Source organism: Lepidochelys kempii, chromosome 1 (genome assembly GCF_965140285.1).
Source record: "Lepidochelys kempii isolate rLepKem1 chromosome 1, rLepKem1.hap1, whole genome shotgun sequence".
Lineage (NCBI taxonomy): Eukaryota > Metazoa > Chordata > Testudines > Cheloniidae > Lepidochelys > Lepidochelys kempii.
In genome coordinates, this window is record NC_136380.1 from 249,974,442 (window position 1) to 250,236,601 (window position 262,160).

Here is a 262,160-nt window from a genome sequence, read left to right on the forward strand (position 1 = left end):
TTTGTCACTTTGGGAGGGGTTTAAGATAAACAACAAAAATAATCCCACTTATTCCAAAATAAGAGAGTCCGCATGGGGGTTTATGTCAATGAACTCTAATGGATTTACTATAATTATCTCAGTATAACTGTTAAAACATTCCAGGTAGACAAGACCTAAGGGAGGCATTGGCAATTCCCTCCAAAAAAAGAACCTAATGCCTCCTTGCTGCATTTCAAGAAGTGTGTTTTGGAAGTATTGTTATAGGTTGGGTTAAACTTTGTTATTCTGGATTGGATGTAACCACCATCTTTCATTCAGAATAATTGTGAAGAAGTGGCTGAAACAATAGCAGTAGCACCCAAAACAGAGGTGCATAGCAAAGCTTAAATAGAAGCAGAACTATTTAAGGGATTTCAATAGTTTCAACTATAATTTAAATTAAATAATTTCAACTATTTAAGGGATTTATTTAAGCTAAGGGATTTCAAATGCATGAGCAAGGGCTTTTCCTGGAGAAACTGTGAGAGAGAGACACAGTCTTGACCAGGAAGCCAAGTAGAGGATAACAGAAGCACAGGTAATGTGGCCCTGGAAGAAGGCTATGAGAGGAAGCTCTTTGGGCACAGAGTGCTGGCTGGAAAGGTAGGTTTGGAACAGCAAACAGAGGAACTGTCTCCTGCTGTTTGATTACTGTGTTCTGGGAAACCAGACTGTATGTACAATATTTGTAAATAAGATTGCTTCAAAGAAAATACCTGGCTGGCTCTATCATCCGTTTCTTTTCTTGGTGGAAACAACCTGTAGGACCCTGGACTTGACTAGTCACTTGGATCAAAAGGGGTAACAGCATGTTATTCCCTTTTCAATTTCTAATGGATACAAGTGTATTCAGGGCTGGAGAACTAGACTGAGTTTGATTTAAAAGTGAGATTGGGAAAAATGTTTCCTATTCCGGTTTATGCTCCAGATGCAAAATTAAGGCCCTGGCACTCTAAATCTGTGTTCAGGGCCCCAGCTCCTCTAGAACATGAGATTACATCAAAATCTCAGCTTCCATTACAATAAAAGTAAGTTTCTTGTCTTTGTGGTTATGGAGAATATGAAATGAGTATAACTGAGTGAGGCATGCAGTGTAGTTGAAGCCATGTCGGTGACCCGAAGAAGAGCTCTGTGTGGCTCAAAAGCTTGTCTCTCACCAATGGAAGCTGGTCCAATAAAACATATTACCACACTCACCTTGTCTCTATAACTGAGAAATACAGATATGTCTGTCTGAGTGGGCAGACACATTAAAACAATAGCTCTAACTGGGAGAAAACTGTACATTTCAGTGGGGCCACTGCTCTGGGGGCCCTGTCAACACCACCCCATCAAAGAACACTGGGAGGCAGAAGGAGAAGAGTTTGCAGCGGCCCTGGCTGGTACACCCACACACCCAAACTGTTACACCCTGATTACTGGGAAAGTACTGAGGGGACCCTGCTGACTAGCACTAGATGCCCCCACTGTTTTCTCTGCTGTTTCTGAGAGGAAGGAGGACCCTTGATGCAATGCCTCAGTGAGTAAAAAGACTTCATATTACTGCCTCTGCCTTTCTTGGAGGGGACCTACCACCATGCCTACCATGGTGCCCACAAGGAAGTGGGGGGGGGAGGGGCTTGCTGCTATTTCTGCATGTTCGAGGGTTAGGGATCCCAGTTTTTCCAAAAAGGAGTGGCGGGAGAATCTTCATCCAGCAGTCAGCTTTTGTGAGAGATGGCCCTGCCACTGATGGGGTGGGGCCATAGCATGGAGATGGAGATATGGAGGGCCTGTGTTGTGGTATGCATAGAGCATGGGATTGCCTTAATCCAGCCCTGATATTTCTTTATGACCAATGAGGAAACAAACACTTTAAAATTGCATCAAGCACCGGGGCAGAAGACCTGAAGAAGAGCTCTGCGAAAGCTTGAAAGCATGTCTCTTTGACCAACGGAAGCGGTCCATAAACGATATTACCTTACCCACTTTGTTTCTCTAGGAGACTAGTTAAAACAATTAATAATAAAAAGAAGAAAAATACTTGACAAGAGAGTAGTAACCTTTGTACTTTCAGTATCCATACCTGTAAAACAGAGCAATGCAATTTTTAGTGTACACACTAAATTATCTGAACTGCTTCCCACTGTAACTGCTCCAGTCTGCAGACCTAAATATCATTTTTTTTATTTCTTGAAATACAGCAATAGCCTCTGAAATCAATTTGCAATAGAGTGAGTTTTCTATTTTTATTGTATTGTAGAATATTTTCCTGTTTCATGTGTTGGCATGCTTCTGAGGTAAAATTTTATGTATGAATTTCTGTGAAGGCTAGTTTAAAAATGTATATATCTGAGGATGTCATAACAGACCTGGTGTTTCCTATCCCTTCTCTACCATGTAAATGAAAGATGCATTGAAAAAGAAACTGCTGGGGTTTTTGTTTTTTTTGCAGAAGAAAAAAAATGAACTGCATTAATTAGTTTTTTTTTCAGTACTCAATTACTGCAATTCCACTTTAAATGGCTTTCTGTCTCACTCTATTGCAACTGCATACTCAGTAGCTACTTGTCTGGCAATGCCTATTCCAGTTCCCCCTCAGATGGCTTTTTGTCTTGTTCTGGATATCCTGAAACAATTCCACCTTAAATGAGAAGAGAAGTGGGGGGAGGGAAGAGGAGAGCATGAGTGAAAGCTAGTGTATATTAATATTAATGACTGAAACTGAAGACCCCACCCTTCTGTTGATTGCTCTAAGCAAGGCAGGGAGATGCGGCAGGACTGGAGAAAAGAAGACATGCAGATGACAGATGGGCTGGCTGGCATCGTTCTTATTAACATAAATAAGACAGAAGGGTTAAGAAAGAGTAGCCTGTTCCTGTGGTGTTATTCCCAGGAAGAGAATGAGCTTTATCTCTTAACTGTCCCTCTTTTTAAATCCAAAATTGCTTCTGTCCTGAAACAACTTGGTGGGATCGTGAGCTTATTACTGTAATTGTTGAGGCTGGATCGTGAAGATAAGCATGCTTACTAAGCATTGTTCTGTGTGGTAAAAAAAAATTGTCTTACATCATTAAAAGCTTTTTACACTAATACTCTTCGTGTGCCCATTTGTCTGATTAATTATGTCCCTATGCGGAGGCAGTGTCTTTTGTGGGTGGGGAGGAGAGAGATAATTAGGTTAGCGCTCAGTTCAGTAATAGTATGGCTGCATTACAGTGGAGGTTTTTTCCCCTCCACTTTGAGTTAATTGATTTTTAATTAACTTCAAGTAGTTGGCACATCTGTAAAGGCTAGTCTGGACATGGCCCACATGCTTGTTCCAGAATATAAAACGTTTGTGGTTTAGTGTAGCTTGAATCTTAGGGTAAAAGTTGTGAAGAGGAGCCCTAAGATTTTTTATTGACATGACAACCTCTACAAAACTCAGTGTTAAAAAAAATAGAGAGAGAGAGCAAGAGTGACAATCACCGTGGCTAGGTGCCAGAGTTAGGTGGGATCCTCCTAAACTGTTTGAGGTTTGATCTCCTGTATCTGTGAACAGTCCTCATCCTTGATGAGTTCGCAGGTTGATACACAGCACAGTGTCCAAGTAGGTTGACCACATGTCCTGATTTTATAGGGATTGTCCTGATATTCAGGGCTTTGGCTTATATAGGCAACTATTATGCATCACCCCATCCTAATTTTTCACACTTGCTGTCTGGTCACCCTATGTCCAAATCTCTGCATCACACTCATTCTGGCCAAAGGCTAGGAAATAGAGAGCCAGCAAGTGTCCCTAGGACAGGTGGACGAAACAGCTGGTTGAAAACAGTGGGAGGAAAGGAGGGGATTAGGGTTACCACCTAGCCCAGGGATTGGCAACCTTTGGCACGCGGCCTGCCAGGGTAAGCCCCTGGCAGGCTGGGCCAGTTTGTTTACCTGCCGCATCCACAGGTTCGGCTGATCGCAGCTCCCACTGGCTGTGGTTTGCTGCTGTAGGCCAATGGGGGCTGCGGGAAGTGGCAGCCAGCACATCCCTCAGCCCGTGCCAATTCCCGCAGCCCCCATTGGCCTGGAGCAGCAAACTGTGGCCAGTGGGAGCCACGATCAGCCAAACCTGCAGATGCAGCAGCTAAACAAACTGGCCTGGCCCGCCAGGAGGCTTACCCTGGCGGGCTGCATGCCAAAAGTTGCCGATCCCTGACCTAGCCTGTATTTGACCGGCCTGGCTGATTTTTGTATGGATTTGTCAATTGCCAGAAAAATAATTTAATCTGCTGGGTTTTTTTTAAAGGGGTCTAAAGATTTGTATTATTCCCACAATACACTGGGATATCTAATGTTAAAAGTAGGGCTGTCAATTAATCGCAGTTAACTCATGCAATTAACTAAAATAAAACTTAACTTATGATTAATCGCACTTATAACAATAGAATACCAATTGAAATTTATTAAATATTTTTGGATGTTTTTATACATTTTCAATATTGATTTCAAATACAACAGAGAATACAAAGTGCACAGTGCTCACTTTATATTTATTTTTTATTACAAATATATGCACTGTAAAAATGATAAAAGAAATAGTATTTTTCAATTCACCACATACAAGTACTGAAGTGCAATCTCTTTATTGTGAAAGTCTAACTTACAAATGCAGATTTTTTTGGTTACATAACTGCACTCAAAAACAAAACAGTGTAAAACTTTAGAGCCTACAAATCCACTCAGTCCTACTTCTTAATCTGCCAGTCGCTAAGACAAACAAGTTTGTTTACTTTAATGGAAGATGCTGCTGTCTGCTTCTTATTTACAATGTCATCTGAAAGTGAGAACAGGCGTTTGCATGGCACTTTTGTAGCCAGAAAGAAAAGGAGTGCTGGTGGCACCTTAGAGACTAACAAATTTATTTGAGCATAAGCTTTCATGACTACAGCTCACTTCATCGGATGCATTCAGTGGAAAATACATTGAGGAGATTTATATACACACAGAACATGAAAAAATGGGTGTTATTATACTCACTGTAAGGAGAGTGATCACTTAAGATGAGCTATTACCAGCAGGAGGGGGGGAACCTTTTGTAGTGATAATCAAGGTGGGCCATTTCCAGCAGTTAACAGGAACGTCTGAGGAACAGTGGGGGATGGGGGGTGAGGAAATAAACATGGGGAAATAGTTTTCCTTTGTGTAATGACACATCCAGAGTGACTGAAGTGTTCTCCGACTGGTTTATGAATGTTATAATTCTTGACATCTGATTTGTGTCCATTTATTCTTTTATGTGGAGACTGTCCAGTTTGCCCAATGTACATGGCAGAGGGGCATTGCTGGCACATGATGGCATATATCACATTGGTAGATGTGCAGGTGAACGAGCCTCTGATAGTGTGGCTGATGTGATTAGGCCCTATGATGGTGTCCCCTGAATAGATATGTGGACACAGTTGGCAATGGGCTTTATTGCAAGGTTTTGTAGCCGGCATTGTAAGGTATTTACGTGCCAGATATGCTAAACATTTGTATGCCCCTTCAGGCTTTGGCCACCATTCCAGAGGACATGCTTCCATGCTGATGATGCTTGTTAAAAAAATAAATGCATCAATTAAATTTGTGACTGTACTCCTTGGGGGAGAATTGTATGTCTCCTGGTCTTTTTTACCAGCAATCTGCATATATTTCATGTTAAAGCAGTCTCTGATGATGACCCAGCACATGTTCATTTTAAGAACACTTTCACAGCAGATTTGACAAAACGCAAAGAAGGTACTGATGTGAGATTTCTAAAAATAGCTACAGCACTGGACCCAAGGTTTAAGAATCTGAAGTGCCCTCCAAAATCTGAGAGGGGAAGGTGTGGAGCATGCTTTCAGAAGTCTTAAAAGAGCAACACTCTGATACAGAAACTACAGAACTCAAACCACCAAAAAAGAAAGTCAACCTTCTGCTGGGGCATCTGATTCAGATGATGAAAATGAATATGCGTTGGTCTGCACTGCTTTGGATTGTTATCAGGCAGAACCCATCATCAGCATGGACGCATGCCCTCTGGAATAGTGGTTGAAGCATGAAGGGACATATGAATTTTTAGCGCATCTGGCACATAAATAGCTTGTGATGCCGGCTACAACAGTGCCAGGCGAAGGCCTGTTCTCACTTTCAGGTGACGTTGTAAAGAAGAAGCAGGCAGCATTATCTCCTGCAAATTGTAACCAACCTTCTTTGTCTGAGTGATTGGCTGACCAAGAAGTTGGACTGAGTGGACTTGTAGGCTCTAAAGGTTTACACTGTTTTATTTTTGAATGCAGATTTTTTGTACATAATTCTACATTTGTAAGTTCAACTTTCATGATAAAGAGATTGCACTACAGTACTTGTATGAGGTGAATTGAAAAATAATTATTTTTGTTTTTTACAGCGCAAATATATGTAACAAAAATAAATATAAAGTACGCAGTGTACACTTTGTATTCTATGTTGTAATTGAAATTAATTTATTTGAAAATATAGTAAACATCCACAAATATTTAAAATAAATTGTATTCTATTGTTTAACAGTGTGATTAATCGTGATTAATTTTTGTAATCGCTTGACAGCCCTAGTTAAAAGTTTCTGTGTCCAGCTAAAGATGCTGCAGTGTTCTCACTTCTGCAGTTTAAGCGATAACAGATCAAAACTGTTGAAAATACAGTAGCTGTCTGCCCACCACCACTGTAAGCACACCATGCATGTGTGAGAGAAGGTTTGAGTCATGTGAGAGTGAGGAGTTGTGCAATAGTATCAATCCTATGCTCCAGTAAATTTGTTAGTCTCTAAGGTGCCACAAGTACTTCTCCTTCTTTCTGCTCATATAGACGAACAGAGCTACCACTCTGGAATCTTATCGATGTGTGTCCTTTCTGTAGATACTATAAGTGACTGTTGAAAGGGCAGGGGTTGCAAAGTTGCCTTATGGTTAGGGGGCGGGCTTGCCTTCTGGCGGTGGGTGCCAGTTTTTTTCCTTTTCAAAGGTAGTAAGCCTAGAAAGGGTAGGGAAGGGATAAACCCCCTACTTCCCCCTTCCCCCAGGCCAGGTGTATTGTCCTGAGAGGGAGCAGAGTTTCCCTTTAGGAAGGAGTGTGGTGTGATGAGGAAGCCAGGCAGAAGCAGGACTTTCAGGCCTGAGAGGGGTGGGGGATGGAGCTATGTGAGGGGAGGGGACGGGCCAGGAAACAGCTTGTGTGAGTGGAGCAGGGGCGAGGGTGGGGGTCCGTGTGCAGAGCGGGCGGTGTTGGGGGTGGAGCTATACGGGGGTGGGCGGGGTCTCCAGTGCGCGGTGACAGGGGAAAGGGAGGAGCCAGGGGGAGGAGCGGGGCGGAATCTATGTGCAATAAGGGGGCGGGGCGACGGGGAGACCCATCTCCGAGGAGGGGGCGGGGCCCGGCTGGCCGTTGGCCGTGTCGCGCGGGTGCAGTTGCAACCTCCGAGGATAACAAACGCCGCGGAGGGGGCAGGGTCCGCTCGTTGGCGGCGCGGCGCGGCCCGGGGATCGGCCGGTGGAGTCGCGTTCCCCACACCCCCCGGGGCGGGAGGCGCCGGGCGGCGCAAGGACAATGGAGGCGGCGGCGGCGGTCTCGGTGGCGGCGGGGGCCTGGCCGGCGGATCGAGCGGGGGCCGCGGCGCTGAGCGGGGAGAACGAGGCCGAGAGCCGGCAGGGCCCTGCGGAGCGCGGCGGGGAGGCGGCCCAGCTCAACCTGTTGGACACCTGCGCCGTGTGCGGGCAGCACATCCAGAGCCGGCGGCCCAAGCTGCTGCCCTGCCTGCACTCGTTCTGCCTGCGCTGCCTGCCACAGCCCGACCGCTACCTCATGCTGCCCCCCGCCGCCCCGTCCCCCGGCCCGGGCACCCCCAAGGAGCTGCAGCCGCCGGCGTCCCCCTCCTCGCCCGTCCCTTCGCCGACCTCGCCCCTGCACTGCACGCCGGGTAAGTGCCCCTCGGTCCGCCCCACCCCAGGCCGGGCTCCTCGCTAGAGGAGCTGGAGGGCGAGGAGCCCGTCGCCGCTGGAAGCCGAGAGGCGCCGCTCTTGCCATCGCTCTGTCAGCGACCGCGGCGGCCCCCCTTTGGAAGGGGAGGGCAGGTGCTCGCGTGGGTCGCCGCCCATTGGCGGGCAGCGGGAGAGGCCCGGGGTCTCTGGCCGCTCTCACCGTGGCTGTTGTGTAGGGATGAACTGGTCACGGGGGTGAGTGAGTGCCTGGGTCATGTCGCGATGCGGGAATGGCGGAGGGGGGGGGGAGTTCGATATTGAAAGGGAGCCCGGCCCCTCTGCTGTGTGTGCTCTGCGGGCAACTTCTTCCAGGAGCAAGTGGGGGCTTGGGATTCTTCTGTTAACTACCACTCTTCTGTCGGGGGGCTCCTAATTGCTGCTGTTATTGCGGTGCGTCCTGTGTCAGAAACGAGAGACGGAGCAAACTCTCTGATACCATCTACATCTTCCACCCCCCTCACGCCGCTGGATTATTCTCCGCATGGTGTTCTCCGGCACTTCACTCTCTAGATCTAGCTCTGGTTCTTGGAAGGAGCTTCTATTATTTCCTTTTGGAGCCACACCCGTTATCATCTGTGACAAGTTGCATGTGCTAAACAGAAGGCGAGAAAGCTGAACAGTGCAGTTTGTGATGTGGATTTGTTGGTGGTTTTGCATCTTCTTACTGCTGACTTTTGCACGTTGAAGAGATTTGACTTGCTCAGTACTGTAAAAGATAACTGAGAAGGGCTTGTGGTAGGGAGAAAAGAAGTATGGCAGAATAAAAGATCTGTCATTTGGTGGTGAGAAAGTTGTGTTCCGAAGTTTAGCTGTTTTAATCATTTTAAGAGCAAGCTGTTAAGCAGCCCCAGATGGATTTTTTTACACCGTTTATAGGTGTGATCTTGTTTGCACCAAGATGAAGTCTGTAATGGAATGTGCTTTTCATTGTAAAGATCTATCTGATGTCTGGTATATTTCTAGAAAATAGATGCATAGTAGCAGAAATCTAGTACTATGCCAGTAGTTTATCAAAAAACAGGGAAAACAGTTTAAAAATGTCTTGATCCCCTTTCTTATACATAAATTCATCCTGAAGAAAACCTCAAACAAGCAGCATAGTATGGGAATGAGTGAAGGTGATATATTTAATGGGGAAAAAGGTGTAACAAAATAAGCTGCTCTGTAATAATGTAGGTAGACCTATTATTGGGATGTTTACTCTATGACTAAACTTAGTTCAACAGGACAATGGTTTTCAAACTCTTTCTGTCAACCCAGTTGAAGAAAATTGTTGATGCCCAGAACCCAATGGAGCTGGGGATGAGGGAGTTAAGGTGTGGGAGGGACTCAGGGCTAGGGCAGAGGGTTGGGGTGGAGCTGGGAATGAGGGTTTGGGGTACAGGAAGGGGCTCTGGGTTTGGGGGGGCGCTCAGGGCTGGGGCAGGGGATTGGGGCATGGGCTTATCTCAGGTGGCGCAGCGGGGGTACTAAAGCAGGCTTCCTGTCTAGTCCTAGTACCATGTCCTAGACTAGTCCTGACTAGTCCTAGTACCATGTCCTTCCTGTCCTAGTACCATGGACCACGCTGTACCCCAGAAGCAGCCAGCAGCAGGTCCAGCTCCTAGGTGGAGGAGCACAAGCAGCTCTGCATGACTCTCGCCCACAGGCCTCCCCTCCGCGCCGCCCTTCCTCCCCGCACACCCGTTGGCCAGGAACCGTGGCCCCCCTGCCTAAGAGCTGGACCTGCTGCTGGCCACTTCCAGGGTGCAGCGCGATGTCATATCAGGTAGGGACTAGCCTGCTTTAGCCAGGCAGCACTACCAGTGGAACTTTTAATGGCTCAGTTGACGGTGCTGACCAGAGCCGCCTCCGACCCAGTGCCTTGCATTCTGTGACTCAGTACTGGGTCATGACCCACAGTTTGAAAAGGGAGGAAGGGAATAGAATAGCTCAGCATAAGCCATCCCTCCACAAACAAGGATTGTTAAGGGGCAAGGTTAGAACTACTAGCTCTGAATATTTTACTTCCTCCTAGCCAACCCGCAAAACTAGGTGGAACCACAAGAAAGGGACTGCTTGTTACTGAGGGGCAGATGTTCTCTGTGATAAGTTAAACTCCTCTCCCAATTGCTCATTATCAGGAACTACTTACAGATGTTTTCTGTCAATGTCATAGAGTTTGTATGGCAAATTCCACCTTCTCTGTATGTGTATATACATACCTTACTATGTTTCATTCAATGCATCCGATGAAGTGGGCTGTAGCCCACAAAAACTTGTGCTCTAATAAATTTGTTAGTCTCTAAGGTGCCACAAGTACTCCTGTTTTTTTTGTCAATGACTTGGTTACATGTGTCTTTAGCTTATCAATTAGACCAGATACAGTGAAAAGAGCTCTGTAGGTCAATGTGTTTTCGTTCTCGTTTTCTGTAAACACACATTGCATATAAAGGGGAGAGTTTCTGGGTGTTAGTTGCGAGTGAATCGAGCTGTGAAATCACTTATCCAGTCTGGTTTGGTATGTATAACTTTCCGATCTGTGCTTTGCTGTGTTGATCATTATTAATCAGTGATTACCTGACACAGAATCATAGAATATTAGGGTTTGAAGGGACCTCAGGAGTTTATCTAGTCCAACCTCCTGCTCAAAGCAGGACCAATCCCCAATTTCTGCCCCAGGGTCCCTAAATGGCCCCCTCAAGGATTGAACTCACAACCCTGGGTTTAGCAGGCCAATGCTCAAACCACTGAGCTATCCCTCCCCCCATCTTGTATTTTTAAAATTTGAACCCATAAGGGGATGGTGAGCTTTTAGATAAGATAGACTTGCACGTCGACTTGTTTTAAAATTCTTTTTCTCTGGAAGTTTCGTTTCTACTGTGAAATAAACGCTTTGGTTTTAAGAAGGTGGTTTGGTCACTACATACGCTAAAGGCATTAGACTTTGGCATGGGCTGACCCCAGTCAAACTTATTGGGTAAGCATTGTTGATACATAGGTTGTTCTAGTCCCTGGACTGGCCTAGGAGTGGAAGGATTGCAGAGTTCCACCCAGGAGAGGTAAAGGCATGTGGCCTGACACATGAGGTGTTGCACTCGGAGACTAGAAAGGGGATAGAGTTGCAGTCAGCCGTGTAACCATGACAGTGGGGTTAGGCCATATAATCATCTTTTGTTGGTGAATTCTCTTGAGTTTTGAGGTCATGAGCGCAAACAGCCCAAATGAAATGTGAATCCAAACTGACAAGTTAAATATAGAAGAGGTCTATAGTCAGGAGACAGATAAGATTAGGACTGTTCAGAGATTACTTGAATAGGAGGGGAGGTATGGTAGAATAAAATGAATAAAATGGAAAGAGTAGATTGAACACTTCTGTTCTTACCCTTTTTTTTTTTTTTATGATTGTGGAAGTGATGGCTGCAACTATAGTTTAAAGATTTGGTTACGGTTGCTTTTTTCCCTCCACTGTAAGGCTAGCCTGGGTGCCAGTGCAGGCTGGGGAAGGAACAGGCACAATCTGTGGAGCAGTCTGTCAGAACTACCAGGCAGCTGGGAATCCTGGGAAGATGTGGCACTCTGTAGTCAAAGCAGCACCTTGGAACCCCCATGTTTACTCCTGTTATGTAATTATGATATATTTCATACGAAGCATGTCACATAAGATGTCATATGAAGAGTCATGATCTGCTGAAACCCATTGTTCTGTCAAAAAAAAAAAAGTATATCATGAGTAAATATTAAGTTATGACATTTTGCTGTATGGTTGTTACTGAAACGTGTTACAAGTTTCCTAATGACAGACAAAGAAGGCAAACCACGCCCAGGAAGGTGTTCAATGACCATTAATCAGCAGGGGAGTTGTAATCAAGGGATTTACAATTCAATGACAATTGTGCTAGCACCAACTCTAGGACTCAGTTGCACAAGACTATACTGGGGGACTGCTCAATGCTGTGACTCGGCAAAGCCCACAGGATGTGTCTGGGCTAGTATTTTCCAGGCACGTAAACTGAGGATATAAAATAAGGGACAGTGGCATCTTGCCTTGGCCTTTCTCTTCCCCCACCTGTGCTGGAAGCAACAAGAATGCTGAAAAGATGGACTTCAACTGTGGTGACTGGCCCCAGGATAGAGAGAGAGAAGTCTGTGTATTAAGTACTGTAACTTCTAGTGGGGTGAGAAAACTGCTTGAACTAATAAGGTTTAAGATTTAGACTGTGTGTTTACCTTTTTATTTTCTTGGTAACGATCTCTGACCTTTTATGCCTACTACTTATAATCACTTAAAATCTATCTGTCTGTAGTTAATAATTCTGTTTTATATTTACCTAAAACAGTGTATTTTGGCTGAAGTGCTTGTAAACTGAGCTGAGATTTCCCAAAGGCTTGTGTATGTCCTCTCCACATTGAGGGAGGGGTGGACTAGGTAATAAACTTGCACTGGTTAGGCTTCAGACCAGGACAAGATGGTACAGCTCTAGGGTGCAAGGCTGGAAGTGGGGGACATTGGCTGGTGTGATTTGCGAGTGTCTCTGGGAGCATTCATGCTATCTATCTGGTGGGGCTCCACATGCTGTTGTGCTGAGTGATCACAGTGCCTAGAGGGGTTTGCTCCTTGTCACTAGGAAAGTATTGTGAGAGACAGCCCATATTGGAGAGGGAACTGGGGTACTGCTGTGCCCCCTTAAAAGTTGTATCCCCTGGGAATCCTGTCACTTAAGGTAGCAATGTTTTGCAGGCTGGAGTGGCTTGTTTCCTAAGGAGCCTATATACCTTGTTTTGGGGTCTCCCAGGGTTAGGCCCTTGCTTGTGGATTGGCTGGGCCCTGGTTCATTAGCATGGGCCTTTCAGAGGACTTGCAGGTAATTACCTCAGAATACTCACCGGCTCAGGGATGACTCATCATACCCACTTCACAAAGAAGTTGAATCCCTGCTTAACTTATGGAGAATACAAGGTATCTCCTTTCCACACTTATTGTATTGTAGTTCGGGTCCATTGTGACATGAGAGAACTCTTGACCAAACTGAACCAGAGTTCCATAATGCATTATGCCTACACCTAGGATGAAAACTACTGCTTATGGAGCTAGTTATATGTAATGCTGGTGCTGCAGTGGTGATTATACCACATATGGAATGAAACTGTACTAATGTTGGGTGAGCTTGGGGCCAAGACACTCAGGTTTATTAATTCAGACCTTTGTTTGAACCAAAAACATGGCCTTGCAGTTGCAATTTCTATAAAAGCAATGAATGATAGCTACACAGAAAAATAAATTGATCAGCTACCTTCTCCTGGGGCATATGTGGGTCACAAGAAATTTCCCTTTACATTCTAACATCTATACCATTCTGGATTATATGATCATCCAGTCAACATTAAGCATTGTCTTACATAGCAAATACAATACTGTACCACGTGCAAGCTTCAGTTTACATACATTTTTCTGCCCATGCAATTTCTCTTTTGTTTCTTTTCTGTTACCACTAACCATGCATGCTGGCCAGGCCTTTCACCTCTTACCAATGTAGGGACGACTTGGCAGTACATTTTGTGTGTTCATTGTACTGATAACTTCCTCTTATCTATGTAATGTCCTTCAGCTCAGTACATTCTGTTTTTAAAAAAATAAAAATAAAAAAAAATCACCTTTGTCCTGTACAAATGCTAAGTTTTACTGTGGAAACTTACTAGTCAAATTATTGTAACTTCTGTTCTTTGTGTAGTATCTGTCAGAAAATAAGATTTGTTTTGTTGAGGCTTATGAAGTTTGCAATCGACCAGGTATGGAATTACGGATGGTTATCTATATTGGGTCTGCTTGGTACAGATGCCTCTGTCTTGCAAACCTAGTATGAAGCTAGGTAAAAAGGTCTGTAAGGTCTGGCAATAAAGTGGAATTTGTGGAGGATTCTATCAATCATAAACAAGTATGGCATAAATATGGGTTTATGGGTAGGTTTGAATGCATACCTTTGAAGCAGGCTTACAGTGCAAGGTGTAATGCTGCAAGACTGTTTTCTGAAGAGGGCAATGTATGTATGACTGTGGCATTACCCAGGGTACAATCTGGACTGATGGAGAGTTAAGGGTATATAGTAAAAGTCATGGACAGGTCACGGGCCGTAAATTTTTGTTTACGGCCCATGGCCCGTCCATTACTTTTACTAAAAATACCCGTGACTAAAATGTAGCCTTAGTCATAATCTAGCATTGGTTGTTTGCATAGCATCTGTATAAAAACAAAAGAACATTAATATATTCTAGGAATTATTTGTGCGGAATTTCTGTGGCCTGTGTTACACGGGAGGTCAGACTTGATGATCACAATGGTCCTGTCCTTAGAACATATGAATCTATGAATATGGAAAAAACGGTTGTGTTGTGTAAAACTGTATAACCACTTATTTAACCAGTAGAACTCATTACTGCAATTTTCCTTAAGCTCAAGAGCTTGTTAGAATTCAAAAAGATTTGGTTTATGTTGTGCTGTAAGCCTCTTCACACCATTCAAATTTGATTTTTTTTCAGTGAACAAAATCTGAGTCTGTGATATCTTATATTTTGTTCCTAAAGTTTAGACTGTCGAAGAGTAAGTCTCAGAATGCCTGCATGTGTATAAACCATAGCACAAAAACTTCACTCATAGGACAAGATCATTAGGTCAGGTTAATTTAATTTATCAATAGTAAAGGCAATTCACCAGGCCCTGAAAGTTTCCTGGTAGGCTGTCTTATCCCCCCTGCCACGTCCCCGCTCCTCCACTTACCTCCCAGTGCTTAGGACTTTCCAAGAGGGATTGGGGGGGCGGGGAGAGCAGGGAGGAGGTGGAGAAGAGGTGGGGCGGGGATTTGGGGAAGGAGTTGGAATGGAGGTGGGAAAGGGAGGGAATAGGTGGGGCCTCATGGACTAGACGAGCAGTCTGAGGTATGAAGTTCAGCATGTATGATTCTTTGCTGGGAGTAGTTGGGAAGAATGTTAAAAGTGGCAATGTATTTTGTATGAGTAGTTACTTTAAAAAGTTCCTGCCATGACAGCTGTGTTGATAGACTGTTAGTGTAGATCATCATCAGTGTTTCTGACCAGATAAGGGATAGTTACAGGTATTTATATTTTATAGAAACCCCTCTTCACATTAGTTTTTAAAAAAAATTAAAACATTGACTTTTTATAGCATTCTATATTACTCTTCATTTTTTTCATTTTTGACTATACTTCTGTATCATTGTATGCGGCCCCTCAGGCCAATATACTAGTCCTCATGTGGCCCTTGTGGTGATTTTGAGTTTGACATAGAGTCATATGGGTTACGAATATTGCTGCAAGAGTGTGCTCCTAAAACTTAGGTTTTGGTGCTCCCAAAACTGAGTTTAGTATATGACCAGTTATCATTGCTCTTGGACATCTGGGCCTGATTGAATTTTTGGAAAATAAAAATTAACTTAATTTATTGGTTTTTGAACACTGAGTGTATGCTTGCAAACTGAGGTTTGATCACTGAGTACAAGATGATTTTTTTAGAAATTTTCTTTTTGCATGAATGTGTATTTTGAGTGATGCCCCAAAGGCCAGCTGAGTAATAACCTCTGTTTAATTCAAGGACAACTTCCAGGGTGGAGGGAGTGCAGAAGCATTTATCTGTTTTTGTGCATTTTTTTTAAATTGAGGCATCTGATAACCACATGAGTGAACATACTTTTTTCACAACAAAATTTCAGAACCATTTATTTCTTGCCATGTAAGCTTGAAACATCTTTGTTTCACTCTTGAATTTTCCATTATTGCCAATTTGGAGACAGAATAGATTTTGCAAATGAATCCTCTTTCTAGGTCAGCAGTTCTCAAACTTCATTGCAACACGACCCCCTTCTGACAACAAAAATTACTACATGGCCCCAGGCCAGGGAGTGGGGGTGAAGCCCAAGCCCTGCTTCTCTGGGCTGAAACCCTCAGGCTTTGGCTTCCGCCCAGAGTGGCAGGGGCTCAGGCTTCAGCTTCAGCCCCGGACCCCCGCGAGTCTAATCCTGATCCTGACCACCCCATTAAAATGAACCCACTTTGGGGTCCTGATCCACAGTTTGAGAACTACTGTTCTAGATAATGGACCTGTATGTTGTGGATGTGATTGGAAATACGTGGCAAAATTTTGCCTTCACTTATATCTATGAAATACTATTAATATCAGTATTCTCATATGTAACTGAGGCCAGGATTTGGCCTTTGTCAGTAGGCTTGTCTACACTAGAATTTCAAAAGCTTTTCATACCTTTGTAAAGACCAGTTTGGACGCTCCTAAGGGTACAAATGTCCAAGAATCTCCAGACTGACTTTTACAGATGTGCTAAATTCCTTGAGTTGGATTAAGTGAAAACTTGACACAGTAAGGATTTCAGTTTGATATTTCATTGGAAAGCTGTCCAGAAGTAATTGCTAACCATGACTATTTTGTGCTTTACAAGAGAGATCCAAGAACTACTCCGTCTCCCTTCATACATTCAACCCATGTCCAAATCTTGTCACTTTTTCATTAATCTTTACCATCCTAACTCTTTTTTTCTTTATTCACACAGCTAAGACTCTTGTCCAGACCCTCATTTCCTATGTTGACTACTGCAGTCACATCCTCTCTAGACTGCCTTACATGTTCAAAATACAACAGCTAAAATACTCAAACTATTCCAGCAAAGCTATGTTGCTGTAGCTATGTTGGCAACCCTGTAGCGTAGATGCAGCCTACACCAATGGAAGAGGTTTTCCTGTCAGTATAGGAACACCACTTCTGTGAATGATGATGGTAGCTACATTGACAGAAGTATTCTTCCATCAAAATAGCTGTGATTATATTGGGTGCTAGGTCAGCATAGGTATGTCATTCAGGGATATGGACATATTCGCTGACAGATGTAGGAATGCCAACCTAACTTTTAAGTGCAGACCAGGCTTTACTTGCTTATTGCTGCATGTAATTCTTCTTGTTTTCATCAGTGATTGAGCTTCTTGTCCTTGCCATCAAAGCTGTTTGTGACTTTGCCCCTCCCTGTTTATCAGCTCTTGCCTTATTATCTTTTTCCTCCCACTCCTCTCTCAGGCCTCTCCAGTCCCTCAATGATTCCAGCCTTGACAGCCTGTCTGCTACACAACTATTTCATACCACCTTGCATGTTACACTTTACGCAATGAATGCCCTTTCTGGGCTGATCTGAAAGTCCATTATTCTCTCTCCCATATTCCTCCTCAGGACCCAGTTCTTGATGCCATGATTCCTAGAAGAACTTAGGTCATATCTACACTATGGGTACTATAACAGCATATATACGGTGCCATAGCTATGCCAGTGTAACCCCGTAATGTAGATGCAGACTAAAGTGATGAATTGGTTTTTCCATTGCTGTAGGAATTCCATCTCCCTAAGCGACAGTAGATAGCTTGAAGGAAACATTCTTCCATTAACCTAGCTCCATCTATATCGGGGGTAGGTCAGCATAGTTATGGCAGTTAGGGGTGTGGATTTTAAGCTTTTAAGTGTAGATCAGCTCTTGGTCAGCTGATTTGGGGCAGTTGGAAGTTGTTGGTTTCTGTTTTAAAAAGAAAATGTTTGATTCTGTTTCTCTCCCCCACCTTTCGTATGCTGCTTGTTGTCTTAAACTGTGAGCTCACTGGGGTAGGGATTGTGTGTGCCTAGCACACTGTGGACAATGCTAGAATAAAAGTAATACATAACATTATTATTTCTATCCTGATAATGCCTTGCATGCTGTGGGCACCGTCCATGGGCACAGTTCATGTACACGATGGTCAAGTCTCTGATCGAGAGAGTCATGTTACTTGTGAAATAGCTTAGATATAGATTGTATACCTTTAAATTTAAAGAGACAAAAACACAAATGTTAGACAAATTACAAAAGTACTTTCTTCTTGTGAGCTTAACCTTTCAAAAATGAAAAGTGATTATAAGAACAGCATTTGAGTTAACATGTCTGCAGGTACTACTTTGAAAGGGGGAGGGAAATGTCTTCAAGTAGCCTCTATATATTTCTGTGGGTCTGTTGCCTTTTTTTCCCCACTGACCTCTGTGTGTAACTACATTCCTGCCCCAGTCAGTCTTGAACATCACGGATGCTGAAAGGCATTTTAAATTCTGTGCTTCCAATTTGGGAAATTCACAAAGCCTAATCTATCTAGGAGCCTCATCCTCCAGATGAGGATGGTCATGTTTGCCCCTGCCCTAAGTCTTGACTCTGTTCCTGTTGGTGCTCAGATGTTTTAACTCTGAAGCCATGTGAGGCTTCACACTCTAGAGCAGTGGTTCTCAAACTAGGGCCGACGGTTGTTCAGCGAAAGGCCCTGGCAGAATGGCCGAACCTGCGGACACGGCAGGTAAACAACTGGCCCAATCGCAGCTCCCACTGGCCATGGTTCGCTGCTCCAGGCCAATGGGGGCTGTCGGAAGTGGCAAGGGCCGAGGGATGTGCTGGTCACCCTTCCTGCAGCCCCCATTGGCCTGTAGTGGCGAACTGCGGCTAGTGGGAGCCACGATCGGCCGAACCTGCGGACGCGGCAAGTAAAAAACCATCCCGTCCCGTCGAGGGCTTTCCCTGAACAAGCGGCGGCCCTAGTTTGAGAACCATTGGTCTAAAACACTGATGTTTTGACTGAAAAGTGACCTATGCCTTGTTCATCATGGTGCTGAGTCTTTAGCCACAGTGGGTTGAATAACCAAGAATAAAATTGGAAACCATTTACATAACTTAACCTGACACTAAACATTTTGGAGTGTGTGTGGGGGGGTGTCTCTGTCCTAAATGTTTTAGATACTCTACCCCTTTTGTGGAGACCTTGTCTCCTATGGCATGAGAAACCAACTTTGTAGAACCTTAATTTGTATTGTCTCAGAATTAAGAATGCACCTATTAACCAGTTAGTAATGTTAAAGAAATATAGACATGTCATAGCTTTGCAGCTCACGATAATTGACAAGGCTGTTTTTAAAATTAAAAGATAAGCATATGCCATTGTCTCTGTTCAGGCAAGAGATGCATATTGAACGGAGGGGCATGTGGTCATGAGTTTCAGATTTGTGTTTACACTCTTGGTAGTGATGCTTCTTGATGCCATAGACTAAGGAAATATATCTTACCTCATGGGCCTTGTCTTCACTGGGGATGAGCGAGGGAGAGGTGAGTTAACTAACTTGAGATAGAATCCTAGTGAAGATAGAAGACAAGACCATTCGTAGTCTTAACACAAGTTAATTCATGTGAAGATTACAAGTTACCTAATCCTCATTAGGATTTTACCTTTAAATTAGCTAACTTGAGTTAAGAACACACTTTCCCCCTCCACCTCCTCAATGAAGACAAGGCCACGGTTTAGAGCAGTGTTTCCTAATGCAATGTGCTAAAAACCTAGAGTTGGACACTGGAAAAATTCTTTCAAAGCCAAGGGGATACATGAGTTTGCGGATGGAATTTCCCGTAACATGGGTGGAATTTTCCAATTATGGTACATCTATAAAGTTGATATTGCTTACTATAGCTGAGCTACTAATGGGGTAGGGGAAATCCCAGAAATATTTAATCTAAGTCCGAAGTGAATTTTGACTTGCTTGTAAGAACAACCTCTGATGCATAACTGAACACTCAGACTTCATGATAGTAAAAACTATGAAAGCTCAATTCTAATAGTATACTTGTTTGTAAAATTTGCCATTTATGCTGTGTAATTTAGTCAGATAACATTTTACAGTGGATTCTGCTTAATAGCAATCACAATATTAGCAATCACAATATTAACAACTTCCCCTTAATAGCAACAATTTGCCAATTTATTTGAGCATGAGCTTTCGTGAGCTACAGCTCACTTCATCGGATGCATACCGTGGAAACTGCAGTAGACATTATATACACACAGAGACCATGAAACAATACCCCCTCCCACCCCACTGTCCTGCTGGTAATAGCTTATCTAAAGTGATCATCAAGTTGGGCCATTTCCAGCACAAATCCTGGTTTTCTCACCCTCCGCCCCCCTCCCCCCAACTCACTCTCCTGCTGTTAATAATAATGGGAGGGGATATTGTTTCATGGTCTCTGTGTGTATATAATGTCTGCTGCAGTTTCCACAGTATGCATCCGATGAAGTGAGCTGTAGCTCACGAAAGCTCATGCTCAAATAAATTGGTTAGTCTCTAAGGTGCCACAAGTACTCCTTTTCTTTTTGCAAAGACAGAGTAACACGGCTGTTACTCTGAAACCTAACAATTTGCCAGGAACTGATCCTATCCCACTGACTTTGATATTCATGGGATTTGGATATTGGCAACAGGAATACCACTTAACTTTTTAGAAGAGAGGTCCTACCTGTAAACAATTTCCTGGCTCTCATCCTTGGCAGCAGAGCACTTCTTCTGCAATGTCATGGCTGCCAAACATGTGGACCTCTCTGTCACTGATTAAGTTAAGATTCTGGAGGCCCTGTGTGAGCCTGGTGCTAAGCATGAGTGAGTAGCGGAGAAGCTTGGTGTCTTGAAATCTGTTTTGTGCATTGTTAAGAATAGCAGTGACATTTTAATAGGAACATGAGAGCAGCACAAACCAAGACTTCAAGTAGCAACACAATGGCAAGGAGGTGACATTAGTGAAGTCTTGTGGCTCTGGTTTCAGCATATACCTGGCCAAAATGCTTGATTTTTCCAGTCTGATATTGAAATAGAAAGCAGCTCAGTTGGCAGCAGCTCAGGGAAAGGAGTTCAACTCCTCTGATGGCTGGCTTAGTTGTTGGAAAGGCCAACCCTGTGTTCTTCAGTGTCAGGGTCACTGCAGGAAACAAGAGCCACTCACTTTCCAGCAGCTCTCATTGGAGGGCGGACACCCTGGCCAGCTTTCTAGTCCAGTTCCAGCCATGTGACCTCTTCATTGCTAAGTCTACTCTCTTCTGCCTGGCTTTCTAGACAGAGGCCTTGCTTTGGTGAAGAGTTTGCAGGAGGGGGGGGAAAAAAGCCATGGACCTCATTATATTGCTATGTTGTGCATACATGGATGGGACAGAAAAAACTGCTTCATATGGGGATCGGAAAGAGGAAGCACCTATTTTCTTTCCTTAAAGATTATTCAGAGCTGCCCATGAGCTACAGAAACTCTGCCAATGCCTTCATGACTAGTTTATTTCAAGAGTGGCTGAAGACTTGGAACAGGGAGCTATGCCTACAAAATAGTCACATGTGCCTGTTGATTAACTAAGTGAGCAGGACAGTTGTTAATGTACAGCTGTCACATGTGTTTAAAATTTTTGCCTCCCAACACGACGTCAGGCATGCAGTTGATGGACATGGTATGTGATAAAGAACTTCAAAAGTCACTGTCACACTCATCTGAATGTGTGCATCATTGCCTCTCTGACCCACACCTACAAGCGATGGATGTTGCAAAACAAAACAAAATATCCTTTAATTGATGCAGTGCATCTCGCTAAGGAGTCATGGATGCTGTTCTTTCCAAGACTGTTTACAACTGCTTCAGAAAGAGGGTTTGAATCATCCACAGAAAATACTGGCTTAGTGGATAATGTGTTGTCCCAGTAATCTAACAGAGGAATTTGAAGCCATTGTTGAGTTTGAGAGTCACCTGGAGACAGGAGGTGACTCACAGATGCCAAAATTCTCATGTCTGTTTAGCACCCACAGGCTGAAAAGCCACAAGAGAGTAATGTGTCACCCAACAAACTTAAAGACCCTTTGCTTCCAGAACAGGTATGTGCAATGGACATTTTCCACAGGATATTCCAGTATTGTGACGTTGACAATGGCTACAAGGCTGTATGCAAAATTGAGAAGGATTTACAGCTAAAGGTAACAGATCATAAAAAGCAGGCAACATTGGACATATTTTAAATTATTTTTTGTTTTTGTTTTAAATTTGGCTACTTGATTTGTTCATAAAATTGTGTGCTGCTTCACCCCATGTCTCATGTGAGTACTAGCAGTATATCAAGATTTAAGTTTGCTCTACTTCTTACAGTGTAACACTTACAGCATCTTTTTGTTTATACTTTTTTAAATTTTTTTCTGCCTTGTAGCGAAGTGAAACTTAGACAGTAGCCAAGCTTCTACAATTTCAGTGGATTGTTCTTCCACACCCAAACAGGTATGCATGGGCTCAAAAATAGTGCCTTATTGCTTAATGTCAGCTGCTGGATAATGGCAACTTTTTGCTGGGAACTGAGAAGTTGGTAAGAAGTGGAATATACTGTATTTTTGCTTTTCCCTGGTAGGATATCTTATATAACTAATGAACACATCATGAATGGCAAATATTTCAATGGAATATGCTGTTTGAAACTTACACTGCATTGATCAGTTGGACAGTGTTCAATTGAATTGTACAAATGTTTTGCAGAGGAAGAAAGTTGTGAATAACTTCAGATTTAAAAAAAAAGAGACTTCTGTGATAATTGAACAAAAAAGGCAAAATTATGACTTGTGAGATTGTTTTACCTCTTAATTACCTACCTTGTATGGATATTGTGGGCATTTATATTTAATGCTGTAGGATCCTTCCCCTGTGGCCTGATTTTTCTGGTACAGACTACTGGGCCCGGTGGTATTACTATCACCATTTCGTTGTCCTGCCTTGGTGACCAATCACATTGCAATATTGTTTCCCTTGAGACATGCACCAGGATGGATTGATTTAAATCAATTTTAACCATGTTTTGCATTTGTACTTTTCTATAGGAAAATAATTAAAATGTTGGTTCTTGATGTTTGGTAATCACTAGGACATGTTGATTTGCAACTGAATATAGCCTTTACATTAAATTTGGTGCTTCTTTATACTAATCAGGAAATTGTTCTATATCTATACATGTGTATATAAGCAATTTATGTTAGAAAATGATGAATGATGCATTTCTTATTTACTAGATTAATTTTTTACTTGCGATTTTTTTTGGTCTGGCTCCATTTTAATGGAAATTCAAATTTAACTAAATGCACAAAAATATCACCTAGCTTTTTTATTGAATAAAGCTGTGTTAAATGTGCTTGATGCAGAAGACAAAAACAGATATTTATCAAAATGTTTTGCATTTAAAAAAACTGATTGAACAAAGGAACTATTTTTTTGTAGTTAGTATATTGAACTGACTTTGCTTTTGTCACAGTGTCTTTCAAGACTTTAGAACTAGCAGAGCTCATCCTCTTGCACCTAGTTTTTATTCATAGTTTGGAAGGAACTTTTTTCCTGCTTTCTCAAAGCCCAGCTGGTTTCTTAACTTCAAATGAAGTAGTCATTGAACTGAACTAGTCAAGTAAACTGAAATGAAGGAAATATTCCCTGTACCTGCAGAAGAAGCTCAAATCAATGAACTGGTTTAACTTTCTTTAAAACTTGGCAGTAAACATGTACTCAATTTTTTTGTATGTAATTTCAATGATTTTTAATATTTGGGCAGAGACCCCCTGAAATGTTTAATGCCAGAGGAAGTTATATTGATAGGTGGTACTATGTTGTCACAGTTTGCTATTCTATCATCAGCATATTTTTCTTTTAAATAAGAAATGTTGATTAATTGGACATACCTTTTGATAAGTATATTTGCTAAGTACCTGCTATATCCGTTTAATGTTGAAAAGCAAACATAAAGTGAAAGTCTTCAAAATGACCCATCGAATGTGTCATAAAATACTTGTTTATTGCTAATGCCTTGTCTACACAGGTTTTCTGTGTATTTAGATTTGTGCGTGCTAACTTGTGGAATAAATATCTTGCAATAATTTCATCCACATGGCTGGCTTTTACTTACTTACCTCCAAATCAGTGCATATACATGGCAATAACTTTTTTTTTTTCTGTCTAAGCACTCAGCATTCCAGACAGGTGCTCTGTCTTGTTGCTGAGTTCTGTACATTCTGGGATTTTTCTCATGGTGTATTGTGGGATATCTACCAGAAGCTGTTGGAATTCTGGAACTTGGGGTCACAGTAACAAATTCCCATGATTCCTCTCCTTTCATTCCAGCATGTCTTTTGTAAGTTAGCACCACTTTCAAACTTTGGTGAGCTGGCATGGAGGGCACATTGCTGTGTATCTTAGTCAATGTACTTATTAATACCAGGGTCGATTTGATTTAAATTAAATTGATTTAAATCACTAGTCAGGAAGACTCGATTTAATCATGGATTTCTACATAAAAGTGCATTCTTGTTGCACTTAATACATATTCTTCACAACTCAGAGATAAATACAGGTTTCATTTTTAGAAGATACACACTATACTTTTTAAAGTGATTTATTTTGAAAACTTTTCAGATTAGTTTTATAGCTATATCAGAAAATGAATGATTGATTGGTTATTTCAATTACCAAAGGTAATTGAAGCAGATATTGATGAAGTCATTGGAAGGTGAGCTATCTCCAATTCAACAGGTTAATCATTAATATTTGGAGGATTTTCTTGCCATGCTGTATTAGGAGGAGAACATCACCACACAGACGTTTAAATTATTCTGTTGAACTAAAACAACAACATTATGTATTCTGGATTTTTTTTCTTCAACAGCAAACTTGCTTGTTTTATATATATTATATGTGAATTTTTGAATTTAGTTAAACATTGAAATTTTTTTAAAATCCAGGTTTGTTTTTGTTAAAATTGTTTTTAACTAAAATATTTGAATCACAGACTTTAAGGTCAGAAGGGACCGTTATGATTGTCTAGTCCAGGGGTGAGCAAACTTTTAGGCCTGAGGGCCACGTCGGGATTGCAAAACTATATGGAGCCTCCCCAAACAGCCTGCCCGCCCCCGACTGCCTCCCTCAGAATCCCTGACCCATCCAACCCCCCCCCCCACTGCTCCTTGTCCCCTGAGTGCCCCCTCCTGGGGCCCCCTCCTCCCCCCGCTCTCTGTCCCCTGAGTGCCCCAACCCCTATCCACATCACTGACAGGCCCCCTGGGACTCCCATGCCCTATCCAACCACCCCCTGCGCCCTGTCCCCTGACTGCCCCCTTCTCCCAATCCCCCAACCCATCCAACCACCCCCGTCCCCTGACTGCTGCCCTGGAACCCCCGCTCCCCACCCCCTTACCATGCCGGAGCCAGCCAAACCGCTGCGCTGCCCGGCAAGAGCGGTGGGCCAGAGTCCTGGGGGCATGGAGGGGGGACAGCGGGGGAGGGGTTGGGGATAAGCCTCCCTGGCTGGGAGCTCAGGGGTTGGGCAGGACAGTCCTGCAGGCCGGATGTGGCCTGCGGGCCATTGTTTGCCCACCTCTGGTCTAGTCTGACCTCCTGCACAACGCAGGCCACAAAATCTCACCAACCCACTCTTGTAACAAACCCCTAACCTATGTCTGAGCTACTGAAGTCCTCAAATTGTGGTTTAAAGACTTCAAGGTACAGAGAATCCTCCAGCAAGTGACCCGTGCCCCATTCTGCAGAGGAAGGCGAAAAACCCCCAGGACCTCTGCCAATCTGCCCTGGAGGAAAATTCCTTTCCAACCCCAAATATGGTGATTAGCTAAACCCTGAGGATGTGGGCAAGACTCATCAGCCAGACGCCCAGGAAAGAATTATTCTGTAGTAACTCGGATCCCATCCCATCACAGGCCATTGGGTATATTTACCGCTAATAGTCAAAGATAGACTAATTTTGTCAATTAATTTATCCCATCATACCACCCCCTCCATAAACGTATCAAGCTTAGTCTTGAAGCCAGATATGTCTTTTGCCCCCACTGCTCCCCTTGGAAGACTGTTCCAGAACTTCACTCCTTTGATGGTTAGAAACCTTCATCTAATTTCAAATCTAAACTTCCTGATGGTCAGTTTATATCCATTTGTTCTTGTGTCCACATTGGTACTGAGCTTAAATAATTCCTCTCCCTCCCTGGTATTTATCCCTCTGATATATTTATAGAGATGAAATATTAAAAAAAACAACATTAAATTGACTGTCAGCCAGGTCAACATGAGAAACTTAAAATATTGGCTTCTGCAGCTAACTCAGTCGTCTTCACCTTCATTTCCTGTTTGTTCATAATCTGGAAAAGAAAAACAAGCTTTCCTGCTTTTTCAGGTCCCAAACGATTTCTCATTTTGGAATGAATTAGTCCAAAGGAAGAAAATACTCTTTCTACACTGGCAGAAGAACCTACTGCTGTTAAAAGTGAGATTATCACTTCAGAAGTCTCTGAATCCAAGTGCTTAAGTGACTTCCACCAGTTCACTGGTGTGACTTTCTTTAAAACATAATCAGCAAACGTATTTCTTGAATGGTTCACCCTTAGCTCTGAAGTTTGTTATAGTTGGCATTACGGAGGGATGATTGCTGGATGTCCATGTCCTAGCCAACTCCTTTTCTTCAGCAGTTAAGGTTTGACCTGGTACTGGCTATTGAGAATATTTGCAAGAAAATGAGCTCGAGATAGTGCTTGTCCCATTCATTTTTTAATGCTTGTAATTTAACTCTGTCATTGCCTATTTCTCTTTTTAAGATCTTACTCAGTTACTTCCAAATTTCCATAGCATCAGCAATAAAACAGCTATTTCCCTGCATTTTGTTCAAGGCTACAAAAATAGGCTTCAGGGTACTCAGCACGTGTTCAACATTTCTCTTAAGCCGAGTGTTGAGAACTTTGGCTGTGACAGTGCCATCTATTTTTTTCACGATTTTGTTCACAAACTGTCATCAGATTAGGCCAGTTCTTGATATAGTGCTCAGAACAGTCCACTAGTGAGTTCCATTGCATGTCGTGTGGGAGAGTTAGCTTGGTTCCTCCCACTTTTTTGAGAGCAGTTGCTGTAAAGTGGTTGTTACAGAAGTATTTTGCAATTTCAACAAGATTAGCCTTTATTTTTGGAACACTAAAGTCTTTGGCTAGGAGGTGCATCAGCTGAGCACTGCAACCATATGTTATTAGCTTGGGACTCTTCTAAATTTTTTCTCCTCTTGGATACATTTGCAGCATTGTCTGTGACCAAGCTGCGTACTAGACATTTTAATTTTTTTTCACAGTTTGTTATAGCTTTAACTGCTGCTACTTGTAAGTATTCTGCTCCTGTGTGCATTTCCTGATGTATCAATTGTTTCTGTAAGGAAGACATTCCCTTCTTCTATTGTCGCACAAGCATGTACAACAGGATCATCGTGGACATTGCTCCACCCATCAAGACTCAGGTTAACAATGTCACCCTCTAGACCTTTTGCACATTGCTCAATTTCTCTTTCATACGCTTTATCCAGCAATTTGCCTGTGACATCTGCTCTGTTGGGTGGACTGTATCCTGGTCTTAATGACTGAACCATGTTAATGTGGGTTCTCAATCATATGGAAAGGAGAGTTTGTTGAATAAGCAAACTGGACAATTTTTTCATCAATTCCTCTTTTTATAATCTGCTGGTTCTTATCACAAATGTACCTATGGTTGCTTCTGGATGATAGAGATTATTTTTTTCCTTTTTGCTACAGGTGATACACTGTGGCTATGTGACGTACATGATATCTGCCAATGCCAGTGTTTGAGTCATAACTCTGAAACTATGGAAAATGATGGTGATCTTGAAGGTGGATAGTCTTCAGAATCCTGTATGTTGAGGATGGATTCTCCTAAACACAATAAGTCCATGCAGTTATTTAATAATTATTATTACCATACTGCTCATTTAGTATTACCCATTGCATTCACTGATACTCAGTACTACTTTAAAGGTGAAATTGTAAAAGGAAGATCTGCCTATTTCAGCTGTTTGGTTTTTTTATCTACAGTGGTAGTACCATAGAGTAACAACTATATTTTTTGCTCAAACATGAGAATTCAGGAATAGTCTAGAAGGAAGACGGGCAGTTCTTAAGGAAGAAGTATGAAATAAAAGTTTACCAACCTGAAGATCCTGTTCAGACATGATGAAAGGAATATCTTCAGCGTAGCTTCCTCCTGAGAAGGAACACTTCTCATGCTGCTGTTTTATTCAGGCAGCCAGGCCTTGCATTTCTTTGTTGCACTGTTTGCGTTTTGCACACATGCCTGTCTTACCCACAGGTAGAAGAACTTCATTAAAATCTTCCCAAACTGGGTTCCATTTACGGCCTGCTGCCATTATAGGTTTTCCCTTCCAGTGAGAGAATGGTATGGTAGATCTCAAATCAATGAAGGCTACACTCAGAAGGACCTCAAGACTTCTGGAATATGCTGCTCGAAGAGTTTCACTTTTGTTTCTACTGCCTTTCCCTCCCTTCTCACATTTATCTCAAGACCTCTTCTTCTTTTCCAGATCTATTCCGCCCCCAACAATCTTTTATTCATTGAACTTTTTGAAACTTTGCACCTTTAGAGAGAGAGGTAAGGGATTGACTCTGTGTACACAAATTTGCAGAGGGACAATAGGGTTGAGGTCTGTTATTTCTCACCTCAATTTATTAATATTTAAAAATATTTTTTGCTGTTAACAAGCATGTTATGTCTGGAGACACAAATCCACAGTTTGAGAACTGCAAAACTAAGCATCTCTGATGGTATCTTCTAGACTGAGCCCTGAGTCCCATTGGGTAGGTAGAAAGATTAACCTATATAATCTATACAGAAGCCCCCGGAACTTTGTAAGACTTTGCTAGAGATCTGTGTGGAGCTCACCTTGCAGCTGCAGTGGCATCACACCAACATGAGAGTTCCCCCTGGTGTGGAGAAGTGTGTGGCCATCTCCATCTGGAAGTTCACCACTACTGATTGCTACTGGTCAGCAGCTAATCAGTTTGGGTATTGGTAGATCAGTGGTCAGGGCTGTTGTCGTGCAGGTTTGTGCTGCTTTAAGATGCTGATGACACAAGTCATAAGCGCTGGCAATGACCAGGAGGTTGTTGATGGATTTTGCACAGCTAGACTTTACTAAATGTATTAGGGCAGTTGATGGAGCCCAAGTCCCTATGTTTTGCCGCCTCCCCCCATCCCCACAAGGCTTCCAAGTCCATCAACAAAAAGGGGTACTTCTCCCTGGTTCTCTAAGGCCTGACTGTCACGAGTATTAATACTAAGTGATCTGGAAAGGTCCATGATGCTAAGATCTTTAAGAACTCACTCCTCTTTTCTTTAATGAGAAATGGAAAATTTGCTGCTCAGACTGCTGTGGATATTAGTGCTGGTGTGATTCTCCCATTCATTCTGGGATCCCCAGCTTACTTTTGCTTCCCTGGCTTATGAAACATTTTACTGGACACTTGGATAGGAGAAAGGGCCCGTTCAGCTATACCCTGAGTAACTGAAGAACGACAGTGGAATGTGTATTTGAAGGGGGGATGGCATCTTATGAGAAGGCTGAAGGCTGAATCATAACTGCTTGCTGTATTTTTCACAGCATCTGAGAGAGCAAGGGAGTCTCACTGATTGGTGGGAAGCACGGTTGCAGAGACTTTCAGGACACGAACTTCCTGAGGCTTTCTCTGCAAACTGAAGCAAATCATCAGGGCCTCAGGGTCAGGGATGCTCTGCCCTGTACTCCTCCTTTGAGGTAAAGAGCTGAAAGGTTCAATGTAATTTTATTATGCACTATTATACCAAGGTTTCATTACTCTGTGTATAGATTAAGTGACATAGGAGTGTATTTTGCTTTTTAAATGCTGTATTCAATGATTTTTGGAGAGGGCACTTTGTTTATATGGTTTACAGTAGATTCTGCTTAATAGCAATCCTGATAATAGCAACTTCTCGTTAATGACAACATATTGCCAGGCACCAGTCCTGTCCCATTAACATCAGTGTTAATGGGATTTAGATATTAGCAACAGGCATGTTTCTTAATAGCAACTTTTTTAGAGGGGAGGTTATCTAATCAGTTTCCTGCCTCTGAGCATACACAGTTGAGTGCTCTCATTGTGTGCTATGGCATCTATATGTGTGGACCTGTCTCTTGCTGATAAAGTTCAGGTCCTGTGGGCCCTATGTGAGCCCAGTGCTTGTGGGGTTAATTTAGCTGATGTGAGGAGGCCCAAGTTAAGACAAGCCTGAACAAGTAATTGCTGACACAACTAATTATTGTGAATGTCTACAGTAAATAAAGTAGGCAGGAATACCCCCACCTGATAAACTTACCTTACACAATCTGCAGATTATTAGTCCTTACATGCTCGCAGTATAGATGTAAGCTAGGAAAGATGTATATAAAGTTTTTTGTGTGTGGAATGGATTGGAATTGTGGTATCACTTTGTACCTAAATCCCCAGTGTCTGGGCGTGGCCAGTGCTGGCAAAGAGCTGCTACATGCCTAATATGATAACCTCAGTGACGAGCTGGAGTCAAACTGAGGTTTTTTTTGGATCCCAGAGAATTGGATGAAGTATTCGTCCAGAACTGGATGAGGTGTTCTGGTTAAACTGAGTGGAAAGATCTTGGAGGGAATCCCAACAGTGCTAAACAGGTGAGAGTAGCTGAGTGGTGTGGTATCTCAAAGTTTGTTTTGTGCATTCAGAAGAAGAGCCATAACATTTTAGAGGAGTACAGGAACAGCATAAACCAAGACCACAAGTGCCAACGTAAAGAAAAGGAGGTAGGTGTTGGTGACGCCCTTTGGCTTTGGTTTCAGCATAAGCTTGGACAAGATGCTGGGCTCTTGGGCCAATGCTGAAACAGAAAGCGAGGCAGCTGGCAGCAGAACAGGGGAAGGACTTTAACCCTTCAGATGGCTGGTTCAGTTGGTGGAAAGCCCAGTGCAACATGGTTCAGCATAAGGACCATGGTGAGAAGCAAGACCTTGACGTTATGGCAGCTACTGAATTGCGGGCAGACATCTTACCCACTGTTCTAGAGTAGTACCAGCCACATGACGTCTTCAGGGCTGACCAGACTGGTGTATCCTACTTGGGTTTTCCTGACAGAGGCCATGCCATGCTGAAAGAAGGGTTTGCAGGAGGGAAAAAAAGCTATGGACCTCATCACATTGCTCTGTTGTGTAAACGAATGGGATGAGAAGTGGCCTCTTCTGGTGATCAGAAAGAGCAAGTTCCCTCGTTGTTTCCCTGAGGTCCAGTCAAAGATGCCTGTGTTCCACTGAAACTCAACCAATGCATGAATGACAAGTTTGTTGTTGGCTTAAGAACTGGAGTAGGGAGCTGTGGCTACAAGACCAAACTATGCCTCTTATTTGACAATTGCCCAGCTCATTCAGCAAATGTAGAACTATCACATATCGTGTTAAAATTCTTGCCCCCAAACATAACCTCTGTCAAGTAGCCAATGGACGTGGGTGTCATGAAAAACTTCAGAGGTCACTACCATGCTTATCTTAATGTGCACATTCTTGCCTCTCTGGATGCTAACCACGTCTACAAATGGCGGATGTCAGAAAAACTGATTGCACTTCATCTTACTAAGAAGTCATGGGTCTTCCTTCTCATACAAAATCTTCTAAACTCCTTCAGAAAGGGAAGGTTTCATTAACAACAGAAAATGATGTCCTGGTGGACATTGTTATGCTGGCTGATGTTTCTGTTCCTGAAGATCTAACCGCAGAGAACTTTTGAGGCCATTGTTGAGTTTCCCAGTTATTTGGGATGAAAGGTGAACTTTCTGATGCTGAGCTTGTGGAGATAGTAGCAGCTGGAAAGCACCAACAGGCTGAGGCACAAGAGGATAGTGCATCTGATAGTGCAGTAGCTGCTGTTAAGGCAGGATTGAACAGTCTCCTCTCCCCACATCACAGTGAAATCCATGACCTCTGCATGGCTTCATGCAGATGCACGAGGCACGGCTGTGCTAATGCAGAGAAGGGTATGTGTCTCTAGGAGTGTGTGACTGCAAATAGGGCATGCCTGGCTGTGCACCATGTCATAAACAGGGAGATGACATCCAGTCAACATTACTTACCCCAATAGAGTGCACAAGGGTAAACAAACAGGTGAGTCTTAGTGTGAAGCAATGCAGTGTGGAATAGAAATGAGGACTGAAATTAATCCCGAATATATGCTTCTCCATACAAACCTTTTTCGATGTTAATTTTATTTAAAAATATCCACTTGCAAAGTCACAGGTGCTGGCTTCTAATTTTCCCTGAGGGTGCTCATCCCAGGTCATGCCCCCACTCCACCCCTTCCCCCAATGCCCCACCCCCTCCCTGCCTCTTTTTGCTCTTCCCCACTCCTCTACCTCCCCTGCAGCGCCTCCTGCATGCCATGAAACAGCTGTTCTCCAGCATTCAGGATGCATTGGGAGGGAAGGGGAGGAGTTGATCGGCAGGGCCACTGGCGGATGGGAGGCGCTGGGGTGAGGGGGAGAGCTGGCTGCTGGGGGGTGCTAAGCGCCTGCCAATTTTTCTGTGTGCGCTCCAGCCTTGGAGCACCCACGGAGTCAGCGCCTATGTTTAAAGTGGATTATCCAATTGGCCAGTTAATTCAGAAGAAGAATTGTGATGGGTGGATGTAGGACATTTTAATGGGAAAAACCTCTTCAGTTAGTGTGAAATACCCTTGAATAGGCAAGCCATAAATGAGGCATGGGTAGCTCAGAAATACACAGGTGATTAGTTCCTTAACTGTAATAAGGAAAGCAAACCGTTACAATGCCTGCATAATTTATGTCGTGCAAGGGGATGTTTTTTACACCCCTGAGGGACAAAAGTTTTGCTGACATAAGGGGTAGTGTAGACATGGCCTGAGTGCTGGACTCACTGGTCACCATGGAGGGATTCCTAGTTATGGTCATAACTGGAAAAATTTTTTTTGCCACAGATAAGCACCTTATTTAACTGTCTTTCTACTTTGCAGTCCCTAACAGAAGAGTGCAGCAGTAGTAGAATAAAACAAGACTACAACTGAAATACCATCTGAAACTGAACTGAAATGTCAAGCAGTCATTGTGAATTGTCATATTACATCAGTCTATACTGCAGCTTTATGTTGTAAAGAATGCACGTGCTTTTCTTTTTACCCAATTATAATTATTTAAATATTTTTCTGAAAGTATGTACCTGAATTAAAAAGCATGTCAGTCTTAAATGTATAATCTAGACTTTTTTTTGTTTACTAACAAACTTCACTGTCAGCACCTAGAAACTTTGAGCCAATCAGTGATTAAAATATGCAGATGGGAAGTACATAGTTCGTTCACCGTAGCATTAGTTTAACAGGAGCTTTTCATATGCATTGTAAAGATATCGGAGAACTTGCATGCCTTGTTCATGACTTGTGGTGCCATTGATTTGATAATCTCTCAGACAAAAGCTTGGATTAATTTTATAAATCAGCTAACCAAGTGATAAAACAATTGAAAGAGAAATTTCAGAGTTCATAGTAAACCAAAATTAGGATTGCAGGTTACCTGTAGTAATCTCTATTGGTCAAATTCAAGAGGAATTAAAATAACTTTAAATTACTACCTATTAGGTGATGATTGTGTGGTTCAAAAAAACCACAACCCCACAGAAAATCTGGGAACGCAATTGTGATTTGAAGCTTCAGTAGTTAACTGTTCAAATATGTAGTGTGCAAAACTTGTTTAAATTCACACCAACAGTTCTATAACTTTTGGCAAATCAGTTAAGGCTCTATTTGCATATTGACTTTAAAATCACCCACTCATGAATATAGAATTTGAATAGGTTTATCATTGTGATAAGCCTTTGAAAAGATTTGAATGTAGTGTGATCGGATATATTTTAGTAAATTCTCATGTTAAATTCTTTTAAGTTTGCAAGTATTAGCACTGAGTAACTTTTTTTTAATTTACTTTTTGTAACTTACTTTAGGAGGGATTTTCAGACACACTCTGTTGGCCTAACTGTACTTCCAGTTGACTTCAATGGAAACAGACTTGGGCCAATACTAAATGCTCTATAACAAGGGTGACCAAACTGTGGCTCTTTTACCATTAAAGTGCGGGTCACGGAGCCCCACACGTCCTCCCTTCCATTTTCCACCTACCAAACTGAGGGTGGGTGTGGAGAGAGCTCAGGACCTCTGCCTTGCAGCAGGGTGGTGGGGTAGGGGCTTCTGCCCAGCAGAGAGGGCGGGTCTCGGGGTGCACCCCAGCTCTTGAACTTCTGAAGATTTGTCCTATGGGGCTTGGAGGGTCAGTAAGTTTGGCCACCCCTCCTCTATAAGTCCACCCATTTAGCTTTTCGAAGTTGTGTTTTTGATTAGTAAAACACAGCTACAAGAAGTCTTGAGATTCTAGTTTGGCAAAGTAACCTGAAGACCAACAAATCTTGCAAAATTTGCAAGAAACGTGATATAGGTAACTGATTTAATCTTAATGACTTAACCAGAATTACTTATCCTTCTCTGACCCTGTGTGTCTTGTCTATTTAGACAATATTATTTCCTTGTACTCCACAGTCTGTCTGTGCATCAGTCTGTTGTCCCTTGTCTTACACTTACAATCTAAGTTCTTTGGGGCAGGAACTATTTATACAGTGCCTAGCACAGTGGGAGCCTGCTCCATGACTGGAGTTCTTCCTAGGCACTACAGTCGTACAAATTACTACTACCATAATGTTCTCTCAAACTCCCTTCCTGCTTCCTCAGGCAGGGCGTGTCTTCAGCCTTATGCTTTTGTTCTTATGCTCATCTCTTCCTGCAGTTTGAAGAGGGAGAAAGAGCTGATGAGGGCTATGTCTACAGTAGCACTTCTGTTGGTAAAACTTTTTGTTGGTCAGAGTGTGAAAAACCACACCCCTGATGGACATAAGTTACATGACTGAAGCACCAGTATGGACAGCACTATGTTGGTGGAAGATGCTCTCCCATCAACAAAACTACCACAGCTTGCTGGGGGTGGTTTAATTATGCACCTGCATGGGAGAGCTGTGCTGCTGTAAGGTCTCTAGTGTAGACATAGCCTTAGATTTGAAAAAGCATGCCCTAAACCTGACCAGTACCTGATTTTTTTAGAAAAAGGATAAGCACGTGGCTAAGAGAGCAGAACCTGGATTCTGAAGACTTGTGACTTTTTTTATTGGCTGTTGGGAGACAAGATAGGAGAAATTTTCCCTGTTAGTCCAACAAATTAGAGAGATGACTTGTGCTTTTCCTGACATCAAACCTTGAGTCACTTCTGTCTTGGGACCCACATGTATTGGAGGTACCCCCAATACCTCCATGCTCTTTAACCTGTTTGTGGGTGGAGAGGGTGGTAGTGCTGTATGGAGGCCCAGTTAGTAAGCAACTGTCTTGGCAGGGTGGGGTTGGAAATAACACAGCTATGGGAGTGAAGGTATGGCAGGAGTAAGTAGTTGGCTTGGGGATGATCAGGCATCTTGGGGGTATCTGCTCTCAATTAATGCTCCATATTAACACCATCTCCTTGGCCCGAGACAAGATATTCTCTCCTACCCCCCACCCCCCTTCAGCATCATTGACAGAGAGCAGATTGCTGTGGGAGCAGTGCTCCCTCTGTCAAAATTAAGAATTTTTGTCCGAGAGAGAAGCTGACTCAGATGGAGCTGCTGGCTCTGCTCTTGACCTGCTTATAATTGCAGCTTTCCCCCCGTGTTGGCTTCCTTTGTAGAACCTCTGTTCAGCTTGAGTTGAAGGACTCTTGTCTTTGGACATTCCTTTCTTCTGGCTCGTGCTGACTCCCTCCCTTTTGACACCTGATCACAACCATTACTTGTAGAGGTAACCTACAAGTAACCATTACTCTTGCGCTTCAGCTTTGGCTCAACAGGCTCAGGCCTTGATCCCCTCTCCTGGGGTCATGTAGCAGTTTTTGATGTCAGAAGGGGGTCGCAGCGTGATGAAGTTTGAGAACCCCTGCACTAGTGTCTATGTGTATTTCTCAAATACCATTAGACAAATTGTACAAATCTTTAACTTCAACAGCATATTAAAAGTAGCATTAATAAAATGTTTTGCTGTCTATATATGGTAGTAACAATTATTTGTATTGCTACTATTACCTGCATTTAAACAGATTTCTGTGTTGTTACTTTTACTAGATAGTAGTAATGTGCAACATTGATACACGACTTGGAGTTCTGTGATATTAAAATACACAATTATGTGACTAAACAGTATTTTAAAGCTATCATGCATAAAACAGATGACTCCAGTAAAAAAAATCTTAGCAATTACAGTACTGTTTGAATATGACCTCAAGGTCACCGTGGTTTTACGGAGCTGTAATACAAACATAAATTACTTGGCAGTTCAGTTGTGCTTTTTCATCAGAGGCTAAGTGCGTCATAGACAGCTAAGTTTCAACACTTCTATGAAGTAGAGAATTGTTTATACCTGATTAACAGATGAGATAAGTGACTTGCCCAATGTCTTACAATGGGTTCATCTAATTAGATGTTCTGTACACTTCTGCATTGGTTTTATCAACTGTGTACACAGGGTTCAGAGGTTTCTACTATACTGTTATCCCATGTTGCGGTAAAATGGGTAGGAAATCTTCTAATATAGACAGAACCAGTGAGTCAGTGGCAGAGCCTGAAAAGAATGCAGGAGACCCTGTTCCCAGCTCTTTCAAACTAGAAAGAACTCCTTCCAAACAGTAATACATTAAACATTCCAAATTGCACTTCAACATCACGCAACTTGAGGATGAGTTGGGCAGCAATCAGCATAGATACCCTCGACAGTGCTGAACAGTCTCCCAGAGGACATGCTGCTTAGTAGAACTAAAAGGTGGTCTCTTAGAAGTAATTTCAATATTTGGCAGATTAACAGTTGTGCTGTCGCACAATTCAACAGCACCTTCAAACTTGGAAAGCTTGGTTCTCTGACATGGCAGCAGTTGTGGAATCTCTGGATTGTTATTCCTCTGTAATGTCTTAATAGCTCTGCAGATATTTCCCATGTTACTTTCTTTAATAGTTTAACAAATTTTTACTTTGTCTTTCATTTGTTGTCATAGCTACTGGCATTTTCTTAGCTTACTTCATTGAGTAAATCTTTGAGTGACTCTTTTGGCACAATAAAGGTTGGCATATGAGCTAGAAAAATTTAAACCATTCATTCAGTACACAAGCCTATCTTTATCTGTGTTCTGATTCACTGTAGCTGAAATAAAGTGAGATGGTCAAGAACTTCTGTGGTTATGTATGGGTGGTAATACAACAGGGATGCAGGGTTGATCTGTGCTAATATCTAGCCTCTACTGGCTCTAGTAGGTAAACAGAAGCCATCCAGCACTAAATTATCAGAACCTAATAAAATGGGATTGAATCTTCGAGCAGGAGGGGCCAGTATGAGTGATTATGGAAGGGCATCAACTGGTGAGATGCCCAGATACTATCTCGAGTCTCCTACAGCTTTATGCCTATGCCCAGGAGGAGGATTAGAGTAGCTGAGAATAAACCCCCATCAACATGAGAGGATGGGTAAGTGTGTTCCTTTTTCCTCCGAGCAGCCAGAGAGAGGCTGGGATCCAAATCCCATGTTTGTGCTGATGCAGACCACACCACAGATGGTCAAATTATTTTCCTGATTACCTGCTAATTGCATTGTCTCAATCAAGTTATGAAAAGCTAGAGTCTAATCCTGGCCAGGCTCTTCAAACTAAGGAGACTTTGCTTCATTCAAGAAGTAGAGTAGACTAATGGTCCTATTTCAGGCTGGAAGAAGTCAAACTGGAAAAGCAGAGGTGGGAACACTGTTCTGGATAGGATAACCAGATGACAAGAATAAAATATCAGGGCACGGTGGTGGGGGGAAGGAGCAGCCACAGGCTCACAGCCCCCACCCCACTGGAGCCATGGGGGAAAGGGGATACGTAGCCTGAGGAAGCCGTGGGTCGGGGGCGCAGAGCCCTGGCTCTGGCTGCAGCCCCACCACAGGTCAGGGGTGCCCGGCCCCTGCTCCTGCAGCAGCCCAGCTGCGGGTTGGGGGCGCATGGCCTCAGCCCCCGCCACAAGCACATGGCTCTAGCTCCTGCCTGCAGCCCTGCCGCGAGCCGTGGGTGCAGGGTCCCAGCCACAGCCCCGCTGCTCACCTGGGGGACAGTTCGCACCCACTGGGAAGCACCTGGCAGGTTCCTCTGGCTCCTAGGGTCAGCAGCGGCCAGCAGGATCTCCACTCTACGTGCTGCGCCCGCCACAAGTACTGGCTCCAGCTGCCATTGCCTGGAAGCTGTGGGGGCGGGACTTATTTGGGAACATGAGTAGCATGCAGTGCCCCAGGGTCAGGGGCAGCCGGGGGGTGGGGGTGTGTGTGTGTGTCTGCGCCTGCAGCTCCCATTGGCCACAGTGGAACCAGCGCTTGTGATAGGTGCACCATGCAGAGACTCTTCTCCCCTCTCTCTCCCCCCCCCCCCCCACCTGGACATCGGTTGGAACGCAGGACAAACAACTAAATATCAGGACAGTCCGGATTTTATCAGGACGTCTGGTCACCCTAATCCTGGATGACTGGTAAAGCTGCATGTTAGCGCAAAGGAAGAGGCACCCCAACATCTACATTTTCAGCCTAGCCACAGAAAAGAAATTAGCAAGTATTTGGGAGTATAATTGGTTTATTGTGAGGGAGTCCATAGTATTTTAACTTTGTTTGGGTTCTGTCTGTGACCTCTTGTATTAACTCATTAATGGACTTGTTTAGTTCTTTCTGCTATGCAATTTTGAAACTACAGATAAATGTTTAAGTTGGCAACCAATGAGTTTCTGCTTGGTAACCCCAATTTGGCAGGGACTTATAGTTTTGCATTTAGCCCACCTTTAACCAGATGTTGTGCACGAGACAGCCCAATTTGTAAATGTCTGTGATCAAAGGCTTTGTGGGGGGTGGGGGGGAATGTTGACTTATAGCACACACTTTGCTCCAGCCATCTTTTATTATTTTCTGTTTTCACAGCATTTTCTGGAAGGCAATTGAAACTGCAGTACCTGGGTGTCTACTGATGGCCTTCCAGTGCAGAACTACTGTTCTTGTTTGTAAATTGTCTATGCAATAGACATTAAAGCGAAGTTTTGTCACTTAGCATTAAATACACTGTTATTGCTTGTATATGAACCCCAGCACTTTTCTGTCAGCATAGCTGCAAGTTGGCTGGTAGTGTGATTTACCCTTCCTCTCCCTCACACTCTTAGCAGACATAGCTATGCTGGAAAAATTATGTAGTGCAGACTAAACCAAAGCACAAGTTAAACCAGTACAATTAAAATAGAATAGTTAACAATACAACACCCCCAACCCACTGTGGATGCAGTTATACTGGTATAAAGCACCTATATACCGGTATGACTTCTTCCTGTATGAGAAGAGGAAATTCTTCTTTGAGTGATGGTCCCAGCTGCACCCCATTGAGAGTTTACGCATGCGCCCCATGTGTCTGGAGCCAGAGAATGTAAAAGTAGTTGCCAAGTATCAGAAGGGTAGCCATGTTAGTCTATATCCACAGAAACAACGAGGAGTCCATTGGCACCTTAAAGACTGACAGATTTATTTGGACATAAGCTTTCATGGGTAAAAAACCCACTTCTTCAGAGTGAAAATTACAGGTACAGGCATAAATATACTGGCATGTGAAGAGAGGGCAGTTACCTTACGCGTGGAGAACCAGTGTTGCCAAGGCCAATTCAGTCAGGGTGGATGTGGTCCACTCCCAATAATTGATTAGGAGGTGTCAATGCCAAGAGAGGGAAAATTGCTTTTGTAGTGAGCCAGCCAGTCCCTATTCAAACCTAAATTAATGGTGTTAAGTTTGCAAATGAATTGTAGGTCTGCAGTTTCTCTTTGAAGTCTGTTATTGAAGTTTTTTTTGTTGAAGGATGGCTACTTTTAAATCTGTAGTTGAATGTCCAAGGAGATTGAAGTGTTCTCCTCCTGGCTTTTATATGTTACCATTCCTGACGTCTGATTTGTGTCCATTTATTCTTTTATGTAGAGACTGCCATGTACATTGGCCAAACCAGACAGAGGGGCACTGCTGGCACATGCTGGCATATATCACATTAGTAGATATGCAGGTGAATGAGCCCCTGATGGTGTCCCCCCGTCCTCCCAATCAAAATATTTACACTGGTATGTAACTTTTAAGAATAGATCAGGCCGTAGCAGGTAAGAAAGTAGTATATTAAGCAGATCTTTTATATGTTACCATTCCTGACGTCTGATTTGTGTCCATTTATTCTTTTATGTAGAGACTGCCATGTACATTGGCCAAACCAGACAGAGGGGCACTGCTGGCACATGCTGGCATATATCACATTAGTAGATATGCAGGTGAATGAGCCCCTGATGTCGTCCCCCCGTCCTCCCAATCAAAATATTTACACTGGTATGTAACTTTTAAGAATAGATCAGGCCGTAGCAGGTAAGAAAGTAGTATATTAAGCAGATCTACATCGGTGTTTCTAAAAGTACTGGGCATGAAGAACTACCTGAAAAGATGAAGATGTATAAATTAAGTTGGGGAGGCTTTAGCAACACACTGAGAGCAGTAAGGGATGCATTTGATTTAAATTTCTGAAGGGGGCTCAACTTCTAAAAATTTGGAAAGCTGTCTTAAATAAAACCCAATTTAAGGGTAGCCTTGAAAAGCTCTCAGAAATCTACTGATGGAAATTGCCAAAAGCACAAAGTATCACTTTTCTTAATAAGCAAGCGTATGAAAATAAGGATTTTCCAAAGTAAGTGTTAGTGCTTTCTTCTCTCTCATCCTGTGGCAACTACTATTGTGCAAATGATTTAAAAAAAATACCAGGTTTATCGTGAAATCAAATCTCCGCTCTGACATGGCAACCTTAACGGCAACAGATTAGTGAAAAAGGGAAAACTTTACCGTATAAAATATTTAGAAGTTGTTGATAAATACAAATTAGAAAGTTGTGGGGTTTTTGTTTGTTAGGCATATGAGTGTGCTGGACATTGTGTACTCTACTCACCATAAAATACAGTTATGTCATCAGTCAATAGCTTATTGCAATGACACTACAATTAGCATGAATTTATAGTTTTGGGTTGGAGTCTAAAACTTCATTTTAAAAAAAAAATGTTTCTTGTAGATGTGATACCTACTAGTTTATTTTACACCAGCACAAGCTGGAGTTACACTGCAGAACAGTAACGATAGATAGATATTTCTAGAAGCGAAGCTAATCTAAATACTGATTCACCTCTGTAGTTTCTTTAGTTGGAATAAATTACTTAGCCGTGCATGAAACAGAAATGACGCCAAGGAAACTGGGTTTGTTACTTGGTAACATGGCTAATCTGGATTTGGCTACAAATATTTGACTCTCATATCGGTGTCTGTGGGACAAGTAAGAGCTGTAATTTAGTTTTTTTCTGTTTGACAGGGATATTCTTTGTCCAGCAATTCCCGCTCCAAAAAACCCAAAACAAACCATATATCCCTATCCCCTAATAGCCAAACCTGAAGTACCAGATCCATAGGTTAATAAACTTGCATCTATCTGTTCTCTGTATATGCTCCCTGCCAAGGTTCCTCCCCCACTCTGAACTCTAGGGTACAGATGTGGGGACCTGCATGAAAAACCTCCTAAGCTTATCTTTACCAGCTTAGGTCAAAACTTCCCCAAGGTACAAAATATTCTACCCGTTGTCCTTGGACTGGCCGCTACCACCACCAAACTAATACTGGTTACTGGGGAAGAGCTGTTTGGACGCGTCCTTCCCCCCAAAATACTTCCCAAAACCTTGCACCCCACTTCCTGGACAAGGTTTGGTAAAAAGCCTCACCAATTTGCCTAGGTGACTACAGACCCAGACCCTTGGATCTTAAGAACAATGAACAATCCTCCCAACACTTGCACCCCCCCTTTCCTGGGAAATGTTGGATAAAAAGCCTTAGCAATTTGCATAGGTGACCACAGACCCAAACCCTTGGATCTGAGAACGATGAAAAAGCATTCAGTTTCTTACAAGAAGACTTTTAATAAAAATAGAAGTAAATAGAAATAAAGAAATCCCCCCTGTAAAATCAGGATGGTAGATATCTTACAGGGTAATTAGGTTCAAAAACATAGAGAACCCCTCTAGGCAAAACCTTAAGTTACAAAAAAGATACACAGACAGAAATAGTTATTCTATTCAGCACAATTCTTTTCTCAGCCATTTAAAGAAATCATAATCTAACACATACCTAGCTAGATTACTTACTAAAAGTTCTAAGACTCCATTCCTGGTCTATCCCTGGCAGAAACCAGCATATAGACAGACACACAGACCCTTTGTTTCTCTCCCTCCTCCCAGCTTTTGAAAGTATCTTGTCTCCTCATTGGTCATTTTGGTCAGGTGCCAGCGAGGTTACCTTTAGCTTCTTAACCCTTTACAGGTGAGAGGAGCTTTCCCCTGGCCAGGAGGGATTTCAAAGGGGTTTACCCTTCCCTTTATATTTATGACACTCCCCTTCTGGGGTGTGTGTATGTGCAGGTTTTTCTTCTCTGTACCTATGTAATTTCTTGATAAAACTGATGGTCCTCATTACAATTACATCAATTTTAACCTGTTGTAAATTAAGTAGTGTGGGAAGTGAAGATATTGACAACTACCTGCCCTGCACAATGGTCTTCAGGAAATTTTAAAATTGATATCAATGTAGCAAAATACAGATTTCTTGTTTGCTTCTTTTTGATATATGAAGACCTGAAAATAATCTGAGAAGTATCAGCAACTTCAAATCTTGTCTTCCTTATTTGTGCTGGAGGACTCCTCAGAAGTCTAGAAAGTTGTGGGAAATAAGGCAGCCTTAAATAGAAGGGGTGGGATGTCAGAATTATTTAAAAAACAAACAAACAACCAAAAAAACCCCCAAACCACTCTTTCCTCATGTGTTTGAGTTAAAAACAAACACAAGACAGTGTTTAAAATTGCAGTTAATAGTTTAACAAATACAAAAAATACATTCAGTTGAAGTTCCTCTTTTATGAGGTCAGCGTACTAATTTTCTCGTCCTACAAGTTCTCTCTTTGGTTTTTACTGGACAAGACCTGATACTATTAATGTAAAGACAGGCAGAACAAGTTTGTATGGGGGGAAGCAACTTTCAGGCCTTCTTTATCTAAAATAACAAAACAAACTTTTCTTGCAGTTTTCCTTTAAATGTTAATCCATTACATACCTTTTACAGCCTTGTTTAGTGGATTCTTTTTAATAGCTCCCCCAGCAGAAATAGAAATATGCTAATCATTCAGTTGTCCCACTTACTAAATTTATAAAAGTATATCATGCTGGTATATATTCTGTTTGATTTCACAAGCTGATTTAAAATGAGCCTTTAATAATTTGAAAATGTATCTTTTGATTCATATGGTTAGCCAATTATTTGAGGCCTTGCTGGTTGTTTTCATTAGGAGAAGAAATTGATAGGTATTTCTTGGATGCAATCCTGTTTCATTATAAAGAATGTACACAAAGTCCTGAATGCTGTAGGAATCGAACAGGAGACAGTTTCCCTGCTCAGTTTTCCAAGCCTTTTTTTCTCAGCAAGCACTTGACCCAAAAAAGCTTTCTCTCCGCTTTCTCTCGGGGTTAGTCTATACCAGTGGCTCCTCAACCTTTCCAGACTACTGAACGCCTTTTGAGGAGTCTGATATGTATTGCATACCCCAAGTTTCACTTCACTTAAAAACTACTTGCTTACAAATCAGATATAAAAATACAAAAGTGTCACAGCACACTATTACTGAAAAATTGCTTACTTTCTCATTTTTACCATATTATAACATAAATCCATTCAAATATAAATCTTATACTTACATTTCAGTATATAATATGTAAAGCAGTATAAACAAGTCATTGACTGTATGAAATTTTAGTTTGTACTGACTTCACTAGTGTTTTTAATGTAGCCTGTTAAATTAGGCAAATATCTAGCTGAGTTGATGTACCCCTTGGAAGACCTCTGTGTACCACAGGGGGTACACACAACCCTGGATGAGAACCACTGGTCTGTGCTAGTAGACTTTGCTGGTACAGTTCTACCAACAATGTACCTAAGGGTATGTCTACACTACGAAATTAGGTCGAATTTATAGAAGTCGGTTTTTTAGAAATCGGTTTTATATATTCGAGTGTGTGTGTCCCCACAGAAAATGCTCTAAGTGCATTAAGTGCATTAACTCGGCGGAGCGCTTCCACAGTACCGAGGCAAGCGTCGACTTCCGGAGCGTTGCACTGTGGGTAGCTATCCCACAGTTCCCGCAGTCTCCGCTGCCCATTGGAATTCTGGGTTGAGATCCCAATGCCTGATGGGGCTAAAACATTGTCGCGGGTGGTTCTGGGTACATATCGTCAGGCCCCCGTTCCCTCCCTCCCCCTGTGAAAGCAAGGGCAGACAATCATTTCGCGCCTTTTTTCCTGAGTTACCTGTGCAGACGCCATACCACGGCAAGCATGGAGCCCGCTCAGGTAACCGTCACCCTATGTCTCCTGGGTGCTGGCAGACGCGGTACGGCATTGCTACACAGTTGCAGCAACCCCTTGCCTTGTGGCAGCAGACGGTACAGTACGACTGGTAGCCGTCATCGTCATGTCTGAGGTGCTCCTGGTCGCCTCTGTGACGTCGATCAGGAGCGCCTGGGCAGACATGGGCGCAGGGACTAAATTTGGAGTGACTTGAGAAGGTCATTCTCTTTAGTCCTGCAGTCAGTCCTATTGAACCATCTTATGGTGAGCGGGCAGGCGATACGGACTGCTAGCAGTCGTACTGTACCATCTTCTGCCAGGCAGGCAAGAGATGTGGATGGCATGCAGTCCTTCTGCACCGTCTGCTGCCAGCCAAAGATGTAAAAGATAGATGGAGTGGGTCAGAACAAGAAATAGACCAGATTTGTTTTGTACTCATTTGCCTCCTCCCCTGTCTAGATCACACTGCAGTCACTCACAGAGAAGGTGCAGCGAGGTAAATCTAGCCATGTATCAATCAGAGGCCAGGCTAACCTCCTTGTTCCAATAACAACGATAACTTAGGTGCACCATTTCTTATTGGAACCCTCCGTGCAGTCCTGCCTGAAATACTCCTTGATGTACAGGCACACCCTTTGTTGATTTTAGCTCCCTGAAGCCAACCCTGTAAGCCGTGTCGTCAGTCGCCCCTCCCTCTATCAGAGCAACGGCAGACAATCGTTCCGCGCCTTTTTTCTGTGCGGACGCCATACCAAGGCAAGCATGGAGGCCGCTGAGCTCATTTTGGCAATTAGGAGCACATTAACCACCACACGCATTATCCAGCAGCATATGCAGCACCAGAACATGGCAACGCGATACCGGGCGAGGAGGCGACGTCAGCACGGTCCCGTGAGTGATCAGGACATGGACACAGATTTCTCTGAAAGCATGGGCCCTGACAATGCATGCATCATGGCGCTAATGGGGCAGGTTCATGCTGTGGAACGCCGATTCTGGGCTCGGGAAACAAGCACAGACTGGTGGGACCGCATAGTGTTGCAGGTCTGGGACGATTCCCAGTGGCTGCGAAACTTTCGCATGCGTAAGGGCACTTTCATGGAACTTTGTGACTTGCTTTCCCCTGCCCTGAAGCGCATGAATACCAAGATGAGAGCAGCCCTCACAGTTGAGAAGCGAGTGGCGATAGCCCTGTGGAAGCTTGCAACGCCAGACAGCTACCGGTCAGTTGGGAATCAATTTGGAGTGGGCAAATCTACTGTGGGGGCTGCTGTGATGCAAGTAGCTCACGCAATCAAAGATCTGCTGATATCAAGGGTAGTGACCCTGGGAAATGTGCAGGTCATAGTGGATGGCTTTGCTGCAATGGGATTCCCTAACTGTGGTGGGGCTATAGACGGAACCCATATCCCTATCTTGGCACCGGAGCACCAAGCCGCCGAGTACATAAACCGCAAGGGGTACTTTTCGATAGTGCTGCAAGCTCTGGTGGATCACAAGCGACGTTTCACCAACATCAACGTGGGATGGCCGGGAAAGGTGCATGATGCTCGCATCTTCAGGAACTCTGGTCTGTTTCAAAAGCTGCAGGAAGAGACTTTATTCCCAGACCAGAAAATAACTGTTGGGGATGTTGAAATGCCTATATGTATCCTTGGGGACCCAGCCTACCCCTTAATGCCATGGCTCATGAAGCCGTACACAGGCAGCCTGGACAGTAGTCAGGAGCTGTTCAACTACAGGCTGAGCAAGTGCAGAATGGTGGTAGAATGTGCATTTGGATGTTTAAAGGCGCGCTGGTGCAGTTTACTGACTCGCTTAGACCTCAGCGAAACCAATATTCCCACTGTTACTACTGCTTGCTGTGTGCTCCACAATATCTGTGAGAGTAAGGGGGAGACGTTTATGGCGGGGTGGGAGGCTGAGGCAAATCGCCTAGCTGCTGGTTACGTGCAGCCAGACACCAGGGCGGTTAGAAGAGCACAGGAGGGCGCGGTACGCATCAGAGAAGCTTTGAAAACCAGTTTCATGACTGGCCAGGCTACGATGTGAAAGTTCTGTTTGTTTCTCCTTGATGAAACCCCCCGCCCCTTGGTTCACCCTACTTCCCTGTAAGCTAACCACCCTCCCCTCCTCCCTTTAATCATTGCTTGCAGAGGCAATAAAGTCATTGTTGCTTCACATTCATGCATTCGTTATTCATTCATCACACAAATAGGGAGATGACTACCAAGGTATCCCAGGAGGGGTGGTGGAGGAGGGAAGGAAAATGCCACACAGCACTTTAAGCACAGCACTTTAAAAGTTTACAACTTTAAAATTTATTGAATGACAGCCTTCTTTTTTTGGGCAATCCTCTGTGGTGGAGTGGCTGGTTGGCCGGAGGCTCCCCCACCGCGTTCTTGGGCGTCTGGGTGTGGAGGCTATGGAACTTGGGGAGGAGGGGGGTTGGTTACAGAGGGGCAGCAGTGGCAGTCTGTGCTCCAGCTGCCTTTGCTGCAGCTCAACCATACACTGGAGCATACTGGTTTGGTCCTGCAGCAGCCTCAGCATTGAATCCTGCCTCCTCTCATCACGCTGCCACCACATTTGAGCTTCAGCCCTGTCTTCAGCCCGCCACTTACTCTCTTCAGCCCTCCACCTCTCCTCCCGGTCATTTTGTGCTTTCCTGCACTCTGACATTATTTGCCTCCACGCATTCGTCTGTGCTCTGTCAGTGTGGGAGGAGAGCATGAGCTCGGAGAACATTTCATCGCGAGTGCATTTTTTTTTCTTTCTAAGCTTCACTAGCCTCTGGGAAGGAGAAGATCCTATGATCATTGAAACACATGCAGCTGGTGGAGAGAAAAAAAAAAGGGACAGCGGTATTTAAAAAGACACATTGTATAAAACAGTCGCTACACTCTTTCACGGTAAACCTTGCTGTTAACATTACATACATAGCACATGTGCTTTCGTTACAAGGTCGCATTTTGCCTCCTCCCACCGCGTGACTACCCCCTCAACCTTCCCCCCTCCCTGTGGCTAACAGCGGGGAACATTTCTGTTTAGCCACAGGCAAACAGCCCAGCAGGAATGGGCTCCTCTGAGTGTCCCCTGAAGAAAAGCACTCTGTTTCAACCAGGTGACCATGAATTATATCTCACTCTCCTGAGGATAACACAGAGAGATAAAGAACGGATTTTGGTTGAATGCCAGCAAACATACACTGCAATGCTTTGTTCTACAGTGATTCCCGAGTACGTGTTACTGGCCTGGAGTGATAAAGTGTCCTACCATGAAGGACGAAATAAGGCTGCCCTCCCCAGAAACCTTTTGCAAAGGCTTTAGGACTACATCTAGGAGAACCGCAAATGCCAGGGCAAAGTAATCCTTTCACATGCTTGCTTTTAAACCATGTATAGCATTTTAAAAGGTACACTCACCAGAGGTCCCTTCTCCGCCTGCTGGGTCCAGGAGGCAGCCTTGGGTGGGTTTGGGGGGTACTGGCTCCAGGTCTAGGGTGAGAAACAGTTCCTGGCTGTCGGGAAAACCGGTTTCTCCGCTTGCTTGCTGTGAGCTATCTACAACCTCCTCCTCCTCCTCATCTTCTTCGTCCCCAAAACCTACTTCCGTATTGCCTCCATCTCCATTGAAGGAGTCAAACAACACGGCTGGGGTAGTGGTGGCTGAACCCTCTAAAATGGCATGCAGCTCATCATAGAAGCGGCATGTTTGGGGCTCTGACCCAGAGCGGCTGTTCGCCTCTCTGGTTTTCTGGTAGGCTTGCCTCAGCTCCTTCAGTTTCACGCGGCACTGCTTCGGGTCCCTGTTATGGCCTCTGTCCTTCATGCCCTGGGAGATTTTGACAAAGGTTTTGGCATTTTGAAAACTGGAACGGAGTTCTGATAGCACGGATTCCTCTCCCCAAACAGCGATCAGATCCCGTACCTCCCGTTCGGTCCATGCTGGAGCTCTTTTGTGATTCTAGGACTCCATCATGGTCACCTGTGCTGATGAGCTCTGCATGGTCACCTGCAGCTTGCCACGCTGGCCAAACAGGAAATGAGATTCAAAAGTTCGCGGTTCTTTTCCTGTCTACCTGGCCAGTGCATCTGAGTTGAGAGTGCAGTCCAGAGCGGTCAGAATGGAGCACTCTGGGATAGCTCCCGGAGGCCAATACCATCGAATTGTGTCCACAGTACCCCAAATTTGAGCCGGCAACGTCGATTTAAGCGCTAATCCACTTGTCAGGGGTGGAGTAAGGAAATCGATTTTAAGAGCCCTTTAAGTCGAAATAAAGGGCTTCATTGTGTGGACGGGTGCAGGTTTAAATCGATTTAACGCTGCTAAATTCGACCTAAAGTCCTAGTGTAGACCAGGGCTCAGTGGAGATGCAGCTTATATCCTTTTGCTTTTATAGTCAAACCACCTCCTCAAATGACCATCTAGATCAGCAAAATGATTCTTTTGCCAGTATAAAATGTCTACATGGGGTTTTTTGTTTGTTTGGTGTTTGTTTGTTTGTTTGTTTTTTGCTGGCATAACTGTCTGGCAGTGGTGTGATTTCCCTGCCCCCATTCCTAACCCTATAGCTATTCCAGCAAAACTTTGTGGGGTAGACCTGGCATCAGGTCTGGCTGTCCTTGGCTTTTTGCGCCCTTTTATCTTTTGTGACATTTCTGACTGCATCTGTTCTCTCTGTCTTATCGCTACCAAACCAATACCCAGCCCTCTATTTGCATTCAGCCCCCAGAGAATCTCCTACACCTGAATAGGTCAGCTTTTATCAGAATTTCATGTGGACTGGGTTTTGGGAGGTGACTCCTGTTTTTCAGCCGTCTCACCCTAAAAGGGGCTTAACTGCTTCTTACACCTAGCCTGAGTGAAGGACAGCTATTATGTCCACCAGTTTCATGATGATTCACTCAACCTCCAGCACAACAGTGTTTAATAAGTTCATGGCACTTACACTCAAAATAAAACTGAGAAGCTGGATAAAGCAAACAAAGATCCATACAATACATTTAATGCTAGTAAACACCTGTTGTCTGCACAGCATATATACACACAGATTGCTACTGATATAAGGTGTGAATTAAAACTGATTTTAGTTACTTTGGTGCAAGTCAGTAAATTTGGTATATATCAACACCCGAGGTAAATTAAGGGTTACTGGTGACAGAGGAAGTATGGATTAATGCACAAAGATGAGAGAGAAGGTGACAGAGGGATGCTGCTGGAAAATTCAGTGGAGAAGAGTAGATGGGGCGGGTGTTGTAAAAATTCAGAGATGATTTTGTTTGCATAATAGTGCTTTAAATGAAGTCTTTATTTCTACGTTCAGCTAAATATGTAGGAAAAGATGCTGCTTTTTCAAAACTTCGTTTGTGGAACAATAGTGAATCTGAAACTTCATTTTGTGAGCAGCATTGTCTCACTTCAAAAAACAAACCGATAATGTAGACTGATCCCAGTTAAAGACTAGATGGCTCTGGGCACTGATGCACTGTCCGCACGGAGCATGCAGCCCATCAGGGTTTTGTTTGGAGCTGTGGGGCAGGGTCTCTTCAGGCACTCTATAAAAGCAGCACTGCTATTTTGCTTCTTGGCTGCTCTTTCCTGCAGGGAATTGGCATTGATTGATCGGTTGTTCAGTGTTAAAGTAATATCACTGGATGAGCATGAAAAATTTAAGCAGTTAGTGTCAGTGGCCTGCAGGTGAGTGCAGAGGAGCCTTGGTCTCCTAGTGATCATCATTACCTGGATAGAGAGAGGGCTTGTCTCAGGGTGGATTTGATAATCATGGTTTAAATCACTAGTCAGGAAGACTCTATTTAATCATGGATTTCTACATAAAAGTGCATTCTTGTTGGTTGTTATAACCTTAATACATATTCTTCACAACTCAGAGATAGATGTAGGTTTCATTTTTAGAAGGTACACACTATACATTTTTAAGTGATTTATTTTGAAAACTTTTCAGATTAGTTTTACAGCTGTATCAGAAAATGATTGTTTGGTTATTTCATTTACCAAAGGTAATAGAAGCAGATATTTATGAAGTCACTGGAAGGTGAACTGTCTCCAATTCAACAGGTTAATCATTAATATTTGGAGGATTTTCTTGCTATGCTGTATTAGGAGGAGAACATCACCAGACAAACATTTAAATTGTTTTATTTAACCAAAACAACATTATGTATTCTGGATATTTTTCTTCAACAGCAAACATATACTATTTTAACAAAACAAGCATATGAATTTTTGAATTTAACTAAATTTGAACTAAACTAAACTTGAATGTTTAACTAAACATTCAAGTTATTTAAAATCAGGTTTGTTTTTGTTAATAGTTTTAAACTAAAATAGTTAAATGAAATATTTTAAAAAAAATTTAAATAGACAGCCAGATCAACATGAGAAACTTAACATACTGGCTTCTGCAGCTAACCCAGTCACCTTCACCTTCATTTTCCTGTTTGTTCATAATCTGGAAAAGAAAAACCAGCTTTCCTGCTTTTTCAGGTCCCAAACGATTTCTCAATTTGGAACAAATTAGTCCAAAGGAAGAAAATATTCTTTCTACACCAGGGTACTCAGCATTTGTTCAACATTTCTCTTAAGTCCAACGTTGAGAACTTTGGCTGTGACAGTGCCATCTATTTTTCCATGATTTTGTTCACAAACTGTCATCAGATTAGGCCAGTTCTTGATATAGTGCTCAGAACAGTCCACTAGTGAGTTCCATTGCACATCGTGTGGGAGAGTTAGCTTGGTTCCTCCCACTTTTTTGAGAGCAGTTGCTGAAAAGTGGTTGTTACAGAAGTATTTTGCTATTTCAACAACATTAGCCTTTATTTTTGGAACACTAAAGTCTTTGGCTAGGAGGTGCATCAACTGAGCACTGCAACCATATGTTATTAGCTTCTCTTCTAAATAATTTTTTCTCCTCTTGGATACATTTGCAGCATTGTCTGTGACCAAGCTGCATACTAGACATTTTAATTTTTTTTCACAGTTTTTTCACAGTTTACTGCAGCTACTTGTAAGTATTCTGCTCTGTGTGCATTTCCTGATTGTATTAATTGTTTCTGTAAGGAAGACATTCCCTTCTTCTATTGTCGCACAAGCACGTACAACAGGATCATCGTGGACATTGCTCCACCCATCAAGACTCAGGTTAACAATGTCACCCTCTAGACCTTTTGCACATTGCTCAATTTCTCTTTCATACGCTTTATCCAGCAATTTGCCTGCGACATCTGCTCTGTTGGGTGGACTGTATCCTGGTCTTAATGACTGAACCATGTTAATACGGGTTCTCAATCATACGGAAAGGAGAGTTTGTTGCATAAACAAACTGGACAATTTTTTCATCAATTACCTCTTTTTGTAATCTGCTGGTTCTTATCACAAACTGACCTATGGTTGCTTCTGGATGATCAAGATTTTTTTTCCCCTTTTTGCTACAGGTGATATACTGTGGCTATGTGAAGTAGATGATGTGACTCAAACACTGGCATTGGCAGATAACTCTGAAACTATGGAAAATGATGGTGATCTTGAAGGTGGATAGTCTTCAGAATCCTGTATGTTGAGGATGGATTCTCCTAAACACAATAAGTCCATGCAGTTATTTAATTATTATTACCATACTGCTCATTTAGTATTACCCATTGCATTCACTGATACTCCGTACTATTTTAAAGGTGAAATTGTAAAAGGAAGATCTGGCTATTTCAGCTGTGTTTTTTTTTTTTTTTTTTTTTTATCACAACTGCATCTAAAATGGTAGTACCATAGAGTAACAACTATATATTTTGCTCAAACATGAGAATTCAGGAATAGTCTAGAAGGAAGACAGGCAGTTCTTAAGGAAGAAGTATGAAATAAAAAAGTTTACCAACCTGAAGATCCTGCATGTTCAGACATGATGAAAGGAATATCCTCAGCATAGCTTCCTCCTGAGAAGGAATACTTCTCATGTTGCTGTTTTATTCAGGCAGCCAGGCCTTGCATTTCTTTGTTGCACTGTTTGCATTTTCCACACATGCCTGTCTTGCCCACAGGTAGAGGAACTTCATTAAAATCTTCCCAAACTGGGTCCCGTTTACGGCCTGCTGCCATTATAGGTTTTCCCTTCCAGTGAGAAAATGGTATGGTAGATCTCAAATCAATGAAGACTACACCCAGAAAGACCTCAAGACTTCTGGAATATGCTGCTCGAAGAGTTTCACTTTTGTTTCTACTGCCTTTCCCTCCCTTCTGACATTTATCTCGAGACCTCTTCTCCTTGTCCAGATCTTTTCCGCCCCCAACAATCTTTTATTCATTGAACTTTTTGAAACTTTGCACCTTTAGAGAGAGAGGTAAGGGATTGACTCTGTGTACACAAATTTGCAGAGGGACAATAGGGTTGAGGTCTGTTATTTCTCACCTCAATATATTAATATTTATTTATTTATTTTAAAAACATTTTTGCTGTTAACAAGCATGTTATGTCTGGAGACACAAATCCACAGTTTGAGAACTGCAAAACTAAGCATCTCTGATGGTATCTTCTAGACTGAGCCCTGAGTCCCATTGGGTAGGTAGAAAGATTAACCTATATAATCTATACAGAAGCCCCTGGAATTCTGTAATATTGGGTCCTTAATCCATGAACTATTGGAACTCATTTACAAAACTTTTATTAAACATTACATGAATATATTGTCTCATACTGTAGAATTAGATTTTATAATCCCTATTCCATGGTGAAATATTTTTGAGCTATAGTGTATCTTTATTAAAACTCTTTAGATAGGTGTGTTTTTCCCTGCAAATCTGATTTAAATAAAAATAAATAATTTCTTTTTTAAATCATTGGTTGTTATCCACCCTGGTTTGTCTACACTTGAAATGCTACAGTAGCACAGCTGTTGTAGGGGTTCTCCCATTGACATAGGTAATCCACCTCCCCGAGAGGCAGTAGCTATGTTAACGGAAGAATTCTTCCATTGATTTAGCACTGTCTATGCTGAGGGGTTATATCAGCTTTATGCTGAAGAATCCACTGCCCTGAGTAACATAATTAAGTCAACTTAGTTTTCTGGTGTAGACTATCCCTAAAACAGCTTCAGTTGTGATCAGTCTGGGTGTTGGAAGGGGTTGAGGAAAGAAGATGCCACTCTTCTGTTGTCCATTTATCTGGTGGTGAGCGGGATCAAAGCCCTCAGACAAAGAGGGGTGAGGAAACAGAGTGGAGTGGAAAGAAGTGTGAACTTTATGGGAAAGGGAGAAAACAGCATAAAGAAAAAATGAGGGATGCGGATTAAGGGTTTCCTTTTTTGTAAGCAGTTCTGTAACATTAATTTGTCTAATGTAAACACACAAGTCAGGAAATGGATTAAAATTTAGCAATGGATGTTAATTTTGCTATGAGAATCCTTAGTACTACCCCACTGTTACATGAACATTTGCAACATATTAATTGCAAAACCTACCTTAATGCAATTTTAAGGTTTCCAAATGCTGTGCTGTGGCATGAACGTGTTACAGTATTTGAATTGAAACTACTGTCCTGAAGATCTTCTAGTGGCAGTCTTGTGGCTGGAATGTTTCCTAGTGGGTACCCAATGATCTTCTACCTAGGCCCTGAATCAAGTAAGATCTCTATATAGGATGGCATATCAGCATGTGGTTACGTCACATTGAAGCCTGGCACCTAAAGTTATTCACAGGATCGCTTTCAACCTGACCACCATTATGAATGCAAAATTCTTCACGTTCTCTCTGAAGTCTTCTTTATTGTGACAGATACGACAGCTTCCTGAAATATCCTGGATATCCCTTAGTGAATTAACATCTTTGTGGTTCATTGAAAAATGCAAATGTTTATGTACTATTGTGGGGTTATATGGAACTTCTTTAGCAGGAGACAGGATTAATGCAATCTCTGGATGATATTAAGAACTTTTTGGGGACAACGTGTGAAGTGAATTTCCTAGGAAGTACCTGGGAGTGAGGGGAATGCAGATGACCCACTTTAGAGCTATTCTTTTGAAGCTACATCCTGGGGAGAGAAACTGAGTGTCTATTAATTATCTGCATCTGTAAACTCTATAAAGTTAGGAATTAACTTTTCTGGGGGGTTCTAGTTCTTGTTGGGATTCCCTCTGAGAGCTCTCTTTCACTTGGCTTCCCAAGAACTCAGTTCGACTCCAGATTTTAACATTTAGGTATCTTTATTTGGCATACAGCAAAGCTATGCTGAGTTGATCGGACTCAAATGCAAGGATAACATCACAAAGCTAAGTTACACAGAAGAACCTCTCTGTCTGTCCGTTTATATACATAATTTACCCATTATGTTGCGTTACACATTTTGGAGTTTGGCTTGGTTACGTTGCAGAAACCAGTCCGTGTACAACATGCTTTTGTCCACACATTGTCCATGCACAACTTACTTTTTACCTCATCCTATGTTCTAGACTTACCTTGTCCATTGTTATGTTGTCCGTTGTGAATGGTTCCCAGAATGTTTCCCCTTATGTTAGTTAGTTCAGAAGTTCAGTTTCTTAGCTCAGTGATCCATTTACCTATCTTACCACAGACGTTGTTTCCATGCTGCTGATCTACTTACCTCTCTAATCCGCTCTCCCAAGAAATGAGGTCTTCCTCATGTCCAATTACTCATGTCAAGCCAGGCCTGCAGTTCTGAGCTGAAGCTGTTATGAGCCTGTGACCACAAAAGAGACCTCTTTACATGGTTTGAAGGACTCCCCTTTTTAGAGCCCATGTTGGAGACAGTCGAGGGGATCTCTGGTAAGCTTATTAGCAGGGGTGTAGTTCTTTTCATTTTTTAAAATGTTTTCTCCGTAGTGATCTTTACTTTAAAAATAAAATAGGCTTGCATATGAAATGCTGTGTGGTAACTTATAACTGTTGGCAATTACTGTGTTGTTAGTCTCTGAAGAGAGAGCCTATTTAAGTAGATTGTCTTTTGCTGGGAATAACACTGAAGGTAGGGAACTGGTCGGTCTTGAAATACCTGTGTCTCTCCCTTCTGACCAGGGTATCCACCAAAGATGGGCAACAAGTAGGGAGCCTGACAGTGGATACCCTTGCTGAACCACTAAGGAGAAATACAGGTGCAGTTGCCCCGAGCTATGATATAGCTCACCAGCAGAGTGGGTTGGGAAAATCAAGATAGAAAGTGCTCACAGAGCCCCGATCCCAATAGTAGCATAGGCGCTGACTCCATGGATGCTCCAGGGCTGGAGCACCCACGGAAAAAAATTAGTGGGTGCTCTGCACACACTGGCAGCCAAGCTCCCCTCACCAGCCTTCCCCCCCCACTCCCCCTGCAGCACACCATGTCCCCGCTCCTCCACCCACCTCCTAGTGCTGCTCCCCGGCTGCCGCCAAACAGCTGTTTGGTGGCATGCTGGGAGGGAGGTGGAGAAGCGGGAAAGTGACGTGCTTAGGGGAGGAGGCGGGCTGGAGATTTGGGGAAGAGGTTGGAATGGGGGCAGGGAGGGGACGGAGTGGGGGCAGGGCTGGGAAAGCGGGAAAATCGGTGCCAATGAATACTAGTGATAGCTGTGTCTAAACCAGTAATCAATCAGTTTCATAATTAGGATCTACCACAGGATCTTGGCTGTAGCAACAGGAAAAAATATTACGTATCAGAAAACATACTTTTTCATCTGCTATAGAGGCAGCAAGGTCTCACTGCTCAGAAGTCTTCCAGAATGCCCTGAATCTCTTTTTTTATGGAGTCTTGCCTGAGATTGGCTCTAGCTTCCTAAAAGACAGTAAAAAGAAAAGGAGTACTTGTGGCACCTTAGAGACTAACAAAGTTGTTAGTATTTAACAAATTTGTTAGTCTCTAAGGTGCCACAAGTACTCCTTTTCTTTTTGTGGATACAGACTAACACAGCTGCTACTCTGAAACCTAAAAGACAGTGTCTTTCTACTTCTCCATAATCACAGCTTCCACTACAACACCAAAGTTGTCAATTAGTGGTAGGAGACTGAAATTTCACAGGATCTAGTCTTAAACTATAGAACTCAATGCCAAAAGAAATAAAAATTATTACTAACCTTGCCATCTTCAGAGCTAAATGCAAGACCCACCTCTATGCCAGTTTTTTGGTAAGAGTTATTTTACAGCAACGCTCTCCGACTTGAATATATTTAGTAATAACCACAAACTTGTGCTTTGTTTTCTGGCAAGCAGAGAAGAAAGTGGAGCTATTGATTTCATTACTCTGGAGAGGCACTAGGGCACTATATCCTTGACCACCAATATAAGAACCAGGAATGTAGATATATAAAATTTAGATTTGCAAAATATTATTTCAGTGGCATTTATGTAGAGTTCCTAACAGAAGCTTGAAGCTTAGGCAGTATTAAAACTACAGTGGATGCCAGTCATTAGCAATCCAAATATTAATGACTTTCAGTTCATAGCAACATTTTGCTGGTAGCCATTGACTTTGATGTTAATGGGGTTCAAGTACTGGCAACAGCCATACTGCTTATTGAGAACTTCTTTTGGAAGAAAAGCTCTGGCCTCAGGGAGACTGGGAAATGCTGGGACATGCCTTCCCTGGCTGCAGCCCTGAAAACCTGCCCACAGCTGAGGACCTGCTGCCCTGTAAGGAAGGGCGCTGGGGGCCACAGGGCTAAATGTTATCTCTCTCGATGCCGTTTCATGGCGCCAGAGGCCTGGGCTTGACACATCCCAATGCTTCCTTCCTTGGCTACAGCCCTGCAAACCTGCTTTTTGCTTATTGGCAACCTTCAGATTATAGCACCTTTTCGCAGGGAACTGGAGTTTTGAAAGTTAGAAATTTCTTTTTAGAACAACAAGTTTCTATCAAATTTAAAGTCTCTTTGAAGACCTTTTGTCCTGTGAAATTGGATTCATTACATATCTGACAAATATAAGAATTGGAGCACTTGTAGATTTCAGGACATGAAAAGATGTTTCTTTAATAGTCATAATTTTTACATAGTCATCACAATTGATGTAACTGTTGGTAGTCCTTAGGTCAAGGTTTAGTTGACGGTAGGGAGGTGAGAGGAATTGTACACCTTAATGCTGTTCTGCTATTGTGGCACTTCTCATACCACTAACCTTGTCTTTTAAAGAAAATAAATTGGAGGAGAAAAGGAGTATTTGTGGCACTGTAGAGACTAACAAATTTATTTGCGCATAAGCTTTCGTGAGCTACAGCTCGCTTCATCGGATGCATGCAGTGGAAAATACAGTGGGGAGATTATATATACACAGAGAACATGAAACAATGGTTGTTACTATACACCCTGTAAGGAGAGTGATCAGGTAAGGTGAGCTATTACCAGCAGGAGGGGGGAAAAAACCCTTTTGTAGTGATAATCAAGGTGGGCCATTTCCAGCAGTTGACAAGAACGTGTCAACTGCTGGAAATGGCCCACCTTGATTATCATTACAAAAGGTTTTTGTTTTTGTTTTTTTTCTCTCCTGCTGATAATAGCTTACCTTAACTGATCACTCTCCTTACAGTAAAAAGAAAAGGAGTACTTGTGGCACCTTAGAGACTAACCAATTTATTTGAGCATAAGCTGTAGCTCACGAAAGCTTATGCTCAAATAAATTGGTTAGTCTCTAAGGTGCCACAAGTACTCCTTTTTTTTTTTTTTTTTTTTTGCAAATACAGACTAACATGGCTGTTACTCTGAAACCTCTCCTTACAGTGTGTATGGTAACACCTATTGTTTCATGTTCTCTGTGTATATAAAATCTCCCCACTGTATTTTCCACTGCATGCATCCAATGAAGTGAGCTGTAGCTCACGAAAACTTTTGCTCAGATAAATTGGTTAGTCTCTAAGGTGCCACAAGTACTCCCTTTCTTTTTGCAGATACAGACTAACACGGCTGCTTCTCTGAAATTGGAGAAGAAATACTCTTGCTTTCAGCCATACATTCTGCATTCATAATGTTGTGATAAGTTTCAGTGCAATACAAGAGTTGCAAAATCTGTAGGTTGTTTGTTAACTGAAAAATTTAAAGGCTGGCATGTGGTAAAAACAATAAGCCACGTTTGCAGAGCAGCTGAAGTATTTTTAATTCTGCTCTGCAGTGCTTTCCATTTCAAGAAAGTGAATGCACTGCAGCATTGAAACTGTCCTGTAACACTTTTTCGGAGGGGGGATTGCAATCAGGTAGTCTCTTATCTTTAATATATTAATCCATTTTATATGATGTTTAAATATACCATTTAGATTTTAATAAACTAATTTGCTTGATTTATAGGTTTGCAGTTAGAGGCAGGTTTCCTCTAGAGACACGTGTGCTTGTTGGTTTAACCTATGTGAACTCCACTAGAAGCAGCAGACTGCTAGAACTGGATAGAAGCAGTTTTTTCTGGGGGAAACCAGTTTGAAGAAGTTGTTAATTTTGCCAGCACAGGATTGATTTACTGAGGAAAGGGGTATCTTTAAAACATATTCAGGCTTATTGCGAGTAATATCTCCAGTGTTAAGTCTTTTAATAACATTTTATGTAATATTTAACAAAAATATGACGTGTATGAGGACAACCAGTTTACTCCAACCCCATGCACATGTTTAATAATATTTGTGTCATATTAGTGGGAGTTATGTGCACATATTGAGGAGAGGAAGTTTTGTTACAAGTGAAATGTCCTTATTTTGGAGTCAAACAGTTAAGGGTTGGCACTGTTTTAAAATTTAAAATACCTGGGTTTTTTCTGTCCTTAAAAAAATACCATGTCCATCTTTAAATCTTGCTTTCTGTACTTATAACTCTTCTTCAGTATTTATAATACTAACTTTACTTTTTGTAATTTATCAGTTATAAAGATCTTGCATCAACTAAAAATTGTCATGCTCTGAATTTTTGTAAACTTGGAAAATCCTGTCTTGCTGTCTGTCATTTTACCACCTTTTTACAATGCTAACTAATCTGCTTAACCATAGATATACTTTGGGAAAAACAAAAGTCCCCAGTTGTTCCCAAGTACTCTTCAGGGGAAATGCCCTTTAAACAGGTAAGCTTTGTCTTGGATTATCTTGGAACTATTTAACCATTAAACCACTAGAATGTTCGTAGAACATTTCCTCTCCTCAAGCAAAAACCACTGCATATCTACAAATGGCTTACAACTGGTTTAATTACCATTTGGAACAGACTAATTTTTCAGCAAGTTTATCCGGTTTAGTGCAGTGCCAGAGCACTCTAGATTTAACTGTTCAGCTGGTCTTCCCACTACCATCACAGAGTGCCTCAGTGCCTTGCAAAATCTTTCAGTATTGCTTCTGGGAACTGAGTTAGAGACTGTGGAATAGATATCCAAAGGTAATTGAAACTGAATGGTTTAAAATAGTGCTAGTGTGGATGCCAGGCAAAATTCTTAATGGCCTTGTGTGACGTTATTGACATAATCTAGGACTGTATAGATCATTGTTGCAACCAAGGTCCTGTAATGATACCAAATCTTGTATAAAGGGGGTCAAATAAGGTGTCTAAGACAAGGTTATGGTTTGCTGGTTATGATTATGCTATGAATATGCATGTATCATTTTTGTATTTAAAGTTACAAGTATTGGCTCTATACTGTCTGTATTTCAAACTTGTGCTATGCTTCTGAGTGACAGGTTGGTGTCAGCTCTGCCTAGCCTGCTTGATGGCCCATTAAGGACCATCAGATATACAGCTGACCCACTGAGAGAAGGCAGACACGCCTTGTGACTCAGCAAGGTATGCAGGGACATGCCTATGGACAAAACTCTGTGGCTTTTCCATGCCATGTGATGGACAGCTTGTCCTTGGGACAAAGAAAGAGAGACCACATGGCATGAGAATATAAGAAGCTGCTGCAACTCCTCCATCTTGTCTCCAATCCTGCGTCATACCTCTGGAGGGACTTAGCTCTAAACAAAGGAATGATGACCTATCCCAGCTGTGGATGTACTCCAGAGACTGGATTTGAACATGCAGTTTATTCCATCAATGCTGCAAGCCTGAACCAAGAACTTTGCCATTACTGTATGTAATTGATTCCATTTAACCAATTCTTGCTCTCATCTATATCTTTTTCCTTTCATGAATAAACCTTTAGATTCTAAAGGATTGGCAACAGCATGATTTGTGGGTAAGATCTCATTTGTATATTGACCTGGGTCTGGGGCTTGGTCCTTTGGGATCGAGAGAACCTTTTTTCTTTTACTGGGGTATTGGTTTTCATAACCATTTTTCCCCATAATGAGTGGCACTGGTGGTGATAATGGGAAACTGGAGTGTCTAAGGGAATTGCTTGTGTGACTTGTGGTTAGCCTGTGGGGTAAAACCAAAGTCTTGTCTGTCTGGTTTGGTTTGCCTTGCCTTGGTGTGCATAGAAACCCCAGCCTTGGGCTGTGTCAAGGTTCCTCCCCCACTCTGAACTCTAGGGTACAGATGTGGGGACCTGCATGAAAAACCTCCTAAGCTTATCTTTACCAGCTTAGGTCTAAACTTCCCCAAGGTACAAAATATTCCACCCGTTGTCCTTGGACTGGCCACTACCACCACCAAACTAATACTGGTTACTGGGGAAGAGCTGTTTGGACGCGTCCTTCCCCCCAAAATACTTCCCAAAACCTTGCACCCCACTTCCTGGACAAGGTTTGGTAAAAAGCCTCACCAATTTGCCTAGGTGACTACAGACCCAGACCCTTGGATCTTAAGAACACTGAACAATCCTCCCAACACTTGCACCCCCCCTTTCCTGGGAAATGTTGGATAAAAAGCCTCACCAATTTGCATAGGTGACCACAGACCCAAACCCTTGGATCTGAGAACAATGAAAAAAGCATTCAGTTTTCTTACAAGGAGACTTTTAATAAAAATAGAAGTAAATAGAAATAAAGAAATCCCCCCTGTAAAATCAGGATGGTAGATATCTTACAGGGTAATTAGATTCAAAAACATAGAGAACCCCTCTAGGCAAAACCTTAAGTTACAAAAAAGATACACAGACAGAAATAAGAAAAGGAGTACTTGTGGCACCTTAGAGACTAACCAATTTATTTGAGCATGAGCTTTCGTGAGCTACAGCTCACTTCATCAGATGTTTACCGTGGAAACTGCAGCAGACTTTATATACACACAGAAATCATGAAACAATACCTCCTCCCACCCCACTGTCCTGCTGGTAATAGCTTATCTAAAGTGATCAACAGGTGGGCCATTTCCAGCACAAATCCAGGTTTTCTCACCCTCCACCCCCCCAGCCAAATTCACTCCCACACAAATTCACTCTCCTGCTGGTGCTAGCCCATCCAAAGTGACAACTCTTTACATAATCAAGTCGGGCTATTTCCTGCATAGATCAAGGTTTTCTCACATCCCCCCCACCCCCATACACACACAAACTCACTCTCCTGCTGGTAATAGCTCATCTAAACTGACCATTCTCCAGGTTTAAATCCAGACAGAAATAGTTATTCTATTCAGCACAATTCTTTTCTCAGCCATTTAAAGAAATCATAATCTAACACATACCTAGCTAGATTACTTACTAAAAGTTCTAAGACTCCATTCCTGTTCTGTTCCTGGCAAGAGCAGCATATAGACAGACACAGACCCTTTGTTTCTCTCCCTCCTCCCAGCTTTTCAAAGTATCTTGTCTCCTCATTGGTCATTTTGGTCAGGTGCCAGCGAGGTTACCTTTAGCTTCTTAACCCTTTACAGGTGAGAGGAGCTTTCCCCTGGCCAGGAGGGATTTCAAAGGGGTTTGCCCTTCCCTTTATATTTATGACAGGCTGTAACTGTAACTTTAAGCAATTTGTCTTGAATTGGCACTTTCAGTTGGGTCTAAGCAAAGAAACTCACTAAATAAATGTGTTTGTTTAAAAGGGAGCTAAAGTTGGCTAGCAGTGCCTTTATACCTTCTAGAACACAGAAGTTGGCAGCTGAAAACTGAAACCTCCTGGGAAGCTGGAAATACAGCAAAACAAAACACCAACCTTATAAAAGCAGGAAGTGCAGAGTTAAGGTAAAACCTGCCAGACCTTACTCCCATGCAACCTTAAGTCTGCCCCTGTGAAGATTTCAATAAGCACGGTGAATATAACAGAACTGTGGGAATATAATAGAACCGTACCCATCCCTAACAATAGCTGCTAGTTTTTGTATGCCCACCACAACTCCAAATACTCACTCCTCTTGCATTTACACTGCATTTCTGTGCAGTCAAGCGCAAAATATACTCACGGTGGAATATAACAGCTGTCTGTACAGATTTAACAGTTGAAAAATTTTCCTTCTGACACTGCAAGAGCATTGTGCATTGCAGTATCAACAAGAAGTTTGAGGCTGGTATTAACATGCTGAGTTGAATGCACAACCTTCTGGCCCAGAGGCAAATGTGTCCTAATGATCTTCACTGATAACTAGTATTTCACAATGTGATTGTAGATATCTGGCTTTCTCATGTTTTTGATTGTTGGCAGTGCAACATGATGCAGCTGCAGGCACTAGAGAACAGAGAATGACTTGTTCAAAATGCCAGACAGCAACTTAGCTTACCTATTATAGGTCAGTACCTTTTAGTGGAGTGGGCACTTACCCTGAGGAAAGTTTTCAAATGTTTCTTTGCCCATGAAAGCTTCCTTTAATGTACAGTTTGATCCACTCACCGTCTCAAAGCCCTTTACAGAAATGATAGTTTTCAGAGTAGCAGCTGTGTTAGTTTGTATCTGCAAAAAGAAAGGAGTACTTGTGGCACCTTAGAGACTAACAAATTTATTTCAGCATAAACTTTTGTGAGCTACAGCTCACTTCATTGGATGCATTCAGTAGAAAATACAGTGGGGAGATTTTATATACACAGAGAACATTAAACAATGGGTGTTACCATACACACTGTAAGGAGAGCGATCAGGTAAGGTGAGCTATTACCAGCGGGGGGGAACCCTTTTTGTAGTGATAATCAAGGTGGGCCATTTCCAGCAGTTAAAAGAATGTGTGAGGAACTGTGTGTGTGTGTGTGTGTTGGGGGGAGGAGGGGATAAACATGGGGAAATAGTTTTACTTTGTGTAATGACACATCCACTCCCAGTCTTTATTCAAGCCTAATGTAATAGTGTCCAGTTTGCAAATTAATGCCAATTCAGCAGTCTCTTGTTGAAGTCTGTTTGAATTTTTTTTTTGTTGAAGAATTGCCACTTTGAGGTCTGTAATCGAGTGACCAGAGAGATTGAAGTGTTCTCCTACTGGTTTTTGAATGTTATAATTCTTGACGTCTGATTTGTATCCATTTATTCTTTTATGTAGAGACTGTCCAGGTTGGCCAGTGTACATGACAGAGGGGCATTGCTGGCACATGATGGCATATATCAGATTGGTGGATGTGTAGGTGAACGAGCCTCTGATAGTCTGGCTGATAGTCTTAGGGATGAGTTGTGTATTAGATCTTACTTGTGGAATTTAAGGACTGTTGTGACATCAGTTTGGCTTTTTACCCCCTTCATATTCAGTGTGGCTGAAATTTTGACCAATGTATTGTAACTTTCGTTCAGTTCTACTCATGGGGTTTCCCATGAAAGTCAGTAGGTGTTTTCTGAGTGATTGAAATGCAGCGTTAGAGCCCTGTGCATTGAAGTTGTAAGAAGCTTTGCTGTCACAACAGCAACAAATGTAATTTCCACCTCTCCCATAGTTTTAATAATTTAGGGAAGACTGTGTTGGTAAGGGAAATAAAAGCAAATAATGAAATAAATTAAACACTTAGTACCATACTATCTGTATTTGGGTTCTCCAGGACTTACCCAATGGGGACATATGCTAATGTAGTTAGTTATTGCATACACAAGTTGATATAGTCCCCACATTGAAAAGAATACGGTAACTTCAGGGAAAACACAGGCAGTGAGGGTGACCAAACTCAAAACAAGATAATACAGTTACATAGGTATTGTAGAAATTGATGTTTCCAAATCTTAAATTAAAATCAGCGTGCCCTCGCTACTGCACAACCTAATTATCATTGACTGGCAGACTTGTAGGCATCATAGAAGTGTGTCTTGAAGAAGGAATTAAGGGAGGAGAGATTAATTGCCTCATGGATTAATTCAAGGATATCATTACATGCTTACAGAACAACTGTAGAAGGAAGTGAGGAGATGTTTTGTGGGAGACTTATATAATGAGCAATAAAGGCTGGCTTCACAAGAGTGACTGACTAAATCCTTCTCCTTTTTCGAGAACATTCTTGATTCATTAGACTCTTATTTTAGAGAGGGTTTTCACTGTTCCTCATCTTAAATGGGTATATATAGCTTCTCCTCTTCAAAGTGCTTTGTCAGTACACGGTGACGAATATTGTCTGTTTCTGCCCCCTGTATTTAGACCATTACTTCTACTTATTCTCTAACTGTAAAATATGGTAAACATTCACTTCAGCAATTTTAAACTCAGAAGCCTAAATCGGTGTTTCCAAATATGTATTGTGAACTAATGAAAATTCTGTTTTCCAAAATAGAAAAATTTATGGATTGTCGAAAACCAGTGGGCAAAAAACAGGCAATGCAATACAAACTTTAAATATAAATTAACAGATTAGGACTTCAAAATTGGAAGAGCAGCAAACACCCATTTCAGTGCACAAATGTGGCCTGTTGTGGTGACATATACACCGTCCAACAAGAATCACAGTTCGTGTGTGAAGCTGTAGTCTTCCTTGCTGTCCTCTGGCATGAAGTGGTAAGGGTAAGGAGTAAGCCCATGATGCCACGTGTTTATGTTGAGGGGCTAGAGAGCTGCTACCTTGGAGTTCTTTATGCTGTCTGCCTTGTTGGCCCTCCAGGCCCTTTGTTCAGTGTCTAACACAGCACTGGCTTGCAGGATTTCCCTGAACGTGTGCTCCCTAGTCCTCTTCTTTTTCGCCTCATCAGGGTCAGGTATTCTGCGGCTGATTAAAAACAGTTGTATCATTGTATTTACAGTCACATCAGAAAGGGAATGATAAGGCAAAACTCCCTTGTCTTATTCCCATAAAGACTTTTAATAAGACATGCTTATTAACACTTCAGCTTTGGAGAGCCTCTACACAGCATCACTCTCCAGTCCCAGCCATGGTGAGTATGGCTTTGCTTGCATGATGCACTAAAATTTCAGTCTCTATCCCACAGGGCTGTGGTAATATTGACACTATTTTCCGCAGGCAATGGAAAGCCCAGCTGCCTACTAGCATCCTGAAGCTGCCTGGCCAATATGCTACTAGCCTGTTTACTGCAGTGGTGCCACTTGAGCTCATCACATAGTGGCATGGGAAAATGTCCTACCACAGAGGAAGAAATAAAACAGCCATCCCTAAAAACTTTCAGGAGAGTATTGAGTCTTGCCATGAAAGTTTCCTCGAGATGTTCTGCATGGTGCCCCTCCCAACCCACCCTTCCCCTTCACTTATCCTAAGAGGGGAACAAAAAGCAGATGCCAACTCTACCTCTGTTGTACTTTTTTTTTTTTTAAATATACAATAATTATTGTATATTAAATGGGGAGTTAGTACCTATGTCTTTTGGTGGTGGGCCAGTCACCATCTTTAAATTTTAAACATTGGACAATGCACAGAACAAGGGAGAGTTTCTAGGCATGCTTGCCAAGGTGGGCAATCACCAAAAGCAACACTTATATTGGCCAGAGACAAATTTGAGTGTAGACGTGCACAAAGAGCTTATAAGTTGTCTTGAGTCAGCAGCTGAACTTTGTAGCGTAGACCAGACCTGTGTTTCAGCACTGTTTGCATTAAGCTCTAGAGCTTATCAGACTTCTTGAAAACAGAGTTCCTGATTTATATCCAGAATGATGGTAACAGATATCTATTGCAGTTTTGACCAGGGTGTAGAAAGTGTGTGTGTAAAGATCCTTCTACGTGCTGTTCCACAGTGAATGAGTTGTTTCAGCCTGCAGCTATAAAGTGTTGGCTATTTAGCTCAAGGTGTAGCATCTCACTTTCAGTTCTAGAGTTCCCTAGGTCAGTCCCTGTCTGGTCTGTCAGCCAAGAGAAGAGCTATCACATGTATGTCTAGTGATGCAGCACAACTGTCTTTGAGATATGTAAGCTGTACATCTTTCCTCTTAGCTAAAGATTTTGGGACTGAAATAAGAACTTAACATATCTACGATCGTATACATAGAAGTAAATGTATTTTGTCAAAGTCAACTTTAAATGTGATAAGGCGGAGACAAGATGCAGTGCACAAGTCTGAATTCTCTATAATCTGTGTTAAATGAATGTCCAGATCACAAAGTCACTCTGAGAAAATCAATGGGCTTGTATCGGAAAAGGCCTAATTCTCATATAGCAGGGAGGTTAGTAATACATATTAAGATACATTGGCAAAATTTTATGGGGAGGCTTGTGTAAAAGGTGAGTTCAGAACACTAACAATGTGAAACATAGTTGATTATATAGTAATATATATTTTAACTTTCTACTTCTACATCTTCTTGTCAGTTTAAAAGATTTAACTGTGAACTGGTGTATCAGGTGTCAGTTACCAGGTTAACTGCCCCTCTGGTCCCTCCTGTTTTCAGCACACCTTCTCTTAAAGCATAATCAAAGCAATTAAGAGAAAATAGATCTTAACAAAACTTCATAGAATCATGGAATATCAGGGTTGGAAGGGACGTCAGTAGGTCATCTAGTCCAACCCCCTGTTTAACACAGGACCAATCGCCAATTTTTGCCCCAGATCCATAAATGGCCCCCTCTAGGATTGAACTCTCAACCCTGGGTTTAGCAGGCCAATGCTCAAACCACTGAGCTGTCCCTCTGCCCCAAACCAGTATTCATGTCTGCATTCCTCTAAGGCTTACTGTTCCCTGGATCTGGGGAAGGGTCTAACGCAATCTACGCCACAGAGGCTCTCTGTGGGCATGTCTACACTGGCGGGGTTACAGTGCCGCTCAGAGAGTGCTGAAGGGAAACTGCTGTTGTATGTTCACACTGTCCGTTGCCTCCGCAATAGCATGTTCACACTTGCGTCACTTGCAGTGGTATTCGGAGCAGTGCACTCTGGGGAGCTATCCCACAGAGCATTTCTTCCTTTTCTGCCACTAAGAGTTGTGGGAAGACGCATAGGCACCAACTTCTCATGGTGCCGGTGGGTGCTCGCCACCCCCGCCCCCCCATTCCAACCCCTTCCCCCAAAGTCCCTGCCCCTATTGGACCTCTCTCCAAATCCCCACCCTGGCCCCACCTCCTCCCCTGAGTGCACCGTGTTCCTCCTCTTCCCTCCCCCCCCAGCACTTTGCGGGGACAATCGCTGGGAGGGAGGGGGGAAAAGCGGGTGCTCGCAGACGAGGCAGAGCAGAGGTGAGCTCTGGCAGGGGGCGGGGCGGGGAGCTGCCAGTGCGTCGGCACCTATGTGAAGATGGAGGGGATCACAGGGCATCCTGGATCCTATCCCAATGCCCCGTGATGCATTGCTTTGCATCCCTGCAGTTCCTGTGCTTCTGTCCATATTTGGTGCCATCTTTCAACCATTTGTGTACTGCATGCCATGCCTCTTCGGGCTGCAGGAATGGATCCTGAACTGTTAATCAGTATGCTGCTCACTCTGACCAACACATCATGAGTGGCAGTGGAGTTATTCCTTAAACTACAAAGGCAAGAGGAGTGCGACATTGATCTTTCCACACTACCATCTATGACACAAGAGTCCTTGTGACATTCATGGAGGTGCTGCCCACAGTGGAACACCACTCTTGGGCTCGGGAAACAAGCACTGAGTGGTGGTATCACATCGTGATGCACATCTGGAGTGACAAGCATTGGCTGCAGAACTTTTGGATGAGGAAAACCACATTCATGGGATGAGCTCGCCCCAGCCCTGCACTTCCGTTGGAGAAGCATGTGGTGAGAGAGAGAGAGAGAGGGAGCTGCCTTGCCATTGGAGAAGTGCGTGGCAATTGCACTGTGGAAGCCGGCTACTCCAGACTGCTACTGATCGGTCGCTAACCAGTTTGGAGTGGGAAAGTTCACAGTTGGACTTGTGTTGACGGAAGTGTGCAGGGCCATTAATCGCATCCTGCTCTGGAAGACGGTGACTCTGGGCAACATGCGTGAAATTGCAGATGGCTTTGCACATATGGGGTTTCCTAACTGCAGAGGGGCGATAGATGGCACCCATATTCCAATTCTGACACCAAACCACCTACCCACTGAGTACATTAATCTCAAGGGGTATTTCTCAATGTTCTCCAGGCACTTGTGGATCACTGTGGGCATTTCACAGGCATTAATGCAGACTGGTCTGGAAAGGTGCATGACCCACACATCTTTTGGAACACTGGCCTGTTCAGGAAGCTGCAAGCAGGGACTTTCTTCCTGGACCAGAAGATCACCATAGGGGAAGTCAAAATGCCCATTGTGATCCTCGGAGACCCTGCCTACCCCTTAATGCCGTGGCTTATGAAGCCATACATGGGGCAACTTGACAACAGCAAGGAGCGGTTCAACAACAGGCTGAGCAAATGCAGAATGACTGAGTATGGTTTTGGCCGTTTAAAAGCCCACTGACGCTGCCTATATGGGAAGCTGGACCTGGCCGATGACAATATTCCTATGTTTATAGCTGCGTGCTGTACGCTCTATAATATTTGTGAAAGCTTCACTGCGGGCTGGACCTCAGAGGCTCAGCGCCTGGAGGCTGAGTTTGAACAGCCAGAGCCCAGGGCTATTTATTAGAAAGGCACGGTGCGGGGCCATAAGGATCTGGGATGCCTTGAGACAGCAATTTGAAGCTGAAAGCCACTAATATCTGTTGCTATGCTTGGAAGTGCAGTGCTTGTAATGCTAGGAGGGGATTGTGATTGGTGCAATGTGAACATTTAACATAATTGTCTGTCGCTTTGCAGGGCTCTGTTTGCTTTCAATTCATAGAATAAAGATTGCTTTCAAACCAACACAATTCTTTTATTAAAAAACAACAACCAGAGGAGAGAGTCAAACAAAAAAAAATCTGCAGTGAGGGGGATGGGGAAAGGGAAGATCCCAAGAGGAGGTGGGGATGGCTAAAGATTTGTGTATGTCCAGGGATCATAGCTAACCTTCTTCTTTGATGTACAATGCAGCGGGTACTGTACTTCAGCAGGGCCAAACTGCAGAGGGATGTGTGTTGAGTGCAATGGGTTGTGGGAGTCCACAGTGTTGGACTGTGACAAGGGAGGAGTGAAATGCCGCGGGTATAGACTGGAGCTGGGAGATTGATAAGAGTGTGGTGGTGGTGTCTGGGGGGAGAATGGGAAAGTTTTGCAACAGTGGCCGCAGGGGAGGGTGGGCGCAGAGCTGCTTTGTTTGAAGAGCGAGTATCACCTGGAGTGTGTCCACTTAGCACTCCATAACATTTAAGAGCTACTCCGTGTCTTCTTTCTGGTGTGCCGCGTTCTCCTTTCGGTCCCTCTTCTCGCTGTCTCCGTCACTCCTTCAATTCCTGTTTCTCAGCAATGGAGTGCATCATAACATCACGCAGAAAGTCCTCCTTAGTTCTTCTTGGCCGCTTTCTAATTCTGTGCAGCCATTCAGCCGCCGATAACAAAGAGGGAGGCTTGGCTCCCCAGGTCATCTCTGTGAAATTTAAATGCAACATTTTACAGAGGCAGTATTGTTTGCAACACACAGAACACTGATTCAGTGATTTAAAACACAGCCAGTACTTACACACCTGTCACTAACTGGCTGACCCCAGGCAAGCACACATGAGCCACAAGACCCCCAAAATGGTGAGTAGTTGCAGGGGCATGGTAAATCACTCATCCCAGACTCAGATGTTCGCTGGGCACGTGGCTCTTGGGGAGAGCCAGCTCTGTAGGTGGGGCCTGATGATCATTTCTGTCTCCACACTTTCCACAGGATGTGATCATTATGGAAGATATCTTGCTGCTAAGGGTGAGCAGTCAATCAAGGGAGGGTCTTCTCCAAGACTGCAGCTTCTGCCCTGGCCCCTATGCGGCTTCCCCCCCCCCCCCCCCCCAAGGTGATGGCACAGTGGTGTGGGAAAGTTACCATTAATGGGGCAAGAAACAAAGCAGCTCTGCCAAAGAACCTGTGGCAGCGGGTTTCCCAGTATCTCCATGAGTTTCCTGGAGATCTGAGGCAGATTCCCATGAAGTGAGGGAGTCAATCAACAGCCTGTTCAGCTGCTCAGACTAGGCATGCGGTGGGAGACAAGCCTGCTTTCTGCAACCCTCTCGCCCCGAACAGCTCACTTCAAGTCCACATACCAGGGGCCTTCTCTCCTGTTTGCTCTTCACCAGCAGCTGTGACTGGCAAGCCTCCTCTTGTGTAGAAAAGAGCTGCTGGCTGCATGCATCTCTGGCCTTCGAGTCATCTTTTTGCTTCTGGGTCCCCATCCCCCTTCCCCATCACATTCTTGTCCAAGATTTCCTCCTCCTGGCTCGGTCCACTTTCAACTGGAACGCGACCTACCGAAGTATCCACAGTGATCTTCGCAGTGGAGGTGGGGTCGCCGTTGAGTATCGCATCCAGTTCTTTGTAGAACCAGTAGCTCCTGGGCGCAGCACCGGAGCGGCGGTTTGCCTCCCATGCCTTGTGGTAGGTGTTCCGCAGCTCCTTCACTTTGACCCTGCATTGCAGTGTGTCCCAGTCATGGCCCCTTTCTGTTATGCATCGGGAAATCTGTCCGTAGGTATCATAATTCCTATGGCTGGAGCGCAGCTGGGACTGGACAGCCTCCTCTCTCCAAATGCTGATGAGGTCCAGCAGCTTGGCATTGCTCCAAGCGGGGGATCGCCTGGTGCGTGGAGCAGGCATGGCCACCTGGAAAGGTGCGCTGAGACCACTGCACACATCACCGTGCAAACAGGAAGGGGACTTTCAAAATTCCAAAGGAATTTACAGGATGGGGAGGATGATTGGTCACTTGAGGGCAGGGCAGTAGAGTTCAAACTGATGACTAGAGAGGCGAGAACAGGCATTGTGGGACACCTCCCAGAGGCCAATCACAGCGCTCTGTTCAACTACGGTGTCTACACTGGCACCGCAGCACTGTAGGCCCAGCACAGGAAGCTGTACGCCTCTCGTCAGGGTGGGTTTTTTACAGCCTTGCAACTGCACAGTTTCTGTGCACTGAGTGGCTTGGCAGCGTGTACATCTCGGGAGTTACAGCACAGAAAGTTGCTTTACTGCACAGAAACTTGCCAGTGTAGACAGGGCCTTTGTTAACCTGTCCCTTTGACAATTGACAGCTCTCTAACTGTTTATAGCCCTTTGATCTGTGAGTTTCCAGACTGGTAAAATGTCTGTCTCGCTTTGGGCTGTAGCCTGGAAGTACGCCATTGTCTGGCAATTGTCCTGGGGGGTTTGTTTATAGCTATTATTGTGTTGTCCTGCTGGCTTTTCCTGAAGCCCCCTATTAATTAGAATAGGAAAGTCTTATAACCAATATACAGTAACTTCTCATTGATCAGACGGTATATTGTATTCAGAAAATTATTACATCTCAATATTCTTAGATTATTACACAACAATTCCATGTCCATCACATCACTGTTGCAGTTATGTACCTCTAGTCCCGCTGAACGTATCTGGTACCTTACAAACTGACTCTTCAGCCATTTTGCAACAAACTGCTCATGGGAAGACATGAACCTTTGAGTAGCAAAGGGGTGAAATAAGTACAAGATTCACGACAAAACTGATTATTGAAACTAAAGTGTCTGAATCCTACTAGGAGCTGAGATACTCAGTGATTTTCAGGCAGAGACCCAGAGTCTGTGGGTTGGCAGTGGATAAGAATTGGCATCTTATCCCTTGGGCTCTAGAAATACTAACTGAAAGTTTTCAGAAAAGTATATCTCTAGAACAGTTATTTTTGAAGTTTTTTTGATAAATTGATAAGCTTACAAATCTTAAAAGATTTCTTGCCAGTTGAACTTGCTCTTTATTTTTCTCTCCAGTTGGTGTTATCCGCTGTCCAATTTGCAGCCAGGAATGTGCAGAGAGACACATCATAGATAACTTTTTTGTGAAGGACACCACAGAGGTTCCCAGCAGTACAGTGGAAAAGTCAAATCAGGTGAGTACATTAAAATGTAACCCGCCTCAGCATCCTTTGGGTGCCTAGGTATATCTTAAGCTACTAGCTGTGTGGCTTTTATTGCTTATTTTGTATTGGGGTCGGGGGAGAGAGGAAGGTAGAAAGAGCATTCAAATAGTCATACTTTGTATTTTATGACTGCCATCGAAAATCAGGTAGTGTGTTGGGAGTGGTGGTGATGGTAACTTCTGTTTTAAAAAAATAATGGTTTTAAATATCTGAGGTGAAGTAAGTGCATGGCTACAACGATAATGAGAGAAATAAAATATGTATTATCTTGCTACAGTGAAACTTCCTGAACCCAAGACAAAACACTTCCCATGGAGGACTCTAAATGGGAGAATTCCTAGAACAAGAGACCAGAATGACTTAGAATAATAGAATCAGAGAAATGTAGGGCTGGAATGGACCTTTAGAGATTATCAAGCCCAGCCGCCTCTGCTGAGGCAGAACCAACTATAGACATCCCTGACAGCTGTTTGGAGGTATTTACGAACAGATAGTGATGGGGATTTCACAACCTCTTGCAAGCCTATTCCAGAATTTGACTACCCTTATAGTTAAAAAGCTTTTCCTAACATCTAACCTAAATGTCCCTTGCTGCAGACTAAGCTGATTACTTCTCGTTCTGCCTTTCGTGTAAAACTCAATTTAGTTTGGTCAGGACTGGGAAAATAGAACCTAATTAGTGTCATGTTTTGCTAATATTAAACAGCTGGGTTCATTAGACAAGAAGTTCTCAAATGTTGTAGTTGAGATCATATCTTACTTGTGTGTCTATGGTCCACTGCCTTCTCCATTCACAAGTGCATAATGATTTTTAATGTACTTTTAGTTCCTTTTCATGCATTTTAGCAACCAGATATAAGAAGAGGTAGCACCAAGTAAATAGCCAGTGACGCATATGGCCAAAGTTTAGGAACCTCTGGCATTAGAATTTGCCATCCTTCATTCTGGGCCATGCCAAGATAAAAGTCCATGTGCTTTATAAATGGACTTTGTTAGACTTTAGGAAATGATTTTAACTCCTTTAACCTCTTTCTACATAGATGCTTTCTTTATAATGGCAGCAAGAAGACTACTTTTGCAATGCTGCAGTCATTTAAAGTCAAGACCCTAATTGCAGAGATACTTTTGTATGCTATTCTCTTTTAAAATAAAGATTATTTTGAAAGTGCCTTTTTTAATCCCTTCATTTTGTATAAGGAGTGCATCATAAGTCTTGATCTATTTTGTATTCTGGCAGTCTTTAGGGTTTATTTAATTATACCATGCAATCTTTTTTGTTTCAAAGTTTCTAGTGGTGGGGGTGGAAATATACCTTGTAAGTCTCCTTCCCCTACCCCAAGATAGGTGCGGATATTTAAACTTATGGCCATCTGAAGCTTTTGTTAGCTGTCTTCAGATGCTCAGCCAGCTTGGGACCTGGACCTCTACGTTATGATGATATCAAATTTTCTGAACCTGGACTGGAAAGTGAGATTTGATTAAAGCTCTCCAGAAGCTTGGACAACATCTGTCTACCTTTTTGTGTAGGAATAATTTTTTTTTAAATGTGGAGTATTTTTGATCATGCATATTTTGCATGTCACCCACTGAGTCACCAAAGCAACCTATGATCTTTAATTATGCAGTGATTAATCACTGCTTGATTTGGAAAAGTGATCATCTTATCTTTAGTCAGTTAGCTTTTCTAGTGAGTTTGTCCATTAGGAGGAGTAGCAAGAAGTTATGTAGTTCCAGAGATGTCATAAAGAGTTTGATACCATTCAGAGGTATTCCCAAATTTTCTTAAACTTATAAGAGTCCATATTGCTGTCTTGTTCCAATATATGTAACAATCACTAGGGGTTATAATGGATCACAAATTGAACGAGTCATCAATGTGATGCAATTGCAAAAAGGGCTAATATTTTGGGTTGTATTAGGAGTATCATATGGGAGACAATTGTCCGACTCTGCTTGGCACTGCTAAGGCCTCAACTGGAGTATTGCAGAAAAAGGCATTTTAGGTTAGAAATGAGGAGGAACTTTCCAACTATAAGGGAGTTAAGTTCTGGGATAGTCTTCGGAGGAAGGTTGTAGAATCCCAGTCATTGGAGGTTTTTAAAGACAGGTTGGACAAACACCTGCCAGGGACGGTCTGGGTTTACTTTGTCCTGTGTCAGCACAGGGGTCTGGATTAGATGACATCTGACCGCCCCTTCCAACCCTACATTTGTTTGATTCTATAAGCTTCCCAGAACCTTAGTTCAGAGAGCTATGACCGAACTAGTTGAGGTAATCTTATTGACAAGATCAAGGGTTTTTTATTTGTATTTGCCTTTCAGCTTTCTATCACTAGTATCTCAGGCATTGAGGCCTTTTTGACTGGGGTGCGGATCACAAAATTTGTATAGCAGGACTTCATTCGTCATTCTCAAAGTCTTAAGTCTCTAAAAATTATGGAGTTCCTTCAGGAGTCATGGCTTAGCATATGAGCATTTCTGAAACTCAATAATACTGTGCATCCTCGTTGATTAGAAAACAGATCCCCATTCTTCCCTTGATTTAAGTCTTTCTGAATGCTTGCTGGTCCTGCTCTGCTGGGGAGGATACAAACAGCACTTGAACCAGTGCTTCAAAGTTCTCCATTGGAAGCTGGATAGTCTGAGTGGGCTGTAGGGAAAGCCCTATGTAGATATTCTTCTTCGAGTGCTTGCTCATGTCCATTCCATGTTAGGTGCATGTCTTGCCACATGCACTGGTGCCGGAAGTTTTCCCCTTGGTCTACCTGTGGGGGATCCGCTCTAGCGCCCTCTGGAGTGGTGCGCACATGCCAAGGTATAAGGAGTGCTGCTGGCTCCCCCCACCCTCAGTTCCTTCTTACGCCAGTGATGGTGCTGGAACATTTGTTGCTTTGGCAAATTCTTCAGGTCAGAACTGTTTGTTGCAAACTTTTCCTGTAAATAGATAATTTTTATACATCGTTCCCTTAATGTTTGTTAAGCTAGTTAGTGGTCCCAGACAGGACTTAGCCCAGGGATGGGGTACACCTAGTTCCCGGTTTTCAAACCCTGCGACAGCTGCAAGACGCCTATGCCCATCAGCAACCCGCACAGTAGCTGTCTAAGGTGCTTGGGGGAAACCCACATCAGCGACAACTGTCGCATCAGCAAAAGTTTTAAACCTCAGATGAAGGAGGAGTGGGACATTCAACACTGGGTGCTCCTTATGGAGTCTGTGTTAACACCAGAACCATCCAGGTCGGACTCTGCACCCAGCATCGCAGCCTCAGTGTGGAGTGTGCCACTGGCACCATTTTTGGACCAGCGTCGATACCCCTCCCTGGTACCGACGGGGAAGAGGAAGAAGATGGGAAGAGGTTGTTCTGCTCCCCGCGAGGACAAGGAGAGGGCAGAGGAGAGTAGAAACCCGTGAGAGGCAGCCCGTCACCTTTGACAGGGAGTTGGGCCCCAGCTGTGGTTGAGCAGGCTAGCCCATCCTGGGATGTGCCTTCTACCCCAGATAGTGACAGCAGAGTCCAGCACATGGTGGTACCCTGGACCCCGGAAGCCCTGCAGGCCACGCAGGAGATCATGTTCCTCCCAGTGCCACCCACACCAGGCACAGCAGCTTCCAAATCCAGGGATAAGCCTGCCCTGGGGCTGTTCCATCAGACACAACCCAAACGTTCAGCATTGATTGCTGGGGTACCGTCACGGTTCCACTGAGCGCCAACGCCAGTCTCCGGGTTCTCGATGAGGACGATCGTCTCCCTCATACAGATCCCACTCAGAACATGGGGGCAAACACCGCCAGAACTGAGGTGCCTGGTTGATCTTGGTGCGGTTGAGATCTCCGTAACATGGCCCATCCTTGTGAGGCTCTGAGTCGAGCCAGGAGTCCCTACCACCAGGACAAGGCCCTCCCTCCAGAGCGCCAGTTCTCCCTGCGGTACCGCTAGGGCCATCGTGGCCATCCCAAGGGTGCAAATTGGTGTTGGGAGTCTCCAACAAACCCTCTGCCATGGTCTCCCACCCCCATGGGGAGGCAGAGGTCACCATCCATGGGACCCCTCAGGTGCAACCTGCTGGGGAGGAAGGTCCTGTAGATCAGATCTCAGGGATGGCGGTACCTACTTGCACCTGCATCCTCCTCCTCATCAGCCAATGAGGCGATAGCCGGACCCCCGCTTCCGGTCCCTAAGGACAATGCCAGCGCTCATCAAGAGCTTTTGAAGAGGGTCACCTCTAATTTGGGGCTAGAGGCTGAGGAACTGGAGGAGCCCTTGGGCTCTCTTCGATGTCCTCACTTCGTCAGCCCCAGCGAGGGTGGCATTGCCGGTGCACAAAGGGGTGGCCAAGATTACGAAGTCCCAGTGGCAGACCCCCTACTTGCTACCCCCAATTTCCAAGCGATCAGAACACAAGTATTATGTGCCCACTAAAGGGTATGAATATCTGTATACCCACCCTGCCCCAAGCTCACTGGTGGTCTCAGCAGTCAGCGAGCGGAAAAGACAGGATCAACCAGGTGTGACTCCCAAGAATAAAGAAGCAATAAAGCTCAATTTATTTGGAAGAAAAATTTATTTATCCTCAAGCCTGCAGCTGAGGGTACCGAACTATCGGGCCTTGCTGGGCCGCTATGATTTTAATATTTGTGAATCCCTACCCAAATTCTCCGACTCCCTCACGGAGGACCCCAGAAAGGAGTTCCAGGTGATCCTGGAGAAGGGAAAGGGAGTGGCGAGAGCAGCACTGCAGGTGGCCTCAGACGCGGCTGATTCTGTGGCACGGACCATGGCCTCCGCCATATCAATGAGAAGGGGTCAGTCCTCGGGCCTGTCGGTGGAGGTCCAACAATCCATCCAGGACCTCCCGTTTGATGGTCAAGCCCGGTTTGCAGAACAGACAGACAGTAAACTACATGGGCTAAAGGACTCGTGCACTACGCTTAAGACCATGGGCCTTTACACCCCGGGCCCACAGAGAAAGCGTTTAAAGCCGCAGCCATTTTAGTGGCTGGACAGCCAGCCTAGATCAGAGCCCTTCCGAAAAAAGAACAAGGGCTACAAGTGCCAACAGGGCCAGCAGCCCACTACTTTGGCGCAGTCCGGATCCACTCGCACCCAGCCAGGGGTTAAGCAGGCATTTTAAGGGTGTGCCCAAGGGCCACATTTCAGCAGTGGCTGTCAATGGTCTATAACTCGTCCAGAGATCACCTGGAGAAGATCATCACCATCCCGCCAAGGGTAGTCGCTTCTCTCTACAGTGATGGACCGACCCAGGGGCAGTCCTCGAAGGAGTGCTATTTGACAACCCACAGTCCTCCGTCTCGTTGATATCAGATGCCTTGGACCTCAGTTGGGGAGCGTATCTCTGCACATTGCAGATCCAAGGGACGTGGTCCCCAGAGGTGCTGACGTTGCATATCAACGTCAAAGAGCTCAGAGCAGTCAGTTTAGCCTGCACAGTCTTCCTGCCACAGTTGACGGGCCAAGTGGTGCAAGTGCTGATGGACAACACGGCCTCGATGTTCTACATCAACAGGCAAGGGGGAGCCTGCTCCTCAGCTCTCTGCCAAGAAGCACTCCGCTTGTGAGATTTCTGCATCCATCATGCGATCCATCTGGAAGCCTTTCACCTCCCCTGCGTAAGGAATACGCTAGTGGATCACCTCAGCAGGTCCTTCTGCTCTCACCACGAGTGGTCACTCAACTCAGAAGTGGGGAACTCCCTAAGTGGATCTGTGTGCCACCAGAAAGAACAGGAAGTGTTATCAGTTTTGCTCTCTGCAGGGCCTTGGCAAGGGCACGCTCTGATGCCTTTCTTCTGTTGTGGTCTGGGGAGCTGATGTATGCTTTCCCACCGATCCCTCTCATCATCAGGATCCTGTCAAAAATCAAGAGAATCAGGGCTTGAGTCGTCATGATCACCCCAGCATGACCCTGCTAACATTGGTTCAGCACGCTGATGGACCTCGCAGTAGCCACCCTGTGTTCACTACCCAACCGCCTGAACCTTCTTTCGTTGGATCATGGTCACCTCCTTGCCCCCTCTCCACCTCATGGTGTGGATGTTGCGTGGTTAAACCCAGAAAAGCGGACCTGCCCTAGTAGGGTACAGCAGGTCCTCCTAGAGAGTAGAAAGTCTTCCACTAGAGCGACTTACCTGGCCAAGTGGATGAGGTTCTCCCGCTGGAGATCTGAGTGTAGCAGCTCCCCGACGCGCTGATCTCTGCAGTCCATCTTGGATTACCTGCTTCACCTGAAGAATCAGGGCCATGCCCTTTCTTCTGTCAAGATCCACCTGGCTGCCATTGTGGCTCTTCACCCGCCGATCCAGGGAAGATTGGTGTTTTCACATGGAATGTTGATCAGGTTCCTGAAAGGCCTCGAGAGGTTCTTCCCTCTGATTTGGGACCCAATCCTGCAATGAGACCTCTACCTGGTCATTGCCAAGCTCACAGGACTGCCCTTTGAGCCCATGGGCTCTTTCTCCCCTTCCTACCTGTTGTGGAAGGCCGCCTTTTTTTGTTGCAGTGACGTTGGCGAGACGGGTGTCGGAGATTAAAGCTCTCACCTTGGAGCTGCCATATACAGTGTCCTACAAGGAACAACTGCAACCCCATCTGGCCTTCCTGCCAAAGGTGGTGGTCTCCTTCCATGTCAACCAGGATATCTTTCTCCTGGTATTCTGCCCTAAGCCGCACAAGACCGCTGAGGAGAAGCAGCTGCGTGCCTTGGATGTTTGGCGTCCCTTAGTGTTTTACCTCAAGAGTACCAAACCCTTCCGCAGGTCGACCCAGCTCTTCATTGCGACAGCGGATAGGATGAAGGGCCCTCCAGTGTCCTCTTGGAGGATCTCTAATCAGATTACCTCCTGTATCTGGACCTGCTACGAGCTAGCACAGGTCCAACTGCTGCCTATTGTGAAGGCCCACTCGATGGGAGCTGAAGCGTCCTCTGTGGCCTTCCTGGCGCATGTCCCCGTCCAGGACATTTGCAGGACTGTGACATGGTCTTCGGTTCACAGCACACTACACCATCACACAGCAAGCTAGAAACGACGCTGGGTTCGGCAGAGCACGGTTGCAATCTGCACACCCGTGAATTCCTGTCCACCTCCGATGGTACTGCTTGGGAGTCCCCTAACATGGAATGGACATGAGCAAGCACTTGAAGAAAAGACAGTTACCTTTTCCATAACTGCTGTTCTGTGAGATGTGTTGCTCATGTCCATTCCATGATTCACCCCCGTTCCCCACTGTTGGAGTTTCTGGCAAGAAGGAACTGAGGGTGGGGAGAGCCGACAGCACACCTTATACAGTGTCATGTGTGCACCATAAAGTCATAGAATCATAGAATCTCAGGGTTGGAAGGGACCTCAGGAGGTCATCTAGTCCAACCCCCTGCTCAAAGCAGGACCAATCCCCAATTAAATCATCCCAGCCAGGGCTTTGTCAAGCCTGACCTTAAAAACTTCTAAGGAAGGAGATTCTACCACCTCCCTAGGTAACCCATTCCAGTGTTTCACCACCCTCCTAGTGAAAAAGTTTTTCCTAATATCCAACCTAAACCTCCCCCACTGCAACTTGAGACCATTATTCCTTGTCCTGTCATCTTCTACCACTGAGAATAGTCTAGAACCATCCTCTTTGGAACCACCTCTCAGGTAGTTGAAAGCAGCTATCAAATCCCCCCTCATTCTTCTCTTCTGCAGACTAAACAATCCCAGTTCCCTCAGCCTGTCCTCATAAGTCATGTGTTCCAGACCTCTAATCATTTTTAGCTTATCTAAAGTGATCATCAAGTTGGGCTATTTCCAGCAGAAATCCAGGTTTTCTCTGAACAACATACTAATCCACAGAGGCCTCCCTACCAACATTACAAAAAGAAGGATTCTAGGTGGACTCCTCCTGAAGGTCGAAACAGCAGACTGGACTTCTCCATAGACTGCTTCCGCCAACATGCACGGGCTGAAATTGTGGAAAAGCAGCATCACTTGCCCCATAACCTCAGCCGTGCAGAACACAATGCCATCCACAGCCTCAGAAACAACTCTGACATCATAATCAAAAAGGCTGACAAAGGAGGTGCTGTTGTCATCATGAATAGGTCGGAATATGAACAAGAGGCTGCTCGGCAGCTCTTCAACACCACTTTCTACAAGCCATTACCCTATGATCCTACTGAGAGTTACCAAAAGCAACTACAGCATTTGCTCAAGAAACTTCCTGAAAAACCACAAGATCAAATCCGCACAGACACACCCCTGGAACCCCAACCTGGGATATTCTATCTACTACCCAAGATCCATAAACCTGGAAATCCTGGGCGCCCCATCATCTCAGGCATTGGCACCCTGACAGCAGGATTGTCTAGCTATGTAGACTCCCTCCTCAGGCCCTACGCTACCAGCACTCCCAGCTACCTTCGAGACACCACTGACTTCCTGAGGAAACTACAATCCATCGGTGATCTTCCTGATAACACCATCTTGGCCATTATGGATGTAGAAGCCCTCTACACCAACATTCCACACAAAGATGGACTACAAGCCGTCAAGAACACTATCCCCGATAATGTCACGGCTAACCTGGTGGCTGAACTTTGTGACTTTGTCCTTACCCATAACTATTTTACATTTGGGGACAATGTATACCTTCAGATCAGCGGCACTGCTATGGGTACCCGCATGGCCCCACAGTATGCCAACATTTTTATGGCTGATTTAGAACAACATTTCCTCAGCTCTTGTCCCCTAATGCCCCTACTCTACTTGCGCTATATTGATGATATCTTCATCATCTGGACCCATGGAAAAGAAGCCCTTGAGGAATTCCACCATGATTTCAACAATTTCCATCCCACCATCAACCTCAGCCTGGTCCAGTCCATGCAAGAGATCCACTTCCTGGACACTACAGTGCTAATAAACAATGGTCACATAAACACCACCCTATACCGGAAACCTACTGACCGCTATTCCTACCTACATGCCTCCAGCTTTCACCCAGGCCACACCAGACGATCCATAGTCTACAGCCAAGCTCTGCGATACAACCGCATTTGCTCCAACCCCTCAGACAGAGACAAACACCTACAAGATCTGTATCAAGCATTCTTACAACTACAATACCCACCTGCGGAAGTGAAGAAACAGATTGATAGAGCCAGAAGAGTTCCCAGAAGTCACCTACTACAGGACAGGCCTAACAAAGAAAATAATAGAATGCCACTAGCCGTCACCTTCAGCCCCCAACTAAAACCCCTCCAACGCATTATTAAGGATCTACAAGCTATCCTGAAGGATGACCCAACACTCTCTCAAATCTTGGGCCAGTCCTTGCCTAGAGACAGCCCCCCAACCTGAAGCAAATACCAACAACCACATACCACAGAACAGAACCACTAACCCAGGAACCTATCCTTGCAACAAAGCCCGTTGCCAACTGTGCCCACATATCTATTCAGGGGACACCATCAAAGGGCCTAATAACATCAGCCACACTATCAGAGGCTCGTTCACCTGCACATCCACCAATGTGATATATGCCATCATGTGTCAGCAATGCCCCTCTGCCATGTACATTGGTCAAACTGGACAGTCTCTACGTAAAAGAATAAATGGACACAAATCAGATGTCAAGAATTATAACATTCATAAACCAGTCGGAGAACACTTCAGTCTCTCTGGTCATGCAATCACAGACATGAAGGTCGCTATCTTACAACAAAAAACTTCAAATCCAGACTCCAGCGAGAAACTGCTGAATTGGAATTCATTTGCAAATTGGATACTATTAATTTAGGCTTAAATAGAGACTGGGAGTGGCTAAGTCATTATGCAAGGTAGCCTATTTCCCCTTGTTTTTTTCTACCCCCCCTCCCCTCCCCCTGACGTTCTGGTTCAACTTGGATTTGTGCTGGAAATGGCCCACCTTGATTTTCATACACATTGTGAGGATAGGTTTCAGAGTAACAGCCGTGTTAGTCTGTATTCGCAAAAAGAAAAGGAGTACTTGTGGCACCTTAGAGACTAACCAATTTATTTGAGCATGAGCTTTCGTGAGCTACAGTGAGGATAGTGGTCACTTTGGAAGGGCTATTACCAGCAGGAGAGTGAGTTTGTGGGGGGGGGGGGCGGGGGGGGGGACGGACGGAGGGTGAGAAAACCTGGATTTGTGCTGGAAATGGCCCAACTTGATGATCACTTTAGATAAGCTATTACCAGCAGGAGAGTGGGGTGGGAGGAGGTATTGTTTCATGGTCTCTGTGTATATAATGTCTTCTGCAGTTTCCACAGTATGCATCCGATGAAGTGAGCTGTAGCTCACGAAAGCTCATGCTCAAATAAATTGGTTAGTCTCTAAGGTGCCACAAGTACTCCTTTTCTTTTTGTGAATACAGACTAACACGGCTTTTACTCTGAAACTTGAGGGACATGGTGACTGGAAAAAAATCATTTGAATTCATTAACTACAGATAATACTTCCTTTTGTTTAATAAATCAGTTTTAAATGACACACATTTTGATAAACCTTTTTCTTATGTATCCAGTATGGATTTAATAAGAAAAATTAAAATACTATGTGTATTTTTAATTGAATTTGAATTTCTATCTAAATGGAGCTTTACACAAACCCCACATAAAATATTAATCAGTTACTAGAAAAAGGGTGAATGTTAGATTTTTTTGATTACATTAGAAATCTGAATAAAGGTAAATTAAGCTACATAATTGCTTAAATAAATGTGTATACATATAGTGTATCCTGCTGGTTTAGTATAAAGAATCACCAAATGTAGTATAAAGTGCGTAATTTGTGTAAAAGCTATCTTTGGTGGCAAATGACATGTTTTAATGGTTACCAATGAATGAGAACCAATCTTTCTGTAGGAAAAGAACTAAAAAATAGAAATGGAAATCATGATTAAAATCTGTGATTTAGATCAGTTTCCTGTTTGCTGATTTATATCACTTTGATTTAAATTAGTCCAGACTGATGCACGGTTCTGTTTTGTTTGAATGGATCTGCTCTAGAAAGTGATCATAAAGGAAAATAATCACAGACTTTGTTATATGAAAGTTGGATTTCTGGAAATATTTTCTGCCTATATGGATATCCACCCATTGTTTAGTTAAGTTTTGTATTTAACAGTTTGTCAGGTATTCTTCAAGAAACTTCCATTGGCGAGGACAAGCCAGGGCTGCTATACAAGAGGTAGTGGCTTGAGCCCAGTGTTTCTTTTCTGAAACTGGCTTTTACACCTATGACATCAAGAAGAAGGAGCAGTTTATTCTAGCTTAGGGAGATTTTTCAAAAATATAACTTTCAAATAAGAGCAAAGTTTGTTTGTTTCAAGTTGTACTGTGAAGGCAGTAGAAATCATAATATGTGTTAAGTAGTCCACTGTTTACTCCTGCTGCGTTTCATACAGGTACATAAGGGATGGGGAGCCTACTCTTCACAGAACAATTCCAGACGTAAGAATGGTAATGGGTCATGTTAATAAAACCCTCCAAAGAACTACTTGTTACAGATAACCTATTGTGATATATAGCCATTCCATGAATGAAAGACTTATTTGAAACATTTACAATGCAAAGAATCTCATCTTCTGGGAACATAATTTAAAATTTAACTGGGGAAGATAAGAGAGCATTCTCTTCTTGACTTCCCTGAACAATAAATTTATTACAAGGGAAGTGGGAAACCATCAAAATGTCAACATCCTCCCCCTCAAAAAAAGCAGGGTGTTCAGAGCTGGCTTTGACTTATTACCCTATCCATGGCTGTGCCTTCAAGCTTCAGTAACAGAAGGGAGGCATAAAGTTAATGAAAGTTCCTGAGGAATACTTCCAGTGTAATGGGTCTTCCTGGCTGTTGCATGGCTGAATTAAGGGCCCAGCCTGGAGGGCATATCAGAGGGAGAGAAGGGGAATGTCTGTAGTGCCATAAACAATTGCTAGTCTTATCTTCAGGCAACCCCTGAGTAACCCTAATGTAAATATGCTGAATGAGCAGAGGAAGGTGCAGATCCTTTGGGGTTTTTTGACACTCTGACTTACTGAAAGTAATTGAATGTTGAGGTTTTGAAAATAAATAGGGTGACTGTGTTGTGTACAAAGAGAAAGAAGGAGTTCCAAGACTACAGGATAGCTTTGAAGGAGACAGAATAAATTAAGATAATTACGAGCACAGGCAGAGGAAGAATTAGAGATGAAAAGAAATAAAAGGTGAGGTAGAGCTGTGCAAGGCCTTGTGAAAATTAAGTTTGATTTTGATTTGGAAAAAGGAGAGGAAGCTATTAACCATGTGGGAATTGCCACGCTGGATCAGACCCATGTTGTGCTTACTACTGTATCCTATTGTCCGCGTTCAGCACCAGAAGAGGGAAAGGACACTTTTATTTAGAAGTGTTTTTGTATAGGTTGGACATAACCAGGTATGTTGCTTACTATGATTGAGTTGAATAATAAAGGGTTTTGTTGTAGGAATGGAGAAGAGAGGATGGGTTTTGTTTGAGATGTCAAAAAAGAAGCAACAGGATTAGATTTTGGGAGTGGAAAAAGTGGAGAGAGAAGTCTGATAGACACTAGCATAGCAAGCCTGTGTGATGGAAGTATAGTGGAGCTGTTAATTATAGTGAAGGGGGTAGAAGGGTTGGGAGGAAAAATCGGAGTTTGTTTTTTGTCACGTTGTGTTTGTGAGAGGGGGAGCTGATGAAATACTGTTGAAGAAGGGAAGTGGTGGAGTTTCGGTATGTGGGTTTTGGAATACTCAGCTCATATTTGGAGCCATGTGTGGTTGAGGGTGCCCAGAGAAAGGGAGAAGCGTTCAAATAAACGAATGTCCTTGGTGATTTTTCGTTCATTTAGTCACATTAGATCAACACACAATACAGATGCCAAGAAGTGGCATTTCTAAACTTTTTGGAATACTTAGTTTCATATTTTTTCTCATCTTCTGTTGTGGGCAATTAGATGCAACCAATTAAGATTGGCAAATTTTGGAACACTTGGTGAGTGAATAGTCCTCCAGATTTACCTGCTTCTTGGCATTCTTCCTAAACTGGAAACTTTTGCTTGCTGTACCCCTTTGCTACCTAAAATATAGTTTCACTGATTGCAGTGAAGGCCTTCTAAGTCTCTAACAGGATGTTGCCTTACCTGGATTTTCAAAAGTAAATTTTAATTTTTTTATGAATAGAAACAATCCTGTACAAAGATAAATATATGTAGGGACCTTTCTGTGATGCGAGGAGTATCTTCAGTTTTTATTGAAGCCCCCGTAAGATCTGAATGATCGCCTTGTGCTATTACAAATATTATAACTAGTAAGGAGGAAGTAGAGTAGCTATAGGCTTTTCCTGTAAGCATAATTGTTAATACAGAACTACCTTCTAATCTTGATCAAGAGGAAAAAGACAAGAGAATTTAGAAGCCATAGCATAGCATTTCTCCTAATTAATAAAATAAAGGACATTTTGAATAACATTAAGGACATGGTTTGGTCCCCACCCACACCACCCCCCGAAAAATTCCCGTGAGTTTTAACAAAGTCCCATTTTTGTCTTTTTCAAATGGAAAATGGATTAAAACAAAACTGGTTACCACATAAGAGTTGTTTGAGGACATGACTTACCACATCTGATCCTTGTTTTTTAATTAAATATAAATTGAGAACTCTGATTTTTCCTTGGTGTCTTAGGACATTGCACAAATAAAGGATAGTATGTGCTTTGTCCCATGGAGGAGAGGTGATGCTTTAGTTCATTTGGCAGCGCCTGCTTGGCAGTTATTGAACAGCATTTGAAGGGACTGGTAGGTCTTTCAAGCCCTAACAACTTTTACCAGCTGAGAAAGCTTTAAAGTATGTCAGAAAGAGTGGCAAAGAACTTGGAATCCTAGGAAGGATACTTCATTTCTGAAATCCTTTGAACTCATTTAAATGTTCTGGCTTGTAACAAGTTTACTTGCTAAGAATGCCTGAAAGATTTTTAAGGTTTTTTTTGTTTGTTTTTTGTTCTTTCTTTCTTATGTCCGCTTGTTTTGCACTTTAGAAATAAAAGGAATGTCAAATCTCACCTCTTCTCTTCCCTCCCCTTTAACAAGGTGTTAGAAAAGGATATTTACTTGCCTGTTCTAGCTCTTCTTAGTTAAAGATGCCGAATCTTTAACAATGCTTCCTTTATGTAAAATGTCACTGAAGTTATGCATGAGTCAAGGAGAACATATAGAAAGTTTTAAACAGTCTGACTAAAACTTGCTTCCTCTCTCCATTGTTCCTTTCATTTTCTAAGGTCTTGTGATATCACTTTTTTTTTTTTTTAGTTCTCCATATCTTGCAGCCTAGAATAGGACCCGAATTCTTAGCAGAAAATTGTTTTGTTTTTTTTAAAGTCTTTCTGGCCTCCTTTATCACAAAGAATCAGAAAAAGGGCATGAGCCAAGTTTTTTTTTCTTTGCGTGTAACATTTAATGAAACCTCTTGCTTTCACTTGGAGATTATCCACAATCCCTGTCTTGACTTCCTTCTTGGAAGAGTCTTAGCTTGAGAGGCAACATGATCTAGGAGAGCAGTCATAGCTTTGGGAATTTGGAACTCCCGAGTTCAAATCCTTGTCCGGTCATTGACTTGCTATATGGTCTTAAGCAAGTCATTTCACCTCTTTGCCCTAGTTTTCTCCTTCTGTAAAATGGGGATAGTTCTAAGCATATATAAAGCATACCTTCACCATCATATATAAATGCTTGCTTCCTCTTAACCCTTGTCTACAATAGCGATTATTGCTAACATTTTCTCGTTGCTCCTACTAGTTCCACACCACCAGTGGGGGCTCTAGTGAATATAGAGTTCCAGACAACTTGAGGCTATTGCTTGGAATAGGGTTAAACAGTACATGGAGACTTATCCACACTAGCACACCCATAATTGTTACCATCAGTGCTAAATTATACCAAAAATCCCATTACAGGTACAGACAGAGAGGTGTTGTAAGGATTAGTTAATACTGCTACAATGCTATGAAGATGTCCAGTATTATCTGGGAGCTAAGTGTTATCTTCAGTCCATTTAGTTTTATTTACAATTTAAACAGTTTCTAGTTTCTTGAGTAGTAGTAGAGGAGAAACTCGTGCTGATTAATGAGCGTATTTCTAGGAAGACAAACCAGTCCAATGGATGCTACTAGATGCATAGAAAATCTTTCAAAGTCAGCCTTACTTTAGTTAAATACTTCTCAAGAGCAGTTTACTAAATATATAGTACAAGACAGAAGGAATTGAATTGATTTTTAGCTAATTCATTTTTTAAAAAGTGTTTTATTGGCTATATGAGTTTTTTCTTGAAAAATCACCTTAAACTCTGTATAGTTAAGGGGGTATCTAATGGACAGAGCTGTAATGTGTTCTGTACTTCAGACCATATTTTTCTTCCTTTTGACTCACCAGAAATAATGCACAAGATGCATTTACAACTTGAGGTTATCTGTCAGTTTTATTTTAATTACTGTTTTGTATTCCCCCTTCTTGTCAGGTCTGCACAAGCTGTGAAGACAATGCAGAAGCCAATGGTTTTTGTGTAGAGTGTGTAGAATGGTTATGCAAGACCTGCATCAGAGCTCACCAGAGGGTTAAATTCACAAAGGACCATACAGTCAGACAGAAAGAAGAAGTATCACCAGGTAATACATTTTGCTTTCTTCTTCACTTTGGGTGCAAATCTGTCTTGGATAATTTTATTTAAGCCAGTATACTTCTTTAGGAGGATATGGACTCTAGTGTAAATTTAAGAACCCCCTTCACCCTGTTAAACATGAAGGGATAAATTCATCCCTGGTGTAACTCCACTGAAATCAAGGGATTACATTATGTGTGAGCTTGGTCCAGAGAGACTTGAATCAGGAAAAATGAGGAAAATCCATGCTTAAGATATTGTTCCACACTAAATGGTATTAAGCTATTTTCTAGCTTTTCCCAAATTGACTGCACAGGAGATAATCTTTCGAACAGTCAGCTCCCACACTGTAGAGCTCTACCAACTATTAACATTTAATTTACTGCAATAAGCCACCACAGGGAACGCAGCAGTAGGTGGTTCCTGCTTTTCTTTGGCATTCAGCTGCTGAAGAATTGTGCCTCTAGCTACTAATTCACATCCTGGCATTGCTTATTGCTTTTCAAGCATGTAGCTTTAGTTTATAATTTTACTGTATATTAAAAAGATTTTAAAACTGTTTTTGAGGCAGTGTGTTAAGCACTGTGAAAAGTACTTCTTAGAAGTCCAAGAAAACATTAGGGAGAAGGTTGTTATACTTTTTTGCGACTTTAAATATATTTATTGCAAAGTTATTTTTCTAAAATTTTAATAGGTTTGTTGTACACATTTGGCCTGTTCAGATTGCACTCATTCTCTCGTCGTCTCCTCAAGCCCCCCATGTCTCGTGCACGCACATGAGCTTGGCTACCCTTATTCTTGTACTTCATAGCCAAAGGGTAGCTTTCAAACCAGGTACTCACCTTCAAAACTAAGCTTAAAGCTACTGTATTTAATAATCTTGATTTATTTATTTTTTAGGATACAGCTGAACTCACAGGGAGATGATAAAAGCAGTAAAAACTTTCATTTTTTTCTCTTTCAGTCCCTACTAACTGCCTCCTGTACTGTTTAGCTCTCAACTTTCCTTGCTATAACTTGTTTTAGTTAAGTAACGAGAGTTCCAAGTTTAACTGTCAGCCATCAGGTTTAGGTGCTTAACAAATTATCTGAGTTTTCCAGGTACTGAGCATGTGCAGTATAATAACATATGGTATGGTATTATTTCTTATGTTGTTAACACTTGTCCACTGAAGCTAGACTGAGACTGCCAATTCATTTAGAATTGGTTACTGATCAGCTGTTAGATGGTAAGTTCTGGTTACTGGTTTTCTTGTCTGGTTTTAACAAGTGAGTAAGAAGTCAAAGATTCTGTTTCCTATTATCAGTCCCCTGAGCTGTATGATGCCATGGTCTGAGTGACTTGAGCACAATAAAATGTGAATGACTGTTCTTTTATTATCAAGATATTGTGAAGAACTGCCAGTTTTTAGTTGGTTCTCTGTCATGAGAATTCATTGCCTTGTCAGGCTTAGAACTACTGGTTTTTCTGACTTTTCTGGGGCCCAGAGTCAGGCAAGTGATTGTTTTGTTTCCAGTGCAAATCTGCCTTCAACTCCCTCTATAGGTATGCTGATGATATCCCTCCATCGTCTAGTCCATGCTCAGTCACAGAGCTGTCTGCAGAAGCTCTTTCTGAGGGCTCTTTTCCTTCAAGATCATTAGCTAATTTTTCATGATCTCTTCACCTTCATCTCCAGGTGACAAGAGGAGGGTCTTCAGGTGAATACTTCGAAGAACATGAGGGGGAAGGAGTCCAGGAGAGCTGGCTGTATTATAAAGAATCCTTATTGAGGTTACAGGAACAAACCGTCCTGATGTGTAGAAAGAATGGTAAATATAGCAGGCAAACAGCTTGGCTTAACAGTGAAATCCTTGCTGATCTTAAACACAAAAAAGAAGCTTACAAGAAGTGGAAGCTTGGACAAATGACCAAGGAAGAGTACAAAACTATTGCTCAGGCATGCAGGAGTGAAATCAGGAAGGCCAAATCACAATTGGAGTTGCAGCTAGCAAGGGATGTTAAGAGTAACAAGAAGGGTTTCTACAGATATGTTAGCAATATCATATCTCAGTATCACCCATTCTCTCTAGTACTTTCCTCTTCAATGCTTCGTGTGACATCACCAGATTCTTCTCCAGATCTTTTTTTCCCCCTACAAAACCTTGGTCGAAGAACCTGGAACCGCACACCTCTAGGTAGGGTCACTACTGCCACAAGCAATCTGGTTCAGTTGCCCTTTCAAAGGGTAAAAATGCTTGACACGTCCCTAGCAAAGTCCTTAAGAATTCTTTGGATGTCTGGATATAATTTAATTCGGGTCCAATGTCAAGACATTTGCTGGAGTTCAGGTCACTTCATCTCTCTGCAATTTCCAGTCCTCACAGAACCACCAATCTTTTCATCCCTTTCAAAACACCGGGGCCAAGAATTCTTTCCCAAGTCAGCCAGAGGGGCCTCTCCAGAAGAGGATTCTCTACAAGATAAGCTCTGCTGATTTGAGCCCACCGATCTGTGGCAGGAAAGCCCAAAAGTACCTTCTTAACCTGGGCTGATACCACACATTGTCAAGATTCTCAGACAAGGTCTTCTCATAGACTTTCAGCAGCCACCCTCTCTAACTTGTCGTTTGCCTCTTCTAATTGAAGACTATGTGAAAAGATGAGGGTTTCTAGACTCTGTAGTGCATTTTCTTTCCCTTAGAGCAATAATCTTGGTTCCATCATAAGAAAGGTTTGTTCTCCAGGTTCTTTGTGTTAATTAAAAGATCCCATAGATGTTCATCCAATTCTGGAGCTGTCCAGCCTCAATCATCACAGATGAAAAACTTACTTCAGAATGAGGCTTTAGCGTTTCTAATCTAAGAAATTTCCTTATAAAGTGCTTTATGATCCATAGTGTAGGAGCTGATCTGTTTGGGGTCTTTTGACCATTTTTAGCAGCTCAAGCAGAGAGAAGTTACTTCAGGAGCCTGGATAGGTGGGGGAACCTAGTTTACCTAAACTGCAAAGGACTCCCAAGGGAAGGGTGAAATAAAACAAGGGGTGTTGTGTTCAGGATGTGTGTTTTCTTGATATGTACTCTATTTTATCTCTTAAGTAAAGAGCAGTGGTGGTCTAGTCTTGTACAAAGTCTGTCTGTGTGAGCAGTGTTACACCTACCACGTGTCCCCATGAGGGCGTAAGCCAGTAGGCTCTCGGTTGGAGTTCTGGAAGAGAGGTACGGGGAAGAGGGATTCTAAGGAGTCAGCATTGGTAATGGGCTAGGCTGTTTGACTGTGGAGGTCTCAGCACAGTTTGCGAGACAGACGGTCTGCATCCTGAGAGTGTGCCTATGGACCCCAAGACAGAGGCAGTGCCTAGCCTTTGTTAAAACTTCTGGATGCTCAAAAGAGCTAGGGATTCAGCAACTGGATCACCACACAGTGAGTGGCTAAAAGGGGGCACTTGACTGGACTTGTGATGTTCCTATTTTCTGAAAGCAGCATCATGTCAAAGACCCCCCTAGTCCACTGTCCAACTGAAACAATGGAGCCTCAATTAAGTGTTACACACTCATACTAAATAACCCTTCAAGTCACCAGGAAAATGATCTTGTCTTTTTCTAACTCAAACGTTTGTCTTCTTTTTGGCCATCAGAGAATTAGCATATTTTGTGGTTTCTTTGCAACAAGTAGTCTTACTTTAAACTTTTTTCAGATAAGGTGGTTGAAAGGCAAGCTCCCCATTTCATTTGTAAGAGAAATTTAACCTTCCATTTAAGCGAGTCAGTTTCCTTGTCCTCTTTGTCCTTAAAGCCTCTCTCATTGTGAAGCTAGAGCTTTTGTAGAATGGTAAAATTCAGCGTGTGGGGGAAGCCCAATGCTTTATTAGTGGTACTTACTTCTGCACCCCTTCTTCATCCAGGTGGATTAAGGCCACTATCTTCCAAGCTTCTAATCAAGATCTTCCTGAAATATAAGTGTTCACTAAGGATACAACTACTTCATGGACAGAACTTGCAGGGTAGCTACTCAAGGGTCCCATTCACAAGACAAAGCAGACATGCTTTATGTTCAAAGGCAGCACTGGATGAACAGAATCCAAGGGTTTCATGGATGTTCTCCCATGAAAACACTTGATACAACAAAGCCAAAGTATAAATTTTCAACCTGTTTGGCTTGAAATGTCATCGCTTTAGCACCTCATATGTTTATACTCCAACTGTTGGATGGGAGTGCTACTGCACTGGAGGGGGAGAAGATCTCTTGTCTGCCTCCAAGACTTGAAGAAAGTAGAAAAGTCCAACAGTTCCAAGATGGAACAATGGATTCCTGCTCAAAGAAGACAGAATGGAGATATGGAAACTAACCAACTTCTCATTCTAACCCAAGCCTATAAAGATTGTTTTAACTTGCTAATAGAAATTTTAATCCTCCTTTTTTCTACAGAGGCAGTTGGTGTGAACAGTCAGCGGCCTGTTTTCTGCCCTTACCACAAAAAGGAACAGTTGAAGCTCTATTGCGAGACCTGTGACAAACTTACATGCCGGGATTGCCAGTTACTGGAACACAAAGAGCACAGGTACCAAAGTAAATTACGTATTTTTATACAACTAGTAGCTGATGCCTTATGAAAGATGTTGAACGAATTCTGAATTGGTTGCAGTACTAGCCTCGGTTATATTGTTGAGCAGGGCTCCTGCTAAAATGCAAAATTATTTTTTAACAAAAAGACCCATGAAGTAACTGAAGTTAACTGACTGAAAGGTCTTGCTAAAGAAAGTCTTTGGTAAAGTTGAAAATAGAATCTTGATCTTCCAGCTTCTAACCCTGTGTGGGCCTTTCGTTATTGGCAGTTGAATTGCAGTAGACTCTGAGTTACAAACACCTTGGGAATGGAAGTTGTTTGTAACTCTGAACAAAACATTATGGTGGTTCTTTCAAAAGTTTACAGCTGAACACTGACTTAATACAGCTTTGAAACTTTACTGTGCAGAAGAAAAATGCTGTTTTCCCTTTTTTTTTACTGGTTTACGTTTAACACAGTACTGTACTGTATTTGCTTTTTTTTTTTTGGTCTCTGCTGTTGCATACTTCTGGTTCCAAATGAGGGGTGTGGTTGACTCATCAGTTTGTAACTCTGGTGTTCATATCTCTGAGGTTCTACTGTAGATGGAAATCTTTGCTATGCAGTTGTTCAAACAGAGAGCCCTTAAAAGCACCGGGGCTATATTATGTAACTATATAGTCAAACATAATTCTCAGTTTGCCGTTGAACAGGATGGTTGTTTAAGAGGACCTGACCAAACCTTTCATAAAGGGGAAATATTCATTTCTCTCTGAAGAGTATTTATCAGAGGAAATCTAAAATGTCACTTTAATGGCTCTCACAAAAACTAATACTCTTAATTTCTATGAAGAAAATAATTACACAAGAAAAATACTTCAAAATCAGGCATATTTGCCTTTTATGGGCTTCCTGGTGTTAAACTTGGTCTTTTAGCAGTGTTTTTAGCTGGAGTGATGATTTTGTTGGAGTGCAGTCTATTTTTTAGTAAGTGTAGTTCAAACCTCTTTCTCATGTTTAAATAGTTCATTAAGTCACTGATTATTGCAGGTACCAGTTTATAGAAGAAGCTTTTCAGAACCAGAAAGTGATCATTGATACACTAATCACCAAGCTAATGGAGAAGACTAAATACATAAAATATACAGGGAAGCAGATCCAAAACAGGTCTGTATCATGTTGCTAAATAATATTGAGACACACTGAACATAAGAATGTTACCTAACTCACCAAGGCTTTCAAATTAAAGTATTCCTAAATGGATTTTGTACGTAATCTCTGCATTGTTTGATACTTCCAAAAGGAAATAATTTCCAAAATGTTTTCAGTAGTGAAATATGAAATTCTTAGGTTTTCAGTTGGTTGTGGTAATCCTTGTGTATTTAAGTTAAACTTGATGTTGGTTACATAACTGTTCTCTTAGCCTGTAAACTTCCAGGACAACAGGAGGGCAAGCTCAGCGAAGTAGGCTGCTAGGAGATTTTTAGAAGGCAATTGCAGTATCTCTTCGCCGCCCACCCTCCTTTTTCGTTTCTCATGATATGTATCGCTCCTATAAATGAGATGTTATGGCCAGGTTTTTGTAAATAAATACTTGTGACCGATTTACTTGAAGATCATTTGTGGAATAACAATGTGATCAGGGTTCATACCTGACACTTGCAAGCCAAAGGCATAACCACAGTTGCAACAGTACATAGAATCATAGAATATCAGGGTTGGAAGGGACTTCAGGAGGTCTAGTCCAACCCCCTGCTCAAAGCAGGACCAATTTCCAACTAAATCATCCCAGCCAGGGCTTTGTCAAGCCTAACTTTAAAAACTCCTAAGGAAGGAGATTCCACCACCTCCCTAGATAACCCATTCTAGTGCTTCATGACCCTTCTAGTGAAAAAGTTTTTCCTAATAGCCAACCTAAACCTCCCCCACTGCAACTTGAGACCATTACTCCTTGTTCTGTCATCTGCTACCACTGAGAACAGTCTAGACCCATCCTCTTTGGGAACACCCTTTCAGGTAGTTGAAAGCAGCTATCAAATCCCCCCTCATTCTTCTCTTCCGCAGACTAAACAATCCCAGTTCCCTCAGCCTTTCCTCATAAGTCATGTGTTCCAGTCCCCTAATCATTTTTGTTGCCCTCAACTGGACTCTTTCCAATTTTCCCACATCCTTCTTGTAGTGTGGGGCCCAAAACTGGACACAGTACTCCAGATGAGGCCTCACCAATGTTGAATAGAGGGGAACGATCATGTCCCTCGATCTGCTGGCAATGTCCCTACTTATACAGCCCAAAATGCTGTTAGCCTTCTTGGCAACAAGAGCACACTGTTGACTCATATCCAGCTTCTCGTCCACTGTAACCGCTAGGTCCTTTTCTGCAGAACTGCTGCCTAGCCATTCGGTCCCTAGTCTGTAGCGGTGCATGGGATTCTTCCGTCCTAAATGCAGGCTTCTGCACTTGTCCTTGTTGAACCTCATCAGATTTCTTTTGGCCCAATCCTCTAATTTCTCTAGGTCCCACTGTATCCTATCCCTACCCTCCAGCATATCTACCTCTCCTCCAGTTTAGTGTCATCTGCAGACTTGCTGAGGGTGCAGTCCACGCCATCTTCCAGATCATTAATGAAGATATTGAACAAAACCGGCCCTAGGACTGACTCTTGGGGCACTCCACTTGATACCAGCTGCCAACTAGACATGGAGCCATTGATCACTACCCGTAGAGCCCAGTCTAGCCCGCTTTCTATCCACCTTATAGTCCATTAATCCAGCCCATACTTCTTTTACTTGCTGGCAAGAATACTGTGGGAGACCATATCAAAAGCTTTGGTAAAGTCAAAGAATAACACGTCCACTGCTTTCCCCTCATCCACAGAGATTATCTCATCATAGAAGGTAGTTAGGTTATTCAGGCACTACTTGTCCTTGGTGAATCCATGCTGACTGTTCCCGATCACTTACCTCTCCTCAAAGTGCTTCAAAATTGATTCCTTGAGGACTTGCTCCATGATTTTTCCAGGGACTGAGGTGAGGTTGACTGGCCTGTATTTCCCCGAATCCTCCTCCTTCCCTTTTTTAAAGATGGGCACCACATTAGCCTTTTTCCAGTCATCCAGGACCTTCCCCGATTGCCATGAGTTTTCAAAGATAATGGCCAATGGCTCTGCAATCACATCCACCAACTCCTTTAGCACCCTCGGATGCAGTGGACTCATGGACTTGTGCTTATCCAGCTTTTCTAAATAGTCCTGATTCACTTCTTTCTCCACAGAGGGCTGGTCACCTCCTCCCCATACTGTGCTGCCCAGTGCAGTAATCTGGGAGCTGACCTTGTTAGTGAAGATTGAGACGACAAAAAGCATTGAGTACATTAGCTTTTTCCACATCCTCTGTCACTAGGTTGCCTCCCCCATTCAGTAAGGGGCCCACACTTTCACGGACCACCTTCTTGTTGCTAACATACCTGTAGAAACCCGTCTTGTTACTCTTAACATCCCTTGCTAGCTGCAACTCCAATTGTGATTTGGCCTTCCTGATTTCACTCCTATATGCTTGAGCAATAGTTTTATACTATTCCCTGATCATTTGTCCAAGCTTCCACTTCTTGTAAGCTTCCTTTTTGTGTTTAAGATCAGCAAGGATTTCACTGTTAAGCCAAGCTGGTCACCTGCTATATTTACTATGCTTTCTACACATCGGGATGGTTTGTTCCTGCAACCTCAATAAGGATTCTTTAAAATACAGCCGGCTCTCCTGGACTCCTTTCCCCCTCATGTTGTTTTCCCAGGGTCTCTCAAAGTGGGTCCTAGCAAGTACCTCCACAGCGCTATTCAGATTCAATACCCTGATAATGTAAGTCCAGTCTTCCCCCTAGTTTTAGCTGTTGGGACATGGAGAAGCTTTACTTTTTATGCTTGTTCTCTCCCGCTTCTCTCTCATCACTTCTTGGATGCTGGATGCAAATCACTGCCTCCCTCCCTCCCCCCCACCCCTTGCTCCTAGATGGCAGGAGAAAAGTAATATAATACTCTTCTCCTCCCACATGGAATCCAAGTGCCTTTCTCTCCTTCCTAACTTCTTCTGCCTGGTGTTTTTAAGCACCTGTACCAGGTGCTCAGCACTACCTGATACCCATGCATAAGGTAGTGAAAAGTGTTCACCGCACGAAAGAGAGGGTAGAATGAGCAGCATATTGATTGAGTCAGCAGTGTAGTAGCAATATTCACATCACTAGATAGGGCTGCAAGCCGTGCTGAAGCAGTAATTTGACTCACCATTGGCAAGTGTATTGTTTCAAGCTGTGCATTCAAAACAACAAACACAAATGCAAAGGCCGCCGCTACATTGCTGGATATCTTATTTCTGGAGAAACTTTCTATATTGGAAAAAAATGATATCCTGAATTCCTGTGATGTATAGAGACTTTTGTATTCGCTGCAAGAAAGGCTTAGGAGACTATTAAAATCAAGACTCTTTCAACCATTCATTTTTATCAATAAAATTCCCTTGCTTAAATAAGTGTCCTACTTTTCTAGTCCATATAATTAGAATTTCTCAGACTTGCACCAAGGTCAGATGCATTCCTAAATCTGTGTTTTGTTTTGTTTTTAAACTAACTCAGCCTGATAATTTTCCTGGCTAATGGTAACATCTGATTCCATATATACTACTGGCTGCACATGAGCAGGAATCCATGGCATTCTGTGTACAAAGAATTCATTTCCTTTGTTGAGTCAGGATGAGCTTTTGTGTTGGCTTCTTAAGGACACTGTGCTAAACAATTCTAAATATTTATTCTTTACTTACAGAATCCTTGAAGCGAATCAGAATCAAAAGCAGGTGGAACAGGACATTAAAGTTGCCATATTTACACTGATGGTAGAAATAAATAAAAAGGGGAAAGCTTTGCTGCATCAGTTAGAGGTAAATTCCCTTTTAAGATTATAAGTAACAGTCATCTTGTAAGTGCTTTTACAGAGGCTTTAAATGATCCATCAAAATTCAAACACAGCAAAAACTATCTTTCAGCATGAGTTACATGTTGGTACCCCTTAATGAGAACGTTTCAAATAAGGCCAAGCAGAGAAATATTTCGTACAGTAGCAATTTACTTGGCCAGTAACTCTGAATTCCTGTTTGCACTTAGTTTTCATGAATCAGGACTGCCCTCCCTCATAACCACCAAAAGACGCTGGGCTGTGCAGTGAAGTCACAGATCTATGTCTGATGCAGGAAAACTGAGGTTGAGATGCCACAAATTCAGCTGTCCAACTTCATTATAATAACAAGTAGGAGAGGATAGGTTTCCCTCACAGTCTCTATTTAAACACTACTATAGAGTAAAAACCCATAGAAACTTTTCTGTCCCTAAGGAAAGAAGATGGGAATCTGAATACACACAGTGGGCTGATCTCTTGAGTAAGAGTGTACCAATTTTAGTGACTTTTTAGAGTATATAATCACTCTTTAAATCTCTTCTGACAAATGAGGTGAAATCATTTGATATTTTTGAGGAGTATCATGTTTATGGATTAGCAAATGAGAGCTAATACATTTCTGCTGTAAATTGAAAATTTCACTGGAAGTACTTTACCCCTTTCAGAGTCTGTCAAAAGACCATCGGATGAAGCTTCTGCAGCAACAACAGGAGGTGGCAGGTCTTTCTAAACAGCTGGAACATGTCATGAATTTTTCCAAGTGGGCAGTTTCCAGTGGCAGCAGCACAGCGTTATTGTACAGCAAACGCCTGGTAAGGCTTGGAAAGACAGTATTCCTTAGTTGCTAAGGGGCCATAGTTAAGTCAAACAAGTGAATTTTCTGCGTCTTAAGTAAAGTCAAGGAATTAATCTTGTTGATTACTTCAGTATATTTCAGCACAAGTGTGTAATATACATTTTTTCCTACAACAGCACAAGTTGAGGAGGATGTTAAAACTTTGACTTCTGATCCCTCCTGGATATTCCTGAAAATCTGAATTGTTACAGGTTGTCCACTGAGACAGGGATTGTCACACTGCTGTGAAAGTGTATGAATCACTTCTGTTAACCTTTTTAGGATGAAGCATGTCTCTGTGTATACATGCTCATACTGTTAACACAGTTTTTTAGCTCAAGGATGAGGTGATCCAAACATAATGGATAATATAGATATAGCTTTTTAATGTAAAATTAACATGTTGGCTCCCCACAGTCAGTATAACCTTCCATTGAAAGGTTAAGACCTTGTCTTCAGACTTTCAAGTCTGCATAATGTAGCTGATGCTATAGGTTGATATGTACTAAAGCCAAACTTTTTAATTTTAAAAGAGAAACCAAGGCCTAAAGATAGAAAGGTCCTGCTACATTACAAGTACAATTGTAATTAAAATAAAAATAAAAATTAGAGACATGGGCATTTACACAATTGCAGATAAATGGAATTGTGTTATATTCACACACTGTCTTTTCTGTTATCACAATTGTTTGCTCATCCACACCTAACAGGTTTCCTAACCATGAGTGTATCAGTGCATTCTGGTCAACTATCCCATCATGCCTTAGCAAGACACAGAGGGAGACTTTCAAAGCACAAAGGAAGTTAAGTGCCCAGCTCCTGCCAAAGGCAAAGACATTTGGAAGTTGGATGCCTTTGAAATCTCCTCCAGAGGACATATACCTGTACAGAGGAACATGTGAGGCTGTGCACTGTGGGATATCCTGCCACAGAAAGCTGGGAAGGAGCATAACCTAGCCAACTAAATTACACAGATTACTGCTAGGAAGCCCTATCCACACTGCAGAAAAAGAAACGGGCTGAGCAGGTTGCAGGAAGACTACATATGCCAACCTAGACTTCTGGCATGAACAAAACACTGTTAGCTGTTGTGAATAACTGTAGTAGCTAACAGTTTTAGTCATCTAATGAATAGATAAAAACCATATGTAGAGCCTGGTATGCCATAGGCAGTTTAAAAGCTCTCAAGTGAAATATGAACTAAAATTGAAGCAATCCTGTGACGTTAAGTACCCCAGCTACTGCTGGTGTCCACAGGAATCCTGCATTCAAAGTGGTAGTGATTACAGCTTTAAACATTCCCACATCCCCTTTTAAAATATGTATTTTGTCACGCATTTTCACACTGGTTAGGTATTCTAGAACTGACGTACCTAAAGTTAAGGAAACTACAAGTAAATAAGGAACTCTATGAAAATATTTATATAGTGGGTAATTCATGTCAGTACAAGCAGGGAAGTTAAATTAACCAAATGTATGAGATTAAGAGGCATCTTCAGTAGAATTTTTTTTTTTTTTTTTTTTTGAGGAAGATTTTGAGAGGAATTGGGATTAGGAGGAATCCAGAAAAAATAGGTGTGTTGAGTTGGCTAGCTTTTGCCTGTCTGAAGTTGTCTGTATTATGTTATAATTAGTACTTGGATTAATACGTCAGCCCTTGTGTTTTCTTGGGCCTTTTTTCCCCAGTTTTTTCCTTCCTAATAAAACCCGAATCTTTAATTGTCTGACCTGAAGTATTCTACTCTTCATAATGTTTTCTCTCCAATTGTAAACATAATCTAATTGTTGAAACTAAGGGCTTAGAAAAGCTCTTAGATATTAGAACATTTCAGAGAATTCTTATACATTAATTCATTTCATTATTGGGGGGAGGGAGGACAGAAATTTTTATTCTGAGAACATCCTTTCTAATGAGAATAGTAAGATCTGACCGACATGAGAATAGAGGACTTTCAGACCAGGAATGATCACATAAAGAACAGAAAGTTTATTTGCAAATATATTGGCTCATTACATTGTCATCTAAGGATGACTACATATCTCTACAGTTGGAAAAACTTAATTTCTTTATACTGTAGTTAATGAGTGTTGAAAATTACTTTATTTCTGTGGGTGGGGAGGGGAGAGTGGGAAGTTGAAAATCTTTGCTTTTAGTTGGTTGCACAAATCTCTGTTCTTTTCACCCCAATTTAAGGCATTTTTCTCAGATAATAAACATTAAACCCTGCTGTTGTCTTGTGGGAAAACAGTACAAGTTAATCAGGGTTTTTTCCTATTAAAAAAAATTTGTTTTGTACAAGGTGTTTTCCTGTTCTAGATTACATATCGTCTACGGTACCTCCTTCGAGCAAGGTGTGATGCTTCACCAGTGACTAACACCACTGTCCAGTTTCACTGTGATCCTAGCTTCTGGGCTCAAAATATTTTCAATCTAGGTATGATGTGGCTCCTGCTTGTTTTATCAACTTCTTTAGAAACTGGTAGTATCACTAAAAATAGTTTTGTCAGCTGAACAGCCTTTCAGATATATAATTGAGTGTATTTCTCATGTGTTCTTTCATATATCTTCTACTGGTGGACAGAAATTACTCTAAAGTGCGTGTCTGATCTGACTCCATATTGGATGCTTTTCCAGGTAGTAAGGCTAGCTAGGCAGTGCCTAACTAGTTTTAGCTGACTGAGCTGAGGCATAAGAACTGAGGTTTGGAGATGAGAAGGAAAAAAGGGGGCAGGGGAACTACAATGGAAATGCATCAGGTACAGAAAGCAGTCTTTTGAGTAATAGTTTTCTGTTGGGGTTAGGTGCTTTTTTCCTAGCTCTATAGATTTTGCTTGCTGTCCTTCCTGGCATACTGTTAACAGATGTGAGCTCATAGAGCAAGCAAAGATTGACCATCCCCACTGTACCATGCTCTCTAGGCAGGCTGGATTCCTACCGTCAGACTGGTATTTGCATTTTCTCTTCTATCTGCCGGTGGCTAGGTTTCTGCTTGTACATCCTGTGATAGGCAGCTCTGTGAATAGCCTGTTCAATATGATTGACTAATTATATGTACTCAGTCTAATGAAGACATGCAGCATAGGAACTGCCCTGCTAGGAGCAGGAATTAGAGTCTAGAAAGACTCTGTCTCGATGAATTTGATTTTCATGCCTCCCTTGTTTTCAATATCTGTAGGTTTTTTTTGTCAGTGTCTTCATCTTTCTGTTGGAACATGGTTTTGGATGTACCTGTCAGGCATTTTGGCCGTTGGTCAAAAAGTGCAACCAGCTTTGCATTATAACTAGGGCCCTACCAATTTCACGGCTGTGGAATCAGCCCTTCCCTACAAAATCTGATCTCCCCTGCTGCTGGGATCCCAGGGGCTCCTAGCTGCTAGTCCAGACGTGCTGGGGAGGGACAGGAGTTGTCCTTCCCCTGCGTGGCTGCTCTTGGTGGGGAGATCAAACTCCCCTCCAGAGGCAGCACAGAAATGAGTGTGGTACACCCTTACTTCTGTGTTGCAGCAGCCCGGAAGCTGGGCTCCTGACTTGTCTCTCTTCCCACCCCCCAACCTCCAAGCTCGGGGCTTCCTCCCACAGCTGCTCCTGCCAGGCTAGGGGCTTCTGCTCTTGGAGGCTGCAGCCAGGGCAGCCTGGGGTCTGGGCTTCTGCCCCCCATCTCGTGATTCCTTCCGCAGCTCAGGCCATTCTCCCCCGACGGTTCCTGGGGCTGCGGGATTCCGCTCCTGCTGGCTGCAGCCGGGGCAGCCCGGGCTCGGGATTTCCATCCCCCAGGGCTACTACTGGGGTTCAGGGTGACCCGGTCGGGGCTTCTGCCCTGGAGCTTCTTCTGGGGCACCCATTTTTTTCACGGTGGGTTCTCAAATTGACTTGGAGCCCGCTGCCTTAATCTGTCTTAATCTGCCTTAACCTGCTGGGGTGCTCCTAGCAGCATGGGGGAGAGCCTATTCACTTCAGAGAACCTCTTCTTAACTGCAGGAAGCTCGGAGGCTGCTGTCTTGGCAGCACAGAAGTGAGGGTGGCAATTTTGGGATCTCTCCCCCCCCACCCCCGCACAATAATTTTGCAAACCCCTTACAATACCATTTTGGGCCAAGACCCCCACGGTTACAACACCCTGAAATTTCAGATGTAAACATCTGAAATTGTGAAATTGACCAATTTTAAGACCCTCTGGCCATGAAATTGACAAGAATGGACTGTGAATTTGGTAGGGCCATAATTTTAACAAAAAGGTGGGGAAATGTTGTCATAAGAGTGCTGTCATGACAAGATCCTTTCTCACAGGTACTGGATAACTACTCGATTTGTTTTCAAGTGATTGCATATGTCCATTCCACTTCAGGTATGTGGGCGCCCAGTGCACTAGCATCTGGGATTTTTCCCTTAGTGGTACCTGTTGGGGTGGTGAATGCACTTTCTGTTGTCTCATCCTGCTGTGCAATGATGTGAAGGGCAGAGCTGTCCCTTACTCTCTCAGTTCCTTCTTAGTGCTGTGACGGTTGTCGGATCACTTTATCTTGTTGCTGCAAGTGTTTCCCTTTTTCAGTCTTGTATATAGTGGGTACTTATTTAATGGTTTGCCTTAGCAGAATTTTTTGCTATTAAGTTTCCTTGTCCTGGGATACTTATTAATATGCTCTTCGGTTCCGACCGCTGGGGAATTGCCTCGGTCGTTGGACTTCAGCCTTTCGATGAATGCAAGAAATCAGTGCCAGGCATTGACTCTCTCACTCCAGGTGCCGCACATCAGAGACTGGTGCCGAATCTGCAGGGACTTTAAGCCCGGAATTAAGAAGTACAGGGCGATCAGACTAAAGCACCTTATGGAGGCAGCCCTCCACCCACCTTGGGAGTGTCCCCATTCAGAGCATGCACCAAGCGAGTCTCCTTCAGTTAGGAGCGGTTGCCTGTCTTAGAGTCTCAACGCAGATCTTCTCTGGTACTGAAGAGGAGGCACCATAAGCTGGCATCGAGGAACTCAGCGCCCAGGAGATTAAGGTCTCTGGCACTGAAGTCCAGCAAACAAGCTGGGAAGGAGGTTAGAGGGGCAAATAGCACATCAGTCAGGGTCGTTGACTGGTGCTGATTGTAGCCTTGTTGAGACTGACATCTAAGGTGACACCATCTTTGACTCAGCAGTATCAAGAGACTGTCCCAGTGCCAACAATACCTCAGGTATATGCTGTGGCACATGATCTGCTGAGTCTCTTGGTACCAGTGTCACCGGCAGTTTAGGAAACATCTCAACAGAACCTTCTAAAAAGTGTGACTTCCTTCCTAGACATACACGTGGAAGTAGTTCAGGAGAGCTCATACAGATTGGTTGCTATCATGGGATCTGTGGGGCCTTCTGAAGTGGCAGTTTGCATAAACGAGGCTATTCTGGAGTTCACTAAAGTGTTGTGACAAACTCCATCTTCCATGCCTCCTACAGCTAAAAGGATGGAGCAGAGGGATTATGTGCCCTCATAGGGGTTTGTGCATTTTTATGTCTCTCCATCTCTGGAATCTTTGCTGGCTTCAGTTTCTAATGAGAGCGCGCACCAAGGTCAGTAGGCATCTACTTGAAAATGAAAAGTTGCAAAAGGGCTTGATCGTTTTATGGAAAAAATATATTTGACAGCAGGATAACGCCTCCAGATTGCTAATCAGCATGTATTGCTGGGATGTTATAACTTCTCCTTCTGGGACAATATTTTAAAATTCATGGACAAGTTGCAGGGTGAGAGCAGGCAAGAGTTTCTCACTATGGTTAGTGAGGGAAAGATGATAGCCAAGACCTCGCTTCAGGCTGCATTGGATGCAGCGGATTTTGATGACAGAGCCAGGGCATCGGCTGTTACGATGAGTACGTGTTTGTGGCTCCAGGCATCAGGTCCTCGTCAAAAGGGCCAAAAAAACCATTCACGATCTCCCCTTTGAGGAACTATAACTATTTGCATAACAGATCGATGACAGGCTTCATAGCCTGAAACAGACTCTTGGGCTATGCACAGGTCTTTGGATATTTACACTCTTCTACCAAAGAAGCAGTGGTTCTGTCCACAGTAGCCTTATCATTACGCTTTCTGTATACCTCACCATCAGGGCCTGGCTTACAAAGAAAGGGAGAAGTTACAGGAGAATACCTCCGCCTTCTCTTTTTTGGGGTCTGCTATAGATTCGTCCAGACAGCATAAGAATACCATGCAGTCAGTTTGACGTTCTGGTTGAGGACAGCTTACCAGTTTACCAGCTTCTCCTATCCCTGTTTTCTTCCAACAGACTATCCCACTTCCTAAGTGCTTGGACCCATATCTCTACAGATAAATGGGTTTTACGCATGATGGAATTGTGATACACTCTTCAGTTTATTGCTGCCGCCCCACCACCTCTGTCCCCCATCCCTTTTCAGGGACCACTCTCACAAAGGTCATCTTTCAGAGGTACAGTCTCTCCTCCTGTTGGGAGCCATAGAAGAATTTCCTCTTCTTCAGAGAGGTAAAGGGGTTTTATTCTCGCCACTTCCTAATCCGAAAAGCAAAAGGAGGTCTCAGAACTATACTAGACATGCCGGAGCTCAATATTTATCTAAAGAAAATAAAGTTTTCCGTGGTCACTCTGGCTTCCGTTATGCCCTTCCTGGATCCTGGCAACTGATATGCTGCGCTCACCTTAAAAGGACACACATTTCCATGTCCCAATAAATCAAAGCCACAATAAATTCCTCAGATTTACGGTTAGCCAATCCCACTGTGAGGCTACATGTCAGGACTGCAAACTGTCTGTCTGTGACCCCACGCGTTTTTACAAAGTGGATGGCAGTGGTGGCAGCGTTTCTGAGGAAATCAGAAGTTTAAGTGTTTCTATACCTGGATGAGTGGTGGGTGAAAGGCCACACCAAGAGCTAGGTAATATCTAGCATGACCATGATCCAAACCACCTTCAGCACAGTAGGATTACTGATCAAAGAGGAAAAGATAGTCCTCTCACCTGTTCAGAGGATAGAGTTTATAGGAACAGTGTTAGATTCTATGGAAAACAGGGTGTTCCTCATGCAAACAAGATTCCAGACCATGCTGGCCGTTTTGTTAGACGTGGAGGCTTATCCTACCACAACAGTTCAGAATTGCCTCAGCCTTCTGGGGCATACGGCCTCATGTATTTACATGGTTCAGTTGGCCAGGCTTCATCTCAGAAAGCTGCAGAGCTGTCTGAGCTTGATGTACTCTCCAATTCGTCATCCAGTGAGCATGGTGGTTTGAATGACCACATGGATCTTAGCCTCTTTGGACTGATGGATAGACTCATCCTGTGTGTGTGTGTGCGTGCGCTTATTCCTTTTGTTCCCCCACAACCTACTTTGCCTTTGGTTATGGACACTTCCGCCCTAGGTTGTGACAGTCCATTTGGGTTCTCTGAAGACTCAAGGGCTATGGCCTAGCCAGGATTAGTTCACTTCATAAATATAAAAGTTGAGCCGTTCATCTAGCTTACCACATCCAGATGGTGTTTAAAAATCAAACTGGACCATGCTCGAGTGAAACTCACAGCATTGATGTGGCCTGCTCAGTCTTGGTTTTTCCACTCTGCTGAGCATCTCAAGCAGGTCTCCATTGACACTATCAGCAGACCTAGATTTGATTTCACCAGGCCATGGTTGTTGCATCCTTCATCCCAATGTGGAAATCCTTCACCTTACAGCCTGGATGCTCCCTGGTTAACCCCTCAAGAGGAGATCTGTTCAAAGGAAGTACAAAACATCCTCTTGAATAGTAGAAAGCCTTCTACTAAGTAGGCTTATCTATTGAAATGCAAGAGATTCTCCATTTGGTCTCAGCAAAAAGGGGTTTCCCCTGTCCGGGCTCCAATACAACATACACCAGACTGTTATATCTAAAACAGCAAGGTCTTGCTGTTAGCTGCTAGGTGAACCCTAACGGAACTATCTTGGCTTTCCGCCATCTTACTGGTAATCACTCTTTTCTCTAACCTCATGTCAGTCAGGCTTTCAAAGAGTCTGGAAAGGTTATATACCCAAGGTAAGGATTCTGTTCCTCCTTGGGACTTAAACCTAGTGTTAGCAAAACTAATGGGTCCTCCCTTTGAACCTCTGGCTACCTGTTTGTTGCTCCATCTCTCAGTGAAGGTCGCCTTTTTGGTGGTACTTACCTCATTGAGGTAACTGGCGAGTAGGTGAACTGAGAGTTCTAGTATTTGATCCACTGCATACAGTCCTCTACAAGGAGAAGATAGACCTATGCTCTCATCCGAAGTGGTTTCTCTCATCCATATCGGTCACTTAGCAGCTTACCAACTTTCTTTCCTAAGCTTCATGCTAAGGATGAGGAGAGGCTCTACCTATTGGATGTTAGGAGAGTATTCGCATTCTGCTTGGACAGAACTAAATTGTTTAGGTTGTCCTCACAGCTGTTTGTGGCAGTCATGGGTCTTCTAGTCTCATTTCAGAATCTTGTCATGGATTTCCTCCTGTATACATTTGTGGGGTGTCCTGGCCAATGTAACTCTGCCAGATAGGGTGCTGGCACGTTCAACGAGATCCCATGTGGCCTCTGCAGCATTTCTATCTCACATGCCTATACTGGACAATTATAGCGCTGCAGCTTGGTCATCAATACATACTTCTGCTTCTCGTTACGCCATCTCCCAACAGTCTAGAGATGATGCCAGATTTGGACGTGTCCTACAATAATTCAAGTAGACTCCAGTGCATCTCCAGATTGAACTGCTTGTCACCTGAAGTGGAATAGACACATGTAATCACCCGAAGAAAACAGTTATTAACCTGTTCTGTAATTGTTCGAGATTTGTTGGACATGTCCATTCCGTGACTCAGGGGTCAACAGAACAGTGACTCCACCCTTTATATCGTCGCGCAGCTAATGCACTGGACACCCATCCACCCAAAGTGGAATGGATGTGTGCAACACATTTTGAAGAACAGTCATTACAGAACAAGTTAATAACTGTTTATTGTCTTTGGGAAAGAGATCACAAAAGAGGTGTATCTGTATTTTTCCTTGGGGGGTGAACCCTCCAGCCATGTGAGTAATGTGTGTGTGAATAAGTATAAAAGAAGCTGTTTTTCTTTATTTCCAGGTAACCTTTCTTTCCTTCCTTCTGATATGCCTTTGAATTGTTGGGTTCTGCTCCCTTGAAGTCTGAGATACTGAAATGGGAACAGGAATTCCATGTGGGAGCCTGTGTGTTTCAGGCTATTAGAATGGTTTCATGAATAATAATTTAGCACTGGCCCCTTTTGGTATGTCTCCATGGTTTATTACACAGTTTCAGAAGTTGAAGCCACCAGGGGTTAAAGCTTCAGAGTCAAGGTTGATCGGGAACTTTTTTTCCCCATAGACCATGTCTTGTAAGAGTTCTTGTATATTGAAGAATCTCAGGTCTGAAGTTGTGTTAGCTGGAATACTAGCTAGACTCTTTACTGGCAGTGTGATAATATCTGAAGGCTAACTGGGTGTTACTAAACAACTTAGCGATTGGGTGCTGTTTAGAATATATCTAAGAAAATGAAATAACAGCATTATCAAGTGTCTCATTTCAAGTTAAATAACCCATAGTTTTCAGTGTAATGGAAGGGCCCTCATTGTTATCGATGGCACAGTAATGCACACAGTTCTGCAGCCACTGACACAGATTTTGGAAAGAATTGTTTACCCATCCTTTAAACTGCAATTAGGAATGGTGACCTGATGGCATAAAAAGAGGGAAATTATGAGAACCTGCGTATCTCCCAAGTGTAAGGTGAACATTAAAACATATGTTTTTATTTTTTACCAGGTTCTCTGGTAATTGAAGATAAAGAAACCCCACTACACATGCCCAAGAGCCCTGTGATGGAACCAAATTTACAGCCACAAAGTGGCTTACCTTCAAACCAACTGTCTAAGTTCCCAACACAGATCAGTTTAGCTCAACTACGACTCCAGCACATGCAGCAGCAGGTGATGGCTCAGAGGCAGCAGGCTCAACGCAGGGTAGGCCCAATGGGTCTACCGAACCCAAGAATTCCAGGGCCCATGCAGCACACTCCTACTTCTCATCAGGTAAACTATCATTGTTCCAGAGAGAAGACATGTCTGATCGTACTTGTTCTAATAGAATGATAACGGTGACTTATAGTGACATTTCATTGGCGCAGCAGTCTTTAGCACATATAGTTATAAGGAAGCCCATATTGTATGTATTTACAGCATTTTTTTCAAGATCTCAATGCCCATATCTCTAGAACTTCCAGATAATCTCTAAGCATTGTAAAGAACTCTTATTCTTTGAGTGATGGTCCCTGTTGTATTCCACTGTGGATTACACATGCTCCTGGACCAAGAGAATTTGAAAGCAGTGTCCATTGGTCTGCACATGCACCTGGCTCACCTTGTCTCTCCAAGGGGATAAAGGATGGGGCGGCCAGCTGCCTCTCAAGTTCCTTCTCACCGCTGCGTGGTCCGAACAGAACCTTTAAGTTTCCACAGCTTCGGCTTAGTTCTACAAAATAAAAATCATCAGTTTGTAAATAGTGTTAACAGTTTTAATAGTTTTTACTGTTTAGCATTAAATTAGTCTAAAAACCCTGGGACACCGTTATGCCCAGGACTCCAGGCTTCAAACTCTGTGCTTCCTGCCATGATCCTTCTCAGTCAGCGGCAACCACCAGTGCTGCCTATACTGCCTTGGGGCAGCTCACTGCACCTCGCTGCGATGTATCGGCTGATCATTCCTCAGCCGTATCCAAGGAGGACAGGAACTTTAACTCCGCAAATACCTCATGGAGAAGGCCATGACTATCAGACCCAGACTAGGGAACTCCCCTCGTACGAAAGCCTGACTCAGCAAGGAGTGCACCTCCTGTTGCAAAGTCTGACTCTGCTTTGGGAGAATCTACCCTAATGGACCCCATGGCGGGATCTTGTCAGGAAGCTAGGAAGCACATTCATAAGCATGAGACTAAGTCTTCCTCTAAGTCCACTTCAAAGAAGTCTGACTTGGCTGTAAACAAGCCCACTAACTTGGCCTATGAGGATTTAGGGTGTATTAAGTCCCAGTGGCACAACAAGAAAGCCCATAAGCATTGGGCTCCATCTGTACCAGACTGCGTTCCGTTGGTACTGTCATCCCTAGCATGTCCCAAAACCTGGGATCCTTTGGCACCGACGAATTCTGATCACTGCCAACTTCAGATACCACCCTTCTCACCATTTCCAATGGCCTGAACAAGCAGAACTCCTCTCACACTGGGGAGATATGAATCTGTTGCCACCTCAAGGACGTTTTCGCTCTCCCAGATCTGGAATCCCCTCCTCCACCAGGCTCTTCCACTTCCAGGGAGATATTGCCTCTGGGAGAATCAACTGCTGGAAGGAACTTATTACCCCTCCCATATGCAGAATACATCTCCCCTCCAACAGCATCAGCAATACTGCCACTGGAACCAGAATCAGCCTTCTCCCTGGGAGATGCTAAACCCTCTGATGAGCTGCTTTTCCCTGACCCTGTGTGTCCTCCACCACCTAAAAGACCCATATTGGTTTGGGTCCAACATCCGCCTAAACTCACTCTGAGCTGCTGGTACCTCATGCCATGGGGGCCCCATGACCACTTATCTATCCCTCCTACTGGCTGTATTGGGGGCCTTTGGACAGTATCCATTTGCAGAGTTGATCTGATTTGCTAGGGAGCCATCCCTTGCCTCCCATCTAAGGAGACAGTCAGATCTGCACCTTCATCCATCCATCGGAGGAGGAGGAACATTATGCTCCAGATCCAGCAGTTCTGCCAGAACCAGCAAGACTGCCATTGTCATTTCGAGACAAAAAGGTGACTTCTGTATCCCCTTCCCTTACCCAACAACAGTGACTTTGGGCAATTCCAGGACTTTCTCCTCAGAGTTGCTGGAGAGCTTCAAATTCCTTTTGAGGGGATCCAAGACTCCTAGGACAAACTCTTAAATATCCTGCACACTTTTGGGCCCAACAGAATAGCTCTCCCTGTTAAGGAGATCATTTTGAGATCCAGTTGAGATTTTTTGAACTAGAAATACAGATTTTAAAAAGGAAATTTTTTTTCCTTTGGAGCTGCTGGAAAAGCAGCTTGTTTTCTCTCTGCTTTGGAGCCAGAGCTGAGACAAAAGGGGATTATCTTTGTGAATTGCAGGTTTTCTTTGCCTGGAGGCAGGGTACTTAATTCCTGCAGGGAAATTCAGTCTTCCAACCCAGAGGTTTTTTTTTTTCCCCCTAAAAGTAAATAGGGAGGGGGGTGTTCTACCCATTTGCCTGGAGACAAAAGTGTCAAGGTTCCTCCCCCACTCTGAACTCTAGGGTACAGATGTGGGGACCTGCATGAAAAACCTCCTAAGCTTATCTTTACCAGCTTAGGTCAAAACTTCCCCAAGCTACAAAATATTCCACCCTTTGTCCTTGGATTGGCCGCTACCACCACCAAACTAATACTGGTTACTGGGGAAGAGCTGTTTGGACGCGTCTTTCCCCCCAAAATACTTCCTAAAACCTTGCACCCCACTTCCTGGACAAGGTTTGGTAAAAAGCCTCACCAATTTGCCTAGGTGACTACAGACCCAGACCCTTGGATCTTAAGAACACTGAACAATCCTCCCAACACTTGCACCCCCCCCTTTTCTGGGAAATGTTGGATAAAAAGCCTCACCAATTTGCATAGGTGACCACAGACCCAAACCCTTGGATCTGAGAACAATGAAAAAGCATTCAGTTTTCTTACAAGAAGGCTTTTAATAAAAATAGAAGTAAATAGAAATAAAGAAATCCCCGCTGTAAAATCAGGATGGTAGAGACCTTACAGGGTAATTAGATTCAAAACATAGAGAACCCCTCTAGGCAAAACCTTAAGTTACAAAAAAGATACAAAGACAGAAATAGTTATTCTATTCAGCACAGTTCTTTTCTCAGCCATTTAAAGAAATCATAATCTAACACGTACCTAGCTAGATTACTTACTAAAAGTTCTAAGACTCCATTCCGGTCTATCCCCGACAAAGACAGACTATAGACAGACCCACAGACCCTTTGTTTCTCTCCCTCCTCCCAGCTTTTGAAAGTATCTTGTCCCCTCATTGGTCATTTTGGTCAGGTGCCAGCGAGGTTACCTTTAGCTTCTTAACCCTTTACAGGTGAGAGGAGCTTTCCCCCGGCCAGGAGGGATTTCAAAGGGATTTACCCTTCCCTTTAAGATTGTTTTGTCGCTATAGAAAAAAAGAGTCAGAGGGCATGTCCTCTCCACCCAAAGAATCTTCAGATAGATTTCTGGCTGCATCCTACTCTCCGCTTTCTAACCTTGTTGCACCAGAGCACAAGCAACAACTATGGCATCTCTTCAAGAGGGACCCTTCTTAGACATCTATAAAGCAACCACATGGGGCTCCGTTCACACATTTGCAAGACAGCATGCACCGGTGCAGGACTCTTCTGCCGATACCTCCTTTGGGATGGTGGTACTCTGATCAGCCCTACTGTCTACATCGTCAAACCCTCCTCCTGCTTAGGTACTGCTTGTCAATCACCCACAGTGGAATGGAACAGGGACCATCACTCCAAGAAGAGGAGGAGGTTACTTAAAGAACTGGAGGTTCTTTTGGATGCATGGTCCTTACCTGTATCTCACTATCCGTCCTCCTTCCGCTCTGCTTTGGATCTTATCTGATTTGTGGTAGAGAAGGAACTGGAGAGGCAATCGGTTTGCCCCACTCTTTATCCCTTTGGTCAGAAGCACAAAGTGAGCCTGGACACCCATGCAGACCAATGGACACTGCTTTCAAATTCTCCGGGTGCAGACACTGTGGTGCCCAGGTGTAACCCACAGTGGAATACAGAAGAACCGCCAGTTAGAGGTAAGTAACCTCCTCTTTTCATATTATTACACAATTTGCCTCCGTGATTAGTTCAGATAGAATAATTAATTGTAACTTGTTATATTTTACTCTTATCTTAATTGTCAAGATGCATCAATGCTGAGATCTGATTTCATCTTACATTTGAGTGAATGGTTCAGTACTATGTATGTCATGTATTTTAAAAGTTTAAATAGGAAGTTGAGGGAAGAGTTTTTTCTGGAGTGTTTGGTGTTAGTCCTCAGACAGCTAACTGAGGGGATTGTCTGTCTCTTCCAGCAGCCACCTCCACGCTTGATTAACTTTCAGAATCACAATCCCAACTCTAATGGGTCAATTCTTCCTGCTCAACAAATGAGGTGTCCCCAGAACCAGAATGTACCAAGACTAACAATAAAGCCCAACCCATTGCAGATGGCGTTCTTGGCACAACAAGCTATTAAACAGGTAAACTTTCTCCACTCACCCACCCAAAAATAAAAATTGAATACTGTAAACATTCATTTTATAACTTACATTCCTTACTTTTCTGGGATGGATTTACAGCGAATATACTACTGTCTAGTCCAGTGATTCTCAACCTATTTACCATTGTGGGCTGCATATGCAGCTTTCTCTGTATTATGTGGGCAGCATCCACACTATATATATAGTCTCTGAGCCATACAACTACGTGGTGATTGGGCCGCAAGCGGCCCACAGGTTGAGAGCCACTAGTCTAGTTCATGACAAGATACCTAATGATTTTGAAATGAGTTAATTGTCAAGTACAGTCCATTCCAACTACTTTGACTAGAGGAAGAGTTAGACTTTGTCTACATAACATGTTACTTCGGTATAACTTATGTCATTTAGGGGTGTGAATGAACCATACCCCTGAGCCATTAAGTTGTACTGACCTAAGCACTGGTGTAGACAGTACTATCTTTCTCGTTGGCATAGCTACCGCCTCTCACAGAGGCAGGAGTTACTAAGCCAATGGGAGAGTTCTCTCCTGTCTGCTTAGAGCAGTGGTGGGCAACCTGCGGCCCATCAGAGTAATCCATTGGTGGGCCGTGAGACAGTTTGTTTATGCTGATTGTCTGCAGGCACGGCTGCCTGCAGCTCTCAGTGGCTGCAATTCGCCTTTCCCAACCAATGGGAGCTGCAGGAAATGGCGTAGGCCATAGGGATGTGCTGGCCGCTGCTTCCCTCACGGGCCGCAGGTTGCCCTCCGCTTGCTTAGAGCATCATCACCCCAAGCGCTACAGCAGCGCAGCTACATCAGTACAGCTGTGCTCCAGTAAGTGCTATTGTGTAGATGTAGCCTGAGTGAATTATGGTTTAAATGTTTGCTTTAATTTATTGCTATGTTTATTTTGTATCTATCACTGACTTCTGGGCAGCCTGCAAAACTTAACACAAACACAAGTTCTGTTCACTGCAGTCTATGACAAACAGAGTAGAAAATCCCGCCCTCTAATTTCCCCCGCTGGCTACTGCATCAGTAAACAGACAAAAGCCTGCTTAAAAAGCTCTAGCTACCACTAGGCTCTGGAGCTTGCCACGCCTGGACTCTTACAGATGAAGAGAGGAAAGAAATTCCACAGTTGTGGACCTTCTGCTGCAAGTGATCAATCCCCAGCTGATCAGCAGTTATCTGGGGATAAGAGTGAATACTTCAGCTACTTTCTAGCTGCTCAATGAGGCAAATACCAATGAACCAACACACCATTTAAGGCTGATCATACACTTAAAAAGAGCAGAGTATCTTGCCACCATAGGAAGGAATGAAACACTGATCTGTGACCTAAGAAATGGAATAATAGTGCCATGGCTATCACAGTCATGTGAGCTGAATCAAAGAGAAGATCAAGATTGCTTCACAAGTCCTTCTTAAATCATTTAAAAAAAAACAACCAAACACCTTAACATCGTTCCACTGTCCACTTAAATAACAGTACCTAGTTTACAGTACTAAAAATACAGGAGCAGCTTTTCACCTTCAGCCCATTGTCGGTAGTGCATTTATTCCACTAAAACTATTCTGTCCCTCTGCAACATTGTGCATGTTCTCACGTGTAAATACTAATGCATGTTATCAGCAGGAAATAAATTTTAAGTTTTAAAAATCTCATACATTTGTCCTACCTCTTATTTCTCTTTTTTCCCATTTCTAGTGAGTCATGATTTGAGGCTACAAAGCAAATATGAATTTCAGTTCTAACTTCAACTCATTCTGCTTTTGTGTTGCTGCTTGCTTAGTTCAAACATGTTAGTGTCAGTGTATGTAATAGATGTCTTCTACCACGCAAAGAACAATGATGAATTCTGGTTGTTGTTTTTTGTTTTTTTGTTTTGTTTTTTTTTAGTGGCAGATAAGCAGTGGACAAGCATCAGCTGCTCCGTCAACTGCAAGCAGCACTACATCCACCCCTTCCAGTCCCACTGTTACTAGTGCTGCAGGGTATGATGGGAAGACATTTGGTCCACCCATGATAGATCTGAGTTCTCCAGTCGGTAGTTCCTATACCCTACCTTCTCTTCCTGATGTAAGAGTAACACACAAGCAATGGTTTATAGCTTTTATTTTAAAGTGAATTGTTTGCAAAAGGTGATCAGTGGAAAGGTCTTTGACACTGAAATTCTTTCTCTGCCTACCAAACTGGTACAATATAGAAAGCAACAGTTCAATTTTCCTACATGGTCCTGGAGACAGTGCTCCTGCACTGTTCTGGAGGCACTGCCTTTAAGGGATTTAGAACTGGCAGGAAGAGTAAGAATGAAAAACGCAATTGTACTCTTTTTATGTAGACACCTACTAGCCTTCATCTGTCAAATTCTTCAGTTGCTGCTAATAAAAAATGAGTTTCCTCAGCTTTGGTCATCAGTACCCAGAACATGTAATAGTACATGCTATAAATCTAGGGTCTCAGTACTATATTACTGAGGTTTCTATATAATTGAAAGTCTGTCCCATGTAGATATTAATATACAGTGCTAGGCTGAAATAATTTTTCTTCATCAGCGCATTCAGTATTTTTTTTTCATATGGGTGGGAATGGGTGTTAGGAGCTCATCTCCCACAATTTGTGTGTGGTAGGAGGGGAAGCAGTGTCATAATCTTGCTGTGTTTTATCTAATAGACTTTGAACTGGAATACAGCAAGAGTCTCTTCAGATTACTACATCTTTATCAGAGGGCCAAATTAGATATTTTGAACTTTAAGCGATCTACTTCATTGTGTCAGAAACAAGAAAAGTGCACTTTAACAGGTCTCAACAGTTTATGAATAACTGAAATTTCATATCATTTCAGCGGTAATTTGCTATTCATCCCTGTTTCTTCCTCCTGTCTCCTGGTCCTTCTGAGTTGCTCTCGGATCTTGGATAACCTTTTTATCTTTTATTTTTTTAATTGAAAACATTGGCAGAGGCATTGTGATAGGACAATGTAATGAGAACTGGATACCCCACCATTTAAAATTGTTTTAAGATACTTAGTTAACACACTCAAAACACATCACACTCTGCAATCATAAACATGTAATTTGAATCCATGACAAGTACTTTAACATTGTTCTTCATGTACAAGACTATCAGCAGCTCTGTTTCACTTGTGTATCATTGAATACATGCTATTGGATACCTCACCATATTAGTAGTGATTAAGAACAATGTAATGTGCTTTTTGGAACACTTCACAGTAGTCATATCATCACACTAATCTATAGTGTCAAAGGTCAGTGCAGCCTCTACAGGTGGATTTGCAAGGTGCAGCTTGCCATGTGAATGCTTTAGAAAAGTATGATCCTAAAGTTATTTGTGTTTTCTAGCCAAACGCTCTTATTTAGAGTATTTGTGTTTCAAAGGCCATTTCTCTAATCCTGCAGCATGTGTGACAATTTCAGTGGGCTGGGATGATAAATTGGAACTGGTTTTGCTCTAAAACAGGTGTCTCATTTTTCTGTCCTCATGTGTCATGGCTGAAAAGACATAACCACTTAGCTGACACTGTGTACCTTTTCTACTGAATATGCATGTCCTCTGGCCAGGATGTGGAATGTGTTGGGTTGCTTATTGGGTGATTCCTGAATTAATTCTTTGAATTGTATATATTTGCATGTTCTTTTTTAATTAAATGAAATAAATGAGCATGTTGAAAGAGGGTGTGGAAGTGCAAACTAAGATAAGGTGTCTATATTGATCACAGTATTTTTGTCTTAACAATAACCTCCCTTCTTGCGTCTTTTAGATTGAGTGTTCGGGAAACATTACACTGGATAACATTGTAAGGAAAGATGGTATTGTGGAGCAGAGCCAGCCAAAACCCCCTTCAAACAGAACCGTCCAGTCACCAAATTCATCAGTGCCATCTCCGGGCCTCTTGGGTATGGTGATTAACCTGATTTTAAATGGTGTGGTGGGGAATCTAGCACTTTACTCCCTGATCTGAGTTCCCATTTATCAACTTAATGCAGGGGTGGGCAAACTTTTTGGCCCGAGGGCCACATCTGGGTTGCGAAATAATATGGAGGGCCAGGTAAGGAAGGCTCTGTCTCCGCAAACAGCCTGTCCCCTGCCCTCTAGCTGCCCTCTCCCACTTCCTGCCCCCTGACAACGTCCTTCAGAACGCCCGACCTATCCAACCACCCCTCCCACTTCTTGTTCCCTGACCGCCCCTAACCACCCCCACCCCCATCCAACCCCTCCTGCTCCCTGTCCCCTGACTGCCCCACCCCCTGACAGGCCCCCCCGGGACCCCTGAGCCATCCAACCCCCCTCCACTCCTTGTCCCCTTACCGCCCCCTCCCAGGACCCCCATCCCTAACTGCCCCCCCCCCAGGACCTCACCCCCTATCCAACCGCCCCTGCTCCCTGTCTCCTGACTGCTCCCCTGCCCCCGAACCTCCGCTCCATCCAACCGCCCCCTGTCTGCCCTCTGGGACCTCCTGCCCCTTATCCAACCCCCCTCCCTCTGCCCCCTTACCATGCCACTCAGAACAGCGGGACAGGCTTACTGGAAAGCCAGGGAGGTGGACGGGCACAAACTGCGCTGCTGGCGTGGCTGCGGGGAGGGGCCAGGGGCTAGCCTCCCCGTTCGGGAGCTCAGGGGCCGGGCAGCACAGTCCCGTGGGCCAGATATGGCCTGTGGGCTGTATTTTGCCCATCTCTGACTTAATGTATTATTATCATCATGCCTTCTAGCTTATTACGACATACTGACAAATTCAGGGCAAGGGAGAAGGCTGGCATTGATCAAATGGGAGATGAGGGCCTAACTAAGAGTTTTATCTTTGTGGTCAGAGATTAAAAGATCAGATCTAGTCTGACCTCCTGTGTATCACAGGCCACCATGACCATTCAGCACTCGCACACTAAACCCAACAACTGAAATTATACCAAAGTATTACAGCCCATAGGCAACTTTGCTATTAAGTGCCACAAGGAGAGAACAGGAGGGACAGAATTACATCAATACCCAGGCCCCCCATACTAACAGGTAACTGATATACCCAGATAATCCTGGTAAGTGACCTGTACCCATACACTGCAGAGGAAGGCGAACCCCTCACCTCTCCACAGTCACTGCCAAACTGAGACGAAAATTTCATCTCAACCCCCCATATGGAGATCAGTTAGACCCTGAGCATGTGAGCCACAAGATTTAGATAGCTGTGATGTGAAGCTCTAGGCAGAGAATGGAGTCAAAGTTGGTAACCAAGTTACAAGCCTGAGTGATAGGTATAATGGTGATGATGTCTACTGTGACAGAGAGAGTTAAGTAGCATGGAGGACTTGTAAGGGGAGACAGAATTTGGTTTGGGCTATGTTTTGCTTTCGTTGATGGCAAGGGAATCAGAAAGGTCAGAGCAACGAACTAATGAAGAATTGGGTGGAGAGAGAAATTTTGTAGTCAACTGTGCAGAGAAAATTGTTGCATCATATGAGTAGATGAGGAAAAGATGTAGAGAGAGAAAATAAAAGTGGTCTGTTAGTGGCCTGGAAACTAGTGGAGGAAAAGAGAAGGAGGTTCAGCCATTGAAAGGCTGAATGAATGACTATAGAGATGGGAAAACTAAGAGTACAGAGTTGTGAAAACAATGGGAAGGTAACAATTTAAGAAGATGGAGTATGATCAGCTATCTGAGATGGCTGAAAGGTTGAGGAGGATGAGGATAGAGTAGAAACACCAAGGTTTGACCATGAAGAGGTAGTTAAAGACAATTAACTTAAGTTAAAGCAATTACAGTGGAGTGGGGAAGCTGGAAACCTGAGTTGTGGTGGTAGGAGGATTAAGATCCAAGTCAGGGAGAGGGACATGAGGTGGTAGTTGTACAAGGTAGGATCTAGGATGAGGAATATCATAATGTGTTATATTGTGTGGTAAAGGTACCTAATGGGACTGTGAGGTTAAGGAGAAAGGTGAGGAAATTGCAGGAGGGGAGTATAAGTTTGTTACGGAGGAGGTTCTTGCCTCTGGGACTTTCTTCAGGGGTGCTCATGAGTGGAGGAAGAGGAAATTGGGTTAGTGGAATGGATTTTACTGTGCGAGAGACAGGTGAAGGAGTACAGTATGATGGAGAGAATTGAGTTGAGCCACTGACAGCTGAGTCCTACAGCAGAGTGGTCTGGGAATGCTGAAGTCATGGAAGTTAGATTGGAGGTCAGAGGTATAAGAGCAGAGGACAGATGGAAGATGAGGTTGTGGTTAGAGAGGGAACTCTGCTATTGTGATATCAGACGGAGAAGTGTTTAGTTGTGGGTTGAAAGAACACAAATACAGTGCAGAAGCTGTGAACATCGCAAAATGTCAGACTTCCTGAGGTTACTCCTTTCCTAGTTCCAGTAGTTAGTTAAATTAGCACTTTATACATTCCTGTATTACAGCTATGTATTTGCTGCTTGTGAAGCATATCTTTCCAATGAACATACCTACAGCAGTAAAATAATTCTTTTTGCCACTTAGCGGGTGGTGATTTTTCCATCTGTCAGTAAGTGCGTGCATATTCACTCTCTCTGAATTTCATTATTTTGCCTTCTCTAATACTTTTTAAATAAAAAGAGTGAACAAATACTCTGGATTGGAAATGTGCAGGATAAGATGTCTCATTCTTTTCTAGACTTGGGTTAAATGAGTAAAGAATGACCAAAGTCACAGTAGAGGTGAGGAAGAAGCATATTCTGGTCTGTTTTACAAATAGAATGTGTAGGGTGGTCTGAACAATCAATATCAAGAGATCAAAATGAATACTTATACACAAATCTCTATGTACTTCTCTGACAGAAAATTAAATGCAAGACTTCTTGTATGAACAAACCTGGTTGGTTTTTTTCTAATTTAACCTGTTTTTTAGGACCAGTAACTATGACCAGTGTCCACCCTCCAATTCGCTCACCCAGTGCCTCCAGTGTTGGAAGCAGAGGCAGGTAAGCAGACCAGTTGAAAAAAACATAGCTTCAATCTCAAAGGACACTATATGCATGTGACCGCAGTTGACAGAAGCTTTCACCAGTAATCTATGTCGAGGTTTGCCATGTTATTTCGTCTGAGAGAGCATTTCTGATGGCTTTATTGTAATACTCTTCAAGGCCTAAAATTTAGTTCTAATTTCATATCTAATTTTTAATGGCACATTAAAGACTTGTAATGTGTTAAACATATGGTAGCTGTGAGATTGACAGCTTGATCAGATGTTTTGATAACCGTGTACTGTAAATAATGGTGTAAAGTTCATGACAGTTACACAACTGTTTCTTTTAAAGTCTGAAGCAGAAAATCCTCACTGAACCATAAGTAACTTCAGATTTGAGGAATCAGCTTTATAGAGAGGATTATAAATAGGAAGCTTTAACCATGATGCGGTCAGTTAAGTGAGTACTAGATATTTTGAGACACAAAAATAAAGAAATGATTAGGGCTGTCAATTAATTGCAGTTAATTAATTGCAGTTTTAATTGCACTGTTAAACTATAGAATAACAACTGGTTTCAAAGTAACAGCCGTGTTAGTCTGCATTTGCAAAAAGAAAAGGAGTACTTGTGGCACCTTAGAGACTAACCAATTTATTTGAGCATAAGCTTTCGTGAGCTACAGCTCACTTCATCGGATAACAACTGAAATTTATTAAATATTTTGAATGTTTTCTACAATTTTCACATATATTATTATTCTGTGTTGTAATTGAAATCAAATTATATATAATTTTATTACAGATTTTTGCACTGTAAAAATGATAAAAGAAATAGTATTTTTCAGTTCACCTCATACAAGTACTGTAGTGCAGTCTTTGTTCTGAAAGTGCAACTTACAAATGTAGATTTTTTTTGTTACATAACTGCACTCAAAAACAAAACTGTGTAAAACTTCAGAGCCTACAAGTCCACTCAGTCTTACTTCTTGTTCTGCCAATCGCTAAGACAAACAAGTTTGTTTACATTAACAGGAGATAATGTTGCCCTCTTCTTATTTACAGTGTCACCAGAAAGTGAGAACAGACATTTGCATGGCATTTTTTGTAGCTGGCATTGCAAGGTATTTACATGCCAGATATGCTAAACGTTTGTATGTCCCTTTGTTCTTTGGCCACCATTCCAGAGGACATGCTTCCATGATGATGACGCTTGATTAAAAAAAAAGGCGTTAATTAAATTTGTGAGCGAACTCCTTAGGGGGGAGAATTGTATGTCCCCTGCTCTGTTTTACCCGCATTCTGCCATATATTTCATGTTATAGTAGTCGTGGATGATGACCCAGCACATTGTTCATTGTAAGAACACTTTCACTGCAGATTTGACAAAACGCAAAGAAGGTACCAATGTGAGATTTCAAAATATAGCTTTAGCACTCGGCCCAAGGTTTAAGAATCTGAAGTGCCTTCCAAAATCTGAGAGGGACGAGGTGTAGCGCATGCTTTTAAAAAGTCTTAAAAGATCAACACTCTGAGGAAACTACAGAACCTGAACCACCAAAAAAGAAAATCTGTCTGCTGGTGGCATCTTGACTCAAATAATGAAAATGAACATGTGTTGGTCTGCACTGCTTTGGATTGTTATCGGTCAGAACCTGTCGTCAGCATGGATGCATGTCCCCTGGAATGGTGGTTGAAGCATGGAGGGACATATCAGCGCATTTGACATGTAAATGTCTTGCAATGCCAGCTACAACAGTGCCATGAGGATGCCTGTTCTCATTTTCAGGTGACATTGTAAACAAGAAGCGGGCAGCATTATCTCCTGCAAATGTTAAACTTGTTTGTCTGAGTGATTTGTTGAACAAGAAGTAGGACTGAGTGGACTTGCAGGCACTAAAATTTTACAGTGTTTTATTTTTGAATGCAGTTTTTTTTTGTACATAATTCTAGATTTGTAAGTTCAACTTTCACGATAAAGAGATTGCACTACAGTACTTGTATTAGGTGAATTGAAAAATACTAATTTTTTTTACAGTGCAAATACTTGTAATAAAAAATAAATATAAAGTGAGCACTGTACACTTGTATTCTGTGTTGTAATTGAAATCAATATATTTAAAAATGTAGAAAACATCCAAAAATATTTAAATAAATGGTATTCTGTTATTTAACAGTGTGATTAATTGCGATTTAATTTTTTAAATTGCTTGACAGCCTTAGAAATGATGGAATATTCATGAACAAATAGTTAGACAATGCTGTCTGAAGAGCAGGTCTGTTAATGTGTTCCAGTAAATCAGGGCATACAATTAATATAGAGTTAATTTTTCATGTTGAGAAAAAGCAGAGAATATGTTCGTGCTGCTGGAAGTGGAAGTTCAGATACTTTTAACAGAATATTTCTTGTTGTTTTATTTATATAGTAAAAGTCATGAAGGGTCCGTATATTCTTATGAGGTCCAAGTTAAAAGTTTTATTTATACATAAATTTTGAACTACATTAGATATCTGCAAAATCTACTCTCACAAAATAAATAAGTTTTAGTTCAAGAGATTGTCCCTGTAGGAGCTCCATGTGATGTGCATGCACCTGTATGCTCTTGACCAGAGACTTTTCTGTTAGCAGTGTCTGCAGGTCGATGCCTCTGTGTACTCGGGTATGAGGGCATGTAGGAAGGAGCGGACCTGCACCACTCCAATACCTTCTCAGTTGCCCATAGCTCAACATGGAGTTGTGTAGTGTCTGCTATCTAGCTGAGGCAGTTGCTTCTTTATATTCTTAGTAGCTTCTTTTAGTTTTTGTTTCTTAGCAGGGTTTGTGCTTCTATTCTGTCCCTCCCCTTCCTGTGCCACACTCCTTTTTTTTTGTTTAAGGTCAGGTCCTTTTGTCCTCAGGTCGTCTTGGCCAGTGGCTTGCTTAGCAGGTTATGCCCCAAGGCCCTAGGATTCAAGCCTTGCTAGACCTGCCACAGGTCCTTCCCCTCAGTGATGGAAATGCGAGCTGCCTCCACTCCCTTGCAGAAGCCCAGATCCTGTCCAGATGCAGGATTCAAGAGCAGATCTTGTAAACTGAGGGAAGACTATTTAAAACTGCTCCTCATGGAGTGCTCCCTTAGACCTGCGGGATCCAACTTCCCATTTTGTACATCAGATTCAGCCCCACAGAGTACTCCAGAGACTTCATGTGCTCTGCTCTGAATTCCAGAAACCAGGAGCTAGATTTGGTCTCTCAGAAGACTGCCAAACATAAGAGACCTCACTCCCCGATAGACTAAGAGGAGAGAGAAAAGTCTTCATTTGGACCTGGGATTAGGGAGACCTCATGTCCTGGTGTAGCTATCAGTGAGTCTCCCACTGGGCATAGTGCTAAGATGTTGGTACTGTTGTTGGACTTCCCTAAATGGAAGAACTCCTCGAAGAATATGGAGTCTTTGAAGAAACCATCTCACCTGGCACAGTCTGACATCACCAGGTCTCTCCAGAATGAGCAGGCCTATCACTGGTACCTGCAGAAGTGGAAATATTGCCAGATTTGATGCGCCCAAACCCCCATATCTCCTTCCAAATCTTCCCTTATGTTCATTCTCTATTACCGTCTGAATCTAAAATCTGCTGGGTTTGTCCCAGAGCTCTGTCAGTGGTCACTTAGTTGCTACCACAGCATTCCACTTTCCAAATGAAGGATTTTCAGCACTTGTCTAGTGAAGACCCACTAAATTGACTGCAGATCACTCTCCCATCGACTCCTGTACTCTACCGGATCAAGAAGACTGGGTGGAGTTGATGACATCGCGTAGTGTGGACCCCACGGTAAGTAGATCTAAGCTACGTCTATTTGAGTTACGCTATTCAGGTAACTCAAATTGCGTAGCTTAGATTGAATTTCCCCTGTAGTGTAGACAAGGCTTAATTCTTCGCACATCCTACAACCATGACATTTTGATTAAATAACTAGACCAATATAAATTTAACTTGACACACATTAACTTGATTAAAAACTGGCTAACTGATAAGTCTCAATGTAATTGTAAATGGGGAATAGTCATTGAGCGGATGTGTTTTCAGTGGGGTTCCACAGGGATCGGTTCTTGGTACTATGCTATTTAACAATTTTATCAATGATGTGGAAGAAAACATAAAATCATCACTGATAAGGTTTGCAGATGGCCCAATAATTGAGTAGGTGTGTAATTCATGAAGAGGACAGGTCACTGATTCAGAGGAATTTGGATTTCTTGGTAAACTGGATGCAAGCAAACAATGTGTTTTAACGTAGCTAAATATAAATGTATACATCTAGGAACAAAGAATGTAGTTCTGTCCTTGCATGAGGGGGAACACTATCCTGGGGAGCAGTAACTCTGAAAGATTTGGAGGTTGTGGTCTAAGTCCCCTCTAAGCTGTGTGGCTACGCAGCTGCCTATTAAGCCGCACGCCTGATGAGAGATGCTTCTCCCCCAGACCTGCTGCGGCGGAGAGAGCGCCTGTCCCCGCCAGCCCTAGCGCAGACCTGCCCCAGACTTGCCGGGGGAGAGGAGCCCCTTGCCCAGCCCAAGCCCACTGGAGCTGCCAGGAAGATGAGGTCCCCGTGTGATTGTGACCTATAGAACTAATGCAATCCTGGGATGTATAAACAAGGGAACCTCAAATAGGAATAGAGGTTTTTTTACCTCCGTTTAGCACTGGTGCACCCACTGCTGGAGTATTGTCCACTTCTGGTGTTGACAATTCAAGAAGAATATTGGTAAATTGGAGAGAGTTCAGAGAAGAGCTACAAGAATGATTACAGGGTTGGAAAACATGTTTTATAGTGATAGACTCAAGGAGCTCAATCTATTTAGCTTGACAAAGAGATGGTTATTGTGTGAGTTGATTTATAGTCTATAAGTACCTACATGGGAACAAATATTTCAATCTAGGGCTAATCAATCTAGTAGAAAAAAGAATAACACAATCCAATGTCTGGAAGTTGAAGCTAGACAAATTCAAACTGGAATTAATACATTTTTAATAGTAATTAACCACTGGAAAAATTTACCAAGGGTTGTGGTGGATTCTCCTTCATTGAGAATTTTAAAATCAAGATTGCATGCTTTTCTAAAAGATCTGCTTTAGGAATTATTTTGGAAAAGTTCAGTGGCCTGTATTATTCAGGAGGAGGTCAGACTAAATTAACACAAAGGTCCCTTCTGGCCTTGGAATCGGAGTCTGTGAAATTTCTTAACAGCTTCCTTAATCAGTTTCCTTCAGTGTAGGACCCTGCTCTACCAAGGGACCTCCATTTGCCATTTAACACATTAAGAGGGCCCACTTTTGAGCCCAAGGCAACTTGCTTGTTCCTGCATCTGTCCGTCAAGTTTTCATTTTTTGTGGCAATGACTTTGCCCAGAATGGCTGGGGAACTGGAAGCCCTCATGGCTGACCCACCATATACAGTGTTTTATCCAGACAAAGCTACGTTGCATTCCCATTCTTGTTTCTTCCCTAGAGTGTCATTAGAAGTCCAAATCAGTCAGGATATTCAATTGCCAGTTATTTTACCCCAAGCCTTACCTTTCCAGGGAATAATCCAGTCTCTATAGCCTATAGAAAAGAACAACGCTGGCCTTCTACCTTCACCAGATTAAGCCCTTTAGGGTTTTCCTTAGATTCTTCATTTCCTTTGCTGAGAGGATGAGGGATCATTCTATTTCTATTCAGAATATCTAAATGGGTTTTGGGGTGTATTTTGACATGCTATGAGTCCTCTGGGATACACGCCCTCTTAAAGTCACTGCTCATTCCACTAGGGCTCAATCCATTTCCATAGTATTCCTCAGAAAGGTACCCATCAAGAACATTTGTAAGACAGCCACCTGGTCTTCTGTTCACACGTTCTCAGAACATGATGTATGGACCTACAAACTTACTCTAAATGTGAGCTCAAATGGAAAAAAAAAAGAGTTTAAGTTCATAAGATGTCACAATAACTTATAACAAAAGTTGAAGGGAAAAGGTGCAAAAGTGAGATTCCAAATTAAGGACTGTGTTAAGATCATCCTTAGATTTTCAGTTCCATACTTGTTTTCTATGGACCAAAATTGATGTGTCGAAAACTAGGCCTGATTAGTGGGCAAAATGAGGAGGAGAATGGGTTATCCTATCCATAGTGTTCCACGATTTCAGTTTTTATTTGTAAAAAGGAAAGAAATCCAGGAATTTTTCAGTGTTTATTTTCCAAACATTAAAACCAGGATAAAATCGGTTTTAAAAAAAAGAATAAAAAGCAAGAAAAAAGAAAAACAAAAAAAGTTCATAATATACACATTTTACTACAGTGCAACTGAAACTTTTTTATGTACAAAGGTATTTTTTGGTCTCTGTCAGAGCTAATAGCTTTTCAAGAAATCCTGGTTTGTGTACACTCGCATAACTTTCTTCCAAGTATCCACACTCATTTTGAGCCCCTTGTGCTGTCTTTGAGGTAGTCCAACTTTGAAAATAAGCACTCTGCACCAATAGATCCAGGGGGTACAATCAAAGCTTGCCATGCCACTTCGCTGATGTTGGGAAGTGTGTCTTGATGACTGTTCCAAAAAGCCAGCACACTGAGTTTCAAATAGCCAGGGTTAGGTATGCTCAGGTAAATTGTAAATTTCCCCTTTCAGACTTGAAGTTTCATCTTTAGTGGCAAATGGTGGAAACAGTCTGGCATAATGGCCATAATCTGCTGCAAAATTCACCTTAAGGAAGGAGGTGTAACACCTGGATGACATTCCAAAACGAGTCTTCAGCACCAAACACTTTGGGTTTCCCATTCCTTGCTGAGCATTGTGTTGAAGGTTTTGAACTCTTTTTTTGACGTTCTCGTGTTGCAAGGATTTCCAGAAACATCTGGGTTTTCATGCTGTTTCTTCTGCAGCTTTTGTGCTCCATTCTGAGATTTTGGCTGTCAGGATCTAGTAAACATCTGTAGGGGCAAATGTGTTGTCAGTAGTTGGAGTAACTCCAGAGTTTTCTGTGTCACACAGTGATTCCAAGTTTTCAGCAATGAACGTCATCCCCTTGGTACACAGTTATTTTGGTTATTTGCCAGTCTCTTCCAAGTTTCTGCTTTAGAACCAAAAAACTCAGGATGATCCAGGAGACGCACTAGCACAGTCCATATGTTGTTTATATGACAGGCAGCAAAGTACAAGTTCATCCACCAATGTGGCACAAAAGGAGTAGGTAATCGGCAGTCGGCTTGTCACTCATCTCGCACTGTGTAAAACAAAGCCTTCAACTTGTTCACGTGCTTGAAAATGGCCCCACATGCAATGATGCAAGATTTCATGTCTTTCATTTCTTCTGTAGCAGTAGCTGCTGGCAGCTCAATGTTAGTCAGATGAGCAGGACAGGTAATAATAGCAATTCTGGTTTCTGGTTGAGTTTAATCTCCCGTGCAAACTTAGCCATGCAGGAAGTTAGTTGTGGCCCTGTTTTCCCAAGTCCCTTGGTACATGTCAAACATGTCAGTTATTGCTGCATCAACAAAGTGGCTGTCAGCTGAGGGGATGAATATCCCATTGGCACAAAATAATGCAGGTTTATTCGCTTTGAAATAAAAAAACCAAAAGGCCAAGAATCGGACGGTCCAAAGCATCAGAAGACTTGTCAAAAATCAGACCAGACACCAAATTTCCATCAATTCATTCCATCGTTTTAGATACTAAAGAATCATTTTCTTTCAGATACTTATGAGGGAGGTTGTTTGCATTAGGAAGGGTTTTTGTTGCTGGACAGTATTGTTGCACTAAGTCACCAATAGGCCCCTCTGCAATTAACAGCGGTTATCCAGCGAAACAGAGCATGCACACACTCATGCTGTGTCCTCTTTCATTTAAAACCCTGGTGAAAGCTCCAGATATTGACTGTTTATACCAAAGCTCACTTTCTTATTTAAGCTACTTGTGTTGCTTGCTCTTGATATGCTTCTTTATTCTGTCAGTGTGAGCATTGACCTTGACCTCAATGCTGCAGTACTTGGAGCGTAATGCATCCTCTTCACTCCCACCTTTACTTTTCTTGCAAATTTCTAAGCACTGATTTTTCTTGTTGATATTCAGGCATAGATTTGCGGTTTTGCCCCATGTTTATCTTTTTTTACCTTCTCTATCTTTATCTGTGGAGGATTGATCATTTAAATTCAGTGCCAAACTAAAACAGATGTGAAGAAATAAGTGGCCAGCATCTACTTGTGAGCCAATTTGATTTTCCAACCGTCGCCGCATGTGTTCTGTGTTTTATACTGCGGATCTGCTTTAGTCTCAGAGCTTCAGGACACAACAATCACATAAAGTTAGTGTTTAACAAAAATAAGTACCCCCCCCTAAAAATTGAGTGGATTGATAAACGGGTGTAAATCAGTAAAAACTGAACTCCTTTAATTAAAATAAGTGATACTTTATTGCTGAAAATTGGTAAAAACTGAAAATTTGGAACACTGTCCATCCATACTTCCCTTCTGGGGTCCTCAGAGAAACTTTGGGAGAAAAATTGGCTACTGGAGCAAGCTTCACCATCTGGCTGCCACCCCCACCTTCTCTGGGAGCTCTGGGCCTTCATTATCCTGACCAGGCCACAGAGAGGAAGCCAGATGACATCACCACACCACCAGTTCCGTCGGAATCCCAACCACCACCTGGAATGAGAGACATTGTTTCCTGCCCCCACATATACTTTTCCTTCCCTATCTTACTTATTTTATTTTCTCTCTCCTTTTTCTTTCTGTCCAAGGGCCTGGCTTAGCTCACCAGGGCTGTTTGTTTTGCAACACTGCTGTAAGCCTACAACTAGAAAGAGGAAGCTAAATATCCTAAACATCCCAATGCTGGTACAAGTTTGCCAGTCTGAAAGTAGCTGATAAGACTGTGCTGTACCTGTTTTTTCCAGCGGTGAGGATGCAAGTAAGAGGCAACTCCGGAGACAGAACCTGCATTTTTTTTTATTTTTGCTGCTGTTTTCTCTCCCCTATTGCGTGCTTGTCCTGTTCTGTCTTTTAGGGGATCAGACTTTAATGGCAGAAACCTCCAACAGTGTTTATAATTGTTTAAAGTTGGGTTATTTTAACACTTTTGACCCATATATTCTATCTATATTAATACAATATGCTTTAGTGTCTGCTTCCAGAGTTAATGTGGCCTTTGAAGCCATTCTACGCTGTACTGAATCCACCTCCTCAGAACCCTCTCTTCCATACTGAGGTACTGCTTGGGTGTTTCCTCACATGGAGCTCCCATAGGGACAATAACTCAAAGATGGAGAGTTTACTTATTTTGGGCAGGACCTGGAATTCTTCAAGGTGTTAGGTCTCTATGGGTGCTCCACCATCTACTCTCCTTTCCCCTCTGCATTGGAGTCCTACCATGCTCAAAAGTGGAGAAGGAACTGGAGTAGCATGGATCTACTCCTTCCTATAGGCTGTCCTACTGGGGCACGAGGAGGCATACAGCCCAGGTGCAGACCCGTGGCCACTGTTAACTGAAAAATCTCTGGTCATGAGTGCATGGACTTAATGCACATCCTTGTGTGGAGCATCCGTAGGGACAGAACATCTCAAATAATTCCACTTACTGTATATAGTAAGTAACTTCTCCTTTAGGGTGCAGTCTCCTATGTTTTGAATTAAATTGAAATTCCATCGTAATTTAAGGTTAAGATGTCCTTTCTCTTTTTGTTATGATTATGCACAAAAGCAGTGACATGGAACCTGATTCTGAGGGAAGGACCTGACTGGATATAGTCCAGTGTGTGGTGTTTGAGTGGACGTTGCTGGAATGACACTTACTTTCTCCAAAAATGTAACTGTTCTCCTCTCAAAAACTTCCCAAAATACTGCTATTTTTTAGGTTTTGTTAAAATTTGTATTGGGTGGAGTTTAATGAGAAGTGCATTCACCATGGGACCTAAACAAACCAATGCTGTATTCCAAACCTCTGACCTATAGAAAATAAAACTCTGAGCAGTTCTGCAGTCCTAGGATTAGATTAGCATTTCCCCCCTTTTACTATCCTATTTTAAAAAACCTGAAGATTTTGTTCTATGGTGGGTAGTGCGGTAGCCTCAAAATGTAGAGAATGGAAAATACTGTAGTATTCCAGGGTCATGAGTCTTAATCACTACAAGAGGTGTGATTTTTCTGAAAGCACTGTGCTCTCTTGAATGGTGCAGATGATGTCCAGCAACTTCATTTCTCTTCTTTCTGCCTCTTCTCATCCTCTATAGCTCTGGCTCCTCCAGCAGGCCACCAGGAGCTGATTCTACACACAGAGTCCCTGTTGTCATGTTGGAGCCAATCAGGATTAAACAGGAGTCTGGTACATCCCACGAGAACTATGATTTCCCAATTGTTATAGTGAAGCAAGAAACAGATGAAGAATCCCGGCCTCGGAATGTAATATTAACAATAATAAAGAATCTCTTCTGAGTTTGGGTTTTGGGGAGGGTGTTTTCGTCTACTGGAAATAGAATAAATTACAAATATTCTGTTAGAGCGTTACTCTTAGGTGTTAACTTTAAGGGAAGCACATAATGTGTTAGTGGGTGTGTGTTGTTGGGTTTGTTTTGTTTTTTTTAAAAAGGGATGAAGTGAGATTCCAAAACAAGTTATATTTCTTAATAAACTGGGATGACTAAATAACTGACATGATCAGACTACCATAGTCTGTGAGGATCTGGGAGGTAGGGGGAAATCTTATAAATACTGTAAATTCTTTCACATGGTGTTTGGAGATTTTGCTACTACTAATGCATATGCTCAACTTTAGGAGTGCAAGACCTATTTGCTACTGGAAGATTATTATAGTTTTCTATTGGAAGCAGTTTTTTAAATGTCAGAGCTAACCTACTTGGGTCCTGTTATACTAGTTTGCTGTATTAAATTGGCTGAAGCCATAACAGTGATAATTCCTGTGTAGAGGTAATAAGGGGCCTGACTAACAATACATGTGAAAAAAGTAATGTTTTTATTTTCAATGTGTTTATGCATTGATAATTATACCTGACAGCCTGGCATCTAGATGTATCTTTGCGTTTTCCTACAGACCAACTTTTCAAGAAGCATACTCACCTCACTGCTATTGGATAGCAGTCATAATACCACTTCTGACAAAACAGTCTTAAGAACAGATGCTCCAGATAGCACAGGTGACCGACCAGGGATACTTCAGGAGAATACATCCAGTGGGAAGACAGCATGGATGGGTACCCCTCACATTGGAGACAGCAGAAAAGAGGATGACCCCAATGAAGACTGGTGTGCAGTGTGTCAGAATGGAGGGGAGCTCCTGTGTTGTGAGAAATGCCCTAAAGTGTTCCACCTTTCTTGTCATGTCCCTTCACTGATGAACTTTCCTAGGTAAAAATGACCAAATGAATTTTGCCAAACTTTGCTCAGAAGAAACCACCTTTGGGTTGTGAGGCCAAGTACAGGACGTTTCTGCCCCAAAAGATAACTCTAAGGTTATCTCTACACTACAGCTTATGTTGGCATAATTCATGTTGCTCAGGGGGGTGAATAAACCACCCCCCGAGCAACATAAGTTACACCAACATAAGCACTGGTGTGGACAGCACTATGTCGGCAGGAGAGCTTCTACCACCAACATAGCTACCTCCTCTTGGGGAGGTGATTTTATCATGCTGACGACAGAGCTCTTGCCTATTGGCATACAGCGTCTTCACCAGACACACTGCAGCGGCGTCGCTGCATCAGTGCAGCTGCATCCCTGCAACTCTGTACGTGTAAACAAGCCCTAAGAAAGTTTGAGTCGGTGAAAACCAGGATTTAACTAAATTTGAGTTGTGTAACCTGAACTAGTGCTGCTGCAAAAGCTATTATAAAATGCTGCAGTTTCTTGGCAAGATTGCTTATATCTGGGCCATCTATTATCTGTAGCCACAAAATTGGGCCATAGAATCACCATTCTAAACAGAATCCTTTAAGACAGCAAACCGTTGTTGTTTTTTTTTTTTTTAATTCTTTTAAAGAAAAAGCTCTAAACAGGGGCCACATCAGCCATAGGGCACAGTGCTTGCTGTCTGCTCATAATATTTTTAAAACTACCTCAGTAAGCACTGAGAAGAAGCAAGACTAATCTTTATAGGCCTTAATTGGTTTGTTGGAAGGCAACTGTGCAATTTGCTCAGCCCAGTTGGAACAATCAGAAGATTAAAAATCCATTTTTCTATTAAGTATAAATGTTTGAAAATAGATACGTATCCTTAGTATTTCTAAAGTTTATTATTGGTGTCAGCTGCTTTGCCAGAGTAAAAATGAAATTTTTGTGATACTCTGGTATAGGAGCATTGGATAAGACTTAAGCTAGTATTGAACAAGGATACAAATGTGTTTACCATAAGATGGTCAGCGTTCAGTGATTTGATATAAGTGTTAAATACTGGTTTAGTTTACAGTTTCTTACACTGGTCAGCTCTGCTTACATGCTTTGATTAGAATGATTGCTAGTAGCACATCAGGCTTTGAAATACCAGTTATATTCAAGTACTGTACTTAGTCTATGCACATCGAATATGTGCCTTTTGAATCTCCAAACTATGGGGCTGTCTTCCTTTAAATACAGCACTGTTATTTTGCTGACCATAACAGCTTTCTACAATTTTGTTTCCTCTGTGCATAAGGAAAGACTGTATGAATATGATGGATAACAACTGTTTTTTATTAGTTAAATGTTGTCCTCTCAGTGTAAAGGAAAATATCACTGTTTTCATGTCACATTGTACAGTTATTGGATTTTCTAAACATTCCAGAAATATCTTTCTAAAGTTTCAACTTTTCTTTGGCTGTGGCTTTTGCTGAGCTTATTCAGTGGGGCAAAGAGCAAAAAAAGAAGTTTCCAAGTGGGGCTCAAATCTGTAAAGTGCATAGTAATACTAGTGGCCAGTACTCTTAACTCTGAGCAGTACCGTCACCGATACTGAGATTTCACACTTGAACTCCCATCTCTAAACCTGCCCCTCAGCCCCATCCCATCCTATCAACCTTCCCTCATTCCCTCTTTTGCCCCTTTTGCTCCTTACTGTCTTCTGGTCCGTTCCCTTCAAAATAGTTGCCCTGGACTCCAACTGCCTCTCCTACTTGCAGCCCTTCACTCTGACATGCTGTTACAGCCATTGCCTTGAATTGCTCTGCTTGTACTCTGTCTTGAATCCCTTTCTATCTGACATCTGTTCTCTTCACTCCACCAAAACTGCTGTCATACCGTGTCCCTAATGTACTCTTTTCATGGCTAAATATGTGTGAAAAGCTGCTAGGATTCAGAGAATTGTGAATTACTGTGTTACCCATCTTAGCCTCACCAAGTGAGTTTTGCTGCTGCTAAGCTGTAGGACAGCTCCCGGACACACAAGCTCGTATGCCTTGCCAGCAAACTCTTCAGCTCTCTGCCAGTCCAAACCTTGCCTTGTGGGTAAGAGAGTGAACCCCAGCTTCCCCAGAGATGTCTCCCTACAGCAGTGGTTCTCAACCTGCAGCCTGTGGGCCGCTTGCAGCCCAGTCAACACACAGCTGTGGCCCATGTGACATCCTCAGGGCCATACGGGTAGTATTGGATGCGGCCCACATAATACACTGTGGGTCGCATATACGTCCCACAATTGTAAATAGGTTGAGAGCCACTGCCCTATAGTGTCCAGCCCTCTTACTGAATACTTAGAGAAGTTATTAGGTTTGTTGCTCTTTTAAAGAGACAGTATACTGCAGGCAGGTAGCTTAACTGGGGTTAACACACCCTTCCCTTCAAACAGTGCTGAATTGGTTTATCGTAAAAGTAAAACAAGTGTATTTAACAAAAGAACATAGGATTAAGTGATACCCAGTGTAAGGAATAAAGGTAGAAAGGGTTACAAGCAAATAAAAGTAAAAATATGCTTTTTAGGCTAAAACCTTATTTAACAAATTAGACTCTCTTGTTCACAAAGTCTCTTTTCCAGCATGGCTGACCAGACTCTGAGATCTGTGAAGGGTCCTGGACAGAGTGCTTGGTTCCTTTGTCTCTTCAGGTGAAAGATAACTTGAGTTTGCTCCCCCTTCTTTATAGACCAGTGAACCTGTGAAATGTATTCTCTGGTAAAGTTCCCCCCCTTTTTTTTTTTTTTTTTTTTTTTTTTGCTGGGAAGAGATGCCACATGGTCTGGTGAAGACTTCATGCTAGTTCCTTCCCTAGTAGTGATAGTTGGGTGGTTGCTTCCTCCCCTTGTTAGCTTGATGGCTTTCTTTACCTTTTATGTAAATACATTTTCAGTTGTCTTGATTTACCTTGGAGACACATTCCTTTGTCTTGGGTGGAGTATCTTGTCCTGCCTGGCACACATTTTAAGAACATAATTTTAGCAGGTTTCTAATTTTTCATATGTTACCTGTATATACACTATGCAGTATATCAGCGAGTTACTCTTAGACCTTATGGGTCTTAAAACTCCATCCCTCAGCACCAGACTTTTTTTTACTCTACCAACAATGCCAGGCTTGATTTTTTTTTTTTTTCACGCCTTCAATACATTTATTTATGCTTTCTTCAGTGAATGGAACATCTTCCCCATACTGATCCTTAAGGCTACTATTCTCTTGTGCTCAGGATCCATTTCTGCCATGATTTGTATGTATTTGAATATCTCCTTCCTCCATCCTTCAAATGTTTCTTGTTGTCTCAGAGATGGGCCGAGACTCAGATATACCTCCGTACTGCACCTAGCACAGGCTCCCTCTGTTACAGGTGGTTAGGTGTTACTAAAATATAAGTAGTTGTTAATTCTCAAAATAAAAGCAAACAAACTGACATTTGCCTTCAAAAGAGTTAGTCACTCATTACCTTCCAGGCTCAGGCTAGCCTAGGAGAAACTAGAAATCTTTTAATTATCCTAACAGGATGTATATCTGTTTTTCTGGAGGACTTGTAGTTCTGATGTAGGCTTTAACAAGTTTCACTGTCAAAAGTAATTTTAACTTGCTCCTGAAACTAACCCCAATGCCGGAGGTCATGTTTATATTATTAGATCAGATATGTGGTACATACATGCACATTAATACTGTACTTTTCACAATCAATCATAGCTGAATTCTGTCTTTATTCATTCTTGTAAGCAAGTTAATACAATTCAGCCATATTGTAGTTATCTGTGAAGATGCAGGTGTCTCTGTAAAGAATTTTACTAAACCACAAACATTCACTAGGATTGCTCAAGTATTTGAGGGCATAACTAATGGTAGGGGGGGAAGGGTAGTTAGCAAAAGTAGTTTGTGAACCATTATTCCCCTGCCATTTAGAGTTTTCTCTCAAGAATAACTGAGATGAGGGGAAAAAAAAGCTGAAAAGTTATTTTGTTAAGAATAGAAAACTATAGCCTATAGGCTAACTTCTAATGAGAAAATATACTTCCCACAGGTCCCAACCTCTCCGTTGCTCCATTTTTGTGGTTTCTGAATTTGTTTTGCACTCTGCCTATTCTGTTCCATTTTTCATCCCAAAATTTTAATTTTTTCTCCTTTTCTCTTGTACTTTTTTCTTCAAATTGCCTCCTAACCAGCAACTGCACCTGCTGTTAAAATTTGAATTTAATCTGTCAACCCATATGAATGGTTTCAAAACTAGTGGAAATAGATGCTATTTTTTGGTGTAAAACTATTCCAAAAATTTCAGGAATGAGTGAGCTTTTCTTCCAAAGAGATGTCCTTTTCCATCATTATCCCTCCTTTTGGTGGTTGCAAAAAAATTGACACAGTGCAAAAAGAAAATAGAAATGAACAACTTGTCCAAAGGCATTTGGAAACCCTCTGTTGAAGACCATGAAACTTTAGCAGGTGCCCGGAGTAATATATCTGTTTTCCCCTTGTTTAGAGGAGAGTGGATTTGCACGTTCTGTCGGGACTTGTCGAAGCCGGAAGTAGAATATGATTGTGATAATCCCAATCAGAGCTCTGAAAAAAGAAAACTAGAAAGTTATATGGGATTGGCACCAATAGATCGGCGGGTGAGGATACGTTGTTCATTCAACCAGTCTGCTTGTCCAGTCGTTTTGTAAATGCTGCTTTTTATATATTTGGTGGTAGTAATAAGAGTTCACTGGAGGATTTCTAAACAGCTCTGAGAACTTGGCCGTACATTTAAAATATAACCAAGAATCACTGAGTGCTCTTCAGTTGTCTTGAGTAAGATGTTAAATATCTTTGCCTTGGTTTCCCACACCTGGAACAGGCCTATTCTGAAGGCTCTTTTTCATTCATAGAGCACTATGAAGTCTAAAATATTTTTTGGCGGGCCGCTGCATATCCCCAATATTGGGAGGTGCTCTGGTGTCGCAGTTGCATTAGTAGCAGCCTCTGGAGCAGGGTCTGCATGTTGTGTTCTCCCTTTGTGGCTCTGAATATTAGAGGTGAAGCTATAAAAGCCACCTCTGTTCCTTCCAACTGTGGCAGTGTGCCGAACAGAAACCTGGGCTCAGTCTCTTTGACCTAATGTTCTGGGAAAATTGTTTCCCAGAGCCTCTTGGTTTTTGTATTTTACCCAGTATTAGGAGATTAGTAATTTTAGTTAATGTTGGGTTCTAAGGGGATTTCTGCACTCTAGCTTTAGTCTATAGGTATAAAATGGAGGCTCCTACTATAAGGAGAACTAGAACTGAGGTGTGCTTCTCACCCTGCAGTCTTTGCAGCACCAGACACTCTAGGCAGAACTGCAGCCAGGGGGGCACTCTCTTGGATGGCGCTGTGGAAAAAACACAATTAGGCTTCTTGGTAATGATGATTGACTTGCTTTTACTGACTGTCTGAAATTTTCAGATGTGCTTGATTTTGTTTTGGGGGGGCAGGGAAGTATTAAACATCTGCCTGAATTTTTTAGCATAATAAATTATTAAAGGTAAAATCGCAGCATTCTCTAATACACAGGCATTCTTTCTTTCCCTATATACAGAAGTGTGAAAGGCTCCTGCTGTACCTCTACTGCCATGAAATGAGCCTGGCTTTTCAAGATCCAGTTCCTCCTACAGTATGTACATTGTCATTTTTGCCTTATAAAAGAGTCAGAGCACTTGGCACCAGCACTTCTGTGGGCGTTACTGGTAACAAATCCATCATCAGAAGAGTAATCTACTCCAGATATTTAATGTAACAAATATCAAAATGTAGGATAGCGGTAAAAGGTTGATACTAGATGCATGGAATTTCTGTGCTCACTGAATCCGAGCAGAGATTAAGGTGAGACTTAGTTACCAATTGCAGTAAATTAACAAACTTTACTATAAAGTGTACGCTACATCTTAAAAATCATGTGTTTTATGCATGAAACATGACTTAACCCTTGACTTCTGGTTTTCCCACTTCATCTTGAGTGTTGCTGCATTCTATTGAAATCAGTGGTAGTTGGCACATCGTTGAATTGCATAATGAATGGTGCTATTTACATTTAACAGCAGTGAAGCATTTATTTGTGTGAACTCAAAATGGAAGGAGAGGCTTGATCTACGCTACCAATGTATGCCAGTATTTTCCACACCCGAGTGATATAGTTATGTCAACCTAATCCCCAGTGCAGACAGCACTATGTGGATAGGAAGGCTTCTACCGTTGACATGAAACCTTCCTATCCAGGGGGGAGGGATAGCTCAGTGGTTTGAGCATTGGCCTGCTAAACCCAGGGTTGTGAGTTCAATCCTTGAGGGGTCCATTTAGGGATCTGGGGCTTGGTCCTGCTTTGAGCAGGGGGTTGGACTAGATGACCTCCTGAGATCCCTTCCAACCCTGATATTCTATGATTCTATGACATAACTATCGCCTTGTGGGAAGGTGGAGTACCTACACCAATAGGAGAAGCTCTCCCATCAGCATAGGTAAAGTCTTCACTAAACGCTATAGCTGCACCGTTGTAAGTATAGTTGAGCCTTAAGAGAAGTCTCTCTTTCTGTAATGTCAGTAGTACAAGCACATACTTTAACTCCACAACTTGGACTACATCTTAAAATTCTTCACAGATCTGCCTAGATTGTTGGTGGATGGGGAGAAAAGAATGGCTTCTGGTTCATAAATAAGAATCTGGAATGTGAAATAAATTAGCTGTTCTAATTGTTGCATCTAATTGCAGAGAGAGAAAAATTACACACAGATTAAAGAAAAAATTTTTAAAGACCGAATTTTATCCACATCTCCTGCTGACATGCAAGTCAGGATTCGCTCATTGTTTGTGCATAGGAGCCAGGCAGGAGCATACAAAATTACATCTTTTAAAATTTGCACCTTCATGCCTTAAGTACCCTCTATCTTCTTTTTAAAGTGTCAGATGTTTTATTAAACACACACAGGAAGCTGCTAATCTGATAATTTATTTCAGTTTGACAAAGGAAATGCATCTTTGGAACACTTCATGTTGCTGTAAGGCAAGTTAATTTTTTTTAAAGTGAAGTTACATGAACCACTTTTTCATCTAGTCAAATATTGTGCTGTATTTCCTCTGTTCTAAAACTGCAGCTATCTGCGGTTCATCTATGGTGCCTATTGCTATTATAGCTAAGCACTGATGTATCCGTAAAATGGCAGATCTAAGTGAAAGGAAACTTACCCTTTTATTGTGGCGATATTGAAACAGTGACTCATTTTTGGAGTTAAATTTCTGATTTTGTTTAAAATCAATATTTAAAAAGGAGGAGATGAAGAGATGCATAAAGATGTAAAATATTACTGAGTACTTCTACTGTAGAACACTGAGGTTTAAATCCCTTTGAAAAATAGTTTTGAAAACTCATTTTTTTTAAACAAAAATGTGCCCTGCATACATGGCAGTAGCTATACGATACATTACATTTCTTTATTTTTGAGAGCCTCAGCTGCATTTTGCCCACTGATTTCACTCCAGACTGCTTCTAACATTCCAACGCTTTGAGCTGCTTTCTATCAGTTACTGTATTAAAAAATAAAAAACCTCTGCCTCAAAAATATTTGCTCTTCCTCCTGAGGCAGAGTCCTTACACTACTCAACCTAGATCAGTCACAGGTTTTTAGGTCCAATATCTTGTGAACCATCAGAATTTGAAATACAGGTTCTATTCTATTGGATAGCAGGGAAATCACCCCACGCACCTTGAGTGCACTTTAGTTCTTGCCTGAGCAGGTTGTCAGATACAGGAGTTCAAAACCATGACATGAGTTTCAGAAAAGCTATCTTAAATTTGTAAATCTCCTGTACAGTTGGACCCCATATATTAAGACAGTTGTCCCCAAACTGTGGGGCGCATCCCACTGGGGGGCACAGAGGAACATTCGGGGGTGCGCACTGGCGGGGCCTGGGACAGCCCCCATGGGGGGTGGGGAAAGAGCCTCACTCTCCCCCATTTCCACTCCTCCCTGAGTCCAGCTCCCCCCTGCTCTACCATCAGCCCAGCTCTGCCCTCATTCCCACTCCACCTCTAGCCCCAGGTCCTCCCCCAGCCCCAGCTCTGCCTCCAGCCCAAGCTTCTCTGCTGAGCCAACTGTGCAGTAATGGAGGGGACGCAGACAGATTCCATCACTGGCAAGGGCTGCGGGAGAGCAGGAAAGTTTGGGCACCACTGTATTATGACGACAGCCTGGCTGCACAGGTGAAAGGATTGAAGTAATAGTTTAAATCATTTATTGGTACTAATATATATAGATCGGTAGATAGCTGTTTATACCTCAAATGCATCTTTAACTAGTCTTGCCATTTTCATTTAATGTAGTATGGAGAACACTTAGGGCATGTCTATACTACAAAATTAAATAGACTTAAGTTAGCTTGCCCCACAGCAACCATAGTAATGACATCCGTTCTTTGTGTCCATACTATGCTTCTTCTGTTGGCGGTGCACGGCCTCGCCAGGAGCACTTGCACCAATGCAAGCGAGGCATTGTGGGGTGCGGAAGGGCTGTGAAAGGCAGCAACAGGCAATGTAAGCAATGCCGTGTCTACACAGACACTGCGTCGACCTAAGTGCTACAGCTCTTGAGGTGGAGTTATTAGGTCAACATAGCACGCAAGTTAAATCAGTGGGAGAAAAATTGTAGTATAGACACTTACACAGGTATTTCGACGTGAGCTGTCTTATGTCGACCTAATGTCTGTAGTGCAGACCAGGCCTTAGCGGTGTAGAAATAAATCCAAATAGATCCTTTATCTTATCATAAAGGTAAGCAGAGTTGTGTCTCGCTACTCACAGGGAGCCAGGCTCAAGGAAGAAGGCATTATGTTTACATCTTAAAACTATACTTCAAGAGTTAAACTGAATAGTATTTTGCCTAGAAATGATGATTAAAAGTGTGTGTGTGTCTGTGTGAGAGAGAGATCTGATTGAATTGATGATTTTTTTTCTTTTAGGTGCCTGAATACTACAAAATAATAAAGAAGCCTATGGATTTGTCAACAATCAAAAAAAGACTGCAAGTGAACCATCCACTGTATATGAAACCTGAAGATTTTGTGGCTGATTTCAGACTGATTTTCCAAAATTGTGCTGAGTTTAATGAGGTCAGAAAAGTAAAACCGTATAGTTTTACAAGCTTATATATTTCCAAGAAAGCAGAATTTGTGGCAGGTGGTAGAATTTCTTGATGCAAATGACATGACATGACATAACTTTGTGAATTAATCTTGCTTTGGTTATAAGACCTATTCAATGAAGTTATAGATTTCACTTGAAATTACTTTTGTATTAGATTAGTATGTAGTAGAGACAGTTCCATAGAAGGAAGAAGGGAAAGAAGGCAGTAGCAAACAGTTTGGTTTAATTGTTATTACACCAGGATTAAATATGCATTAATTCTTCTTTGAGTAGATACAAATGTGTATTCTAAGTAGGTGTATGCGTGCCCCACGCTCCAGAGCCTTTTGCCTAGCAGTACCTGTAGAGGGATGGCATTCATGCCTCGGGCCTGTCACTCCTCCCCTGGATATATGTGGAGGTGGCACCCCAAGCCCCCCCAGTTCCTTCTTACTGCCCATTTGCTGGAGTTGGAGCTCTATGCAGTTATTGCTTCACAACCTCACGAGTTTATATCTTAGTCTAGTTTGTTGTATATATCTATCCTCCCTGCTTTGTCTCAAAATGGCTTGCTTGCAGCTCTGGTCCTTCAAGACACCTACTTCTATGTGGCTATTCTACCGAGTCACAGGAAGTATCTTTGCTTCATGGTAAGAGACTGCCACTTTCAATACGTGATTCTCCCATTCGGCCTCTCTTCTGCTGCGCCCCCGAGTCTTCACCAAATGCATGGTAGTAGTCATGGCATATCTGAAGAGGAAAGAAATCCATATCTTTCCTTACCTTGATGACTGGTTGCTGCAGGCTCCAGAGGGGAGGTTCTTGCCCACATTGATACCATACTACACTTCCTTGACTGTTTGGGACTTTGGCCCCCACTCAGCAAATAGTGTTCACTGGGGCCCTGTTAGATTCCATGAGGTCAAGGGTGTTTCTGATGACCAGTCACTTCCAGATGATTCCACAGCTGTGCCTCAGCTTGCAATCACAGCTGTCCGACAGTCCATGTGTGCCTGAGCCTATTGGACCACATGGGAACAGGGAACTTGTACCACTACCAACAGCACCTAGGTGGTCCATCTTGCCCGGTTACGCCTTTGTCTTCTTCAGATGTAGTTCAGGATGGTTTACAGCCCTACCCTGTATTCTCTAGACAGGTTGATTCACCTTCATTCATCAGTTCTGGAGTCCTTGCACTGGTGTGAGTCACCATTGAATATGTGCCAATGGGTCCCCTTCACTCGGCCCTCTCCCACCAAATCAGTGGTTACCACCACATCCCTTCTGTTTTGGGGAGCACATCTGCACTCGCTGGAGGTGCAGGGTCTGTGGTCGGAACAGGAGACCTTGCTTCATATCAGTGTGGAGCTTCAGGCCATCCACAACACGTTGTGCCTTCTGGGACTGAATCAGGCATTCAGTGGTTCACATACTCACAGATAATATTACTGTGATGTACTATGTGAACAAATAAGGGGGGAGCCCACAACAGAGCACTCTGCCTGGAGGCAATCAACCTGTGACAGGTCTGTATCAGATGATACCACCCCAATAGCTGTCCACTTACCAGGGGTCCAGAACCATCTCATGGATCATCTCACTGGGTTTTCTCCCTGAGCCACGAGTGGTCCCTGAAGACTGAAATCTCATTTCATCTGCCTGTCCAAGGAAAATTGTTTTTCTCCAATGCCATGGTGATGAGATTTCTGAAAGAACTACTCCACCTGCATCCTCTGGTCACAGAGCTGGTCCCCTTGTGGGAATCTGAACATGGTTTTAGTGGGTCTAATGGGGCCGCCATGTAAGCCCCTTGCTTCCTGCCTCCTGTCCCAGAAAACTGCATTCTTGATAGCCATTACCTGTGCCAGAAGGGGTGTAAGTTGCAGGCCCTGATGGCTGGTCCTCCTTAAACGCAGTTTTCCGGGGACAAGATTATGCTTTGGCCACATCTAAAGTTTTGTATCCAAATTGGTCTCAGTTTCACTTGAACCAGGCAGTGTATTTGCCTGTATTTTTCCCCAAGCTGCATTCCTCCCCCGAGGAGCAATGCCTCCATATACTAGATGTTAGATGCTGTCTAGCCTTTTATCTGAACAAGATGAACAGTTTTGTGCTTCGCCTTGCCCTGTTTGTATCATATGCAGACCATATGAAGGGTCAAGCGGTCTCTGTTATCCATGTCTAGATGGATAACCTCTCACTTCAATACTGCATACGAAATAGCATCAGTTACGTGTCCTCAGCAGATATGGGCACATTTGACGAGAGCACAGGCAACTTTGGTGGTGTTCCTCAATGACATTTCCATATTGGACATTTGTCGGGTGGTCACAAGGTTGTCTGTGTATACTTTGACAGATCATTAGGCAATCATTGCTTCTTCCAGAGCAGACACTAATGTCAGAAGAGCAGTCCTGCAGTCCTTGCTCAGGTGGACGCTAAGTCCTCGCCCCAGATGGGGTTCGCTCGTTATCTGCTTGGAATACGTGTCTGCATCTACTGAAAGAAGACTAAACAAGTACTTACTGTAACTCTGGTCCTTCTAGATAGGATGCAAACGTGTGTACCACAATCCACCCACCATCCCCTCAGCATCAATCTTCCCCTAGCATTCTGTGCAAAAGAACTGAGGGGACATGGGGTTTTGTCGCCTCATATAGCCAAGGGAGGGGCTACAGGCATGAAGCGTGAGCGCCACTGCTCTACGGCTACTGCTTGGCAAAAGTCTTTGGCTCCAGCATGTGCACAAACCTACTTGGAATACACATCTGCATCACATCTCAAAGTGCAGTTACAGTTAGTAACCATTTATTCTATGGAAATGGATAGGAGCAGATTTTAATATGGCTTCTTCTGTTGGGTGAAAGGCACAATCCACACCAGTTACTTAAGCTTAATTAGTTGAAAACTTTAACAACTTTTTAGGACACTGTATTACCACCTTAACTAAGTATAGAGCATAAGTAAAGCAGATCAGAGTAGGATACAGTCCTGGGGCACTGGTAGTCTGTTTCTGTTCTCATCAGAGCCATTCTGGTCCAGTCTGGTAGGGGTCCTGCATTGCTCCACATGTCCTTTATACCTTGTACAGGTATACAGGACACTGATTATTTAAAATTCCTTATCTGTCAACATTCTATTCTAAACATTTTCATATACACACCATCGTAACTCTAGTACATCTTTTACTTATCCTTCAAAAACTCTAATTGATATCTCTTGTCTTTTTAACCATTGCTACCGTCCTTCTTACTCAATCTAGCTGTCTTTTCATTGCTTTTGTATGTCTTATTCTTATCTTCATCTTGTGACCTTGAACTTCGCTAGTTCTGTCTAGTTAATATCCATCCTCCCTAGTCCAAGATCTTCACCTGGCTAGTAAATCTCACACCTTGTCTGAAGAAAAGGAGAACTTGTTGCACCTTAAAGACTTTTTATTTGAGCTGTAGTTCACGAAAGCTTATGCTCAAATAAATTGGTTAGTCTCTAAGGTGCCACAAGTTCTCCTTTTCTTTTTGCAAATACAGACTAACACGGCTGTTACTCTGAAACCACACACCTTGTCTGGTTTACTTTGCCCTGTTATCTACACGAACCAAGAATCCACTGGAGATAAGAGACAAACCAGCTTTCTGATTTTTACAACCTTTAAAGTTGTTTTAGCAGAGTTTTGAGAGCTGTCATCTTGACAGATACAGAAAAATTCCCTTTTACATATACCATTATTATGCACGCTTATTTAACAGTTATATATTTCTTTACATCTCTCTCTCTCTCTCTCTCTGCCTTTTGCCTCCTATCTGCAGAATAATATCCTTTCCACTGCCCTTCCTCCCTTCCCTGACCTCTCAATGAGTAGTGAGCCTTTCATTCCCCACCCACCTTGTCCTGCCCTTCAGTCAACCTCTTAAGTACACAGTGGCTTCTGACTGCCATGCCAAGAACTCCTTGGCCACTGCTGGCTTTGTTAGCCATCTGCTGATTCCTCATTTGAAGTGAGGGGTGGAACCCTGGGGAAGAGATAAATGTCCCAGATAGGGCAGGAAGGAGGCACACCTGACTAGAACTGGCTTTAGCTATTAGCCTCTGCTTAAACCAGGAAACTGGCCAGGGCTGCTGATGTGAAACACCATGGGGCTGGTTAGTGTCCTAAGGTATAATCATCCATGTCAGTAACATTTTATATTCTGCTGTGTATATGAGAGAGGCGGAAAAATGGCAGCATAGCAGTCAAAGTATCTGGTACAAAATACTCTGTCGTCTTAGTGGCACAATTGACCCAACCCTTCCATTTCTGAAGTGGCTAAACCTTGTACCATGTATGATCTCTTAAGTAGGTTTTTCAGTGGAGATCTTAAACCAATGATCTTGTCTGTTCTTGAACATTAGATTTTATGTCCATTTTGTAAGAGACGGAATTAGCTGTGATGTCCTTGGCCAAAATTTCCCCTCCACCACTGATTTTTGCAGAGTTCTGTGTGCTGGTTGTTTGCCACCCATTTCCCAGAGATGTCTGTGTCTTATTGCTACTTGATTTTTGTAGTTTTCACTTTGAGATTCTTTGGGTGCTATAAGTGTCAAACTATTTTATGATACACTGATTATTGTAAACTCACCCAACAGCCTGATTCAGAAGTGGCTGATGCTGGCATGAAACTTGAAGCCTACTTTGAAGAACTCCTAAAGACCCTTTATCCAGAGAGAGAATTCCCTATACAACCCTACTGTCGGAGTGAGAGAGAGAATCCAGAATTTAGTGATGACTCTGATGATGATTTTGTACAGCCCCGGAAAAAACGCCTCAAAGGAGAGGAGCGCCAGTTGCTTAAATGAATGAGTCGCATGTACTGGAATGAATTTTTTAAAACTAAACAAATATTTATCGACTGTCAGTTGTCAAGAGGAAAAGTCATGACCACTTTGACCTGTACATTTGTGGATGTTTACTAGACTTTATACCCTTCCCCCTCAAACAGAAATCTACCAGGGATCAAGGCATTTGGAGAGACTGTTCTCTGAAGTTCAGTCCTTACATCCTACATGTTGAACGTCATTCAAACGGCAGTCTGGAACAACAGCTGCTCAAATTCATTTAAAGAAAAGAATTTGTACAGAATTAAACTTTAAAATGTTACATGAATTCAATGTGTGACTTTCTCAGTTTCAAGAAAATGTAATATCACCAGACATTAATTTTACCAAAGGCATGTGGCTGGCCAGAATTTGAGTTTTGTACTGTACTTAACCCCAAGCCATGAAAGCACATGGTGTAATTTGTTGTCCTAGAATACTGACTGGTACAATGGAAGTGTAGTTGCCCCCCCAAAGAAGTTACTGGTGATTTAAAATGTAAAGGGGGGGCTGTATTAAAATATATTTAAAAAATCAGGGATTTGTTTGGGGTGTTTTTATAGGTGAGAAAGGTTGTTCCTCTCATCCCAGCAGTTGGATTTCTCTTGGTCACTATGCATTACTGCAATGAGATGCACTAAAATGTCTCTGAAATGTCCTCTAAACAAGATAAGACAGATTCAATGTACATGTGCTAATAGGAGTTAATGGCATAGTTGCAAGGAAGGAATAATTACTTGTACCTAGGGTTGTTTAGACAATTTATTGAACTTCTAAAAATGTCATCTTTGGAATACAGTTTTGGATTTCTCATTCCTTTCATAGAGGTGGTCATGGTGATCGCTCCTGGATGACTGAGTCATCACTATAGCAATACCTCTTCAAGTTGGAAAGCAGGAGACACTGTTGTTCAGCTCTCCTCCTTCACCCTGCTATTGACCTCACTAGCTCTCTTGTGGCAGTGTTTGTGAAATATGTCAACCCATGCTCCCTTCTCAAGTCGTTCTCTTTGATGCTCCACTGACCTAAGTACAATTTCCTTTCAAAGGCACCTGTCTGTGAGTGCTCCACAGACCAGTTAAAAGCCCTAATTCAGGTTGGTTTTATGTGGAAACTGAACTTCATAAGGGCAGCCGTAGCCAAACTATTCCCATTTGTGGGGCACTATGGTAGCTGTCTACACCGATACTGCAGGTAAGCAAACAGATAGATAGGTTGCTGCTCCAGTGTACATGATCGTTACCACAGGAGTTTAGAGGCTGGCCACAATCATTGATGACTACTTGGTGGCAGAGCTCTGGAGTGAGGGGAAGAAACCGACTGAAGGCGAGCATTATAGCCAGGTAAGTCGTCTTTGCCTTAGTAGAAGGGTGGCTGGTACTTCCCCTTTAGCTGTAGGTTACCTGCCATTTTTCATTATAAAATATTAGGAAGTTTGCAGCAGGGATGAAGCGAGAAGGAAAAAAGGCAGAGGCAGGGTCACCTCTGCTCTGGAATAAGAACCTTCTGCTGCTGCCAGCTGAGGTACCCTGGAGCCCCACTAGCAGTATGTATTCTATTGCTGGGGGTTCTAAACCCCCCTAATACGTAAGGGGAGTTGCTAAAAGTAAACAAACTATTTTAAAAAAATCTAGGAAATTACCTACAGAAAAACTGTCAAACATTTAGTTTAGGTTTTAGATTAACAGTTGCCTGGTTTTGTTACTTTATTTTGGTTCTCCAGAGTGGAGTGTAGGGCTGCTGCTGGTGGGTGCTGAGTTGAGTGAATTATCAATGATTTTAAATTTACAAGTATCAGGGGGCAGCTGTGTTAGTCTGTGTCCACCAAAACAACAAGGCGTCCAGTGGCACCTTAAAGACTAACGGATTTATTTGGGCATAAGCTTTCATGGGTAAAATACCCCACTTCTTCAGATGCATGGAGGTTTCATGACTGTATATCAGTCACCTCACCCTCCACTCCCATGTGATATAATGTGCAGAGGCATAGCCAGCTTGAAAATTGGTATGACCATGGAGGGCACAGGATGGATGGGAAGTGGGGAGGAAATTACTAATGTTCAAGGCCAGAAGAGACCATCTGGTCACCCCTCCAGTAGAACACAGGCCATAGAACTTCCTTAAATTAATTCCTAGAGCAGATCTTCCAGAGAAACAGCCAATGTTGATTTAAAAATGGTCAGTGATGGTGAATCTCCTATGACGCTTGGTAGATTACCCACTGTTAAAAATGTACACCTTCTAGGCTCAATTTGTCTAGCTTCAACTTCCAGCTCTTAGTGTTACACCTTTCTCTGCTAGGCTGAACAGTCCATTACTAGATGTGTTCCTCATGCAGAGACTGTAATCAAGTCATCCCTAAGTAAAATAGATATGACTTACAGTGAGTAAGTTCCATAAGTCTGTTTTTTTATCATTTGCTTGACTCTTAAACCCCCTCCAATTATCAACATCCTTCTTGAATTGTAGGCACCAGACTTGGACACAGTATTCCAGCAGCGGTTGCACCAGTGCTAAGTATAGAGGTAAAATAACCTCTCTACTCCCCTGTTTATGGAGCCAGCTGCACACTAGCTCTTTGGGCTACAGTGTTGCACTGAGAGCTCATGGCCAAGCAACAGATTATCCATCCCCAACCCCAAATCATTTTCAGAGTCCATTTCCTAGGATTAAGTTCCCCATCATGTAAGTATGGCCTATGTTCTTTGTTCCTAGATGTATATACACTTAGGTGCAGCTGTATTGAAACAACTAGTGTTTGGAGCCAGGCCCCTGCCCCGTGGTTGCCGACACAACAAGCCTCGGGATAAAGACTATGTGAGCAGGCATAGACAACACTACAGGCCCAAAATAGAGAAGCTGGGCTGTGGGGATTAGAGGATAGACTGACCATGTCTGTTCTAAATACAACTGGGCATGTTTCATGTGCTTACTCCTGCTGGAGTTCTGTGGCAAAAAATTCTGCACTGGTATTTTAAAGTTCTGCAATTTTTTTGGTCAAAATGACACCCTATAATCCTGCCTATCAGCAACTCTGTCTGTAACATTACAGACCCACACAAATTCCCCAGGAGTAGAGTTTTAAGGAAATTCCTTTTCTCTACCCCATCCCCCCAGAGCCCAGCTGTGGCACGCCCACCTCAGACACTGGCAGCACACGCCCCCTCCTGCCCAGAGGGAGAATCAACCTGTCTCCTGAGAATTGCAGCTGCAGGAAACCCTGCAGCTCCCAGCCCCTCTAGTGGCCAGCATCCCATTTCTGTGGAGGAAAAGGAAATTCTGTGCAAAAAATATTAATTTCTGCCCAAATTCTCCATAGGCAGTGGCATAATTAAGGCAAGGAGTGCTTCCCTCATATGATGCATTAGCTCAAGATTGTATTCCCATAGTGGGGCAAGTATCCACTAGCAAGGTAACAGTAGCTTACTCATCTCCAACACTTCCTAACTGTCTGTGTCTCAGTGTGGAGAGGAGACTGAGGTGAAGTGAGGCAGTAGCCCCTTGATAAATGCTACATTTTACGCCCATACACACTAATGATTAAAAAAATTCTAAATGATTGCGGTTACACTGACTGTGTCCATGAGCCTCGTTCTATCCCAGCCTGTGACAGCCAAGGGAAGCTTTAGTTTTCACATTAATGAAATGCAGGTATTTTGAAAAAGATGAATGATTTTGGAATGTTTAAAAACCACTATAGTTTTCAGACTTCCAGCATACAAACCCACCACCGCTATGCAGCCACTGCTCCCTCTGTGGGCCTGATCAGGAAAGCTGCCCCCTTCGCCCAGGTTTTGACTCCGCTGTATTGAACCCTGTTTTGTATCTGCTGTTTTAATTGAGCTCTGTACAACTTCCAGTCTTACAGAAATATCCATTAGTGGAAGTTATATTTAAAAAAAGAGGGGAGGGAGCCCTAGTGTTCTGCCAGGGTCCCTGATTGCTGAGGGGAGAAACAGAAGCTGGCACGTGTCCAATGGAAAAATTCCAGCCAGCTCTAAACATTGAGGTAAATGTAAGGGCCAGAGCAATCACCCGAAAGCCCCATTGTGAGGGCAAGGTGAAACTTGCTTTTACAGGTCAGTCCCAGTGATGGGAGTATTTGGTCCTTGAGGAAGGAATGCTGTACTTGATTAGTATGTACATGCTGTAAGCCAGGTTGCTGTGGCAAAAACCATGTTCCACTCATGAAGGAAAAACACCCTCCCCCTTTTTCCAGCTGTAAAGTAAATACGCCAACTTGCCCAACACCAGGTACTCCAAGATGGGCCTAGGACCTATGTATTTTAGTGGCCATCTTGTGGCATAGGACCAATACTAAGCCCAGGGGGGAATCCAATCTAAGTTACGCAACTTCAGCTACATAATGTAGCTGAAGTCGACGTACTTGGATCGACTTACCGTGGTGAGTCGACTGCTGCTGCTCCCCCATCGACTCTGCCGGCGCCTCTCACAGAGCTGGAGTACAGGAGTCAGCAGGAGAGCACTCGGGGGTGATTTATTGCGTCTAGACTAGACACGATAAATCGATTGCTGCCCGCCGATCCGGTGGGTAGTGTAGAGACTTCATCTTGTTCCAGGGGCTGGGGAGAGATCTATTTATTGAATCACAGGAAAGACCGCGCGCACAACAGTTTTTCCAAATGCATCCTGTAGCTTGTGTGCTCTTCAACTGTGATTATTTATGCATCCTCTTTCCAGAAATGGCATCAAGAAGCAATCAACATAAAGCAGCTCAACTGCAACTGAGAAACTATTCAAAGGGTTCCTTTTTCTCGCACATACGAGGCAACTTTGAGTGTCTTCATTCATTTCGTTTGCTAAAAAAGGGAAAGATACAAAAGGATAAAAATTTCAGAGTCAAATTGAAAGAACAGGGGCTTATGGACCAGGAGCAGGTTCCGCTCTCAGATACAAATGTGTATTATTGTGTGTCCAAAAATCCTGCCTTGTATTTGCAAGACCCATACACTATTCTAAGATTGCTCTAAGATTAGAATCTGATGCAAGGCTGGATATTTTCAGCCTGTGTCTCTTTCAAATAACATTGAGCAGACTTCTAAAATTACTTTTGAAATATAGTTGCCTACAAAGCAGATTTGGAAGGCATAATGTAGACATTGCCACCTTGGCTCTTAGCCTTAAATGTCACTGTGTTAAAGAATACAGACAGCATTTTATATGGCCTCCTATCCCTACTATTAGAGAGCAAGGGGCAATACATTCATTAGTCTAGAATCTGCAGGCATGCATAACTTTATGAACAGAATTAATCCCATTGATGTTAATAGGATGTTATCAAGTATGCAAAGTTACACATTTGCATAAGCATTGGCATCATCCCTGCTGAAAATAAAGCCTGTGGCCCTAATCTGGTTAACTTTTGTGCACAAGTAACTTTGCATACTTGATTATTTCTATTAACCTCCATGGGACTAATCCTATGTGAAAAGTATAACTGGTAGCAAAATCAGGGCCATAGACCTTGTCTGCAAAAAGGATGATGTCTATTGAAACTTCAGCTGTGATATTAGCTCACAAGAATGCAGCCCATTTATCTAGGTCATGTCAATTATAGATGGATCAAAGCTTTTCTCTTACATGTAATGCGATTTATTGGAGTGGTCTTGTTTGATTATTGCAATATTAACCATTTGAGGGTTTAAATAGTGTGTGAGTCTTCAGCACAGGGCTGCCTTTTACCCACAGAGGCAGAGTAATTAAACAACCTTAAGTCCTTCTCTGAAACTGGTTTTTTTAGGAAGGTGGTGGCATTATGCTAAGAGGTATGGTGACAGTGCTCTGGCAGCCTAGCTATGCCAATAGAGCTATAATGGCAAAGTATTTGTAGTAAGACAAGGGCTTAGTTAGATCAGTCCAACCTGTGTGTGTAAAGACACTTATTTTGGTTTACTTGTGGCACTGTAGAGACTAACAAATTTATTTGAGCATAAACTTTTGTGAGCTACAGCTCACTTCATCGGATGCATGCAGTGGAAAATACAGGGGGGAGATTTATATACACCGAGAACATGAAACAATGGGTGTTTGTTACCATACACACTGTAATGATGAGGTAAGGTGAGCTATTACCAGCAGGAGAGCGGGGAAAACCTTTTGTAGTGATAATCAAGGTGGGCCATTTCCAGCAGTTGACAAGTTTTTTTGTTGATATATATCTATTCAGGGGACACCATCATAGGGCCTAATCACATCAGCCACACTATCAGAGGCTCGTTCACCTGCACATCTACCAATGTGACATATGCCATCATGGGCCAGCAATGCCCCTCTGCCATGTACATTGGCCAGACCAGATAGTCTCTACATAAAAGAATAAATAGACACAAATCAAACGTAAAGAATTATAACATTCAAAAACCGGTCGGAGAACCCTTCAATCTCTTTGGTCACTCGATTACAGACCTAAATGGGGCAATTCTTCAACAAAATAAACTTCAAAAACAAACAGACTCTAACGAGAGACTGCTGAATTGGAATTAATTTGCAAACTGGACACAATTAACTTAGGCTTGAATAAAGACTGGGAGTGGATGTGTCATTACACAAAGTAAAACTATTTCCCCATGTTCTCCCTCCCTCACTCCCCCCACCCCCCCAGTTCCTCAGACGTTCTTGTCAACTGCTGGAAATGGCCCACCTTGATTATCCCTACAAAAGGTTTTCCCCCCCTCTCCTGCTGGTAATCGCTCACCTTACCTGATCACTCTCCTTACAGTGTGTATGGTAACACCCATTGTTTCATGTTCTCTGTGTGTATAAATCCCCCTACTGTATTTTCCACTGCATGCATCGGAATAAGTGAGCCGTAGCTCACGAAAGCTTATGCTCAAATAAATTTGTTAGTCTCTAAGGTGCCACAAGTACTCCTTTTCTTTTTGCGGATACAGATGAACACGGCTGCCACTCTGAAACCTGTTATTTTGGTTTGTGGGCTTTTTATGGAGCTGGGAGAGGATAATGATTTTAGGAGCCTCTAAACTGATTTAGTTAAATCAGTATCATTTTCTCATGGGGACAAAGCTGTAGCTGTGTCAGAAATGAGATATTACAAACCTGGAGCGCTCTTCCTTTGGTCTCTATGGGCAGAGTGAAGGCAGAGATGGCACACACCACACACACGCCTGAGAAAAGGCACAAGGCCCCAAGGAAGGAAGCATTCATGAGAACCTACAAACAAACAATTCAAGCATCAGCTCCATGCTGCAGTACAAGATTGTGGTCAGGGGGCATGGTAGGAATCAAGATGTGAAATGGATAAGAGACTAAAGGATTCAATAATAGCCAAGAAAACAAGCTGTTCTAACAGCTTCCGCAAAGTGTGTAACACACGCTAACCAGTTACGTTCTGTACAGAGAGCTTTACACAGGGCAGGAGCAGCTTGCCAGCCCAGGAACATGAGCCACAGGCTACTCAAGAATTCCCAAAAAGCTACACCATACCTTTTGCATATTCTTTTTTATGTAACTGATACTTTTATACAGCTTTAAATGGCACAATCCACGCACCCGTAGTGAAACCCCACACTAGGAAGTTTGACGAATGTGGTGCTGCGTGAGGCTGAAATGTGGGATAGCGAAAAGTGCCTCAAGGAGCTGCCTTGTTACCATGACAATTTACCCTGCAGAGGACTCATTTTATCAGCATTGCTGTGGTAAGCACTGCATGGAGGGGCCACAGCTGGGGAATGAGAGCAGTTGAGGTCAGGCTCAAGGGGAGGTTCAGGGGGCAGGGTTGGGACCTGTGCCTCCCTAGCCTCAGGAGGGCTGTCCAAGTTAACCACCAAGAGCTGTTGTCAACTCCCAGGCCGGCCTCATGCTCCACCCTCCGGTTGTGGCCTGAGTAGCCGCAGCAGCAGCTCCAGCTCCCGAGTCCTCCTGCTGCTACTACATTATAAATAAGATAAACTTTTAATAGCTATTAAATTATACACTGGGGAGGGGAGATGTAACCATTTTCTGACTTGTGTCTCATCTGTCAAAAAAGTCAAGAACCACCATGGATGCGGGTCTTTTTGGCAATGACCACATAACTAATCCTAGTATCCCACATAAATATCAAAGACCCAATGTCTTGGCAAAAACAAAGGTCAGTATGTACACGTGTATGCATGCACCTATGAGCTTTCAGGAGATCTGTGGGTGCATCTGAGGGCAACGCTGGGCATAGAGTTTACCAAAAACCAAAACGGTGCCCATAAAAACAAAGGCCAGTGCTGAAAGCTCTTCCAAGGTAGCTGAAGAAATACCATCCTAGGGCTTTTTTTTCCATTCCCCATCACTGACAACCCCCACCTCATACCAGGCTGATAACAGGAAAAGCATCTTACTTGTGCTATAAATGGTGCCACCATAGCTCCAATCCGACATAGTGAACCACTTGTCCCCATCCCCAGAGCTCGCATTGTGGTAGGGTAAACCTGTAACAGGACAAAGAGGGTTTAATTCAATACCAGAAAGAACTATGGCATGCCACTGGTTCCTGGCGGCTCACTGCACAAGAAAGGACAGCTGTAGGGGGAGATTTTCAAAGGGCAGTAAGGCTCCCAAATCTCTCTTCCATATTGAATCAGTTTGTGTTAGTCAAATGGTTCTCAACACATGGCCCATGGGCCACTTGCAGCCCAATCAGCACACAGCTGCAGCCCATGTGACATCCTCAGGGCCATAGAGGTACTGTTGCGGCTCACAATGGTAAATAGGTTGAGAACCACTGCGTTAGTCCAATCAAAGCTGGAGCGGACACTGAACGAATCCCTCAGCCTTAGAGGTGGTTGCTTAAGGTCAGGGTTACAGAACCGTGATAGGGTGATACAGGGTACGCTTGCATGGCCACGCTCCATGTCTGATGGACAGAGACAAGTAGTGTCCAGGGCTTTCAATCCTTAGGCAAGCCCTAAATTCACTTATGTATTAGACAAAAAAGTGATCTAAAAAGAACCTCCAAGACTCACTGTGAATTATGCTTTTTGCCACTCCTAGGCCCTGTTTCAGCAAAGCACATAAGCATAAAGGGGTGGGACTGTGTAGTTTATTATCTGTTAGAAATATGGTTGTGGAAGGACTCAGAGCGGTATCATTCTCACTAAGCCACTTCAAGAGAAGGATTCCCCAACTGCTTTCCTTCTTCGAGGGGAGCAGTCTCAAGAAGCATTTTCCAGGCACTGGGTGGGCTTCATTGTCCCTTTTTATTAAACGGTCTCAGGTTAGTGGTTTCTGACACATCCATAGCCAATAATGGACTTCCGCAATTCTAGACCACCAAAAGATTAATATATCTATGCACTGCAGGTGCATTCTTGTAAGCACGCTTATGATATACTAAATTATTATTACAGAGATAGTAAAGCAGACTCATAGATAATCATATAGTTACAATAACTTTGCCACAGACAACTAGCATGGGAAAATTCCTGAGAATAGGCAACTGTGCTGTTATTCATTTAATACACTCCATAAGAACAGCCATACACTGTCAGACCAAAGGTCCATCTAGCCCAGGATCCTGTCTTCTGACAGTGGCCAATGCCAGGTGCTTCAGAGGGAATGAACAAAAATGGTAATTCCCTTCGCCCATTCCCAGCTTCTGGCAAGAGCAGCTTAATGAGGACCTTTCAGAAGGACCTACCTCTGCTGTGTAAATGTAGATGGTGTTGAAGTTTGCTGCTACCAAGGCACGCAGCATGAAGAGAAAACCGATCAGACCCGTACTAGGGAGAAAGGGGTGGAGAATATGGCACTAGCATCAGAGAACACTTGTTAAAACACAGACAAAGCAAGTGGTTACTCACTGCACTAAGGAACTTCCCTCCAAAATAAGAATATAATAAAAGACACAAGTAAAATGTAATAATGACAAATGTAACCTTTATCCATTCAATTGACAAGGAAAGGTTGATGATTCACACTGAGGGACTTTCTTCTTGAGGAAATGCTTGGAAAATGGACTGACCAAGCTTTCAAGCCAAGGGAGAGATGACATCTATATTCATTATAGCACGTCAGGTTGCATCTGTTAGAGTTAAGACTGGGTTCTAACTTGCTGTCTTATCCCTCTTTCTCAGTTGCTTATTAACTCTCACAAAGTCTATGCTTGGACTCAGCCCAAAGGTGAAGACTGAGCATAATTGTTTCAGGTATTTGGCCACTGGAAAAAGCCCTTTATTCCAATCAGAATTTTGCATTCAAGTAACTATTGCATAGATTTGGCTAGAAACTTTGACTTTGGCTTGATTTCTAAATTTCCCTGCCATGTATGCAACAAGCCAAGTTTGAAGAAAATTATACTAGTCAGGGGTGCTGGAACAATTTGTACAGTGGGGTGCTGAGAGCCACTGAACCAAACTGTGAACCGTGGATATGATGGAAACCACTTCAAGCCAGGGGGTGCAGCATCACTGGTTCCAGCACCTATGATACTAAATTTTTAAATTTCCCATCTCAAACATGAACATACAATTTTCCTATGCTGTTTTTCAGGCACCAGTAAAGCAGACCATTAGCAACTGTGCTTCATGGCCGTCCCTCACAGCTGAAAGGTCAGTTTAATGGAACCTTTAAGCTGAAGGGTCATTTCAGAGCCCGAGCTGCAGTCCTGGTCCACTTCAAAAAAACTGACAAGCTCTGCCAGCTTCACGGGAGGAACCTGTAAGTCCCTTCAGCTCAGTCTTTATTTAGTGAATATAGTCAAACCTTGCTAATTCATCCTGATTACGAGACCCACCCCCGCCCCATGGATTATTAGTCTAAGGGGATGTCTACAAGGCAAAGAAAAACGCGCAGCTGGCCTGTGCCAGCCAACTTGGGCTCATGGACTCGGCCTGGACCCTGAGCTCTGGGACCCTCCCACTTCCCAGGGTCCTAGAGCCTGGACTTCAGCCCAAGCCTGGAAGTCTACACAGCGATGAAACAGCCCCATAGCCCAAGTCGGCTGGCTCAGGCCAGCCATAGGTTTTCTGTTCTCCGTAGAGACCTACCCTAACTTGGTAAATGAGCAAACAAACAATGCAAAAAATTATGGGCACTGTACCACACAATGTACTTTGTTTCCTTATCTTGATGTGTGGTTTAGCTATAATTATTTATCGCACTCCATAGCATGCTAGGACACGTCCTGTCGTATATTTTGTGAAATCCCCGTAGTCTCAGCAATACAAGACCTCACTACAGCTTCTGCTATTACATTTTTTTGCTGGGAAGTGACAGGAAACTGCAGGAAATTTTTTTTGAGAGAGAGAGAATTATCAGGACTGCTGATTAGCAAACTGAGAATTTAAGAGGTCCTGCCCTCTGCCTATGGTATTACAAACCACCACGACAGTACTAGCATACTAATCTAATACGCTACCTTGTAGTGCAGATATTAAGGAAGAGGAAAAATAGTGCAGTGCATCCCATTGTTATAGACAGGCTCAGCCGTCTTCCTAGGAAATTGATGCCTAGAATGTTTAAGGGATTTACTGGAAAACAGAACAAAACATAAATGTCAAACTTCAGAGTTAGATGATCTAATTATGTCTCAGCCCCTATTTAGCGGTCATTTCCTGACACTACAAACCAGGAATTCCATCCCACCATGCCCAGTAGAAAAGATTTCACCCTCCATTACCCAAACACTATGATCTTCCTCTTACTTATTTTTCCTTTTTCTTTTTTTTTTTAATGTCTGGAGTTTCTGAACCGGCCTCACTTGAGACACTTTAGTTCCCGCTATAGACACACTACTATTGTGTCACGACTCCAGTAATGTCTCACTAGCATTATAGCCTTGATCACTTCTTAGTACCAGCAAGATGCTGGGAGGAAGGGTGAGGTCATGTGGTTAAGCACAGCACTTGAACTCTAGACAGCTGGGTTCTATCCCCAACTCTCCCAAAGACTTCCCGTACGAGTTGGGCAAGTCACCCAGAGCTCCAGGATGCTAAGCAATGTGGCTCCAGCCCAGCAGAACACTGAAGCACATGGTTAACTTCTAGCTTAAGTATGTGTTTATGCCCTTTGTTGGACTGAGGTCAGAGAGTTTGGCACCTTACAGGATCAAACTTTTAATCTCCTTTTATCTCATTGCCCTAGATGTAAATGGGGATAAAGCTTACCTCACAGGGGAGCCATGAAGCTAAATCCAGTAATGTTTTACCAAGTACTTTGAGCACCTTAGATGGAAGGTGCTATGGAAACATGTTATCACATGACACTTTTACCACCTAATACTGAAGTAGAGGAGATATACCAAGAAACATGGTGATTTGTGTTGCTCTGGATGCATTGTGTACTTTCTGCTGTATTCCATTCTAACCTACTCTGAGCAGGTCTCTGCTGCACAGTACAGGATGATGGCACTGAAATAATACCCTTTCTAAGCTAAAGCACACCTTTGCTGCATTCTGTTGCCTACATATCAGTGACTGATTGCAATTCTTGCTAGCATTTCCAAAAGTCACTGTTGTCTGAAAGTTTGCCTTCAAGCCAGTCCTGGCTCTCTCGTAACTTAGAACCTGAACTTCGGAAGCATTTGGGTGCTTAGCCTCCACTGATTTCAGTGCAAGATAGGCACCTAAGTATCTTTGAGGATCTGGACTTTACTGTTCAGGTAGTTTCCTATGGTCATTTTAAAAAAAGAAAGTCATTATGTATCCCCTGCATAGGGGCTATTCGGCTTTGCCAGTTAAATTTTCACAACTGTCCTTAAAGATAAATTAGTCATGTAGGGTGAAATTCCTCCCTTTGACACCAGCACAAAGCATATGCAGCTACAGCAGAACCTCAGAGTTATGAGCACCAGAGTTACAAACTGACCGGTCAACCACACACCTCATTTGGAACCGGAAGTATGCAATCAGGCAGCAGAGACCCTCCCTTCCCTCCCCCTTCACCTCCTCACCCCAAAAAAAGCAAATACAGTATAATACTGTAATAAATGTAAACTACGAAAAAAATAAAGGGAAAGTTTAAAAAAATGACTTGACTAGGTAAGGAAACTGTTTCTGGGTTTGTTTCATTTAAATTAAGATGGTTAAAAGCAGCATTTTTCTTCTGCACAGTAAAGTTTCAAAGCTGTATTAAGTCAATGGTCAGTTGTCAACTTTTGAAAGAACCACTATAACATTCTGTTCAGATTTACAAACAACCTCCATTCCCAGGGTGTTTGTAACTCTGAGGTTCTACTGTAAATCCCACTGAAGTAGTGCATTGCCCTTGGCTGGCTCTGTGCACAGGGTGATTTTCACCTATAGCTTATATATTGTTTTGAGCACGGGCATGTAAAACTGCCGAGTTAAACACTTTGCATAACACATTAAATAGCCACAGAAAGACAACTTGGAGATGTTTCTGTTACATGCAATCTCTCCAATTGTGCTGATGATCATGATCCGGTAATCTGAAGGGGCAAATAAGCGACAGTGACATGGGCTGTGGCTTTCCTCTGAATCATTCCCCAACTCCTTCGCTGCTGCTGTCTGCAAACTACAGACCATGTCCCGCTCCAGTAACTCAGCACTGGCCAGGATGACGCCATAATAAGCAAAAGATATTCCAAGCCTGGGGGAAAGAAAACCAATGTTGACAAGGAGAAAATAATCAGATTCATGGAACCACAGAGGAATAAAACTCAGCAGATATTAAATGCCCAAGTACAATTACAAAGCAAAACAGGTAAACAACACTTAACTTTTGGAAATCTTAAGTCCAGAGAAACCCCAGTAGTTATTTGTGCAACCAGCAGCAAACTGGTTGTCACGAATGTGTTACACAATGGCAGCTACCATATAAGTACTCCTCTTTATTAAAAGAAAAAGCCCAGTTCTTAACTGGACTGTTATTATTAATTTGTAGTATGGTAGCACCTAGAAGTCCCTGTCATGGACCAGGACCCCATTATGCTGTACAAACAGGGATGAAAAGACGGTCCCTGTCCAAAGGAGCTTACAGTCCAAATATCGCTGATCTCTGTGTGTGTCAGTTTTCCCATCCATAAAATGGGTATAAATCTATCTCACAGAGGGTTAAATTCACCTTGGTACAGAAAGCCAGCATAAGGTCAATGTTTCACTTACACCCTGTTTTGAGGACTTAAGAAGTAGAATTTAAGAAATACATAGGCTTTTGTTCAGACTTTCTGCATAGGGGTGAAATTATCACCACGGAATATGAGCTTATTCCATGTTAAAGCCGCAGAATAAAATACTACTCAGCTTGAGGAAGTGTGGCAGCATTGGGCCCACGGTGTTCTTAAAATTTGTTGATGCAGGGCTCTATATACTGTAGTTTACAAGCTTTCATTTAAAATGTAAAGCCAAGATCCTGATCCCTTGTGACCATTAAAATTCCCATTATAATTTTCATATGAACAGGAAGATTAGCCCTGAAGCCCTGGCCAAATGCCAGTCTGTATAATTACATTCTGTCTCTCCCTGCCATTTCAGTTAAAGATAATTTTTCCCCACATGTATTGTGAAGTATTGCTGTGCACTGCTAAACAGCTGCCATGTTCTATACCAGAGGTGGGTGCATGGTGGGTGGAAATTATCACTGTATGTTTCTTACCTACCTTATACTATTTTCCAAATGTTTGAGACCCATTGATGAAAGGAGCAATGGTATTATTTACAGGCTGGGGCAGTGGGCCCTAAAAATGTGTAGCAATGCATGTTTGTGCCAGGAAATTTTTCAAACATTCACTCCTGGTGGAACCTGCCCATTGAATATTTAAAACAAATTCCTGATGCTTCTTTTACCAAATCCTAGGACCATCAGAGCTTCATTCCCCATTCTGTGCAGTGACTTTTAAAATCAATTTTAGGCACCGTCTGATGGGGGAAGCTCATATATTGTCATGGCTGTCTGTCAAGAGCAGAGTATTAATGACGGCAGCCTTGTTGCAACATCATCACCTAATTCGGCATGTCCCTCATCATAAACAGGCTAAGAAGTGGATTTTCATTCCCTTTCCCCTCCCCCCCCCGGCAATTGAAGAAGCGAGCCTCAGAATTACAAGCTATCAAATTATTTGAGCATAAGCTTTCGTGAGCTACAGCTCACTTCATCGGATGCATACTGTGGAAAATACAGAAGATGTTTGTTGTATTTGTTGTATTTTCCACAGTATGCATCCGATGAAATGAGCTGTAGCTCACGAAAGCTTATGCTCAAATAAATTGGTTAGTCTCTAAGGTGCCACAAGTACTCCTTTTCTTTTTGCGAATACAGACTAACATGGCTGTTACTCTGAAAGCTATCAAAAGACCTGCATACTGAATGCAGGGAGAATGCTAAGTACACAGAGGATGGGAAAGTAAATCTATGGAGCCTATAAGCTGATTTATAACCGTAGAAAAACTGTATTTTACAAAAATAGAAAAATCATAAAAGATTCAGGGACCGATATACAAAGATTCTGGATCCCTGAGCTTCCACACACCCATTATCAGCACATTACAATTCTAGTCTGCAGTGGTGTCATAGCTGCATTGGTCCCAGGTGCTGAGAGAGAGAAGGTGGATGAGGTACTATCTTTTATTGGACTAACTCCTGTTGATTTGAACTACACAGAAGTTGGTCCAATAAAAGATATGACCTCACCCACCTTTTCTCATTATAATTCTAGACAATGGTGCCATTAAAATATAGATTGATCTACTTCAGGCCTACTTATGAGACTTCAGATGAGAGTCATCTTTTGTTCACGTTGAATTTTCCAAAGCCAGTGGAATCAGTAAGAGCTAACAACATTCTGTCTGAAACCTATTTCACTGGTACTCTGGCTGTGCTACCAAAGCAGCTGGTGGAGCACGGGTTCTCGTTTTGGGAAAGCCAGGGGTGAGAGAGCAATCTTAAAACCAATCCAGATGTTCCCCCCTATGACCGCTACACCGGATGTCTCTGTAGGTCACTCAGAGTCTGATCCAACTTGCTTTAGAGTCAATGGGAGACTTTCAATCAGGGTCCTACCCCCCTCATATGAAAGAATTACGTTAAAAACAATAACCAAAACCAAATAACATATTTACCATATGATCCATATTTGCAAAGTAGTTCGTAAGTATTTGGAGTCCAATAGGTCGCAGAATCTACCTCTTCTTTCCTGCATTTAATAGAAAACACAAGTTTGGAGAAGTATCTTGGCTCTCTCGACTAATTTTCTGGTGCTACCATGTATTTCTATACACTAATATGTTTGCTGAGCTGAAAGGCAGACATGTAACACACTGCAGCAGCACACAGATGAATCTGGAGATTAAAGAGCACCAAAAGGGAAAAGGTTGTAGAGAGAATGTGTGGGGATGTGGCCATGATCCTGTAAGTCCATGTGCAGCCCCACTGACTTCCACAGGGCTCTGAATGTTCCCAGGCTCTACTTGCGTGGAAAAATTTGCTGTATTATGGCCTAAGCTGGGAAAGGTGTTGGTTACTTATTTGTTTCTGGTTTGACTACTGCGGTCTGAATTGACCGCAGTTACCACTTGTATGTAACATTTTATGTTACAAGACATAAATGCCGTAATGAGAAACAGAGTCAGAAATTAGAGGCTGAATGCTTGCTTTTGTATTCTGCATCTAACCAGCTGTCAGACATTGGGCTAGCAGATATGAAAGTGAAGATATGTAGTAACATCTAGAGGATTGGTACATCTAAGGCAAGATTCTTGCTGCCATGAATGTGAAGAGAGTCAATTAATCATCACTTGTCCCAGGGGAGGGGGAAAGAGTTAACATGAATGTTTCGAGTTGATTTTTTTCTCTTTGTTTAACATGGCTGTGTGCATAACTTTAAATTTTAATAAAAACATCACAGAGCCAGTGAGATCTCTTTACAGAAATTCTACAGAGCGTATAGGGAAGGCCTTTCTTGTTTAATCCTAATGCCAATTCAATAGTACCACATTGCATGAGTTGCCAAGGCCAATGCTAAGTGCCTGTGAGATTAGATAAGCAGCAAACAGGTCTAGAAGAGGGACCCCTCCAAGCTGGGTGATGGTGTTGAAGATTCCCATGGTTCAGGTCTAAGTTCTTTCAATCTAACTGTGGCCTCTTGAGCCACTCACACCATGATGTTTCCTTTAATATTGATATGCAGGGCCTGAGCCATATTGTAACCAATAATGACTGCTCCAGTGCTCCCGCACCGTTAAGTGCTCCAGCTCCATTCCCCCACATCTGCCAGTGCCTGGGTGTTGCCGGTCATGACTAGTACATGCTTGCCTTGCAGTTCTATCTGGAAAGGAAGGAGCATAAGCCCAGTTTCCCACAGTTCATGATTCTTTTTCACTCTTGGTCTGTCTGTTCTCCCTGAGTCACTTGTATGTTTCTATGGGCCCCCATTTGAGGAGTTGGACTGCATACCTGAGGCAGCAAGCCATGCTTAACTCTGTCCAGCCATGGCACAGAGAGGGGAGGAGGAATCTTTGTAGCTCTTTATCTGGAAATGTGCCACCTGGAGAATTTCCACACTTGATACTAGTGTGCCCTGGAGCTGCATGAGGAATCTTACTGATACCTGGGTGCAGTTGTCAATCATTGAGTCAGGCCAACAAGGGGCAATTGTCTCATGTCAGAGATGAAGGCCTTGTCTTTGGCTGGGCTAGCATTACTCCGAGGTGCTTTGGTCTCTGACTCAGAACCAGATGGTTTTTCTTCATGTTCACCTACAAGCTATGCTCTTGCAGGCAGGTGATGGTTGTTTCTGTGTCCTGAAGGGCCATTTTCCTCAAAAAGGAGCTTGGATGAACAGATCTTCTAGAAAGGGAAAGACATGAATTTCCTGCACCCGGAGAGCTGTTGCCAGATCTCTCAGCAACTCGGAAAAGACTGCTTAGGGATCTCACCAGGTCAAAGAGGGTGCTCTCTACTGGAAGCCTTTTTTATGGTAGCAAAAGCAAACATTTCCCCAGCATTATGTTCATTTGAATGAGAAGAAGAATAGAATAAACAAGCCCAGTAAAATGAAAGGGCTAAGATTTCTCTCTTTTAAATAGACAAATGACAGCTTCTATCATGGCATTCAATATTCCTTTGGAATGATGCCTGATATAGTAGAAACGCATAGAGCATGAAAAGCTTAAGCAAGATAGCCCTGTCCCCTAGAATCCCAGTAATCCTGTGCCCCAGGAAATATCCAATCAACCATCAGCGTGATGAGAGAAGATATTTTAACTCTCACATTAACAGACTCCACCAAGATCCCTTCTGGCATTACTGAGCGGTTCATCTTGGCTATCTTCTCCAGTGTTTCAACGGCGGCTTTGTTATTTCCAGTAGATACATTGTACCGAGCAGACTCTGGAATGAACTGCAAATACAGGTTGGTTAGGAAGAGCTTTAACCGCTTTGAGCAGCAAGACAGAGCTTTGGTTAAGTGCCAGGAGACAGTGCACAGACCCAACAGTTATTGGATTTCCCCCTTCTTTTTGCTGTTTCCCATCTGCATGGTTCAGTTTTCCAATCCACTGAGAATGCACATTCATAAATATTAAGCCAGACCCTCAGCTGGCGTAAATTGGTGTCACTCCATCGACTGCAGTGGAGCTATGCTGATTGACCCAACCTGAGGCTCTGGTCCAGTCTATAAACAGTGCTAGATAAGTGTTCTGAACAACAGCAATTCCTTGCACATATTCAGTGAGTTCTCAGAGAACTAACAGAACTACTGATCTCCGTTCTACAGCCATTCTGGGACAGCCAATCAATAAAAAGAAAATGGCTTTTTTAAAACTGTGGGGAAACCAAACCAAAACAGTGAAACAAAAATAATAATTAAACAAAACCTAACTTGAATCTGACATTGTAACCTGAGACTAACAACATACCTCTCCCTCTTAATAAAAGCGTCCCAGACTTAAAAGAGATTTTGGGTTCATTTCAAGGGATGGACAAAACTGGGGGACATTAGTTTAACTGGAGTGTTTCACTCATCCCTCGTATTGATCACAAAATAAGTAGAACTGAATGAATATTACAGAAAGCGGTGCTTGAATTTTTAAAGGCATTTGCTTGGCCATGCTTGTGCCTCTCATTTTGTTATTTCCATGAACAAATCATGCAGCATAGTTTTACTAGCAGAGATGTTCAGAGAAGTCAAATTTCAAGACATGGGTATTTACAGAGATCCTAGTTTATATTTGCAAGCATACGTATTTATCTCAGTCCATGTCGACACTGCAATCGAAGGTGTGACTGCAGCTTGGACAGGCATAATATAGGCCTAAATATAGCAGTGAAGATATAGGAGCACAGGCTTCAGCATGGGTTTGGAATGTGAATCCATATTCCAGGGGACCAGGCAGTTTTGTACTTCACTGCTATTTTTAGCTGTACTAAATACATTAAAACTAGAGCAATGATGTCTCCCCAAGCTGCAAATCACATTTTTGCCTGCGGTGTAGACATACTCTCAGACATGCTTGGGCACTCATCCAATCAGGGAATGGATTTTATCGTCTATGTGATTTATCTGACCAATCACAGCTAACCAACATAGCTCAAATTGCGATATTCACAGAGACTTGTTTACATCAGTCCAGAGAAAGAAAATATGCTCTCCCCTTAATAAATAAGACGACATTGCAACCTGTTAAAAGGCTAACTTTGTTGGGTACATTGTTTGTTGTGAATTATTCACTTAGTTCTACAAAATGTAAAGAGTTACGAGGATGGGGTATATACATGGATGACAGCAACAAATTCCTAAATTTGCCAGCTTCTACGTAATCTAATCCAATCTCATCTCATCTACGTTTGCATGCCCTTCCCTCCCCCACCACCACAATATGAGAACACAGTGTATGGATCCAGAACACTGATGCCCTAGTCTTGGGATGCTGCTATGAAGGAACAGCAAATCTGTAGAAAGAGGCTGTCTCCTGCAGGTCCCTGCGTGCTGGTGGCTGGTGTGGGCTCTTCAAAGTTTGTCTCCATGAGAGGGCTGCTGTGGGTTACGGTGAAAGCAGGACCACAGGGGCAGGCTATCAGGTCCTGCTGTCTCTATCAGCTGATGGCAAAATATACCTAGAGATTCCAGACCTAGTGTGTTCTTTTGGGTGGGAGGGAGTGTTCTTCTCACCTTAAATGCCAGGATGAGAATGATGCCTGGAACAGAGGAGATTCTGATCAGCCAGCGCCAGCCTATGGTCGGGTTAATCACTGATGCCAATCCAATAATTAATAAGGAGCCTGCCAACCAAAAGACCTTTCAAATGGAAAGTGAGAGGTTACAATAAAGGAGCCAATGGTTATGGTTTGTATATTTTAGCCACCATTCTTTTCTTTTCTTTGTTCTTTTCTGAGCAACCTTCCCCGTCCACACCATTAGAATATGGTAGAGATTTGACTCAGACACAGTCAGGGAAGTCGAATTTTTGGAGAGAGCTGGACCAAAGTTTTGGTGCGACTGGGCCCAGGATGGTTTCAGGTAGCTGTGGTTGAACACAGAAAGCCATGTGTGGTTATCATTCCAAATGAAACCCTTTAATTTGCTTCCCTGGTATTCATGAGCCTTTTTATTTGCTTCATTAGTCATATGAATGAGATTTTTTTTTCTTATAAGAATGCTTGTAGAAGGCAATAGTGCTATGAACACTAGTGCAAATAGTGAGCAATACTTTCCACTGATTTTACACCACAGGAGAATCTGGCCCAATACTTGCAAGCATGTGTGTCCTTGAAGTTCTCATGTAGCCATTAGAAAAAATGCTTTTTTTTATTTACACAAATAAGGTAAGCAACAACAAACAAATTCATAAAAGCCACAACCTCTCCACTGCGTCATCTGGGGGCAAGGGAACATAAATAATAAATAATAATCAAAGGATTTTGCCTGTTTATAAATCTTAGGCGAGAACAGAAACAATGACTTAAGCGATCAATCCAATGGCTCAAACAGAGAATAATGAAAAGCAAATACTCGTTGCTACAAGACCATGAATAAGCCAGAGGCCAATATATGTTTGCACAACTATTGGTTGACAGGGGTGTCGGAACCGAGGGGAGCGGGGGTTCAGGGGGCCAGGGCCCTTTCGCTTTTTGACCCCCATCCCAAGTGGACCCCACCCCCATCCCCTCCTCTTCCCCCAAGGCCCCATCTCCTCTCCAGGCCAGCATGGAGCCCAGCCAGGGAGGGGAACCTGGGCAGTTGTGGGAGCCACGCATGTGGATCCTCCACCTGCCCATGGTGTGGCGGGGGAGGCTGTGAGCAGCCCCCGGCCCATGTCCTCGCCCCGCAGGTTCCCCACCCGGCCCAGGACAGGTAGAAGTGGAGGGTCTGTGACTCCATGCCAGCGCCTCACACGGCTCTCCCTGACCCAGCTCCAGCTGGGGGGGCTCAGAGTCGCAGCCTGGTGTGGGCAGGGAGCTGCAGCCCCTCCACCTGCCCTGGGAGGAGGGCCTGAGGGGTAGGGACACAGCCAGGGGCTGCTCTTAGTGCTCACCCACCCCACCGGGCAGGTGGAGGGACCCAGGCTCTCCTCAGCTGCCCACACTGTTCTGCCCACACAGGCTGGGCTCCAGCTCTGAGGGTCAGGAAGAGCCCACACAGGCAGTTGTGGGGAGCCTGGGTCCCTCCAGCTGCCCTGTGTGGGAGGTCTGGGGGACGGGAACATGGGCAGGGGACTACTTTCAACCCTACCCCCACCCCGGGCGGGGCAGGAGGGGCGCGCAGGTTCCCTGGCCCTGCTCCAGCTTCCGGCTGGGTAGGGGATGGGGCCTCCAGGGGGAGAGGAGGGGAAGTGGCTGGACCTCGGGCCCCTCACTTTTGGGAAGGCTCCAGTGCCCCTGCTGGTTGAGCAATTGGACAAATTCCTGTGTATCAGGAGCTCTTTACAGATAATTCCAGAAACCCATGGAAAAAGTGCTAAATTCATTGGACAAATCATTCACAAGAAAAAATTCAAGCAGCTCCAGATTTAACCAGCCCTTGCTAGGCAGTACAACCTGTCCCAGTGCACCTCAGTCCTCACTCGCAACCATCAATGCTGCTCCATTCCTGGCCACCCAGGGCACCTTTAGCTTTTCCAGCTCTGAGCCTCTCCTGAACAGAAACTGCCCATTATGCCACACTATATGATAAGTTTTTGATGTACATAAATTGGGGACTTGCATGGGACCACCTAATGAATCTCTTATTATGACCCAAATCAGATTTTGAACTCATCTCCAAAAGTACACAACACAAGTGCTGATTCATTTGTCCTGGGCCAGCCCCAGTCTGAAAATTGCTTCCAGATAGACAGAGTCCAGTCTACCGGCGTGGAGCACATTTCTGTTTCAATTTTTAGCTGCCTATGTGCTATTATCTTGAAACGAGATTGAGCGGCTGACCCAGCTCCTGACTGACAGCCTGTCAGGGGCGATACTGTTAGAACAGGCAACGGACGCATTTATCAACCTAGCAACCAAAAAGCTGGATGTCAGCTGTCAATCAGTGTCTCAGTGCCATGTACAGAGCAGCCAATTATCAGAAAAGAAATTGCTTTTCTTCTGCACACCCGTGCACATGTTTAATAATGCAGTGTTGCCTGTGACACACGCTGAGAATGAGAGACCCTCACTGCGTGCAGTACATATTCAGATATTGTGGAACACATTAAAACTGGCTAGAATTCTGCTTTCTGAGCCAGACACAGGAAATCTGGGACTCTGGGCTGCAATGCATTTAATCTTACCTGAGATAAAGGCAACATATACCCTCGGTATTTTGTAGGCAAGAATTCGGTTTTTATGATAAGTCTGAAAAAAATGCAGAGAGAGTGAGAATCTGCATGCAGCTGAAATGCCAGCTCAGTCAATTTTAGACTCCACGGTCAGTCAATCGAATTTAGACTCCACTGTCAGTCAATTGCTCTTTCACTGCTAGCAACTGAAAGTTGGGCACGGAACAAATAAATGTACATAGCGTTTGTGAGCATGTCTCATTGCGTACCACAGAGCCAGATCCTCAGCTGAAGTAAATAGGTGTAACTCAACTGACTTCACTGGAACTGTGTCCATTTACAGCAGATGGGGGTTTGACCTTAACCTTGTAATTCAGTGAAGAGTCTCTGGTCCTTTGACAGAGAGTGTCCCTCCTCCATGTCAGAGATCCTTTAATGTTACTGCTCCTGCAGCAAAGATTGCTGGCAAATATCGACCTAGTTTAACACAACATGCTGCACAAATATCTGCCCACAGGGACAAGGAGGCTCTGTAATGTCAATCCAATAGTACACTTGAGGACATAATCTCAGGATACAAGTATCTGAGTGCTGGCACTTTGCATCGTGCACACCTCTAAGGGAAGGAACCGTGGAGCTGTTTGGACTCCATGTTTAAATGCTATGCATTCTGTGTGATGTGAAGTTAAAGAAAGGCTGGTTTTGGTTAGGTATCCTGAGGGGCTTCTTTCTTCACCTGCCTATCCCCAGAGCCTGGAGGTGGGTCATAACCTTTCACATTGGATTGAAGCCACTTTGCAATTCATCAGTCTGTTCACTACTCGGGCAGCAGAGTCCCAAGAATAGTAACTTCTGCAGGGCACTGTTTCTTTCCCAAGGTCCAAGTGCCCTGCAGCATAGCACTACCAGAGAGAGCCAGTGGAAAAAGGGAGGGAGGGCGGGAATAATGAAAAATGGTGAGTTTTCTGATTTGTTTCCATGTTGCAGGGTTTGAAATGAAACAGTTTTTCCCTAAAACCTTTGGTGAAATTTTGTTTTTTCAAAAAAAAAATTTAATTTTCAATATTTTTAATTTAAATTCCCTCCCCTTTCTCCCTTTCCTTCCTTTCTGCCACTGAGTGCAGAAAAAGGAATAATATGTGAGTGGAAAAGGGTTCTTCACTTTTTTTTCTCCCCACCATAACTTTTTGAAACATCTCCAACTTCAAAAAAGTTACAGGGATTTATTTTTCCTTTTGTCACGCTATAACTTTTCCAGATTTGAATATGTTTTGAAAAGTTAGAGTGGGGGAAAATGAGGGAAAAAAACCCCCAAATCCATACCAAACCAAACACAGGGAAAAGTGAGGGGGAAAAACCCAACATACATCATTCAGCTATTACAGTCAGTGGCAAAAAGGTTGGGAAAGGGGAAGAAAAAACCCCCCCCAATCCGAAATTTTTGAAAAACCCAACCAAATAAAAATTTCAATTTGAAATCAAATGTTTTGCTTTATTTCAAAATTTCCTGTCAAAACAATTAAAGAAATAATCAAAAATTACAGTATCCTATGAAAATTTTAATTTTTGACAAAACTCCATTTTTTAGCGGGAAAATGGTGGGGCTGAAAAATATTGACCCGCTCCACTTCCAACCCCTGCCTGGGAATTGGGAGTGACTCCAGGCTTCCAACAATGGAACACGCCAAACTAGGTCACCTGGGCAGCTCTCGTCTTTAGCTTTTTGATTTGAATGGACTCCCATGTGTTTATTCCTAGTGGAATTCATGAGCCTTTAATCTCACTTTCCATGCTGAGATTTTCATGAAGGGGAGGCATCTAATATCCATTTAGTGGGGAAAGACTATATGTAAAGTATCTCTCTCTCTCTCGGGGTTTTACACTGCCTCCCATCTCCACAACATCTGAGCACCTTCCACAAAAAAAGAATAGCAACAGCAAATTCCACTGTGGATTTCATGTAATCTCTAGTACTTTCCCTTTTCCAAATAAAAACTGTACTTGCAGTAGAGTTTTTGTTCTAATTTTTTAAATGTAGTTATTTTCTCCTCTTTTTCTTCTTTTGTTGTTCTTGGTTGGTTGGGGGGTCAGGAGTAAAAGGGCTGACAGTGTTGTGAGTGTCAATGTTACAGCGTAAAGGCTTTTTCTGAAAAGGAAGTACTGAAAGTGTTCGCTATAACACTGACTGTGTAACACTTAACACTGCGGTTTTCAAGTACGCACTGCATTTACATTTCAATACAAACGTACTATTCTCATAAAACAGTCCATTATTAAAACAGAATTATGTCCATTTTTTTTTGTTTACTGTGAAGTAACATTTACACATCGATTACTTTTTTATTTGTCCCTTATCAAATGTGTTTGATAAGCCATGAGAGAGACAAGGTGGGTGAGACAATATCTTTTCTTGGACCAGACTTCAGGTCTGGGCCTGAGATAAACCTGAGGAAAGCTATGGCTACACTACAGAGCTTACAGCAGCCCAGCTGCACTGCTGCTAGTGCCGATGCTCTATGCCAACAGGAGAAGGCTCTCCCGTTGTCTTAATTACTCCAGCCCCCGGGAGCAGGGCTAGCTATGTCGGAGAGAGAAGCTCTCATGCTGACACGTAGTGCTGTCCACACCGGCTCTCAGGTCAGAGTAATTTACATCATTCAGGGGAGTAGCTTATTCTCACTTAAACTGTAGTGTAGCCATAACCAAAGACCTGAGGAAGAGCTCTGTGTAGCTCAAAAACTTGTCTCTCTCACCACCAGTAGTTAGTCCAAGAAAAGCTATTACCTCACCCACCTTGTCTCTCTAATATCCTGGGATTGACACAGCTACAATTATCTTTCATACCCTGTTTGATAAGCCATTGTCATTCATTTAGTGTAAACTAGCTGCCCCTGTCTAATCTAGATTGTTTAGATCTTCGGGAAAGTAATTTAAAGCTCTGTTCAGAAGGGTTCCTTGAAATTCTGGTAAAGTGGATGGGGGAATTTCCCCTCATTTCCCCTTTATTCCCAGCCCTCTTAAGAAGTCCCTGGTTGATGGTCTACTCCCATGATTGCCCTTGCCTGCCTGAGGTGAAGTAATATGCCTCCACATCACTCCATGGGCTGAATACAGGGGGAAATGGGGGAAATTCTATGTCCTGATATACACTGGAGGTCAGACTAGATGATCGAATGGTCCCTTCTGGCCTTAAACTCTATGAAGCATCCAGCCTCTACTAGGCCCAGGATGCTGTGGATTGAACTCGTAATCTGCAGAGCACTACAATTTAATAGAACTCCGTTATCACTTTTAACCGACTGAGTCTAACAAAATTAGATCAGTTCAAAGTGCATTCTAGTCTGGCTACCACGGCTAACCGAGTGCTATAGGTCTTTTTCTCTTTGCTTTTGAAAAAAGGGCACATTAGCCAGCTTGCCAGTAAGTTTTTCACTTGCTTACACTGGTTGGAAAATGTCAGTGACCTTTTCTTTGGCATAAAATGAGAATTTATTTTTTCCACACACACCCCTCATGCAACCAATTCTATCTGTCACATTTAGTAAGTAGTACTTAGTCACATGAGACATGGGGAGAATTCAGCTGATCTCCTCCCCTTAAAAGGTGTTCTTGATTTCTATTTGCCTATTGCTTCCAGGGCTACAGTGCTCAAAGTACAACGTTACCCTTGTGCGTGGCCTGACACACCGCATCCCACCATGGCCCGGAGGAAAACAAACCAGATGTACGATGGGGAAAATGATGTCAGCAAGGAGAAATAGGCCCCCCATAAGAAAGAGATCAGCAGAATCTGGAAGGGAAAGATTAGAAAATATCCCTGTTCAGGACAGCACTTCAAGCATAGGATTGAATGTTTTGCTGACTTGGGGCATAAATAAAGCACAGATCAGCTGAGCCCAAATGGAAATTCAAAGCATCGGTCTCTGAGACCTTGTCTACACTACAGGTTACTTCAGCAGCAGGAGGTATTAAGCTGATAGGAGAGCTCTCTCCTGTTGGCTTACAGAGTCACCACCACCACCACCTGTGCAGCTGCAAGTGCTGTAGTACGGATGTAGCCCGAGAGACTCTTTAAATAAATAGAGTTGGGCGAGGCTTCCTCCTTAGTTAATGTCACCTACAGCTCCAGTTGGCCCCATTCTTTCACATTGACCTCTTTAAAGACCCTGATCCAAGAGCAGGCTTTCAAAGGGCTCTAGATCAAGCTCAAGGGGAAGTGAAAAGGACCAAGGATCCATAAAAGCCTTTGAATGCTTCTGTACCCTTCCAACAACCAACCACTGTGGAAATTCGATACCCTCTGACACAAGTGCTCATTGTCATATAGTCTGGCTGCCCATTGTGAGAGACACAAGGGCTCTGCTTTCTGAACCAGTTCTAACTCTGGAATGTGGAGTGCCTAGAAATAGGGTAGTATCCCTTTAAATAGCTTGTGAGCAATCTAATGGTGCCCACCATATTCTGTGATTATGTTTCAGAGGCTTACCTGGAGGAACCCATGTTTGAAAATGTCCTTAATTCTCATCCCAGCCCCGCCACTGATTCACTGTGCAGCCCTGGACAAGTGCATGTGTAAAGGGGGACGTGAATAACAATAGCCCCTTCACAAAGATTGATTAGGTGATGTGGTTAAAGGTGTAACAGTCTGGGTCAGTGCTAACCTTATTATTTTGACAGTTCTGTCATCAGGCCTGGCTCTGTTGTTAAAAGGGACTAAAATGGAATGCTCCAGAACTTTCACTTACCTTCCAGCGGCCATATCTGTCAGCTAAGAGTCCAAAGAGTATACTGAATATCATATAGCCAAAAAACACCATCTAAGAGAGATTAAAACATTGTCTTGGTTAATCAGTAGGGCTTTTTCCACACCTTGTACCTATTATGTGGCACTGCTCTTAAATGTGTGGTTGAACTTAATACACCTGAAACTGAGGGATTAATAACTGTGACTTAAGCCATGTGTATGGTCAGGTTTACCATTCACAGCTTTCCCAAGGTGGCTTAATCCAGACCTGTAGCATCCTCTACTATTTCAATCCTGGGACTGATACTTCGGATAAACTACGACAAATCTTTAAGAGGGAGAGGATGGTCTTGTGATGAAGGCACTGAACTCAGAAGACCTGGATTCTAACCTTGACAGTGCCACATGCTTGTTGTGTGACTTTGGGCTATTCATTTAGTCTTTTTGCCTCAGTTTCCACAATTGTAAAATGATGATAACATGTCCCTCCCTCAAAGGGCTGTTGGGAGATTAAATTCATTAACGTCTGTGATGTGTTCAGATACTGCCCTGTGGAAGAGTCTATAAATAACTAAAATTAGTATATATTAGGTGGCAATTTTCTGAGTACTCATATATCCCTTTTCTCCATAGCATTGAGCATCTTCCGATCTGGTTAAATGTGCATTTAAACTAAACCAAACAGCTCCTTCCCCGGCAATGTTTGCAGACTACAAGCTTAAGGGGTTACAAATGACACATACCGTTGTCACTAAAGCCACCTGCCAGTCGTTAAGTTGCCACTCACAACGGATAAGTGGAGAAACAACAGCTATTAGCATGATCTCCATGGCTTCTACCACCTTCAAGAACAAACATAGACATTTGCAAAGGTCAGTTCCAGTGGCAGCACAGTGAACAATTCCTTTGCATGCCGGGGGGAAAGATCCCAGTCATGCTAGGGCTTGAAATCCAGGTGACCAAAAGTCAAGCCATCCATTTCGAACAGTACACATACACTTTCCAGAACCAACCTGGAGCATTCTGCAGGCAGAGCCGAAGGAATCATGGAACGGGCATCTCCCTCAGCCCCTGATATGGAGTATATCCAGTACCTCTGCAATGCATGCATACCCCCATTGGTTGTATTACTGGGATTCTCAGTCATTCAAAGAACAGTTACTGTGGTACTGGACTCCGAGAATAACAACCATTTACAAGGCCTACTGGAGGACCCAATCTTTGTCTTCTCCAGAAAGTTGTGAACTCTTGGAAACATGGGGGGAGGGGTTCCGAGGGAAGCTTCTCAAATTATTTTTGGGAGGGCTAGAGACTGACAGGGTCCTCTCTCTCTGCCCATGTGTATTAGTGGAGACTGCTCTGTCCTTCACACTCTTGAAAAATCAAGCTACTTCTTTCAGTGTCTAACTATGAATTTAAGAGTTTTAACTCGAGGCACCCACATTTGAAAATCTTGGCTGGGAAGTGCAATTGTACTACATTGATTTAATACATGTGAGCATGTCACCCACTAGTGACTGGTGACAGCAAAGATAAGAGTCTGCTATTTGCTCATAGCTAATGAGATCCCTCTTTTAGCTGAAATTATAACACTTTGGGTGCAGTCACTCTCAGGTCTGAGCCCAGCTGACGACTGTGGTGTTTCTGTGTTTTTCAGGATGGCTTGTTACAAAAAGAAGAAAGGAAAGGGAACTAAGAGTGACAAATGCTGACCCATGTACACCCATGCAATCCCAGTTAAGTCAATGGTGAGTGATAGGTGAGGTCAGAAGTGAGCCTAGAGTCTATGGATTCTGTTTCATATTAATAAGGATACTGTAATAGGATTTTTAGGCTCAAGTTAGTAGACAATGAAAACCTACACCAGTACTGCCCATGACCAGGAAAAGCACTATATGAAACCGCCCAAACCCGATGGTTTCCACAGCCTCTTCCACTGTAAATGTCTTCTGTTCTAAACATCAAAGAGAAAGAGAGTGTTAGAACTGAGACCACCCCTAAGTATGTCCTTGCAAAACAGAAACACTTTTTGTTATTGACAGGAAAGATGTTGGAAACTCCATCAGTGCCAGAGAGCTTCTTTCAACTAAGCAGCTGTAGAATTATATAGATCCCCAAGAGGTCAGGGTTGCTGGGCACTTTAGAGATTCAACAAAATGAGAGAGAGATAAAATCAAGAGATGATAGATAGCCAGTGAGAATACAGAACATACATGGAAGGAAGGACGAGGTCTATCATCCAGTGCTTTTCATATAGTATTCTGAGCTACTGTATGTATTGCTCAGACCAAGGAAGGATGGTTTCGGGTTAGAGAACTGTACTGGGATGCAGGAGCCCTGGGTTCATTTCCCAGCTCTACCACAGATTTCCTGTATGGCCTTGGGCAAGTCTCTTACTCTGGGGCCTCTGTTCCCCAGCTGTACTAGTCAGGATACTTCTACTTTCCCCAGCACAGCAGGCATTTCAGAATGAGAGGAAGCCAGAGCTCACTGCAGCCCAGTAATCCTTATTATTTTAACGGCCCCAGATGACAATTACAAGCTGGCTGCTCTAACCTGTGCTATAGGTCAGGTCAGCCGCTGAAGAGCTTAATGCCAACTTTACTTTTCCATCTTCAGCATAAGCATGACACAGCTGAGGACTGGGCCCTAGCTTTCCTTGCATAAATTGCTTTAAAATAAGCTTAATAGAAAGTGCTAAAATCTACCTTCAAACTATATTAGGGTAAAATTCACTTGCTGAGTTGCTATCACAGAGTAGCATCCAGGGGGCTGGCTATTTATCCCAGCAGAACCTTGCTCATCCCGTATGGAGGTAGTAGGGCTCTCTGTGGGGAAGCCACACCCAACCCCAACCCAGGGCCAGACTGCCCCTCCTTACTGAGATGTGACAACCACCACCCTCAGTCCAGTTTATATGAACCAACCTTTCTTGGGTTCTTGCCTCTCAGTGCCTATTTCCTCCAGGCCAATGGCGTTTGGCACTTCTTTTTGCTGGGCGGCCATCTTCAGCTCTTGTTGGGTTCCCAAAGATGACAATGGAGATTACTTTGATTTCACTTTCCAACCTACAAGATAGTCACAGTCTTAGTAATGAGCCATCAAGTAATTTCCAATGCAAGACTGGTGGTAGTGAGGGCAGTTTAAAGTCTCTTAGTTTCTCAGGATGCTAATCGGAAATGTTAAGGGTTCGCACCTACCTCCTGTTGGTGTGCATTTAAATAAAAAATTAGAAGGGCTGTCATGGACTATTTATTAAAATTGGCAAAGGTCAGTCACCATCCTGGCCTATTCATGAAAAGTCCAATGAAGCTACTAAAAAAGGTAGGATAACACTCATATACCTTTGTGGGGTATCGTGGAGGCTTTTTAATCAACATTTGTAAAGAGATTTGAGATCCTCAAGTGAAAGGTGCTATATGTGCAGAAGTCATTGTCTGAAAGGCACCTAGCATGCTGTGGGTTTGTGTTCACCCAAGGAAAGGAAGGCAAAGAAGGAATCAGGTAACTTAAATGGGAGACTGTATGAATGGTGACTTTCTAACTTTTTTCCTTAGAGTAGTAATAGACTATCTCTTCACAGAGAGACAGAGTGTGTTTCCACCGAAATCTAAATGCTTCACTGAATCAGGTTGATTTCACCAGAATTTTGTTTTGGAAGAAAACTGGAAAAAAGTTCCAACAACATTGAAACAACCTGTTTTCACGTTTTCGTAATGGAACATTTACATTTTTCATTACAAAAGGACTTTTCATTTGAATATATGATTATATTACATATTATGATGCATACAAAACATTTAAAGGGTCAAAACTGACATGAAAACGAAAAACAAAATGCTTCAGAATTTTCCTTCATGGAGAATTTTGAAATTTTCTGCTTTTGCTTTGCTGCAGAACAAAGCCTAATTTAGAAAGCCCCAAATTCCTAGCAAAATGAAATCTCCCTCCTCTGCGCAGTTCTGCTACTCACTCTTAGCAGCAGGGCTTGTTCTGGGGCGGAGGGGGGGGGGGCGGGATGAGCAGGGCAGTTGCCTTAGGTGTCAACTTCCAGGGGGTGCAGTGCCACTGTGATGCTCAGGTTGTTTGTTTTTCTCCTCTGCTGTTTGGAAGGGGAGTGGGGATGCAACAAAAACATTTTCCACCCTGGCTGGCACAAGAGCCACCTCCTGTTTAGGGGAGACTCTTGTGTGACACAAATGAGAGCATCACTCCAGATGAAGTCCCAGTAGGGGCAGGTTCCTCGTTACACACAAGCACTGAGAATATAATAAAGAGGGTTGTGCTGTTGAGTTGGAATTCTGCCTGCTTCTCCGGTTTCCTCAGAAACAGATCCACACTGGGTTTCACATGAGGTACCCAGCAGTGCTGGGGAAAGGACCAGACGCACAACATTAGGGATTGCCATCCTCCTTCTCTGCATTCAATGGGGATTAGCCTGAGCAGCAGCAAAGCAAGCTACCTTAACACTGCCCCCCTCCAGCCACCAGCGGCACCTTCAACCTCCTGCTGAAAGAACAACTTCTCAGGGTGAAGATAGCTGTGGAGGCTGGGATTTGCAAAGACGCCTAAGGGAGTTAGAGCTTAAATCTTCCATGTGTCTGTAAAAAGGGGACAACAATGCCTCCCTCACAGGAATGCTGTGGGGATTACTTCCCATTGGCTAAGCTCTTTTAAAGACATAATGGGCTCTCGAATTGCTAATCATTATTACATCGTGCTTTGAAATTAAGCCCAGCAGGTTGGAACACCCTGCACACATATCAAAAGGGATCGCGCATCTGTGCTCTTAAGCACTCTTTCTTAAGCCCTTCGTACACTGCCTGAGAACAACACTGCCAGTGTATTCTGTGCAACCTAACCCCCCATTATATAACCAGCAAAACACTGCCCCTTGTTGGTGTCGCTCCTCAATGAAAATAACATCATGAGGTTGTTTTGTCCAGCTTCCTCAGTTTTAACCCCCATCTCACATTCTATTGCCTCCGGGGCAGGGGAAACAGGTCCAAACGATTATAATGGAGGCAATCACAGGTCTCCTCTGCTGGCTGGGGAGATGAAGGTTAGTGTTTTCACTAACGCTGCAGGGCTGTGTGCTTGCCTGCATTCGGGATGTGGGTCCAACTCCCAGTGAAGTCAATGGAAGGCTCTCTTTTTGACATCAGTGGGAGTTCGGTTGGGCCCCTGGAGAGTTACGCTAAGAAATTCACTCAGTCACCCTCTCAAACACATTCCTCTTCCAGGGGCAGGACCAATGTGCTGTTTCCCATCCCAGTAGGCCCAGCAAGGGGAGAGAGGCGATGGAGGAGAGAAATGTTGACAGAGAGGGTTGAACACTGAAGGCAAAAATAGATAGAGACCAAAAGGCCAAATCAGAAAAGACAATGGTTTGAAGAGAGTCAGAGAGTTTGAGAGAAAAAAAAATGAACTGTGACATTTTAAAGAGATGTAAAATGTCAGTTATATTAGTTAGAGGGAAACACAAACATTGAAAAAAAATTGAATTCTGGAAGCATTCAAAATTTAGGTCAACACTTTACACTGAGGGACATTTTAAAGGGTTATTAATTGATTAATAGGTGTTTTAGATGACAGAATCTTTGTTATAAATTGTTAAAGAGTCCAACAGGTCAATAAGCTGCTTATTGTATAGCTCAGTGGTTCTCAAACTTTTGTGCTGGTGACCCCTTTCACATAGCAAGCCTCTGAGTGAGACCTCCCTTGTAAATTAAAAATGGTTTTATATATTTAACACCATTATAAATGCTGGAGGCAAAGCAGGGTTTGGGGTGGAGGCTGACAGCTCGGGACTCCCCATGTAATAACCTCGCGACCCGCTGAGTGGTCCCAACTCCCAGTTTGAGAACCACTGGTATAGCTTATAACATCTTCCTTTGAGGTGTTTATAACTGTCCACAACACATACTACTCCTATCGGCAATATGTTTATACTGTCTCCTCCCAGTTCTTAACCGTTTATAAGTGGAAACAATATAAATTGTTACTAAAATGGATTATCTAGAAGAGCCCTTGGAAAGAGAACAGTGCTTCATTCCAGGTTAGAAACGTCTTCTTCACAACGATAAAGGCTAGAGATAAATAAATAACTCTGTCAGTACGTCCTGCCCTAATATTGCTGTGCACTGCTGAAAAGCTGCGGTATGCCAAACCAGAGCTGGCTTCGATGCAGTGAAGTGGTGATTGTTATTAGAGTTCAGAGTAGCAGCCGTGTTAGTCTGTATCTGCAAAAAGAAAAGGAGTACTTGTGGCACCTTAGAGACTGACCAATTTATCTGAGCATAAGCTTTCGTGAGCTACAGCTCACTTCATCGGATGTAGCTCACGAAAGCTTACGCTCATATAAATTTGTTAGTCTCTAAGGTGCCACAAGTCCTCCTTTTCTTATTATTAGAGTGTTTGTGGTGGAGGGTAGCAGTTGGAAGGCAGCTAACTAGATCAGATGAAAGGAGAGAGACACAGGAGGTCTTTTAGCTAGTAAGGGCCCGATCCAAAGCCTGCGGAAGTGAAAGGAAAATCTCTCATTGACTTCAGTGAGCACTGGATGAGGCCCTAATGCCATGCTTTTACTATTTCAAAGACAGGGTGGGTGAGGCAATATCGTTTACTGGACCAACTTCTGCTGGTGAGAGAGACAAGCTTTGGAGCTTACACCGAGCTCTTCTTCAGGTCTGCGAAATGTACTCTCAGTGAGGCTTGGAGCGCCTTTCCCAGATCGGAAGAAGAATTCCATGCAGTTCGAAAGCTTCTCTCTCACCCACAGAAGTTGGTCCAATAAACAAGATTACCTCACCCACCTTGTTGGGCTAATATTCTGGGACCAACACAGCTACTACCCCACTGCATATGCTGATTCAGACAGTTTGATAGTAAGGAGCCCATCAGAATCCTAAATTGAGGGTAGCGCAGAGAAAGCATTTGGCAAATCAATGTTAACAGAAGGCTCTACCTTTTTAGTCACTCTCCAGCGCTCCCACACTGGCTGGATGCTTCACAGTTAAATACACTGATAGATCTTTCGCAGTGCCACTGTGGTGGTCATGAGAAAAAGCCCCTTGCTTCACATCTACAAAGGAGGAGCAGCACCACAGAAATATGCCCTGTATATTCATCTCTCTCTCCATACGGTGTCTTGTGCTGGATGCATCATGAAAGACGCTGTATACTTCAAATGTCTATAGTACTACATGCTATACAACAGCTTTTATGTCTAAAAGAATGGGTGAGCGGAGAGTGACGTTTTTATCCATATGTGAATACTTCTAAGAAATCTTACTACAGCTCTTACTAAAAGTGCAGGCTTGCTCCCCCCAAACATTTCCAAACTTATTTGCCCTGGTACAAGAGCTAGAGTCTTCTGTCCTTCCTAGGGCTGTCTCAAGGGTTAATTGATTAATAATTGTAAGTCACTTTGAAAACACTATGTGCTGTATAAGTGATACATTAATAGCCATCACCACCACAATAATGCACTAGCTAAAGGGAGCAGCCTGAGTGATAAGTTTAGTGGCACAGAGATAACACAGAAAGATTAACTGACCCACAATGAGAACCCTGGCAGGACTTCTCAGCAATGGAGGCAGGTATAGGAAATACATGGCTGCTCACCAGGCCTTTAGATAACGCAGTCTCCGTCACAGCAAAACACACAAACATTCAAATAACCGCACTCCACCTAGACAGGACTTGGTTTTGATTTTTGAGTGAAAGTTTCTTACCTTAGAAAGCTCTCAAACTTGGGGAAATGGCTCTTTCCTCGTTTACAGTTTTAACTATTCTGCCTCTTTTCCTTTTATTGCACTAGCTGCATTGCTGCTTTAGGGGCCAGCTTCCATAACTTACTTTTCTTCCTAGCCGGGGGCACACACATCCCTCTCTAAATCCTTCAGCTCTGGCTTGTCTGGGTTTTAAATGAAGGGTTTCAAAACTTCCTCATTCCTTTCCAAAGTAAGTTGCTGCATTTACGGTATCTTAATAGGTCAATTCACTTTGTGCCTCCAGGAAATGTTTTTAAGGAATTTACACTAAAATATGCAGGTTAATATCCTTGAGCCACACCTCCTCCACGACAACATTTCACCTGTCCTGTCTTAAAAGGGCAACACCAACCCATAATTTCATAGCATTTAAGGCCAGAAGGGACCATTAGATCATCTAATTGGACTACCTGCATATCACAGGCCATTACATTTCACACAGTTACCCCTATATTGAGCTCAATAATTTGGGTTAAATTAAAGCAATTTTAACTCCTCAGGAAACTAAACTATTGTGTTCCACAGGCAGAGAACAGTAGAGACTGAGGTGCCACCTATGCCCAAGGCCTCTGCAGTGTCAGGGAATTGATTCGGTGAGATGTGCCCAGATGATCCCAGCAGGCAAACCAGGCCCCATGCTACAGAAGAAGGTGAAAACTCTCAAGTTTCCTGCCAGTTGCCCTGGAAGAAAATTCCTTCCCGATCCAGAAAATGGCAATCAGTTTGACCCTGAGCATGTGAACAAGGTGCACTGGCCAGGTATAGAGAAAAAGGCCTCCATATACCACCTCAGAGCACTGATTCATCCCATCTGTTGTCCTGTCTCCTCCTCTGGCCAATCCCTCCTGCTTCAGAGGAAGGCAAAAAAACCCCAACCAAACAAAAAAACAAAACCCCAAACCAACCCAACCTAACTCCCTTCCCATGCCCCCACCCTCTGACCCACGCTACTTCTGGCCAATTGTTCATCGGGGGAAAAAATTCTTCCTGACCCCTGCAGGTGACCAACTAAAGCCCTGAAGCCTGAGATGTGGTTATAGTCATCATCACAATGCAAAACTGAAAGTGGCATGAGCATATAGAGCTTCCTGTTCTCTCCATGGCTAATGAAGGAAGGGAATCAATGGGAGAAGTCACAGATTCACAGACTCCCCTCAAACTCTTACACACCGAAACTGATGGGAAGACACCCTTTGTTAAAAGAGAGAGGCCCCTAACCTAATGAATGGGAGTGTGAGATTCCAAATGGTCTCCTCTGAGGCTGGCCTGACGGCCTGACGTCTATTCCCAGATATTTCCAGTTTAATATGAGCACTGTGTTTCACAATGAGGACTTACGAGTTAAGTAAAGGAGGGCAGTTTTCTTTAGGCACCATCTTCTCCCTGTTTAAAATGTGAACACCAGAGCTGAACACCGTGTTATAGTAGTAATCTTACCAAAGCATTTTAACTTCACGCCGCATGGCCTCCGGGGCTCAGGGAGGAATTTGCTCCAGCCCAACACATAACATCCCATAGCGTTATTTTACAACTTCCTTTTAAATGTCCTGTATTGGCCCAGGCTGAACTAGATGGATCAGTAGCAGGATTTGGTGTGCCAAATCCACCATCCTATACCCACTTTGTAAACTGGTTCCAGCAAAATTGAAACGCTTCATGTAAAATCACAGCATTTTGTAGAAATTTCACAATGCCAACTTCCCTGTGTTAATGTGAACAAAACTGGCCACAGTTCTGTGACATTCCCAACCAGTAGAAACTCATAATTTTAGGCCCAGAGATCCAATGTTCAAGCCCTCCCAATGATACATCCAGGAGAATCGTGACAAATAATGTTCTGTTGGAGAACTGAACTTTTGTGGATCTCTAATGCATGGGATGAGCTTTCCTGATCAGTGAGAGTGTATAACCTACACTAACATGGTTGACTTTGTTCCCCTCTAGTGGCTAGGCTATGTATAGAGATTTGTGGGTCTATACCGCCGTTAAACTAACACAGCTAATTCTTTAGCTCAAGCAGTAGAGGCTTGTGCATTTAGATCCAGAGCTCTCCACTGGTGACCCACTTAGCAGCAAGTTTGTACAAACATATGGGAAGGAGTTCAGAGAGATTATTATTATTATTCAGATGCCCAGAGACACTGGGAATAAACTGGCTAATAGAATGTGTGCGTGGGGGTGGGGAGGAGTAGATGAAGCAGCAGTATTGCCTATTAGTATTCCGAATGAAGTGGGGCCAGACCATGCCCAATGAGACACGTGAATGTCACTTCCTGGGAACGTCAGCCATCCAAGAAATAGAGGTGCAAACACACAAAAAATACTCGTGGGGCAGAGAGAGCAGGAGTAAAAATGAATGACTCCTGCAGCTGCCCTGGGAGGGACATCAACGACTGGAAGGTATTAAATACGATGGTGATGAGGGCAATATAAGGGCCAGTACACAATAGTTCAATTATAATAACCTGGTGAGAGATGCATTCCTCTCATCCCTGGCCCCGGTAATGCCTATGGCATGCAGAAGGGGGAAGATGCATCTGGCTCGGCACTTATACGTAAACAGGAATGGAAATGCAAAACAATGAATATTTTGGATAAAGCGAATGAAAATGATACATCTCAATGCCTTTGTTGAATTGGCAGCTGCCTTAAAGACTGAACGAATTCAATCCAGTGATGTGCATGATTGTGTCAGTGATGCGAGAATGAACACTTGGATGGCAGTGGTCTGGATGGCTACGGGTTCATCCATTAATGTAATCAAGGCTTCAGTATAACAAACCGGTGTTAAGGAATGTGGTAACAGAAAGGGGCACTGTGTCGGAGCGCGGGAGGGTCTGCATCATGCCACGCCAGTCTGAGAGTACTCTGGAAATAAAAGATGGTGACGTTAGCAATGATGTGTCAGCCACAAGGCTTTTTTCAGCAACGAACTGCAAAGGAACAAATGCAGCTGGCAGCTTGTGGTTCCCAGTGGAATTGCCAGAAGCGTTTTCTGGCATTCGTTTTTGGAAGTGGTTTTACCACACTGGCGGAGGGTGCTAGATTGCCAACGGTCCAGGCTGTTTCCCCACATGAGAGGTACAGTGTGGGCAGCAGCACATCCAGATTTGCCATCAACGTGTTTTAAGGTTTGCGCTAGCGGGATCACTTCTAGGGAGGAAAGAGGTTTTAACTGCTCAGCTTTGGGATGCAAATTTGAACCAGACTGCCTGAGGCTTGGCAGTTCCTCTGCTCTGGGTGGATCTCAGGAAACTTGCACTATAGCCCTGACAGGAGATGACAACAGTTACCGTGGAAAATGTCAGGAGGTGCTGAGATTTTTTTTGTTTTGTTTTGTTAACCACCTCACGATACTGTGTAGCTCCCATCACCTCGCTACTGCAAACAAACACCATCCAGATCAACGGGATGTACATAAGCCTGGATACACAGGCAACAATTTCTTGCCAAGCTCAGATCATACAGCGCTACCCCCACGTGAGGACTATTTTGTAGGCTGCTAGTCTTGGACCCGGCAAGTCTTAGTGACCACGATCTCAGAGAGAGGACCTCTCTTTACTGTTTTAACAAGGTTTGAACTCGTGCAATGGTAGCTACGTCTGTGCCTGTCTGCACATCGCAAGAGGTCTTCGTTATATCACCCCAAGAGGCACCCAGATATCTATGGAGCCTCAGGCTTTTGAGAGCTTATTCCCAGATGTATATCCTGTGAAGCCCTTACTCAGTCAAAATTCCCCGTGACTCCCATGGGAGTTGTGCCTGTGGCCAGCATTGAGTAAAGAATGAGCAAGGATTTCAGGATTTGTTGCTAAGACCTGCTAGTAAATAATGACCAGCTTTACTGAGCTCAGCCATGACAGGTACACACTAGAACTAGAAACCCCAAAGGCCCGCATTGCTGATCTGCAGCTGGTGTGTCCTTGTATTTGTGTGATTCAAATTTAATGCTTTTCTAAAGTGACAATGTGTGAGAAAGCCTATAATCCAGCGATGTTAAACTCTGGAACAAATAAGATAATAAGCAGTTTGTCGTAGTAAAGGATGTCTTTAAAAGCAAGCATTTTTCTTAAGTTACTTTGAATTGCATTTGTGTGCTATATTAAGAAATGTAATCTTGTACAGGGATTCATCACATGCAGTTGTCTTCTGATCACCCAAGGAATTCATCTGAATCAACCCTTAAATGTTTTCTTAAAAAACAAAAACCGCAAAGCAGGACAGCAAAGGGGGAAAAACACGTGAGAGTTGATGATTAATTTATTTCAAAACAGTACACATCCTCTGTTTTTAATCCAAAGAGTAGACAGATGACTCCTACATATAGGGCCAGATACGCAGCATTGACATCAACGGAGCGATGCACCTGTACACCAGCTGAGGATCTGTGTTCTGTTGCTCCACTGATTTACAGTTTAGCATTGTACAGGTAAAAATGGTCACCTTTTAGATTAAAATTTTTGCTAAATTATGACAGACGGTTAACCCTTCAATGAGAGTAGTGTCTGGTTTGTACCTAGTGCTAGGCCAGCGCAACAATTCCATTTAACTACATAGAATATGAAGCTCACTTGAAGAGGTTTCTGTACTCCACAGTGTAATCTGTTTCAAGGAATGAAAAATATGGTCCAGGAAATAAAGGGTTTTTGCAATGAGTTGTCTCTAGTCTTCTGCAGTTCCATCTATGATAGACTTAAAGCAGAATGGAGAAAACTTATAACCTGTCCCCACGTAGAACTTGTTCTGGAACTCCACCCTGATAGGGGGAAAATAAACACAAAGAGAAGTTTAAGAGGCACCGTAATGTGTTATATGAGTTTGCAAGAGAAGATATGGAGGTGGGGAGAGAGGGAAGAAAGGAACATTTAAAAGTCAAGCAGTGAGGTACAAAAATAGCAGCTCCAGGAAGAGAGAGACCGGCTGCTTAACTAACAGTGGAGGGTCTGTGTCAGAAACATGCACAAGTTTCCAGGAATCTCTACAGCTTTGTGATGTGCATGTGGTCTGGACTGGTGGCTGAGCTAGGGTTTCCCGAGGGCCGCTCTGACATAATGGAAAGGGTCAGGATCAGCAACAGCACCATTGGCAACTACATTTCAAAGGAAGAAGAACCACCCTTGACATATTTGGTTCCCACCTTCCTTGGGTTGGGGGTACAAGGAGGAAAGTAAAGTGTCTGAGAGAGAGTAACAGCTGTGGCTGAAAAAGGAATTCAGAAGAGCCACTGACCATTACAGCTCCTTTCATACATCAGTCTGAAAACACTGCCAGTGAGGGGACAATCACCAGTATCTTTGAAGCAGTGAAAACTAGGCCCTTGTTCCTACACTAAACCTAATATCCGAGAGAGCTTTGATAACCACTGGGGGCAGCCAAGTTCACTCTTTCATGCAGTACAATGGAACCCGACAGCTAGCAAACTTCTCAGGCCCTCCAGCCCCATATCAAGTGATTCCAAGCTTTACAAGCTGGTTTTTGCTCATTGTATTGTGTGGTCAGGGATGGAATGTCACGTGATGCAAAGTAAACAACACAAGCCCTCCAAGAGAACTCCAGGGCCGATGAGTTCTTTTTTTCCCTTGCACTGAATTTGTTTTACACATCAGTCTGGGTTCTTATAAGATCTTAGAAAAGTGTCTGAACCCCTAAGTGCAGGCGGAACAGTGAGTTAACACTAAATCTTCCACCACCAGGAAGGAGTTTACAAAAGAGAGTTACCTTTTCTGTAATGGGTGTTCTTCGAGATGTGCTGCTCATGTCCATTCAACTTAGGTGTGTGTGCTCGCCACATGCACTGATGTTGGGAGTTTTTCCCTCACCACTATCTGTAGGGGACCGGCTCCGGCGTCCCCTGGAGTGGTGCGCACATGCGGTATATAGGGCGCTGCCGGTTCCCCCCACCCTCAGTTCCTTCTTGCCGGAAACTCTGACAGTGGGGAAGGAGGGTGGGTTGTGGAATGGCCATGAACACCACTTCTCGAAGAACACCAGTTACAGAAAAGGTAACTGTCTTTTCTTCTTCGAGTGCTTGCTCATGTCCATTCAACTTAGGTGACTCCCAGCAATACCCTTGGAAGTGAGTAGGAGTTCACAGATGCGTTGATTGCAACAGCGCTCTGCCGAACCCAGCGTCGTCCCTGGCCTGCTGCATGATGGCGTAGTGGGCTGTGAACATGTGCACCGAGGACCATGGCTCGACAGATGTCCTGGATTGGGAAGTGTGCCAGGAAGGCTGCTGAAGATGCCTGCACTCTGGTCGAGTGGGCTCTGACGATCAGCGGTGGAAGGACTCCCGCCAACTCATAGCAGGTCCAAATGCAAGAGGTGATCCAGTTAGAAATCCTCTGCATGGACACCAGGAGGCCCTTCATCCTATCAGCTGTAGAGATGAAAAGCTGAGTCAACTTACAGAAAGCCTTTGTCCGATCTAGGTAGAAAGCCAGAGCCCTTCTTACGTCCAAAGAGTGAAGGTGCCTCTCTTTGCTAATCTCATGGGGCTTAGGGTGGAAGGCCAGAAGGAAAATGTCCTGGCTCATGTGGAAAGTGGACACACCTTGGGAAGGAAGGCTGCGTGCGGCTGGCGCTGAAACTCATCCTTATAGAAGACCATGTAAAGCGGGTCTGAGGTCAGGGCTCGCAGCTTGGAGACTCTCCTTGCCAACATCACTGCCACCAGGAAATCTACCTTCCACGATAGGTGAGACAGGGAGCATGAGGCCAAAGGTTCAAAGGGCAGGCCTGTGAGCCTGGAGAGAACCAAATTGAGATCCCACCGAGGGACCGGGGACCAAACTCAAGGAAAAAGTCTCTCGAGACCTCTGAGGAACCTGATCGTCATGTCATGGGAGAACACCGTCTGCCCCTGGATGGGTGGATGAAAGGTGGAAATGGCTGCCAAATGCACCCTGACAGAGGAGCGTGCCAGACCCTGGTTCCTCAACTGAAGCAGGTAGTCTAAGATCGACTGCACTGAAGAATGTGAAGGGGAGATGCCCCGTTTGGCCACACAGTGAGAGAACCTCGTCCACTTTGCCAGGTAAGTCTGTCTAGTCGAGGGCTTTCTACTCTCGAGGAGGACCTTCTGGACCCCTTCTGAAGAAGGGAGTTCCCCACTTGGGGAGTTCCCCACCTCTGGAAGACCACGTCGGCTACCTCCAGGTGGAGCACCCACTCATGGTGAGAGGAGGAGTCCCTGCTTAGGTGTTCTGCTAGCATGTTCTTGGCACCCAGAAGGTGACACGCTTCTAGATGGATTCCATGGTCGAGCCAGAAGTCCCAAAGATGGAGTGCCTTTGGCAGAGGATCATGCTCCCCCTTGTCTGTTGATGTAGAACATCGAGGCTGTGTTGTCCGTCAGGACTCTGACCACTTTGCCCGACAGGTGAGGCAGGAAGACCGCACAAGCTCTGCGCACTGCCCTGAGCATTTTGACGTTTATGTGTAGCGTCGTTTCCTCTGGGGACTACATACCTTGGGTCTTGGCCCTGAATCGCTCCAGCAGCAGGAATGCCCTGGTATGGGTAGAGTTGAACACTGCTCCGATGAAAGGAGCGGGACCAGGAGTCAGAGTGGGCCCAATGCCGGGAAGCACCTGCATGCAGTGATGCCCTCTTAGGGGATCGGCCACGGTCCAAGGAATGGTGATGGTGATCCCACAACTGGTCCCTGGAGTGGTACTGCGGTCTCAGAGATACCGGGTGCCAGGATCGGTATTTCTGCCGGGGGGCACGTGCCTCCAAAGGTCTGCACCCAATGACCGGCGAGCTGCGCCTCAAGCCTCTCTGCCTGTGCCCAAGGGCTGGGGACCGAATGGTGCTGTGCGGTGTTTGCATTTTGTGGTCAGATGCGTGGCGGCTATGGGAGGGTGAGTGCCGGCGGGATGTCCCCCCACGATGGGGAATGGTGCCCGTTGAGGTGGGGACCGTGGTGGTCCGAACACAGGTTTACCCTGTGACCGGGGAACCGCAGGAGCCGGCGTGGGCGGCACCGGGAGGGACATGATCTCCTGCGCTGCCTGCAGGGCATCTGGCATGGACGGCACCCAGAGCTGACTGAAGCCTCTGCTGCCATCTGAGGTAGCTGGCAGGGAGCAGGTTGGGCTACATCGCTCCACAGGAGCGTGGGCCCAAGATCCTTACGTGGGTGAAGAGTTGCCCGGCTCGGGACCTTGCTCACACCCAGTCTTATTCTTTCCCTTGCGGGAGGTTGGAAACCGGCCTTGCGCCACCTTCTTGGACTTCTTCGTCGAACACTGGCAAACAAATGTCCTGGCCCAGATGGAATTGGGAGACAACCTTAGGGAGGAACTTGGGGTGCGGCTGGAGCTGCACCTTGTCCTTGTGAAATACTGTGTACGGTGGCTCAGAGGTGAGGGCCCTCAGTTTGGACACCCTTTGGCCGAGGTAATGGCAACCAGAAATGCCACCTTCCAGGAAAGGTGGAGGAGAGAACAGGTAGCAGGGGGCTCGAAAGGGGGTCCCATGAGTCTAGAAAGGACCAGGTTAAGGTTCCATGGAGGGACTGTGGGGTGGGAGTACGGGAACACCCTCTCCAACCCCTTAAGGAACCGTCCCACCATTGGGTGGGAAAACAGTGAGCACCCCGAGAACCCTGGGTGGAAGACGGAGATGGCCACCAGGTGCACTCTGAGTGAGGACGGGACTAGCCCTTGCTGCTTGAGGTGCAGGAGGTACTCCAGAATGGCCTGCACCGGGGCCTGGCCCGGCTGCACCTGTCAGAGTTCACACCAAAACGAGAACCTTTTCCACATGGCCATATAGGCCGCTCTGGTAGACGGCTTTCTACTGCCAAGCAGAATCTGCTGCACAGGAAGGGAGCACTGGCTCTCCAGGACATTTAACCACGGAGCCTCCACACCATCAGGTGCAGTGACTGCAGGTTCCGGTGTAGGGGCAGGACTACTGGGGCCTCCACCGACAGCTCTAGGAGCGATGTGTACCAGTGTTGGCAGGCCCAGGCTGGGGCAATGAGGATCACCACCGCCCTGTCCGTGCACACCTTGAGCAGGACCTTGTGCATCAAGAGGAGTTGGGGGAAGGCATACATCAAGCCCCCTTCTCCACGGGATTGCAAACGCGTCCACGAGTGAGCCCGGGCTGCAGCCCTGGAACGAGCAGAACCGCGGGCACTGGGCGTTGGCCCTGGTGGCAAACAGATCTACCCGGGGAAACCCGCACCTGCGGAAGAGAGAAAGCACGACATCCACCCTGAGCGTCCACTCGTGCATGTGGTACGACCTGCTGAGGGAGTCCGCCAGCTCATTCCGCACCCCTGGGAGATAGGACGTGTCGAGGTCAATTGCATGGGCTATGCAAAGGTCCCAGAGGAGGAGAGCCTCGTGACAGAGTGTCAAGGAACGAGCCCCACCCTGCTTGGTTATATAAAACAGGCAGCACCTGGCTGTTGTCGTTGGAAACTGGTGCAGGGAGGCCACTGCCTGTTGGATAGTCTGGAATCAGGATACCGGAAGGCTTGCCCTGGCCTGCACTGCGTACAGGACCACCCCTATGAATTCCACTCTCTGCGTGGGTACAAGCGGGACTTGGGGATGTTGACAAGGAGCCCCAGTTCGTGGAACAATCTCAGGGCCACCTCCACATGGCCCCACACCTCCACCTCGGATCGGCCCGCCAGGAGCCAGTCATCGAAGTACGGGTACACCCAGATGCTCTGCCTCCGTAAGAAGGCCGCCACCACCGCCATGCACTTCATGAACACCCTTGGGGCCGCGGCTAGACTGAACGGGAGAACCGTAAACTAATAATGCTCTCGGCCCAAGCGTAGGAACCGCTGATGTGCTGGGAAGATGGTGATATGAAAAGAGAAAAGGAGTACTTGTGGCACCTTAGAGACTAACCAATTTATTTGAGCATAAGCTTTCGTGAGCTACAGCTCACTTCATCAGATGCATGCTGTGGCTGTAGCTCACGAAAGCTTATGCTCAAATAAATTGGTTAGTCTCTAAGGTGCCACAAGTCCTCCTTTTCTTTTTGCGAATACAGACTAACACGGCTGTTACTCTGAAACCAGTGATATGAAAGTACGTGTCCTTCATGTCAAGGGCAGTGTACCAGTCCCCTGGATCCAGGGAAGGGATGATGGTGCCCAGAGAGACCATGCGGAACTGGGTCTTGATCAGGAATTTGTTGACCCCGTGCAGATCTAGGATTGGGCGAAGGCCCCCTTTGGCCTTGGGGATGAGGAAGTACCGGGAGTAGAACCCTTTTCCCCTTAGGCCGTGAGGCACCGCCTCTACCGCCCTCGCCTCTAGCAGCAAGCAGACTTCCTCCTCTAGGAGATGCTCATGAGAGGGGTCCCTGAAGAGGGACAGAGAAGGGGAGTAGGAGGGGGGGAGGGAGGCGAAATGCAGCGAGTACCCGTTCCGCACCGTGCGTAAGACCCAAGGGTCTGACTTAATGGTGGACCACGCATGGGAGAAACAGGAGAGGTGGTTCAGGAAACAAAGGGGCGGATCTGGTGACTGGTCTGGTATGCTGTCCTCGAGCGCACCTTCAAAAGCCTGGCTTAGTGCCCGGCCGGGGTTTGTGCTGGCCTTGGTTCTGGCCCGGCGCATTATTGTTATTATTGTTATTGCACCATTGCCTGTTATCCCTGCCTTGCCTATGGTAAGGCTCATGCCTATGGTGAGGCTGGTACTGGCATTGAGGGGGAGGCTGCGGCTTAAAGGGCTTCCTCTGAGTCGCCGGGCTGTGCATACCCAGCGACTTGAGTGTAGCTTGAGGCTATGCAGCCTCGTGTCTGTCTGGTCCCAGAAGAGCCTGGACCCTTCAAAGGGGAGGTCCTGGAGTGGATTCTGGACCTCGGGGGGCAGACCTGACTCCTGGAGCCACGCCAAGCACCTCATGACCACCCCGATGTGATTGTTCTAGCCGCCACGTCTGCCGAATCCAGAGAGGCCTGGAGAGGGGTCTTGGCTATTGCTTTGCCCTCATCCACCAGGGCTGTGAACCCCTGTTGGGAACCTTGCGGGAGGTTGTCCTTAAACTTCCCCACCGCCACCCAGGTGTTGAAATTGTGCCAGTTGAGGATGACCTGTGTTAGGATATAGATATTCAGGCCTGTCTGCAAAGGCCTGTACTCTAAGAATTTAGGTGTATTCTTATCACTTGGCTAGTGATAGAGGTATAAAAGAAAGAATCAAGATCACTGTCTGCTGGTGTAAGGGCCTTCTCTTACTGTGACAGTCTGAGGCCCTGTTCTTAGGCTAAGGCCTTTGGCTAAGCAGCAGAGGCAGCCATAAGCTGGGAAGCGAACGGTCACATCCTCACATTCCAAACTAGTCACATTGAAATAAGGTGCTATTGGGCTGTTAGGCACTATCAGGACAGGATTGTATTCCTATCACCTCCAGAGAAAGGGAAGTGCCTAGAAAATGTAAAAGGAAACTTAGTTTGATAGCATCCTGTCTGGCAAGAACTCACTTATCAATAGCTGGGATGTGAAATCCTCACTTCTGTATTGTTTTGTCATTATAGTTCCCACTTTGCTGTTGTTTGTCTGTATAATCTCTGTCTGGTTCTGTGATTGTTCCTGTCTGCTGTATAATTAATTTTGCTGGGTGTAAACTAATTGAGGTGGTGGGATATAATTGGTTACATAATCATGTTACAATATGTTAGGATTGGTTAGTTAAATTTCAGGAAAATGATTGGTTAAGGTATAGCTAAGCAGAACTCAAGTTTTACTATATAATCTGTAGTCAATGAGGAAGTGACGGGGTGGGGGTGTGAGTGGGGGTGGGCATGTGGGTGTGTGAGATGGGAACAGGGAATGGGGGTAAGAAAATTGGAATCATGTTTTGCTAAAGGGGGAGATGGGAACAGGGAATGGGGGTAAGAAAATTGGAATCATGTTTTGCTAAAGGGGGAAATGGGAACAGGGAATGGGAGTAAGGAAGTTGGAATCATGCTTGGCTAAGGGCAGGAATCGGAACAGGGACATAGGTGTAAGGCTCTGTGGTGTTAGAGCTGGGAAGGAGGATACTAAGGAAGGAAACTGGAATCATGCTTGCTGGAAGTTCACCCCAATAAACATCGAATTGTTTGCACCTTTGGACTTCGGGTATTGTTGCTCTCTGTTCATGTGAGAAGGACCAGGGAAGTAAGTGGGTGAAGGAATAAGCCCCCTAACATCTTGGTGCCGGTGACTCGGATGCATCGCATTGGATAGGTGAGTGGCAGCCTGTAAGTCCCCCTCCCCAACAGTCCGCGCAGCTGCTTGGAGGGGGTATCGCGAACTCTCGTGATGGTAGTTGCGGGTTCTGGCAAGCCAGGGTAAAGGATTTTTTGGATAAATGGATAAGGGAGGACCAGGGCCCATACCAGGTACAGGGGTCAACCTGGGATAAGATTAAAAAGGAAATGGAGGAAGTGTTAGGGGACCCAGAGGTATGGGGGGTGGCTGAGGAGCCCACCCTCCTTGGTATATGGGTAGGGGAAGAAGGTCCCTGCCCATGGGGACTGAATGCCTCCCAGGGAAAAGAGGCACTTCAGTCTGCTTGAGAGGTTTGAAGTAAGGGCAGCATTATGGGAAGCTGCCAGTAATCTTTCAAGTTTGGTGCTGCTTCAGCAAGGGCTGCTGAAGGGTTGTAAATTAGTTAGGGGTAGTGAAAGATGATTTGGCACAAAAGGGTTTAAGGTCAAGAGCAGAGTTAACAGACCACCTTTAGAGACTGGATCTGAGACTTGGTCCTGGGGGAGTAGAGGAAAAAAAAAAAAAAGTTTCAAAGTGCAACCTGCCTTTCCACACTCTTTTGTTTTTCTGAAGTTTTAATGGAGGGTACTTTGGATACTTATGTGAGATGTCAAGAAGGAAGTTTTTGTTTAATGATAAAACCCAGTTATATAAATGTAACTGTATGTGCAACTCTGTGCAGTCACATTGGATGGAAGCTTGGTCATTAAATTTTCCAAGGGGGTCAGGTAGAGTGGCTACTATCACCACTACGCTTCTGTCCCCAGAAGCCTTTATGGCTATTCTGAGGGAAAATGGGCCCTTTTCCCACAGAAATGGTCTATAGGGGACTGCTGCAGGCAGCAGGCAGAGAGAGAATCTGATCAAAATTATTTGACTATTGGGTAATGTAATCAAAATCACTAAAGGATGGAAGGGGTTTCTACTGGAACTTAACTTGGCTGCCCCTGGTTGTGTCTAGTTGTACAAGATGGAAGTGTAATCGGGGTACAGTTGTGTAAAAAGAGTAATTACAGTGCAAGGGATGTTAGGCAAAACAGAATTTTGTGTGTATGTGTGCACAGGTAAAAGAAAAGGAAAAGGGGAGGAATGATGGGAACACTGAACCTTGGGATGGCTCTGGGGGATCAGATTGTTGCTTTGGTGGGTTCTGCATGAAAACTCTGTAGGCATGGGGGAGGCAGTTATACCTTGTGTAAAATTAATTTGGCTAATATGATGTTATGGAGGTTAAACTATATGGAAGGAATTTGCATTTTCCCAGGACATGTGCAGTGTATATTGGAAAAGGAGTAAAAGAAATGCAAATAAAACATGGTACTTCATTAAAATCCTAATAGGGCTCCAAAAGGAGCCACAATAGGTTGTGCTTTCTTTTCCAGGTCGCTGTGTTTTGGAGCAGGAGATGAAAGTGGAAAGTAATCAGAACTCTGGTGGAAGTAAAATGCTTCCCTTTTAAGACAGTGTCTGAGCTGCTAACAGCTTTGGATCCAAAAGCAAGCTAGTAAGCCTCTGTGTGTAAATGCAAATTACCTAGCTGATGGGCACAAAGGAGCTGCAAATAACAAATACATCCGGTCAGCAAACAAGCTACTAGAAGACTCAGATTATGGCCCTTCAGGAAAGGGAGGTGAAAAAAAAAAAACAAAAAAAACAAGTTAAGCCTGAAAATAAGGGGGACAGGTTAACCTTAAGGGGTGTGTGTGTGTGTGTGTGTGTACAGTGCTAAAATCTGAAGCTGTGTCTCAGCTATTACCTGAGAATAAACTTAAAGCTTGGTACAGCAGAGAAACTATTGCAAACTTGGTCTGTTGTACAAGAGGGGAAACTGAGGTACACCATCTCATGAATTTCATAAATGACCAGTGAGTGGGGTAATTCACTAGCCTGACTATAGAACAAAATAAGGACAATCTGGAGGTAATTCTTCTGTTTTTCCTGCAAGTAGCAAGGACATTTGTAAAAGAAAGTGGTATTATTATTAAGCAATAATCTGTCCCCACCAGGGGGGTGGAAATTGTTTCTTTTGTTTTTCAGATACTCTACAAGCAAGCTGGCGCCAGCGGAAAAATAACCCAGAATACCATGGATCTATGTTTTGTGTTGTTTGTCTGTGGTGTTTGTCTTGTTGCTAGCATTGTTGTGTTTTAATGAACAGAAAACCTCATGATGTGGGTGAGGGATGGCTTCCAAAGGCTGGCCTTGGGGGGGAAGATGTGTATGGGAATGCAAATTCTCAACTAGGAGGCCAGCACCTGTGTAATAGCTACCGTGGTACCTGGAAATGGAATGGCAACTAAGGTGGCCCCCACAAGCCCTATGGAAATAATGAAAAGGGGAGGAGCTCACTGGGAATTAATGGAGGTGTGTGTAAAATAGTGTAAATCAATAGAAGATGTTTGGATGTGCCCCTCTCCTATGACTATAGAGGAGCGGGATCAATGGCCTATGCAAGGGGTGGACAATTGGGTGTACTGTGTATAAGGTGTTTTCCTGGGAATGTACATATTACTGGGGGCACAATTACACCAGCCCATAACCAAACTACACACATCTACATGCTGCTATATGGACTTTGGTGCACAAATGGATCTGTGAATCTTATTGCTGTGAATAAGCCAGGGCTTACTGCCTGATTCCATACCAAGTGGTCAAGCTGGTTTGGACAATATCCCATTTCTCTGTGAACATTCAATGGACTTGTGATATGGACAAAAGCATACAAAACTTGAAGGAGCAGCTTGTTGCAACTGCCAGCAACTGGACACAAGATCGTGACCCCATCGAAGGAGGAGAGGCAGTATTTTGGGGGTGTCTCGGACGTTGGACCATACTGCAGTGGTCAGGACTCGGTGTTGCTGTGGATTTTGTATTGTTAACTGTACTTGTGTTACGTTGCATAGGGAGATAACCTATTAGGAATGTAATAAGCCCTCCAAACCCTGCAGTGTACTAGACAACCCGGACCCAACCTTCTCAGGCCCACTCTAATGGGAAGTCTGGAACACTAATTGGAATAGGTGTGGTATGCCCGTATGAGAGAAGGTGCAGGGCACTATACTACACAAGGGGCAGTGGGACAAATGGAATATCGACACCTTCCACCTTGATGCCTGGCCCTATCAGGAAATGTGTCGCCATATGTCCTATGCTTTTCCAGGGATACCTGGGCAGGAGGATCCCAAAAGAAAAAGAAAAAAAAAGGGGTGGAGTGTTAGGATATAGATATTCAGGCCTGTCTGCAAAGGCCTGTACTCTAAGAATTTAGGTGTATTCTTATCACTTGGCTAGTGATAGAGGTATAAAAGAAAGAATCAAGATCACTGTCTGCTGGTGTAAGGGCCTTCTCTTACTGTGACAGTCTGAGGCCCTGTTCTTAGGCTAAGGCCTTTGGCTAAGCAGCAGAGGCAGCCATAAGCTGGGAAGCGAACGGTCACATCCTCACATTCCAAACTAGTCACACTGAAATAAGGTGCTATTGGGCTGTTAGGCACTATCAGGACAGGATTGTATTCCTATCACCTCCAGAGAAAGGGAAGTGCCTAGAAAATGTAAAAGGAAACTTAGTTTGATAGCATCCTGTCTGGCAAGAACTCACTTATCAATAGCTGGGATGTGAAATCCTCACTTCTGTATTGTTTTGTCATTATAGGTCCCACTTTGCTGTTGTTTGTCTGTATAATCTCTGTCTGGTTCTGTGATTGTTCCTGTCTGCTGTATAATTAATTTTGCTGGGTGTAAACTAATTGAGGTGGTGGGATATAATTGGTTACATAATCATGTTACAATATGTTAGGATTGGTTAGTTAAATTTCAGGAAAATGATTGGTTAAGGTATAGCTAAGCAGAACTCAAGTTTTACTATATAATCTGTAGTCAATGAGGAAGTGACGGGGTGGGGGTGTGGGTGGGGGTGGGCATGTGGGTGTGTGAGATGGGAACAGGGAATGGGGGTAAGAAAATTGGAATCATGTTTTGCTAAAGGGGGAGATGGGAACAGGGAATGGGGGTAAGAAAATTGGAATCATGTTTTGCTAAAGGGGGAAATGGGAACAGGGAATGGGAGTAAGGAAGTTGGAATCATGCTTGGCTAAGGGCAGGAATCGGAACAGGGACATAGGTGTAAGGCTCTGTGGTGTCAGAGCTGGGAAGGAGGATACTAAGGAAGGAAACTGGAATCATGCTTGCTGGAAGTTCACCCCAATAAACATCGAATTGTTTGCACCTTTGGACTTCGGGTATTGTTGCTCTCTGTTCATGTGAGAAGGACCAGGGAAGTAAGTGGGTGAAGGAATAAGCCCCCTAACAACCTGCTGGTTAGCAATCCTCAACTTAAGGCCCCCAGATGAGTACACCTTTCTACCAAAAAGGTCCAGGTGTTTCGCCTCCCTGGCCTTAGGGGCCGGGGCCTGCTGTCCGTGGCACTCCCTTTCGTTCACTGACGACCACTAGGGAGCAGGGACTCAGGTGGCAGAACAGGAACTCATAGCCCTTAGATGGGGCAAAGTATTTATGCTCCACTCCTTTAGCTGGTGGAGCGCTGGAGGCCGGGGTCTGCCATATAGTCTTATTGTTAGACTGAATGTCTTAATGAGCGGGAGCGCTATTTTGGATGGACCTTCGCGGCTCAAAATGTGCACCATGGGGTCCTCCTGCTCAACTGTCTCCTTGGCCTGCAACCCCAAATTTTGGGCGACTCTGCACAGCAGTTCCTGGTGGGCTCTATGGTCTATCGGCGGAGGGCCGGACACCTCTGTACCCGCCACCGCCTCATCGGGGGAAGATGAGGAGTTAGCTGCTGCTCGACCCCCTCTGGTTGGTCCTCCTGCTCCCCATCTCCTGTGATAGGGGCCTCCGGCTCAGGCCGCGGTGGGAGTCCATGGGACAGCACCGGGCTCGGTGCTGGACTTTCCACTCTATGCTGGGGGGATGCTGGAGACCATCTGGCATTGGTGCAGAGACCGGGACTGCTGTACCGAGTAACTTGCCCTGGATGGGGCCCCTTGGCGCTCCTGATAGGCCCAGGGGGTCCAGAAGGGCCAATGGCCTGGCGGCTCCCATTGAGGTTGCCAGCTCCCCTGAGGGTCCCTGCTTTCCGGGCCCTGGTGCAGGTAGGTATAGTGGCCGGAGCCGGCACCAGACTGTGGCGATGCCAATCGTGAAGGCCATGGCGGTGCCAACAATCTGCGCCGGCGGGAGAATGAGTGGCTCCTGGCTGAGCGGGACTGGGATCGGTACCAGTATCCCCGGGACTGGGACCGGGACCGGTGCTGGTGCTCCCTGGACCGGGACCATCTGCGGGAGACCTCTGGCGAGGGCCGTCTCAACTCCTCCTGGTGCCGGTCTCTGGGCAGTGCCAGAGAGCGGTGTGCCCTTTCTGGTGCTTCTTCGTGTCGACCTGCTGCCGGTGCTGCAACCTCCTTCTGGGCCGCTGGCAAGTGTGAGTCTGCAGAGCCGGAGCTCGACCAGGACCAACTCTGGGAGCGGTGCTGGGACAGTGTCCTCGAGCAGCCCACCATTGCCGGCTTACCCCTCAACGGCACCTGAGGCATGGGTGACGGAGGGTTCTCCCCACAGGGGAGGGGGCTCGCCGCCGACTGCTAGATGAGGTCCTTTTGAGCCTCAAAGGTGCGAGGGGTAGAGGGCTGATCTGTTATGCCCTTGAGCCCATCGTCCGCATTGAGCTCACTTAGGTCTGGGCTCGGTTGGGCTTGTGCTGCCGGGACCGTCGTGGTCAGCACCGGTACCGCGGCCTTCCCGCTCTTAACGGCACTCGGAGCCTTGGGAGGCACCAGCCTCCTGTGCGGGGAACGACCACGCCTTCCTTTAGGCCGCGCTGGGGGCCACACCGGGGAGGACAATCGGTGCCAGGATCTAGCCTGGCGCTCCGGGGCCGACAGTTTACGGTGCTTAGCCAATGCCTGGTCTCTTGACGGCTCCGGGGCACTACGCACCAAGGAAGTCTGAGCCAGCGTCGGGCGCTTCAGGCCTGGCAGCTGCAATGCAGCCTCCATCAACAGTTGCTTTAGGCGAAAGTCTCTTTCTTTCCTTGTCCTTGGCTTAAACGCCTTGCAAATCCTACACCTTTCAGTTTGATGTCCGTCCCCCAGGCAACGTAGACACGAGTTGTGGGGGATCACTAATTGGCATAGGTTTGCGGCACGTGGTGCAAGCCTTGAAGCTGTGGGCCTGCGGCATGCCCCGCGGCCCGGGGCAGGTGCTAGAGGCCTCCAAGCACCTAATGACTTAAGTGTCCACAATCTGTATGTGAACAAACTGATAACAGCTACTCTAAAGGCTAAGGGACTGCTCTTCTATGAGAGAGAGAGAGAGAGAGAGAGAGAGATTGTTCCAATGCCGCCACAGATGGTAAGAAGGAACTGGAGGGGGTTGGGCTGGCCGGGGTATATATGCACGGCGCAGTGGTGCCCCTCGGGGGGCCCGCCGGCAGCCGCTAAGGGAAAAAGTTTGCAACGCTGGTGCACGCGGCATGCGCACACCTAATGTGGAATGGACGTGAACAAGCACTCGAAGAAGAAACATGAGCTACTCCCCAACAGACATGAGTTTGGAGGTCTCAGTTAGGCCACTTCACCTGACCGTTTACATATTTTTGCATGCCTGCCCGTCTTCAAACAGGAAAGTGCAATCTCGAGCAGTGTTATGGTATAAGCCTGAGGTACAATAAACGGCTGTGAATAGAAAACATCCTGTAACAAATATGAGCATCTACCGAGGCATACAGTCTCACTTTCTAATTAGGTATTTACATGCCCTCACCCCGTGCCCCTCCCCATGCACATCATCATGGACTCTCTGCAGTAAAATGTGTGCCCTCGTTTCTGCACTAGAAAAGGCTTCCATAGCTTGAAGAGGGACGAATACGTACCAGTGAAGGCGCAGTGCATGCAGGAAGGCAGAGAGGCCCTCCATGACAAGCAGAATAGCTACAGTCAGAACTGCAAAGATGGCAAAGATGATGAAGACCCCAATAAGTCCTCCCCAGCCGCTGTTCTTCAGTCCAATGTTCATCACCATGGTCCAGAGGACCTCTGATAACTCTGCAAAGCAAGCAGCGGGGAAGAGCAAGAATAGTTCAACCATCACAATGGTAAAATCCATACGCCCACCCCGTTCACTGGATGGAACAATCCATTTGTTCTGTGCTCCATCATTCACAATGCCTTCCCTAAAGGGAAGCTGTGTGCAGAACGAATGGGAAGTGGGTATATACTGCAGCTGAGGTGTAACATCCTGGTGCTCCGTACAGCCCCATTGACTTCAGTGGAGCACTGCCAGTTTAGCTGAGGATCTGGCTCTATGTCCTTTTGCGGAGCTGTGTGTGTGACTGCACCTGCCAGAGATCTTTAGAGAAATCCAGGCTGCTTTCTCCTGAGATCTCCCTTTTGTTTCTATCAGAGTTATAATAGTCTGTGCCATTGTAGTAGTTCTGGTCCCCCAGACAGTGGGATGCCAGGAGCGTCCTTCATGGTTTTCGCAAAAAGAAAAGGAGGACTTGTGGCACCTTAGAGACTAACCAATTTATCTGAGCATAAGCTTTCTGTAGCTCATGAAAGCTCATGCTCAAATAAATTGGTTAGTCTCTAAGGTGCCACAAGTCCTCCTTTTCTTTTTGCGAATACAGACTAACACGGCTGTTACTCTGAAACCCTTCATGGTTTTGCATTTCATCCTTACTGCCAAAATCAGTTCCCTTTCTTACCACTGACTGTCTACTTGATCTCCAGCTAATGTTAAGATCTGTGATCGTGGGCAATAGGAGCCTGTGTAAAAGGTGGGTTCTCTTGGGGTTCAAAATTATTTCTCTTATCAGTCTATCCTATGATTTTGCCTTGCAACGCCGGCTACAAAAGTCCCTTGCGAACGCCTGTTCTCACTTTCAGGTGACATTGTAAATAAGAAGAGGGCAGCATTATCTCCTGTAAATGTAAACAAACTTGTTTGTCTGAGCGATTGGCAGAACAAGAAGTAGGACTGCGTGGACTTGTAGGCGCTAAAGTTTTACAATGTTTTGGTTTTGAGTGCAGTTATGTAACAAAAAAAATCTACATTTGTAAGCTGCATTTTCACAATAAAGACATTGGACTACAGTACTTGTATGAGGTGAACTGAAAAATACGATTTCTTTTGTTTATCATTTTTCCAGTGCAAATATTTGTAATAAAATATTTTTTTATATTATAAAAAATAATAATATAAAGTGAGCACTTTGTATTCTGTGTTGTAATCGAAATCAATATATTTGAAAATGTAGAAAAACACCCACAAATATTAATAAATTTCAATTGGTAGTCCGTTGTTTAACAGTGCGATTAAAACTGCAATTAATCTTTTTAATCACGATTAATTTTTTGAGTTAATCACATGAGTTAACTGTGATTAATCGACAGCCCTAGTTTTTACATGTCCCTCTTGACTATAGTATCTAGGCACCTAATAATCTTCATTGTATTTCTCTCCACAGCACCTCTGTGCTACTATCCCCATTTTACAGATGGGGAACAGACGCGAAGTGACTTGCCCAAGGTCACACGGTAAGTCTGTGGCAAAGCCAGGAATTGAACTCAGCTCTCCTACAGTCCATGCTGGCACCCTAACCATTGGATCATCCTTCTTCTATCTCCTTGGACAGTACAGAAAGATCCATAGACTATATTTTGATGTAAGAGTTCAGATGAATGGGCTATCATCTTAGGTGCCAACAGTTGTAATGAACACCTCTGCTAAACCTCCCAAGAAAAACAGGTGTTCAGATGTTCATGAAAGGGTTACCTGTATATTTAAGTGCATTTCACCCTTTTACTCAAATGTCTTATACTTTTTATCACTTTATCTCCAGTATAAGGCTAGTGTGACTTGGCTTCTAATTAAGTCCTATTAGACTCACTTATGTGCCAACAAGGCTGTTATAAGGGGAAGTGCAGCTCACCCCTTCCAATCCAGGGATCTCTGCACTCCTTCCTTCTGTAGTTGCCCATTTCTAGATTGTAAACTCTTTGGGGGCAGGGACTGTCTGGTACTGTGTTGGACAGTATTTAGCACAGTGGGGTCCCCAGTACATGACTAGGACTCCTGGGTGCCACAAAAATATAAATAATAAATATATAATAATACTTAGAGTTGGTCAAAAAATCAGAAATTCTGTCCTACGGGGAATTCTGATATTTTCACATTTGTTTCATCCCAAATCAGGATGAAAAGTTGACATATTGAAATTTTTCATGAAATGGAGAGTTCTAAAAAATTTTGGTTGGAAAATTTCAGATCCAAATGAAAAGTTTAGCTATTCCCACAGCAAAATGTTTCATTTTTATTTGCTGCACGTAATCAAAATATTTCTTTTCACGTCAGTTTGACATTAATCTGTGTCTGCCTGAGCTGCCCCAGTGCCTCGTGGGGAGTTGTAATTCTGGTGCCTCATGCTCTCATTCTCCTTTATGGGCTGGGTTCCCGGATGTGCTACCTCTTCCCATGATGGTTCAATTAGTGCATCATGGGAAATGTAGTTCAGCCAGAGAGCCAAGGCCACAGCGTGGACATGAGGAACCACAATTACAAGACACCAGAGGGACTCGGACTTTTAGGCCAAAAGGGACCATAATGATCATCTAGTCTGACCTCCTGCACATCGCAGACCATGGAACCACACCCACCCCCTCCTGTAGTAGGCCCATAACCTCTGGCTGAGTTACTGATGTCCTCAAATCATGGTTTAAAGATTTTAAATTACAGATAATCCATCATTTACACTAGTTTAAACCTGCAAGTGACCCGTGCCCCATGCTGCGGCAGTTTAGGTGAACAGATTGAACTGCCACAAAACATTTTGATTTTGTTCGACAAACCAAAACACGTTTATTTGGGTTGACATTTGGTTTGATTTTCCTGATGGGCAATTTCCCTGATTTTTGGGGAAACCAAAATTTTCCCCAGAAAACTTTTTGACAAAAAATTCCCAACCAGCTCTACTGAAATCCTTTCTGTAGCAGCCTTTCACAGTCACTACCTGAAGAATAACGAACACAGAGTGATAACTCACGTGCATGAGCCAAGCTGAGGGCCCAGAGCCGAAGGTAGGATGCTGTGTTGGAGATGCAGCCCAGGCAGTATTCAATCGTGTGGATAGCTTGGTGGACAAACGTATCGCCAAAACTGAACTGGAATGATGTAAAAATGAAGCTGCTGAACAAGCAGCACTAAATGAGCGTAAGTGAACAGCGCAGTGCTGCCTTAATGTGCTGCACATTGGTCTCCTTTCTCCTCTTCATGGCAGTGGGAGCAACACATGGGTACTTCACAGGTCAAAAGGAAAGGTTTGAAAATTGTTCCTTCTCTTTTATTTTCCCAGCCCACCATTCAGAAGAAAGGCAACTTGAGGCAACTGCTAAAGAACTACCCTTTACCATCCCTACAACTTAACCCCTGCTGGGGGGTGGCAGTGAGATGACCACTGTCCTCCTTGGGCTCCCCTAAGGCCTGAAGCTTTAGTTTATGGCTGGAACTGCACAGGAAACCTGGTGGCAGATGCTTCTGGGGACATACGCCAAATCAGTGCATTTCTTAAGAGCCATCTCCCTCCTCAGCCAGCCAATCCCACTTCCCGAACTGCCAGCTGAGACTGAACCCCCTCCCCCTGAAGCATCTGGGACTGCTGTGAACCCCAGTCTAGGCAGAGTGTCTGCTGCCAGAGGCCCACATCCTGGGTTCCCCCAGTTCAAATGAATGAGGCCTAATGGCCCCCTCCCCCGCCACACACACACGTTACAGGCTGCAAGGGTGCAACCCTGAAATAAATGTGGAGCACAAAGGGGCTGATCCAACACTACTGAAATCAACAAGAGTTTTTCTATTGTCTTCAGTGGGTGTTGGATCAGTACATTCAGGTGAGAATTATGCTCAACTTCTGTCACTATCTTAGTTGCTCTCACCTTCCTCTCCAGATTTCAGGTTCTTTTAATGCCGAACACTCCTGTGCTTTTTCCAGCAGGACAACTGCTTTTCCTTCGGGCAAGCCTACATTTAAAACATTGCACCGATGCAGCTGCTCCGCTGTAGCACTTTAATGAAGACGCTCTAAACCGACAGAAGAGAGCTCTCCATCGGTGTAGTTAATCCAACTTCCCAAGAGCGGTAGCTATGTCAGCGGGAGAAGCTTTCCTGCTGACACAGTGCTGTCTACATAGGGGTTAGGCTGGTATAACTACATCACTGAGGGGTGTGGATTTTTTGCACCCCTGTGCAACATAGTTATGCTGATAGAAGTTTGTAGTGTAAACCGGACCTTCGTGACAGGCAAAACCTCAGAAGGTGGGGGAGATGTTAAACCTTGGGCTTCAGGGCTTAAGACAACTCTAATAATTAGAGAGCAGGATGAGACTTCTATGGGGAGCTGATTGTTCTACATCTGCCTTCTGCAAGGTCCTTACGCCTTCCTCTGAAGCAGCTGGTACTGGCTAATATCAGAGACAGGGTATGGGACTGGATGGGCCTGAAGTCTGATCCAGTCTGGAAGTTCCTATAGTTAGGTTCACACCCAAAACCTCCGATGCTTAGCCTCAAAATCTGAACCTCATGGGTTCACAGAACTGGGTGAGAAGATAAAAAAGAACAGGTTCTCCCACAGGAAGTACATTATGATATGCTACACGCTGGCTTTATTTGGCCAGCTATAAACCCAGTGAGGCATGAAAATGAACAATAATAGATGGGGAGTGGAAGGGGATGGAGCGTTATACCTGTCTGAATCTCAACAAAGTTTAGGTTCAGATTTGGTCAGAGGATTGGGTTAAGGTTCAGGGGGCTCTTCTCTTACAAGGAATGGGTTCAAGAGCTTTCCCTGAAACTACTGAAAAGGCCGCAGGCAAATTCCAAGACCTCAGTTTGGCCTTGCAGAAGATCATCCACATTCCAGTCTGACCTACTTGCAGGTAGGATTCATAAGGACTGCTCCTCCCCCTGTCCCGTGTTCTGATTTCCCTACCTCTTCATCATGGTCATGTCCCGCATGGCCACCACTATGGTCTTCCTGACCAGCTTTCTTGGCGTGATTGGAGTCAATGATCTCCACTTCAATGTCACCAGCAGGGTTTTCTGAAATGGCTGGTGTCTGGAGCTTTCAAAAAAGAAAAGAGAGAGGCGAGGTTTGTATTATTCAAATTGCCTCAGTGGTCCTACAGGTCAATAGATGCACTATGTAACTATACCTATACGTATGTGGAACATAATTCCCCTATATTGTTGTAGCACAGACTATGTGTGACATATTGGTGATTTCAGCGACAGTCAGACATTTATTAGACTAGAGAAAGAGTGTATTGCTGCCTCCATCACTAGGAATAAATAAATTCTTTAATTTCTAGAACATCCTCCAGCCAAGGATTGCAACATAATTTACATGCACTACCTTCAGCCTCGCAACCCCTCTGTGAGGCAGGGGGATACCATCTGCATTGGGCAGATGAGGACACTGTGGCACTGAAAGCCTGATTTGCTCCTTGCAATCACACCAATGCAAATCGAGAATAGTTGTAGCCAATGGAGTCATGCTGTTACAAGCCAGAGGAGAGAATCAGCCTCACACAGACTGAGTGATTTGCTCAAGGTCACACAGTAAGTCTGAGAGAGAGATCTGGGAACAGAATCCAGATCTCCTGACCTATATCTGGTGACAAAATCTCAAGACTATCCACCCTCTCTCCATAATCAGTATTTGTGGAGCATCATCAAAGTGCACAGCATTATAATACACACAGGATGACTTGATCCATGCCTCCAAAGACCATGAACGAGTATGTGAAGAATCTTATAGCCAACATAATATAGGGCACAATAAAAGTCTCGTTTTAGTACTGATATAGCAGCTTGTTAGGCCGGATCCTGGCATTCTTTAATGCTTCCAACATGTTTTGTAGGAAAGGTCTCATAATAATGTGTTTGTTCCGTTGCACCAGTAATCTCTGTGATACCTGCTTATCTTAGAGTTGTCTTGAATATCATACAAAGAGCGCCTTTTGTTAGAGCTGTATGAATCTGGCCAAATCATAGAATAGAATATCAGGGTTGGAAGGGACCTCAGGAGGTCATCTAGTCCAACCCCCTGCTCAAAGCAGGGCCAATCCCCAATTTTTGCCCTGGATCCCTAAATGGCCCCCTCAAGGATTGAACTCACAACCCTGGGTTTAGCAGGCCAATGCTCAAACCACTGAGCAAATCTAAGATCTAATCAGACAGCTGACATATGAAAATCATTGGCTGGAATAGGGGGGAAAGATGGAAAGAGGAGGAAAGATATCAAATGTTATTGGCGTAAAGCAGAAGCTGGAGTCAACAATGTAAAACTTGCCTGAAAATCCCAGAAGAGTTACACAGTAAGAAGTTACAGGACAAATGATAGGTTATGAGCTACTGGACTGGAAAAGGTCACTTAGCATAACTAGCTGATCTCTTTTTAAATGAAAACATCTGTGCCATACAAAAGATACTCCAGTCACTACATCTAACTACCAAGAAAAGTAAATTAGAAACAAATGTGATAAAGAACAGAATTCACAAGCAGCTTTGACTGTTATGTGCAACAGAGTAGGACCAGGGGCTTTAAAACTTGCTCATATGAGTTCTATCATTTAAGGAGGAAAGCATTATTTACAAGTGGTCAATCACTTTTAAATCAGGCATTTCCCCAGGTACTGTATACGTTCCCTGAGAGCACCATTTCTGCCCTGCTCCCTGTTTATATGGAGCAAGCAATCAGCCATAACAGTGATTGTGAACTGAGCACAGCAGGGAACTGAGGTAATCACTAGACCACTGGCCTCACAATTACTTTTTTCTAACTGCTTCTGACCTAGGATATAGTTTTTAAAAAACACTCAGTGTTGGCCTAACTCTGCTCCAATCAAAGTCACTGGTAAACACTGTTCCCTCTAAGCTGCGCGCGCGTGTGCACACAGATCCTAGACCCCGCACACACGGCAAAACACCACGCACACAACAGTTTGCACAGAATTAATTTTTTTGTGCACACGGCCTGTCAAAAATTAGAGGGAACATTGCTGGTAAATAACTCCTGTTAACTTCAACGGGAGCAGAGTTAGGTCCTATGCTTAGTGCTTTGGAAAATCCCACCTCTAATCTTCAGCTCTGGCCCAATGTATTGAAAACAGAGCTGTCTGCAACTTCTGATTGCAGCAACGGACTTGTGCCCTTACCATACGCTGAGCTTTCCGGTGATTGGCTCGGAGGATGAAAGGTTTAAACAGAAGCATCCAGGGAACGGCTATCAGGGCAAATATGACCAGAAAGCTCTGGACTTCTTCCTACAAGGGACCAAGGGGGGAAAAAAAATCTGTTAAAGGGACATCACAAAAGCTTTTTTTAAAAAAGCTTTGCAAGTGCAATTATGGTCAGAAAAGTGATTCAGTAAAAATGGTCCCTTCTCACTCAACCAGTCTGCTCCCTGTGTACCTTCAGAGTGTCATCTGCTTGCTTGGTGACAAAAATAAGCATATTTGCACTCCTGTTAACACTGCAGTTTGCACTCCTTTGCACTCCTGTTAACACTGCAGACCCCAGACAGCTATTGGACAGCGAGTCTATTCCATCTTAGGCATCAACAACAGTCTTGGCAACTGAGTCCAAACCGCAGGACAGAAATCTGACCTCAGAATGCTGTAGGGTTGCACAGATGCGACCAAGGGCAGAATTTGTCCTGCAGAACCTTCCTTATTAGAGATTAAGTATGTATGAGCCAGAAAGAACACAGCTGGACTTTGTGAAGCCAGCATGAATTTGCAGGGCTGACAGTTAGAAAAAACATCTTCTCACGTATTATCTGACCAAATGGACAGAGCTGGTAGGAAAACAGTTTTCTTTTGGTGTAAGATTTTGACTTTTCATTAAAAGTAAAGAACCTCCAAACCAAATAATTTTTGATCAAAAATTGCCTGAAAACAAATACATTTCGGTTTTCAGCCAAAAATGTTGAGTTTTCAGCTTTTCCGATGAAAAATCAGAAATTCTAGAGGAAAGCAGACATTTCTGGAAAAAATTTTGCTTTGTCAAAAACCTGGTTTTATGTCAAAAATAGTTTCGCCAAAAAATTTATGAGCAGCCCTAAAAACGGAGTCACCACGAGACAATAGAGCACCACAGCTTTGCTTCCACACTCACTCTCCCAGTCTTGGGCGCGTCATCACTGGGGTCAGCAATTAGAGCCATTTGCTCACTACCGGAGCAACCTGAATTCCAGTAAAACAATGCTCCCCAGCCTGGCACCTGGCACTTGAGCCCCTCTGCGCCTCCCCAGTAACAACGTTGATTTCGCTGCCTGGAGACAGGATTTGCCTCTCACAGAACAAAAAGACAGCAGGGTTAGACATTAAGAGGAGATACTGCTTTCACTAGAACCAAATTCCACCCTACACAACCCACCACACATGGAGGTGTGATGGAGGGCAGAATTTGACCCTGTCAGGGTTTCCTCCCCTCTCTGAACTTTGGGATACAGATGTGGGGACCCGTATGAAAGACCCCCTAAGCTTATACTACCAGCTTAGATTAAAACTTCCCCAAGGCACAAATCCTTTCCTTGTCCTTGGACGGGATTGCTGCCACCACCATGTGATTTAGACAAAGATTCAGGAAAAGGACCACTTGGAGTTCCTATTTCCCCAAAATATCCCCCAAGCCCCTTCACCCCCTTTCTGGGGAGGCTTGAGAATAATATACCAACCAATTGCCTTTAATAAAAGTACAGACCAGACCCTTTCTTTAGGACACTAAATTCAATCAGGTTCTTAAAAGAAGAACGTTATAATAAAGAAAAAAGGAGCACCGCTGTAAAATCAGGATGGAAGGTAATTTTACAGGGTAATAAAAAGATTTAAAACACAGAGGATTCCCCTCTAGGCTCAACTTCAAAGTTACAAAAACAGGAATAAACCTCCCTCTTAGCACAGGGAAAATTCACAAGCTAAAACAACAGATAATCTAATGCATTTCCTTGCTATTACTTACAATTTTTGTAATCTTAGATGCTTATTTCAGGTAGGGTTTTAGGAGATCTTTTTTTCCTGCCCTGGTCCCTCTCTGTCCGAGAGAGAACGAACAAAACCTCCCCCGCACAGATTTGAAAGTATCTTCTTCCCTTATTGGTCCTTTTGGTCAGGTGCCAACCAGATTATTTGAGCTTCTTAACCCCTTACAGGACAAGGAGGGATTTTATGCTACCCATAGCTGTATGTTTGACCCATAGAAATTTTCTCAACAGACTTGAACTGTTTGAAAGGTAGGACCAGTCTAAACTGCTTATTATACCACTGCTTGTCTAATTTTCAAACTAACATAGCTTGGGGCCCACACACACCAGTTAATGAAGTTGGGCTGAAATGGCTCTCTAAACTTGGGGTAAAACTAGGTGTAAATATACTCGAGTCATTACCTGGTGTGGATATAAGGGACCGTTTGTAGGATCGTTGTAATTAAACAGAAACATGTTGATGAAGTGGATGAGAATGCTCGGTGCTTTCTGGGATACATGGACGTCGAAGCGGCACCATTTGAAAATAATCATGAAGACCAGGTAACCAAACAGGCAGAGGATAAAGATCATCTCTGGAATGAACTGCAGGACGATGTTTACGGTTTTCTTGAAGTAGCTGGAAAGACAGAACCCCACCGAAGGGATTGGTGTGGCACACCCGGGACAAGGTCACTGAGTTAGGGCTGTGGAGCACATAATGTAGTCTCCGAAAAATGAAACTAGCATTGTACAGCTATGGATGGACAAGGGAGAAACGTGTGACTTGGGCAAATTTAGGGATTAAAGGTACTATTAAGATATAAATATTATTTTACACATTTTCTATTCAGGTCTTACACTTTGCCTATCACTATGGTATCTGAGCATCTTTATAGATTATTACATTAAAAAAGTACATTAAAAGAATGTTAAAGTAGCAAATATTAGGAAATGCTAGAATTAAGATTGCCCGTGCAGCCCTAATTCATACCCCCGTGTGTGTGTGCATGTGTGTGTACATGATCACATACTACTTTTCTATAGGATCCCTGCTGCAGTCAGTGCACAGGAGGGATAGTGCTTGCTGAATGAGCAGTTTTCAGTGTTTTGTTTTCTCCTCCCTGTGTGACCCCAGGCCTTATTTATTGCATACCATCCACACCCTGTACTGAACGCAGAATTATTAATTTCCTTATGGGCTTTTCTATGGTGCTCTCATCATATTACGTTAGTTCCAAACAAGCACTGGTGAATTTATTTTCACAGCACCCCTCTGAGGCGAGACGTTTTTAGCCCCATTTTACAGATGGGGAACTGAGGCATACAGATTAAAGTCAAAAGTGCCCAGTAATTTTGGGTGCTCAATTTGAGGCATACAGGGCCTGACTTTTCACAGTGCTTAGCTTTATATAACACTGTGTTCAGAGCACAGCTCCCATTGACTGCAGTTACAGCTGTGAGGGCTAAGCACTTCTGTAGATCAGACCCAGGGTCTCAAGTTGGGCGCTCCGAAAATGAGGAATACACAGTTAGGGGCCACCTGGGAAAAGTTTGGTTTAAGGGACTTGCCTGGCATCACACAGGAACTCTATGGCAGAGGCAGGGATAGAATCCAGTTCTCCAGGGGAGCGTTCAACTGCCTTAACTATGAGACCAGCCTTCCTCTTCCTGCAGTTTCCTGCTTCATTCACTATGTACCTTCTGACTTTTCAGCAAACGAGGGTCCTATAGACAGCCTCATCCACTACACAACCTCCATGAGATCCCAGAACAGAATCTGGGTTTTGTGGATGTATTATACATATAAGGCCTGATCCAAAGCCCACTGAAGTCAATGGAAAAACTTCCATTAACTATAGTGGGCTCTGGATCAGGCCCAGAGAGAGAGATTTTAGCCAAAAAAGCTATAGATTCTACATATAAAATTAACTGCACTTCTGTATCTCTGAAAATAGTTTGTGAAATCAAGAACACACACACACACACACAGAGATCACTCAGCAGAAAAGCCACAACCCTAATCAAGAAGAGATTGTGAAAACTGGTGACCTATTGCACATGGTTCGGTTTCAGCAATGAATTGGAGCAGTGATGTGCATCAACACACAGGGCTTGCCCATCTGCATTAGAGGGAAAATTCGCTTCACCTGCAGTAAACCGAAGAATCAGCCTCGATGTGGGTGAAGTGCAGGTGTGGGGCACCGGCACGATCAGCAGGGTTGCTGCATGGCTAGGGTGATCATATTTCCTAAAGTAAAAACGGGATGGCATAGGGCTCGCTCAAGCTGCCCTCCCCCGTGCCCATGGGGCTCGCCTGAGCCGCCCTTCCCCCTGCCCATAGGTCTCGCCAGAACTGACCACACCCCTGCTACCCATTGCTGACCTCCCCTCCCCTGATCTCCGTGCCCCATGCCACCCAATGCTGGGGCTCACTCCCCGAGCTCCGCGCCGCCCAGGGCTGGGGCTGAACCCCCAAGTTCCGTGCCTCGTGCTGCCCATGACTGGGGCTGACCCCCACCCCCCTGAGCCCCATGTCACCTGCGGCTGGGGCTGAGCACCTGAGCCCAATGCCGCACTGCAGCTGACCCCCCCCGAGCACCACATCACTATGGGCTGAGGCTGACCCCCCCACCAGAACTCCCTACCCCATGCCTCCTGCGGCTGGGGTTGAGCACCCGAGCCCCGTGCCTGCTGGGGCTGACCCCATAAGCCCTGCTGCCCAGCACCTCGCATCGCTGCCCCCCCCCAACGTTCCTCTGCACCTGCACCCGAGCTTTTTGCTAAACTGGGCATTCGTTCATTTGCTCTTGCCACCTGATCAGCTGGGAACAGCAAACAGGACAAATGCCCATTTTTGTCAAAAATGTCGGGACAGCCAGGACAGAGCTTAAAAAGAGGACTGTCCCAGCCAAAACGGGACCTATGGTCACCTTATGCACAGCCCTCCTGTGGCTACTACCCTATCTTATGAGCGGTAGAACTGTGACCCATCACAGGTCTATCTCCTCACCTAGCTAGGTTTTCATAGGGCATGGCTACACTGGAAACTTCAGAGCGCTGTCGCGGGAGCACTCCCGTGGCAGCATTTTGAAGTGCAAGTGTGGTCGTGCACGAACGCTGGGAGAGAGCTCTCCCAGCGCTCCTGGTAACCCACCTCCACGAGGGGATTAGCTCCCAGAGCTCAGATCCTGTTTACACTAGTGCTTTAAAGCGCTCTGACTTGCTGCGCTCGGAGGGCGGGGTGATTTTTCACACCCCTGAGCCAGCAAGTTAGAGTGCTATAAAACGTACGTGTAGCCAAGCCCATACTGGCTCATCATGATAAATGAGCACCAGCTAAGGTCCAATTGGCACTGCAAACTGTAACCATGTTGTAAATGGGTCCTCTGACTCAGCTGTCAAGTGCAGATGTACCTTACTTCCAACCTGTTTTCCTACAGGCTTAAGTAGAGGCTTTGATACAAACAATAGTCCAAGGCTTTCACTCACTTACAGGGACATCGCTAGGTCCAATCCGCACTAAAACATGTTGCAAGTAGGCTGAGAGACAAGTGTGCGGTTACTGGGACCCCTGACTCAGTGATAGCTGTAGTAGAAAAGTGAACGGTACAGGGAATGTTGGGCTGGGGAGAATTTTCTGCAAGGCTGAAGGCCAGGAATGCATATCTCCTTCAGTGGAAGCTAAGGCCGTGGAAAATACGTAAAACATAAGTACATAAGAATCACTTGCTGATAAGGATAAAATATTCTGGCCAACACTTGATCCTTATCAGGATTTTCCACTGTACCAGACGAGGGTGCGGTGCCCAGGCTTCAGAGAAGGAGTTAAAGCCGCGAAGCTATTCATGAGCAGCAGCAACAGGCTTAGAGTCCACGCCTCTAGCCCAGTAACCCAGAGCAGCCTTTAAAAGGCATGCGCGAAACCGTTACACTTACATGTGGTTGAAAAGACTGAGTGTGACCCCAAAGACCATCTGCGTAATCCCCATGATGACAGACATCTTCATTTTGTAGGAGTTTAAGAACGTCAGCTTGTTTGCAGCGATGTTCCAGATCTTCAGAAAAGCGAAGGGAGAAATGGATGAAAACAGCAGGATTTGGGGGAATGCTTTTGATAATGACAGGTGAAAAATCATTAGACCATTAATTTCAAATGCCATCAAACTCCTTTTGCTAGTTCTACTTCGAACGGTCCCAAATGACTGAAATCTAAGTCTGACTCATAATACACTGGATTTATATAAAGCTTTTCACCCAAAGATTTCCAAGATAATTATTATCCTGTTTTTAAACAGATGAGGAAACTGAGGCCCGGAGTGCTGAAGTGACCTAAGATCATGCACATGGCAGGCCGGTGGAAGAGCTGTTAATACAACCCCGATCTCTCCAGCGTCAGGCACTAGCCACTAGACTGTGCCATAGATGCGGGAACTACGGGTGCTACCGCACCCCCTGGCTTGAAGTAGTAATAACAACGCAAATACATAGTTTCCACCCTCAGCACCCTCATTATAAAAATTGTTCCAGCACCACTGGACTGTGATGTCTCTCTCGACAGCAGAGGTGGATAACAATGCGAATATCCTTCCTGCCTTCATCCACTATAAAAAAGGTCTCCATGTTCGCTGGAGGAAACAGTGACCTGTAGAACACGTGCTCATTTCAACTCAAGAAAGACTATTCTCATGCATGAAACTGAGAGACAGCTCTGGTCACCACTTAAAGGAGCAGCTGAACCGTTATGGTTATGGAAACCATTGAAGGCAGGAAAGCCTGTAAGAGAATCAGAGGATTCACTGGACTACCTGAAGCTGAGCGAGAAATTAAGGATGAAAAGTACCTTGCATGTAATTCAAATAGTTTATTTGCCTCGTTTTCCACTGTGGAGGATGTTGAGTAGATACCTACTTTCCTCTTCAGGCAATACTTGTGAGATACAGTATAAAAAGGAGCCGGGGAGCGGGGTTCGGGGGGAGGGAGGCTGGATGGGAAGGGAGGTTTGCTGGGAAAGTAACATACTAGTTATTTATTTATTTAGCTAGTAACATACTAGCTTCTACACACGCTTTAGAGTAGGATATACTATCATTTTGAAGGAGACCCCAAAACAGTCAGATCTCAGTCTAGGGTGATGATTTCTCTTCAAGGTATAAATGCATCATACCATCCTACTAAACCCGCACAAAAGTATTCTCCACAAAAGAAACAAGCCAGGCCTTTATAATGAGTGAACTGGTTAAATCCCATAGAAATGGTCATATTAAAAAAAGCAGAGAGACAAGGCGGGTGAGGTGATATCTTCTATTGGACCAACTTCTGTTGCTGAAGTGAGAGAAACTTCCAAGCTCACCAACAGAAGTTGGTCCAATAAAACATATCACCTCACCCACCTTGTCTCTCTCGTATCCTGGGACCGACGCGGCTACAACAACCCTGCAAACACACCAAGAAATGTGCGGCACTGTCCATTTTCTTACAGCCTGCTTCTTTGTTAGGATTCCTGTTAGAACTTTCAGCTAAACCTGTGCAGTACTGGAAAGAAAAGCTGCCATCTAGTGGCCTGCTGGGCTCATCACAGTTATTCTTGTCCACTTTCGTGTTGCTGTATGCTGCATATCTACATTCCAATTAAATGACACAGCTGGGATAATTGCTTTGTTTCAATAAAATCCAATTAACTAATAATAATTATGCAGCAAAGCCCATGTCCTGCCCTAAAGCTAGCTGACCCAATCACCGGTGGATTACCAGAGTGCCGGGGAATCCTCAGATGGCATACATGGAGCCACTGTAATGTCTTCTATGCACAGCCGGTGGAATATGCCCATTGTCCACTTTTGCCCTCCTCCCCCCACATCCTTGGATGCCAGAATAGCCCACTGGGAGAATTAGCAGCCAGAGTAAATAAAAGCATACGGCTGTTCTAATTTACACCAGCAAGTGGACACAGATGGTCCCAGGAGTGGGGGAGGGAACATACAGCTGGCTTAAACCCACTTTAAGGCCACTTCTTGAATTGCAGTGAATGCTTCTCAGCTACACTGCCAGGTCTGGGCCCAGGACATTAACATGTTACTGTGCTGCTATGAGTTTCTTTGCCTTGTTTTTTGACAATGAAATCACATCTAGCTCTTTTACGAACAGAGGCATGCTGGATGAGAATGAAAGGGAAGTAGGGAGGTTGGTGCTAGTGACCACTTGGTGCTAAATGAATTTCATACCCAGCATGAAGAAAAAGGGTTCACACAAAATTGCAATGATGGGGTATTAGATGTCAATAACTCAAATTTGGAGACATTAATAATCCTTACATTTATTCAGTGCTTTAAATCACTGTACACACATTAAGGAGTTAATCCTCAAATCAAAATGATGAGATACATAGGTACACGTTATCATTATCCTTATGCAGTTGGGTAAATTAAATCCACTGACTCACAGGCAGAGCAAGGATTAGACTCAGAATTTCCCAAGTCCCAAATCTGTGCACAAGCCTGCAGACCACACAGCCTCTATCTATTGGTCATGGCATGAGGGGAAGGAATATTGTACTAAAATCTTGACGGCTGAAGATGAGCATCCTAAAAGACTCCATAACTAAGGTGTAATGGACTTGCAAAGAGCAGGAAGTGGCCAATGTGGCTTTGGGAGGGACTGCTTGCATATTTGAAGGCTATACACAAGCTGCTGATGTACTAGATCTGGAGACGTGAGGAAGGAATATAACTAAAGATCTTGGACCAACTGAACTTTATTACCGGATCAATTCCAAATGGATATGGATTTCCTGAGTAGACTCCAGGGATCGCGGGATCCAACTGCAATAGTTGATTTTCTTCAAGAACATGTGGACTACAAAAGAAAAGAGAAGGGGCAGGTTCTTACTGCCTCAACCTGAGGTTTTTCTCTATCAAGAGTGCTAAGTACTACAAAATTAAAAATGTCATATACCCAAGGCCTACAGTGGCATTGTGCATGTGCATATGCTATACATGTGTGTGTGTGTGTGTGTGTACACACATACGTGTCTATATTGGATATACAAGGCCTGACACTCCTATTCCAGCTACAATGAGTCTGGGAGGAAACACATCAAGGTAGCATCCGAACAATTCCGGAACGTCTAGGCAATTGCTCTCTAGCATTTTGATTGTTCACATTGTCATTGAAAAATCTGAAGGAATGCCACAAATCCATTTCTCCCCAATGTGTGGATACTAGGGGCTAGATCCTCACCCTCATTCCAGTCCCTTCACACCTGGTAAAAGGGCTGGAGGGAGCAGTGCAAAGGGCTCAAAAAGCCCTGTAAGCTGGACAGGAGTGGGGGTTCCCCAGAACAGGAACTGAGGAAAACTGCCATAAAGCTGCCTTCCAAGACCCCCCTTGCTAGCATCATAAGGACCATGTCGGTGGCAGGACTGGAGGTGGGACTGGGCCTTAGCACACAGTTCTGCAGAGGTTCCAGGCAGTACTGCGGCCCATAGGGCAGCCCAGGGGAGGCTGCCATAATTTAGACAGGCCCCCAACACTATTTAAATTATGCCAGAAGCTTCCCAAGCTCCCGGAGCATGAGAGTTTTGGTACATCAAAGAATCTCAGTCCAGGAATTTATTGGGCCTTGGAATCTCTTGGATACAGACATGAAGCCGGATCGTGAATATAAGAACGGCTATACTGCATCAGACCAAAAGTCCACCTAGCCCAGTATCCTGTCTTCCGTCAGTGGCCAATGCCAGGTGCCTCATAGGGAATGAACAGAACAGGTAATCAAGTGATCCATTCCTTGTCACCCATTCCAGCTTCTGGCACACAGAGGCTAGGGACACCATCCCTGCCCATCCTGGCTAATAGCCATGGATGGACCTATCCTCCATGAATTTATCTAGTTCTTTTTTTAACCCTGTTATAGTGATATGGGGCTGTGTACAGACAGGGGAGGAGAAGAAGTGGGCAGGGCAGGCTCCAGGAGTAAAAGGGGGCTGGGAAAGGTGAGTGGGAGGCAAGTGGAGTGAGAGAGAGAGAGGTGAGGAACGGGAAAGCCAGGTCACACTCCCATGTGCCGGGTGATGGAGTCCACTATGCTTATGATGGCCCCTCCCCAAGTCAGCAGCTATTTTAAGTATCTGTTAAAATACACCTTGATTTTGAGATGAGATTTGTCCAAACGTGAATTCAGTCACACAGCTTGGTCCATTCACACATGAATTCACCCCAGGGATTCAGCCCAGCCCCACATGCATCCTCAGCAGGTCTTTCTTTTAATCCCCAGGGAACAAAATATTGTTCCATTACATGTCATCTTGCTTTTTGTTTTTATATCATTTACCACTTACTTCCACGTATTGTTTCTAAACATGGGGCGGGTATGCCAGGAAGAACCAAAGATGTTGAAAGATTTGGAGAAGCAGTCATTGTAGATAAAGCCAGTATAAATGGAGAATATGCCCATGAGCAGGATCAGGTAGCGCCCACCAAAGAAGGTGTTCCAAATCTGCAAGAGAAGAATTCAGGGAGAGCAAGCAACCATCACACAACACAGCAATGCTCGCACTGTGCAGCATGCCTCGAGAGAGGAATTCTTTTACAGAGTCATTCACTCACTCCCCGTATTTCCAGATGTTCATGCTTGGATAAGATGTTCCTACAGAAATGGCCTAATTTCAGACTTGCTGAACACCCAGCCATTTTAATGGGAGCTGCTGGTTGCTCAACATTTTTGAAAATCAGGCCAATTACTTAGACCCCTAAAGGTGGATTTAAGAGCCTGACTTTAGTATCCGACTTCTGAAAACTGAGCCCCAATTTGTACATACAAATGCCAGCTGCAGTTTTGTACAGACATATACGCGGGTGCATGAAACTGCAGGTGCAAAGTTAGAGCGTGTTTGGGGCGATCTGGCCCTTTGTGTTATTATTAGGCAGAGGAACTACTTGCCAAACAGCAAGGCCTCTTAGGTTCTCTGAGTTTTACAGAAGAAAATTCATTTAACATTTTGGGGTTTAGATGCCTTCAGTATTGAGTAAGGATTTTGGAACCCATTGCAAGGCTGACAGGATGCATTCAGCCCTAGGAAACTCACCTCGTTATTGCTTTTCTGGGCCAAAAGTGTCTTCTCGTTAGTGACCATCCAGAGGGCAAAGCCCAGCATAACAGCCCCGTGGCCACAATCTCCAAACATCACCGCGAACAAGAAGGGGAAGGTAATGATAGTGTATGGAGCTGATGGAAAGAGACAGACAGGAGCTCAGTTTCACTGAAGGGCCTCAACAAGAATCAGCTTTTTAAATCAACCACTAGGGTCAGAAGGCCAGACTCTATGCCACGTGTAAAGGGGTGCAGTTTCACTGTAGTCAATGGAGCTGAACTAATTTGCACCAGCAGAGAATTTGGTTCAGCTGTGACATACGTGGTTTTGGATCACAAAGTGTGGTCAGAGACCGGAGGCCTTCCCCTTTGACCCACGCCCTTGGCAGGATCTCATCTTCAGGCTGCAGCAAAGCACGTGTCTTTTTACCTGGATTCATCTCCCTATAGCTCCCCACACCATAAGCATCCACAATGTTCTGAAAGCCTGCAGTGAACTTGTTGGTTCTGTTGAAGGTGGGTGGGGCCATCTTAGACTGTACTGCAGTCAGGATGGGGGAGATGGTAGAGCCGCTACGTTCCTGCAAACAGGTGACAAGGATGGACGTTAGCCCATTTTTACTAGTCACATCACGCGGTTTTGCCAAGAAACCTTACCCATGGAGTATTATTTGGCTAGTGAACCCTGCCCAACAGGTCTGCATTATACACCCCTTTAGCCCACTGTCTCCCAACCTTGGAAGCTGGTCCCCTCAGGAGACGGGATAGACAGACTAGCCCCAGTAGACTCAGGGCACAGTGGCTGTCATAAATATAAAGGGAAGGGTAAACACCTTTAAAATCCCTCCTGGTCAAAGGAAAAACCCTTTCACCAGTAAAGGGTTAAGAAGCTAGGATAACCTCGCTGGCACCTGACCAAAATGACCAATGAGGAGACAAGATACTTTCAAAGCTGGACGGGGGGGGGGGGGGGGGACAAAGGGTCTGGGTCTGTCTGTGAGATGCATTTGCTGGGGACAGAATAGGAATGGAGTCTTAGAACTTAGTAAGTAATCTAGCTAGGTACGCGTTAAATTATGATTTCTTTAAATGGCTTGAGAAAATAAGCTGTGCTGAATGGAATGGATATTCCTGTTTTTGTGTCTTTTTGTAACTTAAGGTTTTGCCTAGAGGGATTCTCTATGTTTTGAATCTAATTACCCTGTAAGGTATTTACCATCCTGATTTTACAGAGGTGATTCTTTTTACTTTTTCTTCTATTAAAATTCTTCTTTTAAGAAACTGAATGTTTTTTCATTGTTCTTAAGATCCAAGGGTTTGGGTCTGTGGTCACCTATGCAAATTGGTGAGGATTTTTTATCAAACCTTCCCCAGGAAAGGGGGGGTGCAAGGTTTTGGTGAGGATTTTGGGGGGAAATACGTTTCCAAATGGGCTCTTTCCTAATAAAATAAACCTGGTTAGACGTTTGGTGGTGGCAGCAAAAGTCCAAGGACAAAAGGTAAAATAGTTTGTACCTTGGGGAAGTTTTAACCTAAGCTGATAAAAGTAAGCTTAGGAGGTTTTCATGCAGGTCCCCACATCTGTACCCTAGAGTTCAGAGTGGGGAAGGAACCTTGACAGTGGCGTTGGGCAAAACAGCGCATTCCTATACTGTACTCACTTCCCTGAATCAAACGTGCTCCCACAGCCGCAAATGAAGGGGCAGGCAGTCCATGAGGGCCGCTCACCTCTCCTCCTTTCTCTGAGTGGGCCTAATGCTGCTGGGTGCTCAGAGCAACTCAATGCAGAGCTCAGCTCAGCCACAACAGCACATGTGGCCCAACTCCAGATGCACCCAGGGATGTCCCCACCCAGCCTGAACCACGAGTATCTCTCTGTCAGGGAATGAGGACAGGAGCCACCAGAACCGGGAGAGCCAAAAATAAGAACAGACAAGGAAAAGGACAGGAGAGAGATAAAAGAGAGGGACAGACGAAAAAAACTGGCAGAGGAAAAAGAAGCTCTGGTGGGTCCTGGGAGTCCATTCCGAAGCAAGAAGGGGGCTCCGATACAGAGTGGTTGGGAAGCGCCGCTTAGCCCCTCACCATTCCCTGCTGGAGAGCCCTTTTTATCTTGCCGGAGTCAGCCACTGGGAACCAGATCTCAGCGATGACGCACTGCTGGGTGATGTCAATGTTACAGCAATTCAGGATGTGGTAGATGGCTTTGATTTTCTTCACCTTGATCCCCCAGGTCCACAAGTTCGCAGCCGCCTCGCACAGCAGCCGCTGGCGGTGCGATTCCGTTTGGGTTATCACCTGCAAGCAAAGCAGGAGCAATAGTGAAGCAATGGGAACTTATTTGGTGTGGTGCCCTTCAGCTGCATTTTAGGGAAGCCTGAGGAAGGATTGCAGGTGTTTAGTATGAGTCAGCCAGACACCTGGTAATGGCATTCAAAGATGTCTGAACATGGACGCAATTTGCCAATCTCTGGAAAGCTGAAATACTGGGGGGACGAACGGGGGAGAATTATCACAGCTTCATTCCTGTTAAGAAATTTTCCAGGGAAGTGGCTCAGTAGCTGATACTGTAAGGCACATTTTCCTGACACCAGAAATTTAAAACTCTGCTCATTGCGAGCTTGGTCCTGAAAGGGGCTGAGATATTTCTTGCAGATATTGAGCACCTTCAACACTGATGACACCTTCAGGAGTTCCTGGGCAACAATTGTAGGATCAGGCCCTAGTTCAGTCTCTCTCAAGAAGGCCTCCACAGCTAACAAGCAGAGAGAGGAGTCTGGCTGGCTGAGGCACGCAGAATTAAAAGCAAAATCCTGACCAGCTGGCTAGTCAGCAGTGAGACTATCAGGGGGTCAGTCTGACATGAGCATTTAGAGAGGGGATGATATCATGTCAAATAAACATCTGCATCTCTAACTGCTAGCTGGGACAGTTTGGAACAAAGACAGAGAATGAGGGCTGCCCACTGTGTCGCACTGAGCAGTATTACCGAAAGTTTGCACAACATAACAGGCCAATGCATCAGTCTCATTTTCAAATGGAGGAAAATCCGTGTCTTTATAAATGGGCGGGAGCGTTGTATTTTAACTATCATACTCTTTCAGGGCCCCATCCTGACTTCCGCACACTACTCATGAAGTGGAGCATGGGCCACAGCACTCGGCCCCTAGTTCTTACCCTTACTATGCATCCTTACTATGCCACCCTCCTGCCTTACAGGTTAATGTGTGTCTAAATAGGGGCTGGGTGACAAAAGTCAAAGCAATCCAAACAAATGAGTTTTGGAAAGCTCAGCGTGATTCAAAGACAGCAGAATTCATGGATTATTTAGGACATTATCAGTGCCAACTAACCAGTCAAATAAATAGATTAAACGCCCAATCCAAACCAATGGGCGTCTTTCCACAGACCGCAATCTGAGTTCAATCAGGCCCTTTAAGAGCAAAGGTCACGTGTGGGATAAATTATCTCACAAACACATGGATTTTTAATATATCACACGGTTTTGCAATTTATCATGTGCCTTTAGCCAACTCAGCTGCTCAGCCAGCTTCACTAGACGACTGCTACAAGTCTCAGAGCCTCTTCATTCAACTGCCACTGTTTTTTTTCCCCCAAAGGAATCTGTTAAAGAAACTTTTGCTTCTTTCCCCTCAAATGTGGAATTTTCCCCACAAAATTATACACCTCTGAGGCCCAAGATGGGTAATTTTCAGTTCTGCCGCTGTCACAGATTTAAGGGTTGAGATTTCAAAGTTAGAAACAGGAGATGGATACCACTGGAAAAGGAAGATCCCTGGCTTTCCAGAGTGGTTCAGGACTTGTTACTACACCAAGGGCCTGAGAGATCAGCCATTTTAGGTACAGTAAAGCTATTTCAGGTATTTTTAAAGGGTTTTATGGTGCCCTCTCATCCCTATACAGTTGGACCAGGTGGTAAAGTAGGTGTTTGTATACAAGAGTTGAGATCCCCATCCTCTGCTAAAGCTATTGCACAAAACAAAATAGTTCCAATAAAAACATGTAAAGCTCTCTCAAACATTTGTAAAAACATTTTTCTGTCACATATGTGGCACATACATGATGATGCAATGTGGTACAAATATGTTACCAGCACCTCTTGAGGGGAAGCAGTGTTGCCTAGTGGTTAGACCACTAGACTGGGACGCACAAGACTTGAGTTCTATTCCAGCTCTGTCACGGGCCTGACTGGAGAAGTTGGGCAAGCAAGTTCCCTTCTCTTTGCCTCAGTTTCCCTACTGGTAAAACAGGGACAATGACACCTTCTTTCGGAAGCACTTTGAGATCTACTGCTAAAACGTGCTGTAAGAGTATTATTATTATATTGTCTTGGATGACCTGTAATTCAGCTGTTCCATATTCAGGCTACTAAAACCTTTAGTTCGTACCATACCATCATGTACTCCCTAGATATCAGAGCTGTAGGGTATAAGTCTGGCAGCAATCAACCACCTTTTCTGAGAGAGTCCTACTTTTGTATTTTGTTCATCTACCACCACGCCCCCTTAAGCTTTTAACGTGTGGGGCCTTCCCGGCATCGCTCTCCCTATATCTAATGGAAAATGGCACAGCTACCACCCTGTGCATAAAAAGAAGGCTCTGCCCCAGCTGACAAGTCGCAGAACTGGTCTGAAATCAACAAGATGAAATTAAAAAAAGACCAAGTGCAAATTTACTACACTTAGGAAGGAAAAAAAAAATCAAACCCACACCTACAAAAAGGGGAATGACTGGCTAGGCGGTAGCACTGCAGAAGAAGGATCTGGAGGTCACAAATTGAATATGAGTCAACAATATGATGCAGCTGCAAAAAAGGCTAATGTCATTCTTGGCTGTAATAACAGGAGTGTCGAATGCAAGACATGGGCGGTAACTGTCCTGGCTACTCGGCACTGGTGAGGATTCAGCTGGAGTATTGTGTCTAGTTCAGGGCAGCATATTTCAGGAAAGATGTGGACAAACTGGAGAGAGTCCACAGGAGAGCAACAAAAATGCTAAAGTTTAGAAACCCTGAGCTATGAGGAAAGGTTAAAAAACTGGGCACGTTAAGTCTTGTGAAAAGAAGACTGAGGGGGCAGCTGGTAAGAGTCTTCCAATATATGAAGGGCTGTTACAAAGAGGACTGGGATTAATTGTTCTCCATGTCTGTCGAAGGTAGAAAAATAAGTAATGAGCTTAATCTGCAGCAAGGAAGATGTAGGTCAGATATTAGGAAAAACTTTCTAACTATAAGGGAGTTAAGTTCTGGAAAAGACTTCCCAGGGAGGTTCTGGAATCCCCATTATGGGAGGATTTTGAGAAAAGGGTTGGACAAACACCTGTCAGGACTGGTCTAAATTTACTTGGGCCTCCCTCAATGCAAGTGGCTGGGCTAGGTGACTTCTCAAGGTCCCTTCCAGCCCTACAGTTCTATGATTCCATGATTAGCTATTCCTGGAGCCTGTCCTCGTCACCAGGTCCCCAATCCTGCAACTGACTGTACATAGCCAGAGCCCCATTTGTGTGTGGATCCCTGCCGTTGTCAGCTGGGCTGCCCAGGACCATAGGAGCCAGTCTGTCTGCATGCAGTCAGTCACAGGATCGGGGCCTAAATAAAGCTAGTGTCACTTACTGCGTTTAAATCCTCAATCCTTGTGTTCACACCATCAGACATTTCTCGACGTTCAGTAGCAGACTCTGGACAGGTATATACTGTAGCACGAAACCTAGTATGAAGAAGGGGGAAAAGACCCAGTCATGCTTACTGTCACTATGCACAGTCATCTGTAAGGCTATTTGCATACTCTTTTCAGTTGAAAACTGGTCCCCATCTCCACTTCATGCATTGAGATGCACTGGCATTGCAGCTGAGGTGCAGTTATACATAGGAACCTCCCTCAACCCAACAGTAAATGAGACTCTCATTCAAATGGGGCTGCTCAGACAACAGGCCTCTCATTCTGTGCTGTGAGTTAAGGTACCTGATCTTCCTGAGGTCATGTCTATCCATACAGCTCTGCAGTGGGGCAACTGAATGGATACAGCTGTGCCGCTGAAGCACGTCTGGTGAAGATGCTCCCTATACTGACAGGAGAGTGCTCTCCAGTCAGCATAAAATACCCATCTCCGTGAGTGGCCTAAGCGATGCTGGCAGGAGAAGCTCTCGCGCCAACACAGCGGTGTGCACAGAAACACTTACGTTGGGGTAACTCATGTGGAATATTCACACCCCTGAGCAACATATGTTTTGCTGACATGTAGACCTAACCTTAGTGGAAAGGATTTTAAAGAGTGACAAAAATAACATTTTCTGCAAAGCCAAAGTGGGTGAGGTAATATCTTTCATTGGACCAACTTCTGTTGGTGAGAGAGTCAAGCTTTCGAGCTTACACAGAGCTCTTCTTTGGGTCTGGGAAATGTACTCAAGAGTGCCCCAGCTAAATGCAAAGTGGAACAGATTGTTTAGCATAACACATATTTCAAGGGACCACTCAAGGTGAAGAGACCTGTTAACATTGGTGGGTTACAGATTGTTGTAATAGGCCATAAACCCACTGTCTCGATTCAGGCCATGATATTTAGTGTCTAGCAAAGTCATGAATTTAAGCTCCCAGGCTCATCTTTTGAAGATGCTGTACAGGCTCCCTTTGAGGCTGAGGACTGAGAGGTCAGATATAGAGCGATCGCTTTGTGAAAAAACTGTTCACTGACAGGCAATAGGATATTTTTGTCTTTTGGGGGGAGGGGTATCATTTTGTTATGTGAGTTCATTCAAGAGCATAGTGATTGTCTCATTTCACCCGCTTAGCTGTTATTGGGGCATTTCATGCAGTTTCTGAAAAGTCAGTCATTGAACAGAGCAGCCAATAGATGTCCCTGTAGCACCATGTCTTTACAGTAGCCATTCACCTTTCTCTTTGCATCACAATTGCAAAATCAGCATATCCCCAGTCAGTGAGCTGTTACATGACGCTTAAGAGCCTTCACTGAGGAAAATTTTAATAAAACCCAGTTAGTCTATAACGTATGTTTTCTATATTTATTTGCCAGTGTAAACAACTAAAACTGAGAATGTACAGTATTGTGTAGACTGAGGCCAGGCCTACACAAGCAGTGCTATACTGGGATAGCTATAGTTGTATACTACATCAGCAAAGCACTCCTAGCATGAATGCAGCTATTGCAGCAAAACTGCAGTTTGTATAGTAAAACCACCCCCGAGTGAAACAAGCTATACTGGTGAAAGCCGTTTTGACGCTATAATTGCATCTACACAGGGAGCTTCTGCTGGCACAGCTGTGTTGGTCAGGAACCACACTTCTTCACACTCCTGACTGGCACAGCTATGCCAGCCGAAGTCTGTAGAGTTTACCTGGGCTGGGGCGTGAACTCAATCTAAAAGTGTCGACCCCAGTAGAAGCACTTTTATATTGATAAACCTGTGTTCACACTGGGAGGGTTTTGCTGATTTAACTGTACAGGGATAGTTACAGTTAAAGCACGGTATGCATGACTAAGGCCTTGTCTACACACAAAAGTCTACACCCCCCCAATCTGGATTCACCAATACCAGTGTAAATGTGCTTATACCAATATAGTTGAGGCCTGGTCTACACTTAGACTGAACTAGCTACATCGCTCAAGGCTGTGAAAAGCCCCGAAGTGCTGCAGTTAAGCCGACCTAACCCCCGGTGTAGACGCAGCCAGGTAGACTGAAGAATTCTTCCATCAACCAGCTTACTGCAACTCAGGGAGGTAGATTACCTACAAAGGCTGAAAAACACCTTCCATTGACGTAGGAAGGGTCTACATGACAGTGCTAGGCTGCAGTTGTGTCACTGTAGCGCATAGTGTAGACTTGGCCTTATTCCTGTACAGGAAGGGGAATAAACAATATTGGCATAGAACACCTTTATTCAGGAATAACTGTAACTACTGTAGGGGTTGTACTTGTATAACTAAAGCAGTCAAAAAACAAACACACCCACCCCTAACAGTACAAAAATTACACACAGAGCAGGCTGTAGTTTGTGTTACACTCATGTAGCGTACACTGACAGATTTTTCTGGCCTGCTGTCCACTGGGACCCTCACAAAACAAGACACACATCTCACGAGGCTCTCTCAGTGGATAAGATTTTTAACTACAGAAAATAAATGAGTGCAAGGTAACAGATTAGCTTCTACTTATACACAGATTTCTCAGTCATTAGCTGTTTGATTCATGCAGCGATGGCATACTATCTAGTGCTCATGCCACCACTGTCACTTCAGGGGATGTCACAAAGGCTGTATTGAGATATGGCTCCATGAATCAAACAGTTGAAAAAGAACGCCTAGAAGAGAATGCTGCTTTTTTACACAAGGGTACGTGGTCAGATTATCAGCTGGTGTAAAGCGACCATTCCATTGATCATTTTAAAAGACAGCATGTGACATTTAGAAATGCGTGTCACATTATGGTCTCAAGGCATGTCACGGTATGTTTCCCAGATCAGTTCTAGCCCGTGCGTGAGGAAGAACAGTGGCAAACTTAACAAAACACACAGCCGTGTATTTGAGCCCTCTATAATCACAACAATATCTCTTTACCTAGCCTCCCACTCTGAACAGGATCTCTAACCACAAAACATCCTGCAAAAGAATCCCAGGGTTACTAGCCCCACTTAATTATCTCCAGCTTCTTATGCTTCAGAGCTCTTAGCCCATCTTTTAATTGGTATTTTTCATCAAACTTGAAAGCTTATTCCACCGTGCTGTAGAGTTCCTACATTTTGCACATTATCACAGCAATGCTACTTTGATCGGTTAACAGCCCCTTTGCATATTAAATATCGCCTTTGCCTTCATGACAGACATCTATGAAAGCTGAAGGAGAATTCAGCAGCGAACGCTTACGCTGATAAACCCATTTTGGCATTCACATTAGCATCTAGGCAGCCACCAGCTTAAGAGAAAGGGGAAAATCTCCTTGTTCCCACCCCTCTGTCTCTTTAATAAATTTGTGCATGGGATTAATGCTCATGAAATTGGCAGACTAATGTTCTCAGTTAGAGCCAAGCATACTGCAAGTGAGGGATGTGCGAACATTTCATATACTGTTCCCCCAATCAAAGCTTATTCTGACCTGTAAAAGTCCTGCTATTCCAATCCAGGCGTTCTGCAGAATATTAACCGTTAATGGTTGTGCTTAATTGTGCACTGATGATGTTGGGTTTCTGATGTGAGCAAATGCTTTTTAAGGACTACAATGGCACCACCAAGTTCATTTCTACTTTTAAATTAACCAGGATTAGGAGAACCTATGGGCATGTTCATAGAGCCACTGCTCAGCGTCTGCTTCCCACAAAGGAGGAGTCTGCTTCAGCTCTCAGGTAGAGGGTGTAGGTGTTGGTGCCTAACTCCCTTTGAATTTAAATGGGATTTGAGTACCTAACTCCCTTAGGCTCCCAGCTGCTGCCCTTTTATTCAAGGGGCAGAGGTTCACGCTTTTAGCTCTGGGGACCTGAGTTCAATCCACACTGAGAACCAAAATGATGATAGTTCTTATATCTACTAAAATTGTTTTCTGAAAAATTCCCGCTGGTTCTACAACAGGTTGGGTGGTGGCACCGGTGACAGCCCTGGCACAGACAAGCCTTCAGGCATAGTCGTCGCCTTGTTACATACATGAGAAATTTTGGTTGTTGCTTATTGCAGCACGCTGTAAAGGCAGCCAGTAAGGGACTGATCCCGCTCCCACTGAAGTGAAGGACAAAACTCTCATGGATATCAATTATGCAGGAGCAGATCTTAAAGGTCAGATTGTCAAGTTGGAGCTCCACAGTCAAAAACCTTTGCTGGGAAAATTCTCCTTCCCGATCCAGTCTTGACTGAGCCTAGGGACCAAGGAAAAGACCCACCCACCAGATGGCTGTGTCAGGTATGATCAGTTCTGGTTCTCACATAGGGTTCTTTCTTGGAGTCATCATTGCAAAAATCTGCCAGCCTTAAGACTTCGGCTAACCATGCCAAAGGGTTGGGGGTTATGTGTGACAGTGACAGTTAATCAAATCTGACTTACACAGTACAAAGCCCATCAGTACTGAGTGCTATAAAACAGTAACGCAGTATTTAGACCTGATTCGTTTTTTTAAAGTTTGCTCAATAGGGTGGGAACGAGACGGAATGTTTAAGATTTTAATTTTAATTTTTATTCTTTGCTGTTTCATTTTGACACCAGTTAAAGAGACTAGCACAGAGGTCAGCAGTTAATTCAATACAGAAAGGTTTATTAAAAACATAGCCCCAGATCCTTTAAACAGAAGCTTAATAAAATTTGTCCTAAATTTTCAAACATGACTAGAGATTTTAGGGATCCCCAGTTTTGGACTGCCCATCTTCTGACACCCTAATAAGGGCCTGATTTCCATAGAGTGGGTGCTGAGACCTTTTGAAATCCAGGCCCATTAAGGTATCAGCTTAGAAATCTAGAAATTGAGGCTCCTGAAATCTCTAGTCACTTTGGAAAACTGAGGGCCTTAATTTTAAAATGCCAAAGTGATATATATTTTTATTATTAGACACAACAGAATTGAAAAGCAGGATTGAGCAAATTGGTAGAACTGACAGCAGAGTGCTGAGAAATAATCTGTACTCCCAGGCTCCTTTTGTCAATCCTGCCAAGTAAACACCCCCGAAAGAGTCATTGCTACTTTCTCAGCAGCCTGCCTTACCCATCACAAATCTTCTTGATTTTTTGGTTGAGCTGCTCTCCTTGATAGAAGATAATGAACACATTCTTTTTCATCTGTTCCTTCTGAAAAGCAATGCAGGCAGATTTTAAAATGCTCATAACAAAGTACAGCACAGTACTGAAAAGGGAAAATTTTTAGTCACCCTTTTTCAACAGCATTTTTTAAAATAGTTTTCCAAGAACAATAATTAAAACACAAAATGCTGTTCAGAGGGTTGCAGACACAAGGGCTAGAATATCTGTTGCAGGCTGTGTATACTGGAGACAGAAGGCCAGCAGGAGTTCTAAGTGTGACCCTCAGAGGAAGCAAAGGACAGGGCTTCTTGGGCACAGAGCTTGCTGGAGGGACAGATTGGAAATTTCTGAGCGAGAAAACCGCTGTTTGTTTCTACTGTGTTCAGGGACACAGAACTTTGTGTACACTTTCATAAATAAACAAGAATACACCAAGAACGTACCTGACAGTGAGTCCTCATCCTATTGAAAACAGCCCTACAAGGCCCTGATTATTGGCAAACTGCTCAGGCCAAATGGGCAACAGTGATCATAACAAATGAAAATGGGGAAAACAAAGATCTGTTGTGTTTTAAAGAGGGCCTCCCCGCCTCATATTTGTCCCGCCTCTCTTACTATATGGATTAGCCTCTTTGAACCCCAGGTTTAACTAAGGTGGCAGGTACAGTAGAGTGGCAGAGGGTTATCATGGCAGTAGTTTGGGTTTCTCTAAAGGTGTGTGTGTGTGTGCACATAAAATGGGAAGGAGGTAAAGCGGGAGTATACCTACCGTAATAGGGTCCTCCAGGGAAGTGTCCATTTCAGTGTACCTCAGATAGATGTTTCCCCTGCAGGCTCTCCACAATAAACGCTCAAAAGGCACCATCCTTTCCCTTTTTATCACCCCTGCTGTGAATCTAGGCAGTGTTAACAAGACTGATAAATGGCAGGCATATTTTAAATATTTTTGAACATGTACCACACTGGGTTTTATAACCATTAAGGCGCCGTAGTCTACGATAGACTGTATTCACATTCAAATCCAACCTGGGACCCTGGCCACAGGTGTGGCTGTAGTTAGGTGAGGCCTCTTTATTAAGAGAAGTTCAAGCATGGATCTTACTTCTTAATCTATTCACTTTTCTCTATCTTCTTAGGGGGCCATAAGCCCACCTCTCTGTTTCACGATTAGGGGAGGGAGGGAGAGGAACAGGGAGAGAATGATTCATTCTCTTCTTAAATATGTGAAGCGGATATAGTGATGGTGAAAGGCACCTGGATGACAGCACTGGAAACTGAAATACTCTCCATACACACAGCCGGTGCAGCATAGGCAGGGCATGTGAGTTTCACCATATTGACCGAACAATGTACCTCGGCCTCAACCCGATGAGGTCAAAGGTTTAGAACAGAGTTCAGTTTCCCGGCTTTCTCTCCCTCTTTCTCTAGCGCAAGGCTGGAGTAACTAAGCCCTGACTCAAGGCAATCATGCCATCATGAGGGCCACTGAAGAATTGCCTACTTTACAAAACACCACTATATGGAGATTTAACCACGACGAGCTAACACAGTGCTGAACGTGACTTGTCTTAGCCAACATTGCTGCAAAGTCACAGTCATCATCATGCCATCTGACTCGACTGCATTCAAACTCACTGCAGTTTTCTGCTGTAGACAAGCCCTGAGTGTAAACTGCAGCGGTGGTTTCTGTGATGTGCACATCTTTCATTAGAACATAATGGCCATACTGGGACAGAACAATGGTCCATCTAGTGAAGTATCCTAAATTCAAACAGTGGCTGGTGTCAGAGACTTTGGAAGGAATGAACAGAACAGGGCAATTTATTGTAGATCCATCCCCTGTCATCTAGTCCCAGCTTTTGGCAGTTGGAGGTTTTGGGACACGCAGAGTATGGGGTTACATCCCTGACCATTTTGACTAATAGCCATTGACAGATCTATCCTCCACGAACTTATCTAACTCTTTTTGGAACCCAATTATACTTTTGGTCTTCACAACATCCCCTGGCAATGAGTTCCAAAGGTTGAGTGTGCATTGTGTGAAGAAATACTTCCTTTTGTTTGTTTTAAACCTGCTGGCTATTATTTCACTGGGAGCCCCATGGTACTTGTGTTATACGAAAGCGTAAGTAACACTTCCTTATTTACTTTCTTCACACCAGTCATGATTTTATAGACCTCTATCATATCCCCCCTTAGTTGTCACTTTTCTAAGATGAGCAGTCCTACTCTTATTAATCTCTCCTCAGACGGAAGCTGTTCCATACCCTTAATCATTTTTATTGCCCTACTCTGTACCTTTTCCAATTCTAATATATCTTTTTTGAGATGGGGCAACCAGAACTGCAATCATTATTCAAGGTGTGGGCGTACCATGGATTTATACAGTGGCATTATGATATTTTCTGTCTTATTTATCCCTTTCTTAATGGTTCCTAACATTCTGTTTGCTTTTTTGACAGTCACTGCATATTGAGCAGCTACTTTCAGAGAACTATCCAAAATGACTCCAAGATCTCTTTCTTGAGTGATAACAGCTAATGTAGACCCCATCATTATGTCCGTATAGTTGGATTATGTGTGTATTACTTTGCATTATTAACACTGAATTTCTTCTGCCCTTTTGTAGCCCAGTCGCCTAGTTTTGTGAGATCCCTTTGTAACTCTTTGCAGTCTGTTTTTGACTTAACTATCTTGAATACTTTTGTATCTTCTGAAACTTTGCCACTTCACGGTTTATCCCTTTTTCCAGAACTTTATGCATATGTTGAATAGCACTGGTTCCAGTACAGATCCTTGAGGGCCCCCATAATTTACCTTTTTCCTCTGTGAAAACTGACCATATATTCCTACTCTTTGTTTCCTATCTTTTAACCAGTTACTGATCCGTGAGAAGACCTTCCCTCTTATCTCATGACTACTTAGTTTCCTTAAGAGCCTTTGGTAAGGGACCTTGTCAAAAGTTTTCTCAAAGTCCAAGTACACTATATCCATCGGATCAGCCTTGTCCACATGCTTGTTGACTCCCTCAAAAAATTCTAATAGATTGATGAGGCATGATTTCCCTTTACAAAAGCCGTGTTGGACTCTTCCCTAATATATCATGTTTATCTATGTGTCTGATAATTCTGTTCTTTACTATAGTTTCAACCAATCTACCTGGTATTGGAGTAAGATTTACTGGCCTGAAATTACCGGGATCACCTCTGGAGCCTTTTAAAAAAATCGGTGTTACATTAGCTATGCTTCAGCCATCTGGTACAGAAGCTGATTTAAATGATAGATTACATACCACAGTTAGCAGGTCTGCAATTTCATATTTAGTTCCTTCAGAACTCTTGGGTGAATACCATCTGGTCTTGGTGACTTATTACTGTTTAATTTATCAATTTGTTCCAAAAGCTCCTCTAATGACACTTTAATCTAAGACAGTTCCTCAGATTTGTCTCACAAAAAGAATGGCTCAGGTGTGGGAATCTCCCTCACATCCCCCAAAGTGAAGACTGATGCAAAGAATTCATTTAGCTTCTCCGCAACAGCCTTGACTTTCTTGAGTGCTCTTTTAGCACCTTGATCGTCCAGTGGCCCCACTGATTGCTTTGCGGGCTACCTGCTTCTAAAGTACTTAAAATAAATTTTGCTATTACTTTTTGTATCTTTTGATAGTAGCTCTTCAAATTCTTTTTTGGCCTGCCTAATTGCACTTTAACACTTGACTTATCAGAATATATGCTCCTTTCCATTTTCCTCACTAAGTTTCCCAGAGGCCACTCAACAGCTGTCAGATGGCAGTGATTTTCAGTCACTAGGCACATTTGAACCAGTGACCTGGAGCTGAAAGGCTGTCCATCCCATTTAGCAATAGTCTGAGCCATAAAGATCAGTTTTTAATCATCTATTGTCTCCTTCAAAACACTAACGTTGCTTTCATTTTAATCAATGAGTTACAATTAAGAGACTGAAAAGCAGCCTGTACTAAGCTATCTGAAGATAGGAACCGAATTCAGCAAACCTCTAAGACTGGGTCATGGTGCTGAAACCAGCTTATTAATGCTGGTGGAAGTAAAAGGGAAGGGTATATTTGCATTGGCCTTATTAAAGCTATAAGCCTATAACCACACTGACCCCAGCTTTGCAGCCACTGCAGTAGGAGTACTTCTTAATTCCAACAGACCAGAAGTGTCTTCATTGAAGAAATCATCTGGCAGATTGGTTTCTGTCTGAAAGCAGAAATCATCATTTTCTTTTGAAATTATTTTAAAAACACTAACATGTTCCAATGGATTTAACTGTTGTCACATCTTTACTGTTGCTATTTTTTGTCTGAAGACAGTTTTTTACGGAGAGCTAGACCAAGTGTCTAGACCAAACTTTCAAGTGTCTAAGTGACTTAGGAGCCCATGAGATTTAGGCACTGAGAAGCCTGAGACCCAGTGAGACTTAGGCTCACCAAGGCATTTTGGAAAATTTGACCTCGAATCTGCAGTAAAGGAAATCTGGAGTCTTTTTTACACCCCCCCCCCCAAAATAAAGCCAAAAGCATAAACAACTTTAAAATTCATCAACCCCTCTGCGAAAAGAAAGAAGGACAAAACTGACAGATAGTAACACATCTGAAGAACTCTCACCTCAAAGAAGTCCTGAGTTTTCCTCAGGAGATGTTTTAGTTCAGTCAGTTCTAGAAAGTTCTGTTTCAGGGTTTGCTGATTCTGATTGGCTTCCTGCAGCTCACTCTCCAATTTCTCCAGAACCGTCTGTTTACAACCAAAACAAAACAGGAAAGATTCAAGACAGGCCCAGTTATCCTTTTACAGGCTGCCACATCCCTGTCAAAAGGATTGTAAAATAATATGGGCAGACATGTACGATTGTGCAATGAACATTTTAAAATATGCATTGGCTGTTTAGGAACATGCACACAGCTATAAAACCCCTGACCTTCCCCCTGCCACCTTCTCTGTTACATGCAGTGACTCAAAGTTATATTTAGGCATTAAATTAGGCAAGCCAGCAGACCATCATTCTACGTGAAGAGAGATCATGGTCTCTTCCCAGACAAACAGTGACAGTCAACCTCGATTAAAACCAATCAGCGATATATAAATGCAGTATTACTAATCTAGTACACAGGATTGTGCCACAACTACAGAATAACATGGCTAACCCATGAGAATCTGTCACTGGTGAGTCACTTGCCTCCACTTCTGGGACCCACATGTTTTTCCTGAAATGTTAAATATATGGATATATATGTAATTTCACTCCTCCCCTGCCCAATCTTGCTCCATATGCCCCCGAGGCAGGGCAGAATTCTGTACCTCCAGATCAATCATTTCTCGAGGCAGGGGGGTCTCAGGATACTTTTCAGGTTTGAAGATCACAATCTCATTTTCCATTTCATTTTCCAGAAAGCCTGCAAGGAAACCACACAAAAGGCACTGTTAGGCTTTCCCTGGGGTCACTGACACGGCCTGCGGTGGTGACCCGCATGTGACATCATGACACATGATCACAGTATCCAAATGTCATTCGACACTTATTCTAGGAGATTCACCAAATATTTGTGGAACTCTTCGACACCCAAGAATCTGGCTCCCTGGAGCCTCCCTCAGCAGTAAGGAAGCTGCTCCTTCTCCAGAGGAGATAATTGTATACACCTGGGAATCGTGCCTGTAGTACGAAGCTAACCTAATCATAGCACGGCAGTAGAAAATGATCATCAGTTCATTGTGCCTGCTCTCCAGCCTGCTGTTCCTTACAACACAGCATACAGTGGTTTCTCCAGCAGTTTCAAATCCTCAAGGGGGTGGGGGGGGGGCTACTCCAACCTCCCTTAGTACTCCTGGTGGAATTCTGTACCAAAAAATTAAAAATTCTGCGCACAATATTTTAAAATTCTACAAAATGCTGCATATTTTATTTGTCAAAATAACACAATATAAACACACCAGTTTCAATTATTTTTGGTCATTTATTTCAAAATACCTGTCAGCAAGTATATCTGTAACAATACAGATAACAAAAAGATTCAGGAAATGTTTTTTGACAAATAGATTCCTTACTAAGCATATTAATACAGAACTCTGAGTAATAATTCATTTAAACTACAATACAGAACCATATTTCCCACACCCCTCAGAAGCAAAGTGCAAAGGTTTGGGGGAGTCAGAGCTAATAGAGGTGCTGAGGGAGAGGAAAGTACATTGCTGGGAAGGAGCCTGGGTGTGAACTTGGAGGGTTGTTGTGTATGGGTGGGAAAAGTATGGAACAGGGGAGCGGAGGGATTGTTAGGGAGCTTTCCCCATGCAGACCCTGGCTGACCCCTAGCCTCTCCCATTCAGTCAGACACATCTGCCCGTCCCCATGTGTCTCTGTGCTCTCACCCAGCCACTCTCTGTCCCTGTGTCCCTGTACCCCCTCCCCATGTGTCTCTGTGCCTCCACCCAGCCACTCCCCTGTCCCTGTCTCCCTGCACCCCCTCCTCCTGTATCCATGTGTTTCTGTGCCCCCACCCAGCCACTCCCATCCCCATGTAGCTTTGCACTCCTCCCCCTGTCCCCATGTGGCCCTGCACCTCAACTCCCATTCAGCCCCTGTCCCAGTCTGTCCTCCCCCACTAGCTGTTTTGAACCGATCTGACCCAGCAGCATCCCAAACTGTCTGTCTCCCCATACCTCTGTCTCCTGACCTGGCCCGCTGCGAAGAACGCAGCTCTCTCCTTCCCTCGCTGTTGGGGAGCTGCAGCTTTGCTCTATTGCCACAGCACCCTCTGGTGTGCAAAAGGTGGAACTGCAGCAACATTTTGGCAGAAGCTTTTTTCCTCACAAAAAATTAGAAATCTGCAGGGCTCATTAATTATGCGCATGTGCAGTAGCGCAGAATTCCCCCAGGAGTACCTCAGGAGAATACACTGCAATAGAATAGATCCCACTGGTAGCAAAGGTTCTTTGCTATCCAGCCTACATTTTTCCTGTGTTTCATTTCATACAATAGATTTATTTAGACACCTTGAACCTTGCACCTCCTCGCTTTGATATCACACAGCCAGGGTTTGGTGCCCAGGCTCCTGGACAATGAATGAGACAGGCACCTGAGAATGGGATTCACAAAAGCCGGCATGCTAGGCAGCTCCTCACCTGAACTAGCTAATGAGAGATGCCAAAGCAAGGGGGGAGTCCTTGCCCCACCCCTCTCAGGGAGTTCACGGCCTAAATCCAAGCTGGAGAGAGGTGCCACCCTCTTTTGGGATTCTCTCTTGGTGCTAGGGGCCAAGTGGAACAGCTTCAACAGGAGAAACGGCGGAAACCCCATATCAGACTATCCCATAGGCCAGCGGTTAGGGCACTCACCTGAGAGATGGAAGATCCCTGTTCAAATCCCATCTCCTTGCAGCTGGAGCGAGACTTGAACCAGAGGTCTCATGCATTCCAGGTGACCAACCTAGCCACTGGACTAAAAGTTATGAGGGAGCTCCTCCTCCCCTCCCCTCTCCTCCCCTCCAGTTGTTTTGAGTGAGTTCACCTGCAGGGGCCCAATCTGGTAGGCAAGCTCTGGGCCTGCTTACCAGATTGGGCCCCACAGGTGAGTTGGGCAGAGGAAAACTGATCTTCCCGCAGTTCAGGCATCACACTGGGGCTTGGGCATCTGGATGTCTAGAGCGAGCAGCAGTGCACGTGCTCGGAGAAAGAAAGACAGGGGCAGAGGGAACTTCTAATGCAAAAATGTAGCCGCCAAATGAGTTTCGTTGCCTACAGAATTCAGTGGCAGCTGACCGGGGGTTTGTGAAACCCGGTGGGGCCTGATTCTGGGATTTAGGTGCCTAAAATAGCAGTTAGGGTACCTATGTCTTTTTGTGAATCTAGCCCTATATCCTTGGCCACTGACTTTTTGATTGCACCCCTTCAAAATCCGGACCCTGCAACACCAACTGAAAAACTGTCCCCAGGCAACAACAGCTTTCACCCTCCTCTCCCCAACAAGCAGCACTTGTCTTAAGTATCCAGGGCCCTCTTCCAAAAGGGATAGAGCTGAAGGCTGGAAGGTAGGAGACCTACGGTCTATCCCTAGTTGTGCCACTGACCCACTGTGAGACACTGGACACGAAATTTAACCTCTCTGGCCCTCAATAGAGCCACCTATAAAATGCGGAGAATAGCGCTTACCCACCTTTGCAAGGTGCATGAGGATCAATGGGTGATTAGCACTATAAATGCTAAGGGAGTGTAATTATTTCCCCCTCACACAGTAGAAAAGTAGACATTTTAAGGATCCTATGGACACTTCACTTGATACCATTTCCTAGCAAGCTCCACAAAAATAATGACTAAGAAAAAACAGCTTAAAAACCCCCCCATTTTTATTGCCTGCCGGCTTTTTAAAGAAATCTCTGACTGGGACAGTGTGCTTTGCTGCAGGAAGTATGTTCTAATGGTTAGAACACAGGACGAGGAGTCAGGACCCCGGGTTCCATTTCCAGCCCAGTTGCTGGAAATGTGATTTTATGCAGGACACTTAACCTCTCTTCTGACTTTACCCATATGCAAAATAGGTGTGATACGTACACTCCCCCTCCCCAGCCCCAGTAGTATAGTGGCACTTAATTGGTGCATGCAAACACTTCAAAGCCTTCAGATGAAAAGTACAAAGCCTTTCTAATGAAAGCTTTGCCATCTTTAGAACAAATTCCATTCAATTTTGCTAGTTAGATCACTTTGCTTTTTGAAATAGTAGATTACCACTTCTGGAGCCAGTAGCATTGTACAAATGTCTACTTACGGAGGATCCTCTCCAAGGATTCACATCTTCTGACTTCATTCACAAACTTTCTCTGGAAGCTGTTCACATTCACATTCAACTAGAAATTAAAAAACAAAACAAAAAACCCAAACAAACCCAGGGCTGAATGCACATTGCCAGTTGGGAGACTTTTAGTTTAACTGTATATTAGCGTGGGTGAAAGATGCTGCCTTTGCATATTACTGAAACTTGTAGCCTCCTAGCCACACAACAGGCACCACACAAACAATGGGAATACAAAACTTCTTCAGACAATCACTGTGCCTCAACCTTAACTGGTATGCTTGGCCCATTCAGTCATGGCTTCTCTGGCTGCCAGAGGTCTGAGCAGGGGTAGAAAAGGCTTCTTGGATTTTATAGATTTTAAGGCCAGAAGGAACCACTGGGACCATCTGGTCTGACCTCCTGCATAACAGGGACCACAGAATTCAGCCAGTGATTCACTCAAGACAGCCTGCTCATTATCCTGACAGAGGAGAGTTCTTCCCCACTTGCCACCGAGGAACTGAACCAAGATCCCTGAACTTGTATCACCAGCACCACTGAACAGGCATCAGACAATTATTCTCCACCACTGCTGACCTCGCTTGGATATGAACTGGGGTCCTAGCAATGGGAGACTTGATATTCTCCTGAACAAGACTCTGAATCCTCTTTCCTCTCATTTCTTTAAATAACCAAACCTCTGTTTGGGGATGTACATGCCAATGTCACAGGTGTAACTATTTGGGGTGTAATTTTGTGAGGCACATTCCATATACCTTGTTTACACTAAGCAAATTAGTAAACATTTATCTGCATTGATGCAGCTCCAGCGGTGGAAGACACTAACCATTGCCTCCTGTCTGCAGTACAGCTTCCGCCAGTGCTACCAACAGCACCACGGCAGAAAAAATACTCATGAATTTTCCATGTCCCACAGCAGACTCTTTTGGTCTGCTAATTCACCAAGGATATGTCTGTCGCTATGCCATTCACTACTGGCAGTTACCAATAAATCTCAGTTTCAAGCCTTGTATAAATACTTTATAGTCCCTTCCTTGTACAGATAAACCTCATGCTGCAGTTTTTGCTCTCCAAAAACAACGTTCTTGTAGATACCCACTTTGGAAAACCACCAAAGGTAACCAGGTGATTTAGGTGGGTGATGGGGATTGACTTTAAGGATATGCAAATGATGCCTAATTGGCATGCAGAGAAATGGTTCATATTTTCTTAGCTGAATCTAACTTCTGGCATCAGGCTCAGATTTAGCTGATGAACTGGAGGAGCAGCATCTTCCTTGATGGGCTTAGATTTTTGCAGAAGCACCACACTGTGCATATACTTCAATCATGCATAATTGGCATCACATGGAGACATTGCATCCTTGCTCATCTTTACTATAGAGACTACAATACCCAGCAAGCAAAGCTCTATCTGGAGCCAAGATGTCTCTGCTCTGATTACAATGGAGCTCTGTGGATGTAATTTCTGTGGATCGTATCTCCATATTAAATTATGGGTAAGGGTGGCCATAGACTGCATTGTAGTGTAGTAGACACCCTTGGACTCCAGCAATTCCAAATACTCCCCTTACAAGTTATTATAATTCTCACAGAAGAAACCCCCTTTACTGTAGATAATTTAGACTGTGGCTCTGTTTACCATACTGTATCTGGCCTTAAACAGACATATAAATAAACCTTTACTTTCAATTTTCAGACAGGGACACTGTTCAGGTAATCCGATCAAACTGGAAAGTCAATGATAGGAAGAGTATTATGTGTAACAGTAAACTCAGAGTAATTATTGTTACGGTAGAACCTCAGAATTCTGAACACTAGAGTTATGAACTAACCAGTCAACCACACACCTCAATTGGAACTGGTGTACGCAACAGGCAGCAGCAGAGACCCCCCCAAAAAAGGGGGGGAATACAGTACAGTACTGTGTTAAATGTAAACTACTAAAAAAAAAAAAAAGGAAAAGCAGCATTTTTCTTTTGCACAGTAAAGTTTCAAAGCTGCATTAAAGTCAATGTTTAGTTGTAAACTTCTGAAAGAACCACCACAATGTTTTCTTCAGAGATATGAACAACTTCCATTCCCGAGGTGTTCGTAACTCTGAGGTTCTACTGTATTTGTATTTGAGTAGCGCCTAGAGGCCCAAGTGAGATCACAGTCCCAGTGTGCTCTGTGCATACACAGACTCACAGACTGTCTCTGCCTCCACAAGTTGACCATCTAAATAGACAGGACAGATAAATGGAAATATTTTTATCCCCATTTTACAGATGGGGAACCGAGGTGCAGTGAAAATAAACGACTGGACCAAAGTCATGCAGGCAGTCTGTGTCAGAGCTGGGAATTGAACCCGGATCTCCCAGTCCACTGCCTGAATCCCACGGCCTCCTTCCTTTCCAGAGCAAGGCAGGTATTTACAGTCTTTATGCCAAGCCCTTCCAGCATAGGTGCTGGAACTAGAGATGCAGGGGGTCTGCCACATCCCCTGGCTCGAAGTGGTTTCCATTATAGACAGGGATTACAGTTTGGTTCAAGGGTTCTCAGCACCCGCACTATAAAAACTTTTGTAGCATCCCCGCCTTCCAGATTAATCTATTGTCCCAGCATCTTTTGGGACCAACCACATTTACAGTGGCCCTTTAATAGCTGATCCCAACATTCCTACCCCAGAACCTCTCATAACTACTTACATCTCTGAACTGGACCAGGCCCAGCTCGCCAAGCTCTGCAACGCAGCAATAGGCAGCCTCCACCTGGAGAAACAGCTGCATCAGACACATCTCCTCACTCCGGAACATTGACGCCATCTCGCTCGCTCTTGTTCTGCACCAGTGTTGATGGGAGAATTAAGGTGGTGACGCTGGCTTGTTTGCCTTGTGACAAACCTTAAAATGTAAAGGGCAGTATAAATGCTGGCTTATTAAGCCAATACAATGAACTCTAAATGCTGGGCATCCAGAAAATCTGTACCTTTGGTAAAAATTAGGGCTGTCAAACGATTACAAAAAATTAATCGTGATTAATGGCAAGAAACTGCGATTAATTGCGATTCACTTTTTTAATCGAGTTCATTTGTTTGGAGTTAATCACTTGAGTTAACTGTAATTGACAGCCCCAGTAAAAGTGTGACAGGTACAGAGCACTGGGTTGTTTTGATATGCCCTGGCTAAGGACAACGATGGAACTGGGTTTAGCTGTGAGGGGTTACAAAGCCTGTCAGCCACAGCCCAGCTGCAGAGGGCACTAACCGAATCCCAAACAGATCTCCAAAGGGCTGCTCTAACTTTACAGCCGCTTTACACTGCTACCTCCAGGTCATTCCGGAGCCAGAACAAACAGCCATCCAGCCATGCACCCTCCTGCCCACCCAGACACAGCTTGGGGGCAAGGGGTGTAGGGCTGTTATGACAGCAGGAGGACCCCCCGTTATGATAGGGGGATTCCTGGCACATGCGGATCCAGCTGCTTCCCCCATCTCTCTCATGGCCCTCCTGTCGCGTAAAAGGGGGCAGAATGCAGTCAAAGGGCAGTACCCCTGTATACAACAATATATGGTCTTTGTCCAAGATACTAACGCATTAGGGAGACTGGATGAATTTTAGGCATCTAGTTTGCTTCTCCCTATTTACACCTCACAACTCTCCAAACAGAAAATCAGGGTGAGAGAGAGAGCGAGAATCCAGAAAGGGTGCCCTGTCCACCTCTCCCACCTTTAGGGTGACCGATGTCCCTATTTTATAGGGACAGTCCCGATTTGGGAGTCTTTTTCTTATATAGGCTCCTATTACCCCCCACCCCCATCCCGATTTTTCACACTTGCTGTCTGGTTACCCTACCCACCTTTAATCCTCTGTCTGCTCACAGTCCCTCCACTTCTCCTCCTCCTGGTAGCTGCAGTGAGGAAGAGAGGAAGGAGCAGGCCTGGGGAGAGGAGAGTAGCAGGGAGAGGGCTCTCTACACAGCACAACCTGCAGGCGAGGAAGAAGTGCTGCAGCACAACACACACAAGAGTGTTTCTTCCTCTCCTGAGGGCAGTAGCCATGTTGCCCACAGAGTCATCATCATGGCAGGGTAGGGTGACCAGATGTCCCGATTTTATAGGGACAGTCCTGATATTCGGGGCTTTGTCTTACATAGGTGCCTATTACCTCCCACCCCGTCCTGATTTTTCACACTTGCTATCTGGTCACCCTATGGCAGGATGGAAGGTTAGTGGGGGGTTGGGAGGGGTGCATGCTTGTCATGGGAGGTGAGTCTCATAGGTCTTCTACATTAAACAGGTGAGTGAATCCTGCCCTCTCCTCTTCTCCCTGTGCCCAGCATAGGATCTGGGCACTTCAGACCACCCAAATGTGGGTGATTAACATGTTTGGATACTGAAACTGAAATTCACAGTACTGTCCACAAAAGTGATGAGCCAAGAGGCCTGACATCTTGTTCCATTAAACTCATCTTGAATATAGATAGGTAAGGGAGGCTGATCTGTTTCATGTCAGTTTCACTCCTAACACAATGTGGTGTCTGGGTTGCAAACACAGCAAGGGACAGTTTACATCATAAAAGGGAAATCTATTTTCATTTAAATTTAAATCAACATTTCTTGGAATGTTTCATACTAATATTTGTTTTATAAAATGCTTTCTTTCTTTCTTTCTTTCTTTCTTTCTTTCTTTCTTTCTTTCTTTCACAAAGGGCCTATTTTCAAAATAAGGCACATGTAATGACATACGCAAAATGCACATGCAATTTTTCATTTGCTTTGTGCATGCTATTATCACTATTTACATAAGGTAACCGCACATGCAAACTGCAGATAATCATGTCATTGAGCATTCATGCATGTAATCAGCTAATTTCAATGCACAAACATAGCAATCACTTGGCCAGAAGAAACATGCAATTGAACACATTATTTCCATGCATTTAAAAATAAAATCAGACCCAAACCGACATTTTTATACTTCGACTACTAACTGCATCCCTTGATGAATTTCTTCCACCTAATAACAAAGGCGGGAAGGGAACTGTCCCTAACCTGCTCTCTTTTTCAACCCAATCTTGCAATGCTTATTCCTAGTAGGTCCGCGTATGTTCAAATCACCTCTTATTTAAAGCACCAAGGACATTAAAAAAAACCACCCTAAAAATAATAGATGAGTTTTACAAAATGTGATAAATGGCCTGATTTATGGAGATTCAATGAAGTCAATTATTCATATATAGAGTCAATGCATATCCCTTTTCCTCTGAGCTTTCATTGCATCACTCACTGTACCCATTCACTAGGTAGTTTTAAGGTATAGAAAAACAGAACATTTGATAACTAATAACTTGCTAAAATAAAATATATCATCTGTCAGTTTCACATGGCTGAGATAGGATGCGAGCAATACAGCTGGTTGGGAATTTCACAGTAAAACATTTTTTCCATCAGAGAAAACAGATCATCAAAACCTAAATTATTCAGTTTCAACAAATCTCCCCATTTGAAAAGAAAAGTTTCAAATTTGTTGAAACAGCCCATTTCAACATTTATGAAACAACATCTTCAACTTTCATTTTGAAATTGTAGGTAATTTATATACTTTAAAGGTAAAAAAAAAAATCAAGATTGAAATCAGTTCTCAAATCAACATTTTTTTAAAATGAAACATTTTGATTGACCCAATCCAAAGTGAGGGTTGTTTTTTTTTAAAAATCAGATTTTTGATTTGTGACAATTTTCAAGATTTCAGACTGGAAAATTATTTCCTGCCCAGCTCTAATGAGCATAGTAGAAGTTTCTCATTTACTTTAGCCACTATTAATTTAATATGGAATATAATCCCAATCTGAGTTGCTGTCAGGTTTCTTTTCCTCAAAATTCTTCAGTTTGACAAAGGGATAGCTAAACAATCATCCACAGTTACTCCATTTGTGATCTCCTAAGTTATAGTTAGAATGTACACACGTTTAGATATAGCTGTAAGAGTTAGTTGTTGATTTAAAAAGAATATTATTATGTGTCATCAGGTCAATGACCAAAAAACTTTATGTAGGCTGTTTCCTTAGCAGGGCTGAGAGGAGAACCGCCCATCAAGTCTTAACAATTCTAAAGGTAGTTCTACAACAACGAAAATGTTCCATTTTGGCTTAGCTAGCCAGAATTCTTGTGTTAGGTAATATGAATGCCTGTTCTTACCTTGATCACCTGCTCTTTATGGAGCCTGAAGAATTCTGGAACTACTTCCAATTCTACTGAGCAGCAAATGAAGGACCGAAGTAAACTTTTCTTTCTTTAACATATCTATAGAAACCAGTTCTTTTAAGGGCTGAACTGGTCTAGACCAGAGAAGAGAGACCCTTTTTGTCCTAAAACAAACACGGAGTGAAATGGATCAGGAGCTGTCTGGCTCATTCTAAATTTTTCATGCCAGATCTGTGACAAGAGTTGGCTGTTTTGTCAGTGTGCAAATTGTTGTGATTAATAACAAATCGGACATGCTTCCTTGCACAGCCAAGGTGCTCTCAAACGAAAATGAACTTTTGTAAAGTGCTATACTCTGAGAAGTATAAACCAATGAAAGCTCATTCAAATATTGGTTAAAGAAATAGCAATCCCCAGGAAACAGAGAAAACCTTCAAGCTGTTTCTCACACAACTCTATCAGCTTTAAGGCAAAGACACAATACTGGAGATCAGGTAGGAACAAGGAGAGATTTAGGACTTTCTTCCAGCCAAACATTGGTATGAGGTTAATGTGGAATGTTTACACACCAAAAAGAGGTTCTATGAGGAGTATTATGTTAGTGATCATGAATACTGATTTTATGGACCTTTATTTTTATTGGTTTGTGTGATGGGAAATGGATGCTTTATATTCCTTCCCCTCAAATGCTAAAGAAAAAAGACTCAGTGAAATCCTGGCTCCAGTGAAGTCAATGGCAAAACTCCCATTGATTTCACGGGAGTTGGGATTTAACATTATTTTTTTCCTTTTGAAAACTATATTATTTAAGTGAACTTTAGTACTCATGAAAGCTACTACATTGTGAGCCCCAGAGACTTGAAGTCCTTTACTCGTCAACATGGCGAGCAAAGGGGAAGTAGGGAGGGAATGGTGTCTCAGAGGGATGGTCCCTTCTAGGGTCTCTCCTGGGGTGGGGATTCTTATGAATTACCCCTTGCTCAGGGCTGTGGACTAAGGGTATTTCTACGCTGCAGCTGGGAGCATCCTTCCCAGTGCAGGTAGGCAGATGTGCCAGCTCTGCTCAAGTTAGCTGGGGGCAGAGCCCTCCCTTGGGTATGGCGAATCAGGGCGACCGCCCTGGGCTCTGCGCTTTGGGAGGCCCCACACTTGTATAAAATCATGGGGAGGTGAGGCGCGCAGGTGAGTGGGGTGAGGAAGCAAATGGGGAGGTGAGGGGCAGGCGGGCAGGCGGCAAGGAGGAGAGTGGCGGGCAGGCAGGTGGTGGGGGCGAGGAGGTGAGCTGTGGCCACCAGCAGCCCCCCTATGAGAACTTCCGCCTCCCCACAGTGCCTCCTGCCCGCCGGCGGGCCCCGCCAATCAGCACCTCCCGCTCCCTCTCAGCGTCTACCACCCACCACAGATCAGATGTTTCACTGCAAAGGGAGGCACGGGGGGCGGGGGGGAGGAGAGGAGCGTGGGCGTGGTGCGTTCGGGGGGAGGGGGTGGAACTGGGCAGGGGCAGGGCCTTGGGAGAAGGGGTAGAGTGGGGGCAGTTCCTGGGCTGAGCTGGGGGAAGGGGAAGCACCCCCTAGTAGATTAGAAACTCGGTGCCTTATGTCGTGGGCCCTGCACTCCCCCAGGGATGGCCCTGCCTGGGGGTAGCATGGGCATCGACTCACCCTAGCCACCTAAGTATGCACCCAGGGGTCCGGATGTGTTTGTACTCAGGCGGGTAGCCCAAGCTGCAGTCCATGCTACTCCTGGCGACACTGGTATTTTTAGCATGCTAGCTCAAGCAGAATTAGTGCGTCTGTGTACTCATGCTGGGAAGCACGCTCCCAGCTGTAATGTAGACATACCCTCAAAAGCACAATTGAGCTCTATATGACTAAATTGTTCTTGTGTGATTGGACAAACAGCTCCCAAGGTTGGCCTAGCTACAGATATATACACCCCTCTATAGCTGGGGACTGGGATCCACTGGAGGGACAAAGGCCTGTCTCAAAGCAAAATCATGAAGGCTAATGATAATGCATGTTACTACGTAAAATAGGGTATTGACTAATACCTGCTGACTCTGGACTGTTAAAAGAGACAACGACACACTTTCTAAGACCCAGACATTTCTGGACACACAACAGTGAGCTCACAAGCGGAAAGCCACAGTTTGACCAGGTGGGGTAGACAACCACACTGGCAGAAACAAAGAGCTTGTGAATACGTAAGGCTACATTTTCAAACAAGGACAAGTGATTCCAGATGCCTCAGTTTTTGGTTGCTCAGCTTGAGAGGGAGGGTGCTCTGCACTTTCTGAACCTCCCCCACCTTCTCCAATTGGGGTACCCAGAAAGCTGAGGCATCTAAAACCAGGGGTTACCTTGGAAATTTAGGCCTAAGGTTTTCATCTTGCTCACCTGGCATCCTCCAAGTGACTTTAGAGCCTAGAAACTCTGCTTGGCCCAGCACTTGCCTGCTTCGTGCCTGTTTTGCTTGTGATTTGCTCCTCATGTTCTACCCTGTGTCATTGAACTCAGCTTTTCATTTAAACTAGCCAGAACTGGAAGCGACAGCTGTTGAACTGAGGTACTTACTGTCAGGAGAAGAAACCTCATTTCTGACCTCCAAGGAGACAGAAGCAGGAGTGAAGTAAGAACATAAGAATGGCCTTACTGGGTCAGACCAAAGGTCCAGCAAGCCCAGTATCCTGTCTTCTGGCAGTGGCTAGTGCCAGGGGCCCCAGAGGGAATGAACAGAACAGGTAATCATCAAGTGATCTATCCCATCACCCATACCCAGCTTCTGGCAAACAGAGGCTAGGGACACCATTCCTGCTGATCCTGGCTAAGAGCAATTGATGACCTATCCTCCATGAATATATGTAGTTCTTTTTTTAACCCTGTTATGGTCTTGGCCTTCACAATATCCTCTGGCAAGGAGTAGCACAGGTTGACTGTGCATTGTGTGAAGAAATACTTCCTTTTATTTGTTTTAAACCTGCTGCCTATTAATTTCATTTGGTGATCCCTAGTTCTTGTGTTATGAGAAGTAGTAAACAACACTTTTTTATCTACTTTCTCTATACCAGTCATGATTTTATAGACCTCAATCATATCTCCCCTTAGCCATCTCTTTTCCAAGCTGAAAAGTCCCAGTCTTATTAATCTCTCCGCAGATGGAAGACATTCCACACCCCTAATCATTTTTGTGGCCCTTTTCTGAACCTTTTCCAATTCCAATATATCTTTTTTGAGATGGGGCAACCACATCTGCGCACAGTATTCAAGATGTAGGCATACCATGTATATATGGAGGCAACATGATATTTTCTGTCCTATTATCTATCCCTTTCTTAATTATTCCCAGCATTCTGTTTGCTTTTTTGACTGCTGCTGTACATGGAGTGGATGTTTTCAGTGAACTATCCACAAGGACTCCAAGATCTCTTTCTTGAGTGGTAACAGCTAATTTAGACCCTTCATTTTATATGTATAGTTGGGATTATGCTTTCCAATGTGCATTACTTTGCATTTATCAACACTGAAATTCATCTGCCATTTTGCTGCCCAGTCATCCAGTTTTGAGAGATCCTTTTGTAGCTCTTCGCAGTCTGTCTGGGTCTTAACTATCTTTAGTAATTTTGTATCATCTGCAGATTTTGCCACCTCACTGTTTACCCCTTTTTCCAGATCATTTATGAATATGTTGAATAGGACTGGTCCCAGAACAGACCCCTGGGGGACACCACTGTTTACCACTCTCCATTCTGAAAACCGACCATTTATACCTACAATTTGTTTCCTATCTTTTAACCAGTTACCAATCCATGAGAGCACCTTCCCTCTTATCCAGTGGCAGCTTACTTTGCTTAAGAGCCTTTGGTGAGGGACCTTGTTAAAGACTTTCTGAAAATCTAAGTACACTATATTCACTGAATCCCCTTGGTCCACATGCTTGTTGACCCCCTCAAAAAATTCTAGTAGATTGCTGAGGCATGATTTCCCTTTACTAAAACTATGTTGACTCTTCCTCAACAAATTATGTTCATCTATATGTCTGACAATATTATTCTTTATTACAGTTTCAACCAGTTTGCCCAGTACTGAGGTCAGGTTTACCGGCCTATAATTGTCGGGGTCACCTCTGGAGCCCTTTTTAAAAACTGGCATCACATTATCTATCCTCCAGTCATCTGGTACAGAAGCTGATTTAAATGATAGGTTCCAGACTACAGTTATTAGTTCTGCAATTTCACATTTGAGTTCCTTCAGAACTCTTGTGTGAATACCATTTGGTCCTGGTGACATATTGCTGTTTAATTTATCAATTTGTTCCAAAGCCGCCTCTAATGATATCTTAATCTGGGACAAAAAGAAAAGGAGTACTTGCGGCACCTTAGAGACTAACCAATTTATTTGAGCATAAGCTTTCGTGAGCTACAGCTCACTTAATTGGATGCATAAAAGTGGAAAATGCAGTGAGGATATTTTTATATACACAGACCATGAAAAAATGGGTGTTTATCACTTCAAAAGGTTTTCTCTCCCCCAACCCCACTCTCCTGCTGGTAATAGCTTATCTAAAGTGATCACTCTCCTTACAATGTGTATGATAATCAAGGTGGGCCATTTCCAGCACAAATCCAGGGTTTAACAAGATGTCTGAGGAACTGGGGGGAGGGGAGGTAGGAAAAAACAAGGAGAAATAGGTTACCTTGCATAATGACTTAGCCACTCCCAGTCTCTATTCAAGCGTAAGTTAATTGTATCCAATTTGCAAATGAATTCCAATTCAGCAGTTTCTCGCTGGAGTTTGGACTTGAAGTTTTTCTGTTGTGATATATGCCATCACGTGCAAGCAATGCCCCTCTGCCATGTACATTGGTTAAACTGGACAGTCTCTACGTAAAAGAATAAATGGACACAAATCAGATGTCAAGAATTATAACATTCATAAACCAGTCGGAGAACACTTCAATCTCTCTGGTCACGCGATTACAGGCATGAAAGTTGTGATATTACAACAGAAAAACTTCGAGACCAGACTCCAGTGAGAAAACCCCCGCTCCCCCAGTTCCTATTACCAGCAGGAGAGTGGGGTGGGGTGAGAGAAAACCTGGATTTGTGCTGGAAGTGGCCCACCTTGATTATCATACACAGCAGGAGAGTGGGGTGGGGGGAGAGAAAACCTTTTGAAGTGATAAACACCCATTTTTTCATGGTCTGTGTGTATAAAAATATCCTCACTGCATTTTCCACTTTTATGCATCCGATGAAGTGAGCTGTAGCTCACGAAAGCTTATGCTCAAATAAATTGGTTAGTCTCTAAGGTGCCACAAGTCCTCCTTTTCTTTTTGTGAATACAGACTAACACGGCTGCTACTCTGTAATCTGGGACAGGTTCTTTAGATCTGTCACCTAAAAAGAATGGCTCAGGTTTGAGATCTCCTTCACATCCTCAGCCGTGAAGACCGATGCAAAGTAACTGGCTTCAATACTTGGTGAAAGGCAAGGGAGTTGCATTTCTCCACCCAAATGGTGCTGTGAAGGAGCCGGCACAGGTCAGAGTGGGCACTGCCAAACAAAAGGGTTGCTAAGCTTGGTTATAATGCTAAGAGAACAGAAATCATCATTCATTCCTTGGCTGAGGTATACTGACGCAATAAAATAAACTGGCTACTCAGGGTCTCCCATGTTAAGTCTAGTATCCACAAGATCACTTTCCCTCCCAACAAGATCATATTATTTTAATGCTAACTTTGTTTGTACTAAAGGGGTAGGAACAAAACTATAAAACTCTTCCCATTTTTATTCACAACATTTCAGTGGTAGGTCCAGAATTACATTCAAATACTGTCCTAGAAGGTAGCTGGGAAAGGGGCCTGGTATTTCCAGACATGCAATCATCACCAGCTGAGCACTGCTAAGATCCCTCCTGCATTGGAGACTAAATCTAATTAGTTGACACTGAGTGAATATAGAGAGGAGTAATAAAGCTGGATCCCCATTTTTATTACCTTCACAGACTCATGATAGAAGCTGAAAGGATAATCCATTTCATTCCTTTGGCATTTTGAATGCAGAACATTATTAAAAAGAATATTATTAAAGATCAGATTGTCACTGGTGGTGACCAGACCCAAGAGTAAATTCTGTTCAGAAGAGCCCCTCCCCCATATGCAGTGCCTAGATTGGTAGTGAGCGTGTTCTAATTAGTACTGGATCTGGGTCTCGAATCAGGAGCCCCATTGTCTGTACGCAGCAGCTGTGCTAGCTGGAATTAAAGGGAGCCTCTTTCTAACTCAGCCAGAAGGAACTGTGTAGCAATGACTTATACAATTTCTAGGGTGCTGGAGGGACAGCGGGAAGAGAAAGGAAGGCACATTAAGGTCACGCTATCGTGGACCAGTCAAAGAAACAAACCTAGCACTGGCTGGCAAACCCAAAAGTTTTGCAAACCATTTCAAAACCTCGAAATTGATTTTGTTCCGAAGCATTTAACACAGAACCACATTGCATTTGCTAAGAGATTCTCACAATATCTTTTGCAAATTCCCCCCAATTTTTTTTGTTCTCAAACACATCATCAAAAATGTTATTGAGAAAAGTTAGCCAATGTTCATTTTGATAACATCGATAACATTTTTGCTTTACAATTTCAACAACAAAAATATCCAGAAAACCCATGAAAGAGAATCAGCTATTCACATGCTGAAAGTTAGGCATGTGTGTAAACACCTTCTTGAATTGGAGCTGTGAGGGGGCCACTGCAGAAAACACCGAGTGCCAAATATAAATATGATAAACTAAAGGGGAGGGGAGGCTAAGGGGCTTTGGAGCCACTGAACAGCCCCAGCCAACCCCACAAATCTCTTTTCTAAACGTGGACCTGGAGGTTTAGTTACTCACAGGGAAGATGCAAAGAGATAGAGGCTTATATGATCGATATCAAGACTGGATCAGGGCTATCAGGGACCTGAAGACGTTTATTGAGCATTTAGCTCTGCAGTCCTGTTTTGCCATATGAGCAGGATCTTTGTTCGTAACGCTCTGAATGTTAGAATCCGGAAATTGCAATAAACAAAACTAAGCTAGGACCCAATCACATCAACACTCAAGCACATGTATAATTTTACTCGTGTGTGTCATCCCACTGATGAGTCAAGTTACACACAGACCGAAGTGTTTGCTCAGATTACATTTGTACACAGCTGTATCACACAAAGATATTCTGTATGGCTACATCAAATGTGAACAGGTACTTTTTCTTTACACCAAAGCTGCCCTCCTCCACAGCAGTAGTAAAAACAACAGTAGGCCGGCATGCTGGAGACAGAGCAGGGACCAAAGATGTAACTGACTACCAAATGCTTCATTTGAAAAAGGGGATTTGCTCTCTTTTTACTTGACTGTGTTGTGCCACGCACCTAACGTTCTTTGCTCTAGTGCAGTGTATGTTGTATTGATTTAGGTATTTTTTGCTCTAGAATGCAGAACATGGCACTCTTTACTACTCTTTTCAGCAGAGTTGCACTGATGCAAAGATCAGCTTTTGTTTAGAATGTAAAAAATAATCATCGGTAGTAATTGGAGGGTCACACAGTTGCAGGCAGTGGGCAAAGAACATTTAATTAAGCACAGAAGCCGTAGAAGCAGTCACTATAAACCAAAAAATACACTCAAATGGTAGCTAATCCCACATTTGAGATTATTATGAAAAATTGCCTAACAAATCTATTAGACTATGCAATAGTCTCTCAAGGGGAGCGGGGAAAGCCCCCTTACTTGAGTCATCTGAAAATAAACTGGGCAAGGCATTCAGCAAAATCCATAAAAGAACAATCCCTGGCACGGGAAGGACCAAAATGACCTATATCTTTTCCATTTTTAATGTCTGTGATTCATGCACTACCCTTTCTCCTCTGGAGACTGGAGTTCAAATACTGCGATAGATCAACAGCTAAGAAAAGGTTTGATGGGTCTCCCCACACAATTTAGTATGATTAGCAGCTTCTGCTGAAGGGAGCTGCAGCACTGAAACATTACAGTGTTACAGATCAGAACTGAAATAAAGCCAGAGTTGTGTGCGGAGAACCTTTAACAGAGTTTACTTGAGTTCATCAATAATCCCCTCATTTCAAGCCCAAGCCAAAAGCCATTGCAGTCAGTGGGAGTCTTTCCATTCTCTTCAGTTGATTTTGGCTCAGCTACCAGTTGTTTTTTTTAAAAGGTAAAGAAACAGATCATTGTGCATGTCAAATGCTCTCTAGCTGTGCAAACGCTCTGAAAGCAGTACCAGTCTCTCTTGGAGGTGGAAGTATTTACATACAATCTGACAAAGGCAGTTTCAATAATGGCTACAATTGAAAAGATGCATCATCACAAATTATTTGCTAAACAACAAAGTTTCTCTCTTTCTCAAACATTTTTTAGCGTGAAGTGGGTTTTGATTTTGATCATGTCTGTGAAATGAATTTCCGTATCAACTCCCAGCAAAACCCAAAGAAGAGCCATTCAAGGAGGGAAGGGTGGAGTGGAAGGGAGAGCACTTGGCTTTCTTCCCAGTAAACAATTTCTGTTTTTCAGGTAAGCTCATTCTCAGGTGAAAATGAAAATAAAAAACATGTATTTATGAAAGCTCTGGACACTGTAATTAGCCAGAAGTGAAGATGATCTTATACAATGAGTTCCAAAGGCATTCTGTATCTGGGCACTCAGGTACTTTTTAAAGCATTGTCTGTTATGGAAAGGCTTATTTCTTTCAGGATCACTGTCTGATGGTTTGATCATACACGCAGTTCTGTTGTCACACAAGCAAACTCCATCCATAATTGCTCCACTGTCAACAGAAAGTATTTACAGCGGGTACAGAAGGCTCCGACAAGAACGAGCCATTGCAGACTGGCTAGAGGCAGTTGTAACTTCATCTGCTGCTGTGGACAAGCTAAAAAACATAAAACAAAGCAGATCTGGAATGGCAGGGCCTGGTGGCTAACTGTCAATTTTCCCATTTCAGCTGTCTTGTCTTTTTATTCAATTGCAGCTTGACAAGTCTTTTCTCATGGAAATCTCAAGTGGGATAAGTTGTATTTCATCATGGAAATATTTTATTTCAAGGACTGGGTGTTCTGAAGGGAATCAGTAAAGCGATACAGAACCGTTCACTGCCAGTACAGAACTGGTGGCAGTCTTCTCGGTCCATTCTTAGTGAACTGGTGGGTGCATCACAGTTGTCATGAACCAGATGTCTTGTCGTTAGTCTGAGCTGAGTGGCAAAGAACTAAACAGAACGACCCATTCAGCTCGCCAGGTCAGGGTTAGGGCTGGTTGGAAAACAATTCCATTTCGCAAAAGACAGGTTTTGACATTTGTTTTTGTTTGGCCTCAGAATGACATGGAAGGCTTGTGAAAATTTTCACAAAAGACATGAGAACACGCTCCCCCAGAATAGTGAACAGCTTGGTGGCTGGAGCATGAACCTGGGATGTGGGAGACCCAGCTTCGACTCCCCGCTCTGCCAGATGTCAGTGAAACATGTCTCTGTTGATGAAATGGGTATTTTTTGACAGAAATATGTTTATTTGATACTGACAATTCTTCAACCAGCTGGAATGAGAGTGGAGGCCAGGTAGCTGGGGACAAGGCAGAGGACAAAGCTTTCCCGGCCTGGGGACAAGGCTTTCCCTGCCATTCTCTGTGCTGCACCTGTCTATAAGAATAAATCAAAGACTTATTCAGCTTGATGCCTTTTGATTTCACCAGCATGAAATTGCCTAGCCTGTTAAATTTTCTCTCCCAACAGCTGTTTCCATGCAGCACAAGTTTAGTGAACAAGGCACAACAGATATCTATGCTGACTGCACAGATCCAGCATAGCTTTTATTTTACTTGTGCACCTGAAGTTATTTGTAATTATGGCAAAAAAATGTCAATATCTGTGTGCTGCTGGAATCCAGGTGGTTTTCTGTCTGATTTAACTTCTGAAGTTTCTTTCGTAAGGACATCATGGTGGGTAGAAGACAGGAATGGGCAGAGATAATGGCTCATGGGAGCTGTAATAGCGTACAGATTCTCTCATAGCTGTACCTTAGGTAACCAGTTCTAATTCATGGTAGAATCCAGATCACTAGTGACAGCCAGTCACCATCATCTGACAGCTGTGAATGGCCTACACAAAAGGACTGGTCTCAGCTCTTTTCTTAGTGGACAAGTACTAATCTCAACTGACACACTGACTGCCCTCTGCACAGAAACTGCCAAAGACTGTGTGAACCTAACGTCTGAATTACTCTCTTATGCCTAGAAGTACCACCTCCAGAAGAGAGTTAAGGCGCAACTGCTACACAGTATGGGGAAGATGACCAGCATACAGAAATCTTTGGATATTAGATCCAAAATGTAAGACAGGTTCCTCCCACTGATCATCTTCTTTTTCAGTTCTTAAGCCATCTAGCTAAGATCAAAGATCATGACTTATGTAGCTGCAAGCCCCATTCCAGAGCCTGCAGCTGCACCACAATGCCATCCAAGATTGCCTAGTCAAAGCCATCCCGCCACCCAGGGACTCTGATATCCCTGGAACGGACAGTCAACTGCAACAGGACATCGTCATCGCTAACGAGGAATGGAAGAATATGGTCATGGTGGACATCACAGTTGCCTTTGAAAACAGGACCCCGGCCTTCTGCAAGACCTGAGCTCGAAAGGTAGAGAAATACACCTCTCTGGTCGATGTCTTGAGTGCTAGGGGTTATGAGGTTCAAACACATGTGCTGATCGTCAGAGCACTGGGCGCATGGGATCCCTGTAACAAGTAAGCGTTGTGCGAATGTGGGAACGGTCAGTGCTATGCTCGGCTGATGCGGCAACTCATGATGTCAGATGCCATTAAGTGGTCAAGGGACATTTATTTAGGACACATCACCGGACATCAGCAAAACCAGGAGCTGGCGTGCCATTGAGAAGTGAAGTCCGGAAAGTAACTGAAAAACTTCTCTGATGGATTGTATTTACTATCCTAAATTCTCAGTTACTGAGGAACAATCTACACCCATTGCTATATTTTCTTTCCACAAGCTACTCTTAATATAACTTTTTATGAGTGATGTATTTGGATGCTACTGTTTTAACTGTATTCTTAAATTTATTAACCATAATTTGGGGTATTGCAGATTATATATTATGTGTATTTTCTTTCCTTAATTTGTGTATTAGATAGTTTTAACATTAGCTTTAATACAATTTTTATATCAAAAGATGTACGTAAGCAGATCAGGGGCCTTTGCAAGAAGAATGGACTCCAATAGAAAAGGAGGACTTGTGGCACCTTAGAGACTAACAAATTTATTTGAGCCTAAGCTTCCGTGAGCTACAGCTCACTTCATCGGATGAAACCTGACTCCAATAGGTCTTTCCTATCTCTTACTACAGTGATCCTGTCAGGAACTGGGGCCTGACCTTCAGGGAACCTTTACCAGTTGCACTGTTTGTAATCAACTTACCCTGAAGGCTGCCAACACACAGACTTTTGTTTTGGTTAAAGCCCTTCTCTTTCACTGTACAGTACGTGATAGGAAAGTTCAAGGTGTACTGGCAACAGGAATTTCCTTTGCTCCACCCTTCCCCCTGAACGTTAGGCTTGAATTTTATCGAGGACTTGCAAAATCACCTTCAAAGCTGCCATTGACTGCATATTGATTAGCACAGCTGCTCGGCCAGGGTTCCAGCATGAAGCTCTTTACCATCGTGCCCTGTACTACCATCACCCTCGTCTTCCTCTCCATCATTCTTCGGAGTTCTTACTTAGCAGGTAATTCTGTTCTATTTAGGTTCTTATACTGCAGCCGTCACCTAGGTATATGAGTGCCTTGCACCTCAGCAGTCAGGTGATTAACGGATTAAACAAAGATTTTGTTCTTGATTTATGCAAGAAACAAGCCTCTGTCCCTTAGCTAAGAAGTGTAAAGAACTGGTGCTGGTTAAAATTAGTGATAGTTACTGCAAAAGGATTCCTTGAGGGGAGCACTCACAGTATCATTCTGAAGAGATCTGATGTTATTAAATGCAGCAGTTTTTCAAAACTCCCATGCGCCTTTGCCAGGCATGTACTTTAACAGTGCCACAGACCGAGTCTGCTGATTCAGCTGTAGTTTGCTCTGTAGGATGTTAAGTACTGGAGGCAGCTACAGAAGAGACATGTGGTTTCCATACTCAACCTGCTGGGTTAAGCGATCACTTTAAAGTATCCAGCATTTTTCAGTATAATTTGGTTCAGTCTTTAACTGCTAATTATTCCAGACAACTGATTTTCGCTGCTCCCTTGAGAGGAGTGGCTGCTTAAAACAGGGCAGGTATTTTCCTCTCAGGATATTGCGTCCATTTAGGTGTCAGAATTTCTCTAGATCTTTTAGCAGATTTTTAAAGATGGGCTACTTAGGGTACATCTACACTATCCTGAAAGCCCCACAGCACTGCTGCGGTTGGCTGGCTCAGCTGAGTCTGGCTGCAGGATACACATTCAGGCTTGGGCTGGAGCCCACGAGGAGGGAGGGTCAGAGACCAGGCCCCAGCCTGAGCCTGAACATTCAGACTGCTATTTCTAGTCCCGCACCCCAAGCCTCATGAGCCTGAGTTAGCTGACCCAGGCTCTGAAACTCAGTGCCATGGGCTTTTTATTGCGGTGTAGCTGTACCCTTAGTTTGCTTTCACAGTAACTCTTTTTCAGCTAGACCAAGGGTGGCCAACCTGTGGCTCCAGAGCCACATGCGGCTCTTCAGAAGTTAATATTTTAACGGCTCCTTGCACAGGCACGAACTCCGGGGCTGGAGCTACAGGCTCCAACTTTCCAATGTGCCAGGGGCTGCTCACTGTTCAGCCCCTGGCTCTGCCACAGGCCCTGGCCCCACTCCACCCCTTCCCACTCCCTCCCCTGAGCCTGCCATGCCCTCACTCCTCCCCCCAGAGCCCCCTGCATGCCACAAAACAGCTGATCAGGAGGTGCAGGGAAGGAGGCGGAGGCACTGATTGGCAGGGCTGCCGGTGGGTGGAAGGCACTGGGAGCAGAGGGTGGGAGCTGATGGGGGGCTGCTGACGTATTTCTGTGTCTCTTTGGCAATGTACATTGGTAAATTCTGGCTCCTTCTCAGGCTGGCCACCCCTGAGATAGACTGTAAAAGTAGAGATTATAACCACAACGCTGCTTTGTACTTCCGTGGTGCCTTTCTTCCAAAGATCGCACATTATTTTACAAGCTTCACAACATTCCTCTGAGGTAGTTATTAACCCTGTTTTACGAGTGGAAAAACTAAACACAAATGGATGAAGTGAGCTGTCCAAGGTCATGCAGCAAGTTGTAGCAGAAGTGGGAAAAGGAACTGGAAGTCCAGACTGCTCCTGCCCTTCTCTAAGCTGCTCTCGATATAGCTGTGCAGAGGAAAGGACAGGATTCGCAACTCACTGAGGCCAACTGACCCAAAGTCTAGGGTGGCACACAAGAACGTTATTCTGAGCGGGAAGATTTCTTTAGTATTTCCTGTAACCTCAAGTTTTGTGGCTCTAGATTTCTAAAAACATGGAACAAAATTCCTGAAAAACAAAACCAAACCAAAAGAGGAAGGATGGTTTTGCGGTTAAGACACTAGACTGGGACTTAGGAGACCTTGTTCAGTTCTTAGCTCTGTCAGCCTTCCTGTGTGACCTTGGACAATTCATTCAGGTGGGGATTTTCAAAGAGGCCTAAGGAAGGAAGACAACTCCTAGGCTCCTTTAGAAATCCCAGCTTTATTCTCCTTGTGCATCAATTCCCACAGTTGTACAAACGAGATAGTATCTCCTTTCCTCCCACTATTTGGCTGTCTTGTCTATTTAGGCTATAAACTTTTGGGGGCAAGGACTGACTTTTCCTGTTTGTAGAGTGCCTGGGCACAACGGAGATGTGATAAAAAAATTAAGCATTCTTTAGGTCTTTCGTGACAAGAGACGCTTCTTTCTAAGTTAGTGCTGACAATGGTGGTCTGAGGGGAAGGGAACCCAAAGGAGACAGCATCCTAGAACACACATTTGGGAACTGTGGGCTTTAACAGTAGAAGCACTGGCAACGTACAACAGCCAGACAAGGGGCAACCTCCTCCCACACTAGTGAGTTGTAGATCAGCTGAACAACGGGCACTGTCAGACAGCACCTGCCCTGGCAGAAAACCCCATGTGCTGACATTTCACCTGTGCCACAGGAAAAAGCTCTTTTCCCCAGTGCTTCTTGCAGAAGAGGATCATCATCAGATTGCCTGTGGTCAGCAGACTCCAGCCGGGCCAAGACATTTCTCCATTTCCTGTCTTTGTTTTTCTGCCTACCGAACTTTTTCTCCTGTGCTTTTTCCTTCCAGAGGCCGAAATGAGCTCCAGTGTCTCCTTGACAGACCACGGGGGCAATGGGAGCCAGTGGCCATGCCCTGGTAAGACTTCTTTGATTCATTACTACAGCTCCTAAGCCTAGTGGTGAGATTACACAAAAAAAGCATCGAAAGGCAGCTATGGGGTAGGATTTATGTACTATGATGCACTTAACCGAAAGCTCAGGTTATGGGTAAAGTTCTGTGAAACATTTTACTAGAATCCTAAATTCATGTGATATGGGTGGCTTTTGAGGCCTAGTGCTTCCTGGGACCAGTCAGCCCAGGTTCACAACTTTCACGGGCCTGGACTAATTCAGTTAGCACAGCGTTTGGTTCCACATCCCTTTCCACACAAACCAGACCTTTGTTTTCTCAGGCACCCAGTGGTTTGAGCCCCTTCCCTCCGAGCCAGACCAGCCATGTCTGTAGGGTGTGAAAAAAACCCTTCTTAAAGAGCCCATTGTCCCCTCCCCACAATCCCCAGTTACCAATCCCTCCCCAAACTACCTAATGCACTGAGTTTAACTAATCCAAGAGCCTCCTTCCAGCTGCTAGCTGCTCCAGTGCTTCCAATCTCATCCTCTTTCCCAGGTGCCAAATATTTCTGTGAGCCATGCACCTCCACCGGACTTTTCCCTGCTTCAAAATGACCCCCCACTCACTCACACATAAATGAGATTTGCCTTCACTCCCCCCTGACTTTTTTTCTTGGAACAGCTACTTTTACCTTAGTCCATCCCTGGAATCAATCAGTGGACAGATGCTGAACTAGGTGTTTTCCCCTTGAGGGAGCAGCAACTCTTGAATGGGAGGGTTAATATTGTCCCCCACCACCCTCTGCATTCAGCTAAATGAAGGCAGTTGGCCAGAGAGTGTAAAACTGGGGCATGAGGAGTTGGAGAGCGCAGAATGTAGAGGCCAGGATCAGGTACATGCAAAAGTCATTCCCCCACCTTCCCTCTGGCAAAGAGAAGTCTGTTCTGTGTAAAATGACCTGGATGGCTCGTTTTGCTTTCTCTGCCATCAGATGTGCAATTCTGCCCGGATGTAGCCAACTGCTGCCAGCTCGGGGTAGACGAATACGGCTGGATTGCAGCTGCTGTTGGCTGGAGCCTCTGGTTTCTGACTCTCATCCTGCTCTGTGTGGATAAGATCATGAAACTCAGTCCCGATGAACCCAAGTATTTGCAAGCATGAGACGTGGCAAGCCAGCAAGAACCAGCATCCGCCACGGTCATCCAGGGAAGAGCAGATGGGTTAAGAAGCAATTGAACTGCTTTGCTGAAGAAAGAAAAGGACAGTCAGGCCTCTTATACTAAAAATGGGTCCAGATCCAAGTGAGGCATGGTAGTGCCTTCCCCAGGAGGTTTTATAGCTGATCCGCTTGAGCCAACCAAGTCCTGGAGTGGATTCCAGTCCCTTGTAGTAATTTACAATTAGTCCTATGATGCAGAATGCCCCCTCTTTCCTGGATACCTGTACTCTGCTATGAGCTTGCCACCTGCAATTCACCTATCACTAGCCCACATAACACTTACAGAGGACAGTTCAGTACCCAGCTTTTGACCGTCGAGCAGACAACAGGTTAGTGAAGCTAATTTTATTTATAAAAGACCCACCATTAGCAGCTCCATACTTAAGAGTGTGTAACCTGGGCCAAATCCTCAGCTGGTATGAATTGATGTAACTCCACGGCTTTTATGGAGTTGTCTTCACACAAAAGTTGCACTGGTTAAATTAAAAGTGCATTAAAACTGATTTATTTAAACTAGTGCAGACTTCTGTGTGGACACTCAAGGCTTGTCTACACAATAAAATTGTGCTGGTTTAATTTAGAACTGATTTAGTTCAGCTAGTGCAACTTGTGTGTGTGGATTCTCTTGAATCAGTTCAAAATTGCACCAGTTTAATTTAAACAATTTTTAAAATTATATATTTAAACCACCATGAACCCATCTGGACTCACTTTGGTTTACGAGAGCATCATTTTGTTTTAATAATCAAGATCAACTTAAACTAAATCCAAAAAAGCCACCGTTAAACCAAAGTAAGTGCGTCCACAACAGGTTTGCACTCTTAACTAAATCAGCTTAAATTCACACCTCAGGTTCCAACTGTGCAACTTTCCTGTCTAGACAAGGCTCAAGTCAATTAAAAAAACAACCTTTAAGACCTTGTCTACACCTGTGGTGGTGGCGGCATATAGGGACATGTAGCTCCACAGCACAGTGAAAAGTGGGGAGGCAGTGGGACCTGCAAGGCACTGCTCAGATGTGTAGTGGGCTGGGTAGGGTATATACCCTAACAAGACACCATTTAATACAAGGTAACTCCTCTGTGGAGAGAAATGCTGAGCTGAAATTTTAACATCAGGAAATGAAGCATGAAAAAGGAAGGACTTTATTCTTTTGTGGCTTTTTTATTGTGATTTTTTTTTAAACATGCGCAGAAATACCAGTAGGAAACAATCACAAAACATCGCTCATCAAGAAAACCTCACCATTTCAACATGCAAAAATTAAACAAAAGCAACAGTCACCTGACAAATATTGGTGTTGGACCCGCCAACTACTCCTTTTCACAAAAAATATATATAAACTTGTATATTTACAAACTTACAGAAACAAAGGATTTGTATTTTGTTGTCATTGATTGAAAGAACAGTGAGTTGACAGTTAAACACTGTAAATTACGGATGAATGACAAATCTTATAGCTATATACACACAATGGTTTTGTCCTGATCTATTATTTTAATGTGTATTGGTCTGACTGCAACATGATGTGTGTTGTCAAAAATACCACATACTGCCTAGTATCTACCTGCTGCAGAACCCTTTCTGTTCTTCGCCAGTTTTAGGGAGATCGTTCTCCAGATTAGAAATAGGTCAGCAGCTGCTGGAAGTGGGATTAGCTATGATTTCTGTAGTTCTTTCACTACCCTAGCTAAGTTTGGAAAAAAAAATCACGGCTCCTGATACTGTGCAATTCCACCACAAAACATACTTTATACACCAGTGTTGTGGGGCAACAGCCTCCCATTCTCAGCAAGAGGCAGGTCTGAATTATATTGACTAAATTAATTATTTAGAATTTCTGTTGTTAAATGGATATATCCCAGATCCCCACTCCTGTGTAAATTTCTTATGTAGTACAAGGGCCTTGTTTGCAAGCTGCATAAACCCTTTGCAAAGAGACAACTACACAGTACAGCATATGATTTTAAATACCTATTTGGTGCTTGATCCATAGCCTTTCAGTTGGACTCACTCCATTGACTACAGCGGGCTTTGCATCAGGCCCTTAAGGAAAATGTAGTCCTGTTTATGAATGTCATGAGTATAATACTACCATCACCAATATGCTCTGGGGTCCTCAGAAGTGGTGGCTGTATCCAAAAAGCTCCTAGGTACCAGTGCAAACAATTTAACAGTCCCATTTGTACACAGTAAGTTATGATGTAATTAAAACTCTTCTAAAAACAGAGACGGTCAACGAGGCATGTATTATATTTTTGCAATGATGACACGTGTTGTGAGAGACAAGCACAATGTAAAATCTACACACACACACGGCAAATAGCCAACTGGTCTTCCAGTAACAGGACTTCAAGAATTAGACAGCAGTTGCAGAAAGTGCAAAATAAAAGGTTGTATCCAAGGACTCTGGAAATGGGCCTTCTAAAGACAAATAGAAAACTAACTAATGAGCCGTCATATGCACAGCAGGGTACCTCAGAGCTGGTGCACAAGAGTGCACAGTACCCAAGTACAACCAAAAGTTTATTTGTGATGTGCCGCTACATTTGTTAGCGTATTTGGGAGGTGGAAAACACATCACAGTAGGGTTTATGTTGTGGAGCTGTTAAATAGCTTCTTTCTGACTGACAAAATCACAACAGAAGGTTTATCAATGTGAAGATACACAACAAATAAGATGTCCAGTTTTCATCTGTAAGCCAAAGACGATTCAGTAGTACAGCACCTTTTACAACTGTGTTCTTTAGGCAAAACCATGAAGCATTTAGTCTGCTACAGTCATACTGCTAATAATAAATACATCCGACCAGAACCTCAGCTGGTGTAAATCTGCATAGTTTTATTGACCTCCAGTGGGGCTATACCAATATACCCCAGCTGTCCCAACCTTTAGTTTCGGCATTACAAATTAGCAAAGCCAACCAATCTCTTTTTCACAGTACAGAACATTAAGCCCAACTAATTTGTGTGCAAGCTTCATTTTCACCTGCGATAAACCTCACAACTCTTAAGCTAGTACATACTGTACGGGTGTTATCGGATTGTTTAAGATGTTTTAAGATGTTTGGTCCCCAAATGTCTAAGACAAAGCATGCTGAAATGAACACAGACTGACCAAGTGATCTATTAAACTGTGAAATAACCTCCCACAGATGACGATGGAAGTCCCAATGCTCAAATCATTTAGAACTTGACTAGTGCACTGCACAGAACCACCTTGCATTCGCAGGAAGATGGACTAAATGCCTTCCCCATCTCTAACCCATGTAATCCAGTCCTGG

The 262,160-nt window shown here is 43.7% G+C and overlaps 4 protein-coding genes across 18 annotated transcripts; 2 read left to right on the forward strand and 2 right to left on the reverse strand.

The window, feature by feature from the left end:
* The first annotated feature begins 7,389 nt into the window (after window positions 1-7,389).
* TRIM24 (tripartite motif containing 24) lies at window positions 7,390-145,514 on the forward strand. Of its 6 annotated transcripts, none has more exons than XM_073322713.2 (20): window positions 7,390-7,948; window positions 72,223-72,341; window positions 87,891-88,038; window positions 92,441-92,573; window positions 93,609-93,725; window positions 97,367-97,481; window positions 98,161-98,307; window positions 100,648-100,765; window positions 108,133-108,398; window positions 112,490-112,657; window positions 114,562-114,741; window positions 116,444-116,579; window positions 119,547-119,619; window positions 129,849-130,017; window positions 130,667-130,980; window positions 133,575-133,643; window positions 135,479-135,611; window positions 136,553-136,627; window positions 139,964-140,113; window positions 144,750-145,514. In XM_073322713.2, the coding sequence occupies exons 1-20, from the start codon at window positions 7,579-7,581 to the stop codon at window positions 144,957-144,959; spliced, it is 3,210 nt and encodes a 1,069-aa protein (XP_073178814.1). In that variant the 5' UTR covers window positions 7,390-7,578; the 3' UTR covers window positions 144,960-145,514. The 6 variants fall into 6 exon arrangements, 5 of the variants coding, with proteins under 5 accessions (XP_073178814.1, XP_073178820.1, XP_073178829.1 ...); XM_073322719.2 differs by having other exon boundaries at window positions 112,493-112,657; XR_012156085.2 differs by lacking the exon at window positions 144,750-145,514 and having other exon boundaries at window positions 136,553-136,836; window positions 139,964-140,050.
* On the reverse strand, window positions 132,030-181,600 carry SVOPL (SVOP like). 5 transcript variants are annotated; one of them, XR_012156089.2, is made up of 17 exons: window positions 181,496-181,600; window positions 175,310-175,450; window positions 174,245-174,336; window positions 173,126-173,224; window positions 172,384-172,455; window positions 171,304-171,428; window positions 167,651-167,714; window positions 165,055-165,180; window positions 163,156-163,284; window positions 161,006-161,079; window positions 158,335-158,537; window positions 156,346-156,457; window positions 154,627-154,708; window positions 153,329-153,418; window positions 152,055-152,168; window positions 149,379-149,797; window positions 132,030-133,944 (listed from the first exon to the last, which is right to left on the reverse strand). XR_012156089.2 is itself a non-coding variant. In XM_073322774.2 (16 exons), exons 2-16 carry the CDS (start codon window positions 175,386-175,388, stop codon window positions 149,786-149,788), a joined length of 1,473 nt encoding a protein of 490 aa, XP_073178875.1. In that variant the 5' UTR covers window positions 175,389-175,450; window positions 180,119-180,388; the 3' UTR covers window positions 149,181-149,785. The 5 variants fall into 5 exon arrangements, 1 of the variants encoding a protein (XP_073178875.1); XR_012156086.2 differs by lacking the exon at window positions 181,496-181,600 and adding an exon at window positions 180,119-180,388; XR_012156087.2 differs by lacking the exons at window positions 132,030-133,944; window positions 181,496-181,600 and adding exons at window positions 136,278-136,345; window positions 180,119-180,388.
* A 2,799-nt stretch (window positions 181,601-184,399) lies between these two features.
* ATP6V0A4 (ATPase H+ transporting V0 subunit a4) lies at window positions 184,400-243,483 on the reverse strand. Of its 6 annotated transcripts, none has more exons than XM_073322834.2 (22): window positions 243,248-243,483; window positions 240,907-240,957; window positions 239,757-239,889; window positions 237,041-237,119; window positions 233,584-233,678; window positions 232,894-233,019; window positions 232,391-232,485; window positions 229,035-229,161; window positions 228,231-228,313; window positions 223,148-223,241; window positions 219,601-219,813; window positions 217,946-218,096; window positions 217,511-217,650; window positions 216,764-216,921; window positions 215,189-215,282; window positions 212,367-212,485; window positions 208,851-209,067; window positions 206,620-206,727; window positions 204,393-204,524; window positions 202,452-202,569; window positions 199,281-199,452; window positions 184,400-184,913 (listed from the first exon to the last, which is right to left on the reverse strand). In XM_073322834.2, exons 3-22 carry the CDS (start codon window positions 239,871-239,873, stop codon window positions 184,820-184,822), a joined length of 2,532 nt encoding a protein of 843 aa, XP_073178935.1. In that variant the 5' UTR covers window positions 239,874-239,889; window positions 240,907-240,957; window positions 243,248-243,483; the 3' UTR covers window positions 184,400-184,819. The 6 variants fall into 6 exon arrangements, with proteins under 6 accessions (XP_073178935.1, XP_073178910.1, XP_073178920.1 ...); XM_073322809.2 differs by having other exon boundaries at window positions 239,757-239,951; XM_073322819.2 differs by having other exon boundaries at window positions 239,757-239,951; window positions 240,907-240,987.
* An 11,313-nt stretch (window positions 243,484-254,796) lies between these two features.
* Window positions 254,797-261,696, forward strand: TMEM213 (transmembrane protein 213). Its single transcript, XM_073322853.2, has 3 exons — window positions 254,797-255,040; window positions 257,613-257,681; window positions 258,649-261,696. Exons 1-3 carry the CDS (start codon window positions 254,959-254,961, stop codon window positions 258,816-258,818), a joined length of 321 nt encoding a protein of 106 aa, XP_073178954.1. The 5' UTR covers window positions 254,797-254,958; the 3' UTR covers window positions 258,819-261,696.
* The last annotated feature ends 464 nt before the right edge of the window (window positions 261,697-262,160 follow it).

Bases quoted from the DNA above. Each gene is read 5' to 3' on its own strand.
- TRIM24 (XM_073322713.2), top strand. From the start codon at position 7,579: ATGGAGGCGGCGGCGGCGGTCTCGGTGGCGGCGGGGGCCTGGCCGGCG. The intron at 7,949-72,222 runs GTAAGTGCCCCT...TTTTCTCTCCAG, and splicing joins GCCCCTGCACTGCACGCCGG to TTGGTGTTATCCGCTGTCCA. The intron at 130,018-130,666 runs GTAATATTAACA...GTTTTCCTACAG, and splicing joins AAGAATCCCGGCCTCGGAAT to ACCAACTTTTCAAGAAGCAT.
- SVOPL (XM_073322774.2), bottom strand. From the start codon at position 175,388: ATGGCCGCCCAGCAAAAAGAAGTGCCAAACGCCATTGGCCTGGAGGAA. The intron at 173,225-174,244 runs GTAGGTTTTCAT...TTGTTCTTGAAG, and splicing joins TGGTCATGGGCAGTACTGGT to GTGGTAGAAGCCATGGAGAT. The intron at 163,285-165,054 runs GTGAGAAGAACA...CTGTATTTGCAG, and splicing joins TTCTCATCCTGGCATTTAAG to TTCATTCCAGAGTCTGCTCG.
- ATP6V0A4 (XM_073322826.1), bottom strand. From the start codon at position 239,873: ATGGCGTCAATGTTCCGGAGTGAGGAGATGTGTCTGATGCAGCTGTTT. The intron at 219,814-223,147 runs GTAAGTGACACT...CTTTGCTTGCAG, and splicing joins GGATTGAGGATTTAAACGCA to GTGATAACCCAAACGGAATC. The intron at 212,486-215,188 runs GTAATAAAGTTC...GCTTTTCTGAAG, and splicing joins ATCCATTTGGAATTGATCCG to ATCTGGAACATCGCTGCAAA.
- TMEM213 (XM_073322853.2), top strand. From the start codon at position 254,959: ATGAAGCTCTTTACCATCGTGCCCTGTACTACCATCACCCTCGTCTTC. The intron at 255,041-257,612 runs GTAATTCTGTTC...TTTTCCTTCCAG, and splicing joins TCGGAGTTCTTACTTAGCAG to AGGCCGAAATGAGCTCCAGT. The intron at 257,682-258,648 runs GTAAGACTTCTT...CTCTGCCATCAG, and splicing joins GAGCCAGTGGCCATGCCCTG to ATGTGCAATTCTGCCCGGAT.